This window comes from Pleurodeles waltl, chromosome 6 (assembly GCF_031143425.1).
Source record: "Pleurodeles waltl isolate 20211129_DDA chromosome 6, aPleWal1.hap1.20221129, whole genome shotgun sequence".
NCBI classification, from domain to species: domain Eukaryota; kingdom Metazoa; phylum Chordata; class Amphibia; order Caudata; family Salamandridae; genus Pleurodeles; species Pleurodeles waltl.
The window spans coordinates 57,162,215-57,450,572 of NC_090445.1; the positions used below are offsets into that span (position 1 = coordinate 57,162,215).

The 288,358-nt window shown below is 47.8% G+C and overlaps 1 protein-coding gene across 2 annotated transcripts; it reads right to left on the bottom strand.

Annotated features, from left to right (window-relative positions):
- Positions 1–58,160: 58,160 nt before the first annotated feature.
- LOC138299189 (E3 ubiquitin-protein ligase TRIM39-like) lies at positions 58,161–238,973 on the bottom strand. 2 transcript variants are annotated; one of them, XM_069237286.1, is made up of 8 exons: positions 238,445–238,973; positions 210,012–210,107; positions 170,719–170,949; positions 153,591–153,613; positions 115,152–115,258; positions 103,660–103,680; positions 103,542–103,568; positions 58,161–59,862 (listed from the first exon to the last, which is right to left on the bottom strand). In XM_069237286.1, exons 1-8 carry the CDS (start codon positions 238,856–238,858, stop codon positions 59,780–59,782), a joined length of 1,002 nt encoding a protein of 333 aa, XP_069093387.1. In that variant the 5' UTR covers positions 238,859–238,973; the 3' UTR covers positions 58,161–59,779. The 2 variants fall into 2 exon arrangements, with proteins under 2 accessions (XP_069093387.1, XP_069093388.1); XM_069237287.1 differs by lacking the exons at positions 58,161–59,862; positions 103,542–103,568; positions 103,660–103,680; positions 115,152–115,258; positions 153,591–153,613 and adding an exon at positions 159,163–159,304.
- Between the last annotated feature and the right edge of the window lie 49,385 nt (positions 238,974–288,358).

Sequence of the window (288,358 nt, forward strand, 5' to 3'; positions counted from 1 at the left end):
CTACAATTTTTCTTTTGCTTTCTGATAATTCTGCTTTTTGTACAAGTATACAAATATTGTACTCTGGCAGCTTGGGGAGAAGAAACATGAGATCATACCTGTGCCCACTGCCTTTTGCCTTGCTGGCCAGCAAGCCTTGATACCTGCAAATATATGTTGTCTGTTCTGGCTCAGCTGTTGTGTCTAGTGTTTTCTTCCATCTCTCCAGGGAGGGTTGTAAACAGTTTTCTCCAACAAATGGTGCATTGTCACTCGAATGCATAGGACATCACTCCAGTGTGTGGTGAGTACTTTTGCTGCTGTGGCCTTCCAAAGCATAGAGTAAAACAGGATTTCTTTTCCTCCTCTCTGGCAGTGAACCAGGGGACTGAGAGGTGAACTACAAGTTAACACCCGCCAATAAATGATTGGCAGTGGCTGATCCCTTAGGTGGGTCGTAGCCCACACAGGAGCGCCTGTGCCAGAGGAGATTTGGGAATGTTAGGAGAGCACCCTCTCCGAGTAGGGTGGGAGGAGCATCTGATTGGCGGTTTGCGCTGAGACAGAAGGAAATGCTTTTGCTATGTGCACAAAGGAAATGGCTTGTTGATCAATTACTGAATTTGAATTACATGTTGACTGATTGTAATGCGCAGCTGTGCTTTCCTTGCAATGTTTGTAAATTATATGTGAGGTAGTGTATTAATGCATTGAGTAAACAAACTGTTTCTGTTCTAAGTTGCCAACAGCTGTTGAGTTTTCTTTCTCTCCCCCCACTGCCTAACGGCTTTTTCTTGCCGGATACAATTGTGTGTTTATCTTTCAGGGTATAAAGGATACAATGGGCAACAGTAATTCTGAAGGAAGCAAGAAGGTAGTTAGCCCTCATATGCAGCAAACAACTAAAAAATCTGTTTAAACAGCTGGCAGGAGAGAAAGGTTTTAAATTACCACCAAATAGCACTGCAGCTCAGGACATTGAGGAGACAGAGGCCCATATTTATACTTTTTTTTGCGGTGCATTTGTGCCATTTTTTTATGCAAAAGCAATGCAAACGTAAAAATAAATTATATTTTGTAAGTTTGCGCTGCTTTTGCATAAAAAAAGTACGCAAATGTGGAGCAAAACAAGTATAAATATGGGCCAAATTGCCTAGAACATGTAAGCCTATTTTGCGCTCTGGTATGGACATGGACTGGGAATGATAAATGGCCTAGATGTGGCTCTCTTGAGATAGATGATATTAAAAATGTTGCAGAGACTATAGAACTACAAGGTGACTCATCATGGGACTTGCATTATATGAGTGATTGTTTACAGCAGTGACTTTCAACTGCGAAAAAGGGAGCTCTCCTTAAAAAAAGAAAAGCCGGGGAAATGCTCCCAAAGAGTCCAGGGACTGTTCTGCAGTATCAGTGGTGAACAGTGAGTGCACAACCCCCAACAAAAAGGAACTAGAACCAGGGAAGAATTGGCCCATAACATATAGCCAATGTTAATTAGAATTAAGTAACTGTGTGCAAACTGTGCAGCATTTTCTGTCATTGTGTAAACACTGTGGCTTTACAACAGCTGAGGTAGACAGAGTTAAAGCAATACCAAATGCCACTTCGTCTAGAGGGGCTGCCACTCTTTTGTGCATTTGGACGCACAGCCAAGTACAGATTAACATAAATACATTGAATAAACTGTTCCTTGCATTTAAGCCTCAAGGCCTTTATGTCAAACTAGCTGAAGGAACAGATAGTGAACAAGCAGCTGGGAATGCATTGATTGTGTAGGAGGCTGGCCCTCTGTGTAGTGTGCAATGCTAGGCACACTGTGCAGAGGGTCCAGGCAACCACACGTTGGTTTACAGAAGTAAAAACTAGACCACCTAATGATCTACTTTTTATGGTAGATTTGTCAAGCAGATGGCAAATGCAAAGCATGTGTTGTACTCACAGTATCAATCTTGCAACACACATCTCAAAGGAATAACAGGAGAGCAATTTATAAACATACTTCAGAATTTTATGAACATTTTAAGACCAAGTTCATCAAAATTGGTTAAGTTCTTTTCGAGATATGAATTTTTGAAGATTAATAAAAATAGTATTTTTGTGCGTAATTACGCACCATAGGAATCAAAGGAGGATAAGCTTAAAAAATGTATATAAAATCAGACAGTAGGTTTACCAAGTTCTTCTTTTGCAGGTTGGTCGAGACCATCAGTGGGCACAATGTGTCAGCTGGAGAAGTTCAGGTGGTTCCCAGTTCCGGCGGGAGCAGTGAGAAAAGGTCTCTGGAGCTGGTGCAGGACCACGGCGGGAGTCTACTTGGAAAAGCACTGCACAGGTCAATTTAAAGGTGAATCCTGGAGGTTCCCTTGGAGTGTTGAGGTTGCAAGAGAGAGGAGACCCTTAGAGCACAGTTGGTTCTTCAGTGCAGGGCACAGGGCAGACGGGGGCATATTGAATCAGTGAGCCAGGAGTTGTGCACGAGGATGCCCTCAGAAGCAGGAGGTTGGTCGGTTCAAGGGCCGATTGCAAGACAATGGAGGCACTCTGGCAGGAGGTCCAGGTTGTTTCTGAAGTCCCTCTAATGGGGCTTCCTCCAGGTCCTTTTAAAGTTCCAGGTGGACTGTTTTTCTTGAATTTCCGAAGGGTACCTAGGGTATTGGTTTGGTTCAGCTGCTGGAGGGTGCAGTGTCACAGAGCCTGGCACACTGGCAGGGTTTTTCCTCGTGGTCATCAGGGTGAAGTTTGGTCTGGCTGTGGCATCCAGTTCCGGAGTCAGCGTCCAGTCAGTGAAGTGGACCTCACTGTCTTGTTGGTTCCTTGTGGATTTAGAGTGGTACCTCCACTCTGAAGAGAGTTCTGTGGCAATTTACAAAGCCTGGAGGTCCACTGTTTTTTTAGAGTTTTTCCAGGTGTTCAGCAGCTCCTCAGCGGCAATTGTCGGGTTGTGGGTGCAGCAGGCTGAGTTTGGCACCTTTTCTTTGTGCAGCAGAGCTACTGTTCTCATGCCGTTGGATCTTCATGTCACGGGTCTTCTTCTGTCCATCAAATCTAATTTCTTGGTCTAGGGATGCCCACTAAATACTGAATTTAGTGGGCATTTTAGGGGAGCCTGGTAGTGACCAATGGGTCATCTACCTTAGGGTGGCTACACTCACTAAATGACCACTTCCTGTCGGCAGAGGTCACCTCCCTACACCTGATTGGCTGGAGATGGAGGAAAATGAAATGGAGAATCCACCTCACATGCAACACCTTAGGGTGGTGAATGCTAGGTAGGGCCACTCCTCCTGTCCTTTGTTTGAGTTTTCTACCGTTGCTCCTGTGAAAAGTTGGGGTTCGCAACGGGACAGCCATCTGCTGTGAGCAGCATACCTAGAGGTCCAGTTTCAAAGTCGGTAAGCCTTTTGAAGCTCGCCAACAGGGCAGTGAACATTCCTGAGGGAGGGAGTGTCAGCACCTCCACCCAGGAAGGGCTTTATCCTGCATGACAGAGAGAAAGATCTCTCACCCCAGGGGTCCAGATTTGTGTCTGGCGATGAGAGACTGGTCAGGACCAGTCAGCAACCATGCCAGCGTAGTTAGCTTTTGGAGGGGGCACCCCTAACAACACACCAATCCCTACTTACAATGTGAGAGGAACAATATACCTGCACAGACATGCGCTTCACCAGCGGGACGTGTCTCTTATTTTCATATATCCCTGGAAGTAGATTTAACTAGGGCATCTGACATGCCAACTGGCCCTAGAGAGAGTGGTTTCAGAACCTCGGTCCTGAATGGATACTTGTCATTTGTAGGGGACATACCCCATGTTTTCAAAACACCAGCTCCAACTTCAACTCTTTATCTAACGAAGAAAATAGGGTTGAGTGCTGAAGAGAAAGAAAATGAGGTGGAAAATGAAAAGTTAGTTCAGCTGAGGAAGGAGGCAGATGAGTTCCAGGAGGAGGTAAACACTGACAGGGAAAAAATACAATGCTCCATTAATAAACATCAGGATAAAATAGATAACAGGTAACAACTGATACTTACATGGTCGTGCCCATGGGCCTTAAAAGGAAAGGGTGAAACCACATTTTCATATGAAATACAATTAAACACCAGAATAAGTGTGCCAAAAATAGTTTTGGGTGGGACAGCAATGTTAAAGCCGTGGACTCCCTTAGAGGCGACTCAAATGACCACAGATGCACCCAAAACATTCACAGCCAATGTGAAATATTATGAGTGGCTTCATAAAATATGCATTGCCTATACCCCACTTCCTAGAGACGTAGAAATGCTACAAAAATATGATACAGTAGTTGGTGATCTTTGGTCAAAAGTGCATTCCAAATTCCACAGGAAAGAGATCGGACCACACTGACTAATGATATGGCTCGCACAGAGCGTAGGATGATTACTTGGTTAGAGTCTATTAAGGACACAATTAATGGCTTAGCAGTGAAACATGGTGACTTTTCTCAAGTTATTGCCACGTTACAAAAGACAGGTGAGTCAGTGGCTGATTACATTTTAAAATACAATGAATCATGGGACAATAGTGCAGGGGTACCACGGACAATAGAGCACTATAGGGTATTATCGACACAGACCCTTACGAATGGGTAGTTAGCATCTGTGGTCCATAGCTGTAAACTGCACTACCTTGATTGGTCTACTAAAGGATATCAAGAGTTATGCATCCTTCTGATAAATATGGAAAAGGATGGTATTTTCAAAGTAAAGAAGGATTCATCTAAATCTGACAAAGGGATGATGTTGCAACAAGTACAAAGAGAGGAGAACCCAGAGGAAATGTACTATCAGGAGGCGCATCATAGACAGGATGAAAGTCAAGGGAACCAGGGAAAATATAGGAGTAGGGATTAGTGTTACGTTTGCTGGAATTACAGGCACTGGGGCAGAAATTGTCAAAATTATAGAAGGAGATATAATAGGAAAGAAAGATGGGTAAATGACAGAAATGAGACAAATGATAGGAATTATAGAAATGACAGAAACAACAGGAATGGCAGGGTTGATAGGGTTGAGGTCCAGCCATCAGCACCCTCCATGCCCAGAGACATCCAGCACAAACAATACTGCATAAGAAGCCCTTTTTGTGGATTACAAGTATCAGCATAGCACAAAATGGAGAGAGAGATGGCGGCCCAATTCTCCGAAACACAAGCCCAGTGCTTTATGATGAAGGTATCAGACACACATGAAGAGAATCCCATGTTTTCTAATAAGGTAGGAGGTAAAGAGCTAGATTTCTTGAATGACAGTGCCGCAACCCTACCAGCAGTAAGAAACAAGTTAGGCACCAGCAGTGGTGAAAAAGTGACAACTATAGCCGTGAATGGAATACTGATGCATGATGAATTAAAGAACCCCTACTAATATCAGTTGATGACTATAAAATGGCCCATCAGTTCCTTTTATCACCAGATGCGTCCATTCATTTGCTCGGTAGAGACCCCCTCTGTAAATTGCACGCAACATTATATTTTTCACAGAATGGGATTTACTTCCAAGTGCCTGAAGGCAATTTAGGAATGGCAAATAGAGCACTGACTGCTTGTAAATTAAGTGAGGATTCTGGGTTCCTCCAGAACGGTTATTTTAACTGCCAGCTTCTTAACCACATGCGTCTATAGCTGTAGCACCAGATTTCTACCCTAAACATTTGGGGCCCATGATCAAACGCCTTCAGAATTTATGAAGAACTAAGGATTTTACATTTCCATTAGGAGTTATGTCTGTGTTGGGAGATGGTGAAGGATGGTTATGGACTTTTGGAATGGTGAGCAAAAGAACAATGGATTAAACACAGATCTGTGAATGGGGGTGAGTATTTGAAAAGTTTCAGCACTCCTTCCATCATCCTTTTGTGTTGATAAAGTTGCCCTAAGTGGGAAGGGTATGCCCAGATGTGGGTCTCGTGCTGTTTGTGCCACTGGATTCAAGTTAGCCTGGCTGATAAAGGATGATACAATGAAATCAGTGCTTGTTTCCGGTCCCTAGGAAAAAGGGTCAAGAATGATCTGCAAACGTGATAAACACCACATACAGACATTTCCTACGTTTTTGTTGAGACAGGATATAATGGATGTCTGTATGTGGTGTTTATCACGTGACCAAGACTGCTGTGTCAGTCGAAACGCGTTGTGGTGTATTAAACTTTCTCTTGCTTTTCCTGGAGTCCTGAGTGTGCAAGCGCTACTTTTGTTTAATTTTTTGCCTATGAATTACCGGCTTGCTCGTGCCGGTTCTTGCACCACCCCTCTTGGGCCGATTTAGTTCCTGTTCGAGCATTTGCTGTAAATATATATATATATATATATATACACATACATACATATATATATATATATAAACATACATACATATATATATATATATATATACACACACACACACTATACTTACACTTTAAGATGCTTTTTCCAAACATGCTTCTACAACAACATTTTCATTGTAAAGCTGTGTGTGGTAAAGGCATATTTGTTGTAAAAATTATTGCTTTAAAGGCATGCGTGGCAGTATTGCGGTCGTTGGAATGTGCGCTGAGTAAAGTCATGCGTGGTTCAGTCATGCAACCAGTGTGTGCAGTTTTACACTGCCAGGTCACTTGCCATTTAAAACCCCTTGCCAAGCCTTAAACGCCCATTTTATTATATATACGTAACCCCTAGGGTAGGCCCTAGGTATTCCATAGGGTAGAGTGCTGTTTAATTAAAAGGTAGGATATGTACCTTTAAGTTTTACATGTCCTGGTAGTGAAAAACTCCCAAATTAGTTTTTCACTACTGTGAGGCCTAAGCCTCCACTAGATTAACAACAGATAATTCTTGTTACATATACAAAGCTGTAATTCCACATTGAAAGTAGGTAGAGCTGTCATGTTTAGCACCTTGTAATGATAAAACCTCTTTAATAGTAAAGTCAAATTTATAATTACAATTTTCACAAATTCCACTTTTAGAAAGACAGCATTTCCTGATCTTAGCCCTGTGTAACTGCAGCCAATACACATCTGGGTGGGTGAAAGTAAATTCACTTTTCACTGTTTGAAGGGATACACAAATACTTTAGACACTGCCTCATGAGATAAGCCTGCCTGTTCTGTGTCAAGCTAATAGGGAGTGAGTCCAGGTTAACTTAGGGTATGTTTGTTACTTACCCTGATAGGATTGTGGTTTGTGCTTGGACAGGGCACACACGTCTGCCAACCATAAACCCAATATCTAACATTGTGCAAAGTGAGATGCAAGTTCTGCCATCTCTTCATTATCTTGTCTACCTTGTTTCTAACCCTCTTCAGATTTACTTTTGGGATCTTTCCTAGATCTTGCCTGATATTTATTCCCATGTATCCTATCTCGTCCTACTTTGAGCACCCTCACCTTTTTGATTCCATGTCATGACCTCAGTTTGTGTCCTAATAACCTCATAGCCTGAGAGGCCCCCAAAACTCCCCACCTCTGATGTTGCAAGCACCATGCTGCAAATAATATCAGAGGTGTAATCGATTAAATCATCAGCATACAACCCCACTTTCCTAGAAAACATGCCTATTGTGAAAGGCTTACTCTCCCTATTTAATCTCAGACATTGAGCCAAAAGTTCAAAATAGAAATTGAAAAAAGTAGGGGAAAGAGGGCACCCTTACCTAGTCCACCTTTATAGTTTCACAGGTGCTGTGAGATTACTATTGACCAACATCCAAGCCCTTGGTGAACTATAAATCTGATACAATATATCCGAAAACAAGTTCCCTATCACAAATAACTTTAATATAGTCATTAAGGCACTCATTACAACCCTGGCAGTAAATGCTGCCTACTGCCGTGCTGATGGCCACCAACATACCGTGACCGCAGCGGTAATCCGCCACAGGTATTATGACCCACACAGAGAATAGCGCCACAATACAGACACCCAGACAAGTCCGCCAGACCAAAGGTCAGTGATAAACTGGCGATAGCAAAACCCACACCGTTACGCCAACAGGAATACGCCCACAGTATCACAACCCACGAATCAACACAGTGGTCTTTCAACCCCGGTAAACCATTAGCGGTACACACCGCTGCGCTCAAAATACACACACACAAACAAAACTTCACCACATTGGACAATTCAAAATATACACACCTGACACACATACACACACCACACCCAGACACCCAATCCAATATAAAACACACACCCACATTACCCACAACCCCTTACAACGAAAAAAAAGATATCTAACTGAGAGAGACAAGCCAGGAGCACCCACTTAATCAGAGGCACAGAACACCTTCACCCATACACCATTGACGCACATCACAGCATAGACAGCAAAACATCACCCCACACATCACCCCACACATATTCACCCCGTTGTGGCACCCCAAAGACACCCCAGGTTTTCTGAAGAGGAGCTAAGGGTAATGGTGGAGGAAATCATCCGGGAAGAGCCACAACTATTCGGATCACAGGTGCAGCAGACATCCATTGCAAGGAAGATGGAGCTATGGTGGAGGATCGTGGACAGGGTCAACGCCGTGGGGCAGCACCCAAGAACCAGGGATGACATCAGGAAGAAGTGAAACGACCTATGGGGGAAGGTGTGTTCCGTGGTATCAAGACACCAGATTGCTGTACAGAGGACTGGCGGTGGACCCCCACCTCCTCCCCCACAACTAACAACATGGGAGGAGCAAGTCTTGGCGATCATGCACCCTGAGGGCCTCACAGGAGTATCAGGAGGACTGGAGTCTGGTAAGTCAAACTACTTCATCCCCCCCACCCCACCTGCATGCCATCACAAACTCCTACCCCTACCCTCACCCTCATCACTCCACCAACTCACATATACCCGACTAGCACAACCCACCCATCCCAATACCAAGCCCTGCATGCACCACCAATGCATGGACATCACTCACAGACCTGCATGGACAGCCATCACCCCAGCATGCTCAATAGAGAGACTCACCCAGCCCACAATATCATCACTCACACAAGGCCAAGCCGTCAGGGAAATCACAATCATAGAGGGAAACACAGCCATGCACAAGATGGCACACGCAGATACATTAACAATGCATTTGCATCCCAACAGGACCCCTACCCAACGTCACCGGAGAGGAGGTGCCAGCTAACCCCCCCCCCACAGAAGAGGCCCACAGTGATGACAGCAGCTCTGCACGCCTGGATCAGGATGACCAATCTGGCCCATCAGGGACCTCTGGACAGTCGGTTCCCCTGCCACAGTCCCAACCCACCACAGAGCCTCCCCCCTCAGGAAACACCAGCACAGCACCCACCCAGCTGGCCCATGCCACTGTCCCCAGGACACGTCAATCAGCAGTGTGTCCACCACTACAGGCAACCCCACAAATCCAGGACGATCAGGGACCTGGGGTCAGTGGCAGTGGGCACACGGTTTTGGGGACAGAGGCACAGGACAACAGGGAAGCTGGGAGGACTGCTGTGCGATAGGGGGAGGACAGGCCCAGGGAACCCACTCTCCACGAGGCACTCTCCAACATACTGGGAGCATACCACCATTCCCAGGAGACCATGCGCCAGGTACTGGCCAAGTTGCAGGAGACCCACTGGCTGCAGGAGGGACAGTACCCGAGGATCAGGGAGGACCTAACAAAAATATACACCATCCTGGTTACCATTGCAGGGGTGCTGGCTGACATGGGCAAGACCATGAGGGAGGCAGTGGCACAACAAAGGGCACCTGACAGTAGCCAAACCGAGGAACAGCCTTTCACCTCCGCCGGTGCTAGTGGACAGGAGGCCCTGCCACCGGACCAACAGGCCACCAGCACCCCACCCCCTGCAGAAGGAGACCCACCCCACAAATGGTCCCTGCTATCCAGGCAGAAGGCATAGAACATTGCCAAAACCCCCGCCAGGAAAAAGGACTCTCCTGAATGTCACCCTTCTGTCCCACTCTGTTACCCAGTCCACCTTGAACTGCCATTGCTCCACTTCCTATGCCCCATTAGACAATGCGCCTGTGATACCAAAAGACTGGACTCTAACTAGAAATTCATCCACCATCACCCCAGCCCCTTGAACATACCCCTATACTTATTGACACAACAATAAACACCCTTGAAACAAATACCATACTGGAGTCAGTGTAATGAATCTCAAATGTATTAGTAAAACATTATCAAAGCATTGCAAATTATATGTACAGTGAAGTATACTACAGGATGACCTTTGGTGGGCAGCAGTACATATAGCAGGAGCCAGAATGGGGCACACATATCTGAAAATAGAGAATCCAAAGGGAACAGTCAGTGGCCATAGACATAGGGTAAGAGGCTGCCATTTACAATGTCTAACAGGTCACTGAAATGTTAAGTGGAGTTACAGTCTCTTACCTGTGTTCACTGGAAGTACTGCTGTATTATGTTTGTTCTGTTGTCTACATCTTCTTCCTCTGCCTCCTCTTTGTCACTGTCCACAGGCTCACCGCTGCCACAAGACCATCTCCAGACTCATCCTCCTGCAGAAAAGGCACCTGCCATCTCAAGGCCAGGTTGTGCAACATACAGCATGCCATGATGATCTGGCACACCTTCTTGGGTGAGTAGTACAGGCATCCACCAGTCAGATGGAGGCACCGGAACCTGGCCTTCAGTAGGCCGAAGGTTCTCTCAATTATCCTCCTTGTACGCCCATGTGCCTCATTGTAACATTCCTCAGCCCTTGTCCTGGCATTCCTCACTGTGGTCAGTAGCCATGAGAGGTTGGGGTAACCAGAGTCACCTGTAAATATTGAGGGACAACTGTTAGACACACAGTAACCCTTAGGGACAACCCCATCCACAGACACCTACTTATACTGTGTTGGGATCTTGGGCTCACCTATTAGCCACACCCAGTGCCTCTGGAGTTGGCCCATCACACATGGGATGCTGCTATTCATCAAGATATAGGCGTCATGCACAGAGCCAGGATATTTGGCATTCACATGGGAGGTGTACTGGTCTGCCAAACGCACCATCTGCACATTCATCGAGTGATAGCTTTTTCTATTCCTGTAAACCTGTTCATTTCTCCAGGTGGTGGACAAATGCCACATGTTTACCATCCATGGCACCAATGATGTTAGGGATATGTCCCAGGGCATAAAAGTCAGCTTTCACTGTGGCCAATTCATCCACATGGGGGAACACGATGTAGCATGTGTTTCAGCAGGGCAGACAATACTCTGGTCAACACGTTGGAGAACATTGGCTGAGACATCCCTGATGCCATGGCCACTGTTGTTTGAAAGGAACCACTTGCCAGGAAATGGAGCACTGACAGGACCTGCACTAGAGGGAGGATTCCTGTGGGCTGGCGGATAGCTGACATCAGGTCTGGCTCCAATTGGGCACACAGTTCTTGGATTGTGGCACAATCAAGTCTGTATGTGATGATAATGTGTCTGTCCTCTATTGTCGACAGGTCCACCAGGGGTCTGTACACCGGAGGATGCCGCCATCTCATAATACGCCTCAGCGGTTGTAGCCTATGGAGGAGAACGGTGAGCAGAGGATCATGTTTCCACATAGATTGCATTAATGTTGCTGAATTTATGGCACAGAAGCAGTATGTGAAGTCGAGAGTCAGTTGATGCGCCAATGTCTGCTGTGACGCAGTTAGGTGCCATGCCATGTGCCCCCCTGAAATGGCGGATGCCTGACCTGTGAGGAGGGACAAGTGGAAATGAGGTAAGTGCGCAGGCGTTGTGCGCCGTCGTGATAGGCGGTCAATGATCGCATTGGTTATCATTGGGCCCTATGGGTTCCAGGAGCCAATGGCGATGTTCGCCGGCGGTGATGGTATGCACCGCTGCGGATGTCACCGCCATTTTCTAACTATTCACTCACACGCTACCTGACCATCAACTGGAGAGGACCTACACTGAAAGTGCTGCTGTGACCTGAGTCTGGAAGCGACAATGGCTCATGTGTCTGGGGAAAGGGCCCCTGCCTTTACTGTGGAGGAGTTGGAGAAACTGGTGGATGGGATCCTACCCCAGGACACATTACTCTGCGGTCCTCCAGACAAACAGGTGAGTACACTGTGAGCATGATGTGTGGGCAATGATTGTTTGGAGTGGTGTGGATGTTAGCCACATGTTGGGGGGTGCTGAAGTGTCCTGGCCTGAGTGCTGCATGAGAGGTGGTCAGTGTATGTGTGTCAGGGCATGGGTGGGAACTGGTGGGCAATGGGTATGCCGGTCGAGACGTGTGAGTGATTTCCCTTTCTGCTGTCTTTTCCCTCCAGGGCAGCGCCCACCAGAAAAAGGGTATTTGGGGTTCCTTCGCCAAGGAGTTGATAGACCTGGGGGTCCATCACAGGCGGTGCACCCACTGCGCAAGAGATGGGAGGACCCGCACCGCTGGACCAAGAAAACGGTGGAGGCCCAGCTGGGGCTGGCCTCCCAACATGGAAGGGGTTCCTGTCGCAACATGACCACAGATGTTCTGCATCCTGGCGGTGGCCTATCTGGAGTTGGATGGACGCTTGAGGCCATCACAGCAGCCACAAGGGGGTGAGTACAGACTCAGAAAGCTGACTTTGCGTACTTTAGGAGAAAGCTGGGTGGGGGATGTGGGCTGTGGGTACCCCTAGGCCAGGGTGAATTTGTCAGGATAGGTCCCTTGTGTGCAGGCTCTGGCGCACTCCTACCCCAATGGTGTAAGTGGCCATCTACTGCTGGGATGGGTCCTGTGGGTGTCAGGTGTGCACATGCTGGTGTTAGGCATTGTACCCCATGGGCTGGTGACTATCTTAGTGACTGGTTGGCCATGGACTAGTGCATAAGGCAGCTCACTGTGTGTTGTGTACGCCAACGGAAGTGTTGTTGCTGGCATTGACCATGTGTATCCTCTGTCTCTCCCCCCCATTTTGTTTTGTTGCCCTGTCCTTGTGTGCATTAGCATCATCTGGCAGAGGAGCAGAGGCACTGGCGATGGAGGGAGCTGCATCCCACATGGGCCTGGAGGCCGAATCCACTGAGGGTGAAGGCACCAGTGTGATGGAGGCGAGGGAGTCTCCACGACGGGGTCAGGAGGGGAGACCACTGACAGAGACTCCTGCTCCGGTACAACCGCCACACCCCCTACCAGCACTGCCCTCCCAGCAGCCCCTCAGCGTGTTTCCCATGCCCGCTCACCCAGGAGGGTGGGCATCTCCTTCGCCCCAGGCACCTCAGACCCTGCCCCAGTCAGCCCTGCTGCCCTCAGTGAGGAGGCTATTGACCTCCTGAGATCCCTCTCTGTTGGGCAGTCAACCATACTGAATGCCATTCAGGGTCTATCAGGGCATTTGCAACAAACAAATGCATACCTGGAGGGCATTCACTCTGGCGTGGTGGACCAACAGAGAGCATTTCAGGCCCTGGCCTCAGCACTGATGGCAGCCATTGTCCCTGTGTCCAGCCTCCCCCCTCCAACCTCCACTACCCAGACCCAATTCCCTCTACCTCAGCCTATCCCAAACACACCTTCAGACCAGCATGCACCCAAATCACCACACAAAAGTGGCTCAGGCAACCATAAGCACTACTCTTATTCTCACAGGCACTTACACAAGCACCGTGCCCATGCAAACAAACCAACATCCACTGCCTCCACCGTTTCCCCCTCTCCCTCCTTCTCCACCTCCCTCCCAGTAGCATCTACACTCACACCTGCATGCAGTCTTCATCCACTATCTCCATCACCTGCACGCCCATCACTATATGCCCCTCACTGGCAGTCACCATCCCCACAACCATGCACACATCCCCTGTGTCCTTTCCCAGTGTGTCTGTGACCCCTCCTCCCAAAGTACACAAACGCAAGCATCCACCCACCCAACAGCCATCCACCTAAGAACAGAATCCAGCCCATGCACCTTCACCTAAACTCAGCAGACATACACCTCCTACAACCACTCCCTCTTCCCCAAACCCTCTCCATCTTCCTATCCCAGTGTGTCTAAAAAACTTTTCCTGGCAAACATTGACCTCTTCCCCATGCCTCCACCCCCCCGTCCTTCCCCTTGGGCCAAGGTGTCAAGATCCCAGGCCAGCACCTCAGCCACCAAGTCGGTGTCTGCTGTGGTACCTGCAAGTCCCAGAGGATCAAAGGGGGCACTGTCAGGGCAGCCAGTGTGCCACCAACCCCTGCAAAGTACCAACCTATTCCGCCACCTGCCAAGGTGAAGAAGGGGCCAGCATGCAGCACGGCCAAGAAGCACATACCACCCAGCAAGGCCTCCTCCAAAACTCAATCTGCCAGTGGCAAGGTCCCAGCAGCATCTGCCAAGGTGGGGAAGGGGAAGAAAACCCAAGGCAAGGCACTTCAGGCCTCGGAGGCTCCAGGTGACGGACTAGTGCCCACCATCAGCAAGGGCAGCCCGCACCCTGTACCACGGAAAGCACCGCCGCAGGCACCGCCACCTGCACCGCCACCTGCACCGCCATCTGCCCGCCACCTGCACCGCCGCTGCCACAACAACTGTCTGCAGCATCATCCCCAGTGGGCAGCCTTCCGAGGCTGCAGGAGATGGCCTGGTGTCTCCCTCCACTACTACCAGCACCTGCACCATGGCCAGCACCGGTAGCATCCCCGCCGCAGACACCTCCACAAGCACCGCCACCTACACCGCCATCAGAACCGCCACATCCCCAGCCAGTGCCACTACAACTGTCAGCAGCAGCATCCCCAGTGGGCAGCCATCCAGGGCTGCAGGAGACGGCCTGGATGCTCCCACCACCACTTGAAGCACCCCCACCAGCACTACCACCAGGTTGCAGCCTTAGTCACTGCAAGATGGAGTCTGGCTCTGCCTCCATGGAGTATCATGCTACCTGTTCCCTGCAAATCATGTGCCTCTGACACCCAAGTGAGGGAATGTGAACTGCCACACCCAAAGTGCAGCATCACTGGGCACAATGCCCCCTACAGAACCAGTGGAGATATGCATCCACTCACCCAATCCTTGGCAGGATGAAGCAGACTGGGCACAAGGCCCCCTCCAGAACCAGTGGAGACATGCACCCACTCACCCTATCCTTGGCAGGATGAAGCAGACTGGGCACAGGGCCCCCTCCAGAACCAGTAGGGAAGCCATCCACTAGAGAGACTGTGGCTTTGCACTCCCCAGGACCAAGCAGTGGACAAACCACCCACTAGAGAGACTGTGGTGTTGCACTCCCAGGACCAAGCAGTGGGCAAACCACAAACCTGAGAGACTGTGGCTTTGCACTCCCCAGGACATCGCTGTGGGCATGTTGCCCCTTCCAGGACCAGTGGCGTAGTACCATCTTCCGGCTGAGGTGTCCCCCTCCCCTTCCCCCTGAGGTGCGTGTGTGTTTTTGACCTGATGCCCCTGCAGTGTTCTCTCCGTTTTTAGGCAGGAGTCAAGTGTGGGCTTCGCCCATGATTTTTTGGCCCAGTGGGCCATGGACATTTGCAAATATTTGTATACTGTTTTTCTAATCATTAACTATGTCTGCCTATTTCTAATATATCACTGATTGGACTCTATACCCTTTGTCCGTGCGTTCTTCCAGGTGGTTACAGGGTGTAAATGTAATGCTGCTGTAGGTTTTTGTGTGTATGTTGTTGTGGGTGAGGGTGGGGGTGATGCATGTGTGTGTCACTCTCTTTTTCCTCCTTCCCTCCCCTGTGTGCTAGGTGCAGTACTCACTGTGGTCATCACTGCCGCCGCCTTTAATATCCGTTGTGTATGAGAAGATACACCAGCATGGGGAACATATGCAGCTCAGGCTCCATGGCGTCCTGGTTCTTCGTTGCTTGTCGAGAGGTGAGTGGATTCCCTTCCAAGTCCTGTTTATGCCGAGCTTGTGATGGCGTAGGTGCCGCCCCGGAAAAGCTGGCAGATTTGCGAGTTGATAGGGTGGGCGGTACATTGTCTTCTGCCTGTCTGTTGGCGGTTCCTGCCGCGGTGTTTGTGGCTACCGCCGTGGAGGTCGACGTGTTAAAGTGGCTGTCTATGCTGGCGGTTTCCGCCGTGGTCGTGATCCCATTTTTTTTACTGCCGGCCTGTTGGCGGTCTTACTGCCGCTTTGACACCAACCGCCAGGGTTGTAATGAGGGCATAAATATTTTCAGTAAACGCAATCAAATGCTTTTGCTGCGTCCAAAGTTATTATTGTTAATGGGGCCTCTAAGGTTGTTGCTGAATTAAGTGAGCCTATTTATGCATGTGTCTGTTCTCGCAGATGTCTGCTGGGCAGGAAGCCCTTCTGATCTTCATTATCAAACTGCCTACTACCTTACTGAAATGTAGCTATGATGCTGGAGAAGATCCTGTATTTACAAGTCAGCAGTATATTGAGTGGTGTGATTGACACTCAACTGATTTCTTACCAGGCTTCAAAATCAATGAAATGGTTACCTCATTCATATACCCTGGTAGGGTAAACCCTCTAGTACTATGGGATTATATAGCTTAATCCAATCAAAAATCACCCCTCTGCCATTAAGATAAGGTGCAGATAAAGAATGGAAAGAATATATCATGTCCGAGTACGCTTTTAGTTGCCTTGACACTACTGTCCAACATCATATGTTCTTAACCTGTTCCTCCCCATCTCCCTTGATGATACTGTTTGTCATCATATGGTCTTGGCTTTATCCTCCCCATTTCCCTTGATGAAACTGTCTGTCATGTACTTTGGGCTTAACATAGTGTGGGCTTCATCCTCCCCATCTCCATTGATGATACTATCCTTCATCATCACCCTTGTTTCCACCTCATTCAGGAATGAGATAGTTAAATACATTTCCAGTGAAAGGTATTCAGGGGCAGTGAGGCTGAATCAGAGTCCTTTAGCAATGATCCAAAAAGATCCTTATCATCTGCACTTGTTTATTAAGTACTGTTACAACTCTGGGTCTGCTCCTGAATTTTGGGTTGGAAACATTATACTTTCTGTTTATGAAAATGGCTGCATAAATTACTCAAGAGCTGTCGACAATGTATGCTCTTGCATACCACCTAGTGCACCTGACCACATGACGCCAGCATCTGCGGCAAAACCCTGGAGTGCATCCGCTCCTTCCTCATCTGCCAAACCCAGAAAGTCAGGCTCCCACCTTTCACCTCGAAACTGACAGAAACTAGCTGCTGAGTACCCCAGGGCTCTTCTATGAGTCCCACCCCTTCAACGTCTAAATGACCCCGCTCGCCAACCGTCAGACACCACGGGCTCAACATCATCTCATTTGCCAATGACACTTAGTTAATTCTCTCCCTTACCGATGAATCATTGACAGCCAAAGGCAACTTTCACAATGGAATTAAGGCAGTCGGCGACTGGATGAAAGACAGCTGCCTCAAGCTCAATTTAGATAAGACGCAGATTCTCATCCTGGGCCCCACCCACACTGCCTGGGATGACTCCTGGTGGCCCAATGCCCTCTGAACTGCCCCGTTTCCCACTGACCATGCACGCAACCTCAGCATCATTCGCAACTCCTCACTCGCTACGGCCCGCCAAGTCAACACCATCTCATCCTCGTGCTTTCACACACTGCGTCTGCTAAGGAAGATTTTCAATTGGATCCCCATTGATGCGAGAAGAACAGCCACCCATGCACTCATTCGCAGTAACCTCGACTATGGCAACGCACTCTATGCCGGCATCAAAAAGAAACTCCACAGAAGACTCCAAAGAATACAGAACACTTTGGCTAGACTCATCCTGGACATCACCCGCCACAGGCACATCTCTACCCACCTGAGAGAACTACACTGGCTCCCCATCAACAAATGCATCACTTTCAAATTCCTGACACACGCTTACAAAGCCTTTCACAACACTGCCTCTCCTTCTACATATCCCCAGGCAACACCGCTCTGCTCAACTGGCTCTCAACACCAGCCCCAGGATCTGGAAGAACACGGCTGGAGGAAGATCCTTCCACACAGACCTGGAACACGCTGCTGCTTCACTTCAGGCTGTCACACTCGCTGACTAAATTCAGGAAGGACCTCAAGACCTGGCTCTTCAATTGATCCGTGTCACCCTTCAGCACCATGAGACCCCCCGGGTGATAAGTCGTTCTGTACAAATATTTTATCGATTGATTGATTGGTAAGCTTTCCTCCAGACCTGGGTAAAGAAAAATGTAATTATCCTAGGATGTAAAACAAATTGTTCACTGCTCATCAATATAGCTGTTGTCCATTATTTATTGCATAGATACACTAGAATAGGAAGGCAATTGGTTTACCTGGTCTTTATTGAGTTTTTCAACAGCTTTTGATCATTTCAAGAGGTTGGTTTATAGAGCAAACTGACTACCCTTTTTGGGCGTTGATGTGAGAATTAAGCTTAACATCATCCAAATCCCACATTTCATGTAGCACCCTTTTTACTCCAGAACTACCCAATAGGTTTTCTACTTTAGCCACTCCCACAGACCTACCATTCCAGGCTAGTGTGGAATCAGAACACTCAAGGCATACAGCACTGCCCAGCAAAGGGGTTATTTTGTCAAGTCATATTGACAGTTAAGAACTGCCTACAGGCAGTAATGCCAGCCCTACTTAAATGGATGGCACAATAAGTGCTGCAGGTCCACTAACAGCATGTAATTTACAGGCCTGAGTATATACCACTTCAATAGGGACTTATAAGTAAATTAAATGTACAAATGAGGTGTAAGACAATTTTTCCATGTTTTAAGGAGTGAGCACAAGCACTTTAACACTGATTAGCAGTGGAAAGGTACACAGAGTCGTAAGGCCAACAAAAACGAATTTAGGAAAAACAGGTGGAGAGAAGGCAAAACGTTTGGGGTGACACTAAAGAAATGGCCAACTCCAACAGCAATCAACGCATATCAAAATTCCAACTTCACTCCAGAAAAAGAAATGATTTCTTCACATGTAACAGTGGCGGCAAAACAGACTATCCTTACCTATTGGGGCACCTACAACACCCAAATGTATTCAACTAAGTCAACTTTAAAAAGGTCAGCTACATTAAAGTCATGTTGAAATTGTCTAGGTACTAATGTATATTTCAGATGAGAATCTCAACCGTCATATTTTTAATATGTTTTTTCTTCCACAGCTCTATCGTAGTGTAAGAGGGAGGGGATCCCCAAACACCCTGCCCCCACCCTGGCAGCTCTCACTCAGTGCTTTAACTCTGTACCCCCTTTATATTTTTTTAGTTGATTGAAAAGCCTTGCGCTCCTGCCTTCCTCCTACCCCTACCCCCACCTGTGGGCCTCTCCTTTCACCTTTATTGCAAGCAAACTCATAACCAACCTTTTTCTTTTTTGCAGTGCCCACTCCCCACCATCACTCCGCTACCCGTTCTACACTCACCTTTTCAATGTAGTTTCAATGTAGTTGCTCATCTGTCATTGTTCAGCTCTGCTTTCCTGGCACCAGACAACACAGCAAGTGCTTCCAAAATAAGATGTTAGACATGTCTTAACAGCCTTGTACTTGCTGATAAGTAAGCTGCCTTTACCCATTATCTGTTCTCCTCGTCCCAGGTCTAGCATATTTGAGGATTTCCAACTTTATTCAAGTAAAATAAATGAAAGACCTAAATTCCTCTTATTAATATTATCTACACCATGTAGTATAATACAGCCTGCTTTCCACTCACACCTCCTGTTTATGTTTCCTGTCTCCACACAGATCCCCATCTTATGCAGAAGTAAAATACGATTTATTATTTACTGTGGCAACATCCAGTGGTGGCTTGTACTATTAGCAGGAAGTGGGGGGGTCAGGGCACAAACGCACATGTAAACACTCACACTTATGCATGCAAGCACACACACACACACACTCATTCCCAAATATGCATGTACACACACACCAAAAATAAAAAATAAAATCATACTTACCTGCGCAGCTCTGCCTTGGAGATTGCAGGAGGGTTTGGACTGCTGCCTTTCCTCATTGGCTGACTCAATATCAGCCAATGAGGGAAGGCAGCAGTCCCTCATTCATCACAGAGTGTGATGGGGCCAATGAGACTGCTGACCCCACCCCACTTTGCGATGAGGTGTCAGTGATTGACATTCAGCCCTGGGCACTTCAGGGCTTAAAACTGAAGCGCCCAGGTCCGAGGCAATCAGTGATGCTCCTCCTCCTCACAATAGAAAGGGCCTTAAGGTACTTTTCCAGGCTGAAAATGTCACATCTGTCATTTCTTTAGCCTTGCAAAGTTTAGCCTGACCTTAAAATAAAGAAGGTCTGTCAGGCTGACCTTTCATCAGCCTGAAAGGCATTTTTATAGTGGCTAAAATGTGAGGGGCATTGCCCTTCAGCCGATTAGGACGGGCTGCAGCCAATAACCTCATGTCTTGATGGGCAGGCGGGGCATTGTAAGCACGGTTCCCAGCTAGCTCTCCACTCACGTGTGTGGCTTGGGAACAGGACTGTGGAGGATACTTCCTCCCAACCTATTCATATGATAAGTGTTTTACTATGCACAGTGGGGTTAAGGTGGCTCAATTTGTGTGGAGACCAAGATCTCTTGTAACAAGACATAGGGGGTCATTACAACCCTGGCGGATGGTGTTAAAGCGGCGGTAAGACCGCACACAGGCCGACGGTAAAAAAATAGGAATTCTGACCGTGGCGGAAACCACAAACAAAGACAGCCACTTTAACACTCCGACCGCCACAGCGGTACAAACAAACAGCGCGGCGGTCACCGCCAACAGACAGGCGGGAGACAATGTACCGCCCACAGTATCACAACCTACCAATCCGCCACCTTTTCCGGGGTGGATTCACAGCGGATAAAAACACGGCGGAAACAGCCATTTCAAAGGGAGACTACAAAAAGGGGGGGGACAACAGAAGAAAGACAGGTTGAGTGCATGGCTTACCGCTACTGTTGGCGGACAATACAGATACAGCAGCCCCCTGCACTACGCCGCGCTGTTGGGCTCTACAGATGCAGTTCCTGGGATATGGCCTACATGGCTATGGTCGACATCTGCACACATAGATGACACAGAGGCATGTATACCTGTACTTGGCACTCTACAGAGGTGGGGTGGAGTGCCACATGGCCTGCATTATGGAGGGGCCCAGCCTACGGAACTCACCATAGCCTAGGGGAACCCACATCCCTCCTCCCCCACCCAGACACCTTCACTGCACGCAAAGTCCGCAGAATGATGTTGTACTCACCCCCTTGTGTCTGCTGTGATGCCCTCAAGCGCCCATCCAACTCCAGGTAGGCCACCGCCAGGATCCGGAACATCAGGGGGGTCATGGTGCGACGGGCACCCCTCCCACGTTGGGAGGCCATCCCCAGCTGAGCCTCCGCCGTCTTCTTGCTCCAGCGGCGAATGTCCTCCCATCTTTTACGACAGTGGGTGCTCCGTCTGTGGTGGACCCCCAGGGTCCGGACGTCCGGGCGATGGCACGCCAAATATCCTTGTTCTGGTGGGCGCTGACCTAAATGAAATGTACAGGGGAAGAAGAGAAGTCATTAGAAACTGCACCGTCGAAGTGAGTGGCCCCCATCCCTACCCTTGCCATGTGGCACATGCATTCACAGTCCATCATGCATGCAGAACCGTGGCCCCTTCCTTCTTACAACCAGCCCTCTCCACTCAGGCATAGCCCATACAACATGCTCCCTGTGTACTTACCTGTTAGTCTGAAGGACCGTAGAGTAGTGTGTACTGGGGGAGGACCCCGTCCACGAGCTTCTCCAACTCCTGAGCGGTGAAGGCAGGGGCCCTTCCCCAGATGCACGAGCCATTGTCTCTTCCAGACCGAGGTCACAGCAGCACTTGCAGTGTAGGTCCTCTCCTGTCGAAGATCAGGTATCGAGTGATTAAACAGATAGAAAATGGCACTCACGTCCGTGGCGGTGACGTCCGCGGCGGTGCATACCATCACCGCCGGCGCACTTCGTCATTGGCTCTTGGGACCCATAGGGTCCAATGTTAACCAATGCAGCATTGCGCCGCGATCTTTGACCGCCTACTGCGACGGTGTACAACGCCAGTGCAGTTACCTCACATCACATTGTCCCACTTTAGAGGTCAGGCAGCCGCCATTTCAGGGGCCCACATGGCTTCATTTTCAACTGCGTCACACATACCTAGGCCTAGACTCAACACACATACAGGCAACTTTTTGGATTATGTTTCATGTTCTGTGTAGACTGTGGGTACATACCTGTGAGTTGTTTGATTCTGTGGTCGCTGTTGTCCTTCCTAGGCACCGTCCGCTGGGACATGTGAGGAGATGGCGGAATCCTCCGGTGTGCCGACCTCTGGTGGACCTGTTGACAATGGAGGAGCGACATTTAATCATCACCTACAAGTTTGACCGTGCCACAATCCAGGAACTCTGTACCCAGTTGGAGCCTGACCTGATGTCAGCAATCCGCCATCCCACAGGAATCCCCTCTCAAGTACAGGTGCTATCAGTGCTCCATTTCCTTGCAAGTGGGTAATTTCAAACAACAGTGGCCATAGCATCAGGGATGTCCCACCCTATGTTTTCCAACCTGTTGTCCAGAGTGTTGGCTGCCCTTCTGAAACACATGCAGAGCTACATCATTTTCCCTCAGGAGGAGGATTTGCCTACAGTGAAAGGTGACTTCTATGCCCTTGGACATATCCCTAACATCATGGGTGCCATTGATGGGACCCATGTAGCTCTGGTCCCCCCCCACAGGAGTGAACAGGTGTACAGGAACCGGAAGAGTTATCATTCCATGAATGTACAGATGGTATGTTTGGCAGACCAGTACATCTCCCAGGTAAATGCTATGTTCCCTGGCTCAGTGCATGATGCCTACATCCTGCGGAATAGCAGCATCCCTTATGTGATGGGTCAACTCCAGAGGCACCGGGTGTGGCTATTGGGGGACTCTGGTTACCCCAACCTGTCATGGCTACTGACCCCAGTGAGGAATCCCAGGACCAGGGCAGAGGAACACTACAATGAGGCCCATGGGCGGACTAGGAGGGAGATAGAACGCACCTTTGGCCTCCTGAAGGCCAGGTTCAGGTGCCTCCATATGACAGAGGGTTCCCTATTCTACTCACCAAGGATGGTGTGCCAGATCATCGTGGCCTGCTGTATGCTTCACAATTTGGCTTTGCGACGCCAGGTGCCTTTTCTGCAGGAGGATGGTCCAGATGACGGTGTTGTGGCAGCTGTGGAGCCTGTGGACAGTGATGAGGAGGAAGCAGAGGAAGAAGACATTGACAACAGGGACTCAGTTATCCAGCAATATTTCCAGTGACACACAGGTGAGAAAACATTCCTGCCTACTACAAGTACTTTCACACTTCTACCTCTATCCTGTCTGTCGATTTCAACCAGTACATGGTAACTGAGTTGTACATTTCCATTACGGTTTCACAGGTGTGGTTTCCAATGTGTGTCATCTGCTTAGATTCCTCATGGACTTGAGATGTGTGACATGGGTATGTTGACATTACAATTGAGAACGCATTTTGTCACTGTCATTGCTATAATACATTTTCTAAATCACAGACTGACTCCAGGTTGTTTTGTGCTTCAAGGGTGTTTATTTAAGTGCTAAATATTGGAGGGGGGGTGTAAAATGGTGAGGGGTGATGGTGCAGGACTGTCCATGGCAGAGTCCAGTCTATGAGTCTCACAGGTGCATTGCCCATGTGGGCATAGGAAGTGGAGCTGGGGCAGTTCCAATATGGACAAGGTTACAAAGTGGGACAGTAGGATGACAATCAGGGTGGTCTTATTTCTTGGCGGGGGTCTTGCCATCGTGCTCTGTCTTGTTCCTGGTTCTCAGGGACCGCTTGCGGGGTGGTTCTCCCTCTGCTGGGGGTGGGGTGTTGGTGTGGTGGTCCTGTGGTGGTGCCGCCTGTCCATTAGCGCCGGCGGAGGTGGTGGGCAGTTCATCGTCCTGGCTAGTGTCAGGGGCCCCTTGGAGTGCCACAGTGTCCCTCCTGGTGTTGAGTATCTCCTTCAGCACCCCTACGATGGTGCCCAGGGCGGTCCTGATGGTTCTGAGTTCCTCCATGAAGCCCATATACTGTTCCTCCTGCAGGCGCTGGGTCTCCTGAAACTTGGCCTGGACCGTCGCCATTGTCTCCTGGGAGTGGTGGTATGCTCCCATGATGGAGGAGAGGGCCTCGTGGAGAGTGGGTTCCCTTGGCCTGGCCGCCCCCTGTCGCACAGCAGCCCTCCCAGTTCCCCTGTGTTCCTGTGCCTCCGTCCCCTGGACTGTGTGCCAACTACCACTGCCCCCAGGTGGTCCCTGTTGTTGTTGGGGTGGTGGGTTATCCTGGGTTCCCTGTACTGGTGGACACACAGCTGATTGGCGTGTCCTGGGGACGGAGGTATGGGCCCGCTGGGTGGGTGCTGTGCTGGTGTTACCAGAGGGTGGAAGGCCTGTGGTGGGCTGTGCCTGTGTGAAGGGAACCGACTGCCCCGAGGCCCACGATGGTCCGGGCTGGTCATCTAGGTCCAGTTGTACAGAGCTGCTGTCATCACTGTGGGCCTCTTCTGTGGGTGGGGTGGAGATGTCTGGACCCTCCTGTCTGGTGACATTGGGTAGTGGTCCTGCAGGGGTGGAAAGGCATGATTATTGCATCTGTGTGTTTCATGGTGTGCAATGGGTGGGTGACCGTGTACCCCAGTGATGGCATTCCTGTGTGTGGGCTTGTGTGATGATGGTTGAGGGGGGTGTTATGGGTATGTGAAGTGGGCATGCTTTAGTGATGGGTGTCCATGCTTTGTTTTTGTATGCAGGGCTTGGTGTTGGGATGGGTGGTTTGTGATATTGGTACATTTGTGAGGACTTGGAGTGATAGGGGTGGGGGCGAGGGTGGGGGTCTGTAATAGCATGCAGGTAGGGTGGGAGATATGATAGTTAAGATTTGACTTACCAGAGTCCATTCCTCCACCGACTCCTGCGAGGCCCTCAGGATGCATTATTGTCAAGACCTGCTCCTCCCATGTTATTAGTTGTGGGGGAGGAGGTGGGGGTCCGCCGCCAGTCCGCTGTACCGCGATGTTGTGTCTGGAGACCACGGAATGCACCTTCCTCCGTAGGTCGTTCCACCTCTTTCTGATGTCGGTCCGATTTCTTGGGTGCTGTCGCACTGCGTTGACCCTGTTGACTATTGTTCTCCATAGCTCCATCTTCCTAGCAATGGAGTTGTGCTGCACCTGTGAGTCAAATAGCTGTGGCTCTACCCGTACGATTTCCTCCACCATGATGACCCTGAGCTCCTCCTCCGAGAACCTGGGGTGTCTTTGACGTGCCATGGGGTGGTGTAGGTGATGTGTGGGGTGGTGTATGTGGTGATAAGTGTGGTGATATGTAGTGGTGTTTTGTGCGTGGATGTTATGTGGGTGTTGGTGTTGTGTGCCTGTGGATGCTTGGTTGTAGATTGTAGTGTCTCTCTCTGGCCTTCTGTCGCAATTGTGGTCGTAAGGGTTTGTGGGTGATGGGGGTTTGTGTTTTATATAGTATTGTGTGTGTGGGAGGGGTGTGTGTATGTGTATCAGGTGTGTGTCTTTCGAATTGTCCAATGTGGTGGTGTTTTGGAGATGTGTGTGTATTTTGAGCGCGGCGGTGTGTTCTGCCAATGGAATTCCGCGGTTGAAAGACCGCCGCATGGATTCGTGGGTCGTGATAGCATGTGCGTATTTCTGTTGGCGTGACGGTGGAGGCTTTGTTTTTGCCAGTTTATCACTGACCTTTGGTGTGGCGGACTTGTGTGGATGTCTGAATTTTGTCGGGTTTCCAGATGTGGGTCATAATAGCTGTGGCGGATTTCCATGGGCGCGGCGGTGTGTTGGCGGTCTTCTGCACGTCGGTAAGCGGCTTTTACCACCAATGTTGTAATGACCCCCCTAGTCTCCTGGCAACAATTATAACAAGCATTTAGAATGCAATAGGTCTCACATTTTCTAGAGTTAGAGCTATTGACATTGTAAATGCATAACTGGACTTTTCTTGCCATATAAATTGGTCAACCCTGTCGCATAATTATGTCCTCTCTGCCACAAAATTCTAGGGGCCCTACATATAACTAAAGCACTTTATTTACCTTCTTCCTCTATCTGCAACAAAAATGAAAATACTGCCATACTTTATTTTATTGTTTTATATTATTATTTTGGGTCCCCCCCAATCTAGTGTGGGGACACGGAGATGACCTAGACAGAAAGAGCATGATGTGTTGTGAGTTATGGGCAAGAATGATTTGTGAAAGGAATGCCCCACAAAGTATTATGCAGCAAGTGTCTGAGTGCACCTAATATTGTAGTGTCATGACTATAATGCGCAGAACAGCCCAGAGAAAACACCTTAATAAAAACAGCATTTGTAAGACACATGATCATGTAACAATATAGTCAGCCCCTAGAGGGAACAATGACATAGTAACAGAATAGCAGGATGTAATGCAGTGTAACCACATATGTAGCCACTAAAGAGCATAGTGACATATATTTTGAGGCTTAGAAGGGCAATACTGTTACAAAAAAGGCCTTTAAAATACAAACTACTCCCAGCTATAAAACAAAAGTTCCAGCCATGAGAGAGCTTAAAAAGACATTGAATGGTGGGAGAGAACTATTTTTAAGCCCCCCCAACCAAGTATGGACAAACTTAAGGAATTTCCCTAAGAAATCAAGGGAATTTTGAAAGGCAGGCCCAAGAACGAATGAAAGTGATGGACATGAGATGGGCATGGGTAAAGCCCACAGAATAGATTACTAGAGGTTGAAAAGAGCAGCGCTTGCACGCTGCTATGCTCGACCTAAAAAGCATTGATGATGCTAATTGTTCCCACTTCGGTTGAAAAATTAAACATGTGTCGGGTCATTTAATAAACAGAAGAGTAGCACATGATTAAAAGCAAGGAATTCTTGTTTACCAAACATAGGAAATATTGGCCTTACAAGGCAGATATAACTGTTCTGCTTAAGGAAGTACATACACCGTCACCTGTCCTATCACTGCTTCCTCTGCTTAGAAGTTTAAGCATTGTGAACATTGTAGCATTGTGAACATTGTTTCATTAATCAAAAAACACAAAACGACTGGAAACATCAGGGGCAGTACTTAATTGGACCAGTGGTTGAAAAGGGGGCCATTGGCCTTTATTTTGGGGGATTCGGCTCCTACTTTTCCTTATCAGTCTATGACCCAGAGGAAGAGAGACAAAAGGTGGACATTAGGAAGAAGAGAACGGAGAAAATCATTGACAAAGAGAAAAAGCAGGGATGAAACAGAGCCAGAAAGATTGACATATAGGGGCAGGGAGAGTGTTGAGGTGGAAGAAAGATGCATGAAGTGGACTCAAACTTTGGATAGGGGTAAATTAAGGACTGATCAGCACACACTTAACAAGCGCATTGCATTGCATGCAACAGCAAATGCTTGCCACCTGCACATGCAACAGTTACATGAGCTCTCCTCTGACACAGATGTCAAACGGGCATCAGTACACAAAGTTTCCGTTAAGCACAGAACATGTAGCATAAGCTTAATTCTCACAAGCTACCCTCACACACAAAAGGAGCAGATCGACGGAGTAGAGCGCAACAGGGTGCAGTCTCACAGAGCCATACCGTCACAGCAGAATACAATCACACACTACACTTGAAGCAGCCCCAAGCACCTAGGCGAATGAGAGGTGGCGAATCTAACAGTAGGAGAGGAAAGATCCTAGTGGAGCCACAAAGAAAGGTCTGAAATGGTATGTGTAACTCAAAATTAAACAAACAACACAATGCACTTTGGATGCATGGACACAGCAAAAATCGTCCAGTAACTGCATTCCTCAAGGATGGTTCCTGTAATACCACCCAGCGACAATGGGAAAAAATGGGAAGATTCATCATTACCTTCTGCTTCACTCAAACCATCTCACTCATATCCGTCTCATACTAAACAGGGACAACTTTTTATATCAATGTCCCATTTTACGAATCTCAAGTTTAATTTGCTATATTTGCTTAAGGGCCTGACTTATTGTTCCTAAGGGCACTGTGCACATGGGGCTTTGCCACATTGCTAGCATGAATTTTTACTATTCAGCAGGGGCAACTACTCTGTTTTGGTGGAGGAACGTCACTGCCCTGCAAATACAATGATAGTAAAACAATGCTATCATCAATTTATTTACTGCTGTCTGTCTGACAGCTTGGAATGTAGGGTGGGTGGGGTTGGGCCATAGGAAGGAGTGGTGGGCACTGTAAAGTATCCCTGTCTGTTTGGCTGGCCGTCTCAGGCCAGCCAAACAAACGTGTGCACTTAAATTTCTCCAACCAAGTGTCAAACCAGCCCGCTCAGGCCAATCCTGGTTCTACTCTCATGCTAGCTGGATTGAGAGCCTGTGGTGACTGCTGGGAAGAGAGGAAGCAACTGGAAGCAGGATCTGGAGCAGTGGGGATGGAGCAGCAGTGGCAGGTAAGATATTGTTTTTTTATTCCTCCCCTCCCATCTGTAGGAAAGTACCCTCTTTTGCCCTGGTTATCCCCATTTTCTACCTGATGTCAGTGTGCTTGAATGTGTTCACTGGGATCCTGCTAACCAGGACCCCAGTGATTATGTTCTCTCTCCTCTAAATTTTGTCACTTCATACTGGTAACGTAGTATTTCACCCAGAATTGGCATACTGGTGCCCCCTTAATAGTCCCTAGTATATGATACCTAAGTACCCAGGGCATTGGCGTTCCAGGGGATCCCTGTGGGCTGCAGCATTTCTTTTGCCAATCATATGAAGCCCATGCAAAGACTTCTGCAGGACGGCCAGTGTAGACTGCATGAAAAGGTGCATGCACCCTTTCACTGCCATTTACACTGCACGAGGGGCCACATGTACGAATATATGGAATTGCGATTCCATGCAAATCGCAATTAGGGAATTGCAATTCCAAATGTAAGAAACTCCATTGAGTTTCTTTTGCAATTACTGGTGGGTCGCAAATAGACCTGCCTCATTAATAATAATGAGGTAAGTCACAATTTGCGACCCACTGGGAATCGCAAAAATCACAGAGATGGTGGCCTGCTGACACCATGTCTGTTATTTCTTTTAAATAAAGCAATCTTTTTTTTTAAACACAGCCCGTGTTCCCTAAAGGAAAACAGGCTGCGTTTAAACAAAAAAAAAGGAAACATTTCGTGGGACCACTGCCTGCTCTTAAACATATTTTGACATGCATTCACAAAGGGGAAGGGGTCCCTTAGAGACCCCTCTCCCTTTGCTAATGGGTTAGTACCAATTTGAAATTGGTGCTAACTGCGATTGTTTTGCAACCACATTCACGGTCACAAAACAATAATACATACCATTTAAATTCGGTATTAGGAAGGGACACCCTAGACATGTCCCTCCCTAATACTGAATCGCAAAACCCAAATTGCAATTCGATAACAAGTTACTGAATCACAGTTTGGGCTTTGCACATGCCAAAAAGCACTTTTCTAGTCGCAAACGGGTTAGTTCTGCGAATCGGCGTGCTTGCGACTAGAAAAAATGTTTTGTACATCTGGACACAGGTAACTTATAAGTAACCCCTATAACAGGCCTATAACAGGCCCTCCAGTCCTGAGGGCAGGGTGCAAGTACCTGTGTGTGAGGGCACCCCTGCATTAGCAGAGGTGCCCCCACGACCTCCAGGAACATTTTCCCAGACTTCGTGAGTGCGGGGACACCATTTCACGCAAGTACTTGACATAGGTCACTACCTATGTCCAGCTACACAATGGTAACTCCGAACATAGGCATGTTTGGTATCAAACATGTTGGAATCATACCCCAATGCTTTTGCAAGCATTGGTTGTATGATTCCATGCACTCTGGGGGCTCCTTAGAGGATCCTCAGTATTGCCATTCCAGCCTTCTGAGGTTTTTCAGGCAGCCCCAGCTGCTGCCACCTCTCAGACAGGTTTCTGCTCTCCTGTTGCTTGAGCAGCTCAAGCCCAGGAAGGCAAAACAAAGGATTTTCTTTGGTAAATAGGTGTTACAGGCTCGGCGAGGGGGTAGCCTCCCCAAGCCACTGGAAATGCTTTGAAGAGAACATTTGGTGCCTTTCTTGCATAATCCAGTCTATACCGGTTCAGGGACCCCAGTATCTGCTCTAGTGCGAAACTGGACAAAGGAAAGGGGAGTGACCACTCTCCTGTCCATCACCACCCCAGGGGTGGTGCTCAGAGCTTCTCCAGAGGGCCCCTGGGTTTTGCCATCTTAAATTCTAAGTTGGCAGGGAACTCTGGGAGCATCTGAATGGCGAGTGCCAGCACCTTACTGCAGCTGCTGCAAAGCACTGTCCTGGATAGGAGCCGGGGGAGGTGGACCCCACGCTGACGTGTGTCAAGACTAAGCAGTAAAGCGCACACACACCCGGAGGAGTCACAGCTCTCTGCTTCCAGCCCCTCCACAAACTGTTGCCTTGCCCACATTTATACAATTAATTTATATAACTGAGAACAGGGCATTTGGAGATATTTCTTTGAAATGTATTTTTGTAGCATGCTAGTAGTTGCACGCACATTCCCTTAAAAACATATCCTTGACAAGGCTAACATGAGTTTCAAACAAGCAACGGCGAAGGAAAAGAGATGGCCTCATTATGATGTTAATGACATCATTGTGCATGATGTGTGGCCACCATCTTAAATTGGGACAATATACATTAAATGTTGTAATGGTAGCTATTTTCTGTACGCATCAGCAGCGTGTAATGTAAACATAGTTGTGGTTACGATTGTCTTCGCGCTTCTGCAGCAGGTGGTGTAAACAGGCACCCCAGAAAACAGCCTCTATCATTTGACCTCAGTCTTTGAAAGCACAGCACATGTAACCAGAGAACATGATTTATAGCCCTGATTAGAGAAACTGACTGGAGCCACTGAAAACATCCAGCACTCTGGTCAAATGCTCTTAGCCTAAGGAAAAAGTAGTCCTTAAGCAGATGCAACAGTGGTACAACTGAGGAAAAGGTGAGACAAAGTGGAAGGACTGACCACTAGCAAGCAAGGATTTTTAAGGACATTGAAACAAACCAATGAAAAAGCTGAAAGCCCACAAAGAAGTATATAAGTATATATTAAAGGATATATATACTAAAGGATATACAAGAGGCCATACGCTTACGCTTGACCTAAAAATCACTGCTGATGTAGCACTGTCGCATGTTTTACATAATGGAGCCTAGTGAGGCTACTAGTAAGCAGCACAAACTGGAACCTCCTCTAGATTTACAAATTTCCAGGGTGCACCAGGAACCACTGATAAAACAGCTGTTGGCTCTGCCCTTAGTGAACATAGTGCTAAGAGGCACATACCATTGCTCCAAAAGGGCAATATGTACAGGGGCACACCTGCAGGACATTTTAGCTCACATCAGAGATTTGTTTGGATTTTGAGTCAGACCCTGAAGAGGAGAATGAGTTTTATTGAATGTACAATAATGTACAATCATGCGTGCACAATGACATAGGGCTGTCTCACAGATTGTGGTCATGTTGGACTAGGAGGGACGACCAAAGGGCTACCCTCATAGTGGTGGAAGGCTTCTACCTTCACCAGGATGAAAGTAGCACACACCCGATGGTGGTAGCATACTCTGTAGTGATCAGTAGTAGTGAGCAGGTCCTTTTCACTGCAGTGAGGCCCACCTACTCACTCAGCTTTCTAAAAGTTCAGCTGCTGTGTGCTAACTTCCCCTTGGCCTACATCAGGAGGAAGTGCTGCACAGCACAGGACTAGTGACTAAGCTGGTTGCATGTATGACTGGGAAGGGTACAGTACAGGGATAGGGTACCAATGCAGTAAATGATTGGTACATGTACTGAAATTATGTATGCCTGTTGGGAGCACATTACATGAGAGATTTAGGGCTATGCAGTGCATGAGTAAGGAAAGCATGTGCTGAGTGTATGAGTGCTTGCATGAAGAACAATCCATGAAGGGTGAAGTGTTGTGCAGGGTGCACAGGTTGACTGTGTGTGCTGGCAGTGTGTGTTTTAAATAGCACACTCTTGCATTATGCAGAAAGGCTGCAGTGTGCACAGAGTGATTGCTTGTGCTGAATGTAGGGGTGCCTGTAATGGTACAATGAATGGAAGTAACAGTGCTGTGCAGTGAGTGTGCTGTGAATGCACACAAAGAGCCAATGCCCCTGCAATGGTACGTTACATGGAGGACCCTGGGTTCCATTTTAGGAGGCCCAGGCCTGCCTGGTGAAAACATAAGGAATGGAGGAATCCCTCCAGGCTGATTTGTGTAATGCTGCATTACTGGAATAAGGGAGAAAGGATTCTTCCTTTACAATTCAAAAGGGTGCTCTTTGATTCAGTAATAGATCACAAGGAAGGGAGCTGGACACACCTCAGGAAAAGAGATGGGGCGGAATGGTAGCATTGCTATTGAAAGGGATATCTATTTTTTCCTATCTTGACGATCGGCTTTTGGGTGCTCCTCCAATCTTTAAGGCACAGCAGGACATGGAAAAAGTCTATAATGTTTTCCATCACTTGGGTTTAATGATCACTCACAAGAAATCTAACTAGATGCCAACACAACAATTGACATTTACAGGCACCAACTTCGACACCAAAGCAGCGAGTGTCTCCTCCATAAGAGTGTTTTCTGTCTTGAGACAAATCTACTTCAGTTGCTGGTGCAAAAACAAGCTCTGGCCAAGAGGTGGCTAGAAGTGCAGGTTATGGCAGCAGCTACTGTGGTTGCCTGCTCTGCCCGTTTCCACCTAAAGCCCCATCTAAATCACCTTCTGAATCACTGGAATCAGACATCCCAAGATTATGATTGCTTGGTTCCTGTGACTCCCCAGATAGCTCTATATCTACGGTGCTGGTTGATAAAAGTCAATCTAGTAAAAGGGGTACCATTTAATCTTTCATCACTGTGCTTATCAACAACTGATGCAAGACTCTGGAGCTGGAGAGCACTCTTTCTGCAGCAAACATCAATGCGAAGAGGCGGGTAATTGTCTATCATCCAACTGGAGTGAAGTAGCTGCAGCATGAGAATCAATAGAGGCATTCCAGGGTGTATTGGAGGGAGTTAACCTTATAGCTAGGTTGCAAGGTGTTACCTAAGCAATCAGGTGGGAGCTCAATAAGTTAGCAAGCGGAGCTATAGCCTGCTGCACTTCATCTACCGTAATAGATGCACTTAAGGTATCATTGAGGGTCTGCAGGAGACAGGACTGCTTACATGCACAGTGAGCCGCAGGAAAGGGTCAGCCGATAAAGAACACTGTTGCTGTCATAAGTCACTTGTGTGCCAGTGAAACCTTGTGTGGAGGACAAAAAGAACACCTTGAGCCTCAACTGGTAAGTGGTGGACGCTTTAGGAAACCACCAACAGCCCACTGTACCTGGTAAGCACTGCCATTCGAGTCCCATGTAGTTCACAAAGTCAGGCAGGTGCCATATTAGGGTTAGGCATTTTATAAAGTAGGCCTCAACAAAAAAACCTCTCCCTTCAAGGCTGCTGACCCCTGGTGCCATTGTAAAAAGTGTTTACTTCCTCCTCAAGCTAAACTGGGAGTCCTCACAGGGCAGGATGTATTGGCAGCTCCTCTCCCACAGTGAGTGGGGGATCCGTGGGTCGCCACGAGCTCGGGCCTAAGCACTGTGCCAGCAAGCGTAGCTGAGCGGGCCAGGAGGGAGGGGTTCAATGGCGCTCACAGCGAGGCTCTGTGGCAATCAGCAAAGCCAGATCCAGCTGGGCTCGGAGGGGGCATTCATAGCCTCCAACATTATCCAGTGGAGTCCAATAGCCCGTTTACTCTGCCCGGGTGGAGTGCAAGAGCGGTCCATCCACCATCATGTTCCTAGTCAGCAGCGGCACCCGAAATCAGGTTACTACTTACAGCCCAAAATATATGGTTGTGGGGCGAAGGTGATATGCCAGCCTGTGGGGACATCTGTCCTCATGCCAGACTACATATCCACGTGAAACTCATTTGCAATCAATTTGAATATTATAGCAGAAAAATCTTGCTACTGGTTAACTCATGCAAAAAATTCTTAAATGAAGACGAAAATCATCTGTCTAGAATCTTTAAAAAAAACTCCACTGAATCCAGTACCAACACATATGTGAAAATGTGTTTTTAATGCTATGAAAGCTGATCAGCATGTAATGGTGAATCATTTTTACAAGCATACTTTAGAAAAATAAAAAAGAGTGATAGTTGAAACAAGTGATCCCCAAGTAAGAAAAGAGACACCACACCATAAAGCAATAAAAAAAAAACACTTATAGTACTGTGATCTTTGGTGTATTTCACAAAGACAGCCTCTAATTAAGTTATGAAGTATGCTTGCTAATACATTCATTGATAATTCAAAATATAATTGAATAGGCCTTGTCCAATTAACGTATCGACGGCATTTCAACCCTCATGCTGGATTCTAGGGTCTCATCAGGACAAAAAATTACCTGGGGAATGGTGAAAGGTTATGCTTGCAGAGCTCATATTTGCAGTCATGTAGAGATGAATCATTGTTCTGACTAACGTGAGTTTTTCTCTAGCTTCTGTTCTCAAGAGAACTTCTGTAAGTTGCAATAGGTTCTTTGTTCGATTGCACAAAGACTTTTAGTCTAGTGACCTTGGAAAAGAACATCCAGACCTGTGGATTTATTGTGAAGAAATTTGTTTCGATTGACATATGGATTCACATTGAACTGAGATGATTCCATTGTAAAGCCCTGAAAATAAATTGAACTGTTGAAGAGGAATACAATTGTTTCCACCGTTTGGAGTCACACGGAAAGGTGAGATGTTCTCAGGCTAGACCTGGGAAACTGACAGACTGTTGCAACCTGAAGCTTTATTGACATTTTGATCGGATGATGCCCCTTTTGCATGACATGATGCCATCAAACCGATGAATCAAAATGATTTATGTGTTTTACATTAGGGATGGACTTCAAAAGTTTAGTTCAGTTCTCTCTGCACCTTTCCTGATGACACTCCTGACTGGACTCGCTGCTGATCTAGATGCTTTGCTGAAGTAGAATCCTTGAATGCTGTTCCTTGGAGAGGTACATCTCTCTCTGCTGATTTTTATTTTCCTTGAAATTACCCTTTGTCTAGAATAGAAGCTATCATGCTGACACTCACCCTTTAACTTTTCTAGCTAGAATTCTGTAGTCCAAAATATATTTTAGCAAATTATTTTTGGCTTCTTTTTGTATTTTGCTCACATGTTTGCCCCCTCTCACATGCATTTCCTAATTTGGTAAGTTGTAGTGACAACCTATGTCATCCCTAAATCTGCTACTGTGCTTAATTGAACTACACAAATGTTGATACAGTCTGACCTGAGATATGTTTCTGTGTCTCAGATAATTTAATTAATGATATGTATAATTCTTCTAGAATGTCTAAATGTGCTGATGCTAATTCATTTGCATTTGTTTCACCGCTTTGGGCAGCCCATGGTACTAATATAGCTTTATAATTTGATTTTGCGTACTGTGTTCATGATACTACTATTATGGTTGTAAAATAAAGCTTTGAACTTTATTGCTGATTGGAATTATTCTACCATGGCCACATTGGTCATGGTCTCTAAATTATTGGGGTGGTGTCAAAGTAATTGTGTATGGTTCACCACACTTCTTTCCGGGTCAAAAGGTCCCTCGACCTCAGGGAAGTGTTTGATTCCTGCAAAGGATGAAAATACGCAAACACCTTCATCCATTGGTAAATCCATTTCACAAAACCTAAATATTCAATCCATCTTTCCATTCTCCCAACAAACCTAATTCATCCATCCATCTATTCACATACTGAATCTACTACCTGCCGATAAACTCACCATCCCCTATACCGTATCTCCAGCTGTGCTTTCACGCAGAGGTATTTTTTCACCTCTGGAATGTGTACATGTAGTTCTGAGAGCCCCCCTATCAGGCTTTCAATGTAACCTTCAGGAATCATACCTGTCCAGTGAGCTGGCTGCAGGACTGCGCGTTGGCATTAGCAACTTTTGTGCTGACTGCAGGCCCAGTGAACTGACAGGTGTTTGAACAGTTTACTTGTATGGTCGGCTGTCGCAGGAGCAGTGTCCGGGGTACAGGGCAGTGTGCTGGCTGCAGGGGCAGTGTGCTGGCTGCCGTTCCTTTAAGCTGGCTCTGTGGGCAGGATACTGGCTGCATGGGCAGTGCACTGGCTTCAGGGCTGCGGTGGCAGTCTGCTGGTTGCAGCGGAAGTTCGTAAGCTGCAGGGATTGTGTGCTGGCTGCAGAATCACTGTATTGGCTGTGAGAAAAGGCCTCTTTTTGACATGGCTAGCCCCCAACTTTTTACCTGATGTATGATGTAGCCTAGATATTGCGGTGCCCAGGGCCCCTATTAACCTAGTTCCCTGGGGCAGACTTCTTTCCCTAAACCTGTTGTGATGCAATGGCACAATTGAATACACCTTTAGTAACCACTATAAGCCCCTAGTACAAGGTACTTTGGTACCCATGGCATAGGGTACTAAGGGTAGGCCCCTGAGGGCAGCAGCACTGATTGTGCCACCCTCTAGAGCCACGCATCCAGATGCCCCCAGAACTGCCATTGCAGGCTGGGTACCAGGGTGCAAACCTAAATCACAAACTCGACATGGCACTGCCTGTGTGCCCTATCCAACATACACTGCATACACTATGGCTGAAACACCCCTTTGGCAGGCCTTCAAGTCCTAAGGCAGAGTGCACCATATTATATGTGAGGGGACAGCTGCATGAGCAATATGCCCCCACTGTGTCCTTGTTAAATCTGGGACATAGTGAGTGCACAGGGCAACCATTTTAATACATGTGCTGGCCACTGGTCAAAACTAGTTTCCCAGCTATATGATGGCCACTCTGAACCCTGGGTTGTTTTGGTATCAAACAACTCAAAATGATAAATCTAATCTGGTAGCAGCATTGGATTTATTTCAAAATGTACCCAGGGGTTACCTTAGCGGTTATCCCTGCAAAAGCTAACTACCCTGGCATGGTTGCTGGCGGGTCTCAACCAGCCTGCCACCAACAGACAAGATTCTGGGACTCTATGATGAGAAATCCTGCTCTCTGGGTCCCAGACCAAAGCCCTTCCTGGGCAAAGGTGCTATCACACCTCCCCACAGGAATGTGCACTTTCCTGCTAGCGAGTTTCAAAGGGCTTACCACCCTTGAAACTTGACCCCCAAGCCTTGTGCTAGCAGCAGATGGCCACCTCCATTGCCTTTAGTGGGAGCTACGGTGGGAAAACACACAAAGGACAGGAGGAGTGGTCAGCCACAGCTAGCACCACCCCTAAGCTGTTGCATGCGAGGTGACCTCTCTATTTCATTTTCCTCCATCTTGCATGGAAGGAAAATAGCCCATCAGGTGTAGGGAAGTGAACTCTACCCCCAGGAAGTGGTCACTCAGCGGGTGTAACCACTTTAAGGTAGATGACCCATTGGTTACTACTGGGTGTTCCCCTAAATGCCCAGAAATACAGTATTTAATAAGCATCCCTCAACCAGAGAATCAAATTCCAAAGACAAAAAGAAGACCAGCAACAAAGAAGACCCAAGGCTGGAGAACTGAAGTCCTGCTGCACCAAGAATAAGGCGCCAAACCCTGCCTGCTGCACCCAGGACTCAACAATCGCCGCTGAGGTGTTGCTGAGGCATTGGACGGACTCTACAAATCCCAGAGGACCTCCACACTTCTAAAAATCACCGATCTCCCTCCAGAGTGAAGGCATCACTTTCCTGCAACAAAGACCAGAAGACCAGTGAAGTCCACTTCACAGATCGGCTGCTGACCAGGGAACTGGACACCTCAGCCAGAACAAACTCCAAGCAGACCACGAGGACAAACCCTCCAAGTGTGCCAAGTCTGGTGGCACTGCACCTTTGAGTCCCAAACTGTACAATAGCCCTATGTTCTGTTCACTACACATCAGACACCCAGAAGAACAGTCCACTCTGGACTGTAAAATGATCAGGAGGAATCCCCAGTTGAGAAACTTCAGAAAACACCGGGACCTTCCACCGAAGTACCCCAGCAGACCTGCAAGTGACCCTCAAAGCAACCTGCCTCCTGCTTCCAAGGGCACCTTTGCACACAGCTCATAGCTCACGGATTAGCTATGCACTCAGCCGCCCTGTGTCCTGCACCAAAGAGCCAGCTTTGCCTGAAGGGTCCCCCACCCCTAAAAGGGGACCCACTGGACTCACCTTGAAGTCCACCTGTGCAGTGCTTTTCAAGTGGTCCCCCACAGTAGCCTTGCACCAGCTCCAGCAACTTTCTACAGCTGCTCTCCCCTAAACCGTGAGCCGCCCGGACTTCTCCAGCTGGTTCACAGGGCCCACTGACTAACTCGACGTTCCTGCAAAAGGAGACATTGGTAAACGCATTGCTGGATTTTATATACATTTTAAAAGTATTTCTCCATTGATTACAATCGTGCATAATTGAACTGAAACATTTCCTAAATTTTGAAAATTCATAACTTAAAAAGTACCTACTCGATTTTGATGATCTTGGTCTTAAAAATGTTATCAAAATCTGCAATATTTTTGTGAATTGGTCTTGAGTTATTCTTTTGAGACTGTGGTGGTCATTCTGACCCCGGCGGACGGCGGGAGCCGCCCGTCTGCAGGGAACCGCCGAATGACCGCACCGCGGTCAAAAGACCGCAGCGGCCATTCTGGCTTTCCCGCTGGGCCGGCGGGCGACCGCCAGAAGGCCGCCCGCCGGCCCAGCGGGAAACCCCCCTCAACAATGAAGCCGGCTCCGAATGGAGCTGGCGGAGTTGTAGGGGTGCGACGGGTGCAGTGGCACCCGTCGCTATTTTCAGTGTCTGCAAAGCAGACACTGAAAATCTTTGTGGGGCCCTGTTAGGGGGCCCCACGACACCCGTTCCCGCCAGCGGGATTCCCTGGGCCAGGGGTAAACCGGCGGGAAACCGCAAGGGTCAGAATGAGGGCCTGTGTCTTGCTTTATTGCTACTGTGAGTGCAGAAAATGCTTTGCACTTCTCCAAGACTGGCCTAACTGTTTGACCAAGCTACCATAAACAATATAGCATTAGGTGGTCTACTTTTAACCTCTATAAACTGACGTGCAGTTGCCCGGACTCTTGCAAAGTGTGCCTAGCTTTGCACACTACATATAGAGCCACTCTCATACATTTGGTGTCTCAGTGGTGGGATAAAGACTTTGCATTTGCTGATACCACTTTCTCAAATTGTGAACACATGAATAACTCTCAAAATTGTCTCTAGCTTAATTGCATTTATTTTCAATTGGCAAATTATATTTTGCAATTTTTTAAAATAACTGCTAGGTCACTATTGACTCATGCTCCAGATTTGTGTGGGTTTGGCCACAACACTCAACTGACGCTCAAACTGCTATTAAAGATTTGTAAGTCTTTATCAGCACATGTGCAGTTGCGGCTTTCCACTAGGACCAGGGCCCTGTTTTCACCTCAAGGGCTTTCAGGAACGCCATGGCTTTGTTATGGGCCCAACGGTATTATTTGTCTCCATTTCATCCCAAGGGAAATAGTGTCTTAGAGCGAAATAACCCGGGATTTAAAGCAGTCCTTAACAGCCGCAGTATTAGAAACGGTTCGAATTTGGCTTAATCACCTGTATGGAGTCCAGAGAGCGCTTAGTAATCTGCCCAGAAGGTCCATGGGGGGGGGGGCGTACCTCATATGAATACCTGTTTGGAACACAAACGTATGTTCCACATCTTGATGGTCCTGGCACAAAGGCGGCAGAAACACCTTTTGATATAAATGAACGTGTCACTGTCTTGCAGGACTTACAACAGTTCTGTGATGACAACGCATCTGCCAGTGCTGCCTCCTTGGGAATAAGGGATGCATGAATACCACCTGCCAGCTGGATTCCTAAAGTTGGGGATCTGGTGCATGAAAAGATTGTTGTGGAAAAGGAGTTTGGTCCTTACTATTGTGCACTGGTTCCAGCCATGGGAATACACAGTTCCAGAACTGTCATTCTACCACCGCTGCCTGGTTCTAAAGAAAATCACTTTGTCTCCATCGACAATGTCAAGCTGCACCATATGGCCGATCCTGCACAATAGACCTAGAGGACTCCTGGGTAGTCCCCAAATCCCTCTCACTGCAGACCAGGATGTTCCTATACAGGTTTTAAGCAGCAACGCTGACACCTCTCTGAGCTTGATGAGGGTGGAAAATTATTTTTCATTAGTCTCATTAACTTCTTCTGCAACAAGTAATGTCAACAATAATGAGCGGTTTCACGCAAATTCCACACAAAAGGATGGTGTAGTCTACTATGAACCACTGAGGGAGCCTTTTGCCAGTTCTCCTCTTCTAAACATGGTTCCAGTTTTTTCATGAGCTGCTTCTGGATATTTTGCCCTCATCAATGATACTTGCACCGATTCACCTGCCTCTTCTGCAACAAAACTGACAAGAGCATGTAAGCTGATAATTTGGCTCAAAATTAACTATTTTATTCTTCTATGGAACTATCTGTGGCTCTTATTACTTGCCTTCCTCCTTAGAATTGGGTTTGTCATTGTCTTCTTTTTACTGATGCATAGTCATTACATCCCTGAACGCTCTACAGTTGAACTGGTGGATGAGGTCCTAACACTGCATTTTTCCTCCCATAAGGTCCGTAGAGACTTGCCCCCTAGTGAACATTTCAGCCATAGCAATTCCCCATGGGATTGTTTGGGATAAAGTATCATTTGATATATATGGCCCGACGGAGATCATCCAAAATATATATGTGTTTAAACTTTCCATGAACTATGTCATAACACCCAGAGTTGTTTCTGATGGTTGGGATGTGAAAACATTTGAATCTATGATGTCTGGTTTGCAATATTTTACTGTATTTGAAAATGAATCTGTTTATCAATTGAGAGAAAATTATAGAGATATGTTCTGTTATAATTATTACATAATTTCATACACAGAGTATTTACCCCGATGACTATTTTTAATTATATACAATGGGAACACTGTCCAACTCTGCCAGTAGGGAGTTCCACACCATATTCTGAAAAGTTTGTATATTTTTCTGGGCACAATGTTAAAAATGCTGAGTCATATTATTTTATATTGCCAGTGATGGAAAATCAACATATTGTATTAACGGATACAAAACTGATTTCTTCTGATTCCTTTGTTTCCCAGTTGGCTATAGAAGGCAATGAATATTGGCTGAAGTCTAACTTTTGAAAAGTGTGTGGGGAACTACAAATTGTCAAATAAGGGGAGAGGAAGCTTTATTTAGAGCATGCCTGATACCCGTTCTAATGACATTTTTAAATGTACAACAGACACGTTGTTTAGGTTTGACAAAAAGTAAGGACTTGAATGCGGCCTGTATCCCTGCCCCTGCTAAATGTTACAAATTACAAAAATATATTAATGCAACTGAAGATTAGCTCAAGGAGTGGGTCCACACTGGAACGTTTAGCACATCACTTTCACGTCCTGGTGGGTGGTTACTGTGGGCAGTAGGCACGAATGGTTGTCATGCATGTTTTGTAAACTCCAGAAGGGTTTTCAGAACAAATAGGCCAGACCCCTGCTATGTGTCACCAGAACATTTGGGTATAGTAACAACATACAGCGTAGGGAAAGTATGCCAGCAGTGGTTAAAAAGTTCCTCACTAGCTGCTGTTAAAGAACAACTTAGTCTCCTGTCTAACGATACTGATTTGCAGGATTTCCTGTTAGGTCCAGAAGACAACGGAGAAAGCACTTCTTTTATGTAGTATATAATGAAATTTGGAAACTTTCCCAAGAAGAAGCTGCTGCCCAGTTAAGGCAAACAGATCAGGAAAATTTACAGAAAGCATTAGCTGTTGTAGATAATGGGATTTACAACTTGTCCGACCGCATATACACTTTAAACAGCATTGTTTATTTAGCAATAGAGATCATGCAAAGCGACATGTCATCCTTACAACAGTGATAGAGCCATCTAAGGCCCATTATGCAGTTAGGTTGAACACTGCAAACATTGAAAGCAGGTCGCGTTCCCCGGCAACACGTAAGCGCAAGGGACAAATTTTAAACATTTAATTTAACGCGACATGGGGACAACAAGAAATAATGGCTAAGAAGGAAGTGACATATGTCATACTAAACATCGAGAAATTAGAAAAGTTGCCTTTTACTGTGGCTGAAATACCATTTGCTGAATGGTTAATACACAGGGTTATTATTCTGCCTATTTCAACACTTCAAATCACATTCTGCTTGAAACACATTCCAGTAGGCAGATGTGAAAGGTTAGGAGATAGTTAAATACATGAGGTGTAGGAGCTTCCCTCTTCGTACAAATGTTTCAGTGGCATGAAAGAGGTCTTTCTTAGCAACAGAGAATGTGAGACTTCTTTGAGCCATTTGATGGTTTGTAAGCAGCTGTCTTTGCACCGGGCCAGTAACACTTCGGAAGCAAACTTAGGCGAATATTTAGGCTTTTTGATGCAAAACTGTGCTAACACAGTTTTGCATCAAAAAAATGTATGCTGGCTAACGCCATTCCTTAGGGCCATCTTAACGTCATATGTATGGAATGACGCAAGATGGCGCTAAGGAATGGCTGGTGTCCAGAAAAAAGACGCTAACCGGGCAGGAATGGCGTTAGGGTTTATGGCACTACTGGGTCAGAAATGACATTAGGCTGGTTAGTGGCAAAATATATGCTGCTGCCCAGCCGAGTGTAATTTTATGATGCACAAGCAGCCACATACAAGACTCCTGTTTAAGTGTAGACAAGAATCATGCCCACCACCCCAATGGCCTGCATAGGGGACCAGTGTCCCCTGGGCAAGGCCATTAGGCCCAGTGCCAGGCAAGGGGGGGGCATGGCAGGGTCCCCCAGTGGCACACCTATAAATAAAATAAAATACTTATCTAAAGTGTTTCTGGGGCTTGGGATGGGCATTCTAGTGCTCATTCCATGGTGTTTCACCATGTAAATGGGCCCATCTAGCCCTTAAAGCCTGGTCTGACCCAGGGGTTAAATAATGGCGCTAAGCAGGTTTAGCGCCATTATTTAGGCCGACCTACTCTGTGCATGTGGTCTCTGCGCAGAAGTATAGATATGGCGCTAGGGGGTTACAATCATTTCTAGGACCGGTACACCTACCTTGCATCTCATTGACACAAGGTGGGTTGGCGCATCCTAGAAATGTCGCTAAGCCCAATATTTTGACGCTAGACGGGTCTAGCATCTAGGTATAAATATGGCATTAGGTTTGCGTCGTTTTAGCGACAAAATAAATGACAGTAAAACAGCGCAAAGCAAGTATAAATATGCCCCTTAGCTTGCTATCTAAAGGTAGATCCAGTCCCCTTGATTAGACCTGCGTTCCAGGTGCCCTCGAGATCTATGCGTTTCAAGTTGCGATGTCATCTGCAGAAATACAGTCCCTTTTAAGTACAAACATTCCGAGACACTTTGGTGAACTTGTGGGAAAATTATTTAACGCAGCCAGTACTACTGGGATTGCCCATTTCTTTAAGGCTGTTGGTTCTGGTTTCATTCACACCTTTTCCTCTATATTTGGCTTAATACCTTCAGCCACACACTCCATATTTTTAATTATTTTAGGGGGATTTCTGATTACTTTGAATATAATAGATGCCATCCTGCTGTTGCTATTTGTTATTCACAATGGCTGTCACTTCACAACAAGAAGGACTGAAAGCTCTTCCACCAGCGCAGCTATGTAGTATTTTGGAGCACCACTCCTGAAAGAACTAGAGTGCGACTGGTCCCTGTCATTCAAACTGGCTTTGGTGCCTTTTCAAATGTGCACGAAAAGTTTGTCTTTCATTGAACGCTAATCTGTTGATGTTGTCTCTAAGGGCTCATTATCATATGTGCTCTATGAGGGTGCGTTTGCTATGGGAAACTGTTTATGAGTTGCCCTTTGTGGATCATGCAGCTCTTAACTCAACATAGGGCACGACACGGAATGCTGCTACCTCAGCTGGAGCTCAGGAACATGAATGCTCTTTGGTTTTGCTTGGCAACAATTTGAATACTTTACCACCTGCCGAAGTGGAACCTTTCCTGGCTTTAATTGTCCCGGATATAATTGGCGATTTTAAAAATGACACAGATTTAAATTCGGCTCTATTGACGTCACAGCTGATTTTTTGAATTGCACCTTTTAAATATTCCATATGCTCAAGTGTCTTTTTGACATTTATGTACATATGCTTTTAAAGATAGCTTTTAACACCTTCGAACCGGCAAGGGGAGGGTGTTGTATTGCTATTTTAGCCATGTTTTCAGACATGTTATTTTAGCAACTAGGCACACTGCTACTGCAGCCTGCATACTGCCACTGTAGCCAGCGAACTGCCCCTGCAGCCATTGTAGGAGGCTGGCTCTCTATGTAGTGTGCAAAGCTAGGCACACTGCACAAAGTGTCCGGGCAAACACACATTGGTTTACAGAGGTAAAAACTAGACCACTTAATGCTCTAATATTTGTGGTAGCTTGGTCGCCAGTTAGGCTAATCTTGGAGATGTGCAAAGCATTTGTTGCACTCACAGTATCAATAAAGTAAGACACACACTCAAAAGAATAACTCAAGACCAATTTACAAAAATGCTTCGAAATTTTATACATTTTTTAAAGCCAAGATCTTCAAAATCGGGTAAGTACTTTTTAAGTTATGAATTACATTTTTTTAGCAAAAATAGTCTTTTTGTGCATAATTACGCACAATAGGAATCAATGGACAAATACTTTAAAAATGCATATAAAATCAAGCAATGTGTTTACCAATGGCTCCTTTTGCAGGTAAGTCGAGGTCGTCGGTAGGCACTATGGAACAGCTAGAGAAGTTCAGGTTGCTCCCGGTTTCGGTGGGAGCAGCTAGAGAAAATTGTTGGAGCTGGTGCCAGGCCACTGCGGGGGACCCCTTGGAAAAGCACTGCACAGGTGGACTTAAAGGTTAGTCCAGTGGTCCCCTTGGAGTGTCAAGGTCACAAGTGGTGGGGGCCCCTAGGGCACAGCTGGATCTTCAGTGCAGGTCACAGGAAGGCCAGGTGCAGAGCGAATCGGTGAGCCAGGAGCTGTGGGCAAAGGTGCCCTTGGAAGCAGAACGTAGGTTCCAGTGAGGTTCACTTGCAGGTCAGCAGAGGCACTCCGGTGGGAGGCCCAGGCGGGTCCTCTGGAGGTTTGTAGAGTCTGTCCAATGTTCAAGAAACCCCTCAGCATTGATTGTCGAGTCCTGCGTGCAGCAGGTGGTGTTTGGCACCCTTTTTGGTGCACCAGGCCTTCAGTTCTCAAGCCTTGGGTCCTCTTTGTTGCTGGTCTTCTATTGTCCTTGGAATATGATTATCTGGTCCAAAGGTGCCCACTAAATACCGTATTTAGTGGGTGTTTAGGGGAGTACCTAGTAGTGACCAATGGGTCATCTACCTTAGGGTGGCTACACTCACTAAGTGACCACTTCCTGTGGGTAGTGTTCACTTCCCTATGCATGATTGGCTAAGTGGAGGGGTCACCTTGCATGCAACACCTTAGGGGTGGTGCAGTCTGGGGCTTACCACTCCTCCTTTCCTTTGTGTGTGTTTTCGCCATTGCTTCTGCCAAAAGTGGGGGTTTGCAATGGGGCAGCCATCTGCTGCTAGCAGCAAGGTTGGGGGTTGGGTTTCAAGGTCGGTAAGCTTTTTGAAGCATGCTAGCAGGATGTAGGAGGCTAGCCCTCTATGTAGTGTGCAAAACCATGCACACTGTGCAGGGGTTCCAGGCAACCACACGTTGGTTTCCAGAGGCAAAAATAAGATCACCTAATGCTCTAATTTGTGAGGTAGCTGGTCGGGCAGTTAGGCTAATCCAGGAGATGTGCTAAGCATTTGTTGTACTCACAAGGTTAAGCATGCACCACACACACTCAATGAATAACTCAAGACCATGATTTATAAAAATACTTCTGACTTTTATTTAATTATTAAGACCAAAAGTGGTAAGATACTTTAAGTACTTTCTGAGACATGACTTTTCAAAGTTTTAATAAAGTTAGTCGGAATCAATAGGCAGTCACTTTAAAAATGCATTAAAAATCGTACAGTTGGGTTACCATTCTCTTCTTTTACAGTATGGTCGAAGCAATCGGTGGGCACAATGTGCCAGCTGGAGAGCTTCGGGTGGCTCCCGGTTCCAGCAGAGCTGGAAAGTCTCTTGACACAGGCACAGGGCCACTTGAAGGGGCCGCCTGGAAAAGGAGATTGTTTGCAGTTTTAATGATGGTGTTTTGGGGTCCCGTTGGGCTGTCGAGGTCACAAGGGGTTAGGGACCAATGACACACAGCTGGTTCTGCGATGCAGAGCTCAGGGCGGCCGGATGCAAGCCGAGTTGGAGGTCTTGGAGGCTGTGCATACTAGAGCTCTATGGAGCGGGAGGTAAGTCTTCTTCGGGGGGACTTGCAGGACGACGAGGGTGCTCTGGTGGGAGGTCCAGGATGTTCCTGAAGTCCCATGACTGGGGCTTCCTCCTGGTCCAATTGAAGCCCTGGGACAGCTGTTGTTGCAGTTGTCCGACGTGCACTGACCAGTACCTGGGTATTGACACAACTCGGTCATGGAAGGGTGCAGTGCCACCAAAGTTGGCAAACATGTAGGTATTTTCTGGGCTGTCGTTGGTATCTCGTGGGGTCCAGCTGCGACTTTTGCTTGCAGAGATATCAGGCAGTCCATGAAGTGACCATCACCGGTTTGCTGGTTCTTGTTGGGTTCTTTGCTTCTTGAATGGTGCCTCCACTCAGGAGGGACAATTTAGGCTATTTGCGAAGCCTGGAGGTCCTCTGGTCAGCTCCTCCGCAGCGGTGATTGCCGGGACTCTGGTGCAGCAAGCAGGGGTCTTGAAGCCTTTTCTGGTGCAGCAGGTCCTCTGTTCTCGTGCTGTTGGGTTCTTTTGTGCTGTCTTCTTTTCTTCCTGATGAATCTGATTTCTTGGTCTAGGGGAGCCCACTAAATACTGAATTTAGTTAGCGTTTTAGGTGGAACCTGGTAGTGTCCAAAGGGACACTTACCCTTAGGTGGCTACACCCACTATAGTGACCATTTCCTGTGGTCACTACCCTAAACCTCATTGGCTATTTTCCTGCCATCCAACATGGAGGAAAATAAAATGGGCGGGGCCCACTTTGCCTACACGCCCTAGGGGTGGTGCATGTTCAGTGAGACCCCTCCTCCTACCCATTGTGTGGTTTCCTGCCTTTGCTTCCACCAAAATTGGAGGGTAGCAAGGGGGGACGCCATCTGCTGATAGCAGCAGGCCTGGGGGCTCAAGTTTCAAGGGGGGGTTGCCCTTTGAAGCTCACCACCAGGGGACTGCACATTCCTGAGGGAGGGGCTGCCACCCAGGAAGAGCATTGTCTCACAAACCAGAGAGGCAAGGCTCTCCCCCAAGGTTTGTGTAACCTGATTGGAGGTGGCATGCCGGATGGAGGTGGCATGCCAGATGGATCCAGTCAGGAGGTGGCATGCCGGATGGATCCAGTCAACAACCATGCCAGTTAGGTTAGCTTTTGCAGGGGGCACCTCTAATGTGACCACTGGGTACATTTAAGGATAGATCCAACACTGGTACCAGTTTGGATTTATCATCCTGAGTTGTTTGATACCATCATGTAGCTGGGGAACTCGTGTTTGACCAGTGTCCAGTACATGTACTTATAATTGCTGCTCTGTTCACTCACTATTTTTTCACTAGGTTTGGCAAGGGCACAGTGGGGGCATGTTGCTCATGCAACTATGCCTTCACATACAGTATGGTACACTCTGCCTTAGGGCTGAAAGGCCTGCCAGAGGGGTGACTTACCCATAACATATGCAGTGTAGGGCGAACTGGGGACACAGGGAGTGTGCCATGTCAAGTTTGTCTTTGTAGGTTTGCCCCAAAACAGTCAGCCTGCAATGGCAGTTCTGGGTGTATCTGGGTGCAGGGCCCTAGGGGGTGGCACAATCAGTGCTGCTGCCCTCAGGGGACTACCCCTGATATTCCATGCCCTGGGTACAGGTGTACCCATTTACTAGGGACTTACAGTGACATTTAAGAGTGTATCCAATTGTGCCAAGCATCATAACAAATTTAGGGAAAGAGCTTCTGCCCAGGGAACCTGGTTAGCAGAGGCCCTGGGCAAAACAACTTCTAGGACACATCAACATCAGGCAAAAAGTGGCAGGCTAATCATTCAAAAAGAGGCCTCCTCTCACACAGGGCAGTGCACATTCCTGGGGAAGGACTTTGCTCTGGGACCCAGAGAGCAGGATCTCTCACCCTTGAGTTCCAGAATCTTGTCTGGTGGTGGAAGGCTGGTCGTGACTGGCCAGCAACCATGCCAGGGTAGCTAGCTTTTGCAGGAGGCACCTCTAAGATGACCCCTGAGTACATTTAGCAATAAATCTAGTGTTGGTACTAGTTCAGATTTATCATTCTGAGGTGTTTGATACCAAACAGGGGCAGTGTGCTGGATGCCATTCACGTAAGCTGGCAATGGGGGCAGTGTGCTGGCTGCAGGTGCAGTGCACTGGCACAGGACCAGTACACAGGCTGCAGAAGCAATGTGCTTACTACAGGGGCATTGCGATTGCTGCGGGGAAAGGGTGCTAGGAGCAGGGGCAGTGTGCTGGCTTCTGGTCCTGCAAGCTGGCTGGAGGGGTATTACGGTAGCTGTTGCTCCAGTACGCTAGCTGCAGGGATGGTTCGCTGGCTTCAGGGGTGGTGTGCTGACTGCTGGGGCAGTGGGCTGGGCTTGGGAGGTGCAGAGGCTGCAAGGGCAGTGTACTGGTTGCAGGGGTAGTGTGTTTGTTGCAGGGGCAGTGTACTGGCTGTAGGGCCACAGTACTAGCTGCAGGGGCTGTGTGATGGCTGCAGGGGTAGTGTGCTGGCTGTAGGGGCAGTGTGCTGGCTGCAGGGGCAGTGCATTGCCTGCAGGGGCAATGCAATCACTGTAGGGGCAGTGCACTGGCTGCAGGGCAGTGTGATAGTTGCAGGGCCCAAGGCAGTGTGTTGGCTGCGGTAACTGTGAACCTGTGGAGCTGGCTGTAGGGGCAAAATGCTGGCTGTGCGGGCAGTACACTGGCTTCAGGGCTGCACAGGCTGTCTGCTGGTTGCAGGGGCAGTGCGTTCGCTGCAGGGGTAGTGTGCTGGCTGCTGTTCCTGTAAGATGGCAGTGGAGGCAGTGTGCTGGCTGCAGGGGCCGTGTGCAGGCTGCAGTAGCAGTATGCTGACTAAAGGGGCATTGCGTTTGCTGCATGAACAGTGTGCTGGCTGCAGGGGGAGTGTGCCAGCTGCAGTGATAGTGTGCAGGTCCTGTAAAATGGTTGCAGGGGCAGTATGCTGGCTGCTGTTCTTCTACGCTGGCTGCAGGGGCAGTGTGCTGGATACAGAGAAAGTGTGCTGGCTGCAGTGACAAGGGGCTGGCTGCAGGGGTAGATAGCTGTCCCAAGGGGCAGTGCAGTGGTCTCAGTGGCAGTGCGCAGGCTGCAATGGCAGTACACTGGTCGCAGGGGCAGTTTGCTGCAGTTGCAGTATAATGACTGCAGGGTGAGTGTGATGGCTGCAGGGTCAGTGTGATGGCTGCAGGGGTAGTGTGCTGGCTGCCGGGGCAGTGTGCTGCTGCAAGGGTAGTGTGCTGGCTACAGGGGCAATACATTCACTACAGGGGCAGTGTACAGTCTGCAGGGGCAGGGTGCTGACTGCAGTTCCCAGGGCAGTGCATTGGCTGCAGTTCCTGTGAGCTGGCTGTGGGGGCAGAGTGCTGGCTGCATGGGCAGTGCACTGGCTTTAGGGCTGCTGGGGCAGTCTGCTGGTTGCAGGGGCAGTGTATTCGCTGCAGGACAAAAGGCTGGCAGCAGAGGCAGTATGCTGTCTGCCGTTCTTGCAAGCTGGCAATGGGGGATTTATGCTGGCTGCAGTGGCAGTTCACTGGCCACAGGTGGAGTACGCAGGCTGCGGAAGCAGTGTGCTGACTACAGGGGTATGGGAAACTGACACTTTGTTGCAGTACCCCCCACATTTTTCATGGCTTCTGGATGCAAATTGGGCTGGAGAGCACTGGGATTCTACTTAACAGGTTCCCAGTGCCAGTGTTCTATCCCTAAACCATTGTAAAGGTAATTGGAAACACCTTTAGCTTTAGGAACCCAGGGCATGGGTCCCCTGAGGGCATCAGCACTGATTGTGCCACCCTCTAGGCCCATTTATCCAGATGCACCCAGCCCTGCCATTGCAGGCTGAGTGTCCTGGTGCAAACCTAAAACACAAACTCGACATGGTGCACTGCCTGTGTGCCCTGTCCACCATACACTGCATACACAATGGATAAGGCACCCCTCTGGCAAGCCTTCCAGCCTTAAGGCAGGGTGCACCATATTATATGTGCTGGACACTGGTCAACACAAGTTTCTTAGCTACATAATGGGCACTCTGAACCCTGGGATGTTAGGTATCAAACTACTCGGAATGATAAATCCAAACTGGTACCAGTTTGGATTTATCCCTAAATGTACCCAGGGGTTACATTAGAGGTGCCCCTGCAAGAGCTAACTACCCTGGCATGATTGCTGGCTGGTTCTATCTAGCCTGCCACCTCCAGACATCCAGTCTATAAACCTTGGGGGAGAGCCCTGTCTCTCTGGTTTGTGGAACAATGACCTTCCTGGGTGGAGATGCTAACACCTCCTTCCACAGGAATGTCCACTGCCTTGGAGGCAAACTTCAAAGGGCTTACTACCTTTGAACCTCAAGACCCAGGCCTGCTGCTAGCAGCAGATGGTCACTCTTTTGCAAGCCCCCACTTATGGTGGGAGCAAAGGCAGGAAACTACACAAAAAGTAGGGGACAGTGACCCCACCTGGCATGTACCAACCCTAAGGTTTTACCTGTGAGATATGCACTCCATTTCATTTTCCTCCATCTTAGATGGAAAGAAAATAGCCAATCAGGTATAAGGAAGTGACCCTTTCCCTAGAAAGTGGTCACTATAGTGGGTGTATCCACCCAAAGGTAGGTGTTCCATTGGACACTGCCAGGTTCCCCCTAAAACACCCACTAAATTCAGTAGTTAGTGGGCATCCCTAGACCAGGAAATCAGATTCAAAGGACACAAAGAAGACCAGCACAAAGATGATCCAAGGCACGACAACTGTGAACCTGCTGCACCAAGAAAAGGCTCCAATCCCTGCCTGCTGCAACCAGGACTGACAATTGCCACTGCAGAGCTGGTGGACAACTGGACTGACCTCACAAACCCCAGAGGACCTCCAGGCTTCACCAGTCACCCAAGAACTCCCTCCAGAGTGAAAGCACCACTCTGCAATCAAGACAGAGCCAGCAAACCAGTGAGGGTCACTTCACTGACTGGCCGCTAAAGCCCAAACTGGAAGTCGCAGCCCAACTCGACAATACACCAATGACCAGGGGGACAAACCCTGAAAGTGGGCCACGTTTGGTTGCACTGTGCTCTCCAGTGGCCAAATTGTACCAATACCCTTGACACTTGTCAGCTGACATCTGACACCAGGAAAACCAGCCTGCTCAGAGCTGAAAAAGGACCCAGAGGAAGCCCCAGTCAAGGGACTTCAGGAACACCTTGGACCTCCCACCAGATCGCCCCCGATGTCCTGTAAGTGAGCCTCCAAGTGGCTCCAGATCCAAAGGGCATATTTGCGCACTGCTCCGGGCTCACAGATTTTCTCTTCACCCGGCCGCCGGTGCCCTGCAACGAAGAACCAGCTGTGCCTCAAGGGTCCCTTACCCCTTGTGTCCTCAGCATTCCAAGGGGACCCTCAGGAACCACCTTTAAACTTTCCAGAGCAGACCTTTTCCAAGTGCCCCCCCCCCACCTCAGTGGCTCTGCACCAGCACCAAGAGACTTTCCACTGCTGCTCCCGGAGGAACAGGAACCGCCTGAACTTCCCCAGCTGGTACAGCATGCCTACCGATGAACTTGACCAACCTGCAAAAGTGAAACGTGGTAAAGCAACTGTGCTATTTTATATTTATTTTTAAAGGTTACTTCCTATTGATACCTACTGTGCGTAATTATGCACAGAAAGATTAACTTTATTAAAACTTCAAAAATACATAACTCCAAAAATACTTAACCAATTTTAATAATCTTTGTCTTAAAAATTATATAGAATTCTGAAGTTTTTATATAAATTGGTCTCGAGGTATTCCTTCGAATGTGTGAGCTGCATGATTGATACTGTGAGTATAACAAATACTTTGCACTGCTCCAAGATTGGCCTAATTGCTCGACCAAGCTACCATAAAAATGTAAGCATTAGGTGGTCTAGTTTCTACCTCTGTAAGACAATGTGTGATTGCTTGGACCTCCTGCACAGTGTGTCCGGTTTTGCACACTACATAGAGGGCCAGCCTCCTACAAGGGGCATTGCGATTGCTGCAGGGACAGCGTGCTGGCTGCAGGGGCATTGTGCTAGCAGCAGGGGCAGTGTGCTGGCTGCTGTTCCTGTACGCTGGCTGCAAGTGCGGTGTGCTGACTGCAGAGATAGTGTGCTGGCTGGAGGGGCAATGTGCTGGTTGCAGGGGCACTGGGTTCACTGCACGGGCAGTGTACAGGCTGCAGGGCCAGAGTGCCAGCGGCAGGGGCAGTGTGATGGCTGAAGGGGCAGTGTGCTGGCTGCAGGAGCAGAGGAGCAGTACATTCACTGCAGGGGCAGTTTACCGGCTGCAGTACCAAGGGCAGTGAACTGGCTGGGGTTCCTAGGAGCTGGCTATCAGGGCAGAATGCTGGCTGCATGGGCAGTCCACTGTCTTTAGGGCTGCACAGACAGTCTGCTGGTTGCAGGGGTAGTGCATTTGCTGCAGGGACAGTGTGCTGGCTCCTGTTCCTGTAAGCTGGCAGTGGAGGTAGTGAACTGGCTGCAGGATCAGTGTGCTGGCTGCAGGGACAGTGCACTGACTACAGGGGCAGTACGCAGACTGCAGAAGCAGTGTGCTGACTACAGGGGCATTGTGTTTGCTGCAGGGACAGTGTGCTGGCAGCAGGGGCATTGTGTGAATGGCAGGGGCGGTGTGCTTTTTGCCAGTCCTGTAAAATGGCTGGAGAGGCAGTAAGCTGGCTGCTGTTCCTTTATGCTGGCTGCATGGGCAGTGAGCTGGCTGCAGAGACAGTGTGCTTGCTGCAGAGGCTGTGCGCTGGCTGCAGGTGCAGTGTGTGTGCTACAGGGGCAGTGTACAGGCTACAGGGGTAGTGTGCTGGCTGAAGGGAAAAAACGATGTGTATAGGAGGCCGGGTGCTGTCTGGGGGGCAGTGTGCAGGCTGCAGGAGTTGTGTGCAGGCTGCCCTGGCTGGCTGAAGGGCCAGGGCAGTGAGCTGGTAGCAGTGCCCAGGGCAGTGAGCTGGCTGCAGTATACTGGCTGCTAGTGCAGTGTTCTAGTTACAGGGGCAGTATGCTTGTTGCAGGCACAGTATACCGGCTGCAGATGCAGTGTGCAGGCTGCAGGGATAGTATGCTGGTTTCAGGTGCAGTATACTGGCTGCAGGTGCAGTGTGCAGGCTGCAGGTGCAGTATGCTGGTTTCAGGTGCAGTATACTGGCTGTAGGTGCAGTGTGCTGGCTGTCAGGCAGCGTGCTGGCTGTAAGTGCAGTATAGTGGTTGCTGGGGCAGCGTGCTGGCTGCAGGGGCAGTGCGCAGGCTGCAGGTGCAGTATGCTGGTTGCAGGTGCAATATACTGGCTGCAGGTGCAGTGTGTAGGCTTCAGAGTTAGTATGCTGGTTGCAGGTGCAGTATACTGGCTGCAGGTGCAGTATGCTGGTTGCAGGTGCAGTATCCTGGCTGCAGGTGCAGTGTGAAGTCTGCAGGTGCAGTGTGCTGGCTCAAAGTGCAGTGTGCTGGCTGCAAGTACAGTATACTGGCTATAGGTGCAGTGTGCAGTCTGCAGGTGCAGGCTACAGAGGCAGTGTGCTGGCTACAGGTGGAAGAAGGAATTCAACAGGGATGCCCACAATCTCCATTCCTTTACTATTTGACCAGTGATCCTTTAGTTACTTGTCAAGAGAAAACTCACAGCTTCTGTGAATACCCAGTGTACATGTGGTTAGCTTCTTTGAATACCCAGAATATGCCTGTGGGTAGTTTCTTTCAATACCTAAAGTGTGCATGTAGCTAGCTTCAGTGAATACCGCGAGTGTGCACATGTTTAGCTTCTGTGAATACCCAGGGTGTACATATGGTTAGCTTCATAGAGTATACAGAGTATGCATGTAGTTAGCTTCTTGAGAACCCAGAGTGTGCATGTGGTTAATTTCTGTGAATACCCAAAGAGTGCATGTGGGTAGCTTCATAGAGTACCCATCATGTGCATGTGGTTAGCTTCTATGAATACCCAGAGTGTGCATGTGGTTATCTTCTTTAAGTTCCAATAGTGTACATGTGGTTAGCTTCATAGTGTACTCAGAGTAAGCATGCAGTTAGGTTCTGTGAATACCAAGAGTGGGCATGTGGTTATCTTTTTTTAATACACAGATTGTGCATTTGGTTAGCTTCTGTGAATACCCAGAGTGTGCATGTGGTTAGCTTCTTTGAATATCCAGAGTGTGCATGTGGTTAGCTTCTATTAATACCCATCGAGTGCATATGGGTAGCTTCTTTGAATACCTAGAGTGTGCAAGTTGTTAGCTTCTGTGAATGCCCAGAGTGTGCACGTGGATAGCTTCTGTGAACAACCAGAGTGTGCATATTGTTAGCTTCTTTGACCACCCAGAGTGTGCATTTTGTTAGCTTCTTTGAATACGTACTTGAGTACTGTATTAAATATCCTTCAACCCCTTACAGATACTCTGGTAGCTAATTTACTTCTTAATATTAAATCTGGTTCTCCTCTCGATCCGGCCCCTCCTTCCATTCTGCTGTTGGCTTCAGACATTATCGTTCCCCCATTGACAAAACTTTTAAACCGCTCCTTGTCTCTAGGCACTTTGCTTTTGTCTTTTAAACACGCTGTCATCAAACCCCATCTCAAAAAACCCAAACTGGACCCTGCCTCTCTAGATAATTATAGGCCTGTTGCTCTCCTTCCCATCTTAGCAAAATTTCTTGGAAAAACATGTTAATCATCAACTGACAAGCTATCTAGAGAACCAGAAACTCTTGGATCCCTCTCTGATGGGCTTCAGAGCCCAGCATAGCACTGAGTCTGCTCTTTTAGCAGCTACTGAATCTGCCAGACAACTTTTAGATCAAGGAGGCCATGCCGCTATTATATTACTTGATCTTAGTGCAGCATTTGACACACTTCAAGAGTCTTGGTTTTTGGCTTGAGCCCCGTCTAACTATGGAGATCCTCTCTAAAGAAGTATTGTCTATGTGCTCTGGCCTTTTGAGATCTCTTAGGAAGATTTTGAATCTTCTACCACCTATGGCTAAAAGAATCCTCGTTCAGGTGCTGATTCTCTCCCGCCTTGACTATGGCAACTCTTTGTTCCTTAGTTCTCCAGACTACGTGATAAGGAAACTCCAAGTTGTGGAGAATGCCGCAGCCAGACTGCTTACTAATTTACCTAGGCATTTGTCTGCGAAGACAGCACTTGCAGCACTCGACTGGTTGCCTATAAAACAATGTATTTAATTTAAATCCTTATGTCTGGGCCATAAAGCCCTACATAATAGGGGTCCCTTCTTTCTTAGACATTGTCTCTCTATTTATGCCACCCGCTAGACCTCTGCATTCATCTACCTCCCGGCACGTCCACATAGCACGATTTAAGAGATCCTAGGGAGGTAACTCCTTCACGGTGAGAGCTGCTCGGTTATGGAACTCCCTTCCTTTAGAGCTTCGACATGAATCTTCAGAACTTCTATTTAGGAAGAAGCTAAAAACAATTCTTTTTGCTGCTAATTCTTTGCCTTAATTTTCCTCTTCTTCTCTCTTTTTCCTTTTTGGGAGTTTTCACGTATCTCAGCGCTGGGACGCCCTAGGGTAGTTACGCACTTTACAAATTCGTAAACTCTAAACTTAGAATGTGCAAGTGGTTAGCTTTTTTGAACCCCCAGACATTTCTGTGACTGAAAGATGATGTCTGCTGAAAATGGATATTTGCATCAAGCTCAACTTTTCTAAAATTAACATTTTCTTTCCAGTTCTGTGTATCTCATTTCACAGTACAAACAAAGGCAGTTATCTTAAATCAAATTGACAGTTCCTTTAAACCTCATGGTAAGAGAATAATTCTAAAACTGCCCTAAAAATTTGTATCACATGTAGAAACACTGGTTGTGGGCTACTTGATGTACAGTCAGATAATATACATTTTATACACATAAAACTAAATACATTTGTCCCAAGTTTAAAAAAAACAGGATCCTTTGTTGGCTGGACTGGAGAGAATCTTCTCAGGGAGCTACCCATCTGAACTGCTCTTCATGTTAGTAAATCAGATGGGATTACTACATAATGGAGAGTGTAGTGATGCAAGGAAGGATGAATATTATTTATTTGATGATGATTATTTAATGTTATGACAGAGACCAGTGATTAGTGAGAACAGCATAACTGAGTTGGCTGTGGAGTTGTTGGGACTACGGATTTGCAGTCCCTGGAATCCTTTGTGGATGAAAGGATTGCTTTCATCAGTGCGGTAGGAATAAAAACACCTGAACCACAATGTTTCTAAATAATTGCATTTTAGTGCCCGTGCAGTCTTGTCTCTTCTCAGGAACAGTTATCAATCTTACCTTAACATTCAGATGACCTGCTGGGGTCTCAGAAGAACCAGAAGAATTGCAGATGGCTTTGTCAGCTGCAGAATGTGTCTGATATTTCCAGGATGAAGACTGACATATTGAGTAGGTTCCCATTGATATATTGACCAGGTTCATGTTTGGAATCACTGGTGCCCCCCAAAGTAGTCATTGGTGGGTTTCTTAGTGTCCGTACTGACAGGAACTGGAAGGAAGTTGTCACTTACAAACACAACATTGGCTTGTTGAAGCGGTTAGAATGGGATGGTACTGCTGAAGGGATTCATTTGGTGATAAGAGGATGATGTTGAAGGTGATACCATGTTGGCTCTGTTTAATAATTATTTGTGTGTGATGATTGATGGCATTCCAGGATCTCGGGTTCAAAGGGGTGATTTAACTGTGTTGGAAATGGAAAGTTATCTGATAACTGAGGCATTGAAGCTAATGTCTCTAGGGAAGGTGACTTAACTTGGGAAGGAGAGACAGCTGGGCACTTTCTTTTCATATATTTGTTTACAGGTGAAAATATTTGTACTGGATATTGTCTTTATTGATTCAGTCCATTTTAAAGTTTTGGCGCTAAAGGGGTATATATGTGACTTTGAGCCACTGTATCACGTTTTGTATTTTGAAAACTTTCCATCTGAGAATACTAACTTCTATAAGAGGAAGAGACCCTGGACTTCCTGCGTTAGGTTTCATCAATGGAAATTCAGGTTAGTTCCCATGAGAGGAAAAGTGTTTAACTTTCCATGGTCTTTTTCTCTCAGCTTTTAGTTTTTCATTAAACTCATAAGCAATCTGAACAAAGATAAATATATTCCCAGTTTATAACCTGCTTCAGACTCATTCAGCATTATGATTGTATGAACTAACAACTCATTTTCCTTGATTTACAGACAACCTGCTCCTATGTCAAATTCCCATTTCTGGAGCCTGACATTTAGATGCCATTTCAAAGGAGTGTCATCCTAGCTGGGAGCTATCGGGAGCATTAGACCTACATGCTATTGCAGTGGAGTCTCTTACTGGCTGTAGCTATCTAGAGCATGACACCTAGATAGCATTGCAATGGAGGTAATCAGAGGCACGTAACTTAACAGTTTACAAGTTCTTAAGCACAACTATGATTTAGAGGCAGGTTTTTGGCTTTGTTCAACTGTGTTTGTAAGAAATAGCCATGCACAATTAGAATGTCAGATATATCGGTGTGCGTGATTACACTAATAACGATTTAAAAAGCCCTTACTAATTTATTCTGTATTTACTTATTTTATAGCACTGCTCTTCCCATTGTAGGGTGTGAAAGTACTTTGCATCTCATGCACATTAAACAAAGACAACTCATACAAGTGTGTAACTCAATGCACAGGAAATGTTGCGTAGGACAATGAGGGTTGTTTGTACTAATAATTCTTTATTACTACCAAAAGGAACCATTTTAGCTTAGAATAATAAAAGATTGAGAAAAAACACTGTGGGTCTAAACGTATGTCTTGCAGTTTGCATTCAGGTCCGTTGTAGTGGTCCGTAGCTCACTGTGCTATATTAGAAGAATTGTAGCTCATGAACTGCAAGATCTCTGTGACAAAAGCAGTAAACCACAGAGCTATCCACTTAAAAAACAAACTTGTGAACTACATTCTAAGCCTATTGATTGGCAGGAGGCACATTAACCTTCTATGCTACTTTATCGTGAGTCAAAACTGTGTGTAGACGAAATATAGGTCTTGCCATCATGTGCATTAATGACTTACCATTATTATTACCTCCTGACAAACGCCGAGGACAAAAATATCACTGCAGCAGGTGCCACAACCCCTTAGTTATTTTTAAATGCAGTCTGTTTGTAACCAATTAAGTAAGCAAGAATAGACTATCACATTTGTCTGATGCAACATCTTTGTCAGAGATATAAAAATATAATTGACTGTCAAACTGTGCTCCCCGCGACTTCACCCTCTCCCCCTTTCTGCTACCACACCTTGACCCCCAATTTATGGGATTTCAGTGTAAATAATTTCCTTTCCTGCTCTGTGTAAAATTAACACCCATTACGAACAGTGCTATGAAGTACAAAGAGTGCTATGAAGTGAAATTAAGTGCTATGAAGCTGGAAGAATTACTGTAGAACCGCTGAATCAGCATTATTACTGTTAGGTGGCTGGGGTGCCTCCTGGAGAGGAGTGAGTGGGCTGTTTGATGTGTGGGGTTCAGGCCCCCCCCAGTGATCATACAGAGACAATGTCCAGTCCTTACGGCCTCATATGTCCTCAGACAGGAGCTCTCCTTGTCCGGCATCAAAGTAACAATCCCCCCTGTCCAGGCTCAGCCAGAGCCCACCTACAAATGCTGCAGGGTTCAGGGGTCAGTGCATCAATGCTGTACATACACTGGAGATTTGTAATAGGGGGTGATGCCCCTCCCTACATCTACCTCACACTTTACAATAAAAAGCTCGCAGCCGAGGAAGGCTGAGCTGAAACATGTGAAATCATGAGCACAAGGCAGGTAACATTTCCTAGGCCATTTCCAAAAACTTGAATAATTACACATTACGCTCCCCACCACCCGGTGCTGCTGAGGATCTCTTCACTCCCACCCTGTCACTGTGAGGATCCGCAGCACCCCCGCATTCTTCCCTCCATCGCTGACTCCTGGACTGAAATAAGGCCGCAGGGTGGGGGGGAAGGAAGCCCCTGAGAAGGTGAAGAGCAGAGACGGGTCATCCACATTGTACACCGAGAACCTGCCCGCCTCATAGTCCAGGAAGAGACCCACGGCCTTGGGATGTACACGGGGGGTCAGGAGGGTGGGAGAGGAGGTACCAGCTTCATATGCACAATCTGCGAGCCACCCTGTCCAGTATCCATTCATAGGTGACAGTTTGATCTTCCTCTTTCTCGTCACAGCCTCATCACACACCCCCAGGGTCCAGTCTGTCTTGTTCCCCACCTCCACCTCCCAGTAATGTCTCCCGGAGCTCAGCCTCTCTCTCCCCAGGACAATGGTGTATTTAATGAATCTCTGGGGGGTGTCAGGCAGATCCTGTGCTCAGTCTCCATGTCTGACGCTCCTTCCGTCCTCGGACAGGATGAGCCACCGATTCGCAGTGTCAGGATCCAGGGTCACCTCAGCTGTAAGACACAGAAACAGAGGTCAGATGGTATTATAAGGTGACTTTACGCACTGGGGGGTCATTGTCACACACAGGATGCCAGGACATCATGTTATGTTTGTACATTTACACACTGTGTTTGTTCACTGTTGTGTACTATCCATGGTTAGAGCTCAGGTCGCACCTATATATAAGGTGTTAACGTCAGTTCCTGTGATCTCTCATGTACGACACATGCTGCACCCCCTGGGTTACATTTCTTACACTAAACTTACATTTACAACTCCCTCCTGCTGAAAGGACTGTTTGTTAAAGAGACCAAGAACCAACCATATCCTTAACAATACCCCTGGTACAAGCCTGTGACCATCTAAATCATCATCTTCCATCTTGAAACCAATCACAGCGCCGCAGGCACGCCTCACCCTATCAGAAGCAACCCCGATGTGACGATAGTCACCATCATGGGCCCTTGCATTTACATCTTGCCCTGTGCTGGCTCCTGATGGGAGTACTGAGCTTACATCTGTCATTAAAAGCTTCTCAAGTCACCAAGGAACTTCAGGATTGATACAGCCTCTGCTACTGGGCACATTTTGCATTAATGAAAGGGCTTGTTCTCTGCTTTCAGAACATTGAATCTTGTACATAAATGTCAGCAGACACCTCTCTCTGGCCTCATTCACCCAATGACAGCAGAGTGAGCACCTTGTCACCTTCTCCTTCCATCTTTTACTCTTTTTCATGGCAGCATGTCCACCAGATCCTTATTTTCTGTAATTTCGAAACACATCAGTGATGTCCCCTCATTATTAGTGACTGACCTGACGTCACTCCATTGGGGGTGGGTGGCTCTGATTAGCCTCTGATGGCTGCATCTCTACTGTGGTGTCCAACTCTCAGCTCAAGAGGCCACCAAATGTAGGTACCGGTGAATCAATACTTGAGCAGTATTAGGTATTTAACGAATTATTTCTGTTTCCACCCAGCTCAGGTGTAGCATCCTTTACCACAGGGTCACGCCAACTCCCAGGCAACACCACCAGGATGTGGCACGTGCAGCAGGTGGGGGCGGACAGCATCGGTTGTCGGATACAACACAATCCTGGTGAATCAAGCAGCACAGTCACACCTGTGTGTCTGTTTGTTCAATGTGTCAGCTCTCTGAATTCAGCTGGTGGTGGTCCTGGTCCTCCTACTGTAGACTGATCATTACAAGCTCCAGAACTCACATGGAAAGCTGTGGTCTGGATGGCCTAGTCACTGATGCAACCAGGAAACATGCAAGGTCTGCACAGAGCTGGAAGCTGGGGCAGTCAGGAGGCCTGTGTTGTACACACTCCAACCCCCCCCTAGTAAGACCGGACAAGCAGTGTGTCTGATGGGGGATGTACACACCCCTACCCTCCCAGTCACTGCTGACAGTGTGTCCGATGGGGCTCGTACACACCCCTTCTCTCCCAGTGACACCAGTCAGTGTGTACGATGGGGGTCATACACATCCCTCTCTCCCAGTGACACCGGACAAACACTGTCTGTGATGGGGGTTATACTCACCCATCCCCTCCCAGTGACAGTGGACAAACATTTTGTGCGATGGGGTTTGTACACACCCCTCCTCTCCTAATGACGCCAGACAAGCAGTGTGTCCGATAGGGCTGGGGGGTGGGGGTCGTACACACCCCTCCCCACCCAGTGACACCAGACAAACACTGGGTTTGATGGGGGTCGTACACACTCCTCCTCTTCCAGTGACACTGGACAAGAAGTGTGTCCGATTGGGGTGGTCGTAGACCCCCCCACCTAGTCAGACCAGACAAGCAGTGTGCCAGATGGGGATCGCACACCCCTCCCCTCCCATTGACATCGGAGAAGCAGCGTGGCCGTTGGGGGTTGTACACACCCCTCCTCTCCCAATGACACCAGACAAGCAGTGTGTGCGATGGGTTTCCGTACACACACCTCCCCTCCCTTCCCAGTGACACTGGACAAGCAGTGTGTCCGATGGTGGGGTAGACACATCTCCACTCCTAGGGACACCAGACAAACACTGTGTCCGTTGGGGGTCCTGCACATCCCTCCCCTCCTAGTCACACTGGACAAGCAGTGTGTCTGATGGGGTGGTGGGATTGTACACACCTCTCCTCTCACAGAGACAACGGATAAGCAGTGTGTCTGATGGGGGTCATACACAGTCCCTCCCTCCCCAGGGTGACTGGACATGCATTGTGTCTGGTGGCAGCTGGACAACACCACCACCCTCGCTACCATTGGGACTCAACAATCAATGTGTCTAATGGCAGCTGTGTCTCCCACTCCTCCACCCCTGCCACCAGTGGTACCAGACACCCAGTGTGTGAAGTGGGGGCAATACGTTCCCCACTCCCTCTCTGGTGAGACTGGGCACCACCTGTTTCCTCAGAGTTGACACCAGAGATAAGGAGGTGGAAGGGACCCCATTGCTTGTTGAACACACATGCATCCATGTGCTTTGTATGCAGGTCTCAAACCTCCTATGTCTGAGCCAGTCCTGCATGAGATGCAATAATAATTGTTTGTGCAAAATGATCTGTTTATTCTTTAGCTTCAGGGGCTCTGACCCGGATACAAGACAACACCGGGCTTTAGTGCCCTCAGGCAAGGGGTCGAGCTGACACAAGCAGCTCTGATAGATTAGGATGGGCCAGGGAATGAAACAAGCATCAGCAGTGCCAACAAGTCTCACCTTTACATATTGGGAGGGGACGCCTGGAAAGTACAGGGAGGGGACGCCTCGCTCATTCAGCCAGGAGCCCTCAGGCCAGGTGTCTGCTGCCCGTGCGGGGTACTCTGCTGAGGGCCCTGTCCCTGGAGCTCGCCACCCTCCATAGCTCCCCGTACAGCGGTGGATGCGGGGCCCTTTGTTACGCCAATGCCTTTGTATACACGTAGGATCAATGGCGCTGCACTTGTAAAAGGCATCAAGAAAACATCAGAGGGCCTACTCTGGTCAACACACGACTTAGAAGACAAACATGCAGAAGTATACATTATACGAGAGAAGTACAGGTCTCGATTTGGATACGATGGTCAATTGGGGATGCAGGGGCAGAAAGGAGAATGAAGAGAGAGGCCAGGTGCAGGGTAAAAGTAGTCACAGCCTGACCTTGCATACCACAGATAATCTAGAAGGTCACTTACACATGAGAGTTTGAGTTACTTCCTGAGAAAATGTGCTAAAGGGGAGGCGTACATCATGGCATACCTACAAATTGAAATAAGGGGCACCTGTGTGCTTCAAATTTGGCAGGGAGAGGGAGACAGACTGTAAAACTTCATAGTCTGGTAGACATGTAGGGAGGACATATTGTTATACTGAAAGGGTACGGTCGAAGGACATTGTGTATGTTAGAAGATATATATGTTCATTATGTCTGTTATAGCTGTATTTTTGTAACAAGCAGCCAGGTGGTTACTGAAGAATTATTGTCTTTTTAATTGTAAGTACTACAAAGGAGGTGGAACTTAATCCTCAACTAAGACTATAAAAAACGCTGTTTGTAAGAACTGAGTTGAGTGTGGTTTCAGTTACAGAACTTTGCTGTACTCCCAACCGTATTTTATTTTCTTATAAATATACTCAATTATTATCAGAATTGTGTCACTTCTTTATTTCTGATGAAAGTTGACTACATTTTGCTGAGCGGCAGCCAGGAGTCCGCTATTTCCTCAAACTCCCTGGTTCTTGGCTGAAGGAAACACCGCCTGTGATGCTTGAATAGAACACTGCGCGCAAACCAGGTGAGCATTATACCTGGCTATTCAAGCGGACGGTCGGGGTTCCAGGGGCTGCTGTCCTAAAGGGTGAGGAGGGGTTGGGTTTCAAACTCGAAAATGCATTATTCTGTGGTAATTGTAGTATGGCGAAATAAGTGCATGCGCGATTTGTGTGAGTTTTTGAATTACAATGTTGATGCAGAAATGAAACGTGATTTCCCGGCCAGGCCGTGATTCCCTTTTGTGATAGAAAGGAGACAACTAATATTAGTGGATTACCCAGGAGACAGCTCCTGGAAGGCATAGATTGTATTAGAGGATAACCTAGGAGACAGCACCTGGAAGAAATACATAGTTATTAGAGGATAACTTAAGAGACAGCTCCTGGAAGAAATAGATAGTTATTAGAGGATAACCTAGGAGACAGCTCCTGGAAGAAATAGATAGTTATTAGAGGATAACCTAGGAGATAGGACCTGGAAGAAATAGGTAAGTACTAGTGAATTACCCAGGAAGCAGTTCCGGGAAGGGACAGTTAGTTTCCATCAAGTACCCCCGTTAGATCTGGAGGGTGAGAGTAGAGAGTAGGGTGAATCAGGTAACGTGTTAAGTCTGACAGTTAGGTAAAGGGACGAGCGAGTGGTCGGTGTCAATTGACCCAGAGCACAGTTAGACCTTTTGTGGCAAACCTGAAAAAGCACAATAGAAATGAGTAAAATATGTGATGTAAATAAGGAGTAAGAAGGATGATAAAAAAGACCATAACCATAGCAGGCAAATTATAGAAAAAAGGCAAATATTCTCGCCAGAGGTTATACAACCTTAAATAAGTGAGGAAGAGGGAGTGCGAGATCTCTGTCACATTTTTGATATCCCGATAGAAAACCTTGAAGTGTCCTGGGAGTGGAGAAACATTAGGGCAAGTAAAACCCGAGAATTCAAATTGGATAAACGTTAAGACTAGTAAAGATAAATAAAAAGTCTCATGAGTGCGATTGATGATAACATAACATTTCAATGGACTCACGCCAACGTCCATGTAACACTCCTTGGTTTCACATAATAACGCAGGAAATTATTGTATTAGGAGCCCTTCTTGACACATTCTTCACCGACCTGTATGATTCTGGGGTTTTAAATGACGAAGGGACATCACGTCCCTAAGCACTACTACTCATAATTCCCACTCATGATAAGTTATAGCTCGTATTATGTCAGGTAATAATTCACTATAAATGCGTCCACACCTGACATTGAGATAGAAGAAGTGCTACACAGATTAGCGATTAGCATCGCTGATGATCACCAGTATCGCCTTATGACGACGTGTTTCAAGTTAGGCAACACCCCATGAGAATACCTCTTCACCAAGCACACTGCTATAGGTTAGCAACATTGATAAGAACACGCATATAGTAGTGAGGGAGACGAAGAGCAGAGAAGGGACACAAGGAATGGGCAGTAATAAAGAGTACATAGACATATAGGAAGCGTATGTCCTGGGGAAAATCATGGATGCTCCCCTGGAAAATAAGATAAAAACATTATTGTCAGATAAGAGGAAAATACAGAAATATTGTAAGCAGTGGTATAGAGATACTAAAGACCATGCTCAGCCATGGCCTAAAGAAGGGACATTTGATGAAGACATAGTTGAATGTCAGACTTATCTGACATTGACTAACATTAAATCTAAATATCAGAAGAGAATGAAGAGGGAAACTATTCTACCGTTATGGCGGGTCTTCTACGATACAAAGACAAATATAAAATCGACAATGTTAGAAAGGACAAGGGACACCCACAGAAAGGGCTCCAGAGGGACCCCCACCGTATGGTCTCTACCCTGTTCTGCCAGCGGCAGGATATCAGGACCCAATAAGGGTCAACTCTGTGGAGGGTGAGACAGAGGTGAAGGAGGCGGAGAGAATGCCTGGCTTCGTCCTGACAGCTACTCGGGCAGATTATGAACAGAGAAGAGCAGAAGGAGCAATACCTAGCGTGCAGCGCACTGGAGAACAGGCAGAAAGATTTGAGAACGTTGACCCTCTTCGAGGGCAATGGACTACTGGGCAGATTATTCTCAAATTGGGAGACACGTCTGCAAGTACATTAAGAGAGGCAGCAGGAGAATGGATGTTGGAAGAAAGAGATTGGGAAGGAGATGTAGAAAGGTCACAATATGATAGATATCTAGAAGAGACAAGAAGGGAAACGAGAGCCAAGGCAGCAGTTGAGGACTGGGACGAAGAGTCTGATACGAATGAGGGGGCAGCAGGAAGAGACAAAAGCCTGTATAACTTTTGACCCCATCCTATACGAAGGTTACAATTAATAGCGCAAGACTCAGGCGAGACAAAGGGAAAGTAAATTCTAAAAACAACCAAATCGAGTTTGTCACCTATCAAGAAAATAGGTATTTTTGCCAACCCTTTTCAGATGAATTAGCAGAATGGACTGAAAAAGAGCAGAAAAAACCATGGCACCGACAGGGGTCCTTCGAGCCCTGTGATCTAGCTATGGCATAAGATTGCATACGGCAGAGACAGCGTGCCCCGGGTTGGGATTATCCATACATGCGAATGTGTCTTGCAATCTGGGAGATGTATGCCAAAGATAAACTGACTGAAGTGATACACAGTAATAGACCAGACCTGAGGTTAAGTCATAGGGTAATAGGTTTCCCGTCTATCACTCAACTGCCTCTCATTTTTAAAGGAGGGCAAGCACTAAAATACGTGCCCTGGCCACAAATGGATAAAGAGAATTTAAAGAGAGCACTACCCCCTTTGTCTGAAGGTGCAGGAAAATAGATAGGGTGTTTTGAAAAAACACACCGCCAGAGTGAACCTAGCTCTGGGCGATGGCAAGAGTTTGTTGAGTTCTCTAATAGGAGATGAGGTAAATATTATATTTACAAGGGCAGGACTTCCTTAAGTCATATTGATAAATACGCAGTTTGACGGATCTTCTTTTAACAATGTCCGCCAGCATGTCTGGGATGCTCTTCAGAGGACATATCCAGATAGGCCAGATATTGGAGCTCTAATGGCACAAAGTATTAAGCCGACTGAGGACATTGCAAAGTTTATTACGAGAATGAAAGAACAATGTGTACAGGAGGTAGGGTGTAATTGGGAGAACACAGGAGGAAATGCACTTTTATTTTACAATGTGTTGAGGAGAGGTCTTCCCACTGAGATACAGGTAAATCTCATTGGAGTAGTGGGAATTGAGGCTAAACCATGGCCAGAAATACAGGCTCATATAATACACTATTTCAAACGGAAGCAAGAAAAAGATAAAGAGAGAACGGAACAGGCAGAGAGAGCTACTGCTAAATTAGTGCAACAAAAACTTAAGAAACCCACCACAGTAGGAGCACTTGTGACAGTACCACTAACAACTGTCGCAAGGCCAGGGCAAGGGCAAGCACTAGAAGGGCAGGTAGTAAGTGATATGGGGAAAAGAGAAGGAGGTCCGTCAGGATAACAAGGAACGATGCAGGGGAAAAGGCAAGGAGGATACCGAGGGGGTCAGCATTGTTAGTATTGCGGCAGGACGGGTCATTTTGTAAGGGATTCCAGAATAAAAGGATAGATGAACAGATGTAGGGGTGGCCCACCTTGCAAAGACAAGCAGCGAGGCAGCCGCAGATGCAATGGGGACCACATCAATATGTGAGACAAGAGTGCCCCCAGAGATCTCAAGCTCAGTGGGTGGCACCTCAGGGACCACTGCTGCAATATGGGCCCCAGGGTGGCAGTAATACCATGGGTGGACAAGTGCAGGTTCATGTAGGAGGAGTATTGGTGCAAGGAGGTAACCCCTTTTATGCACCGTCCCAAGTATCCAGTGGGGCACCGATACCTAACTATGTCCAATGACAAAGCCCACCGGTAACAGCTATGGCCCTCATTACAATCCTGGCGGTTGGTGTTAAAGCAGCGTTAATACCGCCAACAGGAAATCCCGAGGGTGGTAACGGCCACTGGGCTGGAGACTTTGGTCTCCAGCCCAGCGGTCACCACATTCCCACCCTTGGGATTACGACCCGGCCTACCGCCATAGTTTTCGTGCCAAACTTACAGCCACGAGATCCATGGCGGTAGGCACTATCAGTGCCAGGGAATTCCTTCCCTGGCACTGATAGGGGTCTCCTCTGCCCCCTCCCCCTCCCAGAGTCTTCCCCCGCCCACCCCCACCCTCTCCTGCCCCTCGCACATATACACACCCACACGCACACCCATATACACACATGCACACGCGCATACCCACCACCACCTAAGTATGCACACATCGATACCCACGCACCGCTACACAGACCAACATACCTTGCACATGCATTCACAACACACAACACTCACAATCACTCATTCAAGCACGCATTCAACGCAACTCACACCCACATGCACGCATTCCAAAACATACACACACACCCACCACATACACACAACACTCCCCACCCCCCTCCTGTCAGAGAACCTGACTTACCTGCTTGCAGGGGGTCCTCCGGCTGGAGATGGTCCACGGCGCTGCTGTCAGCAGCAGCCTCTGCCAGAAACACACCACCAGGCCGTATCATCGGTCATGATACGGTCGGCGGTGTTTTGCTGCTGTGGCGGTGCTGCAGTCAGCAGCGCCACCTTACCACCGTCCGCCGCCATCACCGTTGGCAGTGTTCCGCCAGCATTCTGGTGGAATACCATCGGCGGTCATGGTACCCATAGACTGCAGGTAGCCACGGCGGTGGCATGTTGGCGGCCGTCGCCATGGCAGTGGGCGGTAGTTACTATGCAGTGCTCGTTGCATTTGACAGGAGACAGGTAATGTGGGCATCAATAGTGTTCACAGATCCCAGGGTCAAATCAACAGATATTTCAGAGGAGGAATTGGTCAATAAACGGCCCTTAATTGAAACAGTTCTGTTTGAGATGGACATTTCCCTCAGAATGCAGTTGCAGTATAGGACAGTGTCAAAACATGTACAAGATGCTACTATAAAAGAAAAAGATTTGGCTAAGGTACTGGAGGTGTTATGGACAAAGGGACCACATGAGGTGGGATTAATTAAAGGAGCTGAACCTGTTAAACTTACATTGAAACCTGGAGCCATATTGCCCACAATACGTCAGTACCCTCTGTCCTAAGAAGCAGAGGAAGGTATTCTACCTTCAATTCAGGCACTACTTGAGCAAGGAGTGATATATTAAAGACCGACACCATGTAATACGCTGATTTCCCCAATAAGAAATGCCAAGGGAGGAACGTGGAGAATGATTCAGGATTTGCGTTCTCTGAAAGATATTGTAATTCCAGAGTTCCCTGTAGTACCCAATGTCAGGAATCCCCGAGGTGCCTCCTCCATTTTCTGTTAGCATCCCCAGGGATTAGGGTTAAATCATATCTCTGTTCTTGGTTAAACCTTCATGTTTCTAAGTAAACATAGGGCCTCATTATGACCCTGGCGGGCGGCGGAGGCCGCCCGCCAGGATCCCGCCCTCCAAATTACCGCACCGCGGTCAAAAGACCGCAGCGGGTATTACGAGTTTTCCCCTGGGCTGGCGGGCGGTTCCAGTAAAACCGCCCGCCAGCCCAGGGGAAAACGACCTTCCCACGAGGATGCCGGCTCGTAATCGAGCCGGCGGAGTGGGAGGGTGCGACGGGTGCAGTGGCACCCGTCGCGTATTTCAGTGTCTGCAAGGCAGACACTGAAATACTTTTCGGGGCCCTCTTACGGGGGCCCCTGCCGTGCCCATGCCATTGGCATGGGCACGGCAGGGGCCCCCAGGGGCCCCGCGACCCCCCCTACCACCATCCTGTTCATGGCGGCTTTCCCGCCATGAACTGGATGGCGGTAGGGGGGGTCAGAATCCTCATGGCTGCGGAGCGCGCTCCGCAGCCATGGAGGATTCCAAAGAGCAGCGGAAAGTCAGCGGGAGACCGCTGACTTTCCGCTTCTGACCGCGGCTGAACCGCCGCGGTCAGAATGCTCATTGGAGCACCGCCAGCCTGTTGGCGGTGCTCCCGTGGTCGGTGGCCCTGGCGGCCACCGGCCGCCAGGGTCAGAATGACCCTCATAATGTGCTGTGTTACACATTTGGTTTTATCAATGGTTGTTTTACCAATGCTTGTTTGCTAATGTGAGACATGCTCTTCTAATTGGGTGTGGTGTAGACATGTGCTTCTAATGGGGTGAGGTGACTCATTCACATGTGGAAACTCAACTGCTTTCCTGATTGGCTATAAATAACAGAGTGAAGTATGACTCCCTGCTTGGCTTTGTTTTGCTTCCTGATCTCAGCATCTGATTTGGCAGTCCAGCCCCTGCTGTCATCCTCGTATTCAGGACTTTTGAGGCAATTATTTTCTTTGTTCCTGTACCAGCTGACACCAGGCATTCCTCCAGCACTCCGGGAAAGACAGCAGCTAAGTGCCTATTATTCGCCAGGGAGTTTGTTATTTGAGTGCTGCGCTTTCTAGCTGGTGTATTTCAGACCTCGTGTTTATCTTGAAGAGACAAACGCATTTCTGAACATTCTACATTATTAGTGAAGTTACTTGCCTAAATGTGCTTCAGGAAATCTGCTTGACCTCAAGTACTACAAAAAGTGACAGTGTAATTTTAAAAGAACATTTACATGACTTTTCTTTCTCTAATAGCATAACTCTTGGATTTAAATTGTGTCATTCATGCCTGTGTTTCAGGTTTGAGGAATTTGCTTTTGAAGGGTTTTTCACACACACAGTGAAACCAAACCAAACTGTGCCACCCTAACTGTTTAAACCCAGAGTGGACATTTGTATTTCTTGGATTGTTTTTGTTCCTTTTAGTTTAACCCTATGCATGCAGGAAAGTTATATGTGATATAATTAATGCCCTTGTTTGTCTTTCTTGTGCAGGATAAGTGCAACCACAGTTCTAATTGTAGTGTGCAACAGTGAATCTCTGTGAAGCCAGCCTTAGTATCCCAGTACTTATTGGTGTGGTACTCAGTTTAGGTTTTTGATAATGCAGTGTTAGTAATTGTGCCGACAGTTATTATTAGCCAAAAAAAAGTACTGGAGCATCCCGGTGTTCCTATACCGCTCCTGTGCCCATATCAGAAAGACAGCTTCAGGTTCAAGGAAGTTGAGTGCACTAACTCTACTATCACTCTGTCAACAACAATCTGCACCCCCCGAAGATACAGGGTGCCTGGCTGGACTGGCAAGACGTGACAGTGTTTTGTTTCTTTCTCTTCCACTCTCCCTTTCCTTTTGGGACACCTGCCGGGGTTTCTGTGTCCACAGGAAGTGCCAAGAGGTGTTCCAGGAGGTTGGGGGGCATACCATCACCCCTGCAGACATCCTGCTTTTCAGGTGAGTGGCCCCGTCTCGACACCCGATCCCTCGGTTATATTGACAAATTTCCCAAAGATGCCACTGTCTTCTCTGTAATCGATTTGAAAAATTCATTTTTCAGCATTCCATTACATATTGACAGCCAATATGTGTACATTTAAAGATACACAATATTGCCACAGTAGGCTTCCTCAAGGCTTTTGCGAGTCCCCAAGTATTTTTAATCAGAGAGTTAAAAAGGACTTAGCGAATATCCAATGCAAGAGTATGCTTTTACAATATGTGGATAACATTTTGGTTAGTAGCGCCACTGAAGACATATGTGGAGACTATACCATTGGCCTCCTCTTCACGCTTGCAAGCCCAATACTACCAGACAGATGCAGCAATTTTTAGGACTCTGTAATTACGTGAGGCAGTGGGTATTTGCTTATGCTACGTTGACAGTACCACTTCTTACTGCATTGAAGGAGTCTCATGCGACTGCAAATAAAATACATTGGACAGATGACGGAGAGACAGCATTCTGGGAGCTAAAGAAAGCAATCACAAATGCTCCAGTGTTAGGTACAACCGATTACAAGAAACAATTCTACCTCTTTTATCATTGTAATGGAAGGACCATGATGGCAGTAATGACTCAGAAGACATCTATGGGACATAAGCCAATCGCAGACTACAGTGGGCTGCTAGATCCCATCATGAAAGGTCACTATCCATGTGAGCAAGCCCTGGCTACAGCAGCATTTGCAGTCCAGAAGAGCACTACTATTGTGATGGGATCACCTTTATCACAGTATGTAGAGCATGCGGTATTCACTATCTTGCAAAGAGGCAAAAGCACTCTCACGACTCAGAGTGTATCTGGGTATGAAGTAATACTTTCATTACCATCCTTGTAGGTGGTTAGATGTCATACAGTTAACCTACGACATTCTTTGCGCACGCAGTTACTGACGACGATCAAGTACATGACTGTGCCAATTACGTGCCAGAAAAAAGGTGCAAGGTGGGAGAAGACCCTATCCTGGGAGCATAGACCAGGAAACAGGGATTAGATATTCAGGAGCAACAGTTGTAAGAGCTGAACAGCAGGGATCGTATGATACATTTCAGATAGTGAGTCAAGTACCACTACCCTCTCATTTTTCTGTGCAAGCTGCAGAACTAGTGGCTATCATTGAGGCACTGCAGCATGCTGAGGGGTTAGAAGTCACTATATATTCAGATTCAGCATATGTCACCACTACTGTACATTCTAGCATCCATAAGTGGGACAGGAGAGGGTTTCTGAAATCTGATGGGTTATCACTGATGCATAAAGATTTATTGTCAAAACTGATACATGCTATAACTTTACCATCTAATGGGGCAGTAATAACATGTATGGCACACACAAACAAGCAAGACCTTGTCTCCGGGCGTAATGCTCTGGCAGACTGGGCAGCCAAGGATGCAGCTAAAACATCTCTAATTTATATTGATACAGAAGAGAACCCAATGGAAATGATAAGCAGACAACAGAATGATACTAAATTACCACCCCCAAACACTGAGACACCCAGTTACATCTACGTGAGTTGCAAGAACAGGCACAATCACATGAAAGGGCATTGTGGGAACAGCAAGGATGTATACAATCACCTATTATTTCATCTATAGGAAGGAAAGTGCTGGGAAACCTGTAATGCCACAAGCTCTGTTGTATACAGTGCTTGAACAACTGCGTCTCCCTGCGCACACGACCAAATAATGGGCCTCATCCTGACCCTGGCGGACGGGTACCGCCGCTGAATGACCGCACCGCGGTCAAAAGACCGCGGCGGCCATTCAGACATTTCCTCTGGGCCGGCGGGCGGTCTCCAAAAGAGCGCCCGCCGGCCCAGAGGAAATGCCCCTGCAACGAGGACGCCGGCTCAGAATTGAGCCGGCGTAGTTGCAGGGGTGCGACGGGTGCAGTTGGGATCGTATGATACATTTCAGATAGTGAGTCAAGTACCACTACCCTCTCATTTTTCTGTGCAAGCTGCAGAACTAGTGGCTATCATTGAGGCACTGCAGCATGCTGAGGGGTTAGAAGTCACTATATATTCAGATTCAGCATATGTCACCACTACTGTACATTCTAGCATCCATAAGTGGGACAGGAGAGGGTTTCTGAAATCTGATGGGTTATCACTGATGCATAAAGATTTATTGTCAAAACTGATACATGCTATAACTTTACCATCTAATGGGGCAGTAATAACATGTATGGCACACACAAACAAGCAAGACCTTGTCTCCGGGCGTAATGCTCTGGCAGACTGGGCAGCCAAGGATGCAGCTAAAACATCTCTAATTTATATTGATACAGAAGAGAACCCAATGGAAATGATAAGCAGACAACAGAATGATACTAAATTACCACCCCCAAACACTGAGACACCCAGTTACATCTACGTGAGTTGCAAGAACAGGCACAATCACATGAAAGGGCATTGTGGGAACAGCAAGGATGTATACAATCACCTATTATTTCATCTATAGGAAGGAAAGTGCTGGGAAACCTGTAATGCCACAAGCTCTGTTGTATACAGTGCTTGAACAACTGCGTCTCCCTGCGCACACGACCAAATAATGGGCCTCATCCTGACCCTGGCGGACGGGTACCGCCGCTGAATGACCGCACCGCGGTCAAAAGACCGCGGCGGCCATTCAGACATTTCCTCTGGGCCGGCGGGCGGTCTCCAAAAGAGCGCCCGCCGGCCCAGAGGAAATGCCCCTGCAACGAGGACGCCGGCTCAGAATTGAGCCGGCGTAGTTGCAGGGGTGCGACGGGTGCAGTTGCACCCGTTGCGTATTTCAGTGTCTGCTAAGCAGACACTGAAATATTTTTCGGGGCCCTCTTACGGGGGCCCCTGCAGTGCCCATGCCCGCGGCACCCCCTACCGCCATCCTGTTCATGGCGGATTTCCCACCATGAACAGGATGGCGGTAGGGGGTGTCAGAATCCCCATGGCGGTGGAGCGCGCTCCACCGCCATGGAGGATTCCCCCGAGCAGCGGAAAATCGGCGGGAGACCGCCGACTTTCCGCTTCTGACCGCCGTGGTCAGAATGCTCGTGGGAGCACCGCCAGCCTGTTGGCGGTGCTCCCGTGGTCGGTGGCCCTGGCAGCCACCGGCCGCCAGGGTCAGAATGACCCCCCCAATATCTTCTACCTACATTACAAGCAGATTAGTTTATTCCACAACTGTCAGAAATGATTACAATGTATATGCTGAATGTGCAGCATGCAAACAATACAGCCCAAGACCTACATTAAAAGTTATTACATCAACAATTCCACGCCCAACAGGTCAGTTTAAGAATTTACATTTAGATTTTGTTGACATGATCGATAGATGTAACAATTACAGGTACCTTATAGTCATAGTATGTCCTTTCTCAAGGTGGATTGAGGCAGGACCTTGTGTACATAATGATGCTAAAGCAGCAGCTAACTTTTTGATATGAGAAGTAACACCTAGGTGGGGAATCCCAGAAGCGATCCCTTCAGATAATGGAAGTCATTTCGTTAATACCCTTTTTCAACAAATCTGAACCTCCCTGGGGATAAAACATAAATTGTCATCTGTCTATCATCCCCAAAGTAATGGTATAGTGGAATGCCTTAACGGCTTGTTGAAAAAAAAAATAAGTAAACTGTGTGCTACGTTGCATAAGATTTGGCTCCACTGCCTTCCGTCAGCTTTGTATGCCCTCAGAAATCAGCCAGGAAGTGATCATCACCTGACCCCGTACCAGATAGTGACATGGTGCCCTATGCCGACTCCCTTGACAATAGCAAGGCGAAAGACAGACGCTCATAAAACTGCTGAAGTTTTGGGAGAGGAGATGAGTGGGTATTTGTCTCATTTGCTGAAGTCTGCCAAGTTCTTTTCTAAACAGGTGATGCAGCAGCAGAAGTGCACCACCGCAGCCCATCAGATCAGTCCACTCCCTGTGGGTCAACGAGTGTACATTCGTAATTTTGTGAGGCGATGGAAAAACAGCAAGTTCGAGTGGCCTTATCAGGTCACCCAGGGCACCCCCACCGCAGTGAAAGTGGAGGGCATGAAACCATGGATACATTCGTCGGACATTCGATTGGCCCCTGCTTTATGTCAAACATCACAATTGGTACAGGATCATTTGGAGGAGAGCGAACCAAAGGAGAAATAACACTGTTATTTGTCAAAGAGTGAGCGGAGTACCATATTGGCTCAGCCAACAGACATTTTTGGATCGTCTTATTGTTTCCTTGCTTATGTTTCTTCATGGGTTTGCAATGGTATTTTGGTTCATGTATAGTATCATGTTTAAATGTTGTGCATTTACAAAGAGAAATATATGACTATAAGAATATATCCCATACCATACCATACCATACCATAAGCCTGTTAGATAATATGTGGTATCAGCATAAGACAGAAGTAAGTATGCAAAGTACTAATGAGTCTTCTCTAGTATGTTCCTTAATTCCACATGCAAGTGATTAAGATAGATTACATTCATCTAAAGAAGTATCTCCTAATGTTGCACAGTGTCTTCTCCATCTTATCCTATGTAGAATGAGGGCAAGGATGCAACCTACACAAGTACAACAGGAAACATTTTTAGTGAACATCACACAATATGAGAAAGAGCTAGCTGACATAACGAATGTCCTAACTGACCGTAAAGAAAATGAAGAAAAAATAGAGGCAATGCCTGGGACAGGAGTTTTAAGATTCAAGGGGGATAGGTGGAAGGCTAAAATACTCTGACTCTATGTAAGGACTATGCAGCCACACCTAGGCCCTATGTCTGTCAGGAGACACCATATCTCATGGTAAATGGTTCAGTATACGTCCATGGTCAATGGCACCATGGCACAACATTTGGATGTGGAGCTCTCTCCTTATGGAGAGGGAGTAAAAACAACACTAACACACAACAGGACTGTCAGGCCATATGGAATGAGAATGCACAAAGCTTAACTTGGGTAGAAACACCTTCAGTGGGCCTAACACCTATTGTCTTTTCCTTACGTTTTAAGGGAAACAGAACAGTCTCAGTAGGGACAAACCTCAATTGCATCACCACAAGATATAATGATGATATGCAATGGGGCACCTCCAGTCTACTATTGGCAGTGTGGAGAGTGGCTATGTACGCGACTTCCTGCAGGATGGGGTGGTTTCTGTTCCTTAGTTACTGTGCACACCCCCTCTTTAGTGATTCCAGGAGTGGACGTTTCGAAGTTACAGAACCATCCCATGAGCCGTCCAACAACTTTGTTACACCATCATTGGAGGAAACTCGATGGATAGACTTGATGATGGCAATGGAGGGTGGGGTTTGTACTAGATCGGTACGGCTTGCTGTACATACATGTTGGCTAACAATGCGGACAATGGAACAACAATAGAGGCTATACAGACTTTGCATAACCTACAAAAGAAGAAGAAGAGGGGGGTGCCCCCAATAAGTGGTTTCCAGGGTTGTTTTCGTGGATGCCGTCCTGGTTAACCGAATTACTTAAAGGACTTCTGCCGATTCTTGTGATGATACTATTGATATACTGTCTCATTCAGGTTTTAATAGGGTGTTGTAAGTCCGGTAGTAAAAAGCTGGGAGGGATGTTTACTAGATAGTAAAGTGTGGAAGGAGAAGCAGAATGCATACACTGAGATAGGTACATTGGGTAGGAAAGGTGTGCAGGTAGTTGAAAATTCAACTGGAGGGGGGAATGTAATAAGCCTCAAGAAAACGACAGAGGGCCTACTCTGTAAACATTCATCTATAATGGTAGACCAGTTACGACACTGGCGCAACACTACAGAAAGGGACTGGAGATGTGAATTTTTATTACAATGTAACTACCGAACGTATTTTGGTTGTGTCCCCCCACACCTCCATTCATTCTATATCCCACTCTCTTGCACACTCTTGATGTATTAATGTATCTGTCTCTCCATCAATCTGCACATACACACACTGTACCTTGATCCCGCTCTTCACAAGCGCTAGTTATCTGTCTGTACACGCGTCCCTGTCTGCACCTCTGTGTGCACAGTCATTGCTTTGGTCTTTGTTAATACCGTTCTAGCCAAAAGGATTAGTAACAAGTTTCTCTTGCTTCCCTCACCAGAGGGCAATGCTAAAGATATTTCAGAACCGCTGCTTGGGCTTGAGGAGTGGTCAGAGACAGGTTTCAGGAATTAGACACAGTGGAACCCGTGAAAAGAACAGAATTACTGAAAACGTGACTGCAAATGCCCATGTATCATGTTTCTTGCGTTACAGGGCAGGCACACATGACAGGCAGGCATTTACAGGCAGAGTGCAGACAATCTGTGTATACACGCTACACAGGCAGTCACTGCATTACCCCAAATAGTCAGATATTCCTCAGAGGTAGGTAGGCTGGCAAAGCAGCCGAAATAATATAGAACAGGTTGGGTTTTCAAAACAAATAGACACGTGTAGATATTGCAGACATTTACAGCACACGTTGCAGGCAGGCTACCATGAAAAACATTGAATGCAGACAATCTAGGCTTGTACACACTGTAGGGAGAATGTGTATTTTGGCGTGTGACATGTTTATATCTGCGTTTTTTGTTTAATCCATTACACCTAAAATTAAATTTTAAACCCCCCAAAAATCACTGACCTTTTCGGTGTGGTCCCGCGCAACGCTCCTCTTCCCTGCTGGCTGCACGCAGGCACAGGCATCCAGTCTGCCCTGCGGCCAATCCTGATGCTTTTCAAAGCAGCATCAAGATTGGCTGGGAGCGCCCTAGCTGGGCGCTCCCAGGCAGACAGGGAGCCTGTGCAGGCTCTCTCGCCATGATGGAGAGAGCCTACTGCGTATGTGTTTTTGGCTGGCCCGAGATGGCAGAAGGCGACGCTCCTCCACCTTAACGGAGGAGCCGCCCCTGATGAGTGCCAACAAAGAAAAGTGATAAACATTAAGCAGAGAGTTCATGAAGCACCCTCGTTCTGACACACAAGTAGAGTCAAATACTCCCTTGCTGTCTGCACCAGATCACAGGCAGGCACACTCCAAGGGATGGTGGGAGCCAGGCAGCTAACAGAGAGGTTGCAGAGAGCCCACAAAGTCAAAATGTGACCAAGATAACAGCCTGACTGTTAGCCTTGTCTACAGCTAAGCTAAACTCAGAGATAGAATGCTCTGCAAATGAAAAGGGCAGCTTGCCTGGATGGGAGTAGCAAACAAAGCAAAAAAGAAGTCCCCTACAGACCAGATAAAAAGGACAAAGCATAAATTTACTGTAGTTGTTCCCTGCTCCCACATATAAGAAGGAGGGACAAAGAGGCATGAATGACCACTAGCGAGCAAGGATTTTTAAAAGACACTTAAACTAACAAATGAAATAGCTTTAACCCCACAGTAAGTATACTAAAAGTATACACAAGGTCAAACGCTTACGCTTGACCTATTTCTCCCGAGGGATGGTGGTGCGGGGGGGGGTTAGATGAATCCCCTGGACCACAGCTGGTCTCACTCACCTCATTCGCTCTCTTTGCCATTTGCGGTATGGAGGAAAGTGAGGGATATTTTATTTTTCTTGCTACTCCCTAGGACACCAGAGCCAGTAGGTGGCGGTGTACGGTTGCGGGTAAATCAATGTCTCACGTATGAGGCCTCACAGTCACACCCTTATCATGAAACAAGCATTGACAATGCCAGTAGGTCCCGCTTAACATGTTGCTCCCTGCACTCAGACACCCTGCTCATCCTGCAGGCAAACATGTACAACCCTGTTCCTCACTCACAGGCACACCGTGCACTCATACTAGCCACTCAGCAGTCATATAAGAACTTCCCTCACCCTGCACTCAAACAGGTTCTCTGCCCTCACAGAAGTCCACCACTCACCCTTCACTCCCGTAGGCACAATTCACTCAGTTGTACAAAATATGTCCCTCCCTCTGCAGTCACAGATGCACACCTCTTGTTCATATAAGAACTTCCCTCACACTGCATTCAAACAGGTCCTCTGCACTTATAGAAGTACACCACTCACTCTTCACTCACTTAGGCACAACTCATTCTCCACTCATAGAAATACTTCCCCCACCCTGCAGTCACACAGGCACACCTCCCACCCTGCAGGCAGATAGACACACCTCTCACCCTGCACTTACACAGGCATAGCTCTCCCACTGTACCCTTAAGATACACAGGCACATTTCCTTCAATACACAGGCACAGCTCACATTGCACCCTGCAAGTACACAGACACACTTCCTGCAACACAGAGGCATAACTCTCACCCTGCAACACACAAGCACACCCCTCCCTTTGCAACACACAGGCTCACCTCTCACTCTGCAGGCAGACAGGCACACCACTCACCCTGCACTCACACAGCCACAGCTCTCACACTGTACCCTACAGATACACAGGCACACCTCCTGCAACACACAGGGACACCTCTCACCCGGCGACACACAGGCACGCAACTCACCATTTAACACACAGGCACTCCTCTCACCCTGCAGGCAGACAGGCACACCACTCACCCTGCATTCACACAGGCACAGCTCTCACACTGTACCCTGAAGGTACACAGGCATGCCTCCTGCAACACACAGGCACGGCTCACACTGCACCCTGCAGGTACACAGACACAATTCCTGCAACACAGAGGCACACCTCTCAGCCTGCAACACAGAGGCACACCTCTCTTCCTACAACTCACAAGCACACCCGCCCTCTGCAACACACAGAATCACCTCTCACCTTACAGCACATAGGCTCACCTCTCACCCTGCAACACAAAGGCACAACTGTCACCCTGCAGCTCTCAGGCACACCTCTCGCCTTGCAGAACACCTCATGCAGTTACACAGGCACACCTCTCACCCTGAGACACCCAGGGCCACGCTCACCCTGCAGCACACAGGCCCAACTCTCACCCTTTAACACAGGCACTCCTTTCTCCCTGCAGGTAGAAACACATACCACTGACCCTGCACTCTCATAGTCACACCTCTCACACTGCACCCTGCAGGCACACAGTACACCTCCTGCAACACAAAGGCACACCTCTCACCCTATAACACACAAGAGCTCAGGGTGTTCACTCAGGCACACATCTCACCCTGCAGGCACACTGGCACACCTCTCATCCTGCACCCAGCAGGCACACAGGCACACTTCCCATCCTCTGACTCATACATACACTGCTTACTGTACACTCACAGAGCGAACCCTGCACTCATAAAGGCACACTCTGCAGCCACACAAGCATACCCCTCACCCATGCGCACTGTTCTCAAGGCTGCACTGGGCATCAGATGTTTCCCTGGGAGACTGGAAGGGAGGGGGTGGGTTTGTTAGTGGGAGGCGGGTTTGTAGAAGTGCAGCAGTTTTCATAGCACTGAAAAGTTATAGCCTGCAGTTTTCAGGCAACAATAAATGCATCAAGATAATTCTATTGATTAATGTACCTGCTGGAGAGAGAGAGGAGTTTTGTCTAGTGGCAGTTTTGACTCATCTAAGGTAGTACAGCGGGTAAATATGCCTGCTGCAAAGACTGCGTGCCATGTACATCAAAGAACAGTACTTTATGTGCATGGCTTAGTGGGTTACTGCTTTTGCCACAGAGATTCTAGCACAGTGAGCTATGAACTGCCATCAAAGAGCTGCACGCAAACTGAATGCTATTCAGGTTAGAAAGCTATGTTTTCTGAGTGTTTCGTTATCCTGATATTGCTAAAGGTTTGTTTGGGTGAAAATAAACTCCCATTATTAAAGTCAACCCTAACTACTGTGTTATGTTCTGAATCCTGAGTCTGTGCTTCTCCAAGCCAAGCTCTCTCATCTAATGCCTACCAGTATGACATGTGAATTCTACATCATGCAGCCCCCTATGCCTTATGTAACATTTTCTATACCCTGATTTACACATGTATGGTTCTTTGTTTCTGTATATGTGTGTGTGATGTAAAGTGCTCCAACACCCTACGCTGGTAAGAGATCTGCTACAAAACAAATTAAAGAGATGGTATGGAGAGATGAGGGGCACAGTTGGAGGGAAATAAGGAGGGAATCATTGAAGGGCTCCAACAGAGACTGTTGCACTGTCAGCCATCAGTGATAAACTCGGCCATGGCCCTCCCTCAGTGAGACCTCCCCGCCTACAAATCGCCGAGAGGTGACCTTGTCTTCCTGATCAGACCTCAAAGGTTCTGGGGGTAATAAATAGCCAGAGTGAAGGACTAAATTGGTTCTTCAGGCTTTCCTGCATTAATTCCCTGAAGATTCAGTAATTGAGGAATATATGTATTGTACATCATAGCAATACAAATTGTGGTGTGATTAGAGGATGACATAATTACCAAACTTTGGGGCATATTTAAGAGCCCCTACCGCAACCTTAGCGCTGCCATAGTGTCATTTTTTTCACAATAAGGTGACACTAAAGTGGCATTTTCCCCTGCTCCATATTTACAAAGTGGCGCAATGCATGCATTGCACCAGTTTGTAAACTCTTGGAGCACATTATGCCTGTGCCAGACATAAAGTATGCAACAGGGGTGTTCGCCCGTTAGGGCAGGGGTGAAAAAATGGCTCTTCTTCTTCCCAACTGGAGAAATATGCAGGATGTGCCTTAATAACGTTAAATGTATTAATTGGAATGATTATTCCAGTTCTACCTTTTTGCTAATTCCAGTTCTGATTTTCCATTTTGTGTTAGAGGCTTTAGTTTTCTTTCACTTCCCTTTCTTTGCACTAGGTGTGATGGAGGTAGCTACTACTGGTCTTTCAGGAAAGTCTTTAGTGTATAAGGAGATCTGGATGGAACCCCGATACATTGCAACGTTTCTTGGAGTTGGTTGATCGCTTGTGGTTTCTGTTGAGATTCCTTGCTCCTGCTTGTATTTCTCTTGTCTGATCCAGCACTTCAGAAGTTGCTTGTCCATGTAATTTGCCTGACTCTTGGGGGATTTTTTTTCCAGAGATTCTTTTTTTTACTTCCCTTCCCATGAGTTTTCCTTATGTGCTAAAGCCCGGAGCCAGATTTAAATCTGGAGCTGGAACTTTGCCACAAGAAGCAATAGACCCGTGAACCAAAAGAACCTTAAAGTTGTCACCACGAAGGGCTGCTGTTGACAGGATGTGACACCTAAAGACTAGACCCATGGATCAAGTACAGTATTTGTTGGTAGCAGTAAACAATTTGGTTTTCTAAGTAGTTCACCCAGTTGCTATCATCCAGTTCCATTAATTGATTATAGTGATAGGACTTTGGGACAAGTACTTCTGTCTCCTTTGGAAACTCAGGCTAAAGAAAATAATTTTTTATCAGAAATGCAGTTTAGTTTCTGACCTGGAATTGGCACTGTGGAACAGTATTTTAATCTTTAAGCAAGAAAATAAGTAATGACACAAGGAGGTGTTCTCCACTTAGCACTTATGGATCACTCCACTGCCTTCAATTATGTAAATCGCTCCAAACGTTGGGCCTTAATGGAGTAGATGGGGTAGAAAAAGAATTGCTCACCCTGATAAGATGTTTACATTGGAGAACATCTGCTAAGGTCCATTATAGCCCGTTAGGCGAATGAACTACCCTAATCAGATCTAACCGTAATGTGCAATTCGAGTGTATCCTGGCTCCATTTCGTTTTCTACTTTTCATAAATGGGGTTAGTCATTATTTATCATGGAAGGGAAAAGACATACCCCAGATGGTGAACCATCCCATTCCTATTTTACTATGCAGACACGGCATGTCCTTGTTGTTAGGACAGCCAAAGCCCATCAACTCTTCCTCAACTCATTTTTATCTTTTATGGAGGACTTGGATTTAACAATACATTTCTCTAAATCATTTGTTATGACTTGTGGGCCCTTCAATACCAAGACCCTGTCATATCAAATGTAGGGTGTCCACCTGGAAAAGACGTAGGCCTTCACTCACCTGGGAATTCCATTTTTTTTCATCATTGAGCTGGGCCTCTCGTCTAACTCTGAGATTACAACAATTTAGCGGAACAACTGAGGCAATATTTAGGTTTACATATAGGCCAGATGCAAGCCAGTGAAGGAATTATTAGAAATCTAGGAGAGCATTTATATTTCGGTAAGGACGTGTGGAGCAGGCGTTTGGGGATATAGCAACTCCGATATTCTCCAATGTGCAGAGAATAGCTTTATTTGCAGGTCATTATTGGTATCCTGAAGTATGGCCAATTTGCAGGATGCTATTGGTCTAGCACTACTGATTTTATAGATCAATAAAATGGGGTAAAACCGAAACAGGTTTGGTTAGAACATTTCTTAAAGACTGTAAAGCCTTCGATAATTTAGAGTGGATCCCCAGTTTTGCTTATGTAAAGAAAACTCTTCAATTGATGGGTATCTCAGAACATTTTAAGACCTCACAAACCATAATCCTTAGAATTAAAGATAGGGCCAGACAGTTCTATTATAAATGCCATATGATGGAGTGGTTGGAAAGGGTTCAATATATGGAGATAGTGATCATGTACTCCTCAGTGTCTATGTCACGGGGTGGATCTTTATTAAACCTTTTAAAGAAATTCCAGCTACCTAGTTTACTTGAATTGTTTAAGATCAAGCACAGTGCACTATATGGTAGCTTTTCCATTGTAGAGAACTTGTCTTCAGAATCTGCCCCCTTGTCCTTGCAATACTTTCTCTAGTCAAATATGACTTACTTTATGCTATTTTGCACTTTCTACTCTACTCCAAGGATCTCCTTTCGAGTTCCAGTTTTACGTCAAGCCAATGTTAGATGTTAAAAGATAAGCTGATGTGTTTACAGCAACTAGACTTGCAAGTATACATTTTATTAGAGGTACCTTCACAAATAGGAAACGTTATGAGGTTTTAGATACTTTATGATAGGATGTTAATATATAAGTTACGATTATATTGAAGTCATAATTTTAATATAATCACATGTGTTATTGAGGTTGTTTTTCAATTAAGCTATTATTCGGTGGCATTTGATGTTTCAAAACTCGTATATGAATTAATGAGGATTTTCTGATTGCATATATTTCAATTTAAATATTATGGCTTTTTAGCCAAATAAAGATTATTGACTGACTGTTCAAGTACAAATGTTAACTAATGAAAATGCTGCCTTTAGGAAGTCCTTGGCAGTAGTTTAAGAAGGATCCTTGGACCCTCCTTTAGTTAGATTAGTAGGAATCATTACAATTTTAAAGAATGTTTGGATGTTTGTTAGATTCACTTCATTTCAACTCCATATCTATGTCTCAGATAATGCAATGGTAGGTTCTATTATTAGATCGATGGGAAATGCCCTAGTTTGGGCCACACCTCTCATCTTTTCGGCTACTCCTATCCTGGACAACTTTATGGCCCATTTGCTGTATTTCAAAAAGATGTTCGATTGTCAGGTTCAAAAATACTCTGCTCAAGAGGGAAATTTAAAAAATGGGGAACTTTAGATCTGGAGGCTTATGTTGCGAAATTAAGTAGTATCCCTACCAAGAAATTTCAGATGTTTTTTCTGAACCTCAAGAAAGAGAGAGCATTGTTTTTTCAATTGCAAAATAGACCTGGATTCACATGGTCTTGTGCCCTTTCGTCAAATCTTTTGTCACCTCTAGAAAAGAGTTATTTTGAAACACACACAGAGACTGGATTGACAGTCCTTCTGTGGCTTCATTATTTTTTTGTTCCAAAGAGAGATTCCACTAAAATATGCCCAGGCATATACTGCAGGGGGCTAATTAAAATATCAATTTAAGATCTGCAACCATCACACTTGATCGCTGATAGCCTTACAAAAGTCTTTTCCATAACACAATTGAGGGGAGCTTATTACTTATTATGCATCAAGCCAGGTGATGAGTTGAAAAGCGTGGTCCATATATCCCTTGTCCTCTTCAAATACAGTTATGCCTTTTGGTCTGTGTAATGCTCCATCTATTTTCAAAAGGTTCATGAATGCTATATTTTCTGACCTTCACTTATGCTCAATGATCTTCCATCTCAAAAATATATTTATTTTCTCAAAAGACCATTACCAACATGAGAGGGATGTGAAGGAGGTTTGATCTGGACCCCATCAACAAAAACGTCTAGCTAAACCTGAAAAGTGCCTTTTTCAACAGTTGTCAGTCATCTCTGCAAAAGGCGTGGCTATGAATAATCACAAAGTTCAGGCGATTTGGATTGGCTGATACCTGCCTCAAACAAGTATAATAGGCTAGCTAACTGCTATCAGAAGTTTATAAAAAATCTGTCCAAACTAGTTATTCCCATAATTGATTTACTAAAGAAGAACATAAGGCCGAGACTTCCCACGAGTAAGATGGTGGTCTTTTAAATGCCTCCTACACTCTGCTGCATATTTTGCTACAATGTCTAGGGTTGGCGGCCTGATCAAGTGATTGTGTCATCCAGTAGACATCACTGAGTTCCAGAGTTGGAGTGGGCTTACTCATCTTCCAGCCACCGTTGCCCAACACTTCCATTTCGACCTCCACCTCTCCATTACAAAGTGCGGCCTAGTACTTGGACAGTGAAACTAAGGGATGGACACACCTCCTAACCTATTCTCCCGCTGTACTGTCCGTGGAAAGACTGAGGGGGTCATTCCAACCTTGGCATTAAAAGGCGCATACCGCTGTCAGAAGACCGCCAACATGCCGCTGCGGCCGCGGTAAACCGCCACGGTCATTCTGACCCACAACACGCAAACCGGCAAAATACAGACATCCACAAAAGTCCGCCACACCAAAGGCCAGCGAGAAACTGCTGATAACCAAACCGACACCGTCACGCCAACAGAAATACGCCCACACTATCACGACACACGAATCCACGCGGCGGTCTTTCAACCGCGGTATTCCATTGGCGGTACACACCGCAGCGCTCAAAATACACACACACTTACAAAACACAGCCACATTGGACAATTCAAAATACACACACCTGATACATATACAAACACCACTCCCACACACCCAATTAAATATAAAACACACACCCACATCACCCACAAACCTCCACTCCTAGAGAATCGGGACCACGCACAGAGAAATAGAGATCCGAGCACCCAGACGCGCATCATACCATCACCCAGCAATATTACCACGCACTTCACACAACACACCAATACACATCACCACACTTAGCACCACACAATCCACCCCACACATCACCCACACCACCCCATGGCACAGCAAAGACACCCCAGGTTTTCGGAGGAGGAACTCATGGTCATGGTGGAGGAAATCGTACGGGTAGAGCCACAGCTCTTCAGAACACAGGTGCAGCACACCTCCATTGCCAGGAAGATGGAGCTATGGAGCAGAATAGTCGACAGGGTCAACGCTGTGGGACAGCACCCAAGAAATAGGGATGACATCAGGAAGCGGTGGAACGACCTACGGGGGAAGGTGCGTTCAACGGTATCCAGGTACAACATCGCCGTTCAGCGGACTGGCGGCGGACCACCACCTCCTCCCCCAGAATTTACAACTTGGGAGGAGCAGGTCTTGGCGAGCCTGCATCCTAAGGGCCTCGCAGGAGTATCTGGAGGAATGGACTCTGGTAAGTCTCATCTTCACTACTTCATCCCCCCACCCCACCAGCATGCCAACTCATACCCCCACCCTCACCCCCATCACACCTACTCCTTGCAAATGTCTCAACATCACAACCCACCCATCCCAACCCCAAGCCCTGCATGCGACCACAAAGCATGGACACCCATCACCAAAGCATGCCCACTGCACATCCCCATCCCCCCCCCAAACCACCGTCACAAAAGCCCCAACACAGGAATGCAAGCACTGGGGTACACGGGCACCCAGCCATTGCACACTCTGGCACACACAGATGCAATAATCATGGTTTAATGCCCCTGCAGGACCCGAACGCCACGTTACCGCGCAGGAGGGTCCACAAATTTCCACTCCACGCCCAGAAGAGGCCCACAGTGATGACAGCACCTCTGTCGACCTGGATCTAGATGACCAGCCCGGCCCATCGGGGACCTCAGGACAGTCGGTTCCCCTCAGACAGCATCGGCCACAGCAGACCTTCCCCCCTCTGGGAACACCAGCACAGCACCCACTCAGCGGGCCCATCCCTCTGTCCCCAGGACACGTCAATCAGCGGTGTGTCCACCACTACAGGGCACGCAGGTTAACCCACCACCCCAACAACAACAGGGACCTGGGGGCAGTGGTAGTGGGCACACGGTCCAGGGGACAGAGGCCCAGGGAAACAGGGGAACTGGGAGGGCTGCTGTGCGACGGGGGGGGACAGGCCCAGGGACCCACTCTCCACGAGGCCCTCTCCTCCATCATGGGAGCATACCATCATTCCCAGGAGACGATGGCGACGGTACTGGCCAGGTTTCAGGAGATCCAGCTCCTGCAGGAGGAACAGTATTTGGGCTTCAGGGAGGAACTACGAACCATCAGTTCCGCCCTGGGCACCATTGTAGGGGCTCTGAATCTGGTAGTCACCACATTGCGGGACACTGTGACACCACAAAGGGCCCCTGACACTAGCATGGACCAAGATCTGCCTACCACTTCTGCCGGCGCTAGTGGACAGGAGGGCCCGCCACAGGACCAACAGGCCACCAGCACCCCACCCCCTGCAGAAGGAGAACCACCCCGCAAGCGGTCCCTGAGATCCAGGAAGAAGACAGAGTAAGATGCCAAGACTCCCGCCAGGAAAGGATACCTCCCTGATTGTTATCCCACTGTCCCACATTGTCACCCTGTCCATCCTAAAACTGCCCCAGCTCCACTTTCCACAGGCATTTGGACAATGCACCTGTGATACAAATAGTCTGGACTCTGCCATGGACATTCCTCCACCATCACCCCTCACCGATTTGCAACCACCCACCAATATAGAGCACTGTAATAAACACAGTTATTGCACAAAACAATCAGGAGTCTGGCTGTGATTTTGAACAAATGTATTAGACATTACTGTGCCAAAATGCTTATTTACATTGGGATGCCAACATACCAATGTCACACAGCTGTAGTCCATGGGGAAATAAAGCAGATGTCACACAGTGGGGCCCACATCTCTGAAATCGGAAGGGAAAGTCACAACTCAGTTACCATACACTGGGTGAAAAGGACAGACAGTAGAGAGGTAGTAGTGTTTAAGTATATGTAATATGCCGGTGTGTATTCTTACCTGTGTGTCATTGGAAATACTGCTGTATTACTGTGTTCCTGTTGTCTATGTCGTCTTCTTCGGCTTCCTCGTCTTCACTCTCCACAGGCTCCACAGCTGCTACAACACCACCATCTGGACCATCCTCCTGCAGAAAAGGCACCTGTCGTCGCAAAGCCAGGTTGTGAAGCATACAGCAGGCCACGATGATCTGGCACACCTTCTTTGGTGAGTAGAATAGGGATACACCTGTCATATGGAGGCAGCGGAACCTGGCCTTCAGGAGGCCGAAGGTCCGCTCGATCACCCTCCTAGTTCGCCCATGGGCCTCATTGTACCGTTCCTCTGCCCTTGTCCTGGGATTCCTCACTGGGGTCAGTAGCCATGACAGGTTGGGGTAACCAGAGTCACCAATTAGCCACACACGGTGCCTCCTCTGGAGTTGACCCATCACGTAAGGGATGCTGCTATTCCGCATGATGTACGCGTCATGCACTGAGCCAGGGAACTTGGGATTAATATGGGAGATGTACTGGTCTGCCAAACACACCATCTGCACATTCATCGAATGATAACTCTTCCTGTTTCTGTACACCTGTTCACTCCTGTGGGGGGGTACCAAAGCCACATGGGTCCCATCAATGGCACCTATGATGTTGGGGATATGTCCAAGGGCATAGAAATCACCCTTCACTGTAGGCAAATCCCCCACCTCAGGGAAAACGATGTAGATGCGCATGTGTTTCAGCAGGGCAGACAACACTCTGGACAACACCTTGGAAAACATAGGCTGGGACATCCCTGATGATATGGCCACTGTTGTTTGAAATGACCCACTTGCTAGGAAATGGAGCACTGACAGCACCTGCACTACAGGGGGATCCCTGTGGGTTGGCAGATTGGTGACATCAGGTCTGGATCCAGCTGGGCACACAGTTCATGAATAGTGGCTCGGTCAAGCCTGTATGTCAGTATGACATGTCTTTCCTCCATTGTCCACCAGCGGTCTGTACACCGGAGGATTCCTCCATCTCCTCGCATGTCCCAGCGGACGGTGCCTATGAAGGACAACAGCGAGCACAGAGTCAATCAACCCACAGGTACGTAACCACAGCTTGCACATAACACGATTCTCAATCCATTGAATGGTTTGTATGAGTGTTGATGCAAGGCCTAGGTATGAGTGAAGCAGTAAAAAGTAAGCCATGTGGGCCCCTGAAATGGCGGCTGCCTGACCTGTAAAGTGCGACTATGGGATGTGAGGTAAATGCGCTGGCGTGGCGCACCGTGGCGGTAGGCGGTCGAAGACCGCGGCGCAAAGCAGCATTGGTTAACATTGAACCCTATGGGTCTCAGGAGCCAATGACGATGTGCGCCGGCAGTCGCGGTACGCACCGCCGCGGCCGTGACCGCCATTTTCTATCTGCTAAATCACTCGATACCTGATCTTCGACAGGAGGACCTACACTGCAAGTGCTGCTGTGATCTCGGTCTGGAAGAGACAATGGTTCATGCGACTGGGGAAAGGGCCCCTGCCTTCACTGCTCAGGAGTTGGATAAACTTGTGGATGGGGTCCTCCCCCAGTACGCGCTACTCTACGGTCCTCCAGACAAACAGGTAAATACACTGGGAGCATGCTTTATGGGCTATGCCTGTGTTGAGTGGGGTGGATGAAAGATGGTGGGGAGGGGAGCGATTGAGGCATGCATCAAACGACGGTGAGAGCATTTGCCACATGGCAAGGGTAGGGATGGGGGGCCACTCACATTGAGGGTGCAGAAGGTGATGACTATTCTTCTCCCCCTGTACATTTGACATAGGTCAGCGCCCACCAGAAGATCGATATTTGGCGTGCCATCGCCAAGGACGTCCGGACCCTGGGGGTCCACCACAGACGGGGCACCCACTGCTGGAAGAGATGGGAGGACATCCGCCGCTGGAGCAGAAAGACGGAGGAGGCTCAGCTGGGGATGGCCTCCCAACGTGGGAGGGGTGCCAGTCGGACTTTGACCCCCCTGACGTCCCGGATCCTGGCGGTGGCCTACCCCGATTTGGATGGGCGCTTGAGGACATCACAGCAGACACAAGGGGGTGAGTACACTCTCATTCTGCTGACTTTGCGCGCAGTGGAGGTGTCTGGGTGGGGGAGGAGGGCTGTGGGTATCCCTAGGCCAGGGCGATTTCTGTAGGCTTGGCCCCTCCGTAAGGCATGGCCCTGTACCCCCGCCCCCCAGCTCTGTAGGGTGCCAAGTACAGCTATTCATGGCCCTGTGTCATCTATGTGTGCAGATGTCGTCCATAGGCTTGTAGGCCATGTCTCACGGATTGAGTAGTCGACCCCAAGTGTGCGGCGTAGTGCAGGGGGCTTTTGTGTCTGTCCTGTCCGCCAACGGTGTCACCAATGCATGCACTCAACATGTCTTTATTCTCCCCCCCACCTTTTTTGTGGTCTTCCTGTTCATGTGTGCATTAGCATCATCAGGCGGAGGAGAAGTGGCATCGGAGCACGAGGGAGCTGCATCCCACATGGCCATGGAGGGCCACGCAACGGACTCCGAATTCACCAGTGGGACGGAGGGGGAGGTGAGCTCCACAGCGGGGACTCGGGCAGACATCAGTGACACCGACTCGTCCTCTGAAGGGAGCTCCCTTGTGGTGGCGGCAACATCTGTGCCCCCCGCAACAACAGGTACAGCCGCCACCACCGCACCAGCACCGCCCTCCCAGCAGCCCCTCAGCGTTTGGCCCATGCCCGCTCACCCAGGAAGGTGGGCATCTCCTTTGCCCCAGGCACCTCAGGCCCTGCCCCAGTCACCCCTGCTGCCCTCAGTGAGGAGGTCATTGACCTCCTGAGGACGCTCACTGTTGGGCAGTCTATCATTTTGAATGCCATCCAGGGTGTAGAAATGTAGGTGCACCAGAGTAATGCATACCTGGAGGGCATTTATTCTGGTCAGGCTGCCCTTCAGCGATCGTTCCAGACTCTGGCCTCAGCACTGATGGCAGCCATTGTCCCTGTCTCTAGCCTCCCCCCTCCAACTTCCTCCACCCATACCCTATCACCTGTACCTCTGCCTATCCCAGACACACCATCAGACCAGCCTGCACACACCTCAACACCCAAGGGAAGCTCAGCCAGACATAAGCACCACACATCACACAGGCATTCACACAAGCAACATCCACATACAGACATACCAACACCCACTGCCTCCACTGTGTCCCCCTCCTCCTCGTCTCCCTCCTCCCTCCCTGTCACGTCTCCACTCACACCTGCATGCACAACATCTTCAGCCACTACGTCCCTCAGCAGCACACAAACCAGAACCCCCCGCACACGTGCAGTCACCACCCACACTGCCATTTACACGTCCCCTGTGTCCTCTCCCAGTGTGTCTGTGACCCCCTCTTCCAAGATACACAAACGCAGACAGCCACCCACCCAACAGCCATCCACCTCACGACAGCCTCCAGCCCAAGCACCTGCACCCAAAGACACCAGACTTACAACTCCTACAACCACAACCTCTTCCTCCACTACCATACCCACTACACCTACCCGTCCCACTGCTCCTAAAAAGCTTTTCCTGTCTAAACTCAACCTCTTTCCACCAACTCCCCCACCCCGTCCATGTCATAGGACTACAGTCAGCACCTCAGCCACAACAAAACCGGCCCCAGTCATCACAATCTGCCATGGACTGTGGAGTGCCCCACCCTCCAGGGCAGCCAGTTTGATGCGAAGCCAAGGCACGGGCAGCCCACCCTTGGAGAAACATCCCAAGATAGGCAGTGGCCGGCGCGAGAGGGTGAAAACACCAGGGACTAAAACCTCTACCATGGCTCCGGCAGGAAGTGTAGAGACAGCTGGCACACCGCCCAAGGTGGGGAAGGGCCACAGGCGATCAGGGAAGGCTGGGAAGGGCAGCACGCCCGACAGCACCGCCATCAGCCCAGCTGGCCAGGAGGGCCCCGCCAGCCCCATCCCAGGTGGGCAGGAGGCCACCAACAGCCCCGGCACAGCTGCCCAGGAGGGCCCCGCCAGCCACAGGACAGATGGGCAGGAGGGCCCCGCCAGCCACAGGACAGGTAAATGACCTCTCCGCCATGGCCGGAACCGCTGAACTGGGCCCTTCATCTCAAGTACCGCTGCACTGGGCACCGCCGTCTCAAGCACCGCTGAACTGGGCACCACCGTCTCAAGCACCGCTGAACAGGGCCCTTCATCTCAAGTACCGCTGCACTGGGCACCGCCGTCTCAAGCACCGCTGAACTGGGCACCGCCGTCTCAAGCACTGCTGAACAGGGCCCTTCATCTCAAGTACCGCTGCACTGGGCACCGCCATCTCAAGCACCGCTGCACTGGGCCCTTCATCTCATGCACCGCTGGCCCATGAGCGGCAGGGGCTGGCCCACATCTGTGTCGGGCAGGGCTGCACGAGGCACTCTGGGCACCAGGCCCCCTCCAGAACCAGTGGATACTGTTATCCACTTGTGAGACTGTGGCTTTTCACTCCCCAGGATGTAACAGTGGGCAGCCCACCCACTGTCTGGACTTGTGAGACTGTGGCTTTTCACTCCCCAGGATGTAACAGTGGGCAGCCCACCCACTGTCTGGACTTGTGAGACTGTGGCTTTGCACTCCCCAGGATGTAACAGTGGGCAGCCCACCCACTGTCTGGACTTGTGAGACTGTGGCTTTGCACTCCCCAGGATGTAACAGTGGGCAGCCCACCCACTGTCTGGACTTGTGAGACTGTGGCTTTGCACTCCCCACGATTGAACAGTTGCCATGGAGGCCCCTCGTGGATCTGGCGTCGTGCAATCATCTGGCTGAGGTGCCCCCCTTCCCTTCCCCCTGAGGTGCCTGTAGTTTTGCTATCTGATGCCCCTGCAGTGTTCTCTCCGTTGGAGTCAGGTATCCTGTGTGGGCTTTGCCCATGTGATTTGGGCCCAGTGGTCCACGAACAAAGCCTGCTACAATGCTCGGACTTGTACATTTATGTATATAAGAGTTTTTGATGTGTATATATATTTTTTTGGCAGTAATACAATATATTCCAATGTTTAGAATCATTTCCTTTTGTATTTGCATTCTTCTGGGGGGTTTGGGGGGTGTAACTCTGATGTGTTGCTATGCATTGATGTGTGTGTTGTAGTGGGTGAGGGTGAGGGTGGGTGTGTCGCGTATGTGTGTACCCGTAATATTTTCCCCTCACCCCTCCCCTGTGTCGTAGGTGCAGTACTCACCGTGTTCTTCTGCGCCGGTGTTCGTGCTCCTGGTAGAGGAGCAGAAAGACTATTGCTGGGAGTATGTGGAGTTCGGGTTCCATGCTGTCCTGATTCCTCGTGGGGTGTATGGAGGTGAGTGTTTTCCCTTCGAAATGGCTGTTTCCGCTGTGTTTTTATCGCCGGGGCTACCGCCCCGGAAAAGGTGGCGGATTGGTAGGTTGTGATACAGTGGACGGTACATTGGCTCCCGCCTGTCTGTTGGCGGTGACCGCCGCGCTTTTTGTTTGTACCGCCGTGGCGGGCAGTGTGTTAATGTGGCGTCTCTGTTGGCGGTTTCCACCAGGGTCTGAATTCCATTTTTCTCCCGCCAGACTGTTTAACACCGACCGCCAGGGTTGGAATGACCCCCTGAGTCTCTGATCTCTTCAGAGGTGCTGGTGCTGGTGTATCCTTCTTTTCCTCCAAAACAGTAACCTACCTCTGCATCCTGCAACCTTCAGTCACCGTTTGTAATGAATGCCACTGGGCCAGGAATCAGAAGTACGACAGGAGTGGGTGAGCCATCACCTTGCCTATTGGTGGACACTAGGCTGGTGATCCTTCCCACCCATTTAACAGGAGCAGCTGCTTAGCCCATATGGGAGACATCTTGCATTGGGCCAGGTCCATCTTCCCCTTGCTATTCTTCTCTCTATATAACTACTGGCACTGGCCATTTACCCTGCCCCTGTGAGAGCCCTGTGGGATTCCTATTTCTGGTGATATTGGACCGGTTTAGCTGTCAGAACCCTCCAAGCCCATTGATACAACTGCTGGTGACAGTTGTCCCATACCTCTACTAGCAACACACAAGCAACGTCTTTTTTTCGCGAGATAGTTGCCACTGGTCACGAAGGACCTTTGCCTACACTTGCCACACAAACAATGTCAATGGGTTACATTGGACTCTTTGATGGCAGATTTGAAAGGCTTAAAAGTTACTGTGGGCACGATGGGAGAATTCAACCCCTCCAAGCATCAGGAAATAAAAAGTTTACTTGCAGAACTTGCCTTTTTCAAATCACAAATGTACAGTGCAGAGCAATGTCTTATAGACTTGGTGGGCATATATGCTAATATCCCAGACTGGTGGCAATGAACTTTGAAACATATGGGTAAAGGTCCCTGACTTCGAAGATAGGAGCAGGAGCAATAATATCTGGATCCTAGGGCTTCTAAATTATGACAGAGGAGTGAATTTGATCACCTTTCTTTTAGACATTCCGCCTACATTAACTGGCATGAAATTTCATCTACCACTTGAATTCCAAAGGGCACATAGACTATGTTCCGGAACCCGGCCTTCAGTCCCACCCCTGGTGCCTGTCAGAGCCTGTCTATCATGCTATCAATTGTCAGGGCATTATTGCAGGCCTCTAAGTACTCTGGCCCATTTGACTATAAGGGTAGCATCATCTCTGTGGCAGTGGATTACTCCTATTGTACTAATATTCTCAGGCAACAATTATTGGCTCTTCTCCCTCAACTACAAAAAGTTGAACATTTGATACAGGCTCCTGGAATCCACTGTTATGATCATCATATTAGATGGTGTGATCCATGGATTCAATGACCCTGAGGAACTTGAGCAACTTCTTTTGGATATGGGTGATAAACAGTTGGTCATGAACCCACAGTGGTAGGAGGCCTTGCTGACACGTGGGGACCTTTGTCAGCAGCTCAATCTTCATATCAATGCACTAGCCAACCCTCGCTTTCCGAGCAATTCGGGGTTATGGGGGTCACATGTTTGAGTGTTTTTCTGTTTTAAATCTATAACTTGAAAGTTAACTATGATTTGCAATGTGTAATAAAGTATTGTGTCAAATTATATAAATATTTGAACAGGTATTTGAGGAAAACCATAGAGGCAAGGTGTGCATGGTTGAGATGCAGTGTGCACCATTTTTCTTCCTGTCGTGACAGTTAGTAATTACAGTCTTTGAAATTCCAAGAAGAGTCTGTGTGGTGATTTGAGTCTTGGGAGTGTTTTTGTTCACACCGCAACAGTTGGCGAGCCACTCTAGGAGATTCCTTTGCCCCCTACCTGATGTCTGGCTCCGCCTAGCCCCTGCTGCAGGGAAACCAGTAGGCACACTCTTGGTGAGGTAATCAGAAGCCAAGGTTAGAACTGAAATTCTGCCTGTGTACCAGGTGTTGGGAAGGTTCCAGGGACTGGAGTCTTTTTAAGGTGATGGCAAAGTGGATCACAATCCTGGTTTGAGTATAAGCGTATTCTTGGCACTGTTAAATGCATATGTAAAATGAGACATTATAGAATTTTATGTTAATGAAGATAAGATACAGCAGAGGTACAGCATGCAACTTTCTATCATTGTTATTAGAGGATTAGTTTAGTTTAGGTTATGAGTCTTACAATGGGCACAGCTACCCAGTGGGGTTTCCCGGCGCACAGCAGAAGATAGGTACAGTGTAGTGATCAGTTATTTTGAAAAAGCCAGGCCTTCACAAAAAGTCAGTAATAAATAACAGTTCTTCAGAGCTTCTGTAAAAGCATTCCACAGATTAGGACCGAGGTAAGAAAAGGAGCATCCTTTCATACGGGAAAGACAGAACCTTGGTACAGTGAACAAGGAAAGGTTGGAGGATCGAACAGCAGGTGTGGTCTGATACAGTTTCACCACTTTCTGAATGTAGTGTGAGCCTACCTTTTGTTTGATTTTGAACATATAACAGAGTGACTTAAACTCAATGCGTTTCATAACCTTAAGCTGGTAAAGTTCCTGGAGCAGGTGAGAAACCGAGGCTGATTTGGGTAGATGAAAGAGCAGTCTGGCAGCCGCACTTTGAACTATTTGTAGTTAGTGAAATGTTGTCTTATCAGTGCCTATATAGAATACATTTCCATAATCCACAACTTACAGTCCTCTGGGCTGTGAAGAGGAATTAGCCAGTTGACTTTTTTTAGCCGTCTGAGAACAGCAAAGTAGGTTGAAGTTGTTTTATTCACCTGCTGTTTCATGGTCAACTTGTCATCAATCTAGAAGCCCAGATTTAACTTTTGTGGATCAAGTAGGTAGGGCCCTTAGGGCTGCTGTCCAATGTCTAGTACCCCAGAGAGAGGTGTTCTTACCCAGAACCATGACCTCATTTCATCCCCATTGAGCTTGAGGGAGTTCTTATTCATCCAGCCAGAGATTTTGTTCAAGCCCAGGGTCAAAGCTGAAGGATCTTGGTTTTGGTCGAATTACAAGTCATCGCCATAAGTCTAGAGTTAGAAATGTGACTCTCACTGTTACCTGGTGTGATGGGTCTCCGTTTAATCTGGTTTGATGAGTAGTGTGGGATCAGCTGAAGAAAATGTACATGTACAGCAACAGACCAGACATCGGATCCCTCATAACTCTGTGCAACCAAAAGTGCAATACATCAATAGGATGAAAGGAAAATGGACCACGAAGGCAGGTCGTGGCTGGGTAGTGACAGGAGGTAATGTTGTACTGTTTTATGATGAAGTAAAGTAAGGGATGCTTTCTGACAGATAGGACAACCAAGACAACATAGCAGCACTGGAAACCAAGCCCTGGACCGAAATTCAAGCACACAATCCATTTTTGCATGAAAAAGCAAGACAAAGAGAAAAGTAAAAAAGAAATAGCAGAGAAAGCAGCAGGCAGTACCCACAGTGGCAGAACAATGTAAGGACACAGGGAAGTAACAGAGGTGGGTATGGAGAAGTAGGAAGAGGTAGGAAGGGATCAGGCATGTTATTATTGTCAGAGATTTGGGCATCTTATTAGAGACTGTAACATGCATTTCTTGTCAGTAATGCACAAGCCAGATGAGGAACCCACAGTGATGGTGTCTATCAATGACAAGAGAAATGCATACCTCATAAACACAGGAGCAAAAATCATGTATTAGAAAGGGAGGCCTTCCAATTTCCAACAGATCCATGGACAGACAGGGATTTTTCAGTGAAAATACAAGGGTTCCCTTTATCAAACCAGTGGAGATGGAAACACATTGCCGGCTGTCTACTGTTCTTACCAGCTGATCCAGCAAATTTGCTAAGAAGAGATCTGATGGCCAAATTGAACATGACCATTCATTTTCAGACAAGCGGTAGCATGAATTTTTCCACACCTGGCATTCCACTTTTCAAAATTCATGGCACTAATGGTAGATTCCGCCAGAAGAGACCTAATAGAGCAGGACCTGCTAAGGGAGGCTCAATTACCCAAGAGTTCCTCTTTAGACAACAAGGACATGAAACTGGGCTATCAGAAACTGAGGTGATATTACAGATAGAGACTTTGGAATTAACACCGACCTATGGTGCTCAAACAGCCAGCGACCATACTGATGTTCTGTGGGCATGTTTCTTCCTTGAGCCAAGAAAGATGGTTAGGGAGATACTGGATGATGAACTGTTTGATGATAACCCCAAGAAAAGAGTTATACTTTTTCAGGAAGACATACCCCTCAGAACTGTGTTAGAAGTCAGAACACCCACACCAAGCAGAGCGTTTGTCACAAGTACCAGATATCCTGTGGATTAGGGGCCCCCACGATATAGGCTTCATCTGCACTGCCACAGCATTCTGGATTACACGAAGGAAGGTGCCATCGTACCTAGGGCAGAGCAGTATCCCCTGTCCAGGGAGGAAGATGAGGGCATCACCCCCACTATACAGGCAGTACTAGAACAGGGAGTAATTTACCCTGGGGCACATCCTTGCAAAAGCCCCTATCTAGCCGATTACGAAGGGTAAGGGCAATACTTGGCGCATGGTTCAAGACCTTCACCCCTTGAATAACAGTGTTACCAGTAATTATGTGAGACAGTGGGTATTCAGTTATAGCACACTAATAGCCCCATTGTTATCTGCTACCAAACAGGCAAGGTATAGGGAGGCCAAGATAGCATGGACACCAGAAATGTAGGAAACCTTTAAAAAATTGAAAAATGAAATATCAAATGCTCCAGTTCTGGGAACTCCAGAATACACCAAGGAGTTTTATCTATTCTTTCACTGCAACGGTCAGGTGATGACAGCTGTCCTCACCCAGAAGAATCCGCTAGGGCACAAACCAATCACATACTTTAGTGAACTGCTGGAGTCAGTCATGAAAGGATACCATCCCTGGAAACAAGCTTTAACCACCGCAGCTTTTGCAGTACAGAAGAGCACAGCCATAGTAATGAGGGCACCTTTGACACTTTACACAAAACATGCTGTATTTGCTATCATTCAGAAGGCCGAGACCACTTTGACTGCTCATAGAGTGTTAGGGTATGATTTGATGGTAGCGAAATGTCATAAGGTGACATTTTTTCCCACCCAATATTAAACCCTGAGGAGGATGAGCACAACTGTGCAACACATAGGCCCTCATTATGACCTTGGCGGGCGGCTTCAGCCGGGTCAAGATCTGACCGCCGGGTGGCCGCGAATGAAGCCTCACTCCCGCCGCGGTCATTATGAGATCCCTGCCGGCCCAGCGGGGATCTCGGCCGCAACACAGGAGCCGGCTCCAAATGGAGCCGGTGGTGTTGCGGCCGTACAACGGGTGCAGTTGCACCCGTTGCGTTTTTCACTGTCTGCATAGCAGACAGTGAAAAGCTGCATGGGGCCCTATCAGGGGCCCCCAGGGGCCCCGCGACTCCCCATACCGCGAGCCTTTTTTCTGGCAGCTCAAACCGCCAGGAAAAGGCTGGCGGCGCAGCGCTGCCCAGGCGGATTATCACCGCCAGGGCAAATGTAGCGGGAAACCGCCGGCCCTGGAGGTGCGCCACGGTCAAAATACCCAAGATTGCACCGCCAACTTGTTGGCGGTGCAATCGCCAAAACAGCCCTGGCAGTCTTTGACCACCAGGGTTGTAATGACCCCCATAGTCCTTACCAATTCAGTCAAGCCACAGAGGATCCTATACCAGGTAGCATTGTTTGTTTTTTTGAAGGTTCCTCCACAATTGACCAACACATAGGAATCAGACACACAGGGGCAGCTGTAGTCATATCTCAGCAGCATGGTTCCTTTGACATACTACAGGTCATAGAACAATTGACATTACCTGCACACTATTCTGCTCAGGCAACCAAACTGACTGCATTCATAGCAGCCCTCAAGTCAGGAGCAGGAGAGGTTATCACCATATATTCAGATGCAGCATATATAACAACAACAATGAGCTCAAGCATAATGAGAAGAAGCAGGCAAGGGTTTCTTAAGTTGGATGGTAGTCCTGTGATGCATAGAAAACATTTAGACGGTCTAATAAAGGCACTTGCGCTACCACAGGTAGTGGCTGTTGTGAAATCTACAGCACACACAACTGGACAGGGTTTTGTGTTCTGGGATAACACACTAGCAGATAAGGTGATAGTTAATGATGCAGCAAGGTGTGCACCCTCAAAGGTGCCATCAGACCCGCAGCCTGTTCTGGTGGCTTAGACTAACTCACCAAAGGATTCAGAATCCAAGACTGCCACAGATAAAGACACATCTCATTAAACTGAGACAGCAAGGTTACACCTGAGAGAATTGAGGGAAGCTGTTTCTTTGCACGAAAAACAATTATGGGAAGATAGAGGATGCATCCAGCCGGGGGATGACTTAGTGCACAGATAATTATCTACGGGGCAACCAGTGATGCCACAAGCCCTCCTTACAATTTCCCTGGATCAGATTGATTTCCCAGCGCACACCTCTGAGGATTGTATGGCAACACCAACACAACAATACTAGTTTGTCCCCATTTTGCACAACATAGTTACCATGTATCTGCACAACTATATGGTCTGTCAGTAGTATTCTCCCAATCCCACTTTGAAGGTGATAAGCTCTACCATTCCACAGCCACAAGGACTCTTTAAAGCCCTTCATGTGGACATGATTGATAGATGCAGCAACTACAGGTACCGCATTGTGGTGGGCTGCATATTCTCAAGGTAGATGGAGGCAGGTTCATGCATCCATTGTGATGCCAAATTAGCAGCTACATTCCTAGTTTGGGAAAAAATTCTGCGATGGGGAATACCAGAAGGAATGAGATCCGACCATGGCAGTCATTTTTCCAATGCCATATTTGAACATATCACAGTACTATTAGGGATAGCACAAATTGTCCTCCCTTTACCACCTCCAAAGTAATGGAATAGTAGAGCACTTGAATAGCCTCTTGAAGAGCAAGATCAGCAATTCATGTGTTGCCCTAAATACAAAATGGTTGTACTGTCTACCTATAGCACTATTTTCCCCCAGAAATACACCAACATCAGACAATCACTTGACACCCCACCAATTAGTGACTGGGCAATCCATCAATGTCCCAGCCCCTGCCACTAGAAGTAAGTTTCAGGGAGAAAGTTTGTCCCAAGCACTGAATGTTGAAATGCAAATGTACATGTGTGAACTAATGAAATGTACATGGGTCATCTCCAGCAGGTAACCAAAGGAAAATTAAAGTGTGCCGAGGTCGACCTCCCAGAGGTGAAAATAAGAGATAAAGGCCCTCATTATGTCCCTGGCGGTGGCGGTAGTACCGCCAACAGGCTGGCGGTACATACCGCCACATCATGAGATTGGCAGGTTGGCTGCAGCCTACCTGCCAATTTACCATTCATACCACCATGGCGGTATGAGCCGCAGGCCGGGGATGTGAATCTCCAGCCTGGTGGCCAACAGAGTACTGCCCCTGGCATTCTGAGCCAGCCTAGTGCAATGTTTTCCATGGTATTAGCAATGCCACAAAAATCATGGCGGTAGGCCCTACCGGTGACAGGGAATTCTTTCCCTGTCACTGGCAGGTGGCTCCCCCAACCTTCCAACACTCACCTGAGATCCCCACCCCACTCCAGCCAAACTCAGCCCCCACCCACCTCCCATAGACACAAACCCCACAACATTCAGCTACACCCCTCACATCTCCCATACACACTAAGCCTCCCACCCCCACCGATTCCTCCACAAAGCCCCCCAACCCCATACACGCACACCGACGTGCACCATGCATACACCCATTCACTTACACTCATACATACACACATTTATACACATACTGGCATAAACGCATAGTTCCAGACATACACACACACACTGATGTACAACACGCAACACCACCCTCCCGCCCTCTTCTCCTCTGGCGGAGGATCACCTTACCTGCTCCGGGGAGGTCGTCCGGCAGGGAACGGGAAGGGTCGCTGCTGCCGCCAGCAGCGCCCGCCAGCAGAACACCCCCAGGCCATATCACAGGTCATGATACGGCTGGCGCGTTCAACTGGCGTGGCGGTGCTGGTGGTAGCAGGGTCAGCTTACCACCGTTTGCCAGTCTGATCACTGGCGGATTTCCTCCCTTATTGTGGCAGAAATCTGGCAGTGCTCATAATCTGGCGGATGGATGGTAGCCACGGTGACGGTAGTTTGGCGGCTGTCACGGCGGTTGTAGGCGGCTTTTACCCCCAATGTCTAAATGACCACCAAAGTCTTTATATGCAATTTTAACCGCCAATTGAAGGCAATAGGATATCCATCAGCATTATGACAGAGTAACACCTCTGCCAATATTTTCAATAGTTTCACTTCACCTTTTAGTCCACAATACATTTCCAATTTCCTGATGTATTTTGGGCCTCTCCTCAGTCTTCAGATGTTACCTAGATCAAGTCCTGGTGGTGGTTCCATGTTCACTAGCTTGGTTTTTGGATCCTTCGGCTTTTCTAAGACCTTTATTTGTGCATTCTGGACATTTCTTTTTCTTTGCTCCCACCTTAGGATTTTTAAGGTGAGCATAAAAGAGCATAATAGTTATTATGGTTAGAAACCCAGATACACTCCATTCCAGGCATTCCTATTGCCTGTCTTGGGTCTCCTGGTTTGCCTAGGCTTCCCTTTTCAAGTCCCAGTTCAGTCTCCCCTTCATTGGTGGTTCTGTGATTTCTTTCACCTGGTTTATTCCTTGCACATGGCTCTGGCCCTAAGCCTGTGCTCCTCCCCCGAGCATCCTGCTATTTCAGCCCTGTGTGCACAGAGTGCAGCAGATTGCAACTGATTTGGTTGTTGAGTCTCTGCAAGCTCTGTTGCATCCTTGTGTTTGTAGTACCTGGTTTGCTTTTGATTTAGTTTGTATCGCTTGTGTTTCGGTCTCATTTCTTCTGTGATTGTCACGTATCTATAGAAAACTCTGAGTACCTGGAATTGACAGACATTTAATCAAACATGGATGAAGCAGGTAATACTCTGAAAAACGATTTTGAAGAAATGCTCTAGACAAAAAGCACTGATCATTCAATTACCATTACGTCAATTGTGGAGGACAGTCAATTCGAGCTATATAAAAGGACTCCTCTCAAACAAGACCAGAAGGCATTTTATGCTGTGCAGTCCTCGGCTTGATGTTAAAAGTGTGTGTGGTAACAATCACAAAACCAGTAACATACTGTGCCACTTGACACAGAACCTTTAGAGTCATGGAAAGACTGCTATATTGGTTTAATGAGAAATGGACAGACAACAATGGTAACGTTCAATACATGATTTTCAACAGCTAGTACCCATTATATCATGTATATCAACTTGAAGACTATAATTCTAAGTTTCAAGTTTTTTCTATAAATTATATAAATTCTGTTACACTGGAAAAGCAAAATCAATACATGATGCTTTGTAACCACAGTTGAGTAAAATCACTGTGCTCAACCCTGGTTTATCTGAGCACCTCCCATGTCTTAGTATAACCCCATGTTCTCATGCCCATGCAGCGATTCAGTATACCTCAAGGGAATCAAAGGCCTTCCTTTAGAGTGTTGTGGCCTTTGGTATAGCTTATCCCTTGACCTGCTACTGTTGTCTTAATCCCATTTGACTGCTCATTATCCTAACCTCTCCACATCTCAGGATGACCCCATATTGTTATAGACATAGCTTCTGATAAAATTCTCTGTAGACTCTACCTGCTCAGTGGGACCCCAGGGCGTCCTAGCTTCTTCCTGTGCTTCAGTTTGACCCCAGGGTATCAGAGCCCGTCCTGTGGGTCAGCATGACCACAGTGAGCATAATCCCACAGGTGGCTCAGTATGACCCAAATTCATTGTCTTAACCACTTCCATGAAGCCTACATAGAGGGTGTAGAGTTTGGTACTATCGACTGGAATCAGTTCTACTCACTTGCATAGGTTTTCATGTATCTGCTCTCTGAAAGTAAGAAAAGAAAATTAATTTGTGAAATCAAATAAAACAATGGAGATCAGGTAAACACAAACATTAATATAATTAATTACCTTACCCAGTTCTACAGGAATTGTTTCTGTAATAAAAAATAAATTTTGTATTAGACCCCAAACAATTTTAGACAATTCTTAACTGTATCTCTACTACTTGAAACAACCTGTGAATCCTTCTCAACTCACTCTCTCCAACCTTACTCCGACTTTACTCCACATCTGTACCACTGTCATATCTGTATCTCATTTACAGTCTGATTTAGAACTTAGCAGACAGGGTACTCCGTCACAACGGTGAAGGATATCCCATCTGCTGAAATATAAATACCATTGAAGATAATGGGATTTAGATTTCATACGTAACTTTTTCCTTCGCACTTTATTCCATTCCATCTTTCACCCCAATACTACGTCCCTCCTTCAGTGTTCCTACTTTTACCCTCCACCTCTCGCACCACTCAACCTTCAGTCCACTTTCCTTCGAACCACTAAGCCCACTCACCCATGTTCCAGCCTCATTCCTTCTGGGATTGTTATTACTCCTAGTCTTGTCTGTACTGTTACTGTGTCTGTGTTCTACTTGCCTTATGCCTTAGTGTTCCATTCCTGAAGCTGACCTGTATTCCAGTCCTGCTCCTGACCTTAATTCTAATCCTGTTTTCCTGTTCCTGTTTTTTGTTCCTTGACCTGTTTCCTATTATCCTGTCTTGTGGGTATATTGTCATTTTGATTGCCTTAGCTTCGAAGGGTGCCAGTTAAACTCCAAGACTTGTCTAGCACTGTGTCACTAGGTGGAGTCCAAGTCTGGGGACAGCACCCTAAACAAGGAAGCCTCTATCAAAAGGGCTTCCTGAAGAAGCATAGGAACACCCAGTACGCTTTTGGATTTCTATCTTGGATGCTGAGAGAGTCTTTGTATCAATGGCTGGAGTCTAGGTCCAGGACAATAACCTGGTTATGCTTGCTGGAGCTCTATATAGGGTCTTCATATGACTTGTCATACCAGATATGTCTGTGGGACCTCTCAGCACAAATGGCATTCAGTTGGACACACGGAGGGCAGCCTTGAGTTGGTAGTTGAACATATAGTGACTGCACAACAGACCTGCATGGTGTCCTCCAGAGGTTCTAAGGCAATCATCACTGGACCATTTATTCTCCAGAGAAGCTGAAACCTTGTCTTAATGGATGGAAACCAGGTCCGGGGTATGTGCCCAGACATGCAGACAGCCTCCTTGAGTTCTAACACAGGAGGAACACAGGAGGAGCATAGGTGTTCCCTATGAACGGATCAGCACTTTGGGCCAGTTGATAGGCCCCAGTTCATAGGTACTATCCTAGAAGAATCCCTGAGGTCCATCTTGTCCTGGTATCCCCTATCAGCCCAAGAAAACCAGGGCAACTCATACCAGGCCAAATTAGCCCTTGCCACTTGTAGGCCCAGAAGTCGGAATGATTTGTCACCTTGAAAGTCACTCTGGGCCCACAGCTAACATATAAACAGTCTTTTTTGTCAGATTACAGAAAGAAGCTGAAGTTGACGGCAAGTAACATAACTCTGAATTCCACCACACCATTGTGCTGAGGCAGTCCACATCACACTGATGCAACCTGTATTATTGTTATGTTCAATGACTTAGTTACAATGTTAGAAACAGACTACAGTATGGAACTCTTGATTTCAAAGAGTAAAGTGGGAAACCTGTCCTTTTGAAAAGACTATCTCTGCACTTAAGAAAATACATCTCCAACTTTATCAAATGTGACCAAGACAGATTTATAAAAGACAGATATGCAATCACACAATCTATTCTAATCTTGCTGAAAGGATATCTAAGGTGAGCATAATAGATATTGTAGTTAGAAACCCAGATAGTCAAATATGGACAAGCTTATGACAGGCAAGGAATTAGTTGAATTAGGTTAGAAATACTGAAACACAGTGATCTAAACTGTCTATTAGGTTGAGGCGCTGCTGAAGAAAAACCGTCCTAATTTGTTAAAAAAGAAAAGGTGTTGATACAGAGGTCTTTAAATTAGATGTGCTTGGCCTTAGCGAGACAATTGAAAGTGTTCATATGTTGGGAAATAGAAGAACAACTAAATAAGCCAAGACAGAGACCTAGTGCTGTGTTTCGAACCAGTTACAGATGCTGCATAGAATATTCCTAGAGACCTAGATTTAATGAGTTACAATAGTTCATGCATGAGAGGCTAAGCATTCAGACTGAGCATTGCCTGCATTTATGACCTAAGAAGGGCATAGTTTAGAAGATAAAAAGAATAAGAAAAAACGTAGAGGTGATCTTTTTGACCTACTCCTTGAATGAAAGTTAGCAATGACTTCCAGATTACAGGCAGAAGCTGAAGGTGATGGCGAAGAACCTAACTCTGAGGGCCTAACTCTGAGGGCCACCATGTCAATCTCCATACAGATGGGCCAACAGCAAAAGTCAAAACCTCGGTCTAATCACTGCAACAACAACAAATGAATACCTATCCAATGGCCATCACTACCACAAAGTTGTAGAAATTAGACTGGACCCAAATAATACATTAATGAGAATCCAAAACTAGAATTAAGGAACTAGAGGAATCACAAAAAGATAAAAACAACTATTTGGAGTGAGGGGTGATTGCTGAGGGACAGAGGATGAAAAGAGGAAAGATTAGGAGATAACTTAATTTCTTATTATCTGTCCATCAGAAGGGATTATAGCAAAGCCAGAGCTTGTCTTTAGATATTAAACTGAAATAAGAGGTGGGATAAAGCACATCAGAAACTTTGCACTAAGACCCAATGAATCCATGCATACTTTTCTTTTAGGAGAGGAAGTATCAGGGATTTCCTGGAGTCCAGAGGATAGGAGGCTGTGGCCAAATGTATTAAGTAGGTCAGTAATGACTAGGCAAGGATATTAGAGATAGAATGAACAATGCAAGGATCTAGTGAGGTACCCATTTTATTAGTTTTATTTCAGAACAATGTAGACACATTTGCAAAGAGCACCATATCCAATCACCTGTTCTTAGTGGCACCAGATCGTAGAGCATATGGAGATGACTAATAAGCCCTAGCAAAGAATAAGGTGGTGTTCTTATTTTTCCCTGAAAACAAGATAGGCTTGCAGAGGTCAGCTGAGGGCTGAACAGTATTATTACAAACACCAGGATTAGATAATAATATTCAAATACAAAATTATTAGCTGCCTCAAAAAGAATGCCTGGTAAATAATATCCATTGAAGCTGAGAAAGCATCTTTCTCTTTTACATGAGTACAAACAGGTTTTCTGTTTTGTAAATAACTAGATTCTTTGAGACTATCATTATATATTGGTACTCCACACGGTTACCCTCTTTCTCTAATGTTATTCATCTTCACCTTTGAACTAAGTTATATAGTCGCTGTATCCCAGGTGTCCCACTAACACATTGTAAGCGGCCATCAAGCTAATCTCCTGTTCTCCATATATGTTAATCCTGACCTTTTCTGAACTTGAAAGATGGATGGCTTGAAGACTGTATGCCCAAGTATTGGACCATCAGTAACAAGATCTTTTCCAATAATCTGAACGGTGCTCCTCTCCCCCAAAAAATATATCCCTGGAGTTTTGTACTGGGATCTAGTATTTGTGGGTACTGTTGATGAATGGAAAAAACAGTTGGGGAGATACAGAAAGGTGGCCAGCTCCCAGGATCAGGAAAAAGAGGATCTTTCCAAGCCATAATATCCTTCCAAGAGTTTAAGGACCTGATTTAAAGTTTGGCGAAGGGGTCACTCTGTCACAACGGTGACATATATCCCGTCTGCTTATAACCTATGGGATTTGTGTTTCAGCAGATGGGATATCCATCACCATTGTGATGGAGTAAACCATCCACCAACTCTAAACCAGGCCCTAAGTTTTGGAGCTGGCCAAAATGAACGCAGCAACACACCTCATACTATTGTGAATCATCTACTAATATCGGAGTGGAAAGTGCTCCAGTTACCAGTGTAATCAATGGCCTCACTTAAGAACATAAAATAAAGATTGCAATTTCCAGATTTTGGCCAATCTAATTGAATGGCAGATTGTCTTACCAGCTTGAGAATAGAGCAAAGAGCAAACCTAAGGTGTAATCCAGTCAAGTGTAAGCATTTCCTGGAGAGCTAACCCTTCTTTCCCACCTAATACTCTGGAGAAGGTGTATGATGTTTATCAGCCTGACTCTTAAATGTTGGCATTAATTTCAAATATGTTAATAAACCCCTCTCTCAACTTCCTTGAGGAATGTGACGAGGTGCATTATAGCAGGAACAGATCTATGAGAGAGAGGGCCATGAAAAGTTTGAGGACTGACACCAGAAGAGCAACTGAGCAATAGAAAAGAGAGATTCAATTGGACAGTGTAAGGAGTTGCTGTATGCAGACCCTGTGAGGGAGATCCAATTACTCCATTCTCTTGGGCGTTCCATTAAGAAGCAGCAAAAGCATTGTTCTAGTGCATGGTTCAGATTGAGGTCTATCGATCTCTGTTTGGATAATAGAGTGTAACTGAAAATGTTTGTTCCTGTGACTTTCATTAGCTCTTTCCAGGAATGTGCAATGAATTGCACCTCTCGATCTGAAATAATAATATCTGGTAAACTGTGGAACTTGAATTAAGAAAATTGTGAGCCAGTTCTAAAGCAATTTGTAGCAGTTTGAGGGGTGTAAAATCATCCATTTTGGTGAAATAACCCACCACTACTGTGAAGTGTTAAGCTCTGTAACAAGTTCAACAATAAAATCCATAAAAGTTATTTTCGATGGGTTGTGGTGGATGTTAGTAGATACAGCAGGATGGTATTTGCATCATAAAGATCGGTTGTGCAAAGTACAAGCTACACTCAAGTGGATGGACTTTTTAGTCCCGGGCTGAGGTTTAACATTAACAAATCAACAATATATCAATGGTAGTAAACCTCGTAAGGCTCCATGGAATGTCAGTAGTAGAGTTGTAAACCATGAAGGTGTATGATCTGATTAGTAAAGTTCCAAACTCAAATTGTTCAAATTAGTCATAAAACAATGATCATCTCATCAATGTGGTGGTCTGAGTGATTCCAAATAACAAAAATCAAGACAAACTAGTTAAAGTTGTCAGTAGTAAACCCCCGAAGGAAAATTCCTTAACATGTTAAGCTAAAAGAAGACCAGGAAATGTGAGGGTAAAGTCACAAGCGGAGTAAGTAATCAAAGCCTCTGAAAGGCAAAATCAAATGAAGATTCAGTCAAGTAAGTGAGAATGGACTTTTTCCAGAGTCTAACTATTTGAGCAGGAGCAAAAGTGACTGCTTAATGTGAAGAGAGTGTTATGTAATGTCATGTTATCAGGATTTGTAAAGCACCTGAGGGGTATCCGTGCGCTAAAGCAGTTGTGAATATCGTCTGCTGGATCTTAGTTGAAGAGCCAGGTCTTTATGTTCTTGCTTATTTCTAGAAGCGAGAAGAAGGCCCTTTAGTATAGATGGAGGAAGTTCCATGTTTTTGAGTTAAAGCTAATCCTCCTGTTCTGCTTTTGCAGATTCAGGGTGTGTGCAAGAGAGAGAGAGGCGGAGCATAGGTATCTGGTACGCTGGTAGAAGTGGAGGTGGCAGTTGAGGTATGCTAGTCTAATGTTGTGCAGTGCCTTCTATCTGTGTGTGAGCAGTTTGAATCAGCAGCCAGTGGAGATCTCCGAGGTGAGACGTAATGTGGGTATGCCAACAGAAATCCAGGATGAGTCAAACAGAGGCATTCTGATGGCCTGAAGACAGTGGAGTAGGAGATTGGAGATTCCAGCAAAGAGTGCATTTTCATAGTCAAGTCTGCTGGAAATTAGGGCTTGAGTAACTGTACATCTGGTGCTCTTGGTAATCCATCTGAAGATTTGTTTGAAGATACACAGCATGTGGAAGCAAGAGGAGCTAACTGTGCTCACCTGTGCGGCCATGTTAAGTTTGTCATCTAATGTAATCCCCAGGTTATGTGCGTGTTTGGCAGATGATGGAGTTGGACTGAGCTCTGACGTTTACCAGGTGGAGACCCAGGAGGAGTTCTTGTTCCCAAAGATCAGAATTTATGTCTTATCCATGTTGAGTTTCAAGCAGTTAGTTCTCATCCATTCTGATAAGTGGATTATGAATTTGAGGAAGTTGGATCTGGTCTTGTGGGGCTTTTCTGACATAGAGAGGATGAGCTGGATGTCATTGTTGTACGAGATAATGGAAAAGCAGTGAGATCTGATGACGTCAGCGAGTGGTGCCATGCAAATGTTGAACAGGGTTGGGCTGAGGTATTACCCTTCAGGAACTCTGCAGATCAGGTCCTTGGGTTCCAATTTGTATGGGAGAGTCTAATTTGCTGTGTTCTCCTTGTGAAGAAGGAGAATATCCATTTGAGGACTTGGTCTTGGATGCTTGCAGGGTGTAATCTTTTGCTGAGGTTGGAGTGTGACATGGTGTTGAATGCTGCTGAGAGGTCCAGCAGTATGAGGGCAGTGGTTTCTCCTCAGGCCTAGAAGGGTGCAGAGCTCATCTGTGGTGCAATCAGTGCTGTCTCTATATTGTGGTTGCTAAAAAGCCAGATAGGGAGTGGTCAAGAAGATTGCGGAGTTCCAGGTGGTTGGTGAGTTGCTGGTTCTTTGTTTTCTCTATCACCTTTATTGGGCATGGTTGTAGGAAGATGGGTCAGAAATTTCTAAGGACGGCTGTGACTGCAATATACGTCCACTCCTCTGGGAAAGTTGCAGACTCGAAGGAGGAGTTGGCGAAGAAATGGGTGGTTGAAGTGGGTGAAGAATTTGCTGGTCACGGTCCCCCTAATTTGTAGATATGGTGTGGACCCAAAGTGAATGGTCTTTATGGCTGAGGTAATGTTATCCTCATGAGTGTTTTCCAGTTGGTTAGGTTTCTTTTCGAGTGGAAGGTGTACAGTTTGCTGATGAAGTTCTCAGGCTTAAGTTGCTTTTTGAAGTTATTGTACATCTTCTCAATTTTGTTGCTGAAGTAATTTGAAAGGTCGTCCCAGATTTCCTGGGAAGGGGTAATAAAGTTGGTTAAGGTATTGAGGTTGGTGAATTCCTTGATTATGGAAAATATCTCTTGGCTATTGCTGGAACTGGCTTCACTCCCATCCAAGATGGAGCTTCTCTTCGTAACTCTCAGGACAAGGTGATCTGGAGCTTGCATTGTTGTTCGTCCTATTCTACCTTTCCAGCTGTTTACAGAATCTTTTGGAGTCCCAGAGTTCTTCTGTATAACAAGAGACCCAGTTGTTTGTTCTGCAATGTGTATGAGTTTTGATGGGTGCAAAAACGTCTGTGCAGTTGAAAAGCCATTGGTTGAAGTTGGTGATGTCCTCAGCTAGGTTGTTGGTGGTGTTGGGTTGGTTTGTTTTGAGTGTAGCACAAGCTGGGTTGGGTCGTGTTGATGGGACCTTTGGTTTGTGTCGTGGTGATATTGAAATGGCTAATGTTGTGGTCAGTCCATGTGGTAGTGAGGCAGAGGGGTATTTCCAGAGGTGAAGTTTGTATCTAAAGTGTGTCCTGCATTGTGTGTAGGATCTGTGACGAGTTGGGCAAGTCTTATATTATATAGACTCTTGAGAAAATTGGAGGAGCAATGGTCAGAGGGGTCTTCAAGGGGGAAGTTGAGGTCACTGAGAAGAAGGAAGTCTTTGGAGTTGATGGTGGGGGGTGAAGTCTGATATGGGATTTTTAACGTTGCCTTAAGGGCCAGGGGGTCTGTAAGCTAGAATGCCCTTCACCGTACTGCTGCATGCTTGCAGGTTAAAGTCCATGTCCTCCATGAAAGGGGTGTCCAGGACAGTGGTGGCTGTGTATTTAAGGGTATCTTTGTAGATGATGGTAAGACCTCCGCCGGGTTTGTGGAGGAGGTCCTGGCGTGCCATTTTGTATCTTGCTTGTATCTTGTTATGAGCTGAGGTGGGGTTCATCCAGTTTTCTATTAGATAGAGGAGGTCTGGTGTGCTGTTGTTGAGAGGTCATGGATTTCGATGGTGTGTTTTTTGATAGAACAGGTATTTAGGCACATGAATGTAGGGGTATGCTGAAGATCAGGCGTTGTGTTGGTTGAGGTGAGGTTGTGAGATGGTGAGGTGGGAGTCTGAGTGAAGTGTGTGGTGTTGCAAGTGAGGTGACAGTGGAATCAGGAGAAGCGTCCTGCTGTGCTGTGAGGTGAGGTGTCAGTGAGTGGAAGGGCATCCAGGGTAGAGCGTGTGGAGGGTTGCTGCAGAGTGGAGGTGGTGGATGATCCGACCAGAGGGCATGGTCCAGGCGTGGACAGGTGCAGATGAGGGCAAACAGGTATGCAATCAGCATGACTAATGTGAAGATTAGTATATGTTATGCAAAATGAAAAATAGTGACAAAGCATCACCAATTGTGCCTCCCTACCAGCATGTTGACCATCAATGCGGAGGTGGGCTTCTCCTACGCTGTCAATACAGGATACAGCAATCCTTCATTAAAGCCCAGACGGGGTACAGTCAGGAGGAGCACTTCAGTGAGGACATTATCCTGAACCTCCTCTGTTGGTAGCTGCAGCTCCTGTATATCTTCAGCTTTCTTGACCACAGAATGGAATGACATTACCTCTGGGGTGAAATGTCCTGCTGGGTATTCCATGTTCATGTCGGGGCCAGTGTCCAATCCACTGGATGATTAAAGGTCTGCCAGTTTGCCACCACCATAAGCTTAAAGATAGAGGCAATCAAAATCAGAGCCAAAAAATAATGGATTCTCTGTCTGTACCCTTCTTCCTCCAGCTGTCTCTAGCTCTCTCTTCTTGATCTGTTCTCCAGAACAGGTATACAGAGGAGTCACTGTTGGATCCGTAACTGGCATGGTAGGAGGCAATAGTGGTGGAAAAGGTGACTTCTGTGAATGACTTGTCCTTTTGTTCTTTAATAGTTTTAGGCTGAATGTTGTGACAGCCTTTTGCTCTTTAATAGTTTTGGGGTGAATGTTCTGACACCAGAAGAGCAACTGAGCAATAGAAAAGAGAGATTCCATTGGACAGTGTAAGGAGTTGCTGTATGCAGACCCTGTGAGGGAGATCCAATTAGTCAATTCTCTTGGGCGTTCCATTAAGAAGCACCAAAGGCATTGTTCTAGTGCATGGTTCAGATTGAGGTCTATCAATCTCTCTTTGGACATATTCAGAACAGAGGCACCAAAGACAGAGGTAGTGGGGTTCGGTAATTGGCATCTGCCCCTTACGTTCCTTATAATGTTTTGGAGGAGCCCTGCACTGTAAATATTTTTTGGTGATGAAAACTCACAACTCTAAGGAAACAGCAAGCTATTAATAAATGGGGGAAAAAGGGATTTGACATTGTTATGCTTTGGTGGGTGCCATATAGCTTTGGCAAGGCCACCTGATAACTGCTTCTGACATTGACACGAAGCCAGCACTCCTTGCCGGAAATGTGAAAGCTTTGACATTTCTAGATCCAACCTAACTCTAGGAATAAATCTACAGCTGAGTAATCTGCAGGTAGAATGTCCATCAAAACAATCCATTTTGGTGAAATAATTAATGAAAACTATTATGTGCAAGTCCTTTGTAACATGATCAGTCAAACAATAAAATCCATACAAATTCCTAACCCAGGTTGACAGGGCACTGGAAAAGGTTATACAAATCATATGTGCTTGGCTTTCTCTGTCTTAGATAGCTTTCCCAAAGAAACATTGACTAACATATTGTTGAATAGACTTTCAAGTGCTAGGCCATAAAAAATGTCTTTACCATAATTCTTTCATCCTTCTTTGTTCTGGATGCCCTACAATAGGTGACACATGAAACAATTCCATTCTGTTGCAAATTTGGATGAGAAAATATAGCATGTTTACACACTCTCTTCCAATCTCTAAAATTATTTTGTAAACATTGTTCTCCTTTTAACTTTTCTTGGTGACCTTGTATTAGCCTTAAGAACAGAGTACTGTGATATGGTTGTTGAGATGATAAAAACAGGTATCAATTCTTCCTGTTCTTCTAATTGTCTTGAGAGAACATCTACCACGCCATGCTGATTCTTTGGCCTGCAACTGATTGTATACTGAAATTTAGAGGAATCAAAAGAAAGAATCTGTCACGTATCACATTTGAACATTTCACTGATTTTATACACAGTAGTTTTTATTGTTCATCGAGACAGTGATATCATGTAATGGCCTTTGTAAATTGTGTCACCAATGAGTGAAGGCTTCCTTAATCATGAGCAGTCCCTATGATAGAAAGGGTTTTTGATTAGTAAGCAACCAAATGTGCTGCCTTGGTCTCAGGATCTCTTGGCAACAATACCGCACCAATAGTAAAAGCTGATTCATCAGTCTCAATTGTGAAGGGCACCAGCAACTTCAAGTTGACAGACAAATTTTCAAAATTTAAACTTGACTTTCACCTGTTCCTTAAGGAAAAGCTTTTCTTGCCAAACGAGGGTACCTTTCTATGATGTCTTTACAGTCACAGTATAGAGTTGCTTTAGAGTTACTCTTTGCAGTGACAATCCTTTTCATGCACCGACAGAGATCTCCGCACTTCGCCTAATTGCACCACTGGAACATACCTGTATTGTTGTATCATTCACTTGTGTTTTTTGCCCATCTCAGCATACAGCATGGGGCTTTGTGTTGGCCCACTTCAGTCAGTCGCTACTTTCACTCTTAGTGAGGGCACTTTGCCTTTTCTTAAGGGCACATCCTAACACAAAAGAGTCCCCTTCTTTACCTGGGATTACTATGACAATGTGTGCATTTTGAGAATAAAATGCATTTCAGTTTACCCTGTTATGTGTGTTGTAATTTGACAGGATATTTTTCTCATTTAGATGTTCAGAGTAATAAAAGCTAAGTGTTATTTTTCTTTTTATTGAGCCCATTGTTTTTCTTGTCTTTGTAGTACATTCTTACTTGGACTGTGTCACATTGCATTCTCACTTTCAGTTCATATTGCACACAACATCCCCACTTGTATGGCTGGGTCTAGCATCTGCGACAGGAATGCATGAAAACTGTGACCTTATAAAGTCAATATGGTCTTAGCATGGTCCACACTTTGGTCTGTTCCTGTCTCAGGTAGTAGGCCCAGGGTGGGGTACCATTTTTATCATGAGAAGTATGTAAGTGGTGGGTGATAGGAAGTTTGCTGATTCAGATGAACCATAGAGTCTGCTTCCATCAACTCAACAATTCACAGAGAACTTTCACTGGTCCTGTTCCTACATTACACTATCAGTAGCACACTTTCATGATGCTTCTTTTCCCTCCATTGGCAGCACAATTCAAACAGTGATCTCACACCACTTTATTGTCTTTCACTTTCCATAGATTCCAAACTCACACACCTTATACTACTCTCCTACCCAACAACAGGGTAATTTAGAGGCCATAACAGCTGCTTACTGTTACATTAAGTGTATTTTTCAAAGTATGCAAAGATGCCCTTGCCCTGCACTCAGCCCTGCAACATAAAGAATTCTTCCTTAAATGGATTTCATTAGTAATCAAATATGTATTTACCTTTTAATTCCAGAAGCATATCCTGCAAGGAGACATTTTTTCTGCTCTGCAGAGTCTGCTGAACAGCCGCATCTTCCTGGGGTTTCTCGGTTTTCATATAATCACACCTGCCGATTATAAAACAATATTGTACATGACCTCTTCATTTACTGCACATTTTTCTCGCTCACTCTCACTGCTCTCTTATTTACTTTTGGATGTAGGACACTATAGGTTCTCAATGCACATATATGATTGTTATAGGCTGCAACATTGTCTCTTGGATCTGTTGCAGCGTCAATATAAAAAAAGCTTTCTATGACCCAGATGTCAGCAGAAGTGACAAATTACGACTCATGTTTAACAGCCTAACGTAGAAAGATGCACTGACACATATTTTAAAAGTGCTCATGTTTTCATTTGTTGTGGTCACAATTGTGTCTTCCAGATTTAACAATGTGCTAATAAGATTTAAATAATGACAAAGTGTATATATCTAACGTGATGCATTAACAGAGTTTTACAATTTATAATTAAATGTTTATTCTTTTTGATGGTTTAATGATTACTGCTGAATTTACAAGTTTTTTATTATGTGCATTTATTAACAAGTATTTTAATGTGGTTTACATTTCTAGTGTTAGCATAACTAGGTCTGCAGAGCTCGTATTTGCAGTCATGTAAAGTGATAAATCATTGTTCTTTCTAACATGAATTTTTCCTCTAGGTTCCCGTCCTATTAGTAGCAATAGGTTCCTTGTTCAATTGTACAGAGGTTTGTAGTTTAGTGACCATGGTATGGAACATTTAGGCCTGTGGACTTAATGTGAAATAATTTGTTTCAATTGGCATACAGATTCACATGGAACTGAGACAAGCATACTGTATTGTAATTCCGGAGAAGCAATTAGAATTTAACGATATTTTAATTGGACAATGTCTTTTTTTGCTTGATATCGTACCACTGGATCAATGAATCAAAGGATAATGTGCATTTTGAATGGTGATGGAGTTCATAGGTATTAGACAGTTTGTTCTTGGCTCTTGAGACCCCCTAGTCTCTCTACACCTTTCCTGATAATGCTTTGGGCTGGATTTCCTGCTGATCTATTTGCTTTGCTGAGGAACAATCCTTGAATGTGGTCCCCTTGGAGAGGTATATCTCTTGGCCATTTCCCTTGACATATCTCTTTTTCTAGGTTAGAAACTAACATGCTGACACTCACACTCTGTTTATTTTTCTACTTAGTATTCTGTAGCCCTGGATATCTTTTCCCAATTTATTTTTGTCTCAATTTGTATTTTGCCCTCATGTGTTAGCCCGTCCCCACAAATGCATTTCCTAATTTAATTAGCTGTAGGGAAAAAAACATGTCCAGCCCTGAATTTGTATACTCTGTGTGAGAAAACAGGGCTGATTGCAGAGGCCCCCTAACTTTTTGCCCCCATTGCAGAGGCCCCCTAACATTTTGCCCCCATTTTTCACTTTTTTCTGGTGTTTTCCTGGCTCTGATTGTGCCGTGGGTACTGCTAACCAGTCCCAGGGCCTGTGCTCTGTATAAAATAAGAATGCAAATTAGGCTAATTATAATTGGCTATGTCAGCCTACCTATAGGTCCCTAGTATATGGTAGGGCATGTAGGTTGAGGGACCCAAGCATAGGTAGTGCACCCATAGGTGCACTGCTGAGGTGCCCAGGTTCATTTTAAAGGCAGGCCTGACTTGCAAGCTGCTTTTAAATTAAAGTTAAATGCAAATTCGATTTTGGAATTAAAAGTACCTCCAAAGCCTTAAACTACCTTATTCTTACATGTAAGTCACCCCTAAGGTGTGCCCTATGTACCCCAAGGGTTGGGTGCCATGTAACTATAAGCAGGGGCCTTATAAAAATAGTTTTATAAGCCCTGCTGAGGTAAAATAGTCATATTTGTTTTTCCCTCACTGTAGTGAATGGCCTCCATAGGCTAAAATGGGGAGACTTTATTTTAATTAACAAAGTCCCCTTACGTGTCAGTTATCTCAAGTTTGGTAACAAATTAATTGTTATAAAAAGTCCCAAAACTTAAAATTGTTAGATTTAATATAACTTGTTCAGGTAAAGAGTTTTGAACTCTAACTGAAAGTTGCCAACTTCAGCTCTGTAGTGCCATTCTCTTATTGGTTAGCCTCTGGCAGCCTGAACAGGCTGCCTCGATGAGGTGAGAAGTGGCCTGAGCTGAACACAAAGGATGTGCCTGGGGGAGGAGAATCACCTCAGCAGATGGGGAAGCAGGAGGGGGGGCTGCCAAACTGATCTTCAAAGGCAGGGAAGGACATTTTGAGCAACCCAGCACCTCCCTCACACCCTGCAACTCCAGACAATTAAGTTACCTCTTGATTAGGTTAGGAGAGGGCAGGAGAGGGTTGTGTTTGTGATTTTTAGCCACACCAGTGAGTGGGCTCAGCCAGATGTAACCTCCAAAAACAGGTTCAGCCATGATGGATTTGGTCATCACAGGGGGAAGAACTCTGCATCCGACTGGAGAACCAGGACCCCTCTGCTTTTCACCCAGAAGCAAGGATAAATATGGCAGAGCTGCGGCCACGCCTCAGATCCCTGCAAGGAAGAACATCAGAAGAAGAAGAACTGGCCTGCTGAATCCCTGACCTGCACCTGGGCACGGCACTCTGAAAGACTGCCCCAGCTGCACACTTCGGCTTCACCACAAGAAGGACTTTGCCTGGTTCAACTGGTTCAGGGAGGGACTGACTTGCAGGTTCGTCCCGCTGAAGAAAATCTCAGAAAAAGTGACTAAGTCTTAATGTAGAATGTTGACCGGGACCTCTTGAACTGTGTATTCGAAGAGGGCTCCAGGGACATCGGATCAAGATTCAGGTTCGGCCTGGTCGAAGGATTTTCATAGTGAAATATTTTCTACGTCCGAACGTGGAAATCTTCGCTAAGGGCTCCCGTGACGCGTATCTGAGGAAGGGCTCCAGGGAGTTCGGATTGGACTGGCGACATCGTCCCACTGAAGAAAATCTTCAAGAAAACGACTAAGTCCGAAGGTAAACTTTTGACTGAGGCCTCCCACTTGCTGTAGCCGAGCAGGGCTCCATCGCAGTCTGCCTTAAACTTTGACTTTGCCCCAGTCGAGGCGTGTTTCTAGGCCCTAAAAAAACACAAATTCTTTAAAAAATCATAACTCCGGTTCCCCTTACCCGATTGTATTAGTTGTTGTGTCATTTTAAAGATAAAAATATACCCTATGTTCATAAATTGGTGTTGGATTTTTATTGTGTTTTGTGTATTTACTGTTTTGTGATTTTTAAATGCTTTACACATTTGTTTATTAAGTTAAGCCTTGTTGCTCGTTGCCAAGCTACCAAGGTTTGAGCTGGGTTTAATTTATTGAGACCTAACTGGACCTAAGTGGAGGTTATTGGCCTGTTGCTAAGTGTAGGTACTTACCTGCCTTTATCAATAATCCACTTTCCGACACTCTGCTTCATTGAGCTTGACAAATGCTAATGCAGTCTGACCTGAGATATACTTCTGTGTCTCAGATAATTTCCTTAATGATATCTATTATTTTTCTTCAATGCTTAATTGTGTTGAAGCTAATTCGATTAAACTTTTTTGCTGCTTCAGGCAGCCTATGGTGTTAATATATCTTTATAATTTGATTTTGCGCACAGTCTTCACAACATTACCTTTGCAGTTGTAAAATAAAGATTTGAGACCTTTCATTGATTGGAGTTTCTTTCCATGGCCATATTGGTCATGATGTCTAAATTGTTGGGATGTTGCTTAAGTAATTGTGTATGGGTCACCACACATTTTTCTGGTCAAATCATCCCTCAACCTCGGTGAAGCATTTGATTCCTGCGAAGGATGAAACGTGCTTGCAGATCTCAGTGCAGGATTAAAAGGAATTTTCTTTGGGGCCCACTACAATTAGTTAACATAGAGAGGTTGTCCTTCACCGCTGGTGTCCAAAGGCCTGAAGTACCATTTGCAAACCAATTCACTCCTATGGTACAGTTGAATATTGAAGGGTTGCACATGCTTATCACAGTAGAGGTCATAAAGTTGTTGTCTGGCAAGGACTAACTGGCTTGAAGATCCAATAACCAGTTATGGTGGCCACCCCTTTGAAAATTCAAACATTTCATGACCTTTTCACTCGTGTAAAGTCTGTGCTGTGCCTTAAGCACCAACCATGCATTAGAGTTCCAAGAAACAAATCACAACAATAAAAAGTGCTGGGCATCTTGCCTTTTTCTTCTGGCCACCTTCTCCAACGTTAGGGGTCACAGCAAGTGACAAAGCAAATCTCAGTCAGGTCTAAATTCCAGGCCTTTTTGGGGCGCCTCCACATAGGCATAAAACAAGCATGGTTAGATGGTGCCATACTTCCTCCCTAATTGCTGTTCAAGGATCCAATCATACTATTTTAGATTATTTAGAAATGTTCTACCAGCACACTAGACTATTTGTAATTCACCTTACACCCTGTCCCTGGCACACTTTCTGTGAATGAATCAAGGCAACAGCCACAAGTGAATGTGGTCATAACAGCAAGTAGACCATACAGAGGTCAACGCTCACACCCACTATAGTAATACACCACTTAGATTAGACTTTGACAGACGGAGTAAAGAGGATCAGGGCAGAAAAGGACATTACATCCATCATTCTGCCTTTACTCTGCCCACCAAATTTAGAGTTTACCACTTGCCCTTTAGTGAAATTCAGGAGTTTCTATGAACCGGTGTCACAGTGGTATATGCAAAGTCATTTAAAAGTTTAGTGTAAGTGTTCATCATCAATTGCAGACGGTCACCGAACTTCCACCAACAAACTCCCAAACCAGGAGTTTGTTTTTGGAAAAGGAAAAAAAAATGCCTCAAAAACGTGGAAGTTTTCTCGTATGGTGTGGGGGTAATTTTTTTATTGTCTTTCACTGCCGGGGTATTCCTGGTGGTCATGGACAGTTAAAAGAAACGTAAAAAGCCATCTGACTGTTTACTCCAAGTAGAGCCGATGGACAGGCGGCTTACCTACGAAGACCTGTACTCCTTCGGAGGAAGGCTGAGGTTGATAGATTACATTGTCCTCAGGTTATCTAAATTACGCCCTATGTCCACTTGCGACAAGTAGATTTGAAATATCCCTGCAGACTATGCAGGAACATTGGGACAGGTACGGAGAGGTGATGTGGCACCCAAGGATAGACTAAATGTGCCTCATTGCAGGACCCTTCTGCCCCCAATAAAAATGTGTTATGCAGAGGGGAAAGCTCTCTTTTGGTTGTGTTTTTCTGCGGGGCACTGAGACTGGAGGCAGTTGCCATGAATAATTGGAAGGAAAAATCCCCTGATGCCATCTGGACTAAGGACTCGGACTTCTGTTGACCCTAGGACAAACGGGCCATCCCCAGGACCAAGGAAGTTGGTCCCCTTACACCCACTGAGGACTAGTTGGAGGAGAGACTGCACTTCTACCTCAAAAAGGAGGGAGGCACAGAGGCACCAAGGAGAAAGACTGGTGTAGGGAGCAAGTGAAACCAACTCCTTGCAAAGTTCATTCCCTTTGAGGACAGAAGGCCTAACGTGCTCCAGGTGGCTAGTGTTTGCCACCAGGAGCAAAATGAGACAAAGATCATCCAAAATGGCCCAGTGGGGCCCGAGATATCTGCCTGAGAATGATTTTGAATTTGGAACCACAGAATGATCATGGAGCTCCACTACTCGGCCAATACAAACCTTCAGGGTGGGCCAGGGCCCAGTTGTCACCGCAAGGAGGATTCTTGATTTTTCATATTGGGACGGGGAGTGCATTGGCCCCCTCCCCTGTGTCCAGTGGACCTGGGGACCCCACACCCAGGCAGATTTCATTATTTGGGGCCCAGGACCCCAATACCAGGCCCGATGGATGGCAAAGACAGGGAAGCCCCGTCACAGTTTCCCGGAGAGTGCAGGAGGGTATCAGGATCCCTTCTCTGGGCCCCTGGAAGAAGAGAATGTAGGGGGAGCAGTGTTATGCTCCCCCCAGTACTGGCTGGTCCTTCCCGCTCCATTTTCTTGTGCCGGGGGGTGGAAACAGGAGGCCACCACAAGCCACAGAGCCTTGTTAGCAGAAGCAAGCAGGGCAGAAGAAACCTGCCAGATCCCACGGCACTATGAAGGAGTGCTGCGTGGGTGGGGACAGCCAGGTGTGGACTCACTGGGCTTCCCTCAACATAAGCAGAGTGTGGGGTGCCATGGTGGGACTGGGCAAACCTGTTAAAAAAAGAAAAGGGCTGACCGGCATGATGTGGTGCAGTAGAAATCAAAGGAAAAGGAAGGCAGCGGCTTTCCCTGAAGCAGACGGAGAGCAACTCATCACTTATTCACTGCTCCTGAAGGGGCGTCTCATTATACTCTGCAGGGACTGACAGTTCAGCACGTTTTTCCCCTTGTGGGAGCCCTAAGACTGCGGGGTCACCACCAACGATGCACATAGTTACAGGGAAGCTGCAGGAGTGCAGCATCTTCCCTCTGGAGGCTCCAAGAAGCATTTTTTAAATGTAGTGCCATAAGTCTGCAGGATCTAGAAAAAAATTACTACCCTAGGCTTGGTAAGCATTTTAAGTACTCCATAGGCTAGGGAGTGGTGTGCTTTCTAGGCAAGTTTATGGCTGCTGTTATCGTGGCCTAAAAGGGGTGAAGGAAATATACAGGTTGTGCAGCGTTCTCTAAGGGTGAAGTGTATGGTTACAGCTGTGTGATCACAATGTGATGCCATCTAGGGGCTATTTTTGCATTTTAAATGGTGTAAGTATTTATAAAGCAATCAAGCCCATGTGAAGTTAATTCTGTTAAATACTTTATTGGTTTAAATAATGATGTTGACAGCAACTCATGATCACTATACATGTTCTTTATTGGCAATAATAAGTGCTCTTATTCATGGTTATATTCAGTTACTGCATGTACTCCTAAGATGGTGATTTTCGAAATGTGAACCAGTAACCTGATCCCTTTAGGTGGCCAGAGGTGATTATGCAATGTCATCAAAAGGTATTTCCATCAGCCTTATGTATATTTGCAAATTACTGCGTAGTATTGAGTAGTGTATGTTTGTAATAAATGTACTTTTCCTTTTTCAAAAGAAACAGCACAGACAGACAATCATCTATTGAGTGTCAGTGTTGCATGCCAGGGAATGGTGATTACAAGCCCACACCACTTCCCTTGAATAGGCCTTGGACTGTTCTGCATCGCTACCCTGACAGGGTCAACCGCAACAATAGGGTGTTTCCTCCAAATGTGGACCCATTACTTGTGCAAGCAACACAACCAATGGCCTATTTTTCTTACAGGAGCAGATAGAAATGTCTTGTTTGGGCTCAAATGAAATGTAATTTAAAACACTCTTTTATAGTAAAATAGGATTTTAGATTACAGTTTTGAAAATTCTACTTTTAGAAAGTTGACATTTTACTGCCCTAACCTTTCTGTGGCCTTCTGGAAGTTTCCAGGGACCTGGGGATGTTAATTGATCCTCTGTCAGGAATAGATATTAGGCCCAGACAGTGAACAAAATATCCTAGATGTAGTTCAGAGAGGGCCATTGTGAGAAGGTAGCCTCTTTCTAGCCTTGTTACCCCCACTTTTGGCCTGTTTGTGAGTGTATGTCAGGATGTTTGTCACTGTTTTCACTGTCTCACTGGGATCCTGATAGCCAGGCCTCAGTGCTCATAGTGAAAACACTATGTTTTCAGTAGGGTTGTTATGTGTCACTGGGATCCTGCTGGTCAGGACCCCAGTGCTCATAGGTTGGTGGCCTATATGTATGTGTCACTGGGACCCTGTCACACAGGGCCCCAGTGCTCATAGGTGTGCATGTATATGTTCCCTGTGTGGTGCCTAACTGTCTCACTGAGGCTCTGCTAACCAGAACCTCAGTGGTTATGCTCTCTCATTACTTTCAAATTGTCACTAACAGGCTAGTGACCATTTTTACCAATTTACATTGGCTTACTGGAACACCCTTATAATTCCCTAGTATATGGTACTGAGGTACCCAGGGTATTGGGGTTCCAGGAGATCCCTATGGGCTGCAGCATTTCTTTTGCCACCCATAGGGAGCTCTGACAATTCTTACACAGGCCTGCCACTGCAGCCTGAGTGAAATAACGCCCACGTTATTTCACAGCCATTTTACACTGCACTTAAGTAACTTATAAGTCACCTATATGTCTAACCTTTACCTGGTAAAGGTTAGGTGCAAAGTTACTTAGTGTGAGGGCACCCTGGCACTAGCCAAGGTGCCCCCACATTGTTCAGAGCCAATTCACTGAACTTTGTGAGTGCGGGGACACCATTACACGCGTGCACTACATATAGGTCACTACCTATATGTAGCTTCACCATGGTAACTCCGAATATGGCCATGTAACATGTCTATGATCATGGAATTGCCCCCTCTATGCCATCCTGGCATTGTTGGTACAATTCCATGATCCCAGTGGTCTGTAGCACAGACCCTGGTACTGCCAGACTGCCCTTCCTGGGGTTTCACTGCAGCTGCTGCTGCTGCCAACCCCTCAGACAGGCAGCTGCCCTCCTGGGGTCCAGCCAGGCCTGGCCCAGGATGGCAGAACAAAGAACTTCCTCTGAGAGAGGGTGTGACACCCTCTCCCTTTGGAAAATGGTGTGAAGGCAGGGGAGGAGTAGCCTCCCCCAGCCTCTGGAAATGCTTTGTTGGGCACAGATGTGCCCAATTCTGCATAAGCCAGTCTACACCGGTTCAGGGACCCCTTAGCCCCTGCTCTGGCGCGAAACTGGACAAAGGAAAGGGGAGTGACCACTCCCCTGACCTGCACCTCCCCTGGGAGGTGTCCAGAGCTCCTCCAGTGTGCTCCAGACCTCTGCCATCTTGGAAACAGAGGTGCTGCTGGCACACTGGACTGCTCTGAGTGGCCAGTGCCACCAGGTGACGTCAGAGACTCCTGCTGATAGGCTCCTTCAGGTGTTAGTAGCCTTTCCTCTCTCCTAGGTAGCCAAACCCTCTTTTCTGGCTATTTAGGGTCTCTGTCTCTGGGGAAACTTCAGATAACGAATGCATGAGCTCAGCCGAGTTCCTCTGCATCTCCCTCTTCACCTTCTGATAAGGAATCGACCGCTGACCGCGCTGGAAGCCTGCAAACCTGCAACATAGTAGCAAAGACGACTACTGCAACTCTGTAACGCTGATCCTGCCGCCTTCTCGACTGTTTTCCTGCTTGTGCATGCTGTGGGGGTAGTCTGCCTCCTCTCTGCACCAGAAGCTCCGAAGAAATCTCCTGTGGGTCGACGGAATCTTCCCCCTGCAACCGCAGGCACCAAAAAGCTGCATCTCCGGTCCCTTGGGTCTCCTCTCAGCACGACGAGCGAGGTCCCTCGAATCCAGCGACACCGTCCAAGTGACCCCCACAGTCCAGTGACTCTTCAGCCCAAGTTTGGTGGAGGTAAGTCCTTGCCTCACCTCGCTGGGCTGCATTGCTGGGAACCGCGACTTTGCAAGCTTCTCCGGCCCCTGTGCACTTCCGGCGGAAATCCTGTGTGCACAGCCAAGCCTGGGTCCACGGCACTCTAACCTGCATTGCACGACTTTCTAAGTTGGTCTCCGGCGACGTGGGACTCCTTTGTGCAACTTCGGCGAGCACCGTTTCACGCATCCTCGTAGTGCCTGTTTCTGGCACTTCTCCGGGTGCTACCTGCTTCAGTGAGGGCTCTTTGTCTTGCTCGACGTCCCCTCTCTCTGCAGGTCCAATTTGCGACCTCCTGGTCCCTCCTGGGCCCCAGCAGCGTCCAAAAACGCCAAACGCACGATTTGCGTGTAGCAAGGCTTGTTGGCGTCCATCCGGCGGGAAAACACTTCTGCACGACTCTCCAAGGCGGGGGGGATCCATCCTCCAAAGGGGAAGTCTCTAGCCCTTGTCGTTCCTGCAGTATTCACAGTTCTTCAGCCTAGTAAGAGCTTCTTTGCACCAACCGCTGGCATTTCTTGGGCATCTGCCCATCTCCGAGCTGCTTGTGACTTTTGGACTTGGTCCCCTTGTTCCACAGGTACCTTCAGACAGGAATCCATCGTTGTTGCATTGCTGATTTGTGTTTTCCTTGCATTCTCCCTCTAACACGACTATTTTGTCCTTAGGGGAACTTTGGTGCACTTTGCACTCACTTTTCAGGGTCTTGGGGAGGGTTATTTTTCTAACTCTCACTATTTTCTAATAGTCCCAGCGACCCTCTACAAGGTCACATAGGTTTGGGGTCCATTCGTGGTTCGCATTCCACTTCTGGAGTATATGGTTTGTGTTGCCCCTATCCCTATGTTTCCCCATTGCATCCTATTGTAACTATACATTGTTTGCACTGTTTTCTAAGACTATACTGCATATTTTTGCTATTGTGTATATATATCTTGTGTATATTTCCTATCCTCTCACTGAGGGTACACTCTAAGATACTTTGGCATATTGTCATAAAAATAAAGTACCTTTATTTTTAGTATAACTGTGTATTGTGTTTTCTTATGATATTGTGCATATGACACTAAGTGGTACTGTAGTAGCTTCACACGTCTCCTAGTTCAGCCTGAGCTGCTTTGCTAAGCTACCATTATCTATCAGCCTAAGCTGCTAGACACCCTATACACTAATAAGGGATAACTGGGCCTGGTGCAAGGTGCAAGTACCCCTTGGTACTCACTACAAGCCAGTCCAGCCTCCTACAGCCATCCTTCCAGATGGAAGGGCAGAGCTATTCTCTGCCTGATCGTCATTTCAAAGGAGCTGCACAGAACACTCACAAAGAACTTGACACCAGGCTTTGGCAACCCAGACATCTTGGGACCTGGGCATGGAGGAAGGACATTCCTTCTGTGTGGGTGAAATCCCGAGCAGTTTCATCCACTTCAAAGCTAGCACCAGTTATAAATAGTGGACCCTCAGCCCCACTCCTCAGTACACTCCTGAATCAGTGAAAGACTATAGTAGGACTGCCTTGTACTCTGGAGTACTGCCCTGCTGCTTGAAGCCTGCCTTATTCTTCAGAGGACGGCCCTGATGCTCGAGGTCTGCCTTGTTCTTCAGAGGATTGCCCTGCTGCTTGAGGCCTGCCTTGGTTCGCAGAGGGTTGCCCTGCTCCGACCAGAGGACTGCCCTGCTGCTGCTTGAGGCCTGCCTTATTCTTCAAATGACTGCCCTGTTGCTTGAGGTCTGCTCTTCTGCTTGAAGGAGAAACAACCATCACCCTGGATCTAGGACTACCAGAATTACCACAGGAGTCAGTTGTCTGTTCTCCTGTTCTGAGCTACCTTGACACAAAAAGCACCAAAGGCCTCCCTGCAGTTGGCATGCATTTCTAACTTTACCCCAATCTAGCAGAACAGTTAGCACTTTCTGCTTCTTGGTGTTATTTCTACTTAAACCATTAAAATTGCATACCTCTGGTTCTGCTTACTGGATTTTTATTGTTTTTGTCTCATATTCATTACATTTTACACTATATTCCTAAATTAGTGTCAGGTATCTCTCATGTTGTGTTTTCACTTAATGACTGTTTGGGTGCTGTATACATACTTTACACTTTGCCTCTAAGTTAAGCCTGACTGCTTTTGTACCATTATGCCACAGGTTAAGTGCAGGTTTATTTAGTGACTTTTGTGGTTCATCCTAACAAGGACTGTGGTTGTTGCTCAAGAAGGGTTTTCACTCCTCTTAATCAAAACCCAATTTCTCACATTTACCCTCTGGCATCTCTTCCCAGTGCCAATTCTATAAAGGTAGATCAGAATCATCTCAGGAGCGAAGAACAGTCAGGCAAAATACTCTCATCTTTCAGCCTCCTCTTAAAGTATGTGTGGCCTTAGAGGTTCCATCACAAATACAGGGCTGCAAGATTCAATGTTGAACTTGCAAGCAACTGGAGTTTTCGGCTTCTGTCAGGGTTCACTGTTTTTCCTAGGGTTTGCTCTTCCCCTTAACAAACAATGATCTACTTTTCCATTTTAAACATAAAATGGACAGTAATTTATCAAGGGTTATTATGTACAGTACTGAGTTTCCAAACCAGGTAACTTGCCGGAGGGAGCCTTGAATGGCTCTCTTTCGCTACTTTGAGAGTCAAGTACTAAAAGGTTGTGCTTAGGATAAAGGACAGAAATGAGATTCAGTAATCCCTGGGGCTACTCACACTGGCCCACACACAACCAAACATAAATAACAAAAATGTGAAGTTGAAAGCGTTTTGGGAGGTCAAGTTATCTGAGGGCAAAAAGGTAGGGACAGTACCCAGTAGTGATGTGTTAGTGTCATGTTCTGGGCCTTCAGGTTTTTTGTGAATGCTTGAAGAGAAAGCAGTGCTCTTTGGAAAATGGGAGGAGTGTTCTAATTTAAAAAGCTGAGGCAACAAATAGTGTGAACCAGAATTTTGTGCATGGAGGTTCTAGGGGTGGCTAATAGTGAAAGATGGTGGAAGAGGGAGTTTGCAGGGCAGGAAGGTTAAATTTCATGACTCGCTCTGAAAATGAAGAACTTAAACATGACCCGGAACTGAACTAAAAGCCACCCACCTTATGCAGATAGGGAAAGGCTGATGAGGAGGCTAATGCAAGATTGTATGTACATTGAGCTGGAGGAACCAGACTGTCCCTGTGAAGGTAACTAATGTGGTCCATTTCTTTTGCTTGGCAAAGTGCACATTGAATTGAAAGTCCTGGGAGAAGGAAAGGAAGTGGTTTTGCAGATGGGAGGTAGTTAAATACTGTGGGTGCCATGGTAGAGGAAGAACTATCCTATGTCTGTTTTGTCAGAGTTTTAGCAAGAGAAAGTTAAGAGTCTTTACGTGAACTTTGTCCATGAGGTATATACTGCAGGAACCTTCTCCTGTAGATGCTTGAGAAATAAAATGATCATGCAGGAGACACCATCATGGAGCCCAGAACAGGCGTTTCAACTTTGCCTCCAAAATAAATCACCCACTGTGATGGTTGTAATGAGAAATTATTAGATTTTTTTAACTGGGCACCAGCATCACACACTTGTATTGTAAAGAGTTCTTTTGTAGACATAGGTCTCATACTTCTGTTATCATTTATGGCGTGCACCATCATTTGTAAAATAAAAGCTCTCTATAATAATGGCATTCTGGATACAATGGAGATGCATCATGTTTTTTTTTTTAAACTAACGTAGATGACTTTACTAAAATCAAGCTTGGGCTACGGATATGTGTTTGCTACTGAAACTTTATAGGAAAAGGTAGAAAGGGAGAAATTAATTCTGCATCCTAAGATGTTAGAAACAGGATTTGTAACTGCAATTTGCATTCAAGAAATGGATTGGGCGTGTTTGGACAAAATGTTAAATTATTAAAATTAACATGCAGAAATATCAGACAAAATATTGTAATACTCAAATATTGTGATGGAGAAAAATCATTGTCAAGCATATTGTTTTGTTATGTTAGTAACTTCTGTATTAAAAATATTGTTTTTGTTAATATCGTTTTAAATAATATAGTTGTAAAGAATATGGCTTTTCAATTATTTTAATGTGTTTCAGTTCATATATTCATTCTATTTTTTATTTTTAGTGTAATTAATTTTTAAATATTGCTTTTAATTTTAAGTGATTTCACTTTTTTAAAATTCTTAATAGTAATTTATAGTGTTGTAGCGGGTCGTTGGGTTAGAGTGCAATGTTAGTTAGGTAATAATTAAGTATTATATAATTAATCATTTGTAAGTAAGTATGTGAATGATATTAAACGGTACATAATGTAATACTCATTTAATTAATTATATTTTTGTTGTGAGTTGCTATGTTTGTAGGGGTATAGGCCGGGAAGTTAGGTATTAACAATTGTTTTAACTAATAAATTGGTTAATAATTATGTAAATGTAATCATCATATTTTTGTTACATTTTAAGTGCAGGCTGCTGGTTTTGTAGGGGTATATGGTCAGGAGTCAATTAAGTAATAATCACTTTAAAATATTAAGAAATTATGGGCTTCATTACGATCTCCGCGGGATACGGTGGGGGTGAGGCTGCCGTCAAGGCTGCAGCCTCCTCCTAGTCATATTATGAAGTTTCAACCGGGCTGACAAGGAGAAACGTTGTATTACGACGTTTCCGCCAGTCACCCGGTGGAAACAATGCTAGTCCTAGGACTGCCAAACTCATAATCAGGCCCTATGTAATACTAAATTATTTTGATTACATTTTAGTTGTGGGTTGCTAGGTTTGTAGAGGTATAGTTTTGAAGTTAATTAAGTAATACTTTAAAAATAATTATTCATGTATAAATATTTAATTGATTATGTAAATTGTGTAAAATTATATACATTAGTTATTTATGAGTTATATTTTAGGTGTTGGCTCTTGGGTTTGTAGGGTGGGAAGTTAATTAAGTAATTATTAATTATTAGTTGTTAATTAGTAATTTAATTGATTATCAATTATGTAAATTGTGTTACACTTATTTATTTTAGTTACATTCTAGGTGTGGGTTGCTAGACTTTTAGGGGTATGGGGTGGCAAGGCAATTAAATAATATTTAAATAACCCTCATTTTTAAATTGAAAATTAATTATTACATTGTTTATACATTTATTTAATTGGTTAATTGCTTTTTCTTCTTAAACAATATATATATATATATATATCACTGTTGGACCTGGTCCTTTTTACAGGGTCATCCCCAAGCTCCTCCTATTTTTTCTGACCCCTTTTTGACGTTAGGACTCTGAGCACTTCACCACTGCTGATCAGTGCTAAACTGCATGTGCTCTCTCTTCTAAACTTGGTATGATTGGCTTACACCTAATTGGCACATTTAATTTACCTGTAAGTTCCTTGTACAGTGGTATCCCTATACCGAGGGCCTGTAAATTAAATGCTACAAGTGAGCCTGAAGCGCAGCTTGCGCAACTGTTGCGCCACAGCCTACCGCGACGCACCCAGAGGCACCGATTCGAAACACAGTAGTGGCCGCGGTTCAACTTTTCGCCCGCCGGGCATGCCGCTTTCCTTTTTTTCTCACACGAGGCCCTAGGTTTCACATCGGGCCTTGGCGAGCTCAGGAGGCGGCATGGCCTGGGAATTAGTTTTGGCCCCATTTTCCCACTTTGGCACATACCTGTTTTTTTGTTTGTCTCTGTTCTTTTTTCTTCTGTTTTTTGTTCTTCTTTTATGGTCTGTCTCTCTTTTTGGGTGGAGCCATGTTTTTGCTTCTTTTCCCCAGCATACCTTTTTCTTCCCTGAATGCATCGGGATCCCTATCTAATATGGTGTCCTCATCTACATTCTCTATGATAGTTGTCCCAAACTAACATGGCGTCTTTTCCCTTCCTGCATGTCACTTCCTATTTTTGGGTATATTAGGACTTAGGCCCTCATTCTGACCCTGGCGGTCTTTGACCGCCAGGGCGGAGGACCGCGGGAGCACCGCCGACAGGCCGGCGGTGCTCCAATGGGGATTCCGACCGCGGCGGTAAAGCCGCGGTCGGACCGGCACCACTGGCGGGCTCCCGCCAGTGTACCGCCGCCCCATTGAATCCTCCACGGCGGCGCAGCTTGCTGCACCGCCGCGGGGATTCCGACCCCCCCTACCGCCATCCAGATCCCGGCGGTCCGACCGCTGGGATCCGGATGGCGGTAGGGGGGGTCGCGGGGCCCCTGGGGGCCCCTGCAGTGCCCATGCCACTGGCATGGGCATTGCAGGGGCCCCCGTAAGAGGGCCCCTACATGTATTTCACTGTCTGCTGCGCAGACAGTGAAATACGCGACGGGTGCAACTGCACCCGTCGCACAGCTTCCACTCCGCCGGCTCGATTCCGAGCCGGCTTCATCGTGGAAGCCTCTTTCCCGCTGGGCTGGCGGGCGGTCTGAAGGCGACCGCTCGCCAGCCCAGCGGGAAAGTCAGAATTACCGCCGCGGTCTTTCGACCGCGGAACGGTAATCTGACGGCGGGACTTTGGCGGGCGGCCTCCGCCGCCCGCCAAGGTCAGAATGAGGGCCTTAGACACTTGATCTCGTTGCACTGCAACACTTCCTTTTGGTGGTGATCACGCTCTGTTTTTTTTCCAGTCCCTTTTTCTGCTTCTTTCTGGCCTTCCAGTTATATTTTTGTTTTTTGACAACTTACCTTGTCTGTGCCTTTGTTTGTTCCAGGGAGTTACAGCCTTTGAGGTTTTTTTCTTCGGGTTTTTCATCAGGGAGTCCTTTTGGAGGGCATGAACTGCCTTGAGGTTTCCTTGTCAGCAGCAGTGTGGCTACCAGAAAGGGTGGCCCATATCTTGCCCAAGGGAGGACCTTCAAGAGACAAGACCATCCTGCAGACAAATCTGGTAAGCGACAAGTCAACAGTGACAGCAACCCACAGAAGTAGCCTTTCCAACTTGTCTCCGGCCTGCCACTGCAGAGTCTGAGTACATAGGCCATCATTATGACACTGGTGGTAAATCCCACTTACCGCCATGCTGACTGCTGTCAACATACTGCCGCGGTGGCGGATATCTGCTAACCATATTATGACACACACATACCAATCCGTCACTATACAGTAACACACACAAGTCCGCCAGCACAAAGGTCAGTGATAAACTGACGGTATCAAAACCCACACCGTTACGCCAACAGAACAATGCCCACAACATTATGACCCACAAATCACAATGGCGGACATTCAATGGAGGTAAACCAATGGCGGTACATGCCGGCACGCTCAAAATACACACACACTAACAAAACAACATAACATTGGACAATTCAAACAACACACACCTGACACCCATACACACACCACACCCACACCACTATAAAACACACACCCACATCACCCACAACCCTTTACAAATATAAACCATTGGCACGAGACAGACACCACAACCACAGACAAGACCGGAGACACACACCATTATCACCTATACACCACCCACACACCCCACATCACACACCCCAACACATCACCCTACACACCCTCACCACTCACACCACACTCATGGCACCACAATGACACCCCAGGTTCTCAGAGGAGGAGCTAAGGGTCATGGTGGAGGAAATCATCCGGGTAGAGCCACAGCTAATTGGATCACAGGTGCAGCAGATATCTATTGCTAGGAAGATGGAACTATGGCAGAGAATCATGGACAGGGTCAACACCGTGGGACGGCACCCCAGAACAAGCGATGACATCAGGAAGAGGTGGAACGCCCTATGGGGGAAGGTGAGTTCCATAGCAGCAAGACACCAACTCGCTGTACAGAGGTCTGGCGGTGGACACCCACCTCCTCTCCCACAACTAACAACATGGGAGGAGCAAGCCGTGGCAATCATGCATCCAGAGGGCCTGGCCGGAATAAGAGGAGGACTGGACTCTGGTAAGTCAATTCTGCATTACTATCACCCCCCTACCTGCATGGCATCACATACCCCCACCCTCATCCTCACTCCCATCAATCCACCACCTCCCACACACCCCACCATCACAACCCACTCATCACAATGGCAAGCCCTGCATGCAACACCAATGCATGGACACCCCTCACAGACCTGCATGGACACCTATCACCACAGCATGCACACTGGAGAGACTCACCTAGCCCACCAATTAACAATTCACACAAGGCAAAGCTGCCAGGGCAATAACAACCATAGAGGGTAACACACCCATGCACAATATGTCACACGCAGAAACAATAACACTGCATTTACATCCCCACTGGTACCCCAGCCAATGTCACCAGCGAAGAGGTGCCAGCAACATCCAGCCCCCCCCCCAGAAGAGGTCCACAGTGATGACAGCAGCTCTGGTTGCCTGGATCTGGATGACCAACCTGGCCCATCAGGGACCTCCGGACAGTCGGTTACCCAGGCACACTCTCACACCACCACAGCCCAGTGGGCCCATACCTCTGTTCCCAGGACATGTCAATCAGCAGTTTGTCCACCACTACAGGGACCCCAGGCCACCACACAAACACAGGACAATCAGGGACCTGGGGTCATTGGCAGTGGGCACACGGTTCAGGGGACAGAGGCCCAGGACAACAGGGAAGCAGGGAGGACTGCTGTGCGACAGGGAGAGGACAGGCCCAGGAAACCAACTCTCCTGAAGGCACTCACCACGATCCTGGGAGCATACCAACCTTATCAGGATACGCTGGGACAGATCGTGGACAAGATGCAGGAGAACATGTGGCTGCAGGAAGGACAGTACCTGGGGATCAGGGAGGACTTGAAGGCCATTAACACCACCCTGGTCTCCATTGCAGGGGTGCAGGCAGACATGGCCAACGGTATGAGGGAGGCAGTAGCACACCAGCGGGCCCCTGAAACTAGCCAGAACACTGAACAGCCCTCCACCTCCGCTGTCACTAGTAGACAGGAGGCCCCGCCACAGGACTAACAGGCCACTAGCACCCCTCCCCCTGCAGAAGGAGAGCCACCCGCAAATGTTCCCTGCAATCCAGGCAGAAGCCAGAGACTATTGCCAAGACCCCTGCCAGGAAATAAGACTCACCTGAATGTCACCCTTGTGTCCCACTCAGTGAACCTGTCCACCATTGCTCCCCTTCCTATGACCCCTGGAACACTGCACCTGTGATACAAATAGACTGGACTCTAACCTGGACTTTCCTCCATCATCCCAGCCCATTGCACTAACCCCTCTTCTTCAGAGCAGTGCAATAAACATACTTTGATAAAATACAAGTATGGTGTATGCCAAATGTTTCAAAATGTATTCGTTTAACCTTGTTCAACATTGCAATTCAACTGTACAGTAATTTTTTCATAGGAAAGATCTGTACTTGGCTGCACTGAACACACCAGGAGCAATAGTTGGGCACCAACATCTGCAAAAAGAGATGGCAAAGGGTACAGTGAGTGGGCATAGAAGTAGGAATTCACAGCCTGCCAGTGACAATGTCACACATCAAACTGTCAATGAAATGTGAAATAACACGGTCTTACCTGTGTCTCATTGGACGTATTGACGATTAACTGCACTTCTGTTGTCCTCATCCTCAACCCATACCTCCTCATCTTCACTCTCCACAGGGTCCTCTGCTGCCACATGGCCATCTCCAGCCTCCTCCTCCTGCAGAAAAGGCACATGGCGTTGCAAGGCAAGGTTGAGCAACAAACAGCATGCCACAATGATTTAGCAGACCTTCTTGGGTGAGTAGCACAGGGATCCACCTCTTAGATGGAGGCACTTAAACCTGGCATTCAGGAAGCCGAAAGTCCTTTCTATAATCCTTCTTGTTTGCCCATGTGCCTCATTGTAACGTTCCTCTGCCCTTGTCCTGGCATTCTTCACAGGGGGCAGTAGCCATGAGAGGTTGGGGCAACCAGAGTCACCTGCAAATATCAAGGGACAACTGTTAGCCACACACTCACCCTTAGGGGCCACAACATACCCATACACCAACATCCACTGGGTGGGATCCAGGTCTCACCTATTATCCACACCCTGTGCCTGTGGAGTTGACCCATCACATTTGGGATGCTGCTATTCCTGCTCCAATTGGGCACACAGCTCAGTGATTGTGGCCCTGTCAAGGCTATAGATGAGAATAATGTGCCTGTCCACCATTGTTGCCAAGTACACCAGGGGTCTGTACACGGGGGTATACCATTGTTACCATATCCTATTCATCCTCAGCGGTTGCAATCTATGGTGCAAAAGAGTGAGCAGCTGGTCATTATCTGTACATTCTAAACTCTACAGTTCAATGCATATTGTGATTGTAACATTATTTTGCTGGGATATGTCCAAAATTTGAATTTGTGTACTGTGACGCAGTTAGGATCCATGGCCTGCAGCCCCATCTAAAATGGCATCCACCTGTCCTGTATGAGGGACAGGTGGAAATGAGGTAATTCTGCTGATGTTGTGCGCCGTTGCGGGAGGCAGTCGAGAACCGCTGTGCAACTCCTCATTGGTTATCATTGGGCCCTATGGGGTACATTGGCCAATGGTGATGTATGCTGGCGGTGACAGTATGCACCACCGCGGACGTGACCACCATTTTCTATCTGTTCACTCACTTGCTACCTGACCTTCAACAGGAGAGGACCTACACTGCATGTGCTGTTGTGACCTGTGTCTGGAACCGACCATGGCTCGTGTTACTGGGTAAGGGGCCCCTTTCCTTCACCTCGGCGGAGTTGGAGCGACTGGTGGATGGGGTCCTACCCCAGTACCAACTGCTGTATGGGCCTCCAGACCAACAGGTGAGTACACCATGAGTAAGATGCATGGGGTGTGAATGCATTGAGTGCTGTGAGTGAAGGCTTCATGTAGGGGTGGTTGGTGGATGGGCCATGGGCAGCGTGCAGCATGTATGCTGGGCCATGTCTGTGCTAATGGGGAGGGGCATGGTGGGCCATAAGTGTAACAGGCAGGACGGTCGGACTAATACCTTTCCCTGTGCCTATTTCCCTGCAGGTCAGCACCCATCAAAAGAAGGGTATATGGAGTGCCATCGCAAGGACGTGCGGACCCTGGGGGTCTACTGCAGGTGAAGCACCCACTGTCGGAAATGGTGGGAGGATCTGAGATGCTGAGCAAGGAAGACGGCGGAGGCCCAGCTAGGGATGGCCTCCCAACGAGGAAGGGGTGCCGTCGAACCCAACCCCCCTGATAGCCCGCATACTGTTGGTGGCCTATCCTGAGCTAGATGGGTACTTGGGGGCATCAAAGCTGCAACAAGGAGGTGAGTACTGTGCCCTACATTACAACTTTTGCCTGGTGGGGTGGTATCCAGGTCGGGAGTAAGGGCCCTGTTGGTGCCCCTAGGCCAGGCCTGGCATTGCAGAGTAGGTCCCATGTTTGGCAGGGTTCTGATGTGAAAGTCCTCCAACCAAGCTAGTAGGCATCCACTACTGGGCAAGGGTCTGTGGGTCTAGGCATGCTGCAATTTGCATTAGGTGTCCCTATACATGGGCTGTGACTAGCATTGTGAGTGGGAGTACATTGCCTAATGTGGAGGGCTGTTCCCTGTGTGTGAGTGTGTTGTGTACGCCAGCGGTGGTGTTGGTGCCGCCACTGACCAAGTGAATCCATTGTCCCTCCCCCCCACCTTTTTGTTTTGTCACCCTGTCCTTATGTGCATTAGCATCATCTGGCGGAGGAGCAGAAGCACTGGCGATGGAGGGAGCTGCATCCCACAGGACCCAGGAGGCCAAATCTACCAACGGTGAGGGCACCAGTGGGACGTAGGGTGAGGGGAGCACCACGGCGGAGACTGGAGGGGACAGTTCGGCCACGGATAGCTCCTCCGATGGAAGCTCCTTGCTTGTGGCGGACACATCTGTGCCCACCCCAGCTACAGGTACAGCCACCACCCCCGTAGCAGCACTGCCCTCCCAGCAGCCCCTCAGTGAGTTGCCTGTGCCCGCTCACCCAGTAGGGTGGGCATCTCCTTCGCCCCAGGCACCTCAGCCCCTGCCCCAGTTAGCCCTGCTGCCCTGAGTTTGGAGGCTATTGACCTTCTGCGTTCCATCTCTGTTGGGCAGTCCACCATTGTGAATACCATCCAGGGGCTGGCAGCCCAAATGAATAGTCTAATGCATTTCTGGAGACCATTCACACTAGCTTGGTGGCCCAGCAGAGATCAATCCAGGCTCTGGCCTGCTCTCTGATGGCAGCCATTGCCCCTGTGTCCACCCTCCCTCTCCAACATCCTCTTCCAAATCCCATTCCTCTCAACCCCAACCTATCCCAAGCACACAGTCATACAAGCAGGCACCCAGGACAACACACAAGAGTGGACATGGCAAACACAAGCACCACACTTTATCCCACAGGCACTTACACAAACACCATCCAGAAGCAGACATAACAACATCCACTGCCTCCACTGTGTCCCCCTCCTCCTGCTCGTCCACATCCCTCCCAGTAGCATCTCCACTCACACCTGCATGCACTACATCCTCATTCACTACCACCATCACCAGCACACCAATCAGTACACACCCCTCACTGGCAGTCACCACCCCCACATCCATGCACACGTCCACTGTGTCCTCACCCACTGTGTCTGTGCCCTCTCCTCCCAAAGTACATAAATGCAACCTCACAACAGCATCCAGACCATGCACCTGCACCCAAACACAGCAGACTGACACCTCCTACCACCACTCCCTCGTCCTCCACTCCCAAACCATCTCCCTCTTCCCTTCATAATGTCCCTAAGAAGCTTTTCCTCTCCACCATTGACCTCTTCCCTAACCCTCCCCCCCCAGTCCCTTACGTCAGGCCAGGGTGGTCAAAACCCAGGCAAGCACCTCAGCCACCCAATCCACGGGCACCGTAGTGTCCACAGCTACTCCAGGTAGGAAAGGAAATTGGCCACCAGCCAGCCAAACGGAAAGGGTGCCTGCCCCAAGTGCTTCAAGGAAGGGCAAGGAGCCAGCCCCAGCTGCAGGAAGGAAGGGCAAGGAGCCATCCCCACCTGCAGGTAGGAAAGGCAAGGAGCCAGCCCCAGCTGCAGGAAGGAAGGGCAAGGAGCCAGCCCCATCTGCAGGAAGGAAGGGCAAGGAGCCAGCCTCAGCTGCAGGAAGGAAGGGAAAGGAGCCAGCCCCAGCTGCAGGAAGGAAGGGCAAGGGACCTGCAACAGCAGGCAGTAGAGACAAGGAGCCCTGTGCTGGGAGTCAGTCGGCGCCACCACCACCACCAACGATGGTGGTGCAGCCGTCTGAGGCTGCAGGGGATGGGCTGAGTCCTCCCCCACCACTACCAGCTCCACCAGCAGCACCGCCAGCAGCACCGACAAATGCCCCAGTGGGCAGCGGTCCGAGGCTGCAGGGGATGGGCTGGAGCCTCTCCCCACTACTACCAGCAGCATCAGCAGTCTCAGTGGGCAGCCATCCGAGGCTGCAGGAGATGGGCTGGAGCCTCCCCCACCACTACCAGCTCCACCAGCAGCACCGACACCTGCCCCAGTGGGCAGCGATCCGAGGCTGCAGGGGATGGGCTGGAGCCTCTCCCCACCACTACCAGCAGCATCAGCAGTCTCAGTGGGCAGCCACCACCACCTGCAGCAGCACCACCACTGCCACCACTGTACAGCCGTCACCTCCAGTGGACAGTGTGTAGTCCTGTGTCGATGGGCTGTTGTGGGGCCTGGCCCCTGCAAATCCTGTGGGTATGATACCCAGCTGAGAGATTGTGACCTTGCACTCCCCAAGATCTGCATCAAAATACATGATGCCCCATTTAGAACCAGTGAGTAAGACACCCACCAACCCCAGCCTCGCCAGATCAAGAGCAGAGGGCACAATGGCCCCCTCCAGAACCGGTGGAGAAGACATCCACTAACCCCATCCTCCACAGGATGAAGATCTCAGGGCATGATGCCCCCTCCAGAGTGAGTGGGAAAATCACCCACTTGAGAGACTGTGGCCTTGCACTCCCCAGGACCGAGCACAGGGCATGTTTCCCCCTCCAGAGCATGTGGGCAAGTCACCCACTTGAGAGACTGTGGCCTTGCTCTCCCCAGGACCGAGCACAGGCATGTTGTCCCGTTCAGAGCATGTGACAAGTCACCTACTTGTGAGACTGTGGCCTTGCACTCCCCAGGACCAAGCACAGGGCATGTTGCCCCCTCCAGAGCATGTGGGCAAGTCACCCACTTGAGAGACTGTGGCCTTGCACTCCCCAGGACAGAGTGATGGGCATGTTGCCTCCTCCAGGACCAGTGGCGTTGTACCATCTTCCGGATGAGGTGCCCCCCGTTCCACGTCCGCCTGAGGTGCCTGGCTATTTTCGACCTGATGCCCCTGCAGTGTTCTCTTTGTGTTGTTGTAGGAGTGAGTTGGGGCCTTGGACTTTGTGATGTGGCCCTGTGGCCCACGAAAATTGAGGACTGAACAGTGTCCCTTGATTTGTAGATATGAATATACTTTTTGATTTGGATGCACGTATTACTGCTGCATTTATCTTATTACACTCTTTTTACTCAATTGTAATTGTCCTTGCATTATTCCTGAGGGATACGGGGTAAATATGTTATGTTACTGCATCTGCTTGTGTGTATGGTGTTGGGGATGGGGGTGTTGTGTGTGTGTGTCACTCTCTTTTTCTCCCCCGTGTGCTAGGCGGCAGAAATTACCGCTATCGTCTTCACCGCCGTTGGTGTTCGTAGTGGAGCAGCACGTAGAAGAGCATAGGGAAGACATGCTACTCAGGCTCCATGGCGGCGTGGTTGGTCCATGAGTCTCCAGAGGTGAGTTGTTTCCCTTCTATGCAGTGTTTCCGCCAGGCTTTTGATGTCATTGGTACCGCCCCGGAAAAGGTGGCGGTTTCCTGTCTCATAATACAGTAGGCAGAACATTGTCTTCCACCTGGCTCTAGGCGGTTACCACTGTGGTGCCTGTTGCTTCTGCTCTGGTGGTCAGTGTGTTAAAGTGGCTGTCTGTCTGAGCTGTTTCTGCCATGGTCATAATTCCGCAGTTATTACCACCGGCCTGTTGGCGGTATTACCGCCAATTTATCACCGACTGCCAGGGTTGTAATGAGGGCCATAGTTTTCTGCCACAGGGACATGACATCCAACTTGACTTGCCAGGCCTGGAACTCCCCTTTTACTACATAATTCACCCCTAAAGGTAGGCCCCAGCTAGCCCTGTGGGCAGGGTGCTGTATGGGTAAAAGGCAGGACATGTGCCTAGTTGTCCTAATAGTGACAAACAGCCTATTTAGTTTCTCACTACTGTGAGTGCTGACTCTCTTATAGGACTGCATTGAAAATGCCCTAATTTATGTCTAAGTGGTATTGTCTGATCTATGAGGGGTGGCGTAGGCATGTTTGGTATGGCTGGAATGTTAGTGAGAAGTGCTGCTTACTGGTGTAGGTGGATTTCTTATTACCATTATAGAAATGCCACGTTTATAAAGTGAGCATTTCTCTGTGCTTATGACTGTGGTGTTTTGGAGCTTGACTCCAGACCATGTCTGGGACAGATTGACATCTGTGCTTTGTGCATATTTCTCATACCCCCTGTATACAGGGAGGGTTGAGGTGTCACAAGAGTGTATCTGCATACTGAATGGTCTTCCTGAGCTGGGAGAGGTAGCGGAGGGGCACAATTGCATATGTAAAGGCTGTGCCCTGGACTCGCACAAAGGGATTGTTTACCCTCTGGACCCAGTGCTGGAGGAGAAAGGGGACATTCCTGGAACCGGTTAGTGCTAGTTGGAACCCTTCTCTCCACCTTTGTGGAAGCTGTGCAAAATGAGTATAAGTACAGGGGGCTGTCCCTCACATTTTGAGGCACTGTGTGGACTTTGCACCAGATACTATGTGGATCTGCCAGAGGAACTTGCTGCTATGAGGAACCGCCACCAGAAATGACCTGCTGTGGCTCTGACCAGTGGCCTGCCGGGTCACAAAGAGACAGTTGCTTTGCCCCAAGGAACCTGATGTGCTGACCCACTACTTGCTTGACTCTCCCTTGGAGCTTCCTCAGTGATCTCCAGAGGCTGGTGGTGTGCACCCCCTCTCCTCTGTATTCCTTGTAAATTGGTGCTATTCTCCTTTGATGGGCACCAGTGGAATCCCCCCATCACTTGTGGAGTGCCTGAGGAGTGCCTTATTGACCCCAGCACATAAAGAGTGGTTTGCGGAGCGCTGTGCTTGCCGGATCAGGAGCGCGAGGACAGCACCCCTGTTGACCCTGTGGTTGGAGCTGAGGTGAGCCCTGCCTATTGTTTTCACATAGCACCTGGTGAGCGCTACTATTTTCTCCCTGCTGCTCCACCGAGAGTGCCAAGTTGTTTCTCCCCTTTGAGGTGGGGCCAAAAAGGAGGAGGTATTGATGCCAATGGGAGTGGTTTCCTTTGTGCAGCGAAGTGCACTCTGTACTGCCCCTGGGGCACAAGCAGGCACCTCCTTCAGTGCTGGCAGCCCGAGGGTGCTGACTTTGCTCTCTGGGGATTCCACACACCTTGTTGGGTGCAGACACCTATGGTGATGGGTCTGAGGGAACCGCCCAGTGTGGCAGAGTAACCCCCTGCTGGTCTGGCAGACATAGAGTGCTGGAAGGGACTCTAGGGTACATGCACTCATGCCAGCAGGCAGAAGAAGCTCCAGCCATAATAACTGCTCTCTTCCAGCCACTGAACTTGCATTCTGCCACCTCATTCACTGGTGCCGACCGCCTAGGAGCCCAGACAGCCTCTGAGTGCAAAGGGGGGGAAGAATAGCTACAGAAGCCATGTGCTGGCTCATCCCCCGTGGCCCTCCGGTTGCTATGGAGATCGGCTGCAGGGTGGGGTGGCCTCGACAGCAGGGAGGGAAAACAGAGGCCTCTCTGCAGAAACTGTCCTTAGCCTGAGAGCCCCCTTTATGATTTCCCCAGTTGGCCAACCGGGCAGAGATCCTCACCGGAGGTCTCGGTCAGGCCAGCGCTGATATTGCCACCATCATCTAGGTGGTGGAAACACCGGAGCCCCTGACCTTGACATGTAGGTCTTGCCCTCACCATATCATTTGAAAGGGAAGTGTGGAGAAGCTGTGAATTTTAGGTCAAGGTGTTCTGGGTGATCATCTCATGTGTTGCATTTCATTACTATATTTCTGTCCTCATTGTGTACGTTGCATTACAGGGCCCCGTTGTTTCTACTTTTGGTCTTATGATCTGGGGGATGCAATATGACTTGCTCACCATTTTGGGAGTGACATGAATACTTTCAAGATTGGTCTGTGATGCAGTGGGAGGGTGTGCCTAGGATTTCTGCCATTTTTGGGAATGTTTCTCTTGGATGTGTATTCATGATTATGATGGTCATTATGACCCTGGCAGTCTTTAGACCACCAGGGTCGCGGTGGTGGTCGAACCACCACCAATGTGGTGGTCCGACAGCCAAATTACGACCGTAGTGGTAGCGCCACGGTCGGAACGCCAGCAGTGCCAGTTTTCCACAACAGGAGGGACTGGCGGTGCTGGCAGTGCTGGCTGTCCTAATCTGCCAGGGCAGGCTGCATCCCTGGGGATTGCGAGTCCCTTCTCCGCCAACGGTTACATGGCAGTAGCACCGCCATGTAATCCTTGGCAGCCCTGTCGCCACAATAGGTATTGGTGCACCCTACGCACTACAGCATTTCCACCAGCTCTATTATGAACCGGTGTCAATGTTGTAGGCCATTTCCCGCAGGCCAGAGGACGGAAACTCTGTTTCTACCCACTGACCCTTTTGGAAACTCTTAATGGGGCCCACGGGAAGGCAATTGCACTGGCAGCATCCTGACCGCGGGACTTCAGCGTACAGACTTTTCCCTCGTCGTAATGACTCCCCATGTCTTGGCATTCATGATAATATGTTTATTCTGACATGTGCATTCTTGGTGATAATGCCTACCTGACTACTGCTTGTGTTGCAGAACACCAGTAACCTATATGTTTACCTCACTACTGCTTACTTTAGTAGAGTACTAGTAACCTGTGTTATGTTCTGACAACTGATTGTGTAGCAGAGAATTACTGATACATGTTGTGTTTGGTCTAATGATGATTTATGAAGTACAGTTTATTTTTATATAACTGGTTGTGATGTTTCTTTTGTGGTGTATTTATTGTGTCAAGTGTGTTGTATGTGTTCTACTAATGCTTTACACATTTCCTCTGGGATTAGCCCGACTGCTTGTGCCACGCTACCAAGGAGATGAGCAGGGGTTATCTTCGGTTGGCAACTCTCTCTCCCTGTCTTGACCCTTCCGAAGCCCAACACTTTCCCTACTGTTGCTTAGACTGGAGTGTAATTAGTCATTTTAAACCCTCTGAAGTCCAATGCTTTCCCTACTGTTCCACAGGAAAGGGTGGGAATAGTAAACATTACCCCTCAAAAGTCCAACTCTTTCTCGACTATTGTACTGTCTGGATTGGGAATAAGATATGTAATCCATCTGAAGTGGTACACTTTCTCTGCTGTTACATAAACTGGATTTGAAATAGCGTATGTATTATTCCCAGACTCAAATACATTTCCTAATATTGTTGAAATGTTTTTATTAATACAGTACTATGTTATAATTTACATTTAAATTTTATAGTATTTGTTATAGTATTTGTTTATATTTCTATTTGTTACTAAATTCGTATAATGTGTTGGTAAATGTCTTTCTTTGTTTTTTAACATTTTTTTAATGGTATTTGTTTAGTAATTTATATAATGCTTTAGAATTGCATTGTTAATATTTTATATGTTTCATGTATATACATGTGTGTGTATAAATACATATTTGTATATATCTATATATATAGGTATATATATATAGATATATAAACACTCGTTCGGTGTGTTAGATCCTGATTTTTGAGAAAGAAGGTCCACAGTTCAGGATAAAGTTAACAAGATTTATTCATAGCTCACAGCTCATGGGTATTGACCTCAGAGCCACAAATGCTACTGAAACAAGCTCTAAGTGCTTTAGAAAATACATCAAACATGTGTAAAGAATATAGAAAAAATACTTCACCCACCAAAAAGCCCTAATTGTCCCCGTATTCATAAGTTCATTTGTGATTTAGGTGCTGTTTTAAAAAAAAATAAGGGGATAGTTATTGAGAAATTGCTCCTGTATTGCCTACTTGATGGGTCTGATATGTCACTTGACATTGCAAGAAGTTATGAAAATTGACTCAGAAATCATGAATTGATCAAGAGACATTCATCATGCCACTGGGCATTTTGTAATAATATTTTTTGAAAATATTTTTTGAATAGATTTTGTATTATATCTTTCTATTAGATTATTACAAATGAACTTGTGAATACTGAACAGAACGGATTTACACCAGCTAACAAACAGGGCTCTTGTTTCCCAAGAGCTACCTTTCTTCCAATTCTGGTGTAATTCCGTCCAGTGGTTTGGGATCCATCGCTGTTTAAAATCCCTATGGAAAAATAAATGGGAAAATATGTTTTGGGACCCCCCCCACTCACTTCTTCTTAGATCTTGCTTGATAGATCACCCTGAAACTTTCTCGACAGCAGCTGAAATTAGTGTTGTATTATCTTAGAAAATTTTGTGACAATTCATCAAACAGCGCCAAAGATATTAGCAAAATAAAAAACTCTTTTTCTATAGAAACTAGGTCGTAACTATAACGAAAACTAGGCTAAATATCTAGATACATATATATAGATATATACACACACGCACACACATAGGGCCCAGTGGGAAGCAGACCAGATTACGAGCCGGCGACAATGTTGCGGTGCATCAGGTGAGACAGCACCTGTCGCGCTTTTACCTGCCCGTAAATCGGGCAGTGAAAAGCTTGACGGGGCTGTCCATGGGGGACCCTGCACTGCCTAAGCCAAGTGCATGGGTAGTGAAGGGCCCCCCATGGGGCCCCCGAAGTCCCCATTCTGCCAGCCTTTGCATAGCAGTCTGACCGCCATGCAAAGGCTGGCAGAATGGGGACTCATAATCTCCAGGGCAGCGCCACTGACCACCAGGGCCGCCAGGCTGTTGGCTGGCGGCAACCTGGCATTGTCGGCGGCCCGACCACCACCGTGAGTCTGGTGGTCCATGGACTCATAATTAGGGCCATAATGTGCTCTATATAGTAATCTATTTAAATAATTACACAAAAATTGTAATATAATACAAAAAAAATATTTTTTATAATTGTGTTATTTTATAAATATGTATATAAAAAACATACACACACATATGTGTGTGTGTTTATGTTTATGTAAGTATATATTTATATGTAGTGGTATATATTAGTGAGATTTATTCAATTATGTAATTGTAACCATATTAATAGTATGTATGAAAATATTTAACATTTACTACTTTAAAATATATTTATCAAGCCCCTGTGTGAGGTTGAAACGCATTGCCATTTTCTCTGCTAATGGAATAAATTGTCAAATGCATAAGCCTTTGTTGTGGCTCACTATTCAATGTGAAAACGGGAAGAATTGTCTTTTGGATAGAGAAAGAGAGAGAGAGGGAGAGAGAGAGAGAGAGAGAGAGAGATAGAGAGAGAGAAACTATATTTGTATGTTTTATAACGATATTAGTGTGAAAAGATACATTGAAACAATATTTTATAAACAATATTTTTGACACACTGTTTTTGTTACAAAATATTGTTGTTTCAATAATCCACACTGGGACAACTGTCAAAGGAGAAAGTCAGGGAGAGTTGTCTCTTTTTTTATAGGTAATAAAAATATCTGGCCTATATTTATACTCTGTTTGCGCTGAATTAGAGTCATTTTTTTAGGCTAATTCAGCGCAAACTTAACATCCTACTTATATTTGGACGCTAGACCCGTCTAGCACCAAAACATTAGAGTTAAAGTAATTTTTTGGATGCGGGAAACCACCTTGCGTCAATGAGATGCAAGGTAGGCAAACTGGCCCATACAAAATGGCAGTTTCGACCACAGCAGTCATGACCGTCACCACCGGCGGTGATCGTCATTGGTCCCAGGTTCCCATAGACATTAATGTTAACCAATGAGTATTTGCACGGCAGTTCAGACCGCCTTCCGCCATGACGACTTCTTCCGGCGGAACAAGGTCACTTTCAGCTGTCCAATGCATGCCGGACAGGCGGATGCCATATTAGTCTGTAACATGACTGTCCTGGGTTCACAATGCGTAATTACCTGCATGTAGTCACAAATTGATACATTAGGTCACATATTGTGGATAATGACATATGTAGTGAGTGTCTGGTGACATCACCACACTTGTCACTTCTGTTGTCAGTATTTATGATCCATATAGTGGAATACATGGAAGGTGTATGTTTACTTGTCCTGTTTACGTCCATTGTCACAGGGATTATGTGCCATTGTCTGGTTAGGAAAGGAGTGTGGAGTAATGTGCCCTCCTACAACATGACAGCCAACTTACATGAACCAAACTCCGTGAGCCGTCGTATGTCAAACTTGTTCCCAGATTATTGTTTGTCTCTCCACCCACATATTGCCACAATGGAGTGATGAGAAATGCACCCATTTGGCGGCCACTCGTAGATCTTGATACCATGGAAGAGCGCCACATCATCCTGACCTATCAATTGAACCATTTGTGCATCAGGGAACTGGTCCCCAGTTGAGGCCGGACCTCCTGCTGGTTTTGAGAAATCCCCATGCCACTCCTCCAACAGTCGATGTGTTGTCAGTCCTGCATTTTCTGGTGAGTGGCTCTTTTCAGGTTACAGTGGGACTGGCTGCAGGGATGTCAACAGCCCCAGTTCAGTAAGGTTTTGCAGGATGTGCTGGATGCCCTTCTCAAGCATGTGAACAGGTACATTAGGTTCCCACAACATGCTGAATTGCCCACAGTAATATATCAACTGTCCCACGTATAATTGGGGCCATTGATGAAACTCACATCACCTTGGTACCTCCAAGGACCAATGAACAGGTCTACAGAAACCGAAAGAGTACATCTTCACTCAATATACAAGTGGTGTGTCTTGCAGATGAGTTAAGTACATGATTCCTACGTCCTGAGGAACAGCAGTGTCCATGCAATGATGTCACAGCTACAGGGAGAAAGGATCTGGCTCATAAGTATGTGTACTGCTCTCATGTCAGACGTTTGTACCCCCCCAACACAGTCTGCACTCTGCCTAGCATTGTTACCTATAGTCATGTTCCCTTTTCTTCCCAAGTGACTCCTGATACCCCAGCCTGCCCTGGCTCCTGACACCTGTGACACATCCAACTACAGGAGGGGAGAACAGGAACAATGAGGCACATGGCCAGATGAGGCGACTGATTGAGCAGATTTTCGGTCTCATGAAAGCTAGATTTTGTTGTATCCATGTGTTCGGCGGTGCCCTGCAGTACCGACCAGAGAAAGTCTGCAAGATCATTGTTGCATGCTGCATGCTCCATAATCTATCCCTCAGAAGGCACTTACCACTTTTGGAGGAGGGGGGTATTGATGTTGGAACAGTGTTTGGGGCCGGTGACTCTGATGCTGAGGGGAAGGCAGACGAGGATGAAGCATGACCACAGGACTGACCTGATTTGTCACTACTTTCAATGATGTACAGGTATGTGTGATTTGTATGTGATCTGCACTTGGAAGATATATTGTTGAAGACAGTCTGTATCCGGTATTTGCATGCATCAAGGTGTGTGTAGGGACTACAGCATCCCATCTTGGTTTGCGACCCTGAAAGGTAGCTAACTTACCATGCGTGGTAGTGGAAATGCACTGCTTCTAAGGACGTGTGTGGTATGCTGGTGCCGTTGCCGTACAGCCTTATAGTTCTACCAAAGGTTTAGAGTCCTCTGTCTACCTCTTTGGGTAAATGTAAGGGGGACTTATCAGTCTTGTCCTACAATGTAGGCATGTCATGCTACATTGTCAGCTGCTGTGTGGCAAGTACCTGTTCCTGACTACTCAGGGAGGTGAACAATAGAGGATGTTACCTATGTGACATCTTTCCTGTCCTACACGTGTGTGAGTTCCTATGCAGGCCCCTACATATGTGGTATCATAGCTGCTGGGCCAGTCATCCTGCGTATGTGTTCAAATGCTTTGGATGTATGACTGTGGTTCACATGCCCTACAACATTGTGCCTGATTCCATTTCATTTTCCCTCTTCAGGTCACATCTCTGTCTGCACGCTGATTACTATATTGCCCGTTGGCATCATTGACACAGGATGTCATCATAATATGGATGTACTTACACACCTGCTGGAGTGTCCCACTACATCTGTCACTTCAATATTATTGTGGTGCCGACATGTGTATATATTTGCTGCTTGGAAACAGGATTGCCACTACATACAATGAAGAGACGTGCACCATTACTTGTGCTGAGTTGTGTTAATGGTCTAGTTGCTGATCAGAGAGGGTGGTACAGGTGTTTGTCTCACAGGTCCTGTATCCATTTGCCCAGTACGATGTAAACTTGGTTTTGGACAGCCAACAGGGTGTAACAGTGGCACACAAGGGTGGGGGGATTGGTATTGTCCTCAGGTCCTGCAGGGTGTCTGGATGGGTGACCTCTTCTACAGTGGGCTCCCTCAGCTGCGGGGTTAGGGTGCTGGCGACTGTGGGTCCTCCTGCTGTACCGTCATTCCTGTAGCAGGTGTTGATGGCAGTGGTGTTGCCTGACTAAAGGATGGGACCTGCTGTTGGGTGGAGGTTGTTCGCAGGATATAGTTCAATTCCTTGAACTCCCCTAATATGGAGACCATGGTGGCATTGAGTGCCTGCCACTGCTGCATGGCCTCATGGTAGTATTCCCCCTGCAGCCTTTTGGTGTCCTGCAAGGTGGTGAGTATCTGGCCCATCTTGTTCTGGGTTTGCTAACAGGCTCCCAGGACTCTGGAAACGGCCTCCTGGCCAGTCGTGTCCTGTACCTGCCTCGTCCCTTGGCCATGATTGCCCTACCACTGGCCCTTGCACCCTGTGCCTGTGCCCATGTGCCTGCACCAGCTGCCAAGGGGAAGGGCAAGGATGTACATCAGCTAACAATGGGAAGGGCAAGGATGTACTACCAGCTGCCAAGGGGAAGGGCAGGGATGTACCACCACCAGCCAAGAGCAAGGAGGCACCACCAGCTTACAAGGGGAAGGGCAAGGTGGCACCACCAGCTTACAAGGGGATGGGCAAGGAGGCACCACCAGATGGCAAGGGCAAGGAGGCACCACCAGACAGCAAGGGCAAGGAGGCACCACCAGACGGCAAGGGCAAAGGGCCTGCCCCTGCAGGCAGGAGGGACAGGAGGCCTGGTGCTGTGACAGAATGTGAGCCCCCAACACCAACCATGGTGCTTCAGCCATCTGAGACTGCAGGGGAAGGGCTGGAGCCTCCACCCACCACTGCCAGCACCACCACCTGCACCACTATGAACACCGCCACCTGCTCCCCCACCAGCACCACTGCCAGCAGCCCCAGTGGGCAGCTGTCTGAGGCTGCAGGGGAAGGGCTAGAGCCCCTACCCACCACTGCCAGCACCACCACCTGCACCGCCATCAGCACTGCCTCCTGCACCCCCACCAGCACCACCACCAGCAGCAGAAGCCCCAGTGGGCAGCCGTCCACGGCTGCAGGGGAAGGGCTGGACCCTCCACCCACGACTGCCAGCACCGCCACCTGCACCGCCATTAGCATCACCACCTGCACCCCCACCAGCACCACCGCCAGCAGCAGAAGCCCCAGAGAGCAGCTGTCCGAGGATGAAGGCGAAGGGCTGGAGCCTCTCCCTACCACTGGCAGCACCGACACCAGCACCGCCACCTTCACCGCCACCTGCACCACCACCAGCACCGCCACCAGCACTGCCACCAGCAGTACTGCCAGCAGCAGCAGCCCCAGTGGGCAGCCATCTAAGGCTGCAGGGGAAAGGCTGGAGCCTCGACCCATCATTGGCTTCACCGACACCAGCACCGGCACTGCCACCACTGTGCAGCTGTCACCTCTAGAGGATGGTCTGTAGTCCAGCCTCCGTGGGGAGCAATGCATCCTGCCCACTGCAAATCTTGTGGGTATGATACCCAGGTGAGAGACTGTGACCTTGCACTCCCAAAGATCTGCATCACAGGGCACAAGGCTTCCTCCAGAACCAGTGGAAGAAGGCATCCACTCACCGCATCCTTGCCAGGATGAAGCACACTGGGTACAAGGCCCCCTCCAGAACGAGTGGAAGTAGGCATCCACTCACCGCATCCTTGCCAGGATGAAGCACACTGGGCACAATGCCCATCCAGAAACAATGGAAGAAGGCCTCTGTTCACCCCCTCCTTGCCAGGATGAAGCACACTGGGCACAAGGCCCCCTTCAGAACCAGTGGAAGAAGGAATCCACTCACCGCATCCTTGTCAGGATGAAGCACACTGGGCACAAGGCCCCTTCCAGAACCATTGGAAGATGGCATCCACTCACCCCCTCCTTGCCAGGATGAAGCACACTGGACACAAAGCCCACTCCAGAACCAGTGGAAGAAGGCATCCACTCACCCCCCCCTTGCCAGGATCTCACCCCCTCCTTGCCAGGATGAAGCACACTGGGCATTAGGCCCCCTCCAGAACCAGTGGATGAAGGCATCCACTCACCGCATCCTTGCCTGGATGAAGCACACTGGGCACAAGGTTCCTTCCAGAACCAGTGGAAGAAGGCATCCACTCTCCCCCTCCTTGCCATAATACTCTCCGCATCCTTGCCAGGATTACGCACACTGGGCAAAAGGCCCCCTCCAGAACCAGTGGAAGAACGCACCCACTCACCCCCTCCTTGCCAGGATGAGGCACATTGGGCACAAGACCCTCTCCAGAACCAGTGGAAGAAGGCACTCACCCCATCCTTGCCAGGATGAAGCACACTGGGCACAAGCCCAACTCCAGAACCAGTGGGTAAACCACCCACTTGAGAGACTGTCGCCTTGCACTCCCCAGGACCGAGCAGTGGGCAAACACCCCTCTTGAGCGACTGAGACCTTGCACAGCCTAGGACAAAGCAGTGGGCATGTTGCCCCCTCCAGGGCAAGTGGTGTTGTACCATCTTCCAGCTGAGGTGCCCCCCCACTCCCCTTCCCCCTGAGGTGCCTGTGTATTTTCGACCTGATGCCCCAGCAGTATTCTCCCCCGTGTTGACGCAGGAGAAAGATGGGGCCCTGGCCTATGTGATGTGGCCCACGGACATTATGGACTGAGTAGTGTCCCTCCATTTGTATATCTGTAAATATTGTTTTGAATTTTGAGGACGTCTTTCTGGATTTTTATCTTATTACACTCACTTTAATCACTTCCTTTTGTCCTTGCATTATTTCAGAGGGGCACGAGGTGGATGTGTAATGTTGTTGCATCTGTTTGTGTGAATGGAGTTGGGGGTAGGGGTGTTGAGTGTGTGTGCCACTCTCTTTTTTCCTCCCCCCCTTCCCCTGTGTGCTAGTCCACAGTACTCACTGCGGTCGTCGTCGCCAGCGTTGGTATTCGTGGTGTAGGAGGAGGTAGACCAGCATAGGGAAGATCTGCAGTTTGGGCTCCATGGCGTCGTGGTTGTTCCCTGAATCTCCAGAGGTGAGTCCTTTGACTTCTGAGATCTGTTTCCGCCGTACTTTTGTTGTCTTTGGTACCGCCCTGGAAAAGGTGGTGGATAGGCCTCTTGTAATACAGTGGGCAGAACCTTGTCTTCTGCCTGACTGATGGCGGTTACCGCCACGGTGCTTGTTGCTACCGCCGTGGCGGTTGGTGTGTTAAAGTGGCTATCTGCTTTGGCGCTTTCCGCCGTGGTCATAATTCCATTTTGTTTTACCGATGGCTTGTTGTCACTAATCAAGCCCCAGACATTTTCTTTGTCTTTCGATAAATCAATCGTATGACCAGGAGAGCTTGTCACATCCCCTCTTTCCACTTCCACACCATTTTTACCCCCCTTTTTATAAACAAAGCTGCTTTCACTTTTTATTGGGGAAATAGGGTGAGAAAGAGCTGATTGGTCTTTAGGATTAGAAAAAAATGTTTCTGGAGAAATTAAAGTCGATGCTCCCCATTCTTTTTCAATCTCCTGGTCTTTGCAGGTATCAGGGAAGGAGATTACTTTGTCCTCTTATTTCTCTTAATTAATGGGTGGATTGTCCTTTCTTTCATTGAGCGCATCTTCTCAGGAGAGAGGTATTTGTTCCAAAGAGATTTTGTACACTGACCACAAGTCCTAGAGCTCCTATAACTTTGAGACGCACCACCATACCTCGGCAACCGAGGGGCACCAGCACGCGATGGAGAGAAGTAAAGAGGTTATCTCCAATTAGTGCACCCAGGCCCCAAGCCGCACCCATTTAAGATGAGCTGCTTCCGCAGCCTCGGGCGCTCAACCCTAAGAGGCAAGGATAACCCAGGAGGGCCACCAAAGATCAAAGGAGATTTAAATCCTAATTCCAGTCTTGGGGGTAGCAAATTTCCAGTAACCCAAGATCGGTGATCGCATGAGTTTAACTGTGTGCAGACGTTATCTGTACGGTGTACCTGAAAAGTCACGGTCACAACACTACAACACCACAGCTATGCCACAGCCTGCAGCCCCACGGCCTGCTCACAATACTCTCAACAGTTATGATCAGCCACAGAAGTTCACAGTCCATGGCTTCCACGCCAGATTGAGCTAATGGTGGAAGGTAGTGGCTATCGGAGCTGGGACCGGTTCCGGCAACCGGTAATAGTTAATGAGTAACAAAAATGTCTTAGCGGGTCTCAGTGGTCCTCCTGATGGTACTTCCTGGTATCTACCAGTGGTAATTCACTACTATGCCACATCCTCAGAACTCAGCACTGAGTCACCCCTGCGCCACCCCGCCTCGCCCTGCCTCACCCCCTGCGTCACCCCCAGCAGCAAAAGCTATTCACACTGCCTACAGGTCTGTAGAGCTGCCCCCCAAGGAGGTCTCACCGTGCTGGGTAGGGCTGGGGAGGACGATCAGGGTGGTGCAGGACAGGGCAGCAGTCTCTGCAAAGCATCAGCAAAAGCAGAGGGAACTCAAAAGACCTCTGCTCCTCTGCTGCACCTCCACTCCTCTACCACACCTCTGCTCCGTCCCTCAGAGTGATCCGTCCTTAGGGAGTCCTTCAGGGGACCTCGCAGTCCTCACAGGACCTCACGGGGCCTCACGGGGCCTCCGGCACCAGCAACAGCCAGGTCCCGAAATGCGCCATGTCCCGTTCCGTCCGGAAACCGTCCTGGAATATAGCTGGAGGATAACGCAGAAAGCAAGGAGACACAGCAGCAAGGTCAGTTGTGAGTTTCCTTCAATGTTAACTGAAGTTGGGTTCTAACACTGTCGGCACAGCCCGTGTCTGAATTATGCAAAAGTAAAACAGAGAGAATGAGCTTGCATACAAGGAAGGGTTTGAGTTTTTTTTCCCTGTGTCCTGGACACAGGGTGGGCTTGGATTGGTAGAAAATCCCCACTCATCGCCATTTGTTGTGTCTTCTCCAGCCCCGTCGCATGTCCAAGAACACACCACGCATGGTGCTCGTAGTTAACGTCTTTACATATCAGTGTACAAATTTCAACAGATTTTTCAAAATCCCAATAACCATTAGACCACACCCTGACATCTCCCAGACAGAGAACAAAATTTCCTTCATAAGTCCGCCCCTGGTCACGGGGTTCTAACACTTACAGTTCTAAGACAGTCACAGGTGCTTGTTATTGTTTTTCATGGAGATAAGGTTGCTGTGTTACTCACCAGACACCTCGTCTTTGAAGTTTACTTGCAGCAAATTAATTCTTGCTCAAACCCTACTAAGTTCAATAAGCTTCTTAAAACATGGCTTCTTAAATTGCTGTTCAGGATTCTTACTCAAGTACACACTATTACAATGTAGCAGTACTGGGCGAATACCACTTTTTAGTGAATTTTATCATTTAAAAAACTTAGTGAGGATAAAGATTCATGAAATTGACAAAATTTAGTCTTGGTTGCCATGAAAAAGATAACATACCTGCCCAAGATAATCTGCACATCCTAGAAAGAAAAAGAGACAAAGTTCAAAGATAAATATTTATACCACATGATTTTAGATATTGATTTCTTTTATGAAGAGACATTAAGCTACTACGGGGGTTGGAGATTTTTCTTACTGATGTCAAGATACTTTGGCCCATATTGAGTCACCCTGCGGCTAGGATTTCAACACAAAATGGAATGTAACAGCAGAAAAGTTACAATGCACTCTAGATTATTAATCATTTATGAAGCGCATTGCAAACTGAATTAAGCCATCTTGCGCTAAACTTACTGGGAGGCAAATACCAGGTTCCTTGAGCTAGTTCGTGTAAACTAAATGATGACCAGTGCTTCTAATTGTTGTGAAAAGAGACTTTCGGAGCCAAGAATCCATATATTGATGCAGGGTAACCTGCCGTGCTCTCTTATACCTGGACACCTTTCGAAATATCACAACTGTTTGTACAACTGGAATGGCTAAACCACCTCGGTGAAACCCAACGCCAAAATCTTTTGGAACGCAGATATGAAATCCTAAAACTTTCTGGAATTTCTCCAGAATCCTGCATGAGATACGGGCTCTCTAAACCCTCTGATAGCACAGATTTAGTCAACATACCAACATGAAACAAAGAACCCAGTGGACTGTAACTCACGTAACCCATTAAACATCACAAAACAAAGGTTTATTTTAGGCAATAATCGGTCCTGTGTGACACACAGAAGTAGTTGTAATTATTGGACTCCAAACCTTCTTTCACCATGAATAGTCCCATTCAAGAATTCACACCAGGAATATACTTTGATTTTATTAAAAGCAGTGCATAAATTATGAATAGTTTTTACTATAAAGACAACCAAAACATAGCAACAATATTGGCAAACAAAACAGTAAGACATGTACAGCATTATAATAGCAATTCAGAATTTCTCTGCATAGGTTTTCCTACCCCTTTCCTTCCTTTCTCTAAGTAAGCTAATTTTACCACCAGAAGGAGCCCATGAAAGGTTCTTAAATGGCCTTGTTCTCAGCTGCATACCTTATTGGACCAGCTGCACTCTCCAGCTAAGCTGTCCCACAGCAGGCTGATAAGGCCTGCTGGAGGATCGGTTTGATTTGGTCTCCACACCTAGTACTCCCAAAAAGCACTTCCTGATTCTTTTAAATATGTTGAGAATTATAACCTACTAGTGAACAATACTTTGGGCAAACCAATATTTACTAATCAAACACAACTGGTCAATGAAAATCCCAAAAGGGAGCACAAACTCTGAAAGTGCTTACATGCCATGCTTATAGTAGGAGAGCTCTATACAAATGCTGATAAAATAATGTAACTTAAATAAAAATGGATACTAGATATTTATAAGAAATAATGTTATCCTCATACTCAGCTGTTACACTGGAGATGCAGTTGATTAGAGTCAAGCAGTTGGCAGTGAAATTATTTTGACTATTGTGATACACAAATCACCTTATCCTCATTATGTGGAACAATCTAATCTATTTTTTCTGGTCTTAAAAGAGGAAGTGTCCTGATTCACCTGTCTCTGCAAAGAACAACATCTGCATTCATTGTCCAACTGTCCTGCCACAAGGTCCAGTAGTGAACACTTGTGTCTCTACCCTTTAACCTTTTCTGAAGGGAGCCATGGAAGCCACCAGTTTCATTTTAAATATTGTTTGGGTCCTTTCTAAACTACTAATCATTTCATTACAGATTTTCGGCTATTTGAAGCACTCACAATGCCAAATAACAATACTGTTATGATAATATTATTAATGTAAATATAAATAATAATATAATAATGAGCTACATTTTCAGATAGGAAGTGACACAAAAACTGTTTCAATTTGTCTCTGCATGGGCTCCAAAATCCTGAAGATGATTCTGGACAGAGAGTCTAAGGCAGAGGGAAGCAGAGAGAAAGAAAGACATTGAGATAGAGAAAAAGAAGTGTCATAAAGAAATCACTTTCATGAGCTTGGGGGCTCGGAAGACATGGGCCCTCATTACAACATTGGCGGTAAATGCCGCTTACCGCCGTGCAGAAGACCGCCAACATACCGCTGCGGCCGCGGAAATCCGCTACAGCTATTACGACCCACAGGCCGGAATCCACCAAAATCTAGAAACCCACACAAGTCCGCCACACCAAAGGTCAGTGATAAACTGGCGATAACAAAACCTCCACCGTCACGCCAAAAGGAATGCGCACACACTATCACGACCCACGAATCCACGCGGCTGTCTTTCAACCGCGGTATTCCATTGGCGGTACACACTGCTGTGCTCAAAATACACATACATCTACAAAACACAATCACATTGGACAAATCGAAATACACACATCTGATACACACACACACCACACACACACACTCAATAGAATATAAAACACACACACACATCACCCACAAACCCCTATGACAAAAATTGAGAACGAAGCACAGAGAGAGACATCACCATCAACAAACTAGCATCCACAGGCACATAACACCATCACTCACACAACATCCACACACCTCACACAACACACACAAACACATCCCCTCACACATCACAACACACACCACCTCACACATCACCCACACCACTCCATGGCACCGCAAAGACACCCCAGGTTCTCTGAGGAGGAGCTCAGGGTCATGGTGGAGGAAATCGTCCGGGTAGAGCCACAGCTATTCGGATCACAGGTGCAGCACACCTCCATTGCTAGGACGATGGAGCTATGGTGCAGAATCGTGGACAGGGTCAAGGCAGTGGGACAGCACCCAAGAACACGGGATGACATCAGGAAGAGGTGGAATGACCTATGGGGGAAGGTGCGTTCTGTGGTCTCAAGACACCAGATTGCAGTTCAGAGGACTGGCGGCAGACCCCCACTTCCTCCCCCACAACTAACAACATGGGAGGAGCAAGTCTTGGCTATACTGCATCCTGAGTAGCAGGAGGAATGGACTCTGGTAAGTCAGATCTGAACTACTTCATCCCCCACCCTACCTGCATGCTATCACATACCCCACCCTCACCCCCATCACTCCAACACCTCACATATGTCCCACTATCACAAACCACCCATCCCAGCATGCAACACCAAAGCATGGACACCCATCACCAAAGCATGTCCACTACAGATACCCACACAGATCCCCAAACCAAATATCACACAAGGTCCTAGACAAGAATGTAAGCACTGGCGTACAGGGTCACCCACCCATTGCACACAATGGCACACACAGATGCAATAATCATGCTTTCACACCCCTGCAAGACCCCTACTCAACGTCACCGGACAGGAGGTTCCAGACATGTCCACCTCCCCCACAGAAGAGGCCCACAGTGATGACAGCAGCTCTGTCCAACTGGATCAAGATGACCAGCCTGGCCCATATGGGACCTCGGGACAGTCAGTTCCCCACACACTGGCACCTGCCACCACAGAGCCTCCCCCTCAGGAAACACCAGCACAGCACCCACCCAGGGGGCCCATACCTCTGTCCCCAGGACACGTCAAGCAGCAGTGTGTCCACCACTACAGGGAACTCAGGCAAACCCACAAACCCAAGAACATCAGGGACCTGGGTGCAGTGGCAGTGGGCACACGGTTCAGGGGACAGAGGAACAGGAAAACAGGGGAACTGGGAGGACTGCTGTGCGACAGGGGGAGGACAGACCCCGGGAACCCACTCTCCACGAGGTCCTCTCCAACATCATGGGAGCGTACCATCATTCCCAGGAGATGATGGCAACAGTACTGGCCAAGTTTCAGGAGACCCAGCGGCTGCAGGAGGAACAGTATTTGGGGATCAGGGAGGAACTCAAGTCCATCAACACCACCCTGGTCACCATTGTAGGGGTGCTGAAGGACCTTGTGCACACCAGGAGGGACACTGTGGCACAACAAGGGGCCACTGACACTAGCCTCGATGATGAACTGGCCACCACCCCCGCCGGTGCTAGGGGACGGGAGGCACCACCACAGGACCACAACACCAGCATCGCACCCCTGCACATGGAGAACCACCCTGCAAACGGTCCCTGAGATCCAGGACAAAGACAGAGATAAATGCCAAGACCCCCGCCAAGAAATGAGACCACCCTGAATGTCAACCTTTTGTCCCACTAAGTCACCCTGTCCATCCTTAAACTGCCCTAGCTCCACTTCCTATGCCCCTTTGGACAATCCACCTGTGAGACTAATAACTAGACTCTGCCATGGACATTCCTCCACCATCACCCCTGAGCATTTTCCAACCCCCTCCACTAATTTGCACTTAAATAAACACCCTTGAATCACAAAACAATCTGGAGTTAGTCTGTGCTTTCACAAATGTGTATTTGCTATAACTAACAAAAATAGCAATGCCCATTGTATTGTCAACATACCTATGTCATACAGCTCTAGTCCGTGAGGTAACATAGCAGAGGTCACACAGTGGGATCCACATCTGTGAAATGGAAAGGCAAAGTGACAGGGCATGGTCCATACACTGGGTGAAAGTGACAGACATATGATAGGTCTAACAATTGTATGAGAAGTAGGAGGCAGTGATGTCTTCTTACCTGTGTCTCACTGGAAGTATTGCTGGATCACGTTGTTTCTGTTGTCGATATCCTCTTCTTCTGCCTCCTCTTCTTCATTGCCCACCGGCTCCACAGCTGCCACAAGACCTCCTTCTGGACCATCCTCCTGCAGAAAAGGCACCTGTCGTCGCAAAGGCAGGTTTTGCAGCATACAGCAGGCCACGATGATCTGGCACACCTTATTTGGTGAGTAGTAAGGGGGAACCACCTGTCATATGGAGGCACCAGAACCTGGCCTTCAGGAGGCCGGAGGTCTGTTCGATCACTCTCCTAGTTCGCCCATGTACCTCATTGTAGCGTTCCTCTGCCCTTGTCCTGGGATTGCTCACTGGGGTCAGTAGCCATGACAGGTTGGGATACCCAGAGTCACCTGCAAATGTCGTGGGACAACTGTTAGACACACACTAACCCTTAGGGACAACCCCAGACCCAGACAATCATTCACACGGTATAGGGTCCTTGTCCTCACCTATTAGCCACACACAGTGCCTCTGGAGTTGCCCCATCACATAAGGGATGCTGCTATTCCTCAAAATGTAAGCGTCATGCACTGAGCCTGGAAACTTGGCGTTCACATGGGAGATGTACTGGTCGGCCAAACACACCATCTGCACATTCATTGAATGGTAGCTCTTCCTGTTTCTGTACACCTGTTCACTCCTGCGGGGGGTACCAAGGCCACATGTGTCCCATCAATGGCACCTATGATGTTGGGGATATGTCCCAGGGCATAGAAGCCACCTTTCACTCTGGGCAAATCCTCAACCAAAGGGAAAACGATGTAGCTGCGCATGTGTTTCAGCAGGGCAGACAACACTCTGGACAATACGTTAGAGAACATAGGCTGAGTCATCCCTGATGCAATGGCCACTGTTGTTTGAAAAGACCCACTTGCCAGGAAATGGAGTACTGACAGGACCTGCACTAAAGGGGGATTCCTGTGGGATGGCGGATAGCTGACATCAGGTCTGGCTCCAACTGGGCACACAGTTGCTGGATTGTGCCACGATCAAGTCTGTAAGTGATAATGATGTGTCTGTCTTCCATTGTCGACAGATCCACCAGTGGTCTGTACACCTGAGGATGCCACCATCTCATCACCTGGCCCAGCGGACATGCCCTATAGACAAGAACAGAGAGCATAGAGTCAACCAACACTGAGGTAGTAAAAAAATTATTTATTGCACACATTTGTCAATCCGCTATGTGCCTGTCACTGTGTGTATGCAAGGCCTAGATATGTGTGACGCATTTAAAAATAATGGCATGTGGCCACCTGAAATGGTGGCTGCCTGACCTGTAATGTGGGACAAGGGGCTATGAGGTAACTGGCCTGGCATTGTACACTGTCGCGGTAGGCGGTCGAAGACCGCTGCGCAATCCTGCATTGGTTAACATTGGGCCCTATGGGTCCCAGGAGCCAATGACGATGTGCTCCGGCGGTGACGGTACGCACCGCCCCGGACGTGACCGCCATTTTCTCTCTGTTCACTCACTTGATACCTGACCTTTGACAGGAGAGGACCTACATTGCAAGTGCTGCTGTGACCTGTGTCTGGAAGCGACGATGGCTCATGTGTCTGGGGGAAGGGCCCCTGCCTTCACTTCGGAGGAGTTGGAGAAGTTAGTGGATGGGGTCCTCCCCCAGTACACGCTACTCTACGGTCCTCCAGACAAACAGGTGAGTACACTGTGAGCATGCTGTATGGGCAATGCCTGTTTGGAGTGGTGTGGATGGAAGATACGCGAGGGGACTGAGGTCTGCATGAACGGACGGGGAGTGTATGTGTGTCAGGGCAAGGGTGGGAACGTGGGCCAATGACTGTGACGGTCCGGACGGTTAAAGATCATCCTTTTCCCCTGTACTATTCCTCTAGGTCAGCGCCCACCAGAAGAAGGATATATGGCTTGCCATCGCCAAGGACGTCCGGACCCTGGGGGTCCACCACAGAAGTAGCACCCACTGCCGGAAAAGATGGGAGGACATTCGCCGCTGGAGCAAGACGGCGGAGGCCCAGCTGGGGATTGCCTCCTAACGTGGGAGGGGTGTCCATCGCACCATGACCCCGCTGATGTTCCGGATCCTGGCGGTGGCGTACCCGGAGTTTGATGGGCGCTTGAGGGCATCACAGCAGCCACAAGGGGGTGAGTACAGTCACATCCATCTGACTCTGCGTGCATTAGGAGGTGTCTTGGTGGGGGAGGTGGGCAGTGGGCTACCCTAGCCCAGGGCGAGCTTTGTAGGCAAGGACCCTTTGTGAGGCAGGCTATGTGGCACCCCAACCCCACCAGTGGTAAGAGCCATCTACACATAGTCAGGCTCCTGTGACTTACATGTGTGCAGCAATCGGGCATAGGACTTGTACCCCATGTCCCTGTGATTAATTAGGGAACTCTAAATGCATGGCGTAGTGCAGAGGGCTGCTGTGTCTGTAGTGTCCGCCAACGGTAGCAGTATTGCATGCACTGAACATGTCTTTCTTCCCCCCCCCCTTTTTGTGGTCTCCCTATTCTTGTGTCCAACAGCATCATCAGGTGGAGGAGCAGTGCCACGGAGCAGAAGCGAGCTGCATCCCACATGGCCCTGGAGGGCGAGACAACGGAGTCTGAAGTCACCAGTGGGACGGAGGGTGAGGGGAGCTCTACGGCAGGGACAGGAGCAGAGACCGGCGACACCGACTCCTCCTCTGATGGGAGCTCCCTTGTGGTGGTGGGCCCCTCTGTGCCCACCGCATCTACAGGTACAGCCACCACCACCCCTACCAGCACTGCCCTCCCAGCAGCCCCTCAGCGTGTATCCCGTGACCACTCACCCAGGAGGGTGGGCATCTCCTTTGCCCCAGGCACCTCAGCCCCTGCCCCAGTCAGCCCTGCTGCTCTCAGTCAGGAGGCTATTGGACTCCTGAGATCCCTCACTGTTGGGCAGTCTACCATTCTGAATGCCATCCAGGGTGTAGCGACGCATTTGCAACAAACAAATGCATACCTGGAGGGCATTCAGGTGCTGATTATGATTTTGGTGGTACTTACCAGCTACCGCAGCGGTGACGGCCTTCAGCATACCACCGTGGCGGCAAACATCCATCCACCAGATTATGAGCACTGCCTGACTTCCTCCACAATAAGGGTGGAAATCGGGCAGTGTTCATACTAACAGACGGTAGTGACCTGGTGCTACTACCACCAGCACCACCCCACCAGTTGAATGCTGCCAACCGTATTTCGAGCTGAAATACAGCATGGTGGTGTTCTGCTGGTGGTAGCAGCGTCCTTTCCGGTTCCCTGTCGGAAGACCTACTCGCCCAAGTTAAGTCGGGCTTTCGACAGGGGAAAGGGTTGGGAGGGTGGGGGTGATGTGTGTGTGTGTGTGTCTGAGTGTGAGAGCATGTGTGAATGCGCCTGTGTGTGTTGTGTTGTATGCGTGTGGGTGAATGTGTGTAAGAATGGTGAAGTGAGTGTATGTCTGCATGTCAGTGTGCCTGTGTGTAAAAATGTGTGTGAGTATATCTGGATGAATGCATGTATGCCAGTGAATGAGTGAATACATATGTTGTTGTGGGAGCAGGTGTGTGGTGGGTGCGTGTCTGCATGTGTGTGCGTTTAGGGGGTGGAGGGGTGAATGTGTGTATCAGAAGGAGTGGGACGGTGTTTGAATGGGGGGTGGGGATCGTTGTTTGGATGGAGGGGGGTGCAGGGTGTGAGGTGTGTGTTGGGGAAGCTGGCTACCGGTAACAGGGAAGGAATTCTCTATCACCAATAGGGCTTACTGCCATGGCTTTTATGGCGTTGCTAACACCACAGAAACCATGACAGTAGGCAGGCTCATAACGCCAAAGTGGTATGGGTGTAGAAGTGGCGGTATGTATCACCAGCCTGTTGGAAGCACTACCGCCACATTAACTCTGGCGGTCAAAAGACAGACAGGATCAAAATGAGGGCCTAAATTATTTTGACTTGTACCATTCCTGAATTCACACTGAATGTGAAAATTATATTGATACGTTACACAAACAGAATCACAAATCTGCTCCTGATATTGAGGCATTGACTAGCTCAAAGTCCACAGTATTGTGCATACAATTCTGGGACGAAAAGTCAACTTTGCTCTTCTGAGAGAGTCTCAAACACTGACTAGCAGCAGCAGAGGCAACAATGGTTCTGATGGACACTAATCCCCAGGTGGATGTGGCAAGGCTTCCACTTGAAAGCCTGTGCCCAAGTTCAGAAAACATTACTGCTTATCTCCTTGTCATGAAGTACCTGAGCTGAGTTCTGCAATGAGAACAGGCAGTGCTTAGTAATTTGTTTGGGCGGCACACGCTATTGTTTTTTTAAACAGAGTAGGTGGCAATTTTTAAGGATAAAAGGAGCTGCAGGTTTCGTGTTGCTTTAGAGAGATAAGAGTGGTAAGGTGGTGGTTGTATACTCTGGGACAATTGTTTTTGTCATTGAACTAAAATATCTTACATTTTCGTAAATGTAAGATGCTCAGATTCCCTCCTAAGACTGTTTGGCAGGAGAATCTATGACTTGGCTGCCAAAACAAAGAACCATACCCAATTCAGATATCTGCAGCTTGAAATCAAGTATTGAGATCTTGGAATAACAGTAGAAGAGGAGCAAGCTGGGTCCTAGTGGTGGTGGTATTTACTTTAAAGTAAATGTGTTCTAATACCTTATTAATCCAAAAGGACATAGCATTGATACTGGTAATTGACTAATGGACAGGGAGGCAAGATGAACTAAAAGTAGTGATTAGATATCTTTTATTTGAACAGCATACGGGAACAACATTTTGGCCCTCTTGAAGCAGCCATAGGGTTCAGAATACTAGGGTTTACATACTTGTTGTGTCAGGAATGAAAAGGCATTTAATTTATTTTTTAGAAAAAAGAGCTACTCTGTGAGAATCGTTGCTGAAATGTATGGGCTGCAAAATGGTTTATGGGGTCAGCCAATAATCGGAAAACACATCTTTCTTCAATGGATAATGACTAATGATAGAAAAATGGGAATTAGAGACAACTTCCATTTTTAAAAAGTGGAGCATGACCACAGATCAGATGGAACAAATGTTTCACTCTTAGCTGAAGCAGATGACATGGGCACTCTCCTAATGAACTCTGATTATTTCTGCATTATTTAGACATTTTGTATGAGTATGTAAGTACATTTACGGCATTATTAATTAAAAAATGTATAATTCCATCTTGGTACATACAGGCAACAGATAAAAACACACATTACAAGAACATTAAGCTAAAACCAGGTGTCATACTAAAACCTAGGGCATCCTCTATTAATGGGGTTGATGCAATGTCTTGTTGCATATATGTCACACAACCAGCTCGTGGAAGGAGTGATAGACTGTAGGATCAAAACAGCACAGGTCCTAGCATCAGGGACTCTCCTAATAAAAAGGCGCAACATGATGTTTCCAAAAAGTGCAAGTGTGCTCCAAAGTGCAATGTGCCGATCAGAGAGTCACTACACATATTTAGGTCAGTAAAACCTGTGAGGACAGATGTCAAACTTATCCATGAAAGGAGTGCCAAACCTCTTTCCTGCCAGTTCATTATTTGTGTTCAACAAGTTCATACTTGATGCCGCTTGACAGGATGTACCCAGGTATGGACTTTTGGCCCTCAGTAGCCTTCCAGCTGTAGCAAAGAACTTGCCAGTTTGTGCTAACTCAAATGGGACATCAAATGAAAAAATGTCATAACACTACCTCTGTGCATGTTCTCATGCTGTGATCAAAGAATAATGATCTTATTTAAGTACGCCTTTGGGGAAGCAACCCTGGACAGCAGCATATTGAGTGCTCTACTGATTCTGAGGTGTATGGGTACAACCTGCGCTGCCATTGCCCTAGTGGCTTTGTTTTCCAGTGAGTCCTATATTCCCACATAGGCAGTTTCAGGAGCCTGGTCAGCAAAATGTTTCTTAGGGCTTGTCTACCCATGGCCGCTCTCAGGTATGGTTGACAGGGAGCGTCTTCATGGGATCTGTCAAGCACCACAGCGCCAGGGATGTGCCTAGTTTCATTTATGTCCTGCTCCTTTGATAGGTTCTTGCCCTGTTTAAGTGCTGCAACATTAGGACTTGATCAGTGAGGCATTCAGTGGCAGAATTCAGTGTGATCATTGCACTTTTAAGGCACATTGACAACTCGCTCTTCTCATCCTGAAATATCGCACACAGGGCTCCTTTCATGGAGTCAGTGTCTGCTCTGGCCACGTGATGATAGAATTTAATTAAATTATTTTTGCTGTTAATGCTCATGTTCACCAGTCCGAACTTCAGTTTGATCATTCTGTGCGTTATAGTTTTCGGGATACCGAATATTTTTCTGTACATAGGTACATGGCAGTGCTCTAATGTCTCTTTAAGCATGCCGGGGAACACGAGGTGCTTATAGCTTATAGCGGGTAGCAATTTTCCCCATGTTACTTTTCGAGTTCTCTCGGCCGTAGGGTCTGTAATTTGTGGTAAAGTTTAGTTAGGTCAAACAATGTTTTGGCTGCTATTTCTTCAAAGGCCTTCACATGAAGAATGGGGGTTACCCATGTCCGACAGCCAGACGTCAATTGTAATTGAATTTGCATGTCGTGGTTATGTTTAAGGGGCTCAGGTGCCATACCAACTGATGGTTTTTGGCTTTTTGGCCAAAGATCAAAACTTTAGTTTTTGAGGAGTTTTTTAGCAGGGAGTTGTTGGTGTTATAGGTATGTAGTATGCCAAGTGAGCTCTTCATGCCAATGAGTGTATGGTCAAATATCACCAAGTTGTCCGCATACTGTTTAAGGGGTACTTTTGTGTGGCCTAGCTTCGTTGAATGGAAAGAGATTTCCTTTCAGCAATTCTAAGTCTAGGTCTGCAGATTAAACAAGATAGGTGTAATTACGCATCCCTGCTTCAAGCTTTTATTTGTATGTATTTTTAAAGTGACATGGATTTATATTATCTTAATCTGGACCCATGTGCCTGTATACAGCGCTATAATGGCTACCAGAAGTTGTTTTGGGATTCCCCAATTGGCAAGTTTGGCCCATAATATGTTTCGATCAATTTCATTAAACACAGTGCTATAATCAATTAAACAATCGTAGCGCAGGCTCACAGATTATTTAATGACCTTGGCCCCCAGATTGAAGAGGGCTATCACACTGTCCATTATTGAACCGTTTAGTCGGAATCCCATTTGGTGGTATGGGATGATGTTATTATCGCTGATCCAATTCCCCAGCTCTTTCAGGAGCCCCTTGGCAAAGGCTTCTCCGTTGATGTCTAGAAGCACAATTAGCCTATAATTTTCAGGTGATGTGTTAGTTTCTTTTAAAGAATTGGGTGCCAGATGGAGCCTTCACATAATTCTGCGATGGCATACAGCATGATACATTCATTAAAGAGATTATGTATGTATGGTGCCCAAATTACAATGTCCTCCTTGAAGATGCTATTCAGTAGGCCATTTAGCCCCAGGGCTCCATCCTTGAGAATTGACATCAGGATGTTTACTATTCACTTTACAACGATTGGATTTTCCTCAAGGCCCTCTAGGGCTCCGGCAAGTAAGTTCTCTATTGTGACCATTGGTTTCATAGTGTCTACATAAAGGTTTGATACATGATCAACCCCTTTTCCAGTGGAGACAGTGTTCTCCAACAAAGAAAATATGTGTTTCCACTCTTCCTTCATGCATTTTTGTATTAGAGCCAAGAATGTCTTTTTATGTTTTTCCTTGCTTCTTTTAGCAGTTTCCATGTTTAGGCCCTTCTCTATTTTATGTTTTAGTTCTGCAAGACAGCACGTCCTTCTGCTCTCCTTGAACTCTTTATTTCCTGGGTATGGGGAAGACCTTTCTCTCATAAGCATACCAGGTTTGGTTTGGGCCTTACTGGATGTTAGGGCTGCGTGCAGCTCTTTTATTGTTGTCCCCCACTGCTTATCTACTAGGGTCATGTTGTGACCCAGATCGAATCACAGGGCTTTGCTGATTGGGCCCCATTTAATCTTTTTTTTATAGTGGACCAACTTTGGTTAGATGCGGTTGGCCAGCAGGGTTAAAGACCCTGTGAATCTTCAAACTCACATTGACCAATATTGACAGTGGATGATGGTCACGTTCAGTTCTAGTTTGAACTTGGTATGCCTCACATTCACATAGCAAATGTCTGCTCAGAAAAATATAGTCCAATATTGAAATATTTTTAAAAGTGGGTTTTGATTTGTTCTCTAGGGTGTCTTTTTGGTCGGCTGAGCACAGATCAAATTCTCAGATGCAGGCCACTAGTATATTATGAGATGCATACTTGTGGTCTCCCCAGGTCAACAGATGTTTCATGTATTAAAATCGCCAGCCACTATGCACTACTTACTTGGGTGTCCGTACAGGTGAATTTTTATCTGGTCAGTGATGTTCATTTTCTCATCCCTGCGCAGATGTACTTACAAATTCACCATCATGATGGGAATGGCTTTTCCTTCCATTACCAGGCCTTCACATTTGATGGCCTGTACGTCATGGGAGAATTTTCTTATTTCCTTTGCTTTTAGTCACAGGTCTAGTTTCACAAAGATGTAGAGGCCACCAATTTGTCTGTCAAACAGGTTATTTTTCTGAGCTACTATGTGGAATGTGTGGTACCACAGAACAGAGGTGGGCAGAGTAGACCATGTTCCTTGAAAGCATAAGATGTCCCCTGTGTTCAAGTATTCAAGGGTGCTTGTATTGTTCATCAGAGTATTTAATCCTGCCACATTCCAGTTTATAAACTTTATGTAGATCTAATCCCCTGTTTGGTGTTCCTCCTACTGCTAGCTTTTCGTCTGACCCTCGGTTGTGAGGACAACCAGTAGCCATCCTCAATTAGACTGTTCATTGTGGGGGGTGTTAGAGTGTATTTTTAGAGCACCAAGTGAAGGCCTGTCACCTTTATTGCTTGTTAGGCTTACTGATATCTTAATTCCCTGTATCTGGGTCATTATTTGCTTAGATCCCCTCAGTATGCTATTTGCTGCCTTTTGCTTCATTTTTTAATAAAACGTGGGGTATTTTTATGTCACTGGCTCATTGATAAGAATACCCCACTCCTTGAACTGCCTATTTTCTGCTACGATGTTTTTGATGTGTGCAAAGTAAGTCTGCTCTGTTAACATGGATTCTTTATGACTGATTCAGGAATAGGTTTGACATTTTACTAGTTTATGGTGCTCTGTTATGTGGTATGAAAGTGGGGGTATGTTATGTAGGAGGTGTATGATGTTTGACCTGTTTGAAGAGACCCAGGACCCTCTCGATTTGAATTGCAGGGTAAAAATCAGTACGGCTGATGTTGGTGCAGGTGAATATCCATTGTTTTCTTTGTCAACATTTGGGTGCAAGTGGTGGAGTCTGAATCCCTGTTGTGTCTTCCCCATCCCAGCCTGGCTGCTCCCTTTCATGTAGGGAGAGATTTGGTGTTCCGAAGTGCTGTCATGGATATTAGTGGCTACAGCCTGTGATATGAAGTTTGACCAAGTATTATGAGTGGATTGGTTGTGGTTCTCCTTTTCATGTGCCTTTGTGTGCAGGGTCAGGCTGGTGCTTAGTGGTGCAAAGGAACTTCGTATTTGTGCTTTGATCTTCTTGTGGGGTCTGGTTAGAGGGTTTCTTTAGTGCTGTCTTTCGAAGGAAGATCGGATAGATGTCAAGTTCCTCCACCCTACTGTCGTCACCCTGCCTCCTCCCATTCGTTATGATGTTTAGGCCTATATTTATGGTCTGTTTACACCACTTTAGCATCACTTTTTTTACGCTAAAACAACACAAACTGAAATCCATATTTATAGTTTGATGCTAGACCCGTCTAGCATCAACATTTTGGATTTTGAATGCGAGAACCCACCTTGCATCAATGAGATGCAAGGTAGGCGATCCGGGCTCAAAAATGACGCTGGCCCATTACCGCCATATTTATCCCCTGGTGCAATAACGACGCACAAGTGGGAGGCGGACCTAAATAAGCCTGCTTAGCACCATTATTTAACACCTGGGTCAGACCAGGCATTAAGGTCCAGGTTGGCCCATTTCCATTGTGAAACACCATGGAAAGTGCACAAAAATGCCCACCCCAACCCCCAGGAACACCACCACCCACTCCTGAGGGACACTACAGAAAGAGGGAGCCCATCCCAGGTAAGGTTCAGGTAAGTATATATTTTTTTTAGGTGCCACTGGGGGGCTCTTACATGAATCCCCTGCCTGGTACAGGGTATTTGGGCATGACCTGGGTACATTGGTACCCTGGGGTGGGCATTGGGGTGGTAGTAATGACTCCTGTCTATACTTAGACAGGAGTCATTTTTTGGGGACTTGTGCATCAATATTTTTGCCGCAAACCAGTCTAGCTTAATTTTTTCCCCAGCTAGCACCATTTTTACTAATGCCATTCTGGACCTGCTAGCGTAATTTTCTTTGACACTAGCCAGTCCTTAGCATCATCGTGCGTCATTTTACAAATATGGTGCAAGGAAGTCGCTATGGAGTGGCGTTAGCTCGGATAAAAAAAAGACGCACAGTCGCGTTAGCACAGTTGTGCGTCATTTTCCATAAATATGGGCCTCAGTCTTTGTGATTGACAGTGCATTCCATTTTGTACGTTGTGAATTTGTCTTTTATTTCTTTTGCTGTTTCTTTTGCTGGTTGCTGTAGGTTTTTCTTTTGTTGTCGCAAATTAGGATTTTGAGTATTTTCCACAGCTAGGGATCAATTAATGTTCATGGCGTCTGGTGGGTTCCCCACTGCGTTATAACTTATTGATGGCATACCAGCTACGGGCACAGGAGGACCTGCTCTGTTCTGTTCATGCTTTATATTGCAACTGCCCTCAATATTTCTGCAGAGGTTACCCAACTGGCTGGGAGGAGATGAGGGTGCATGTTGTGACTTCCCACTAGTACCACTTTGCCTGCCGTTACTTTTGGAGCCTTGATTTATTGGATTATCTTGCACATCCAATTTTGTTAGGGCGAGTCTCCCAACTGGACCTCTCATTGAGTCATTGCCTGCATGTCACATGGCCTCCTTCTGCACATGATTGTCTCGGGTTGGAATATCTCCACCATGTCCAGTGCTGGACTGTGTAGTTTCTGAATAATTTACTAGTGTGGTCAATAGCTCCAGCAATTTAGCTACCATATTGATTATGGTATCACCAGTCACTCTGTTTCCTCCCTAGTGCTTATTTACACAGAGAACCATCTTCTGATTGAGCACAACACGCTGATTAAGTGTTAACACAAGCATTTGTATGAGCTCCACTTGGAATTCTAGTTTGTGTGACTGCTAAGAGAGGTCCTTAACGACAGCTAATAGAGAGGTATTGATGGTGTTTAAAATTTAGTTGGGCACATCCTAGTTGCTTGGAATATATTGTGGGGCATAGTCCCCAGAGGGTGTATACCCTGATGCTCCATGGGCTCTACCTCCTCCTTGCTTGCGGAGTTCTCCACTCAAGATGAGTTCAGTGCATGGCTTTCACGGAATTCTAATGTTTGTGAGCTGTGAACCCCCCAGGGGGGCAGGGAAACCCAGCTTGTGGGAGTTGTGAGGTTTGTGCAGAGTCCATTGTGCCCTGTTAGAGTTATTTAGGTGGGTGGAACATTCCCAATGATATCTCCCAATTTCAATGCACTGTGAGTTGTTGAACTGGCAGCTGGCTGATTAGTGGACTTGGGACTGGGTTGGGATTTTCTAAGTTCTTGGAACCTGGTCAATTCCTGAATGTTCTCTATGACCTCCGAGAGTACACTTAGGTTGACAAGGTTTGTTGTGCATTAGTTATTTTCATCTGCCATCTCCACCATCTCCGCTATTATAGATGTTTTGAGGGAGGGGCTGACTATACTGAAGGGCATTTTGCTGTTTTGCTTTGGTTTCTGAACCATCCTTAAAAAAATATGTTTTAAAACTAAATATTTAATGAATGGTTATTTTGTTGCATATGTGCTATACGGTGACAAATGCAGTATATTAGAGAAATGTAGAGCATTCAGGTGCAATGAAAAATGCAGAAAAGTACAGACGACACTCTCACTTTTTTTATCACTATGGAGCTCTCTTTTCTTACACGTCTTGCAGAAGGCAAACTTCAGAAAGTGACTGAAAGCCCTTCTTTCTCAACAGGTTGTTGGCTTTCATCTCAGAGGCTGAACCTCACTTCAACGTGCTCATCTTCCGCATCTAATAATTTACCATAACTGGTGAATAATCCTGCCTATGTACCACTTTCTACCTCCAAAAGCACTTTGTCATGGGCCTCATGCTGGGTTTAGTGGCGTATGGAAACAAAAACATATAACAAAATAAACTGTTAAAGTAGTCCCTCATGTTGCAGTTGACACTCATTCCCTCAGATGAGCTCTACTCTTCTAGACCTACAGATGTTCAACTCTCACTTTCAGTTGCTGCACGTCCTACTGTTGACACTTTCTCCCTCCTTCCCTCAGAATAACTCTACTCTTTTAGTCCTACAGTACTTTACTTCTCACCTTCAGGAGCTCCACGTCCTGCTGTAGACATTTCCCTTCCATCTCTGTGATCAGGGCTTGGTGGGTAGATTGCAGCTTCTCCAATTTACTCAGGTTCTTCCGAATCTTTGTCATCTTCTCTTCATGTTCCTCTTCCAGTTTGCTCAGAAGTTGTTTCTTTTCCTTCTCCAGAAATTGCTTCAGAAGCTCAAATGTATTCAGTATCTTCTTGGTCTGGTTCTTGAAGATTTCCTTCATTAACAACCAAACAAACCACATCATATTCGTATTATTAATATAAATCAGTGAGATTTATCACATTCTCCCCATGTATTTCACTGATAATGGTTTTCGTTTTAACCACATATGTTCTACCACATTCCCCTGGGACAAACACTATGCACAGTCAGTCTGATCCCTCTACATAACAGAGGAGTTTTAACTTTGCAAAAACTGATCTTTATCTTCCAATCTCCCATTGTCTTCCTTCATGGAGAAAGTTTAAAATAAAGAAAAAAAGCTGAGGTTGATGCTAGGGGTCTTTACTATGCATCTTGGTACACTCATGTCATTTAACGGAAGGATTGCCTCTATGTCATTCCCCCTATTGTCACTATTGAAATGTGTGACTAATTTTGGAAGTGAGACGACCAGAGTGCAGGGTTCAGGAATTCAAAGGGCTAATGAGCCATCTTCTTTTGCTCAGTCAAAGCATTAAAGTGAAATATGAAGATTGCAATGCAACAACTAATTAGGCATCCGTAAGTAAGACCTAGGGCCCGATTAGGAGCTGGGTGGTCGGACCACCACAACTCCATCCGGGCTCTGGTGAGGCAGCTGTCAAGCTTTGCATCCTCCCCACTGTCGTATTACGATGTTTCCACCTTGGTGACTGGCGGAAATTTTGTATTATTTCAGCCTGGTGGTAAAAATGCAGTAACACTTGTCTTGGCACCTTTAGAATGTTCATTGTCTATGTTTTCAGTTCAAGAATGAGGAATTGTAGGAGAAAATAAAGCAGGCTAGAAGGCAAATTAAATAAAATAGTGTGCCAAAGGAAGTGAGTAGGCTGAAATGATATCCCTGGGATTACCAGGTGCAGAAATACAATGCCAAGTTGTTTCAGTAGAAAACACTGGGGCTTTGGACCAGGTTGAAGGCCTCCACCTGACACCCTTTACACAGCACGGTGGAACATCAAACTTTCATCCTGGTCACATCACAGTTTACCATCTCTGCCCATACCGTCCTCATCGTCATCCATGAACTGCTATAGCCCCTATTCACATTTACGAGCTGCTCATAGGAAAAGTGTCCAGAATCAGGAATGACCTATTGAAAAGAACCTAGTAATCTCAGGATGCACCTATTGTGAGGGCTACAACTTGGTATGCCCACAGTTTATGGGGACGATAAAGGTCTAAATCAATATTTACAGCCCTGGTATGACCCATTCTACATTATGGACACCTTGTAATGTGGCCCTATTAAGCACTAGAGTATTAACAACATGGAGCTCATCTTTTCAGCACTGCATTCCCAGTTATATCATGTAATCCGAGTTATGGCACTGAGTCTAGCCGCTTCAGGTGTAATGTAAGAATACCAGTCCTCGGACACCGATATCAGGATGCTCAGCATGCACAGATGATATTAACTGCTTTTGTAGCTCTGCTGCTGCAGATGCGACAGAGGAAAAGTACAGACTATTCCTTAATGACATTTCAAGGAGTACTATAAGTTCGATTTAGGTTCTGCTGGCTCTGAATGTCCAGGAATTCCCTCCATACATCCGCAACAAACCAATTATGGAGAACAAACCCACTGACCCTCTTCTCCCCTGATAAGCCTGGATCATTTGACATGCACAGGTCTGGAAAACCCAACAACCCTTATTCGATATCAGCAAAAAAGGAACCCAGCAAAAGCTGCTAGTGTTGGAAATGACCACCCTTTACATGGTATTTACCTAGATTTTGCCTTCTTGTGCTGAACCTGTTTTTGTTCGCCACAGGGCTCTGCAAGCTTTACCCCTGCAAACCAGGGCTAAGATGCTTAAGCTCTCATTTTCAAACAATAATAAATTAGCATACACCTAATTGGCATTAAATTTACTAACAAGTCCCTATTATATGGTACTACATGCAACCAGAGCTGGTATATTTTATGCTAATAGTGGGCAGCAGAACGCCTGGTGCTACTCACTATATTAAACTGTAAACATGTCTCTACACCTGCCAATGCAATCTGGGCAGTTTTAAACAGCCCAGTTTTCGACCTGGCAAGAAACACCTTTTGCCAGACCTACACCTTCCTTTCTAATGATTATAAGCTACCTGTAAGGTAGTCCCTAAATGCACATAGGGAAGAGGATGTAGTATTTAAAAAGCATAAAATGTATGTTTAATGCTTTACATGTGCTAGCAGTGAAAAACGTCTAGTCATTTATCACTGTGGTGAGGCTGGCTGGCCCATAGGAAAGCACTGGGTTACACTATAAAAACATATAGGCACTCATTATGACACGGTGGTTTTCACAGAAAACTGCTAATGCTATGGGTGCCAGAAGACCGCCAGTGCTGGTGGTATCTGCCTGCCATATTATGGACACTGCAGGATTTCAGCCACAATAAGAGCAGAAATCCTGCAGTAGCCATGCTGGTGGACGGTGTTGCCCAGGCACTGCTACCACCAGCACCGCCCCACCAGTAGGACACTGCCAGACATTTTAAGGCCATTAGTGCATCCTGGCATTGTCCTGCTGGCGGTAGCAGTGCCCCTTCCCGTTCCCTGCCGGACGACCTCCTCGCCGGACAAGGTAAGTTGGGCGTCAGACAGGGGAGGGGCGTGGGAGGGTGGGTTGGTGTTGTGTGTCAGTGTATGATGTCTGCCTGTGTGTAAGAATGCGTGAGCGTGTGTGAATGCGTCTGTGAGTGCTGTGGTGTATGCATGGTTGTATGTGTGTGATTGAATGCATGTACAAAAGTTGAAGTGAGTGCGTGTCTGAATGTCAGTGTGTATGCGTGCCTGAAATGGGTGTTAGGATGTATATATGAATGCTTGTTGGTATGTATGAGTGAATACGTGTATGGATGAGTGTGAGTGGATGCTTGTAAAGAAGTGCAGGTAAATGGGTGTATGCGTGGTGCGTGTGGGTGTCTGTGTGCGTGTATGTGGGGAGGGAGTGGCGCTGTGTGACGCTGCGACAACTGGCAGTGCGTCACTTATGGGCCAAGGTTATATCGGCGGTCCGCATCTCGGACGGCCGTTTCTGCCACAGTCCACTTTTCGGTCCAACTCCTGTTTTTTGGGCCGCTGCACAATCAGTAACTTTTCCCTTGGGCACTGTTTTACGCTGCCACGCTCTTGGCCTTCATAGTTGCCTACCTGTCCTTGCTGTTTTCTTGTTTTTCTTCTTTTCTCTTTCTTTCTAGGGGCGAGCGCAAAGCGCTCCGTCCCCTGTAGTAATCTCTCTTTGGGCTTCCAACCACATCCATGTCACGTCAGTCACTTTCATTGGTTCGTGGGCTTGCCTTTTAAAATCCACTTGCTTTGATTTGTGAAAGCCATGCATATGTCATGCCTTTTCCGGTGTTTAGCCCACCTACACAGCACCGGTAAACTACTGAAAACACACGAGACTCAATGTTTTCAGCATGGTTTCCGGACTACTTTATCTGTTTATTTTCCACGCAGCTCGATCGCGCTGGGGTTTACATAGCACGATCGCGCTCGTTTTTTCCATTTCCAATTTCAGCACGATCGCGCTGCATTTTACATAGTGTGATCGCACTGCATTTTTTTTTTCTTTTTCATGTTTGCAGTTGTGAAAGTGTGGACTCCTTTAGCTTGAGGGTCTCTGGTTCATGTAACTGATTGTATTCATTTCTGGTAATAAGGCACAAAGGGTTTACATTTTGGGTGAAGTGCATGCCGATTTGTGTGTTCGGAACGTATTGTATGGTTCTGCGGCTGATTACGTAGTACACTGAAAAGGTTTGTTGTTCTCTTCTGTAAATACGGCCTATGGTGCGATTCAGAGAAATTAATTTTGTCCCTAATGTATGAAAAAGAATTCAGAACAGGCACAGGTAGGATTTTATGAACACGCTTTGTGAACATATGAACTTGTTTTTTTACACTAGTTCTATGGTGGCGTAGCGCCATAGATACATGATATCTGATAGACCTTGACATGGGTTCGAGTCTCACAGTTTGGTACTTTTGTCTTACTGCTATCACAGTTATGCTTTAATTCTCATTATTTTTTTCATTTATCTATTATTTTCTAATTTGTTTGTAGATTAGTTCGCAGAACCCAGTGCAGTTATTGCCAATGATATAGCACAAATGGATTATGCTTTGGTCTAATGCACGTCGATTAGTGTGGTATTTAAAAGTGTGCCGTATGAACGGTATGGTTCTGCAGCTGACTCCATAATATACAGAAAAGGTTTGTCTCTTTAGGTCGAGCATAGCAGCGCAAGCGCTGCTTTTCCGACCTGTTGGTATCTTTGTGGGCTTTTAACCACGCCCACTTTACCCCCATCACTTTCACTAGTGGGCTTGCCTTTCAAAAATCCTTTGATGACATTGGTAAATGCTTTAAGTTTGTCTCTCCTTGGGGCAGTTTTGTTACGGCCTTGGAGATGACCCTGATAACATGGATAACTGCACATTTGCTGATATGTTTGACTGGGAGCAAACTTCTTTTGCCTTTTGTGTCTCTCCTTAGCGCTCATGGCGGCCCTGGTGCTTTGAATTGACTTGCTTATGTCAACTGTGTACTTTACATTTTCAATTTATGTAGCAAGTAAAGTCCAGTTAGGAGTTTAAAACTCTAATAGCTCTAACTCGAGCAAACACGAGACCCATTGCATTGGAAATGCTTGTTTCTTTTTTTCTGCTTTGGCCATATTTTCTTCTTCCCAAGAGTCTGTTTTCCCTTCCCTGCATGCTTTGCTCACTATCTTTTATACTATGGCTATTTTTCTATTCACCTTAATGTGGTCTTTCCCAATCCAAGATGGTGTCTTCAATAATTCCTGCATGTCACTTCCTGTTTTTCAGTATATAATGGTTTTCTGTTCCTTGTGTTGCAAACACTTCCTTCGTGTTTGTGCTACTTGCTCCCGAATCCTGTGATTTTGGACTTCTGTTGTTTTTCACGAACAACTTGTTCCAGTTCTATTTGCGCTTTTGTTTTTCTTTTTCAGGAGTCCTTGATTCCGAGGTTTTTTCATCCTCTGGGACTCCTTCTGGATGTTACAGCCTACTTGGTGTTATATTATCAGCAGAACCGTGGCTACTGGAAAGGGTCGCCCCTACCTTGGTCAATCCAGAACAAGCAAGAAACTAAGTGGTGCCCAGAGACTGGCTGATTATAGCAGTAAGAAGCACTCAAATTGTGACAGATTGCAATGCCCAAAATTTCTGCATTGCTTTGGAGCCATGGAACTTACTTTTGTGACACTCTTTCATCGAGGGTTACGCAACAAAATAAAAGATGAACTGGTGCATTCCAACCAGGCATCATCATTGAAGGAACTGATGGATCGCGGTACTTAATATCGAGTACCGTTTATAAGAGCATAGACTGGAGAAACGAAGGTCCAATTTTCCATCCCAGGCTGTGTCTATGCGCCCCTCTACATGTCGTCCTGAAAAAGATCGATCAGAAAACACTTTCTACAGATGAAGAACCTATGCAGATGGATGTTGCTCATGGACCGTTATCTGAAGCAGAGCGAGAAAATAGACAACGTAAAGGCTTGTGTCTTCATTGTGGCAGTGCTGGGCATTTAATTTGAATGTGTCCAGTCCGTCCCATCAGACCTTTGGGAAATGCCAACTTCCATCCCCTGGGAGAAGGAAGGGGACGGGAAGCATTGAGGTACCTTCTATCAGCTCCTCCAGAGAAAGTACCACAGCTCTCTTTATATTCTCAGTAATTCTACAGGAAGAACAATTATTTGCATTATTAGAATGTGGAGCCAGTGGAATGTTCCTAGATGAGAATTGAGCTAAGGAAAAGGGAATAACCCGTGTTGCTAAAGATGTTGCCGAACATGTTCAAACAGTTGATGGCTCTCCCTTAACTTCTGGACCAGTGGTGGATACCACTTCTACTCTTTAACTGCAATTTGGAAAACATAAGGAATATGTTGATTTTGATTTGATATCCTCCCCTAACTATACAATGATTCTGGGTATTCCTTGGCTAACACAACATTATCCATATATCAATTGGGAAACAAGGACCATATCACTTTCGTCCCACTTTTGTCAAGTACATTGCTATTCGACCGATTCCTATTGGACTCAAAGAGGATCCATTTTTTCTTCCACTGATGCAAGCAATACTATTAATCTGATTTAAGGAGTACCCAGATGTTACCAGGATTATTCTTGATGTGTTCCAGAAACCTCAAAGACCCATTTTGCCTCCTCATCAGGAGGATGACTGCACTATTCTTGTAATACCTGGGGAGGTGGTTCCATTTGGAACAATGCATTCCTTATCAGAGCAAGAAAGGAAGGTTCTTAAGGAATGCTTAGATGAAACCATGCAAAGTGCTTGATTGTTCCCTCTACATTACCTGCTGGGGCTCCTCTTGTCTTTGTACCAAAGAAGACCAAAGATCTCCGTCCCTATATAACTTTCGAGAGTTAAATAAGATTACCATCAAGGATAGGTATCCCCTGCCTCTCATTAAGGATGTTTTGGAAGTAGTTCAAGGGGCCACGATTTTTACCAAGCTAGATTTGCGAGGTGCCTATCATCTGTTACGAATCAAGGATGAAGATGAATGGAAGACTGCTTTTTGTACACCGTTAGGTCATTTTGAATATTGCATTATGCCTTTTGGTCTGACTAATGCACCTTCCATATCCCAAAGATTTATGGTTTTAATTTTCTCAGATCTTTAGAATCAAAGTGTGCTAGTCTATCTGGGTGACATTCTAATATATTCTCATTGTCCCGAGCAATATACTAAACATGTGCGTCAGGTTCTAGAAAGACTCCGACAGACCAATCTATATTGTAAGCCTGAAAAGTGCAAGTTTAATAAGACCGAGATACATTATCTTAGTTTCCGTATCAATCAAGTTGGCATTTCTATGGATCCTGAAAAGATATAAGCCGTTCTAGATTGGCCATGTCCCACTTCTGTCAAGAATACACAGTGCTTTCCAGGGTTATCCAATTTCTTTTGACAATTTATAAAGGACTTTGCACTACAACAAGGCCAGATAACCCAGGCCATCAAGAAAGAAAACCTAAGGAAAGGTTTTACTTGGACAGAAGAAGCTGAAAGAGCTTTTCAGAATGTAAAATATGCCTTTACACCAACTGCGATACTACGTCATCCTGACACTACAAAGAAATTTATAGTGGTCACTGACGCATCATATAGAGCCATTGGAGGTCTGTTATTTCAAAAACAAGATGATGACGACGTAGAACAGCCTGTCTTTTATCTGTCCCATGTGTTATCAGATGCAGAACAAAACTACTCTGTGTTGAAAAAAGCATTACTAGCACTGAAACCTGCCTGCAAGGAGTGGAGGCAATTTATTATGGGTTCACAGGAATCCTTTGCAGTCAGGACAGATCATCGCAACCTACAATGTCTCTGCAGTTTTCAATGCAGGAATAGTTGGCAATCCAGATGTGCTTTCTTCTTTAGCCAATATGACTTTTTGGCAGCAGGTTTATTGATGCCCTTGCCTGTGCCTTCCAATCCATGGCAAACAGTGTCCACAGATTTTATATGTTCATTACCATCATCTGCAGGATATCAAGTCATAATGGTGACGTAAGACTCTTTCACTAAGATGGCTCATTTTTCAGCCCTAAAAAAGTTACTCCTCGCTAAGGAAATGAGTCAATTCTTTCTACAAGATATTTTCCGATTGCATGGCCTCCCGCAAGTAATCATTTCTGATCAAGGACCTCAAATGTGTCTAATTTTTGGAGAATGTTTTGTAAGTTTTTACTTATAGAGGTGGCTCTATCTTCCTGTTTTCATCCCCAGACCAATGGTCAAACAGAACGTTTAAATCAAGGACTACAACAATTTCTACATTGTTTCTGTAATGCAACTCAAAGTAATTGGTCATAATATCTACCATTAGCTGAGTTTTCCTATAACAATGCAGTTCATAGTGGAACAAAGTCCACACCCTTTTTTTGTACTTACGGTTTTCATCCTACTGCTTTTCCTACCATCACTCATAAAGACACTCCTGTTCCAGCAGTTACCTCATTTGTCCAATATGTTTGTCATGTCCAAGACCTGCTGCGTACCAATCTCTTAGCTACTAAGCGTTATGTGAAAAAGGTAGCTGATACTACGCGTAGTCCTGCACCATCATACCAGCCTGGAAACAAGGTCTGCCTTTCTTATAAGTTTTTGCCTTTTCGCCTCTCACAGAATAAGTTCAAACCCCGTTACTATGGTCCTTTTAGAGTCCTGCATGTCATCAATCCAGTCTCAGTCCGACTTCGTCTACCAGTGACTTTGAAAGTTCATCCTGTTTTTCATGTTTCTCAACTCAAACCTTTTTTTCCTGATCCCTACAAAATAAATGCGCATTGTCCTCTTCCTCTTCTTCTAGTTGATGGTCATCCCTAGTATGAGGTACAATAGATATGCGATTCTCACATTTTTTGGAATCATCTCCAGTTTTTGATTCGCTGGAAAGTATGTCCCATTGGTGATTGTTCTGTGGAAGATGCCTCCTCAGTCCATGCTCCTCACCTGGTTGGTCCGCTCATTTTTTCAGCATTTTCCAGACAAGCCTGGGGCTTCAGAGAGGGGACCTATTGTGATGCCACGACGACCGGCGGTGCCTCACTTACAGGCTGGGAATCAGATCAGCGGGCCTGGTCTTGGATGGCTGTTTCTGCTGCAATCTGTTTTTTGGTCCAACTTTTTGGGCCGCTGCACGATCAGTAACTTATCCCTTGGGCACTGTTTTACACTGCCCCCCTCTTTGTCTTCATAGTTGCTTGCCTGTCCTAACTGTTTTCTTCATTTTCTTCTTTTCACTTCCTTTTTTCTTTTTCCTGATTTGGACATATTTTCTTCTCAAGAGTCTGTGTTCCCTACATGCTTTACTCACTACCTTTTATACTATGGCTATCACCTTAGGATGGTGTCTTCAATATTTCCTGCATATCACTTCCTGTTTGTCAGTATATAAGCCCAGTTGGTTTTCTGTTCACTTCCTTCGTGGTTGTGCTAATTGCTCCCGAATCCTGTGATTTTGGACTTTTTCCTCCTGCAGTTTGTTCCAATTCTTTTTGTTCTTCTTTTTCAGGAGTCCTTGATTCCAAGGTTTTTTCCCACATTGTTTTTTTTTCCTCTCGGACTCCTTCTGGAAGTTATGGAGTGCTTCGTGCTATATCATTTGCAGAACCATGGCTACTGGAAAGGGTCGCTGATACCTTGGTCAATCCAGAGCAAGTAGTGACCAGAGATTGACTGATTATAGCAGTAAGAAGCACTCAAATCGTGACACGCTGTGGCTGTATGGGGGGTGGGGAGTAATGTGTTTGTGTGTGGCTGTGGGGGCAGTTGTGTGGTGGGTGCATCTGCGTGTGCATGAATGGGTGTCATGTTTTGAGTGTCTGCAAGTGTGTGTTTGCATTGGAGGGGGTAGGGGTGTTTGGGAATTAATCAGATGGGGAGGGGGTGAGTGAATTAATTGGAGGGGGTGAGTGAATAAATCAGAGAGCGTGGGGGTATGAGTGAATGAATTTGGGTGGGTAGGGGTGAGTGAATGAATCGGGGGTGGGGAGTGAGTTTGGATGGGGGTGGTTGGAGGGGTTAGGTGCTTGCTGATGTGGTGTGGGAGCTACCTACCAGTGATAGGGAAGGAATTCCCTGTCACCAATGGGCCCTACGCCATGGTTTTCGTGACGTTACTAACGCTGCAGAAACCAATACCGTTGGCGGTACTCTGTGGGCCGCCGGGTCAGAGATTAACATCTCCGGCCCGGTGGCTCATACCGCCATGGTGGTATGAGTGGAGATGTGGAGGGTTGGCAGCGGCCAACCCGCAACACTCATAATGTGGCGGTATACACCGCCAGCCTGTTGGCAGTGATACCGCCACATTAACCCTGGCGGTCAAAAGGCCGCCAGGGTCATAATGACCCCCACAGTGCTTAACTTCACTTTGGGAGTAGCTAGGAAATGGTTCAAGAAACTGAATTTAAAAGTAATGTAAAATCCAGCCTATTTATGTTTACATTACTAGTTTGAAAATTTTACTTTTCTCCCTAAGCCAAAAGGCCTTTCTGACAGTGTCCAGTGTTCTCCAACTTCCGATGGCTTCCTTACAGTAAGATGTGGATTGCTCCCAGACAGTGGACAAAGGGCTTGTGTGTGGGGATGTGTTTTGCTTCCTTGAACAGGATGGCCTGGGAGCTGTGCCCGGTCTCTTCTTTATCTTCAAAGGATACCTAGCCTGTCACTGGCACGTGTAGCTGACACCTAAGCCTGCTTCTCTTTTGTCTTGCCAATCAGCAGGGCTCAAGACCCAGTGGGAGGATGAACCTGCTCCAGAACTGAGTGACCAAAAGGGATTTGTGAGAAATTGGGTTATCACGCTGGTGCTTCAGAAGTTCAGGCCGACCGCAATGGAGCGCACGTCAGATATAGTCCCAGTTTAGTCCTGCTGAAGTTTTATCTTCTCAAGTTTTGTTCCAAAAGTGCCATTTGCGTTGGAGAAGGCCGCAAGGAGAGTGTCATGAACGATTGTTGGCATGGGCAAAGAGGAGGCCAGGCATCATTAAGTAGAGTCAGTCTGGAGCTTCATGTTGGTGGTCCCCACAAACCACTCCAAAAAACTCGGAGTCATCATTGATAACAAGCGCACTATGAAATCACAGATAAACTCTATCTCCTCTGCATATTTCCTCAGTCTATGCATGCAACGTAAGATCTTCAAGTGGCTTCCAATGCACATGAGACGCAGTATGGGAACGCTCTCTATATAGGAATTGCCGTACACCTCCTAAGGAGACTTCAAACCAAACAGAACACCGCAGCCAGACTCGTCCTTGACCTCCCCTGATGAACCCATATCACAACTTGACTGGCTCCTCATACGGAAGATATGCCAATCCAAGCTGCTGACCCACGCCCACAAGGCTCTACCCAACCAAGGACCCGCCTAAACTTCCACCAACCATTGAGATGATTACACTCCACCTCCATGTCACTGGCACACACTCCCTGCATCCACTGAAGCAGAAGTGGAGAGTGCTTGTCCTGCCATTTGATTAATTTTGTTTGACCAATGACTTTGTGTTTCACCACTGCGCATATTAGTTGACCAGTAGCACATTGTATGTTTTGTTCAGTTGAGCCGCCTATTGGCTTTGACATGGCATTAGCCATTACTTTCTGTATCCAGTTTCGCCGCCTATTGGCTTTGACATTGCATTAGCCATTACATTCTGTATTCTGCCTATTGGCTTTGACATGCTGTATTCAGTTAAGCCGCCTATTGGCTTTGACATTGCATTAGCCATTACATTCTGTATTCTGCCTATTGGCTTTGACATGATATTATACATTGCATTTTGTATTCAGCTTAGCTGCCTATTGGCTTTGACATGATATTATACATTGCATTTTATATTCAGCTCAGCTGCCTATTGGCTTTGACATGATATAAGACATTGCATTTTGTATTCAGCTCAGCTGCCTATTGGCTTTGACATGACATTAGATATTGCATTTGATATTTAGGTTAGCTGCCTATTGCCTTTAACGTGAAGTTAGACATTGCAGTTGAGAATCCAAGCTGTATTTTTCCAAGCTGTGTTTTTGCACAAGATGAACCAAGCTGTTTTCTTCTCACAGTAGACTAGACCTGATAAGAGAGGGTACATTGGTTGTTTTTCTCTCTGCTTGAGCTTGGGAAGAGGAGCAGTCTCGGAGATCTGGCCAGTCTCCAAAGGCTTGCGTAGTTTTCCCGAGTCTGAGAGGAGGGGGCACACCTTTGTAACGAATGTCACAGGCTTCAGAGAATTAGATTCGAATCTGCCTGACTTCGTGCTGGAACTAGGCGCCAGTTGCCAGCATCCCGTGTGGGTAGATAAATCTCTTTCTCGCAGCTGACAGGGAGTCATCAGCTTGCAGACCCTAGAAAGATGAAGCTGTAAATAGTTTCTCACACAGTGAAATATCTGTTTTGCTTTGCATTCAATATCTTATAAATATAATCTGCTGTGTATATTGCAAACTGATATATTTTGTTTTCATTAACGTGTGCTTGAAATCTAATAATTCGTCATTCATAAAAATTGCGGTTGGGGAAGAATTAACAACAATAAAAGTCTTCTTTGAACTCAGAAGTGCATTCTTGATATGTTATGTAAGTGCTAAAAACTAGATAAGAGCAGAAGCACTACATTTGGTACCAGAAGTGGGGTCGGTTAAGGGGTTTGGCGAGTTAGTAGATTTCTACGTTCACACTTTAAAAGTGTAATTGTTTTTGTTGTTTGGAGAATTACAGAAATTGTTTTTCTGTTGTTTGGAGAATCACAGAAGCACGGCAGACCATGTTTGAAAATGCATGTGTTGTTAAACTGCCCGATGGTGCTATGAAAAACTGTGATTTGTTTTCTGTTTGGAGAATTACAGAAGCACGGCAGACCATGTTTGAAAATGCATGTGTAGCTAAACTGCCTGATAGTGCTTTGAGAAATAGTTTTTATTGTGATGAAGCATATTTAGAAAATGTGCCTTTTGGAAGCAATGATGACAGAAAGGTTTGGATACCTTTATCTGCTTACAGAGAAATGCAGGAGAAATGTAGGCAGTTGAAACATGATAATGAGAATTTACGTGAGCAAATTAGCCAGAATACATTAATTCAAGATAATGCTGAAAGTTATAAAAATGCTGTTTTAGAAGAATCTTTCTTTTCCCATTCCAGTAATGAGGGGGTTAAGACAGCTCCGAGCTGCTCTGAGCCTTTATGTGAGCCAGGGTTTTTGGCAGTGAAAGCGCATTCCTTAACTGATAACACGGATGAGAACGACGGAGCTCAGAATGTGATTTACGAGTTACCGTTGCAAAATGCACAAGTAAAACGAAAGATTTTAGAGCAAGAGACACCGAGTTTCATTAGCTTGTTTGATTTTTGGAAACAGAATAGCCCTCATTTGAGTGAAATCCTAACACTTTTGTATATGGTCACTGGTAAAAATTATATGTAGTTGCACGCTTGTGATTTGGCAAATGAAATAATGCAGACTTTAGGTTTCTGCGCAGTGCAAGAAGGAAATACTTATGTACATGTAATTCAGGAACAGGGAAAAATAGTGCCCCTAGCTAGGATCATACACTGGATCTGGTACTTGCAAGACAGGGCTAGAGTACCACAGGTAAAAGAGTCACTAGTGAAATTGTGTGCACCATTTGAATTCGTGTCCACTGAAGATAAAAAGCATGTTCGTTTTACTAATGATTCATTGACTGAAATGTTATTTTCTGGCACAGGAGAAGGAACAGCGTTGTACAATGTGTGCCAGATTTTAAAGCAAGAGCTACGTGAGATGTGTCATTTTTACGCTGATTTTTGGTTCATTGCTAATGTTTTAGCTGTTTGTTTTTCCACATGGCTTGCACCTAACTGGTTCAATTACCTTGCAGATGTTAAAGAGAAAAATTCAGAGAGAGAAGTGTACACCCAGAATTCTGCCTTAGTGGGGATGGCTAAGTGGGTGCCCCAGAAATGTGAACAGCTGAGAGAAAAAGCCACTTACAGGTGGGCAGAGATGAGAGAGATGCCCATTCCCCTAAATTTGATAAAAACGGTGCAGCACGCACAAAAGCAATCTGTCATGCAAGCAGTCACAGAGCAGTTGGGGAGAGGAAAGTTACCAGGACAGAAATGGCAAATTGATCAGGTTTTAGGGAGAGTGATTGCTGCAAATTACCAAGGAAAAATCGAAAGTATGCTGATAACTAGAAAAGAATCTGATTTATTCATACAAATTGGAGACAGAATGGCCCAACTTGACAAAAGTGCAGTGAATGGAGGTTTGGTAAAGAATGAGTCTGCCCCAGCCCTTCTGACAGTGCAAGAAAAGGGAAGCTGTGGTGCAGCAGATAAAAACCTCTGTGCTGAGGTGTGGGTTAAAGTCCCAGATGACCCTCCAGAACCTGCAGAAAATATAACAAAGGGCCCCAAAAACGTCCTGCTGATTATAAAACAGGGAAAGAAAGAGGAAGGGTACATTTTAAATGACAAATGTTATTTGCAAGAAAAGTCATACTTGTTTCTTTTGCAGATCCTACCACGTTTCGCCACTGTCCCTGAGTGTGCTGTGTGGTCCCCCTTCCGGTGTGTGCGTGTGGGGTCGGGGAAGGGACCGAACCCCCAACCTGAACCTGGCTGAGTAAAGTGCCAGCACCATGGATCCATTTTGCGCAAATGGCGCCTTCAGTTCAAGTTCAACTTGTTTGATTGCATTCTTCCACTGGAACTAAGCTGTGTTTTTTTTTTTTTTTCCCTTCTCGTATGGAACTCTGACTTTTGCTTACCTTCCAGAAAACCTTTCAGGTGGACCGTGCACCTTTACATGAGTAGTACAAATGCTACATCAAATTGCTAACACTGTTGAATTAGAGACACTATAATCTCATTCAGTCTTTTCTGTGTAGATGTATCTGAGGTGAAAGGTTATGAGATCTATATGTTAATCCACTTCTATTGCTTTACAGGTATTGCTTTGATCATTCAAATCTGATTTGCTGATAATGTTTTTTCTGTGCTGATGTTTTTTTGTTTTTGTTTGAAACAAGAGATATGTGAAACAAAAATTCATTGGTCAAAGGGCGGAATGTCCTGCCATTTGATTAATTTTGTTTGACCAATGACTTTGTGTTTCACCACTGCGCATATTAGTTGACCAGTAGCACATTGTATGTTTTGTTCAGTTTCGCCGCCTATTGGCTTTGACATGGCATTAGCCATTACTTTCTGTATCCAGTTTCGCCGCCTATTGGCTTTGACATTGCATTAGCCATTACATTCTGTATTCTGCCTATTGGCTTTGGCATGCTGTATTCAGTTGAGCCGCCTATTGGCTTTGATATTGCATTAGCCATTACATTCTGTATTCTGCCTATTGGCTTTGACATGATATTATACATTGCATTTTGTATTCAGCTTAGCTGCCTATTGGCTTTGACATGATATTATACATTGCATTTTATATTCAGCTCAGCTGCCTATTGGCTTTGACATGATATAAGACATTGCATTTTGTATTCAGCTCAGCTGCCTATTGGCTTTGACATGACATTAGATATTGCATTTGATATTTAGGTTAGCTGCCTATTGCCTTTAACGTGAAGTTAGACATTGCAGTTGAGAATCCAAGCTGTATTTTTCCAAGCTGTGTTTTTGCACAAGATGAACCAAGCTGTTTTCTTCTCACAGTAGACTAGACCTGATAAGAGAGGGTACATTGGTTGTTTTTCTCTCTGCTTGAGCTTGGGAAGAGGAGCAGTCTCGGAGATCTGGCCAGTCTCCAAAGGCTTGCGTAGTTTTCCCGAGTCTGAGAGGAGGGGGCACACCTTTGTAACGAATGTCACAGGCTTCAGAGAATTAGATTCGAATCTGCCTGACTTCGTGCTGGAACTAGGCGCCAGTTGCCAGCATCCCGTGTGGGTAGATAAATCTCTTTCTCGCAGCTGACAGGGAGTCATCAGCTTGCAGACCCTAGAAAGATGAAGCTGTAAATAGTTTCTCACACGGTGAAGTATTTGTTTTGCTTTGCATTCAATATCTTATAAATATAACCTGCTGTGTATATTGCAAACTGATATATTTTGTTTTCATTAACGTGTGCTTGAAATCTAATAATTCGTCATTCATAAAAATTGCGGTTGGGGAAGAATTAACAACAATAAAAGTCTTCTTTGAACTCAGAATTGCATTCTTGATATGTTATGTAAGTGCTAAAAACTAGATAAGAGCAGAAGCACTACAGTGCTCCATCTCCTACATCACTGCAAAGACTTGGAACTGCAGAAGGCAGTAGGCAGGTGGTTGAGGGAAGAAGCAGATCAGGAGTGTCAAGGGGTCGCAATGGAAGTTTAAAACTGCACACACACAGGCCGCAATGGAAGGCCTGAGTCATGTTTTAAATGGCTACTGATGGAGGTAGCAGAATTTAATTTACAGGCCCTGTGCACATGTAGTGCCACTTTACTAGGGACCTACAAGTAAATTAAATATGCCAGTTGGGTAGAAGCCAATTCTACCATGTTTAAGGAGAGAGCACAAGCACTTTATCACTGATTAGCAGTAGTAAAGTGCGGAGTCGTAAGGTCAACAAAAACAAATTCAGCAAAAATGGAGGAATGGGGGTAAAAAGTCTGGGGATGACACTACACAAAAGTATGGGTACTGTGGGATAGTTTACAGTGCCACAAAAGGGAAGTCCTGGAAAACTGGTAGGGTAACCCTTCACAACTTTTGCCCTATTAGTTAGGGAGTGTAGGAGGCTGGCCTGGCTTGTAGTGAGTACCAAGGGGTACTTACACCTTGCACCAGGTCCAGGTATCCCTTATTAGTGTAGAGGGGTGTCTAGCAGCTTAGGCTGATAGAAAAGGTAGCTTAGCAGAGCAGCTTAGGCTGAACTAGGAGACTAGTGAAGCTCCTACAGTACCACTAGTGTCATATGCACAATATCATAAGAAAACACAATACACAGATATACTAAAAATAAAGGTACTTTATTTTTATGACAATATGCCAAAGTATCCCAGTGAGTACCCTCAGTATGAGGATAGCAACTATACACAAGATATATGTACACAATACCAAAATATGCAGTAATAGCAATAGAAAACAGTGCAAACAATGTATAGTCACAATAGAATGCAATGGGGGCACATAGGGATAGGGGCAACACAAACCATATACTCTAGAAGTGGAATGCGAACCACGAATGGACCCCAAACCTTTGTGTCCTTGTAGAGGGTCGCTGGGACTGTAAGCAAACAGTGAGGGTTAGAAAAATAGCCCACCCCAAGACCCTGAAAATTGGGGGCAAATTGCACCTAAGTTCCCCAAAGAGAACAGAAGTCGTGATAGGGGAATTCTGCAAGGAAGACCAACACCAGCAATGCAACAACGATGGATTTCCTGACGAGAGTACCTGTGGAACAAGGGGACCAAGTCCAAGAGTCATGATCAAGTTGGGAGTGGGCAGATGCCCAGGAAATGCCAGCTGTGGGTGCAAAGAAGCTGCCACCGGATGGTAGAAGCTGTGGATTCTGCAAGAACGACAAGGGCTAGAAACTTCCCTTTGGAGGATGGATGTCCCACATTGTGAAGAGTCGTGCAGAGGTGTTTCCGTGCAGAAAGACCGCAAACAAGCCTTGCTAGCTGAAAGGGTTGCGGTTAGGGTTTTTGGATGCTGCTGTGGCCCAGGAGGGACCAGGATGTCGCCAATTGTGTGAGGAAACAGAGGGGGCATCCAGCAAGACAAAGAGCCCACTCAGAAGCAAGCAGCACCCGCAGAAGTGCCGGAACAGGCACTACGAAGTGGAGTGAACCGGAGCTCACCCGAAGTCACAAAAGAGGGTGAGGTTGTGCACTGCAGGTTAGAGTGCCGGGGACCCAGGCTTGGCTGTGCACAAAGGAAATCCTGGAAGAGTGCACAGGAGCCGGAGTAGCTGCAAAACACACGGTTCCCAGCAATGCAGTCTAGCGTGGGGAGGCAAGGACTTACCTCCACCAAACTTGGACTGAAGAGTCACTGGACTGTGGGAGTCACTTGGACAGAGTTGCTGAGTTCAAGGGACCTCGCTCTTCGTGCTGAGAGGAGACCCAGAGCACCGGTGATGCAGTTCTTTGGTGCCTGCGGTTGCAGGGGGAAGATTCCGTCGACCCACGGGAGATTTCTTCAGAGCTTCTAGTGCAGAGAGGAGGCAGACTACCCCCACAGCATGCACCACCAGGAAAACAGTCGAGAAGGCGGCAGGATCAGCGTTACAAGGTCGCAGTAGTCGTCTTTGCTACTTTGTTGCAGTTTTGCAGGCTTCCAGCGTGGTCAGCAATCGATTCCTTGGCAGAAGGTGAAGAGAGAGATGCAGAGGAACTCTGATGAGCTCTTGCATTCGTTGTCTAAGGAATTCCCCAAAGCAGAGACCCTAAATAGCCAGAAAAGGAGGTTTGGCTACTTGAAAGAGAGGATAGGCTAGCAACACCTGGAGGAGCCTATCAGAAGGAGTCTCTGACATCACCTGTTGGCACTGGCCACTCAGAGCAGTCCAGTGTGCCAGCAGCACCTCTGTTTCCAAGATGGCAGAGGTCTGGAGCACACTGGAGGAGCTCTGGGCACCTCCAAGGGGAGGTGCAGGTCAGGGGAGTGGTCACTCCCCTTTCCTTTGTCCAGTTTCGTGCCAGAGCAGGGCTGAGGGATCCCTGAACTGGTGTAGACTGGCTTATGCAGAGATGGGCACCCTCTGTGCCCATCAAAGCATTTCCAGAGGCTGGGGGAGGCTACTCCTCCCCAGCCCTGACACCTTTTTCCAAAGGGAGAGGGTGTAACACCCTCTCTCTGAGGAAGTCCTTTGTTCTGCCTTCCTGGGCCAAGCCTGGCTGGACCCCAGGAGGGCAGAAACCTGTCTGAGGGGTTGGCAGCAGCAGCAGCTGCAGTGAAACCCCGGGAAAGGTAGTTTGGCAATACCCGGGTCTGTGCTAGAGACTCGGGGGATCATGGAATTGTCTCCCCAATGCCAGAATGGCATTGGGGTGACAATTCCATGATCTTAGACATGTTACATGGCCATGTTCGGAGTTACCATTGTGACGCTATACATATGTCGTGACATATATATAGTGCACGCGTGTAATGGTGTCCCCGCACTCACAAAGTCCGGGGAATTTGCCCTGAACAATGTGGGAGCACCTTGGCTAGTGCCAGGGTGCCCACACACTAAGTAACTTAGCACTCGACCTTTACCAGGTAAAGGTTAGACATATAGGTAACTTATAAGTTACTTAAGTGCAGTGGTAAATGGCTGTGAAATAACGTGGACGTTATTTCACTCAGGCTGCAAAGGCAGGCCTGTGTAAGAATTGTCAGAGCTCCCTATGGGTGGCACAAGAAATGCTGCAGCCCATAGGGATCTCCTGGAACCCCAATACCCTGGGTACCTCAGTACCATATACTAGGGAATTATAAGGGTGTTCCAGTATGCCAATGTAAATTGGTGAAATTGGTCACTAGCCTGTTAGTGACAATTTGGAAAGAAAATGAGAGAGCATAACCACTGAGGTTCTGGATAGCAGAGCCTCAGTGAGACAGTTAGCCATAACACAGGTAACACATACAGGGCACACTTATGAGCACTGGGGCCCTGGCTGGCAGGGTCCCAGTGACACATACAACTAAAACAACATATATACAGTGAAATATGGGGGTAACATGCGAGGCAAGATGGTACTTTCCTACCGGGAGTGCCCAGAAATTTCACCAGCCTTGCCAACTACCACTTATCAGGGGTTAGTCTGACACGCCTCCCTCGACCTGTGCCAAGAAGCTTTTTGTTGCCTAAGGCAGATGTTGACCTCTGTGTTTAATACAACATAGAGCTTCCTGCAGTGCCTTGTCATGCTGCTAGAAGTTAGTAATGTGTGAATAATGCATTTTGGTGTGATGATATGGACAACAGCACATAAATGTGCTAGTATACCTCTGAGGTGTTTCTACTTTGCATCTCTATGTGGGAACCGTGTATAACTGTATTGGATGTATGAAACCCTTTGTTCAGAACCCTGTAAAAGTATGCAACTTTTGGATGTGTTCCAGAGTTTTCTATTGACCTTAGAAGGCGAATCCATGCCAGATTGGCCTCACATTCTATACTTAATGTTTCTCTGCCCTGAGTTATTTTATTGACTCTGAACTCTAACCGTGGTTTGCCCTCTGGTCCCTGCTGCTGCGTCCCCGCCCCCCTCGCGCACCTATTGGTCCCAGCTGCTCCTCCCTCCCACCTCCCCCTCTTAATGGCGGCCACTCCGCAGAGCCCTGTGTAACCCCCTGACCTGGTTCTGGCCAGGAGTCCACTTGGCTCCACCAGCCACCTCCGTACCCCTGATCCTGCCATCTGCCGCCAGGATTTAAAGATCCAGGCCCTCCACCACCTGCAGGCACCCGCCTGCCCCTCATCCCTGGTGCATAGTGGTAGGCATATTGGGCCAGATGTAGGAAGCTGTTTGTATGGTGCAAACTGCGAAAATCGCAGTTTGCGCCATGCAAACAGCCTTATGTGATGCTCATTCACAATTTGCGAGTCGGTACCGACTCGCAAATTGTGAATGCGATTCGCAAATAGGAAGGGGTGTTCCCTTCCTATTTGCGACTCGAAGGGAAGGGGTCCCCATGGGACCCCTTCCCATTTGTGAAAGTTGCCAAAAAAGTTTTTTCAGAGCAGGTAGTGGTCCAATGGACCACTGCCTACTCTGAAAAAACGAAACAAAATGGCTTTGTTATTTTTTTTATTTTGCAACTCGTTTTCCTTTAAGGAAAACAGGCTGCAAAATAAATTTAAAAACTGCTTTATTTAAAAAGCAGTCACAGATATGGAGGTCTGCTGACTTCAGCAGGCCACCATCCCAGTGAGTGCAGGGACTCGCTATGGGGTCACAAAATGCAACCCACCTCATTAATATTTATGAGGTGGGTATTTGCGACCCCATAGCGAGTCGCAGACGGTGTCTGAGACACCGTTCTGCATCCGATATTGCGACTCGGAAATTGCGAGTCGCACCGACTCGCAATTTCCGAGTCGCAATATTGGAAATTCGTACATCTGGCCCATTGTGTTGTTGTGCTCTGACTTGTTGCATTTTGTTATTTCGTTTTTTCGTTTTCTGTATGGCTATCATTTGCCTTTGTGCCTCTTTTGTAGCCCGTTTTGTTTTTCCCGCCTTTTTGTGTGCTCGCCTGTCTCAGCCGGCTCTTGCTGGTCTTCTGGTTCCGGCTGCTGTGTCCCCTGCGCCCCCGCCCCCCCTTGCGCACCCATTGGTCACTTCCCTCCCGCCTCCCAGCTGCTCCTCTCTCCCACCTCCCCCTCTTTATGGCGCCCGCTGCGCGGAGCCCCGTGTGACCCACTGACCTGGTTTTGGCCTGGAGTCCACTTGGCTCCACCAGCCACCTCCGTGCCCCTGATCCCGCCGCCTGCCGCAAGGATTTAGAGATCGAGGCCCTCCACCACCCGCAAGCACCCACCTGTGCCTCATCCCTGGTGCCTAGTGGTAGGCATATTGGGGGTCATTCCGACCCCGGGGCGGAGACCGCCAAAAGACCGCACCACGGTCAAATGACCGCGGCGGTCATTTTGACTTTCCCGCTGGGCGGGCGGGCGACCGCCAAAAGGCCGCCCGCCCAGCGGGAAAGCCCCAGCAACGATGAAGCCGGCTCCGAATGGAGCCGGCAGAGTTGCTGGTGTGCGACGGGTGCAGTGGCACCCGTCACGATTTTCAGTGTCTGCTTTGCAGACACTGAAAATCTTAATGGGGCCCTGTTAGGGGCCCCCTGCAGTGCCCATGCCAGTGGCATGGGCACTGCAGGGGCCCCCAGGGGCCCCACGACACCCGTTCCCGCCAGCCTCTTCCTGGCGGTGTAAACCGCCAGGAACAGGCTGGCGGGAAGGGGGTCGGAATCCCCATGGCGGCGCTGCTTGCAGCGCCGCCGTGGAGGATTCCCTGGGGCAGGGGAAAACCGGCAGGAAACCGCTGGTTTCCCTTTTCTGACCACAGCTTTACCGCCACGGTCAGAATTGCCCCTGAAGCACCGCCAGCCTGTTGGCGGTGCTTTCTCCGTCCCCGGACCTGGCGGTCCATGACCGCCAGGGTCGGAATGACCCCCATTGTGTTGTTCTGCTCTGACTTGTTGCATTTCGTTATTTTGTTTTTCCATATAATTTTTTCGTTTTCTGTATTGTTATTATTTGTCGTTGTGCCACTTTTGTAGCCCATTTCATTTTTTCCGCCCTTTTGTGTGCTCGCCCATCTCAGCTGGCTCTCGCCGGTCTTCTGGTCCCTGCCGCTGTGTCCCCTGCAGCCCGCCCCCTCGTGCACCCATTGGTCCCTTCCCTCCTGCCTCCCAGCTGCTCCTCCCTCCAACCTCCCCCTCTTAATGGCAGCCACTGGCACGCCAGAGGTGCGCCAGAAGCAAGCCCATCTGCACCTGTCCGCACCTGGACTGTCCCCAGTGCCGGTCCCCCTGGCCCTCGCTGCCCTGACCCCTTGAGGCAGCATTACTCCTCCACTAAACCCAGGAAAACACCTACCTGCGCCCAAGCCAACCCCAAGCACACACACGGACCTTTCACATGTCATGCAAGCCGCTTCTCCTGCACCCCCACAAACACCAACAACACCAACACGCTCCACACCAACTCTAACACACCCCACAACAACACTAACACGCCCCACAACACTAACACGCCCCAGAACCACACTAACACGCTCCTCAACAACACTAACACGCTCCACAACAACACTAATACACTCCACAACGACACCAACATGCACCACAACAACAGCAGCCCCCGCACCCACCTTAACTGCATACTCCTAAACACCCGTTCCGTACACAAGCACGCCATTGAGCTCTGGGACCTGATCACAACACACTCCCCTGACGTGGCCTTCCTCACAGAAACGTGGATGAACCCCTTATCTGAACCCGACATAGCCATAGCCATCCCAGGAGGCTACAAAATCTCTTGTAGAGACCGTCTAAACAAACCGGGAGGAGGCATTGCCATTATACATAAAAGCACCATCAAGATCACTACCAACACCCACGACACCTTAGACAGCGCAAAACACCTACACTTGTTAATTCACATAAACGCCAACACCACCCTCAGAGGAACCCTCATTTACAGACCACCAGGACCTCGCCCCCTTTTCTGTGACGCTATCGCTGACACCATCAGCCCCCACGCCTTCACCTCCACAGACTACATCCTCCTTGGTGACATCAACTTTCACCTGGAGAACCCCCATGACCACAACTCTACAACCCTTCTAGACAATCTCACAAACCTAGGACTCAAACAACTGGTCACCTCACCCACTCACTCAGCAAGACACATGCTAGATGCAATTTTTACCTCCAGCAACCACATAACATTCACACACACCACCGAACTCCACTGGACTGACCACCACTGCGTCCACTTCTCCTTCAGGAAACCCCTCACCCCCACCCACTAACGACAAAACACAACACCCTACCGTATGTGGGACAAGATCCCCACAGAGCACCTGAACGCCAAGCTCACACAAACCCCCCCTCACCAACGACCCCAACATTGCTGCCCACAACCTCACACAATGGATTACAACCTGCGCAGACTCACTCGCCCCTCTGAAAAGAAACAACCCACCCGCAACATCAAGACCGCCCCCTGGTTCACCACTGAACTCCAAGCCTCCAAGCATGAATGCCGCAAAACCGAGAAAGCTTGGAGCCAAGAACCCCTCATGATCAACTTCTCCACCATCAAAACCACTGTACGCAAACATCACCAACTCATCCGAACCACCAAAAGGGCTTACTACAAATAACGCATACATAGTAGCTCACATAACAGCAAGGAACCCTTTACCATCATCAAAGAGCACATCAAACCCAAATCCTGCAACATCGACCCCACTCAAACACAAAACCTTTGCAACTCCCTCTCCAACCACTTTCACCTCAAAAGTTTAGACATACACAACAGCTTCACACCACCTGCACCCACCACCAACACGACCAACAACACCACACACCCCCACTCCAGCCAACTGCACACCTGGGCCCCTACCATTGATGAAGAAACTGAAAAAACCATGAACTCCATCCACTCAGGCTCCCCCGCAGACCCCTGCCCCCACCACATCTTCAACAAGGCCAGCCCAATCATTGCTCCCCAGCTTTGCACCGTAATCAACAGCTCCTTCGACGACGCCACCTTCCCAGACTCCTGGAAACACTCCGAAGTAACCGCATTCCTCAAAAAAACCCAAAGCAAATCCGGATGACCTCACAAACTACCGCCCCATTTCTCTTCTCCCCTTCCCCGCCAAGGTCGCTGAGAAGCTAGTGAACGTTTACCTGTCTCACTTCGTAGAGGAGAACAATGGATTCCGCAAGAACCACAGCACTGAGACCGCCCTCATCGCCTGCACTGCCGACATCAGAACCAGAGTTGACAAGGGAGAGACTGTCACGCTCATCCTCCTGGACCTTTCTGCAGCCTTTGACACTGTTTGCCATCAAATCCTCTGAACACGCCTTTTCGACACAGGAATCCGACACAAGGCCCTGGACTGGCTCACCTCCTTCCCCAGAAACTTTCCTCCCTCCTTTCCAGGTGCAGGGCATAGCGCCACCGGAGCATCATGAAAAGTGACGCTCCGGTGGCACTAGGGGCTCTTAAATATGCCCCTCAGTGACTCAGGTAAAGTCATAGTTGCCAAGTCCTGCCCCTTTTTCTCATTTGCAAAATGTGTCTTACATAAACACACACATGCAAAGAAAGAAATGCAGGATATTTTTCAATAAATTTATTGAAAAGACTGCAATCTACAACATATGGTGTGTTGTAATTAATAAGGCAATGAGGCATAACAACATTAGAGTGGTTGTGACTAGCGAGAAGAAAATAAACAGTCCCAACATGGTGGTATGAAATGCATGAATCATTTCTCACTAGACTGTAACTCCTAAGCGAGAGAATAGCAACACAGTGAGGGGCTGGAGAGAGACTACTGCGCATTTGTGAATGGCCAGCTCAAGACGGCCAGCCAAGCATACATGCGCAATGAGGGGGAGTGCTGTGCACTTCCCCTCACTGCTCGTCACCCCGGTGCCCCGCCTCTTTACAGGAAAATGATAATGAACACAGTTTGATATTGTTTTCTTATAAAGGTTTTGCAGCTGCCGCTGGTGGCGGAAGGGCGATGCTCCTCCACTCTAACAGAGGAATTGCCCCTGGGAAAGAATATCCTGTTCCCATGTTCACAGAACATGCAGGTACATAGCATCAGATACTTTGGGCTATGCATTACTTTACTTCTGATGTGGGGCAAATACGTAACTCTATGGCATGTACTCCTGGTTTTATCTGGTTTAATGGCTTTATCGCTGGTACTGGTATATGGTCCCTATTTATTTAATTTTGAATATTGCCCATGATAAACATATATTTTGATGTAGGATTGTGGCAATTTAAACAAGCATTGCCCAGGCTTGTGAGTCTGGTGTTGAAGCTAAGACTATTTCTACATCCCTAGCACAATATAGTTTGCTAATTCCTATTTACATTATGTCAGACTGTGTTTTAACCTTCCTCACAGAGTAAGTAAATGTTGTAGAATATCCAGGACCTGCTCGTCCACATTTTCCTCCAAATCTCCCATTCTTCAGAAATAACTAAACAGCAATCTCCCCAACCAGGGTACTAGAAGCCTGGTCTAACCAGTTCCATACAAATATTACTAATTTCAAGTGGTCATAGAAGAATGAAGATTGAGGCACATGTTGTAATGTATATGTTATACCTGTCTAAGAAGTAACTAGACTCTCTACAAAGACCATCAATGGAAAGAAATTGCTTCAAATGTAAACATTAGATGATAAACAAAACAATGTGTACTATCATTGAGTGACAATGGGCCTCATTATGAGTTTGGCGGGGTCAGAGGCTGCCCGCCAAACTTCTAACACTACTACACCGCCATTGCGAGCTAAACCCCGCTGGATCTATTTTGAGTTTCCCCCTAGGCCAGCAAGCAGAAACAGTGTTTCCGCCCACCGACCCAGCGGGGAACAGGGCCGTAACATTGAAGCCGGCTCGTAATCAAACCGGCTGCAATGTGGCAGTGCAGTGGATGCAGTAGCAGCCGTAGCGCATTCCACTGCCTGTAATTCGGGCAGTGTAATGAACAACGGGGCTGTGCATGGGGGCCCCTGCACTTCCCAGTGCATGGGCAGTGCAGGGTCCCCCAGGGGCCCCCCTAACTCCCCATTCTGCCCCACTAACTCCCCATTCTGCCAGCCTTTCCATGGCAGTGTAAACTGCCATGGAAAGACTGGCGGGTGGGGACTCGTAATCTCCAGGGCAGCACAGTTGTCTGAGGCTGTCCGACACGGGTGAGTAGTGCGCTTTACAAATCCCTGATTGATTGATTGACCGCCATCACGAGTGTGGCGGTCTTCATACAGCCACACTCGAAATGAGGGCCAATGTCTTTAGACACAATAAAAAATGAATTCATAAAGCAGCGGTATTAGCAAAGTTAATAGTAATCATAACACTTTGCAAATACACGATTACACCAAAGTGGGCAAATAGATAAAGCTGTAATAGAAGAAGTCACTGAGGAATAACTCCATATAGGATAACAAGCAACCTATAGGTGTACATTGTACCAAAGGAAACTCTCTTGTGCCCATCCACCAACATACACCTATTTTAATTTAGCTTTGCTACTTGACTGTCAAGAGAAACTTAGGATTCTCAAGGCCTCTGTCTCAATTCATGCCCGATTACTACTTACCACAACACAAGGAGAGCGTCTCACCTTCAGATTTGAGTGTCAGCACAAGGTCTCTCAACTCTCTGTCTTGATACAGTTTACACCAATACTGGCAGGACTCCTCTTACCTCCAGGTCTGACAGTGAGTGTTACTCTAAAGTCTCTCACCTCATTACCCTGTCACAGTTTACCTTATTATCAATATTGTGTAGTTTTATATTGTGCTAGTTACACCAGAAGGTATCAGAGCAGTTTACAGGTTATGTGAAAAAGTGTATTACATTTGCATGTGAGGAGCCATATGGGTTGCAAATTACAGAGCAAAACAACCTTAAGATCTCAAAAATTCAAGAAAGTAAATAATGAAGCATTGAGGAATGACGTTGGAGACAGAGAGAGTCTGGCGACTGTCCCAGTGGATCCTGTAAAAGTGAGTTGGGCCTTTGGGAATTACAGCTCAGCGTGTGCTGAAGTAGCTGTTGAGTAGCAGAGATTTGAGGTACCCTATAAAGCAAGAAAAAGAGCGTTTGCAGGGGAGATCCTTAGGGAGTGAGTTCCAGATCTTAGGAGCTTTACCTGAGAAGGAATGTGTCTGGGATCATTTATTTTTCAGATTAGGAGGTATGGGAAGAAAAGAGTTGGAGCTTCTCAGTGACGGAGGCTTCTTGCTCTTGATACTTTGGTTTCTAGGTACTTAGGTTTTTTTGTACTAAGGCTTTGTAGGTGATACAAACTGTCTTGAAGATGCATTTTCTTTTGATGGGAAGCCAACAGAGACTCTTAAGGGCAGGTGTGATGTGATCAAATTGTTTAATTCCTGTGAGGACACTGGCAGCTGTGTTGACATATTGGATTTTCTGTGAGGATGGCATTGCTGTAGTCAAGTTTCGAAAGGACTAGTGATTTCACTACTGTCTTAAGATCACCAGGGGAAATAAACAATTTGATGTTTTAGTGTGTAGAGTGCTCCTTTGGCTAAGTTGTTGATGTGCTCCATTGACATGTTTTTGTCCAGAGTGATTCCCAAGGATTTAATGGAGTTGGAAAGTGAAAGAGAGCAGTTTAGCATGTCCACACTCTTGACCCACTCTTGGATAGGTAAAGGATTATCTTTTTGGGGAGAGGAGTAGTAGTTCTGTCTCGATGGGGTTCAGCTTAAGGTGTTTGGTGTTGAGAGACATGTTTTTATGTTAATTAGTGTGGTGTTAAGATGCCGGAGGTCACTGGTGATTTTATTTTGTAGTAGATTTGTGTGTCATCTGCATATGCGTGATCTTTGACCCCTGCTTTGTTCAAAATAACAGTGATGGGTTCAATGAAGAGATTAAATAGGGCTAGGGAGAGGATTTACCCTTGAGGTACCTGCTTGTGAAACTAGTGCAAGTTTTGAGAGACAAATGTTCATTTTTATTTGTTGAGAGCGATGTTGCAGACAGCACGTGAACCTTGCAGATAGGACGTGATCCATCTCAAGACAGTACTATTGATACTAGTGGAGTTCTTGAATATCTCAAGTAAAGCTGGATGAAATGTTGAGTAGGACGAGGAGGCACTAGTCTCCTTCATCTAAGGGCCTTTGAATGTCATCTGATGTATTGAGCATAGCAGTTTCTGTGCTACAGCCTTTCCTGAATTCTGATTGGAATGTGTCCTGGAGGTTGAACTTTTCTATACATTGGTTGAGTTGAAGCAGGGGACACTTCTCTAGCATTCTGGCTAGAAAGAGAAGGTAGGTGATAGGTCTGAGATTACTCAGATTGTTTTGGTCCGCCTCAGGTTTTTTGAGAATGGGTGTGACTTGGCCTATGTGGAGGGATTCAGGTACACAGCCTGATGATAGAGAGGTGTTGATGATTTTGGTCCAAGACTGGGAGATGATATGGTTGAGGTTTTGTACAAGGGTGAAGGGGAGGGGATTGATAGTGTGTGATGTGGACTTCAAGTTCCCAATTATTGTGAATGACTCCTTCTATCATGGGTTCGTACTAAGCATTGTTTTTTAGTTGTAGATGATCATTATTGTTTTTGATTTTTATTGGATCACTCAGGTCTTTAATTAAGTCTTAGAAGGGAGTTTCCATGGTGACCTATGTGTCATTGATGCAGGCAAGCTGGGTGTTTAAAAAGTGTCGTGAATGTAGATTGTTTAATTTTTGCAACTCTGCCAGTGAGGAAGTTAGTTATTTCTTCACAGCGTTCATTGGTGGCAGTTGTTTCATGTTGGGAGGTAAGGGTAGTTTGTTTGTTCTTCGCACAGTCTAGTTGATTGTGAAAGAAAGTGGTATTTTCTCTAAAGATGTGTTTTTTGTAGGAGAGTCATGTGAATCTCAGGAGTGTGAGGTGTGCCGGTGCCAGGTTCTGTCTACATAGCCTCTCAGTCTTTCTTAGTTGTCTCCTCCCATTGTTAAACTCTAACTTAAACCAGGTTCTAGATTGGATTTTTCAAGACCACTTTAGTTTGAGCAGTGCAGCTTGGTCAAGAACATCTCACACACCTGAGCTACACTAGGCGGTGAGGTCAGCTACTGTGTGAAGGAAAGCTTGCAAGTGTAATCCAGGATTCCAGCTCAGTTAGCAGAATATGTTTGATGTTGCTTGCCTAGTGCGTGGGTTTGTTGGTGGGAAGGGGTAGTGTATGTGATAGGCATTGAGATTAATCAGTACAAGATGGTGATCAGACCAGTCGATCTAAATGATGGATTGAAGGGAGACAAGCTAAATTCTGGTAATTTTAACATCTAGAGTAGAGTCTTTGCTGTACGTCTGTTTGTTGCAAAGTTGCTTGAGGTCATTGATATCGCAAAGGCTTATTAGGTTACGGACTGTGCGGTTCTCTGTGTCATACCACTTTTAGTTTATTTATGTATTGTTTCAGTTAATTAAAACCATAACAATTTTGCCAAATTACATGGTAAAAACATTGTGAAAAAGAAAAAAAATAAGATTTTAATACACAGAGATTAGATGTAAATTGAAAATGTAAAATTTAAAAGGAATGAATCTTAAAAAAAGTGTCTTGCTTATGGTGGGAGATAAAAGATATACAGGCAGGGAGTTCAAGATGACTTTAAATGAGGGAACATCAGTTTACTACTGTCCTGGATTTAAGAAGTGTCACAGATAATTATGAGTCTTCAAGGGTGTGTGGCTGTCCGACCCACTGGAGCTAAAAACCTGAACAACGCTTTTTTGCATAATGTATCTCAAGAACTTGAGAAACTTACAGTTTAGCTGGGGGTCGTGCGAACTGAAGCAGGCTTCTATGGCTCCCCTGCAGGTCCTTATGGCTCTGTCGGTGAACATCCACTTAAGAAATCTCTTTCGGAGGTCTAGCAGACCCGGACTGATGCAGATCATATGTTTTAGATCTTCCTTTTGGCATGCACTGTGCCTGCACTGCTGCAAGGTAATGTTCTTCTAGGAGCTTTGGCCAGTGTTGGCAAGTTGCCTAGTCACATTGTCATAAGATTATGTTTCATGTGCGGTGCAAACATTGTGGAGAGATAGGTAGCCAGTTCAAGTTTGGCATAGTATTTTATGGTCAGCCACGCGTGTGCCCGGGCACTAAATTTGGCTTTATCTTCAATAAACAAAAGCAGTTTAGTGGCCTTAGTAGCCCCTCTATAGAACAAATTGTATGTTGGGGTGCCTCCGACAGATCCTTAAGTCGTAGTGTGATGATTGATGATTGAATATACTTATTATAGGCTGAGTGTTGGTCATATTCTAGGACCTGCCAAAGAGCTTTGTTCTATTTGTCTGCTGAGTGACTGATTTTGTACCAAGTTTTAACTGCCTCTGCTCTTGTGGCCAAGTCTTTCCATACAAGTCCACATTCAAGGCGCACCTGCGCCGGTGAGGCAGAGTTTGGTAATTTAAATACTCATCTGAATACTTTGAGCTGTGTTTTTTCTATCAGGGGCTCATCGAGGCCGTGCATTGCCACTCTTGTGTAGGCTAGTGTGGGAAGCAGTTTGGATGAAATGACCGTTAGCAGAGGGCGAAATGATGGACCGGGTAGCCGTTTGGGCAGTAGGGAAAAAGTGTAAATTAGTACTGGGACTCTTTGCGTGATGTATCTCTTCTGTTGGCGGAAGGAACCCTGGGCATCTAAAATTACTCTGAGATATTTATAGTATGGCACCATCTCTAATGAAGCATTGCAGCCTACACACATTATTTTCAAATTTGACACATTGATTTCTTGCTGATTGGATTGAACGTAATCTGCAAGAATGTTTAGGGATCTTTGTAGCTCGACATTAGTGCAGCTGAGCAGTACCAGATCGTCTGCATAAAGTAGGTGTGTCAGTGAGAGCCCTCCCAGGTGAGGGGGGTGAACGTTTCTGCCATAAATAGGTTGAACAGATGTGGAGCAAGTACCTGGTTCACGCCAAGGGATGTAGGGAATTTGCTTCTCCGGAAGGACTCAGAGAGTCCGCCTGCCCCCCTTCAGATCCACAGCCACGGAGATCATCTGCGGCGTACCTCAAGGATCCTCCCTCAGCCCCACTCTCTTCAACATCTACATGACCCCCCTGGCGAACATCGCACGCAAACACGGACTCGACCTAATATCATACGCCGACGACACCCAGCTCATCTTATCCCTCACAAACAACCCCACCTCAGCTAGGACCAGATTTCATGAAGGAATGAAGGAAGTGGCGAACTGGATGACAGACAGCCGCCTGAAACTGAACGCCGACAAGACGGAGGTCCTCATCCTCGGCCCCACCCCCACCGCATGGGACGACTCCTAGTGGCCCCCCACCCTAGGCAGCACTCCCCAACCCACCGACCACGCATGCAACCTCGGCTTCATCCTGGACTCATCCCTCACCATGACCAGACAGGTGAACTCGGTGACCTCAGCATGCTTCAACACCCTACGCATGCTCCGCAAGATCTTCCGCTGGATCCCCACCGACACCAGGAAGACTGTCACCCACGCCCTCGTCACCAGTCGCTTGGACTACGGGAACACCCTGTACGCGGGCATCACCACCAAGCTGCTGAGGAAACTCCAACGGATCCAGAACGCTGCCGCAAGACTCATCCTGGACATCCCTCGCCACCACCACATCTCAGGACACTTGAAAAAACTCCATTGGCTCTCCGTCAACAAGAGGATCACCTTCCGACTCCTCACCCACGCACACAAAGCCCTTCACAACCTCGGACCCAAACTCATCAACAACCGCGTCTCCTTCTACACTCCTCCGCACACTCTACGATCCGCCGGACAGGCCCTGGCAGCCGTACCCCGCATCCGCAAAGCCACCGCCGGAGGAAGATCCTTCTCTTTCCTGGCAGCGAAGACCTGGAACTCTCTGCCCAGCCACCTTCGCGCCATACCTGAACACCTCTCCTTCAGAAGGCAGCTCAAGACCTGGCTCTTCAAGCACTGACCCCCCCCCCCCCCAGCGCCTTGAGACCCTTTATGGGTGAGTAGCGCGCTTTATAAATGCGAATGATTGATTGATTGATTGATTGCTTGTAAGCCTTGTGCCATCTCGGGTCTTTATGCAAACCCATGTGTCTGGGTATAAGGAAATTATTGCATTGAGGAGGGGGGCTGGAAGGCCCCATTGCTTCAGCTTGCTCCAGGGCAGGTGTCTATTCACTCGGTCGAAGGCGGCCTTATAATCAATGAAACCAAGATGTAGTTTCCTGTGCTGCTGTCTACTCTGCTCTACCAGAAACTAAGTTCTTAAAATATTCGCTGTAGTACCCATTCCTTTCCTGAAGCCTGTTTGGTTAATTGGAACAATTTTATGTTTTTGAGATCGTGTTGTTAGTTCAGCAAGGATCAGAAAGGCATAGTTCTTTGCATCAACATCAATAAAGGAGATTAACTGATAGTCACCCGGATTATCTCTGTTGCCACCCTTGATGACTGTATTGATTATAGTGCCTCGCCGGCTCTAATGGATGCCTCCTCTTAGACTTGCTTCATGGTATACGGAGTTTAGCACTTCTGACCAGAAGACTGCTTCTTCCCTAAAAATGGCTTGTGGAAGGACATTTGGCCTGGGGGTTACTTCCCAATGGGTCTTTAGGAGTGCTTGGTGTGTCCGGTCAGTTGACAGGGTGAGTTCGGACACCTCCGTCATCCAGCGTGGATATATTACCCGTTACAGGTGCCCATTCTGGCAAATGCAGGGTGTTTCCACGGGGATGGCACTTTGCGGTGAAAATTGTCTTGAGGGAGCTCACCTAGGTCTTTTCAAGGATGTTTGAGTTGTTGATTGAGTTCCCTCAGGTGTTTAGAGCTGTGTCATACCAGTGCAGGTTGAAGTTCCCTAGGATCACGTCATTTAGGGAGTTAGGAAGTACTGTGTTATTTGGTCGTTTAGGCCCATATTTATGGATTTTGGCGCAAAACTGCACTAACGCAGTATTGTGGCAAAAGTCTTACCACCGGCTTGCGCCATTCCATAGCGCCATCCGTGCGCCATATTTATGGAATGGCACTAGCATAATTTTTTGACACACAGCCACACAAAAATGACTCCTGTGTTAGTAAATACAGGAGTCATGCCCACCACCCCAATGGCCGGCACAGGGGACCAGTGTCCCCTGGGCAAGGCCGTAACACCCGGTGCCAGGCAGGGGGCCCATGTAAGTGGCCCCCAATAGCACATTAAAAAAAGATACTTACCAATACCTTCCCAGGACGAGGTCCCATATTCTCTGGGGTCCCTCCGGTGTGGGTGGAGGTGTTGCTGGGGCTTGGGTTGGGCATCTGTGGGGCCATTTCTTGGAGTTTGGCCATGGAAATGGTCCCACAGGTACCAGAAAGCCTGGTCTAACTCAGGCGTTAAATAATTACACTAAGCAGGCTTAGCATCATTATTTTGGTCTGCCTCCCAATCATGCGTCATTTTTACATGGGGGGATAAATATGGCACTAAGGGGTTAGCGTAATAGGAACACCTATCTTGCTAAAATTTTGCTAACTCCAATATTTTGACGCTAGACAGGTCTAGCGTCAAAATATATATATGAAGTTAAGTTTGCACCATTTTAGCATAAAAAATTATGCTAAAGCGGCACAAACAGACCATAAATATGGACCTTAGTTATTGATGAAGAGTGTACGATCACCAGCGGGGTGATAGATGGGTGATAGATGGTGTGGAGATTGGTAGCAGTGGTGCCTTTAGCGAGTTTGACTCTGAGGTATTCGAAGGCCAGAAGAGTTTGTGGGTTCAAGGGTGTTAAGCTAGGTTTCTTCTTTGTGGATGATCGCTAGCCCTTGTCCTGTTCGTCCAGGTCTCTCATGTCTGATGATAGAATAGCCAGGAGGTGTGAGAAAATCTAGCATCGGGGTTGAGTGTTCATTGACCTAGGTTTCCGTTAGGAATGCACTGTCTATTCACTCAGCAAGTATAGTTTCAGCTAATTCGGTGGCATGTTTAACTGCTGATCTGCAGTTAAGGATTGTGCAGGGTGGTGAGCTAGGACTATTACTTATAGAGTGTAGTGTCTGAATAGTGGTGTATTGAGCAGGTGTTTTGGCAAAAAATGTTAGTTCGAAGGATTCGATTTTTGGGGTCAATTTGCGGGATTTTTGTGCTGTAGAATTTGCTGAGTGATTCTACTTCCATTGAGAATAGGCGGTTGTGAGCTCAGTAGGGTTTGTGGGATAGACGGCTCAAGGGAATAGAGGTCCAACAGGTTTGCTTCTCTATTCTCAGGAGGGGTGTGTGTGTGTGTGTGAATTTAACCTGGAATATAAGATAGTTTTTTAGTTGAGAAATGTATTTAGCTACAGTCAGTTTTTGCTCTATATGGCACATGAGCAGGGTAAGAGTATTGAGAGGCTTCTTTTTTGATGGGTGTTTGGGCACACGTTAGGTACCGCGTCTATGGAGGAGGGGTGATCCTCAAAAGAGGGGAGGGCGGTGTCATTGAGGAGTGGGATGTAGAGGGTTTGTTTGGGGTGGGTGGGTTTTATATTGAGAGTTGGGGTTGTGTTCAAGGGGTCTCAGTGGGTATGATCTTGAATTTGGACTGGCGCTATTATGTCCACTGTGCGAGTTGTGTTTCGGTGTGGTCGTTAGGTTGGGTGCAGTGGAGTTCGGAATAATGCTTTCTAGATTAGTGGTGGTGCATAGTGTGGAAGAGGATTCCTGGAGGGGAACAGGTTCTGGGTTAGCAGACAGGGGAGGAAGTGAGGGGGGTGGGTGGGGAGCAAGACCAGCTTGTGTTAATCAGGCGAGAAGTGACAACAATTGTTGATCAAAGATGGTGAGGTGATGGTCTGATGCTTGAATAAGTATGTTCCCCATCCAGCACATAGATATGGGGATCTCCCCTTTAAAACTTAGGGAGGGGGCAGTGGTGAGTTTAGTTTTGTGAGAGCGTAGTTTTATTACTAAAAAGAGTGATTAAACACAAAAGCTAATGAGCATGAGCACGTTAATGAAAAACGCCTACACGAATAATGAATGCACAAGGTCAAATGAATGTATTACTGAAAATAAATATACAAATGAAATAAATTTTACATTTTACTAACTATGCATAATGTTTTGCTAATGATTTTATTAAAATAAAGATGTTTAGTTTAAAGCTTATGAAATGTTTATATTGCACATTTTAAATGCACGTTTTATTTTGCAGAAGGCCTGCTTTTACTTAGCTCACATGTAGAGGAAAAGTTTAGAATTAGCTAATGCGAAGGGAAGATGCTATCATGTTCGTTCCCAGACCATTGCTGGTACAGGGGAAATGTTCTTTGGCAGCAACATATTTGTAACTTTCTTAGTTGATAGTGTGTCAGTAGAAAACAATGGAATATAGTCTTCACATTATGAGCACCGTGTGAATGGAGGAAAGGAAATCACCTCATGAGAAACCGGGTATTGGAAAACTGAAGAAAGAAGATGGCAACTTTGTGGACAGTTACTTTAATTCTGATTAGTCCTAACATAGTGATCCCATTAACTGACCAATGGCAGAAAATCTAGTAATTTTCTGTGACTTTAATATTGCAAAGTCTGATGACGGGTTAGACAGTCTTTGTCGCTCAGTCTTGCTGTTTAGTCTTGCTGTTCAGATGTTACCCAGTTTCTTTGCTTGCAGTGCTTGTGCTTTAGCTTTCTGCCATTGATGGTTCAGATACCTTAAGCCCATCTTTACTAAACCGTTCCCTTATGTCACTGTCCATCTCAAGCCAACCTCAAGAATGCTCTGCTGATGGAGATCTTTGCAGCCTTGCTGAATCCATGAAGGAGAGGTATAACATGCAATTATGTTTTCTCTTGCAGGTTCCTATGTTTTTCCCTTTAGAAAATCTAACCGCTGATTTTTGCTAGCGCCATATATAGATGTTTTCTAAATTAACCTTTGTCTGTTTTTTTCCCTTTTTTGCATGAAGTCCAAACAGGCGCACTCTGATTCTGGAAATAGTTTAAGGTTCCCTATCCCAAATCCGACTGTTCAATGAACTGATTGATGTTTGATTCATCTGCAATAACTAAATGTATGCAATTCCTATTCATCATGTAATACTGTTGTTACTCTGTACGATTATCCTTGAGTGTCTAACTATTCATATACTACAGAAGCTGAATTTCTTTAGAAGCTTACGTGATCTTAGCATGGTTAATCTAGGGCAATAAATGTTTAAATGTTACTAAATTGGTGTGGTGATTTATGGCCAAATAGGTCATGGTGTGTCCAGGTTATTGACTCCATAGATAACTTGACGTTATTATTGATGGGATTGTTTATTGATGAATTGTTTTGAGGCGTACCCTTTCTCTCTATCAAAGTCTAAAGGTCCATGCAGCCTCACAACGTGTTTCCTTATAAATAAAATATCAAAAGAAATATAAGGTCTAAAGGACGTGCTCTCAGTTTCATAGGGAGTTTTGATTGTTTTAGTAATTTGTAGGTGGAGAAGGAAAATGTTTCTCCATTTTGCAGGGCATTTGGTGAAGAAAATGAAGTCAGTTTTCCAGTTGCTGTTATTTGTGCTGTAGTAGGCATTGTCTACTAGTTTTCCTGGAAGTTGTTTGAGTAAGTTGTGGTTGAACTTTTTTAAATTATTTGGGAGATTAAATACAAACGGGCTCCCCTCACCTCTAATTTAGTCTCTCAGGGGTACCCCCGTGTCTCTCACCTCACTGCCCTGTTACACTTTACAAAAGCACAAGCAGGGCCCCTCTCACCTGTAGCTTAGTCTCTCAGGGGTACCCCCGTGTCTCTCACCTCACTGCCCAGTTACACTTTCCTTAAACACAAGCAGGGCTCCCCTCACCTCTAGTTTAGTCTCTCAGGGGTAACCACGTGTATCTTGCCTCACTGCCCTGTTACACTTTCCTTTAACACAGGTAGGGCTCCCCTCACTTCTAGTTTAGTCTCTCAGTGGTACCCTGTCTCCCTCGCCTCACTGCCCTGTCACAGTTTACTTAAACACAAACAGGGCTCCCCTTACCTCTAGTTTAGTCTCTAGGGGTGACCCCAGGGCCGGCCTTTGGGCGGTGTGAGATGTGTGACCGCACCGGGCGCTGACCTCAAGGGAGCGCTGTGTTTATTAATAACTTCAGAAACCTGCGATTTAAAAGCACCTGCTGAAAAGTTCCTTGTGCGTTTAGCCTTCAAGAAACAATTAAAATCTCAAGATACCTTTTGTGATTAATGTTTCTGCTAGAGAGAGAGATGGGGGTTTTGTCCAGTGGCAGCTTTGTCTCAACATAAAGTAGCATAGAGGGTTAATATGCCTGCTGCAAAAAACAGAACTATGGGGCATATATATGAAAAGTGGTGCTGCACACAGTGCAGCACCACTTTTCTTGCACTCCTTAGCGGACCCCTAACACCACCATGTGTGCGCTATATTTAGAATACGGTGCACCATGGCGGAAGTTAGGGGACTAGCATCAGAAGTTTTTATGCAAGTCCGGCGCTTTTCAGGACTAACATCAAAAATGTTGACGGTAATCTTGCAAAGCACCCATAGGCCCTGCTCTGAACAGGCGTTAAAAGTCTCAGAAAAAATTACGCACAGAAATCTAACAGATTTCTTTGCGTCATTGTTTTGGCCCCCTTAATGGGGGGATGCCCCCTTTGCATACATTATGCCTGGTGCACGCATAATGAAGCGCAAAGGATTACAAAGTGGCCCAATAACTGCATTGCGCCACTTTGTATCTATGGCGCAGCATTTTTGGCCTTCTACCGCCCGATTAATGTAAAAAGATGACACTAATGTGGTGTTAGATTGGCACTAGGGGCTCTTAAATATACCCCTATGGCAGTGCTTCATTTCTGTTTGTTTATGGTGCGGAGAACCAGCACTTATTTTTGAGGGCCGGTTATTATTTTTTTGCCTCAAGCATTTACTGCGAGAAAAAGACACATATGGGAAAGGCTGAGGAAGAGAAAAAACAAAAAGCGGCACAATGGGAAAAAGCAGAAATCCGCAAGAGTGAGCCGAAGGGGCAGGGAGTGCCTGTAAATGGATTGAAGAGGCCCGAGATGGCTTCAGGATTACGCTGCCTCTGTATTCCGTGTTCACACATTTAACTGCAGCAGCCTCGTGTTTAAAAGGAGTGCTTTCGGCACCTGCACCTTTTTATTTACAAATTAAGCACTGCCCTATGGGACATATTTGGAAAAAAGTGGCGCTGCATACAGTGCTGCGCCACTTTTCTTGTGCCCTTTAGCACCGCCCGCTAACGCCACCATGTGTTCGTCATCTCTAAAATACGGCGCACCATGACAGTAGTTAGGGGACTAGCGTCAGACTTTTTTATGCTAGTTTGGGGCTTTGCAGGATTAGCACCAAAAATGTTGACGTTAATCCTGCAAAACACCCAGAGGCCTATTGTAAGCAACGGAAGCCTCCTTTTAATGCCTGCTGTGAGCAGGCATTAAAAGTGCCAGAAAACAATACTGCAAAGAAATCTGGCAGATTTCTTTGCGCCATTTTTTGGCTCTCCCTAATGGGAGAATCCTACCTTTGCATACATTATGCCTGGCACAGGCATAATGTAGCACAAAGGGATACAAAGTGGAGCAAAGCATGCATTGTGCCACTTTGTAAATATGTCACTGCGTTTTTGGCCTTCTAACGCCACATTAGCGTAAAAAACAAATGACGCTAATATGGTGTTAGAATGGCTCTAGGGGCTCTTAAATATGCACCTATATTTTATGTGGCTAGCTGAGTGGATTAGTAAAGCCAGCCTTTACAAGTGCGTTAAAACACATGAATGTATGTGAAAGGGGAGCGATGAAGAGATGAGGGGCACATTTGCCGGGTGGTAGTTTGTGAAACTGAGGAGGAGTTCATGGGGTGGTGGGTGCCACAATAAACTGTTGCACAGGGTGCCACCAGTCCTAAAGCCAGCCCTGGGGGTACCCCACTGTCTCTGGCCTCAGTAAGTGTCCTGTTACAGTTCACATAAACAACAGCAGGGCTCCCCTTACTTCTAGTTTAGTCTCTCAGGGGTGTACTCCCAGGTCTGTTACCTCGTTGCCCTGTTACAGTTTACGTAAACACCATCAGGGCCCCTCTCACCTGAAGTTTAGCCTCTCAGGGGTACCCCCATGTCTCTTACCTCATTGCCCTGTTACACTTTACATAAGCACAAGCAGGGCCCCTCTCATCTGTAGTTTAGTCTCTCAGGGGGTACCCCTGTGCCTGTCACCTTGCTGCACTGTTACAGCTTACTTCACATAAACACTATCAGGGCTACTCTCACCTCAAGCTCCTCCACTGTCCTGCTTTCTTCAGCTCTCCATGTCTGCAGGTCATTCAGCTCCTTCTTCAGTCGCTCCACATGGTCATGAAGTGATTTCTGAAATGCAGACCACAGATTTTTATTACCCAATCCCTTCCCTTAACCCCAATTCCAGTGCTTCATTAAAGGAAGCAAGAACAGTTACTTTATCAGTTACCATGTGGTGGAATGTGACTGCTTGTAGCTATGTTCAGCAATATTAACATAATCTACAGTACATTCGTTAATGTTTTTGCAAACTTTAGATCTTGACTGTAAAAAGTTTGATTTGTCCAAACTACAGTCAACGTATGTTTTAATCTGGCTTCTATCACCATAGAGCGTCACTAAGATAGTAGCAAAGTAAACAGTCTCATAATTATGTACAAGGGGCACTAACTTATCTCAACACTGTAATAAATAGTCAGTTGTGCTACCCAGTCTCTATGGGTCAGTCAAAAGCATTTATCAAGTTCCTCTTTTCTGTGCTGGTGCAGAAGGGATCTGTACATTACTTTTTGGGGGACTGAGTACATACATCAACTTGAAAAACCTCTGAGTTAATGCATGTTTTGTAAACAGCAGAGCTTGGGAACACAAAGACGTAATTACTGCCCTGCTTTTCTGAGCTATGCTGTCTGCAGCCCAAGTACTAACTCAGAGAGATGTCTAATTAATATATGCACTCAAGACGCACAGTGCAGAAAACATGCTCATGATACAGTCCCTGTTTGTTAGGGTAGCACCCCGGATTGTGGGTATATGCACATAATTATGTGCTCCTTCCACATATTTATGGGACCACTTACTCTAATCCTGCCAAGAGAAATCCTTGAGTGTGAAACATCCAACAGTATTAGGGGGTGGTGAATCAATTAGATGAGGTGGTAAATATGTGATGCCAACAGCTGTGATGTCAATCCCTCCAGTGTCCCTTTCGTTCCACCTACTTACCATACTTTGAAGGCCCAATACACAGTACCAGTCAGGAATGATGTAATGACATTGGCCTTATCTATGTACAACTCCTCATTTTCAATTCTGTGAGTTGGTGTAGGGCAGCAGAAAGCAGCACAGTCGAGAGATGCATCTTCAGGGGAAGTTGAGAGAAACCCTGTGTGAAACTTGATGTCACCTCAGTATCAGCCATTCCCTTCCCTTCCATCAGAAGGGGGAGTGGGCTCACAAGCTTCAATGATCCTCCTCTTCTTGGTGATAAGAGGGGAAAGGATGAGTTTCAGCAGAGCCTTATCTTGTCAGGGTCAGCCTCATTGGGGAACAGAAAAGGACTAGACCATGTGATGTTCTGAACATAGACATAGCCATGGGATAGACTGTCTGCCCCCAAAGCTTGACCATTCTAAATTCAGCTGGCAGCAGGAAGGAGTGGCAGGTCAGGAGATCATTTTCAAAACGAAAGTTGAGCTTGAGCAAATATTAAAATAACCCTGATCCATTTTTAGTTTAACAGATCTCACGTCCAACTTTACACCCTTCACTGAGGGCTCATCCATCCCCTCAGTATTTTGAAGTGGACTTTGTATATGTAGGGGAAAAATTTATGAAAAGTGGTGATCTTGCCACCACCTACTATGTGTCCCAATTACACCATGGAACCCTGCCCAATCTGGCACTTACTGGCCTTGGTCACGCCTGCCTGATGCAGGGGCTGAAGCACCTCCTTGAGGTTGAGTAGGTGTTCCTCCCTGCTGGAACTATAGACAGCAATGTCGTCTTGGTAGGCTGCGCAGAGGGCATCCTTGCCTGCTAGGACCCCGTTAACCAACGGTTGGAAGGTAGCAGGGGCATTTTTCAGCCCAAAGGGCATCACTCTGAACTGGTAATGCACCTCAGGAGTTGAAAAAGCGGATTTCTCTTGAGCCCCTTTAGTCAAGGTGATCTGCCAGTACGCTGGCGTGAGGTCAAAGGTACTAAGGAACACGGCACCTAGCCTGTCTACGAGCTCATCAGCTCGGGGTCTGGGGTGAGCGTCTGTCTTTGTGACAGAGTTGAGACCCAGGTAGTCCATGCAGAACATGAGTTCTGGCTTGGCACCAGGAGCAGCCGCATTTTGGAACCAACACTGCTGGGCTACACCAGGGACTACTGGACTTCTCTATCACCCCAAGAGCCAGCATCTTATCAACTTCATCCTTGATGCTGGACCTCACTTTGTCTGACACCCTGTAAATTTTGTTCTTCACAGATGGACTGTCTCCTGTGTCAATATCGTGGACAAGTGTGTGAGCCCAGGAGTGAGGTAGAACACGGATCAGAACTGCTCCAACAACTCGTAGCAGTCTCACCTCAGATCTAGTGACAGAGAGTCAGAGAGATTAACACCCTCCACTGACCCATCACCTTCCTTGGCAGAGAAGAGGTCGGGGAGAGGTTCACTCTCCTCTTCCATGCCCTCATCTGTCACAAGAAGCATGCTGACGTCAGACCACTCAAAATGAGGCTTCAGTCTGTTGTGGTAGAGAACCCTTAGGGGGTTTCTAGGGGTCTAGGGGTCTTGAGGTCCACTAGGTAAGTGGCCTCCCCGTTTCGCTGCTTGACTTCGTATGGGTCAGTCCAGCATTCCTGGAGAGCTCTAAGCTCTAGTGGCTCCACCACCCATACTTTGTCTCCAGGTGAGAATTCTACCAGAGTGGCCTTCTGGTCATACCACTCCTTCATCACCTCTTGACTGGCCTTGAGGTTGCTCTTGGAAGGTTTCCATCAATGCTGTGTCTGGATGTGGAGGGCCAGTATGTAACTGACCACATCTTGGGGAGGTTTCTTGGGAGCTTTCTCCCACCCCTCCTTGACTATGCTTAGTGGTCCCCTGACAGGGTACCCATAGTGGAAGTTCAAAGGGCCTGAACCCCACCCCTTTCTGGGGCACCTCCCTTTAATCAAAGAGAAGGCATGGCAAGAGGACATCCTACGTACGCCTCATGGCCTCAGGCAAGCCAGTGCTCATGCCTTTCAGGGTCTTGTTGAATCTTTTAACAAGCCCATTCGTTTGAGAATTGTAAGGGGTGGTAAACCGGTAGGTTACCCCAGAGTCATCCCACATGGACTTCATGTACGCTGACATGAAGTTTGTGCTTCTGTTAGACACAACCTCCTTTGGGAACCCCACACGGGTAAATATCCGCATCAGAGCAGTCACTGTCCTTAGAGTGATTGCCTCTTGATAGCAGGTGGCATGGTCCACCAAAACCAGGATAAACCTGTTGCCTAAGGCGGTTTTGGGGTCCAAGGGACCAATGACGTTGATGCCCACCCTTTCAAAGTGGGCACCAATGACGGGGAGTGGGATCGGGGGGCCTTGAGCCCTTTCCCTGGGTTCCCACTAGCCTGGCAGGTTGGGCAGCACCTACAGAAAGCATCTGAGGCTACCCGCATATGAGGCCAATGAAAGTCTATGACAAGCCTGGAAAAGTTCTTGTCATACCCTAAATGTCCTGCTAGGGGGATGTTGTGAGCCAGGCCCAGTAGGAAGGCCTGGTAACACTGGGGGACCACCAGCACACATGCTGCCTGTGAGAAAGTAGCCTCTTTCTAGCATGGTTACCCGCACTTTTGGCCTGTTTGTGAGTGTGTGTCAATGTGTTTTTACTGTGTCACTGGGATCCTGCTAGACAGGACCCCAGTGCTCATAGATAAAAACCTATATGTCAGTATGCTTTGCCTCTCTCACTAGGATCCTGCAAGCCAGGACCCCAGTGCTCATAGTTTGTGGCCTAATATATGTGTTATCAGTAGTGCTTAACTGTGTCACTGAGGCTATGCTAACCAGAACCTCAGTGTTTATGCTCTCTCTGCTTTTAACTTTGTCACTATAGGCTAGTGACTTCATTTACCAATTTCAATTGGGATACTGGACCCCCATTATAAGTCCCTAGTATATGGTACCTAGGTACACAGGACATTGGGTTCCAGGACATCCTTATGGGCTGCATCATTTCTTTTGCCACCCATAAGGAGTTCAGACAAACCCTGTCACAGACCTGCCATTGCAGCCTGCATGTAATAGTGCACACACTATTTCACAGCCATTTTCACTGCACTTAAGTAACTTATAAGTGACCTATATGTCTAACCTTCATTTAATGAAGGCTAGGTGCAAAGTTACTAAGGGGGTGATTCTAACCTTGGCGGGCGGCTACTGCCGCCCCCAGACGGGAACCGCCAAGCGCCCGCCATGCGGCCGCAATAACGCAGCCCCCATTCCAACATTCCCGCTGGGCCGGCGGGAATGAGGCCGCAACACAGGAGCCGGCTCCTAATGGAGCCGGCGGTGTTGCGGCCGTGCGACGGGTGCAGTTGCACCCGTTGCGCTTTTCACTGTATGCCATGCAGACAGTGAAAAGCAGGCCTGGGCCATGCAGGGGCCCCCAGGGGCCCCAGGACACCCCTTACCGCCAGCCTCTTCCTGACGGTGTAAACCGCCAGAAACAGGCTGGCGGTAAGGGGGTCATAATCCCCAGGGGAGTTGCACCCGTCGCGCTTTTCACTGTATGCCATGCAAGGGGGTCATAATCCCCAGGGCAGCGCTGCCCTGGCGGATTATCACCACTGGGGGAAAATTGGCGGGACACCGCCGGCCCCGGCGGTGCGACCGCGGCTTTACCGCCACAGTCGGAATAGGGAATGAAGCACCGCCAGCCTGTTGGCGGTGCTTCCGTCATTCTTGCCCTGGCGGTCCAAGACCGCCAGGGTCAGAATGACCCCCTAAGTGTGATGGCACCCTTGCACTACCAAAGGTGGCCCCAAATAGTTCAGGGGCAATTCCCAGAACTTTGTGGGTGCGGGACGCCATTACATGCGTGCACTACATATAGTTCAATACCTATATGTAGCTTCACAATGGTAACTCCGAATATGGCCATGTAAGTTGTCTAAGATCATGGAATTGTCCCCTCATTTTATATCTGGTATTGGGGAGCCAATTCCATGCATCCTGGGGGCTCCACCATGGACCCCCAGTACTGCCAAACCAGCTCTCTGAGGCTTGCAATGCAGCTATAGCTGCTGCCACCTCACAGACATGGTTCTGCCCTCCTGGGGTCTGAGCAGCTCAGTCCCAGGAAGGCAGATCAAGGCATTTCCTTTGGGAGCAGGGTGTTTCACCCTCTCCCTTTGGAAACAGGTGTTACAGGCTGGGAAGGGGTAGCCTCCCCCAGCCTCTGGAAATGCTTTGAAGGGCACAGATGGTGCCCTTCTTGCATACACCAGTCTACACCGGTTCAGGGACCCGAAGTCCCTGCTCTGGCATGAAACTGGACAAAGGAAAGGGGAGTGACCCCTCCGCTGTCCATGTTACATCAGAGACCCCTCCTGATAGGTCCATACCTGATAAGGTAGCCAATCCCCTTCTCAGGGCTATTTAGGGTCTCTCCTGTGGGTTCGCTTCAGACTCCGCTGTAACAGCAACAAAGTATCCAGAAGGGATACTTTTCCTCTGCAACTTCAGCTCCAGCCAGCAACTGCAACAGTTTCCACAGTGTGCACGCTCTGGGGACTCCCTGTCTTCACCCTGCACCACTGCTGAAGCAGGCACCTTCTAAGTCGACGACTGGTTCTCTTGGACTCCTCTCCTGGCAACGAGCATGCTCCTTGGAACACAGAGGGTGGACCCCTTCGACACAGACTGTCCTGAGGTCCTGCAGTCCCAATTTGAGGAGGTAAGACCTTGCCTTCCCAGAGAACGTCGGTATCATGTGCATTGTGTCTTCCGCACCGCCTGAGGCCTCTGTGCACTATTTGCAAAATTCCTTTATGCATAGCCTGGCCCAGGACCCCAGCACTCTATCCGGTGATGCTCAACTCGCTGAGTTGACCTCTGGCAGAGTGAGACACTCCTTTGTTGTGCTGCACCAACTGCATTTTGCACCACTTTTGTCCCCATGTTCTGGGACTCCCGTGGGTGCTGTCTGATCTTCTGAAGGCTCTCTGAAGTGCTGAGAGCCCCCTCTTCCTCCTCACACAGAGTTGAGGCCCCCAGGTCCCTCCTGGGTCCAGACAGCGCCAAGTTGACGCAAAACACGACTTTGCCAGAACCAAGGCTTGTTGGATGAATTCAGCAACAAAACCCGCCTGCCTCCAACAACTCTTCGTGGGACATCCATTGCATCATGCAGGAATCCGCTGACATCTTCCTTGGGTACATTTCTGCAGTCTATGTCCAACTGGGGATTATTCTTTTGCACCCTCTTCTGGGTTGGCAGGGGCTCCTGTCCTTCCTGAAACTTCTTTCGACTTCTGGAGTTGGTCTCCTTCCTTTGCAGGTCTTCAGGTCCAGGAATCCACCATTTGTTGTTTGTAGTCTTGCTTGGTTCTTACAATAACTCTAATCACATCTTGTAGTGTGTCCTAAGGAAACTTGCAGTACGTTACTCCTACTTTCCTGGGCTCCGGGACGGGGCATTTTACTTACCTTTGCTGTATTCTTACTCTCCCAGTGATTCTCCACATACTACACTTGTCTAGGGGGGAATTTGTGGTTCGCATTCCACTTTCTTAGTATATGGTTTGTGTTGCCCCAAGACCTATTTTCTCCAATTGAATTCTATAGCATTTCCTATTGTTTGCACTATCCTGTGTCTAATTACTTACCTTATTTTGGTGTCTAGTGTATATATTGTGTATAATACTTACCTCAAGGAGTATTGCCTCTAAGATATTTTTGGTCGTGTGTCACCCAAAAAAACTGCCTTAATTTTTGGTAACACTGAGTATTGTCTTTACATGTGTATAAGTACTGTGTAAGTGTAAGTGGTATTGCAGGAGCTTAGCATGTCTCCTAGTTCACCCTAGGCAGCTCTGCTATAGCTACCTCTATCAGCCTAAGCTGCTAGAACACTACTACATTTCACTAATAAGGGATAACTGGACCTGGTGTAGGGTGTAATTACCCAAGGTACCCACTACAAACTAGGCCAGCTTGCAACACTGCCCCAGCGGCCGGCACCTTAGGCTCACTGTAGAGGAGATCATTCTCCCAATATGTGTGGTAATCGCCAGAGATTTCACCTGCTGCTTAGGCTGAGGCCTGTTGCCTCAGGCCCTCAAGAGTGGGTCACTCCTTCTGCGCTTTGCAGAATTCCTCCCTGGTTGGCCCACCCTCCACTTGCCAGCAAGCTCAGGCAGGTTACTCAGGGGGGCAATATCCTCCCTAGTTGGCTCTGGGGTCTCCTCTTCCAGGGCCACGTCAACCACCGCAGGAATATCTAGGGCCAGTTTTCCGTGCCCCTTGCCCTTCCTCTGTGCAGCTTTCTGGCCCATTGTTCCAGGCTCCAGATGCCCTTGACTCCCTTCCTGGGCAGCCATGGACCATGTGGTCATGCAGACCCACTCAGGCAAACCTAACATCTCCAGGTGGGATCTGAGCCCTACCTCCTTCCAGGCAGTGTGCTCAAGATCATTGTCTAATAATCTACAGGCGTGGCAGGACTTACAGCTACTTTTAGAGTACCAGAGACCCCCCAACTCAAAGGGAACCAGAGCTGCCGGAAGGTGGCTCTCGCTATTGTCAGCGACTATGACCTGGTAGAATGTATTAGGTAAGACCTGCTCTGCGGACACCAGCTGACCCCAAACAGTAGTCATACTGTATCCTGTGTCAAGCAGAGCCTCCACCCTTTGCCCATCAATGGTGACTCACTGCCTATACTTGGAAGTATTGGCAGGCATGTGGGTTTTTGGCACAATTTCCTTATCTCCCAGGGATACTAGTGACAACTCTATCTGCTCCCCAAAGCTAACTGGGACCATCTCCCCCCGAGCGCTACACTAGCCAACCCAGGTGTCTGCCCTCAAATGGGGGGCTGTGCCCTCGTGGGACACTGGGAGCCATCCTTAGAGTGTCTAAACTTGAAGCACTCTAAGCATTTGGAGATAAACATTCTTTTCTTCTTGGCAAAGTACCCTGGTTTCCTGTCAGATTCAGGTGGGGAGTGGTTACCACCCCCCCCCCCCGGGGAATTGTTAAGGGGGCCTTTTGAGAACTCCTTATTTTTATGTTTTTCTCCCCCCTCTTTCTTCTGGTGGGAACTCTGACCACCTTTGTTGGTGTCCCCCCAGGTACCTTCTTGGACGCTGGTGCTAACCCAGAGGTCCGCCTCCTCAGCAAGCTTTCTAGGATCAGTCAGCTTACTGTCAACTAGGTGCTGGTGCAACTCTGTAAAGCAAACATTGAACATATGCTTTTCAGGATCAAATTATATAACACCAAATAGTCATCTACTTTACTGCCCGCACCCATCCATTCAGTGCCTTACTGGAGAAATCAAAAAAGTCTACCCAGTTCTGTGCGGAGAGTTTGGTGCTGTCCCTGAGCCTTTGAGGGTATTTCTCAGGTGTCAGCCCAAACTTGGCAAGTAAAGCAGTTTTCATGGATGCGTATGTGTTCTGATCCTTTGGATCCAATGCAAGGAGTGCGTCCCTCCCCACTATTGGTACATACCACCACAAGGCTGCCCCCCATTGCTCTTCAGAAACCCCATGATCCCTTAGTGCAACTTAATAAGCAGCCAACCACTTATCAATGTCATCTCCCACCACATAACTTGGCAGTACATTTTTGGGTATACAAACCTTCCGTTCCCCAGCAGGTCCTGCGTGTATGCTGCCACAATCATTGCTGGACTCAGGCTGTTTCGCCTTAATATCCAGCTCCTTGAGACTCAGTTCATGAGCCAGAAGAATCTTCTTCTCAGCCAAGGCCCTTTCAGCCTCAGCTTGTTTGGCTTCTCTCTCTGCTTACCTCTCCTCTGTCTCCATGTTTAACTTTGCCATTTGCAGTTGAAATTCTTTCTCCTCCATCCTTTCCTCTGTGGTCAGGCCATGGCTAGAGACACTGCTTCCTGGTTTACTAGGGGGCACAAATCAAGGGGTAACAACCCCACTGCTGGCAAAAAATCCTCTGAGGGGCCATCCTCTTGCTTCTCCTCCTCAACATTCTCATCTGAATGGGCTTCTGCCCAGGCCCTCAGCACCTTTTGGTATTCTTCCTTTCTGGAGGCACCCTGGATAGATAATCCCATCCCCTTGCAGAACCCCTTTAGCTTGTTAACAGTGTATGTCTCCAGCTTGGTGAGGTCACAATCTTCAGCTCCTGCATGAGACCCAGCCAGAGACATGTTGAATGAGGATTTAGTTAAAATGTCAGACAGAAAATGAAATTACAGAAAAAGATTTAAAAAATCAAGTTTACCTTCAACTGTGGGTAGGTAGTGTGCACGTAGTTATTGTATGTCACTGCACAAATACAAGTCCTCTCCTAACCGCTGATCACCAATGTTAGAAATGGGGTCTTTGGTTGTAAGTCAGGTTACCCCCTGTCCAAGCAAGGACTCTCTCTCTACACAGGGTAAGTCACACACAATCCAAATTATCCTGTGCCCACCCTCTGGTAGCTTGGCACTGAGCAATCAGGCTTAACTTAGAAGGCAAAATGTAAAGTATTTGTGCAATAAATCAGGCAATAACACAGTATAAACACCACGAAAATACACCACACAGGTTTAGAAAAATATAGAATATTTATCTGGATGAAATAAAGTCAAAACACATTGAAATGTCACTTTAGAGAATGATAAAAAGAGTCTTTAGTCCTTAAAAGCAATAAGTGTATCTTGTGAGCACAAAGTACCTGGTTTGCATCCAAATTATCCGCAAGGGACCGCAGAGGAGGAGATGTGTGGAAAAAGGGGAGGTGTGTGTTGGTTTCTCCGGGTGCACACAGACAATGGGTCGATATTTTTCACGCAGCCAGGGCCTTGTGTCGATTTCTGGCGTGCAGGCTTGGATCCTCTTTGGGTTGCGGAGTATTTGGACGCCCTGGGGACGATGCAAAGAAATCCTGGGCATGCAGGATGAAGTCACAGGAGCTGCATCGATCCAGTGGGCGATGCGTGGAAATTTCTGTTGCGCAGCAGGCTCTGCATCGATTCTTCATGCAGGAAGTCGGGCTGCGTCATTCCAGTGGGACGTGCATCGAAGTTCGGGTCGCAGCACTGGTGCTGCGGCGATCTCCACTCAGGCAGCCGGGCTGCATCATTCCAGTTCGGTGTGCAGTGATTTTCTCTTCGCGATGCAGGCTGTGCATTGAAATTTCGCAACACAAGGAGTTCTTTGCAGAGTTGAAGTCTTTTTGGCCCTGAGACTTTAGAAAACAGGAGGCAAGCTCAATCCAAGCCCTTGGAGAGCACTTCTCCGCAGAGCCAGAGGGCAGCAAGGCAGCAGGGCAACAGCAGGACCGCAGTCCTTGGCAGAAAACCAGTCAAGTGAGTCCTTTGGGCAGCCAGGGAGTTCCTCTTAACAGGTTGCAGGTTCAGGTCAGGAAGTGTCTGAGTTGGTAGGGTCAGAGGCCCTGTTTAAATACCCAAACGTGCCTTGGAAGTGGGGGAGCCTTCAAAGAGTGGCTTAGAAGTTCACAAGGTCCCCTTTCAGTTCCATGCTGTCTGCCAGGGTCCCAGTAGGGGGTTTGGCAATCCATTGTGTGAGTGCAGGCCACTGTCCTTTGACATGTAAGTGTCAGGCCCTCCACACTTCCAGTCCAGGAAGACCTGGTGTGCCTGAGCATCCTGTGTTTGGGATTGTCTGAGTGATACGCACAAGGGAGCTGTCAACCAACCGAGCCAGGCGTGGATTGTAAGGCACAGAAGGATTTAAGTGCAGAGAAAGACTCACTTTCTAAAAGTGGCACTTCTAAAATAGTAATATTAAATCAAACTTCACCAGCCAGCAGGATTTTGTATTACCATTCTGGCCATACTAAATATGACCTTGTTACTCCTTTCAGGTCAGAATCTACCACTCAAACAGTATATGAGGGTAGCCTTAATGTTAGCCTATGAAAGAAGCAGGCCTCACAGTAGTGGAAAACAAATTTATGGGTTTTACACTACCAGGACATATAAACTACACAGGTACATGTCCTGCCTTTTCCCTACATAGCACCCTGCCCTATGGGTTACCTAGGGCCTACCTTACAGGCGACTTATATGTAGAAAAAGGGGAGTTTAAGGCTTGGCAAGTACTTTTAAATGCCAAGTCGAATTGGCAGTAAAACTGTACACACAGGCCTTGCAATGGCAGGCCTGAGGTGGCATGGTTATGGGGCTGCTTATGTGGGTGGCACAATCAGTGCTGCAGGCCCACTAGTAGCATTTAATCTAAGGCCCTTGGCACATGTAGTGCACTTTATTGGGGTCTTACAAGTAGATTAAATAAGCCAATTGGATATGAACCAATGTCACCATGTTTTAAGGGAGACAGCATATGCACCTTAGCACTGGTTAGCAGTGATAGAGTGTGCATAGTCCTAAAACCAGCAAAAACAGTGTCCAAAAAGTGGAGGGAGGCAGGCAAAAAGTTAGGGGTGACCACCCTAAGGCTGTCAGGTCTAACATTATCTCTATCTCTTCAAGGTCTTTCTTTGTTCTTCTCGAGATGGTTGCAGACTTGCTAGGTCCCACTGTCTGAGCCTCAGTTTCTCTTAAGTGAATGTTTGTTTCTGGCTGCATAGGAGCAGAAAATATACAAAAAGGGGATATTTGTAAAGAGCTCATTTGCTTGGGGGGCAAAGCTCTTCCTGTGTGGTAATGTCACTATATTTGCTTATTTTTGCATTTAAAGAAACGTATTTTAGACTTCAACCAGGATTGAAGCTACTGTGATTCATTCACATTGATCAAAGTGATATTTAATGACCTATGCAAATTATGATAGGTATATCTCTGCTGTGAAAGGGCACAAGCACTCACATCTTGATGATCTGGGAGATAGCCTGGTGTGTGAGGTTAGTGTCGGTTTCACCAAACATACAGTCAGGGGAAATGGAATTATGCAATTGTGCATCTGCAGCGTTTTTTGCATAATTAAAGATTTGCTGCATCTGCTGCATAATCTAGTGATTTGAAGAAAACAATTGTGTCTAGTTTAAACAGATCAAAAGTCACTAAAAGTGCAGTAACACATGTTGCCACAGAGTGGAAGACCCTTCACCAAAGGCTGACTGGTCAATTTCTGTTGTACTTGTGTGTTAAACTGGCACTGAGGTGAAACCAGGAACATCTTAAGAATTTGGGGGATCCATGCCAATCCTAATTTGGGGGCCCCCTGATTGGAACAACTCTGAATTTATTGTCCATTTTCAGCTCATTCAAGTCTTCAGCAACTGTAGTCTGATCATTAACAAACCTTTTCTTTGGCCCCCAAACCCTTTAGGAGAACCCAGTTCTTCAGGGACCCCAATCAGTTTAAATTCTTTGAATAGTAATGAGAGATTGGAAAGATGGGAACCCCTTTTCATATTGTGTAGGGCGTCGCATCATTTTTGCATTAATGCAATGTCTGAGGCTGTCCTGAAAGCTTAATGATGGGGTGTATAGAAAGGTGGGGCCCTGGGCCAGAGCCCATCTTGGCCATGCCTTAAAACGTCTCTGGGTAAATCCTTTGTCCAGATAGTGTTAATATGGCTAACATTACAAAATAATAAACTAATATTATTCCAAAGTGTGCTGTATTACACACCATAATTTGCCTTTTCTTGTTGCATAATTTAATGAGCCCTCCCACATAATTTGGTACTTAGCTGATGGATAATTCCAGTGGCCCTGCTTAGAGCTCTTTACGCCACCACTAATTCACATATTCTCCCTCTACCAGAAGCATGTTTTGTCACACCAGAAGTACACAATACAACTTGCGGAAATCCCCAAATGTCACATTTGAGATCTTCATGATATCCAATGCTGCTTCCTTAAACTGACCAGAGTGGGGTCTTCTGAACTGAGATGCTCGCCATCAGCCCAGCCATGGGGGAAATATCCGCTATGAGGGGTCGGGGCAGTGAATACACCATTGTTCAAGGTCATCAACCAGGTATTCCTTGATACACAGATCCGACATGCAGGCCACATATGTCCAGGCAACATCCAGGCCCACCCGGGCCTGGTCTGGTGAATATCCACTCACCCGGGCCAGATACCACGCAAAGAGAGGACAAAACAGGAAGATTCAGGGTTAGTTTAATCCATTAATAGGAGCCCAGAGATAGGATAAATGAAGGTATTTCCACTCTTTGGGGTGCAGTAGGGGTGTCTACCTTGGGAAGAGGACACACCCTCTACGAAGGGAGGAGTAGATTGGGTGAGAAATTGGAACACACACTAGAGGCCGCTATATGGATCTGTGCCCACCTCTCTCCCCGAGGAACATAGGGCCAGATATACCAGAAGCTGGTGCAGCGCAGTGCTGCGCCAAAATTAGCAGCACTGTGCTACACCAGTTTTGAAATGCAGAGGTGAAGAATATGACACAACCCTGTGTTTCCCCCTTCGCCGACAGTAAATTAAGCAGCCTGCACCAAGGCAGGCCTCCTTGCACTAAAGTGCAAGGATATCTGCATTGAGGGGTGTGATTGTTTATGTGCAGGAAGGTTTCCTTTCTGCACATAAACAATCATCCACGGCATTTTGCTTCTTCTATGTGTGCTGCAGAATGCAGAACACATAGAAAAAGCTAACAAGCATTTGCATTGCAATGGGTCTCGCATTTGCTCGAGTTAGCGCTGTTAACGTTGTAAATTCCTAACTGGGCTTTTCTTGGCATTTAATTTGGAAATGAAAAGTAAAACAGTTGACATAAGCGAGCCAACTCAAAGCGCCATGGCCGCCACGAGCATGAGCGCAAAGGAGAGACACAAAAGGAAAAGGAAGTTTGCTCACAGTCAAACGTATCAGCAAACGTGTGATTATCCATGTAACGGGACGATGTCCAAGGCGGTAACCAAATTGCCCCAAGCAGGCACAAACGTAAAGCATTTACCAATGATAACAAAGGATTTTTGAAAGGCAAGCCCATGAACGAGTGACAGTGATGGGCGTAAGGTGGACGTGGTTAAAAGCCCACACATAGATTACAACAGAAATGCGCTCAATCTAAAACTGCAGTTTACCAGTAATTGTCCTAGTCCATATCCAAAAGAAGCAAAAGAAATGCAGTGCAATGCTTTCTCTTAAGGAGGTATGCAACAGAGGGGTGTGTGCCACCTAGCCCACTCAGATCCTAGTGGCATGCATTCTGAAATCGTCCTTTTATTTTGTCACAAGGGCCAACGTGCATTTCTTTGTCATTCATTAATTACTCAATAAGACGCTTAAGTGCAGTGTACTTCTCATTTGTCAAGTTTTAAATGATGGAGGTGGGAAAGCAATCATGGAAGTAGATTTTGTAAGGACTCCATCATGATTCCTGAAGATTGATTTGTGGTTGGTTTCATAAGAGAATCTGCTTTTGAAAGAACTTTGGAAAAACATGCCATGGTTTGTGGTGTCAGCTCTTTCATGCAGATCAGGATTGCTTGGCACCAAGACCTGATGCTGTTTGAATTAAAGGTATTTCGAAGATAGATTTTGCGCCAATGTAATGAAACTGGAGAGATGCATAATATATGCAGGAAGTCTTCCTGCGGATGTTGGCAAAGCCTGCACTCGTTGTTTATAAGTTGGTGCCATTTTGGAAGTGCTTTGAGTGATGGTAGGAGCCCAAATCTGGCGTGTAGCATTTTTCAAGAAAATGTGGTCACTTTGTTCAGTTTGGTACCAGGATAACCCTTTGTTCTGCGAGAGGTGTGTGTGTGTGTGTGCGTGTGCCTGAGAGCTAGAGGTTCAAATCTCACGGGGTATTTCATTCTTCCAGTGTTAATGCATTGAGAATAACATATTGTGTAGCGCATTGGTGATGTGATCCCCTGCTCTAGCAGCTACAGTGTTGAGCACAATGGGCTACTAAACTAGGCCTCAATAAAATGCTAATTTTTTATTTATGGGTCTATTCTGACATCAGATCTATAGACAAAAGTTGAACTGAGGCGCATAGGGGTCAGCGCTGCCAGTGAGCCATGTACAGTGAAGTAGATAAAGAGAAATTATGAAAATGTATAAAAAGGCAAGAGAGAGAGCAATAGGTGAATAGTGAGGAAGGGCTAGGCAGTAAAGAGGAAAGAAAAAGAGAACAAAAAGGAAAAAGTGAAAAGGACAGAGGGCTAAAAGGATAGAAGGGTGAAAAAGAGAAAGTGAAACAAGGTGAAAGAATGGATGGGAGGATGGAAAAATCGATGGGGAAAGAGCGGATGGACGGAAAGATGTAAGGATGGATGGATGAAAGTTTGAATGTGTGGATGGCTGAAAGATGCAAGGCTGACTAACAGAATGGATGGAAGGAAGGAAGGGTGAAAGAATGAATGGATGGATGATTGGATGGACTGGTTGTTAGCATATGGGTGAATGGCTGGTTGGCTGGATGGAGGAGTCAAAGGATGGATGATAGATTAACAGGTAAAAGGAGGGACGAACCGGTGAAAGAATGACTGGGTGAACAAATGGAAGGATTAATGGATGGATTATTGAACGTCAAAGGATGGATGATAGATTAACAGGTGAAAGGAAGGATGAACAGGTGAAAGAATGACTGGGTGGACAAATGGAAGGATGAATGGATGGATCAGTGAACGTCAAAGGATCGATGATAGATTAACAGGTGAAAAGAAGGATGAACGGGTGAAAGAATGATTGGGTGAAGAAATGGAAGGATGAATGGATGGATTAGTGAACGTGTGAATGCAGGGCTCAGCGGGCTGTCCTATAGAGAAAAAGACTGAGTTATTGTACACTAAAGCTGCCGTGCTGCAGCATCAGGGCGGTATTACACATACTTTGTTAAATACGCCCATACGTCACACCCTGCTGCTCACACTTTCTGAGGCAGCGTTTCAGCTTTATTTTTCTCACCCTCCTCAGCTACAGTTTTCACAGCGTGTCTGAAATAGATGTAGACTAAAATCGGGGATCGAGGCTGAAAACTGAGGCCTGTGAGTGACCTGTTGCAGGGTGCTGCCATCTCTCTGGCTCTCCAACTTTAACAAGTTAATTGTCATGTTGCGCAGCGCCCACGAGCAAAAACAAAACTAAACGAGTTAGAGCTATTAGCATTGTAAATTCCTAAGCGGCCTCTGAATGCAGGCTGCAGCAGCACTTTGAAACCTGTGCGCCTGCCTACAGGACACAAGGCGCTGGCTGCAGCTCCTTGAAGTCCCAGTTCCCCAAAGAGCGCATAGATGGCTATACAGCTCAAACCTGTCAATCCCGCTGAAAACCGGCGCAAAGGCGCTAGAGCGCATTAAAGCCTGTTTCTCGTGGCACTACTCCTACTGTGTGCATCCAGATTCTCAGAGCATCCACCACTGTATTTTCGCTCGGGAAAAGCCCGAACCTATACTGACGGCCACCCCACAGGCTCGCACAGCTATAATTTTGTCGGTAATTACAGGGGCGAAATAAAGCGCCACAGGAGCATTTGATGCAGTTTCTATTCTCTCCCGCAAGGTCTGGGAAGACGCCTTTTGCGGGCAGGTTAGCGCTTCATTTTCAAGAATGAATGGCGCTTTTTATTAAGAGAAACAGGGCTTACTTACTGAGGCCCATATTTATACTTTTTGACGCTAAACTGCGCTAACGCAGTTTAGCGTCAAAAAGTTTTGCGCCGGCTAACGCCATTCTGAAGCGCCATGCGGGCGCCGTATTTATTGAATGGCGTTAGCCGGCGCAAGCAGACCGGCGCTGCCTGGTGTGCGCGAGAAAAACCACGTACACCAGGCAGCGCCGGCGTAGGGGGAAAATGGCGCATGGGCGTCTTAAAATGGGGCAAGTCAGGTTACGTCGAAAAAATCGTCGTAACCCGACTTGCGCCATTTATTTTCGACGCCCATCCCCCATCAACATGACTCCTATCATTGTAAAGATAGGAGTCATGCCCCCTTGCCCAATGGCCATGCCCAGGGGACTTCTGTCCCCTGGGCATGGTCATTGGGCATAGTGGCATGTAGGGGGGCACAAATCAGGCCCCCCTATGCCAAAAAAAATTATTAAAAAAAAATAAAAAAATACTTACCTGAATGTCCCTGGGGTGGGTCCCTCCAGCCTTGGGTGTCCTCCTGGGGTGGGCAAGGGTGGCAGGGGGGGTCCCTGGGGGCAGGGGAGGGCACTCTGGGCTCATTTTGAGCCCACTTGTCCCTTAACGCCATGCCTGACCCAGGCGTTAAAAAGCGGCGCAAATGCGCCGTTTTTAGCCACGCCCACTCCCGGGCGTCTCTTTTGCCCGGGAGTATAAATACCACGTAAAGGCCTGGGAGTCATTTTTTAGACGGGAACGCCTCCCTTGCATATCATTAACGCAAGGAAGGGGTTCACGCTAAAAAATGACGCACATTCCGGGAACTTTGGCGCTATTCGCCTCTAACGCCATAGTATAAATATGGCGTTAGTTGGCGTTAGTTTAGCGTCGAATTTGCGTCGAAAAAAACGACGCAAATTCGGCGCAAACGGAGTATAAATACGGCCCTGAATACCTGGGGATCTGGAGGAAGGAAACGGGTGGAGGGTAGGCAGGGCTGAGAGCTAAACGTGGCTTTTGAAAATCATTAACTCCAATTCATGCTGGGCGCTACCTTTAGGAGGGTGTGGTAGCTTTGAGTCAGATATGCCTGAATCGGAACTATGAACTACTCCTGCGCTTTAGTATCTGGAGAAACATGAAGACGTGTTACCCCTCCACAGCAGCAAATCACATGTGCGCCAAGGGAGGGTGAACCAGGGTGAAAGGAGATTGTTTTTTAAACAGAGGCATCCAAAGACGGGTGAGAGGAGTGGAGCCAAGATTTATAGCATTGTGTGATCTTAGACGAATTACACCATCTCCTGTGTCTGTCAGGTCCCACATATGTAAAACAAGGGTGTTAGTGGGAACGTGGTATCTGGGGGAGGTGGCGGGAAGGAGGAGCAGTGTGTACAGTAACACCCACACTTGTCTCACTCCAGATATTGGCATTAAGAAACAACATTTACCTACTTATGATGTACTGGCATGAACCCAGACGTTGACAATGTCAACGTTGCCATAAAATGGCCGCTTTTATTAATGTGGACAAACGTGCGACTGCCCGTGATATATTAGATTCTTTAGTATATTGAGCATGAGAATCACTACCAATAAAATTTATACTTGACATGACAATTCAAACATTAAGCTTAGTCCTCTATCCTAATCAATCGATTTACAATGAATTAATAAATTAAAAAATCAAAATTTCACAATTTGCAGTGACTGGTGGGCCTTCGAGTCCTGGCCTCCGTTTGTCATGTCTCCTTTTGCCCTTCAGTTTCTAGGCAATCCCACATTTAGCTTTTTGGAGGGGGCTCATTCTAATAGAGTTCGTTTTACCACGTTCTTGCAGGGGGTAGCTTCAAGTTCTTTGGATTAGGCCCAACTCGCTACCTGGCGTGTACCTATGCCCTGCCATCCGATTTGCAGGTCTGGGCTGCAAGTGTCGTGTTCCGCTTACACCCCTTAGTTGGCCACCTTACACCCTGCCGTAAGGCATCCCCAGGTGTGTGGCTTTTGTTCGCACACGCCCTTACTAGGTGTGCTTCCTATCAATTCTTTGGTAAAACCTTGTTTAATTACCGCCACGCTGCCAGAGAGGCTTATGTCTCCTGGCAGCTCCAGCCGTTGCCCAACATTTTTTTTGTTTTTGTTTTTTTGTCGTGGTCATTCCATTCCTGCTTCCGGGTTGGACCAAAAAATGCCCATCCCTTCTGCCGTTAGGTGTACGCCGTCTGCCGCATAGTGTTCTGGTCGCCTGGGGTGGATCAAGCCATGGCGGATGCTCTCAAGACCGTTTACTTTACAGTATTTGGCGACCACGATGTTCAGTTTCCTCCTGGAGTTATCTACCGCTTTGCTTGATGCAGCCCCGCCATGTGATTCTGGGGATTATCTCTGACCAGATGATGCTGGTGTTCCCGCACAGCCTAGTGAGTGTCCATAGTGTCTGTCTGATCTTTCTCCCTACTGTAGTCAGATCGTTCCCCCCCAGGTGTATGATTATCGTACCGGGGTGTCTTTGTGCGGCTTCTAGCAGATTGTGTAAGGTCTGCCGGAGCTGTGTCCATTTCATGCCCGGGAAACCCCACCATCTGATTGTTTTTGTTGGTCTGTCTCTCCTGTTGATATTGATGTTCTCCTTCCACCATGCTTGTAATCTGGATATGAATGAATGCCCAACTACCCATATAGGCTTGGGAGGTGCACCTCACAATGTAATTACATAATTCCATCACAACAAATGTGGGCGTACGTAACTTTTGTAAGATTTTGACGGCCATCTTCCAACCGCTTTGATGGCATTTGCATTTAAGCCTAAACCGGCTGCTGTTGCGGCGGCCCCAATGCAAAAAGAGTGGGAACTAAACTCTGCTAGGGCCAGGCCTCCTTTCTCTAATGTTTTCCGCATGACGGCGGTGAACTGGAATCTGCTCAAGTATTCCCGGTTTAAATGCCTGAACAAAGGGCCTGGCCCCCCGGGGCGCATAGCTAAATAATCTCTTAAACTGCAAACCGGGCAATACTTTGTTTGATTTATGCATTTTAGCTCAATCCGGGTACCCCTGCCATTCTGGTCTGTTTTTGACCGTCTCAGTATTAAGCATACCCTATCTGGCTCTAACTGGCAATCCTCTGCTTGCCGGCAACTGTTGCCTCCTGACTTTTTTGCTGAGGCCACCAACTCGCCTTCGCGGAATGCCCTGAAGAAAGCTGTAGCAAAAGCTGCTCTGAAAACTACCAGCTCATACCGGTTTGCTGCTATCGTTTGTAGTGAGTCTATTAAGAGGGTCAGTTTGTTAAAATCAATGGGGCGTCTGTTGTCTTTTTATGCCCCTCGAGACGTTTCCAGCCTTTCATCGCTGTTTTGATGTAATGTGAGGCGGGGTGATCTGTGCCTGTTTGTAGCTTTGAGTAGTCGGCCACCGCTGCCAAGTGCGCCTGGGCCCAGGACTTTGTTTTCCTTTGCTTGAAAGCCCACATGATGAATCGCTCTGCTGCTGATCTGGTTGCCGCTGGGTCTGTAAACGATTCTAAGCCCCCAATTTCCATGAGGACCTTGGCGTATTTGTTGTATTTTTTGTGTGTCTTTAGTTTAAATGCGTTCTGCACTAATATAGACAGGTCTGCTCCGCGAGTTCCCACAGTTCTGCCAGAAAAGGTGTCATCCCATGGCTTGCTTCCGGGGTGAGCTTCCTGAATCTGTCCATCTGAGAATGAGAGAGAGCATCCGCCCGTTTTTTATGCCCTGTACATGTCTTGCCCTGAAATCCTGGTTGCCTTTGAGCTGGATGTACACCAGATGCCTCAAAAGCCTCAGCGTGTTGGGGCAGGAGGCGGACCCCTTGTTTATTGCTATGACCATTCCTAGGTTGTCGGACCACAAAGTTATTTTCATGTTTTGAAACTGGTTATTCCAGACTGTCATGGCTACCACTATGGGGAATAGTTTCTAAAAATGTGATGTTCTTGTTGATCCCTAGGTCGTACTATCAGGCTGGCCACTTGCCTGCGCACCATTCCTGCTCAGAATGGCTCCAAAGCCACAACCACCTGCGATGTCTGTGAATAGTGAAATCTCCCTAGCTGATATCCAGCCGTCTCTTCAGATGAGTCGGCTATTGAATTCCTCCAAAAAGGAGTCCCACATGGTGAGGTTGCTTTTAACCCCTGCTCCCAGTCTCACGTGGTGATGCTTTTCGCGCAGGCCTGATGTCAGTCTGCTTAACCGCCGTGCAAAAACCCTTCCTGCTGGGATCACCCTAGTTGCAAAGTTAAGTTTGCTGACCATCCTCTGTAATTCCCCTAGGGTTGCTTTCTGTTTTCCTAGCAGGGACTTGATCTCTGCCCTCAGGTCAGCCCTCAGGTCAGTCAGCTGAGTCTAATTCATTGCCCAGGAAAACTAGTGCTGCAAAGGGGACGCCCATTTCCTCTGATAGAGGTTGAAAATCATTCAGTGAGCTGGCACATATTCCTGTGTCCGCCCCCAATACAAATAAGAAATCGTCCAAATAATGCATTTTCCCCCCTGTCGGGTGTTTCATGTGTAGTGCCCATTCAAAGGATATACTAAATTGTTCAAAGTATCTGCATGCGATGGAACAACCCATTGGCATGGCCTTGTCCATATACACCAGCCCATCGTGTTGGAAACCTAATAGATGATAACTGTCCGGGTGTACTGACAATAACTTGAATGCTGACTCAATGTCTGCTTTTGCTAATGATGCCCCTTTGCCTGCTGCTTTGATCATGTCAATTGCATCATCCACTGTGGCATAACCTACTGAGCAAGCTTCCTATGGAATGCTGTCATTTACTGATGCGCCCTCTGGGAATGATAGATGGTGTATTAGTCTGAACTGGCCTGCCTCCTTTTTGGGTACCACGCCCAGGGGTGAGATGATTAGGTCTTTAGGGAGGGGGGCGGTCAGGGGACCCTCAATGCGCCCTAGCCTTAAATCCTTTTCAATTTTTTGCTGAATTACCTGTGGGTGTTCTGTGGCTGATTTCAGGTTTCTGCCGCTGCCTCCCACTATCTGCCCTTTCACCAGGATAATGAAACCTTCCTCAAATCTTTTCAGTAGTGTTACTGCATCTTTTTTATTATAGTATTCGGATGGGGTGGGGTCCTGATCCCCGGGGGGGTGCTTAAGCGGTGAACCAAAATCGCCAGAGCCGGAATGGCGGGCGAAGCTTGACACGAGATTTACTGTCGAGATCGTCATGGTCGTCAGGGTCCTCCAAGCTGTTGTTCTCTTCCGTCGTGCCAAGCACGTTGTCCCGGTCATGAACTCCCCCCATTGGCCACTTTGTTTTTCGTGCCTTTCCCCTCCTTTCTGGGGGGGGAAGGGGGGTGGCGCCACCAAGGTGGCGCGCACCTTACCAAACCGGTTTAACCGGTCCCTTCTTGGGCCAAGGCGGCCGTTACGGCGCCGGCCATTTATGCCCCCTTTGGGGGCGGCCTTTGCACTTCCTGTTGAAAAAACTGTTCAGCTGTGAGGGCACAAAATAACAAGCATTCGGAATGCAATGGGCTCATGTTTGCTCGAGTTGGAGCTCTTAGCGTTGTAAATTACTTACTGGACTTTTATTGCCAGACAGGCTGAAAATAACAAGAAGAAGAGAGCGAGAGGAGCTGGCCCTGGAAAAGCCCCCCTCTGTTTTTATTATGTTTGCAGAGGGAGCTGGTGCGGAGGAGGGACTGAACAAGCACCCACACTGATGAGGTGAAACAGGCAAATGCAAAACAAAAGTCTCTTACAGAAGGGATAAACAGGACATAGCATAATTACGCAGTACTTTGTGCTGCTCCCAAAAGTGAAAAAAGGCAGGACAAAGAGGCAAACTGACCACTAGCAAGCAAGGATTTTTGAAGGACACTGCAACTAACAAATCAGAACGCTGGAACTCACTCTATTGTATACTTTAGTATACAGCAGGCCGAACGCTAACACTCGACCTAAAAATGTGGAGGAATAAAACTATTCCTTTTTGTTGTGCCATGCTAATGCCACCCCTAAGGTGATGTTAGATTTTGGTGCTGCCTCAGATTTACAAATTCTTGCAAATCTAGGGAACGACCACTACAACACCCATTGCACACTCTTCTGATGCAGAAAACTGCATTGGAGGGGCCCATATTTACAGAGAGGCGTCAAGTCACAAAAAGTGGCACATTACCTCCTTGTAAATATGGAGACGTGGTTAGTGCCACTGGAGCGTCGCAAAAAATGACGCTCTGTTGATTGTAAATCTGGAGTATAGTAACTGTTAACACTATGTACTCTTGGGCATATTGTGATATTCTGCCCATGACTAACACCTGCACTTGGACACCAGCAGCCTCCTGCTACGGGAAACAACATGCCAAGTCAAAGCTTCATTGACACATGGTGTGATCCTGCACAGCAGCCGGAATGGGAAACTCTTTGGCAGGGCACAGGTCAGGGATACACGTGGGTGGACATTGTCAACCCACTAGTTTCACAGAGTGACAACCCTGCCAAAAGGAAGCTGGGCCTTACTGTAAAATTCTGAAAGTGTCTTGGTGCAATTTTCAGAAACCAAAACACATTCAGCTATGCCTGCACGCTGTCTGCTTTCGATCCGAGGAACAATGTGCAGGTGGGAGGGGGCTTTCATAATTCAAGCTCCAGCTGGGCCCATAACAAAGGCCAGATTTAAGGGCCTTAAGGCCTCCTTTTTTGGAGTATCTTACCTCGCACCCATCTGAGTCTAACATTCAGATGTAAATGCAGTGGAGGGGTGTTGGACCAGGCCCTTTTTTCAGGGTCATCCCCAAACCTTTTGATTCCTTTCCCATATTTTTTCTGACCTCTTGTTGGCTCTAGAACTCTGGGCACTTCACCACTGCTTACCAGTGCTAAAGTGCAGGTGATTTTGATTCTAAAGTTGGTATGATTTGCTTACACCTAATTGGCATATTTAATTTAACTGTGAGCCCCTTGTACAGTGGTATTTCTATAACGAAGGCCGGTAAATTGAATGATATTAGTGGGCCTGCAGCGCTGCATGTGCCACCCACAGATGTAGCCTTTAAAATCTGTCTCAGGCCTGCTATCACAGGGCCTGTGTGCACAGTTTACTGCTACAGGGACCTGGCATCTAAATTTACTTGCCAGGCCTGGAACTCCCCGTTTACTACGTGTAAGTCACCCCTAAGGTAGGCCCTAACTGGCCCAATAGTTTGGGTGCAATGTATGTAGAAGGCAGGACATGTGCCTGGTTGTGTGGCCTGTCCTGGTAGTGACAAACAGCGTATTTGGTTTCCCACTACTGTGAGTCCTGCGTTGCACATAGGATTGCATTGGAACTGCCCTGCCCTATATCTAGAGGGTATTTTCTGATCTATAAGGGGTAGCATAGGCATGTTTGGTATGGTTGTAATGGTACTGAGAAATTCTGCTTACTGGGGTAGGTGGGTTTTTTATTACCATTATAGAAATGCAACTCCTATAAAGTGAGCATTTCCCTGTGCTTATGACTCTGGTGTTTTGCAGCTTGACTCCAATCCACGTTTGGGCCAAAGTGACAGCTGGGCACACCTTTCAGACAGTCTGTACACAGAGAGGGTGGAGGTGTCACAGAGGTGCATCTGCATTTTGAATGGTCTTCCTGGGTTGAGATAAGGGCAGGCAGGGCACACTTGCATTTGTAAAGGCTGTGCCTTGGCCTCATACAAAGGGCTTGTTTACCCCCAACTGATGTCTGGAGCCTGTGCTGGAGGAGAGAGGAGACACTCCTAGAAACCATTTGTAAATGGTTGGAACTGCCTCTCCACCTCTTTATAAGTGTATGCAAAAACTGAGTATAAGTACAGGGGGGTTTTTCCCCATGAAAACACGCTAGAAACATTCTTGAAAAAATGGACACGGAATGCTGCTGGAGAGGCTCACCAGGATCCGCCTTGGACTGCTGCAGCTGTGCTGACCTGTAACCTGTCACTAGGAGGAACTGCCACTGACTGTATCCACCTTGTGCTGGAATGTTGTTGGGCCCTACCGCCCTGTGCTCCAACTTGTGTCCACAGGGACTGGGTGCTGTGGCTCCTGCAACCCTTTGTTCCCCAGCGTGAGGATGTCGATGTGCTTTGAGGCTCCTGTGCTGGAGCAGAAGCGCCTGAAGACCACTTTACTTTATGCCCTCAGAGCCTTGAGAGGGCTTGTTCTTTTATTTGTTAGCGCCTTGTGAGTTGCCAAGTAAAGGATTCACCGCCGCAGCACGGGTGGACTGCCAGGACTGAGCGCACTCGAGAGTGCAGTCTTGGTGTGCCCGCGGGGCATAGGAGGAAGAGAATTGGAGCGAACGCGCTCCTGGAGGTGTCCCTGGGACAAAGTGCGCTGAGAAGTGCACCCCCAGGGCACAGGTGGGTATCCACTTTGGTGCCTTCACCGCTGCGGCCGGGGCTGGGAGAAAGCTTGCGAACCACATTGGGTGCGGCCGCATTGCCAGTGTGGGGGTGGAAGCCTCATCAGAGGTCCCCCGCTCCACCAGGCCCCCATTCTGTTGTGAGGCTCGTGGGTGGAGGGGAAACCTTGACGGAGGTCCCCCGTTCCCGCTGGGCCCCCTCTTCCTGCTTTGTGGAACGTGGGTGGGGTGGAAGCCTTGTCGAAGTCCCCCCGCTCTGCCATGCCCCCTCCCCCAATAAAAGCACAAAGCCCCTGCCCAGCTGAGTGCCAGAGAGACGAGGTGGCCCTCGAGTGAGGAGTGGGGACACCAGTCCCCATGCACTGTTTATCCCCTAATAAGAGCGAAAGAGTCCCTGGTAAACGGGGTAGAATGTGTATCTGGTAGGTCTGTCAATGCCATGTCGGAGGCAGATGTCTTCATGGAGCTGGGCTTTTACTGCCTCTTGGGTACGGTGTAGGTGAGAAGACATCCATAATGATGTCCTGCCATTTCTTTGTGATGTACCTACTAGGACATGTGTATTACTGGTAATGTGTTTTGGTTATGGCCTATACCACTAGGGTGATATGTTATTTTATGACTTGCTATATGTTCTCTGATGTTCCTTTTAATGATATTTATGTTTGTTATGACATGGGCATTTCTATAGTAATGTTTTCCTGACTACTGCTTAAGTTGCAGAATAACCAGTGACCGATGTGTTGTTCATGACTACTGCTGGCTTTCGCAGAGTACTAGTACTGTGTAATATTGTGACAACTGCTTGGGTAGCAGGGTGTTACTCACATGCTGTGTATGGTCTAATGATTTTGTGTACAATACAGTTTATTTTTATATAACTTGGTGTTGTGTTTCCTTTGTGGTGGGGATAGTGTGTCACATGTGTTGTGTGTGTTGTGCAATTGCTTTATACAGTGCCTCGAGGATAAGCCTGATGTGCTCCTGACAAGCTACCAAGGGGGTGAGAAGCGATTATTTTTGGTGTGTAACTCCCTCACCCTGACTACAGTGGGTGGGTTATGCCTGGCTTAGGTGCATACCCTAGCCAACCAGAAACTCCATTTCTAACAAGGGGAAAAAAAGGCTCACAGCTTGTTAGCACTTCACAAGTACTCACGAGAGGCACACTTTGACGTTTTGCAGTCCTGGGATATGAGTGATATACAAGCACTGCTGTAAGAATGTCAGATATATTGGTCTTTCCCGGTATATACACAAAATAACAGTTTAAATACCTCTATTTTTTATTTGTGTTAGAGCAGTATTCATCAAAATGTAAGGTGTCAGAGCACTTTAAGTCAAACACACGTTACATTGACATTCAATCACACAAGTTTGTACATCAATGTTCAGGATATGTTACATAAGACAGTGAGGGTTACAAGGTGTAGGAGTCACAGATCGTCCTTCATAGTTCACTGCGCTATATTAGAAGTATTACAATTTATGAATTACAAGTAATAAAAGTATCTCTGTGTTAAAAGCAGTAACCCACATACCTATCTACATAAATTAAAAATCTGTCCTCATAACTGCAGCGGGTGCCTTAACCCACAACATATTTTAAAATTCAGACTGTGCACTCAATTAAGCAGAACTGAGTTACTGTCCGGTTTCTCCTTGTTGCTAATTTCTTTGTGGTAGAGTTTTAAAAAGCGAATGCATAAACTGAGGCACAGATTATGTTAGCGTTATGTCACGTTTCTGGTCCAACCCTGCTGCAAAAATTATATGGGGATTTATAGAGCCACACAAATCCTGGTTGAGTTGATTTGTTAATAATAAAAAAAACATGAAACGCAAGGCAGCACATTGCCCTGCATTGCGTTACCTTGCATCAGGTGGGCGTTACATACCAGAAGTGTTTGTATGTATAGTCATAATGCGCTCAAAGGTACTCATTATAGACCTACTAAACGTGTGTGAGGGCTTTAGATCTAATGTCACTTTTTAGACGTCACTTCCTTTTAAGTCGTAGATCGTAGTGCCACTTCCTGTGATGTTACTTCCTATAATGTCGCATGCGATGTTACGCGCTGTGATGTCACTTGCATACTGCCTAACTTGGTAGTCCTCCCCCCCACACCACTTCATTGTTTTAGGACTTGTGCCCTGCTCTTTGGTCTGACTAACCAAAACTCTGTCTGCCTAGGATTTACACTTTTTTTATTTAATGAAAAAATACACCTGCAACTTGGAATCTCGTATTTTTCCGATGCAAATCTAAGGGCCAGATGTATGAAGAAAGCCTTTTGCGATTCGGAAATAGCGATTTTTAAGAAATCTCTATTTCTGATTCGCAAAATGCAATGTATCATATTTGCAATTCGGTAATAGTGATTTCTTAAAAATCGCAAATGCTATTACCGAATCGCAAATTGCGATACAGCCCCCATTCGCATCTATGGGCCTGTCGGCCCATATTTGCGAATATTTTGCATGTCCCAAATTGCGAATTCCTAACTGGAATTCGCAATTTTGGGAAATGCAAAGTCCAGGATGCTGGGGGCCTAAGGCCCCCTCTGCTGCACCCCAAAACATTTTTTAACAACATGTAAGGTGCACACATGCCAAAAGGACATGTGTGCTTTACATGTAAATTTCAAAAATGCATTTTAAATGCATTTTTTAAATTTGCACATGGTTACCACCAAGTTCAACTTGGTGGTAATAGCGATTCCTTAATGCCCAATTTGCATCAAGGAATTGCTTCATACATGTGCTTTAGAAATCGCAAATAAGGATTCCTTATTTTGATTTCTTATTTAGAGAGTCACAATTTGTGACTCTCTAAACAGGGTCGCAATTTTAAGGAATCGCTATTTTAGCGATTCCTTAAAATTGCATTCAGAATGCCTTTGATACATTCTGAAAGGGCTTTTTGCATTCGCACCGTTTGCGAATGCAAAAAGCTTTGATACATTTGACCCTAAATCCGTGGGCAGTGCACGTGGGTCGCAGATTAAGTGCAGCATTGCATTTTGCACTAGTGTTTTGCCGGTGTTATTCCGGTGAAAAGAAATGTTTACGTGGGGGACCCCATTAACTATTCGGCAAGCAAACGGTGACCTTGTGCTGGTGAACATTTACCAGAGTTTATCAAAACGCAAGCTGAAAGCAGACTATCAGTTTACTGCATAATTGTGATTCTGTGAACTGACCTTTGTGGACTCGTTTGTCCAGAATTTATCTGAAGCAAATGTCGACTTTATAAGGGCTGCAGGAGAAACTTACCGGCCCAAAAAATCGCAGCATGCAAATCAGACTCTCTGTGCTGCTCCATTGTTGTCCAGGCGTGGGCCTATTCACCTTGTACTCCTGGGCAGCCAATGTTATGGAACGCTCGGAGTGGGACCACATCCGTATCTCAGAGCTGCGGCATACTCACCTTGTACTCCTGGGTAGCCTCTGGAATAGGATGCACAGAGTGAGACCCATAGGTATCGCAGAGCTTTGGCATACTCACCTTGTACTCCTGGGCAGTCTCTGAAATGGAGAGCGCAGTGTTACACCCCATTCATAGCACAGACCTGTGGCGCACTCACCTTGTACTCCTGGGCAGCCTCTGGAATGGGGCGCACCTTATGCTGTTTGTGCTCCTTGGCCTCTCGACAGATCACACAGATGGATATCCGATCATCTTCACAGAACAGTTTCAGCTTCTCTTTGTGGTCTCTGCACAGGGTCTCATCCTGGAGGGCCGCACTCGGGGTCTGAAGCTGTTTCAGCAGCTCCACTATGTTTCCCAAATGTCTGTTGGGCGTTAGGGTTTTGTTCTTAGAGGTTTCTCTGCACTGAGGACAGGGGAAATATGTCTCCAACCCTTCCCAGCACCGAGTGATACAGGACAGACAGAAGACGTGTCCACACTCCAGGGACACGGGGTCTGTGAAATATTCCAGACATACGGAGCAGGTGGCCTCCTCCTTCAGGCCCTGGAGCTGGTTCGCTGCAGCCATGATCCTGCCGGGTGAAACAAGTGAAGATCCGTTTCTCACACTTTGTAACGTGAAGCGGTGTCTGTCTGTACTTGCTCATACACCCCACAGGAGCCGGAGGCTTCTACTGGCTGGTTTACACCTGTAGAACTAGTTGGACAGTGGCCTAGTAACGCTGCCACCGGCCCCGAGGCAAACAAAGAAAACTGCCCCAATCTGAATAGCTAAGCGGAAAAAGCAGCCTGCCAAACTGAGCTGAAATGGACCAAGCACCACGTTGGACGGCGGTGCCACTGCACCTGTTGCACTAAAGATAATGATTCTCCTGTTCGAGTCTCTTCATTCATGCTCGTTCCCCTGTGTCACTCCCTGAATATCTCCCGCCCCTTCTCTTCTTTGCCCTCCATTTTGTTGCCTTTGCTCTCCCCTATCACCTTTGTATGTCTCTACTGTCCTCCTCTCATTCTCCACTGACGGTTATAATTCACACGGTCATCTCTCTCCCTGTCTGTAGGAGGCTGGCCGGGTTTGTAGTAGGAACCTATGGAGCTTACACTTTAAATCAGGTCCAGTTATCCCTTATTAGTGAAATGTAGGCAGTGTGTAGAAGCCAGGCTGACAAGGGGTAGCTGTAGCTGAGCAGCCAAGGCTTATCTAGGAGACATGCAAAACTCATGCAATACCACTGTAGTCACACAGTACTCAAAACAAAACACTCAGGGGGTCATTCTGACCCTGGCGGCCGGTGGCCGCCAGGGCCACCGACCACGGGAGCACCGCCAACAGGCTGGCGGTGCTCCCACGAGCATTCTGACCGCGGCGGTTCAGCCGCGGTCAGAAGCGGCAAGTCGGCGGGCTCCCGCCGACTTACCGCTGCTCGGGGGAATCCTTCATGGCGGCGGAGCGCGCTCCGCCGCCATGAGGATTCTGACAGCCCCTACCGCCATCCTGTTCATGGCGGGAAACCCGCCATTAACAGGATGGCGGTAGGGGGTGCCGCGGGGCCAATGGCATGGGCACGGCAGGGGCCCCCATAAGAGGGCCCCGCAAAGTATTTCAGTGTCTGCCTTGCAGACACTGAAATACGCGACGGGTGCAACTGCACCCGTCGCACCCCTGCAACTACGCCGGCTCAATTCTGAGCCGGCGTCCTCGTTGCAGGGGCATTTCCTCTGGGCCGGCGGGCGCTCTTTCGGAGAGCGCCCGCCGGCCCAGAGGAAATGTTTAAATGGCCGCCGCGGTCTTTTGACCGCGGTGCGGTCATTTCACGGCGGTACCTTGGCGGACGGCCTCCGCCGTCCGCCAAGGTTAAAATCACCCCCTCAGTGTTACAAAAATAAAGGTACTTTATTTTGGTGACACAAATGCCAAAATTACCATAGAGACTATACTCCCTTATGAGGTAAGTACTACACAAATTATATACACTAGTATGCAGAAATATGTGTGAATACAGTTAGAAACAGGTCGATTAGTATCACCATAGTTAGAAATGGGCCTGGGGGAACACAAACCATATACTAAGAAAGTGGAATGTGAATGTCAGTTTCCCACCTAGGCATGTGTAGTGTGCAGCGAGTCACTGGGAGTACTAGAAAACACCAAAGGTAAGTACTAGAACCCACCCCAGTGCCCAGGAAAGCAGGAGTAAAACACAGTAACTTTCCCAGAGCACAGAGAAGCACGAGAAAAAGGATTATGCAAGAACCAGAAGAGACTGCAAGACACCAACAGTGGATTCCTGGATCCGAAGACCTGTGGAAGAAGGGGACCAAGTCCAAGGAACATGGAAGAGTCCAGGGAGAATAGGGGCCCCTGCTAACCCAGATGAAGGTGCAAAAGAAGAACTGCACCCAAGAAGATGAATTCGGGTTCCTGGTTGGTGCAGATTATGTCCCACGCCGGATGGAGGATTGCAGTCTGGTTTGTGTCGCTGGAGTACGCCAACAAACCTTGGCACGCGTAAAGTTCGTGGTTAGTGAAAAATGGAGCTCCCCGGATATAGGAAGGACCAGAAGGGGGAGCCACAGGAGGCTCTCAGCAACTCAGAGAGCCCACAGAAGACCAGGCCGTGCACACAGGAGTCCCACAGCACGGGGACAAAGTAGGTGCAAAAGGAGGCTCTTACAGCACTACAACAAAGGCTCCCACACCGCGGGGGAACAACTCAGGAAGATGTGATTCACAGGATAGAGTGCTGGGGGCCGGAACTGCAAGATGCATGAAGAACTTTGTGGAAAGATGCCAACAAGCATTGGCAACTGCAAAACACGCTATGCACAGGGGTACTGTTTTGCGTGGGGAGGTAAGCTCTTCCCTCAACCAAAGTTGGGCAGTAGGACATCAGGAACGTGGGGACCACTTCAGTCCACCACCCGTGATGCAGGATCTATGCAGCTCAGCAGGAGAGGGGATCCACGCAGCCGGTCGTTGTTGCAGTAGGTGCCTGCTGAAGCAGGGGAGTGACTCCTTCCCCCCAAGAGAGATTCCTTTGCTCTTCTTTTGCAGGCTGAAGACAGGCTGTCCTCTGAGGATGCACAACCAGGAAACAGTTGCAGTTGCTGGCAGGAGCTGAAGATACAATGTTGCAGAAGGCATCTTTGCTTCTTTGTTGCAGTTTGTATAGTTCATGGAGGGATCAGATGCAGTTTCTTCGGTGAGGAGTTGAAGTGAAAGATGCAGAGGAATCCTGCTGGAGTCTTGCAATCTGAATCTGAAGAACCACCCAAAGGAGAGACCCTAAATAGCCCTGAAAGGGGAATTGGTCACCTAAACAGGTAAGCACCTATTAGGGGAGGGCTTTGACGTCACCTTCTGGCACTGGCCACTCAGATGCTTCTAGAGTTACCTGCCATCCAAGATGGCAAAACCCAGAGACCCTCTGGAGGAGCTCTGAGCACCACCCCTGGGGTGGTGATGGACAGGGGAGTGGTCACTCTGCTTTCCTTTGCCCAGTTTTGCACCAGAGCAGGGACTGGAGATCCCTGCACTGGCGTAGACTGGATTCTGTAAGGAGGGCACCAAATGTGCCCTTCAAAGAATTTCCAGTGGCTTGGGGAGGCTACCCCTCCCAAGCCTGTAACACCTATTTCCAAAGGGAGAGGGTATAACACCCATCTCCTAAAGGAAATCCTTTGTTCTGCCTTCCTGGGCTCGAGCTTTTCAAGCAACAGGGAGGCAGAAACCTGCCTGGGAGGTGGCACCAGCTGGGGCTACCTAGAAAACCTCAGAAGGCTGAAATGGCATTACTGGGGGTCCTCTAAGGAGCCCCCGGAGTGCATGGAATCATACAACCAATGCTTGCAAAAGCCTTGGGGCATGATTCCAACATGTTTGATACCAAACATGCCTACGTTCACCGATACCATTATGTAGCTGGACATAGGTAGTGACCTATGCCTAGTACATGTGTGAAATGGTGTCCCCACACTCACGAAGTATGGGAAAATGGTCCTTGAGGTCGTGGGGGTACCTCTTCTAGTGCAGGGGTGCCCTCACACACGGGTACTTTGCACCCTACCCTGAGGGCTGGAGGGCCTGCCATAGGGGTGACTTATAAGTTGCTTGGTGCAGTTTAAATGGCAATGAAAGGGTGCATGCACCTTTTCACGCAGGCTGCAATGACAATCCTACAGAAGCCTTTGCAGGGGCTGCCTAAGGTATGCTGCAGCCCATAGGGGTCCCCTGGAACCTCCATGCCCTGGGTACCTAGGTACCATATACTAGGAACTTATAAGGGGGAAGTACTTGGTTACCAGTATGCAACAACCAAATTTAGAAGAGAGAGAGCATAATCACTAGGGTCCTGGTTAGCAGGATCCCAGTGAACACAGTCAAGCACACTGACAATAGGCAGAAAATGGGTGTAACCGTGGCAAAAAGAGGGTACTTTCGTACACAACCCACCAAACAAGGGACAATAAGGTTATCCTCGCCCCAATGAGTCTTCATTGTCTAAGTGGCAATATCTGGAGAGTCCATGTGCATTAGAGTAGTTACTCCAGGTCTATGTTCTACTGTGAAGTCCATACCCTGTAGGTAAATGGACCACCTCTACAATTCTGGGTTTTCTCCTTTCATTTGCTTTAGCCATAAGAAGGTTTGTGGTCTGTCGGAACAATGAAGTGAGTCTCAAAGAGGTATGATCTCAACTTCTTCAAGGCCCAGACCACAGCAAAGACCTCCCTCTCTATAGCTGACCAGTGCTTTTCTCTAAGGGTATACCTTCTGCTGATAAAAGATACTGATTGATCCTGGCCCTCTGTATTAAGCTGTGATAAAACTGCCCCATCTTCTACATCTGAAGTATCAGTCTGAACTGTGACCTTCTTGGAGTAGTTTGAGCTTTTTAGGACAGGAGCAGAGCACATGGCCTGTTTTAGCTCCTCAAAATCTTTCTGGCAGCTGGCTTTCCAGAATACCTTGTAAGGTATCTTCTTTGAGTTGAGGGCTTAAGAGGGGCAACAATCGAGCCATAATTCTTAATGAACCTCCTATGGTACCCAGTGAGTCCAAGAAAGGCTCTAACCTGGGTCTGAGTTGTATGGGGGGGTCCAGTCTAATATAGTCTGGATCTTCCCCTGCAGTGGCTGAATCTGTTCTCCACCTACTAGGCGTCCCAGATAAACCACCTTCCCCTGCCCTATCTGGCATTTTGAAGCCTTGATAGCAAGGCTTGCCTTTTGCAGAGCTTCTAAAACTTTCCAAAGGTGGACCAGATGTCAGAAAGTAGCCTCTTTCTAGCATGGTTACCCCCCACTTTTGGCCTGTTTGTGAGAGTGTGTCAGTGTGTTTTTACTGTGTCACTGGGATCCTGCTACCCAGGACCCCAGTGCTCATAGTGAAAAACATATTTGTCAGTGTATTTTGCCTGTCTCACTGGGATCCTGATAACCAGGACTCCAGTGCTCATAATTTGTTGCCTAATGTGTGTGTTGTCAGTAGCGCTTAACTCTGTCACTGAGGCTCTGCTAACAAGAACCTCAGTGCTTATGCTCTCTCTACTTACCAAATTAGTCACTATAGTTTAGTGACTTTGGGGGTTATTACAACTTTGGAGGAGGTGTTAATCCGTTCCAAATGTGACGGATATACCACCAGCCATATTACGAGTTCCATAGGATATAATGGACTCGTAATACGGCTGGTGGTATATCCGTCACTTTACCGTCACTTTTGGGACGGATTACCACCTCCTCCAAAGTTGTCATAACCCCCTTTATATTACATTTACAATTGGCACACTGGACCCCCCCTTACAAGTCCCTAGTATATGATACCTAGGTACCAAGGGTATTGGGGTTCCAGGATATCCTTATGGGCTGCAGCATTTCTTTTGTCACCTGTTGGACCTGGCCCTTTTTTTAGAGGGTCATTCCCCAGACAGCTTTGGCCTCCTTATTTTTCTGACCTTTGTTGGCTGACGTTTTGACTCTGAGCACTTTTTCACTGCTAACCAGTGCTAAAGTGCACGTGCTCTTTCTTACAAATTTGGTATGATTGGATTCTACCTGATTGGCATATTTAATTTACCTATAAGCCCCTTGTAAAGTTGAATCCCTATACCCAGAGCCTGTAACTTAAATGCTACTTGTGGGCCTGCAACGCTGCTTGCGCCACCCACTGAAGTAGCCTGTCAAACCTATCTAAGGCATGCTAGCGCAGAGCCTGTGTGCGCAGTTTCCTGCCACAGGGACCTGGCATCTAAATTTACTTGCCAGGCCCAGAACTCTCCTTTTACTACATGTAAGTCACCCCTAAGGTATGCCCTAGCTAGCCCTCTGGGCAGGGTGCCATGTATGTAGAAGGCAGGACCTGTGCCATGTTGTGTGGCCTGTCCTGGTAGTGACAAACAGCCTAACTGGTGTCTCACTGCTGTGAGGGCTGCCCTCTCAAAGGATTGCATTGGAGATGCCCTGCCTTATGTGTAAGGGGTATTGTCTGATTTATGAGGGGTAGCGTAGGCATGTTTGGTATGGTTGTGACAGTGGTAAGAAATGCTGCTTACTGGTGTAGGTGTATTTTTTATTACTATCACAGAAATGCCACTTCTAGAAAGTGCGCATTTATCTGTGCTATGACTTTGGTGTTTTGCAGCTTGTCTCTAATCAACGTCTGGGCAGACTGACAGTTGGGGATTTTTGCATACTTCTCAGACAGCCTGAACACAGGGAGGGTGGAGGTGATACAGAGGTGCATCTACATATTATAAAGCCTTCCTGGGCTGAGAGAAGGGAGAGGCAGGGCACACCTGCATTTGTAAAGACTGTGCCCTGGACTCACACAATAGGGTTGTTAACCCCCCACTGTTGTTTGGAGCCTGTGCTGAAAGGAGAGAGGGGGCACTCCCAGAACCAGTTGTAACTGGCTGGAACCTCCTCTCCCTACCATTGTGAAACACTGTAAGAACTGACTATAAGTACAGGGGAATTTTCCCCACAATTTGAACATTCTTGGAACTTGAAACTGGACACAGAACACTGATGAATGGACTCACCAAGAAACCACCTTGGACTGCTGCTGTTGTGCTGACCTGTGACCTGCCTGGTCACTAGGAGGAACTGCCACCATCTGCACCCCTTGTGCTGGTCTGTAGTTGGGCCCACCAGCCCTGTGCTCCTTTGGCTCCTGATTTTTCCCAGGGGCAGGGTGCTGTGCCCCTGACCCCTGCACCGATCTCTGTTGGTTTTAAGCGCTGTAAAAAGTGCTTTGTTTTGGGTTTCCTGAAATCACCGCCGCAGCCCGGGCTTATGGAGGTGTCCTCGCGCTTTGGAGGAGCACTTTCTGCCGTGTAAATCACCGCCTCAGCCCAGGCTGCAGGATTGGCTTTAGCGTGATAAAAAGCGCGTTGTTTTAGTTCCCCAAATTCACCGCCGCGACCCGGGGGGTCGTATTAGTAACCAGTGCGAGGAACGTGCTGTTCTACGTGCCCCCGGGGTTCCCCAAACAAAGGACTAAGACCGGAGCGAGTACGCTCCAATCGTGCCCCCGGGGCGAAGCGCACTTTCTGACGCGGCCCAGGGCACAGGCAGGCACCATCCTTGGTGCCTGCCCCACGGAACAGCCCAGGTCGGGCTTAACCGCAGCACGCGCACCAGATCAGGTGCGGCCGCATCAGGGAGCAGGACCGGAAGCCTCATCGGAGGCCCCTGCTCCTCTCCCTTCTGTTTGGCAGCCACGCTGCGGACAAGGGCGGCTGCCTCCCTGAGCAGGACGCGAGGAGGGAAGGGAGTTCCCTTGCCCCCGGTCACTGCGCTAGGGGTGAGATCACCCCCACCACTCGACTCTTGTGGCTTTCGGGCCACCCCTCTCGGGAGAGGGTCATCCTAGGCCCAGGGAGCCCCACCAGGATCACGGGACGCCAGAGGGGCCTGTTCTACACACCAGGGAGTGGGGGGCCCCCGGGTTCACCTCTAGACACTAGAAGTGCCGCTTCCACCAGGAACCAGGTACCCGTTAGGAAAACTAGCTTCTAGGAGCTTCTAGGAGCCTAATACAGACTTGTAGATGCTTATTATTCCCTACCTGGTTACGGTTTCTACATATATGTGCTTATGTTCCTTTTATGGGCATGTCTAGCTGATATGTAATCATATGACTTGTGGTATGTTCTGTAACGTTCCTTTTATGGGTATTTAGAAATTGTTCATGACAAGTGCACATATCTTTTTCTATAATTCCTGACTACTGCTTATGTTGCAGAATCCTGAGTGCTTACGTGTTCTAATGTGACAACTGCCTATTCTGGCAGAGTATTAGTAACTTGTGTAACATTCGGGCAACTGCTGAGGTAGCAGGGTATTACTTACGTGTAATGTTGGTCTAATTATTTTTTGTGCAATACATATTATTTTTACATAGCTCAGTGTTGTGTTTACTTTGTTGTGTACATTTTGCGTCACATGTGTTGTGTGTTGTGCAAACGCTTTACATTTTGCCTCCAGGTTAAGCCTGACTGCTCGTGCCAAGCTACCAAGGGGGTGAGCAGGGGTTATCTTGGATGTGTAACTCCCAAGCCCTGACTAGAGTGGGTAGGTTCTGCCAGGCTGAGGTGCATTGCCTAACCAACCAGAAACCCCATTTCTAACACCACCCATAAGGAGCTCAGACAAACCCTTTCACAGGACGGCCACTGCAGCCTCTGTGTAATAGTGCAAACACCATTTCACAGCCATTTTCACAGCACTTAAGTAACTTATAAGTCACCTATATGTTTAACCTTCATTTACTGAAGGCTAGGTGCAAAGTTACTAAGTGTGAGGGCATCCTTGCACTAGCAAAGGTGCCCCCACATTGTTCAGGGCCAATTCCCCAGACTTCATGAGTGTGGGGATGCCATTACACGTGTGCAGTACATATAGGTCAGTACCTATATGTAGCTTCACAATGGTAACTCCGAATATGGCCATGTAAGGTGTCTAAGATCATGGAATTGTCCCCCCATTCCAAATCTGGAATTGGGGGCAATCCCATGCATCCTGGGGGCTTCACCATGGACCCCCGGTACTGCCAAACCAGCTCTCTGAGGCTTGCATTGCAGCTACAGCTCCTGCCACCTCACAGACAGGGTTCTTCCCTCCTGGGGTCTGAGCAGCTCAGTCCCAGGAAGGCAGAACAATGCATTTCCTTTTGGAGTAGGGTGTTAAACCCTCTCCCTTTGGAAATAGGTGTAACAGGCTGGGGATGGGTAGCCTTCTCCCAGCCTCTGGAAATGCTTTGAAGGGCACAGATGGTGCCCTCCTTACATCAGCCAGTCTACAACGGTTCAGGGACCCCCAGTCCCTGCTCTGGCGTGAAACTGGACAAAGGAAAGGGGAGTGACCACTCCCCTGTCCATCACCACCCCAGGGGTGGTGCCCAGAGCTCCTACAGTGTGTCCCAGACTTCAGCCATATTGTTTTCCAAGGTGTGAGGGCACTCTGGAAGCCTCTGAGTGGCCAGTGCCAGCACTGTCAGAGGCCCCTCCTGATAGGTGCAAACCTGATAAGTTAGCCAATCCCCCTCTCAGGGCTATTTAGGGTCTCGCCTGTGGGTTTCTCTTCAGATTCTGCTTGCAAGTTTCCATCAGGAATCCTCTTCAACCACTGCTTCATCCTCTGACCTCGGATTGACCACAGACTGCTCCTGGAACCACTGTAACAGCAACAAAATATCCAGAAGGGATACTTTTCCTCTGAAACTTCAGCTCCAGCCATATTCTTCAACAGTTTCCACGGTGTGCATGCTCTGGAGACACTGTGGGGGTCATTACGACCTTGGCGGGAAAAGGCGCTTACCGCCGTGCAGAAAACCACCAATACACTGCGGCGGCGGCGGGAGACCGCCACAGCTATTATGAGACACATTACGGAATCCGCCGAAATTCAGACACCCACACAATACCGCCACACCAAAGGTCAGCGATAAACATACGGAAACAAATCCTCCACCTCCACGCCAACAGAAACACGCCCATGCTATTACGACACACGAATCCACGCAGCGGTCTTTCAACCGCGGTATTCCATTGGCGGTACACACCGCCGCGCTCAAAATACACACACAGCTCCAAAACACCGCCACATTGGACAATTTCAAATACACACACCTGATACACATACACACACCACTCCCACACACCCAACACTATATAAAACACACACCCACATCACCCACAAACCCCTATGACCAAAAATTAGAGACGAAGGCCAGAGAGAGACAGCATAGAATAGAGAACCCCATCACACAGAGGCACACTACACCATCACCCACACAACATCCACGCACAAAACACCACATACCACTACACTCACCACACTCATCAACACATACACCGCCCCACACATCACACACACCACCCCATGTCACGCCAAAGACACCCCCATCTTCTCCGAGGAGGAGCTCAGGGTCATGGTGGAGGAAATCGTACGGGTAGAGCCACATAGCTTTTTGGCTCACAGGTACAGTACACATCCATAGCCAGGAAGATGGAGCTATGGCAAAGAATAGTGGGCAGGGTCAACGCTGTGGGACAGCACCCAAGAAATAGGGAGGACATCAGGAAGAGGTGGAACGACCTACGGGGGAAGGTGCGTTCCACGGTATCCAGGCACCACATTGCGGTACAGCGGACTGGCGGCGGACCCCCACCTCCTCCCCCACAACTAACAACATGGGAGGAGCAAGTCTTGTCCATCTTGCATCCTGAGGGCCTCGCAGGAGTCGTTGGAGGGACGGACACTGGCAAGTCAAATCTCAACTATCATATCCCCCACCCTACCTGCATGCTATCACACAACCCCACCCTCACACCCTCCAATAACACCTTAACTCCTCACTAATGTACCCATAACACCAACCACCCATCCCAACCCCAAGACCTGCATGACACAACTAAGCATGGATACCCATCACTAAAGCATGCCCACTGCATAGACCCAGAACACCCCCCAACCATCACCACACAAGCTCCCACACAGGAATGCTAGCACTGGGGTACACGCACACCCAAACATTGCACATCATGAAACACACACATGCAAAAATCCTGTACTCATACCAGCGCAGGAACCCGAAGGAACGTCACCACACCAGAGGTTTCAGACAACACCACTCCACCCCCAGAAGAGGCCCACAGTGACGACAGCAGCCCTGCCCTACTGGATCTTGATGACCAGCCCGGACCATCGTGGGCCTCAGGACAGTCGGTTCCCCTTGCCCAGCCACAGCCCAGCACCGAGCTTACAACCTCTGGTAACACCAGCACAGCACCCACCCAGCCGGCCCATACCTCCCTACCCAGGACAGGTCAATCAGCGGTGTGTCCACCACTACAGGGCACCCAGGCTAACCCACCACCCCAACAACAACAGGGACCTGGGGGCAGTGGTAGTGGGCACACGGTCCAGGGGACGGAGGCACAGGAACATAGGGGAACTGGGAGGGCTGCTGTGCGACAGAGGGAGGACAGGCCAAGGGAACCTACTCTCAACAAGGCCTCTCCTCCATCATGGGAGCATACCACCACTCCCAGGAGACGATGGCAACGGTCCTGGACAAGTTGCAGGAGACCCTGCGTCTGCAGGAGGAGCAGTATTTGGGGTTCAGGGAGGAGCTCAGGACCATAGACTCCACCCTGGGCACCATCGTAGGGGTGCTGACGGACATTCAAAAGACCTTGAGGGACACCGTGGCACTCCAAGGGGCCCCTGACACTAGCCAGGACGACGAACTGCCCACCACCTCCGCCGGCGCTAGTGGACAGGACGCCCCGCCACAGAACCAACACACCAGCACCCCACCCCCTGCAGATCGAGAACCACCATGAAAGCGGTCCCTGAGATCCAGGAACAGGACAGAGCAAGATGGCAAGACCCCCGCCAGGAAATAAGACTACCCTGATTGTCCCCCCACTGTCCCACTTTGTTACCCTGTCCACATTGGAACTGCCCCAGCTCCACTTTCAACCGCCAGATGTGCAATGTACCTGTGAGACTAATAGACTGGACTCTGCCATGGACATTCTTCCACCATGACCTCTCCCCATTTCACAACCCCCCTACATTTGTATGCACTTAAATAAACACCCTTGAAACCTTAATAATATTGGAGTCAGTCAATGATTGTGAACTTTGTATTGTCAATTACAGTGTTAAAAAAGGTTACCCATTGGAAGGCCAACATACCAATGCCACACATCACAAGCCTTTCAAGGGTGCAAGCTGTTGACACGTAGGTTACCACATTACTGAAACTGAAATGGAAGGGGACAACTCAGTTAACAAATAGGGAGTGAAATGTAGGTACAGGATAGAGGTAGACGTGTGAAATTTAATATTATGTGAAACATGAAAATGTACTCACCTGTGTCTCACTGAAAATATTGCTGTATGACTGACTCATCTTCATCAGCTTCATCCTCATCACTGTCCACAGGCTCCACAGGCTCCACAGGCTCACCCGCTGCAACAACACCGTCATCTGGATCATCCTCCTGCAGAAAAGGCACCTGGCGTCGCAATGCCAAGTTATGGAGCATGGAGCAGGCGATGATGATGTCGCACACCTTCTTCGGTGAGTAGAATAGGGACCCACCCATCATATGGAGGCACCTGAACCTGGCCTTCAGGAGGCCGAAGGTGCGTTCGATCACCCTCCTAGTCCGCCCATGGGCCTCATTGTACCGTTCCTCTGCCCTGGTCCTGGGATTCCTCACTGGGGTCAGTAGCCATGACAGGTTGGGGTAACCAGAGTCCCCCAATGGCCATACACGGTGCCTCTGGAGTTGACCCATCATATCAGGGATGCTGCTATTCCGCAGGATGTAGGCGTCATGCACTGAGCCAGGGAACATTGCATTTACCTGCGAGATGTACTGGTCTGCCAAACAGACCATCTGGACATTCATCGAATGATAACTCTTCCGGTTCCTGTACACCTGTTCATTCCTGCGGGGGGGGACCAGAGCTACATGGGTCCCATCAATGGCACCTATGACGTTGGGGATATGTCCAAGGGCATAGAAGTCACCTTTCACTGTAGGCAAATCCACCACCTCAGGGAAAATTATGTATCTCCTTACGTGTTTCAGCGGGGCAGACAACACTCTGGACAACACATTGGAAAACATAGGCTGGGACATCCCTGATGCCATGGCCACTGTTGTCTGAAAAGACACACTTGCAAGGAAAAGGGGAAGCACTGACAGCACCTGCACGTCAGGGGGAATTCCAGTCGGATGGCGAATTGGTGACATCAGGTCTGGCTCCAACTGGGTACATAGTTCCTGGATTGTGGCACGGTCAAACCGGTAGGTCACGATGACATGTCGCTCTTCCATTGTCAACAGGTCCACCAGCGGTCGGTACACCGGCGGATTCCGCCATCTTCCAATATGTCCCAACTGACGGTGCCTAAGAAGGACAACAGCGAAGAAACTGTCAGCATTCCTCCAGGTATGTACCCACAGTCACACACAAGACTACACCAGACAATTAACCCATCCAGGAAAGGTTTTGAGTGTAGGCCTCTGTATGTGTGACGCAGTAGTAATTGAAGCCATGTGGGCCCCTGAAATGGCGGCTGCCTGACCTCTAAACTGGGACAATGGAATTGTGGGGTAACTGCGCTGGCGTTGGACACCGTCGCGGTAGGCGGTCGTAGAGCACGGCGCAATGCTGCATTGGTTAACATTGGACCCTATGGGTCCCAGGAGCCAATGAACAGGTGCGCTGGCGGTGATGATGCGCACTGCCGCGGACGTCACCGCCGCGGACGTCACCACCATTTTCTATCTCTTCAATCACTAGATACCTGACCTTCGACAGGAGAGGACCTACACTGCTAGTGCTGCTGTGACCTCGGTCTGGAAGCGACAATGGCTGCTGCGTCTGGGGAAAGGGCCCCTGCCTTCACTGCACAGGAGTTGGAGAAACTTGTGGATGGGGTCCTCCCCCAGTATACGCTACTCTACGGTCCTCCAGACCAACAGGTTAGTACACAGGGATCACGTTGTATGGGCTAGGCCTGGGTGGAGAGGGCTGGGTGGATGAGGGAAGGGGGCAGAGTACATAGTCATGCATGGGGATGAATGGGCCACAGGGATAGAGTTGGGAGGGGGCCAATTACAACAACGGTGCAGTAGGTAATGACTGTTCCTCTTTCCTTGTGCATGTCATGTAGGTCAGCGCCCACCAGAAGAGGGACATTTGGCGTGCCATCGCCAAGGAAGTCCGGACCCTGGGGGCCCACCAGAGATGGGGCACCCACTGCCGGAAAAGATGGGAGGACATTCGCTGCTGCAGCAAGAAGACGGCGGAGGCTCAGCTGGGGATGGCCTCCCAACGTGGGAGGGGTGCCTGTTGCACCATGACCCCCCTGATGTTCCGGATCCTGGAGGTGGCCTACCCGGAGTTGGATGGGCGCTTAAGGACATCACAGCAGACACAAGGGGGTGAGTACAACCTCATTCTATGGACTTTGCGTGCAGTGGAGCAGTCTGGGTGGGGGTGGTGGGCTGTGGGTGTCCCTAGGCCAGGGCGAGTTAGGTAGGCAAGGCCCCTCCGTTATGTAGGCCATGTGGCACTCTACCCCAGCTCAGAAAAAAGGCAAATTGATGTATAGTTGCCCCTTTGCCATCCATGTGGGCAGATTTCTACCATTGCCATGTAGGCCATATCCCAGAAATAGCATGTGCAGAGGGCAGGAGCACGGCGTAATGCATGGGGCTGCTGTGTCTGTCTTGTCCACCAACGGTAGCGGTATGCCATGCACTAAAACTCTCTTTCTTCTGTCTCCCCCCTTTTTCTGCTCTCCCTGTCCTTCTGTACATCAGCATCAACAGGCGGAGGTACAGTGGCACCGGAGCACGAGGGAGCTGCATCCCACATGGCCACGGAGGGCCACACCACAGACTCTGAATTCACCAGTGGGACGGAGGGCGAGGAGAGCTGCACGTCGGCCACAGGATCACCAACCAGCGACACGGACTCGTCTGCCGATGGGAGCTCCCCTGTGGTGGCGGCACCATCTGTGCGCCCCACTTCTACAGGTACAGCCGCCACCTCCCCTACCAGCACCGCCCTCCCAGCAGCCCCTCAGCGTTCGCCCCTGTGCCCGCTCACCCAGGAGGGTGGGCATCACCTTCGCCCCAGGCACCTCAGGCCCTGCCCCAGTCACCCCTGCTGCCCTCAGTGAGGAGGCCATTGACCTCCTCAGGTCACTCACTGTTGGCAGTCTACCATTGTGAATGCCATCCAGGGTGTAGAACGAGAGTTGAAACACGGTAATGCATTCCTGGAAGGCATTCATTCTGGTCAGGCTGTCCTTCAGCGAACCCTGCAATCTCTGGCCCTGATGGCAGCCATTGTCCCTGTGTCCATCCTCCCCCCTCCAACTTCCTCCACCCAGACCCAATCTCCTGTACCCCAGCCCATCCCAAGCACACCTACAGACCAGCATGCACACAAGTCAACACACACAAGTAGCTCAAGCAAACATAGGCACCACACACACCACAGGCACTCACACAAGCATCAGACCCATACAGATACAGCAACATCCACTGTCTCCACTGTGTCCCCCTCCTCCTCTTCTCCCTCCTCCCTCCCAGTGTCGTCTACACACACCTGCATGCACCACATCTACAGGCACTAGGACTCGCACCAGGACACCCAGCACCACAAGCCGCTCACCTGCACTCACCACCTCCACTGCCATATACACGTCCCCTCTGTCCTCTCCCAGTGTGTCTGTGACGCCCCCTCCCAAACTACACAAACGCCGCCAATCACTCACCCAACATCCATCCACCTCACGACAGCCTCCAGTACCTGCACCTGCATCCAAAACAGCTAAAGTGACACCTCCTACAACCACCTCCTCTTCCTCCACTCCCAGAGCCCCTCCAGCTACCCATCCCAGTGTACGTCAGAAACTGTCCCTATGTCAAATTGACCTTTTTGCCCCCACGCCCCCTCCAATTCATCAGTCCCGTCGTAGCGCCTCAGCCAAAAAGCCTCCAGTACCAGTGGTGCGTGTTCCAGGTTTCTGGAGTGCCCCGTCCACCAGGGCAGGCAGTAGGACCTGGAGCCAAGGCACTGTCAGCCCACCCCCTGTAAAGGCTCTGAAATTGGAGAGTGGACGACAGGACCGTGTCAAGACTCCTGGTGGGACAAAAAGTGAAATGGGATCCAAGGCGATTGTTGAGTCAGCTGTAACTCCAAAGAAGGTGGGGAAGGTCCCGAGGAAGTCTCCCCAACCTGTTGTGAGTGTCACGGCGGAGAAGTGCGCCATCATTTCCGGCGGTCCTGACACAACTGCCAGCACCGTCGTTACTGGTCCAGAGACCACCGCCAGAGTCACAGCCCAGGAGGGCCCAAGTATCGTCACTGGTCCAGAGACCACCGCTGGAGTCATTGCCCAGGAGGGCCCAACTATCGTCACTGGTCAGGAGACCACCGCCGGAGTCATTGCCCAGGAGGGCCCAACTATCGTCACTGGTCAGGAGAACACCGCCGGAGTCATTGACCCCGGAGGGTCCAACTATCGTCACTGGTCAGGAGACCACCGCCAGAGTCATTGCCCAGGAGGGCTCATGTATCGTTACTGGTCCAGAGACCACCGCCAGAGTCACAGCCCAGGAGGGCTCAAGTATCGTTACTGGTCCAGAGACCACTGCCAGAGTCACAGCCCAGAAGGGCTCAAGTATTGTTACTGGTCCAGAGACCACCGCCAGAGTCACAGCCCAGGAGGGCTCAAGTATCGTTACTGGTCCAGAGACCACCGCCAGAGTCACAGCCCAGGAGGGCTCAAGTATCGTTACTGGTCCAGAGACCACCGCCGGAGTCACAGCCCAGGAGGGTCAAGGATCCCACAGCCCCGCTGGGCAATGATGGAACGTCAAGCCACACACCAACGTCCAGTGTGGAGTTCGTCATGCCACACACCAATGTCCAGTGTGGAGTTCGTCATGCCACACACCAATGTCCAGTGTGGAGTTGGTCATGCCACACACCAATGTCCGTACCAGAACCGCCATGGCAAAGCACCGCTGAACAGGCCAAAGACTGCCATGGTGAAGACCGCTGAACAGAGCAAAGACTGCCATGGTGAAGACCGCTGAACAGGGCAAAGACCGCCATGGCAAAGCACCGCTGAACAGGCCAAAGACTGCCATGGTGAAGACCGCTGAACAGGGCAAAGACCGCCATGGCAAAGCACCGCTGAAGAGGCCAAAGACTGCCATGGTGAAGACCGCTGAACAGGCCAAAGACTGCCATGGTAAAGACCGCTGAACAGAGCAAAGACCGCCATGGTGAAGACCGCTGAACAGGGCAAAGACCGCCATGGCAAAGCACCGCTGAACAGGCCAAAGACTGTCATGGTGAAGACCGCTGAACAGAGCAAAGACTGCCATGGTGAAGACCGCTGAACAGGGCAAAGACCGCCATGGCAAAGCACAGCTGAACAGGCCAAAGACTGCCATGGTGAAGACCGCTGAACACGGCAAAGACCGCCATGGCAAAGCACCGCTGAACAGGCCAAAGACTCCCATGGTGAAGACTGCTGAACAGAGCAAAGACTGCCATGGTGAAGACCGCTGAACAGGGAAAAGACCGCCATGGCAAAGCACCGCTGAACAGGCCAAAGACTGCCATGGTGAAGACTGCTGAACAGGGCAAAGACCGCCATGGCAAAGCACCGCTGAACAGGCCAAAGACTGCCATGGTGAAGACCGCTGAACAGGCCAAAGACTGCCATGGTGAAGACCGCTGAACAGAGCAAAGACCGCCATGGTGAAGACCACTGAACAGGGCAAAGACTGCCCTGGCGAAGCACCGCTGAACAGGCCAAAGACTGCCATGGTGAAGACCGCTGAACAGAGCAAAGACCACCATGGTGAAGACCGCTGAACAGAGCAAAGACCGCGTGGGTATGAATAGTCCGGCACATCAGGCATCGTTCTCCCATGTGCAGCTGGGACAGTGACAGGACATGTACTTTCACTGGGAGACTCATCCAGTCTGGGCACCAGTCCCACCCAGTACCAGTATAGAACTGCATCTACTTGCGAAGATGTGTCTTTGCACTCCCCAGGATGTAACAGTGGGCAATCGACCCACTGTAGAGACTTGAGAGACTGTGGCTTTGCACTCCCCAGGATTGAACAGTGGGCAACCCACCCAATGTATAGACTTGTGAGACTGTGGCTTTGCACTCCCCATGATTGAACAGTGGGCAACCCACCCACTGTAGAGACTTGAGAGACTGTGGCTTTGCACTCCCCAGGATTGAACAGTGGGCAAGCCACCCACTGTAGAGCCTTGAGAGACTGTGGCTTTGCACTCCCCAGGATGGCATACATGGGCATGTAGCCCCGTCGTGGATCTGGCTTCGCATTCATCTGGCTGAGGTGCCCCCCCTTCCCTTCCCCCTGAGGTGTCTGTATTGTTTCTATCTGATGCCCCGGCAGTGTTCTCTCGGATTTTGGTCAGGTATCTATTGTGGGCCTCGCCCATGCATTTTTGGACTGTTTGTGCACGGACATTGTTGTGTACATATCTGCACTACTTCTTGTATTGTATATTTAATTTTGACAGATTTCGTGATATATATCAGTATATTTTTGTATGAGTAGTATATTGGCACAATACAAAGTTTGACCGCAATTCGCTTTGTCTTTGCATTCTTCCGGGGGGGATTGTGGGTTGTTACTGTGATTTTTGTGACTGCATTGGTGTGTATGTTGTCTAATGCGAGGGTGGGGATGGGGGTGTTTGGTGGGTGTCCCCCTAACTTTTGCCTCCCCCATCCCCGTGTCGTAGGTGCAGTACTCACCGGTATCTTCTGCGCCTACGTCGCTGTTGGTCGTAGATGAGCAGGAATACAAGGGCAGGGAGTATTTGTAGTTCCGGCTCCATGGTGTCCTCGTTCCTCGTGGGATGTGTTGAGGTGAGCGTTTTCCCATACCAAAAGCTGTTTCCGCCGTGTTTTTATCCAGGGTGAATCCGCCCCGGAAAAGGTGGCGGATTGGTGTGTTGTGATAGTGTGGGCGGTACATTGTCTCCCGCCTGTCTGTTGGCGGTGTCCGCCGCGCTGTTTGTCTGTACCGCCATGGCGGGTGGTGTGTTAAAGTGGCTGTCTTAGTTGGCGGTTTCCGCCAGGGTCGTAATTCCCTTTTTTTGTCCACCGGCCTGTTTGCGGTATTACCGCACCTTTAACACCGTCCACCAGGGTTGTAATGACCACCTGTGTCTCTATCTTGTACCAGAAGGACCGAAGAAATCTCCAGTGAAATGACTGAGGCACCTTCTAAGTCGACGAACGGTTCTCTTGGACTCCTCTCCTCGTGACGAGCGTGCTCCTTGGAGCACAGGCGATGGACCCCTTCGACACAGACTGTCTTAAGGTCCAGCTGTCTAAATTTGGCGGAGGTAAGAGCTTGCCTTCCCGGTTTTCGACAGTACCCCTACGCACTGCATCATCTTCACCTCCTGGGGCCTCTGTGCACTAATTGCAGGAATCCTTCATGCACAGTGTGGCCCGGGTCCCCAGCACTCCATCCTGCTACGCCCAAATCACTGAGTTGTTCTCCGGCGGCGTGGGACCTTTCTTTGTTGTGCTGCCCCAACAGTGATTTGCACCTTCTTTGTCCTGGTGTCCTGGGGCTCCTGAGTGGGCTGCCTGGTCGTCTGTGGGCTCTCTTCACTGTTGAGTGCCCCCTCTGCCTCCTCAGTCTGAGTTGCAGCCCCCAGGTCCCTCGTGGGTCCAGGCAGTGCCACTTTGATGCAAACCGCGACTTTGCTTGAACCAAAGCTTGTTTGATGAATGCCACGCCGAAACTCGCCTGCATCCAACATCTCTTCGTGGGACATCCTTTGCATCATGCAAGAACCCACTGGCATCTTCCTTGGGTGTATTTCTGCAGTCTTTATCCAACCGGGGACGTTGCTTTTGGACCCTCTTCTGGGTTGGCAGGGGCTCCTGTCCTTCCTGGAACTTCTTTCGACTTCTGGACATGGTCTCCTTCTTTTGCAGGTCTTCAGGTCCAGGAATCCACCAGCTGTTGTTTGAAGTCTTGCTTGGTTCTTGCAATAACTCTAATCACGACTTGTAGTGTGTCCTAAGGAAACTTGCAGTACTTTACTACTACTTTCCTGGGCACTGGGGTGGGGTATTTTACTTACCTGTGTGGGTTTCTTACTCTCCCAGCGATTCTCTACACACTACAATGTTCGGGATTCACATTCCACTTTCTTAGTATATGGTTTTGTGTTGCCCCTAGACCTATTTTCTCCTATTGCATTCTATAGCATTTTCCTATTGTTTGCACTATTTTGTGACTAATTACTTACCTTATTTTGGTGTCTAGTGTATATATTGTGTATAATACTTACCTCCAGAAGGAATATTGCCTCTAAGATATTTTTGGTCTCGTGTCACCCAAATAAACTACCTTTATTTTTGGTAACACTGAGTATTGTCTTTACTTGTGCATAAGTACTGTGTAACTATAAGTGGTATTGCAGGAGCTTTGCATGTCTCCTAATTCACCCTAAGCAGCTCTGCTATAGCTACCTTTATCAGCCTAAGCTGCTAGAACACTACTACATTTCACTAATAAGGGATAACTGGACCTGGTATAAGGTGTAAGTACCTAGGGTACCCACTACAAACCAGGCCAGTCTCCTACACCAGGTGGTCATCCCAAGTGGATCCGAAGACAGCAATATCATCTAGATATGCTGCACTAAAAGGTCCCAGACCTTGAAGGACAAAATCTCATCTCTCTTTCCCCATTTTGTAAGTGAGGTTTGGGTACCAGCACCACTGGCCTAGCCCAGGGGCTGTCAGAGTGCTCAATCACTCCTATGTCAAACATTTTCTGAACTTCAGCCTTAATGCAATCTCTAACGTGGTCAGGATTCCTATACATCTCACTTTTAACAGGCAAGCTGTCTCCTGTATCAATGGTGTGTTCTTACAATGTAGTCTGACCAAGTGTCAGAGAAAACAGTTTAGAGAACTGGCCTAGGAGGTTCCTGCAGTCCTCCTTCTGGGATTCAGTAAGGCAGTCTGCTAGGACTACTCCTTTCACTGAGCCATCAGCTGCAGTGTTGGAGAAGAGATCAGGGAGAGGATCACTCTCTTCCTCTTGTCCCTCATCAGTGGCTATGTTCAGGGTTAAGTTAGCCCTGTCATAGTAGGGCTCTAGGTGGTTCACATAAAGTACTTTGAGAGGACTTCTAGGAGTGCCAAGGTGAAATAAATAAGTGACCTCACCCTTGTTTTCCACTATGATGTGTGGTCCACTCCACTTATCTTGGAGTGCCCTACAGACTCCAGGACCCACACTTTCTGCCCTGGTTGGTACACTATCAGGACAGCCTTCTGGTCATGCCATTGTTTCTGTAACTCTTGGCTTGCCTGAAGGTTCTTAGTGGCCTTCTTCATGTACTCAGCCATTCTAGATCTTAGGCCAAGCACGTAATCCACCACACATGGTTTAGGGGTCCAACCCTCCTTGACAAGTGCTAGTGGACCACTAACAAGGTGTCCAAAGAGGAGTTCAAAGGGGCTGTAGCCCACTCCTTTTTGGGGTACCTCCCTGTAGGCAAAAAGGAGGCAAGATAACAGGACACCCCACCTCCTCCTGAGTTTTTCTGTGAGTCCCATAATCAGGCATTTTAGTGTTTTGTTAAGACGCTCAACCAACCCATTTGTCTCGGTATAGTAAGGCGTGGTGAATTTATAAGTTACACCACACTCTTTTTTCACACATTGCTTTTAGGTATGCTGACATGAAGTTGCTACCTCTGTCTGACACTACCTCTTTTGGGAAACCCACCCTGGAAAAGATCCCAAGGAGGGCTTTGGCCACTGCAGATGCTGTAGTGGTCCTAAGACAGGGTTCTGCAAAGTCGGTCCTGGAGAGCCGGGTCCATGCCAGATTTTTAGCATATCCACATTTAGAAAAAAGATGTTTCAGAAATCTACATTTTTCTAAATGTGGATACGCTAAAAATCTGGCATGGACCCGGCTCTCCAGGATAGACTTTGCAGAACCCTGTCCTAAGAGGTTTAGCTTCTGAATACCTGGTGGCATGGTCTACCACCACCAGAATGAATCTGTTTCCAGAAGCTGTCAGGGTGTCAAGGGGGCCAACAATATCAACCCCTACCCTCTCAAAGGGTTTCCCAACCACTGGCAGTGGGATAAAGGAGGCACTTGAAGTACCACCTGTCTTGCCACTGGCTTGACAAGTGACACAGGAACAACAAAACTCCTTAGTATCTTCAGACATGTGAGGCCAGTGAAAGTGAGGGACCAGTCTGTCCCAGTTCTTACTTTGCCCCAGATGTCCAGCAAGGGGAATATCATGTGCCAAGGTTAACAAAAAATCTCTGTATTGCAAGGGAATGACCAGTCTCCTGGTTGCACCAGGTTTTGGGTCCCTTGCCTCAGTACGCAAGAGATTTTTCTCCCAGTACACCCTGTGAGTGCCACTGATATCCCTTGCCTCTTCTTTGACAGCTTGCTGTCTTAAGCCCTCAAATGTGGGGCAGGTTTGCTGTGCCACACTTAACTCCTCCCTGGCAGGCCCCCCTGCGCCTAAGAGTTCAGCTGTATCAGCTTGAAGCTCCTCAGGTGTAGATTCTGTCCAGCGAGTTGACTCCTCCTGCTCAAAGGGTGAATCATCAGTTGAGGGAGAGATAGTGGATAACCTTTTACCCGGTCTACCCCTGCTCTTGAGAAGCTCTTGGTCCACAGTTTCAGGATCCAAGTTTCCACGTCCTCTTTGCTTTTTGGCCTGAACCCTTGTCAATGCAAAGATATGCACAGGAATGCCCAGCATGGCTGCATGGGCCTCCAACCCCACTTTAGCCCAAGCTTCAGTCTCCAAGTTGTTCCCTAGTAGACACTCTACAGGTAGGTCTGTGAAGACCACAAGTTTTTTAGGACCAGTAACCTCCCCACCCAGTTGAGACCTGCGAGAGGGCAAGAGTTGTGGAACGTAGCACTCTGGTTGGCTGGTTGATGGAGCGTCTGTGGTTTATCAGCTTGGGTCCAATGTTATGCAGGGCTCTGTCTGAGATGGTGATGACCTCATATTTGCATCTCTTGTGCATCAGTAGGTAGTGTAGTTCTTTAATGTGAGGGGCGATGTGGGCTTTTCTGGGGAGGTCTAAGACGAGTCCTGCGGAGGCGTTCTGAATGGTCTGGAGGTGGTGGAGGAGCTAGGTGTGGAGTCCAGCATAGAGGGTGTGCCCGTTGTCCAGTTTGCTGGTGATGATGGCCTGAGTGACGGTCTTTCTTGTTTCAAAGGGGATCCATTTAAAGATCTTACATGGCATGGTGGGCTGGAGGGCGGTGGTCATTATGACTCTGTGATCTTACTCCATTTGCAGAGAGAGGGAGGCGGAGGTGGGTGAATGGTTCCGGTCTGTTGGCTATAGTGAAATGTACCAGGTGGTGGTCGGTCTATGTGAGCTCCGCTGTGTGGGTGAACTTCATTTTCTTGCTGGTTGTGACGGTGGGGTCAAGTGTGTGTTCTGCGGTGTGGGTAGGTCTGGTGACTAGTTCTTTAAGTTTGATGCTGTTTAGGTTGTCTAGAATATTAGTAATGTTGTAGTCACTGAGGTCGTCCAGATGGAAGTTCAGGTCTCTCAGGAATATGTAGTCAGTTGAGTCGATGGCTAGGGGTGTGATGAGGTCAGCAACGGCTCTGAAAAACGTGGGTCTTGGGCCAGGTGGTGTATATGCAGGGGTTCCTCTGATGGTTGTTCTGGTATCAATTTGTATTCTGAAGTTTAGTTATTCCATGAGGTGGGACTCCTCTCCCTCGACAGTGGTGCACAGGAGGATGTCCTTATGCTTGATGGCAATGCCTCCTCCATTTTTGATGTGGTGGTCCTTGGAGATCAATCTTTTTGGGGTGGTGCAGGTGATGTCGGGTGTGAGCCAGGTCTCGGTGATAAACATCAAGTCTGGCTGGAATGTTGATACAGTGCCCCAGATTTCCGAAGCGTTTGTGCAGAGTGAGCAGGTGTTGCTCAGCAGGTATTGGAGATTCTTTGAGAGATTGGAGGGCGGCTGTTCTGGTGCATTGTCAGTCTGTGAGTTGCAGGTGAAGTGGCAGCAGATGAAGGGTCAACCATGAGCTAGGGGGAGGAAATGTAGCACTTGTCCCCGTTGTTATCCTGGTTCCTGGGGGCCAGGGCTTGGAGTTCGGCGGCAGAGTATCGGCAGGTGGAGGGAGAACCAGGGCTTCAGGTGCTGGGTGCAGTCCAGGTGCAGACAGGTGCAGACGGGTTTGCCTTTGGCACGCCAGTGGTGCGGTGGCACAGGAACCGCCAATAAATAGGTCCTGTAGTAGGAAAGGGGGTAGTAGGAGGCAGGTGGGAGTGCAGAGAGACGGGCTAGGTTGGAAAAAAAAGAGAAGGAAACGCAGTGGGGGCCTAAAGCAGGGAGGTGTTGAAAAAGGGAGGGAAAAGTGAGGGGAGGCAGTGGGGGCCTGACAGGGGCAAAGCAGTCAAGCAAGACAGAGTAGAAGTCGCTGCACTGCAAGCGCTATGAAGCACTTTGTGTTGCAAAGGAGAGCTGTCGGAGGACATGTACAGGCAAAAATTATAAATAAGAACTCAAAAGGGGGGAGAGAAGAGAAGTTTCTCAGAAATTGACTCACCTTCCCAGTCTAAAGCATTGTATCAAGAGAGAATCAACCCACTAATTTTGTAAAAGAAATCCCCCTTGTTTTAACCCAGAATAAATTAGTAAAATAAATCTAATCCAGTGGTGACTCTAGTGGCATGCTTCATTATTGAGTACACCCGGATATATGGTGTACAGCAGCATGCCACTACCTTGATCTTGATGGAAGCAGTGGTAAGGTTGGTGGGGATTTAATGGTTAAAATTGCCTACACATGGACCCATGTCAGTGTTGTTAATGAGGAGTCATTGGCAAGGTTAACAAAAAGCGTTGCTCAGAAGTGTTATTCACTCCAGCATCTGTGGTTTGCATGCTTCATCCACGTTTTAAGCCCAAAATACTGCCTTGTGGCTTTCTTCTGGTCTAGATCCAGATCCCAATATTCCCAAATACTTATGTCACCTTGTATTATTCACAGCACGTCGCCCATTCATACTCATGCCATACTCATCGGAGTGAATTTCTGGACTTCTGTGGGTAAAAAAGGGAGAACAAACAACTTGAATAATTAAAAATCTTTTGCAAATTGTGTTCACTTTGTCCATTCTAGACAGTCATACATCCATACAATTGTGTAGCACATATTTGGCCTCAAATCCCATATTTTTTAGGCTCCATTCTAGAGCCCCTCTCACAGTTCTGTGATTTATTTCTACTCCAGATAGTCTAAAACACACCCACATACGTAAAGGGCACAAAGGAGCTGTTGGAAATGGCCTTTTTGCAGGGTCACCCCCAAACGTTTTGCCTTCCTCCTTCTCTTTTTCTGACCTCATTTTTGCTGGCTTTAGGACTCTGAACACTTTACCACTACTCATCAGTGCTAAAGTGCATATGCTCTCTCCTTAAAACATGGTGACATTGGCTCATACCCAATTGATTTATATAATTTACTTGTAAGTCCCTAGTCAAGTGTACTACATGTGTCCAGGGCCTGTAAATGAAATGCTACTAGTGGGCTGCAGCACTGGTTGTGCCACCCACATAAGTAGCCCCTTAACCATGTCTCAGGCCTGCCTCTGCAGTGCCTGTGTGGGCAGTTTCATTACCACTTCGACTTTTAAAAGTACTTGCCAAGCCCTAAACTCCCCTTTTTCTACATATAAGTGACCCCTAAGGTAGGCCCTGGCTAACCCACAGGGCAGGGTGCTATGTAGGTAAAAGGCAGGACATGTACCTGTGTAGTTTATATGTCCTGGTAGTGTAAAACTCCTAAATTCGTTTTTACACTGCGGTGAGGCCTGCTCCTTTCATAGGATAGCATTAGGGCTATCCTCATATAATGTTTGAGTGGTAGATCCTGATCTGGAAGGAATAGGCAGGTTATATTTAGTATGGCCAGAACGGTGGTACAAAATCCTGCTTAATAGTGAAGTCGGATTTTATATTCCTATTTTAGAAATGCCACTTTTAGAAAGTGAGCATTTCTCTACACTTAAATCCTTCTGTGCCTTCCAATCCACGTCTGGCTAGGTTTATTTGACAGCTCCCTTGTGCCTTCACTCAGATACATACCAAACCCAGGATACTCAGCGTCACTTGAATGCATCTGCATTTTGAATGGGTCTTACTGGGCTGGGAGGCTGGAGGGCTTGACACTTACATGTCAAAGGACAGTAGCCTGCCCTCACACTACTGGGACCCTAGCAGACAGGATGGAACTGAAAGGGGACCTTGTGCACTTCTAAGCCACTCTTTGAAGTCTCCCCCACTTCAAAGGCACATTGGGGTATTTAAACAGGGCCTCTGCCCCTACCAACTCAGACACTTCTTGACAAGAAACCTGCTGGGGAGGAATCCCTGAACCAGAACCTGCAACCTGCCAAGAAGACCTACCTGGCTGCCCAAAGGATTCACCTGACTGCTTTCTGGGCAGGACTGCTGCCTTGCTGTTGCCCTGCTGCCTTGCTGCTTTCTGGCTGTGGTGAAGAAGTACTCTCCAAGGCCTTGGACAGAACTTGCCTCCTGTTCCCTAAAGTCTCAGGACCAAAAAGACTTCAACTCTAGAAGAAGGACTCCTTGTGCGGATAAAATCGACGCACAGCCTGCCAGAAACGACACACAGCCTGCATTGCAGTGAAAAATTAACCGCACGCCGAACTGGAACGACACAGCCCGACTTTGCAAGGAGAAGATCGACACAGCGCCAGCGTAGCCACCGGAACTTCAATGCACGGGCCACTGGATCGATGCACAGCTGAGTCGGAACGATGCAGCCCGACTTCCACGCAGCACCTGCCCTGCAGTAGAAATTTCCACGCAATGCCCACTGGATTGACGCAGCTCCTGTGACTTTGTCCTGTCAGCGCCAGAAATCCATGCATCGTCCCCGGGGCGTCCGAAAACCACGCACCCCAAACAGGATCCATGACCAAGCGCTAGAAATCGACGCACAGCCGTCCCTGCGTGAAAACTAAACGATGCATCACTGTGTGCGGCCTGAGAAATCTATGCACACCTCCCATTTTCCAAGCCTCTCCTCCTGTGCGGTTCCTTGTGAAGATTTTGAAAACCAGGTAATTTGTGCTTGAAAGAGACACGTATTGCTTTTAAGTGACTAAAGACACTTTATACCATTTTTACAGTGATAGCTCAACATATACTTATTGCATTGTGAGAGGCGTCAGAAAATGGAGGGACGCTGATGTATCGTTAAACACAGATCAAAAGTTTTATTGATTGGATATACGATAATATCAGTTTTTAGGATTGTCTTTGATGGCCTTTTATTGCTGTTCCTTCTTTATTTAGGTCTTCACGCGTTCTCCTCTTGTCTCTCTTTCATTCACAGGGTTCACTCAGGAGGAGCATGCAAAAAAAAGAACACAGGTAGTGGGTAAGTGGTTCTCCCTTCTTTCCTCTCCCTCTCTTTATCCCCTGCGTTTGTCTGACTAGTCTCGTTCTTTTCTCCTTTTCTTCACTTTCTCTTTTTTTTGTGTCACTAGTGTCGCCTGTTCCTGCTTCTCTTCTGTCTTTTCTGTAGCTCTTCACACTGGTTCCTTCTTTCTTTCTTCCTTTTCTCTCTTCTTTTTCTCTCTTTTCCCTCTCTCTCTCTCTCTCCCTCTCTCTCCTTTTGGCTCAAATAGGTTAACTGCTCTTCTTCAATTTCTACGTTTTCTATCAGATATTGGTAGGTCCAGTATGCTTTATTTTCCTTTAAATTAGTGCGGCCCCAAACAACAGCAACAGAACAAAAGAAACCCAAAGTCTCCCTCCTATTCACTTACCACATGTCTGACATGTTGTTGTGCCAAATCAACACAGAGTGTAACCAGTACTGAAACCACTTTCAGGGTAGTTTGTATGTATAATGCGCACTCATAAAGGGGAAACAAAACTTGTTTGGAGGCACCAGGAGCCCAACATACTGGTGTCTATAGGCTTTGGCCAGATTGTAAAAAAAGAAATGCTGCTCCCACACCCCTCAGTCACAGAGAGAAAAACAAACACAACAAAACAAAGGAAAATAGATCTTGTTTGTAAGCGGGACAGAAAGTAACTTGTCCCAAAAGAGAAAAGAAAAAAAACCAATAAAAACAATAAAACCCAAAACCTGCCAAAACCCACCGTTTCTGATCCCTTCCCCCCTTTCTATCTTCCCCCTCCCATACCTGGTGTGGCCACGCTATCCAGAGCGTGGCTGGATTCAGCACCGGCTTCCTCCTGGCTCCCTGTAATCCGAGACTTCAGCTGGTCGCGTTCTTCTGGGTCGGCGTTGGCTGATCCTCGGAATCCCTCTTCTGCTTCTGGTCCTCTCCACATACGCTGGCTGTGGCTTTTAAGAAGCCCTGCCGCTACGTACCTCCTCTCGGGGTCGCCAGAAAAATCCTGCAATGCTTCCGGGTAAGTTTGACAGTAACCGGAAGGCTCCCGGGGGCCTTCCTCCCACTGATATGTGCCCCCGGGGCAGCGAGAGGCGGCTGCTGAGGAAGCCGCCCTGTCACATGCATCTTAATCATTTTGACCTGCATCGTATCAGATAAATTTTATATATTTTTCTAAACACTGAGTGGTGTATTTTTGTGGTGTTATACTGTGTTATTGTATGATTTATTGCAAAATACTTTACACATTGCCTTCTAAGTTAAGCCTGACTGCTCAGTACCAAGCTACCAGAGGGAGGGCACAGGATAATTTGGATTATGTGTGACTTACCCTGACTAGAGTGAGGGTCCTTGCTTGGACAGGGGGTGACCTGACTGCCAACCAAAGACCCCATTTCTAACAGAGCCCCTCTGATAACCTTGGCCATGTGAAATGTATTTATGCAGCTCATGATGCAGGTGTAGTAAGGTTACGTAGTGTCTTCTTGTAGGCTCTTTATTTTAGCCATATGCCTGCATTCTGTGCCCTTTAGCCTAGATATATTTTATTTTATTTTTCGAGCAGAGCCTCTCCTCTGCGGTGATGTTTTAGTTTTCACTATCCTACACTTTTAGCACAGAAACAGTTTTCATTCTTTTCACTTTGACATTCACGTTCTGTGCTCTGCTCAAGACTGTGGCCAATATGTCGTCGGCAGAAAGCAAACCACCACAATCTCCACCACTTCACAGAAACATGCGTATTTTCACGTGAGGGCATCTCTCCTAGAACACCAGCTGTTTTCATATAAAACAACCCGTTGCCCACTATGCGTTAGAGGGATAGTTCCAGCCAGAAGACTTGCTACTGTATGCTGTGATACTAGTACAGCTGTCTGCTGAGACTTCACGTCTTCCTCGAGCTATATGGGAGCGGCCGATCAGTAGACCGACAGCTCTTTTCACTACTGACATTCTCAGGTATGGGGGATGGTGTCTTCTCAGGGAATTCTGATGGGCAGATTAGGCTAATACTGCTGTACTCTGTTAGTACTTTAGTGGCGTAGGTGGGAATTCCAACACCTTGCATTCTGACAATATGGTGGGAATGTTTCTCTGTTTTACTTTCCTTGTTCCTTGTCACTGTATTTTTATTATCATGTTTTATCGTCCAAATCAGCGTAGTACATGCTATTTTATCTAGAAAACATTTGTTTCAATAAAATGTATTGAACCAATTTTTGCTTCTATCTTGTCTTTGCATGCGTGAGATTAGTGTAACTGAGAGAAAAGGATGCAATCTGTACCACCACAATTTCCCCTGAGAAATCAGAATGTCATGCTGCCACAAATCAATCATCACCATTTCTAGGTGTCGGTGAGGTACTACTAGCTGGCCGAAAGGGTTAGGCCGACTGTTGGAAAATGGGTTATTGTTAAGGGCAGGTAGGTACCTACACTTAGCAATAGGCCACTAACCACCACTAAGGTCCAGTTAGGTCTCAGTAAATTAACCCCAGCTCAACCCTTGGTAGCTTGGCAGCGAGCGTCAAGGCTTAACTTAGGAGACAGAGTGAAAAGCATTCAAATATCACAAAACAGTAATTAAATAAAATGCAGGAAACAGTTTAAAAATCCAAAACCAATTTATGGTTATGGTTAAAATAGATTATATTTTTATCTTTAAAATGACACAAAAATGAATAAAATCGGATAAGGGGAACCGGAGATATGAATTTTTAAAGTATTATTGTTTTTTAGCACCTAGAAACAAAAAGCGCCAATCGGGTCATCTGGTTGCACCTCGACTGGGGCAAAGTCAAAGTTTAAGGCCGACCACGATGGAGCCCTGCTCGGCTACAGGCAGCAGGAGGCCTCGGTTAAAAGTTTACCTTCCACTTAGGGCCTCATTCTGAGGCTGGCGGGCGGCTGGCGGGAACCGCCATATGACCGCTCTGCGGTCGAAAGACCGCGGAGGCCATTCTGGCTTTCCCGCTGGGCTGGCGGGCGACCGCCAGAAGGCCGCCCGCCAGCCCAGCAGGAAACCCCCTTCCCACGAGGAAGCCGGCTCCGAATGGAGCCGGCGGAGTGGGAAGGTGCGACGGGTGCAGTTGCACCCATCGCGAATTTCAGTGTCTGCTAGGCAGACACTGAAATTCTTTGTGGGGCCCTCTTACGGGGGCCCCTGCAGTGCTCATGCCATTGGCATGGGCACTGCAGGGGCCCCCAGGGGCCCCACGACACCCCATACCGCCATCCTGTTCCTGGCGGCCGAACCGCCAGGAACAGGATGGCGGTATGGGGTGTTGGAATCCCCATGGCGGCGCAGCAAGCTGCGCCGCCATGGAGGATTCATGAGGGCAGCGGAAAACCGGCGGGAGACCGCCGGTTTTCCTGTTCTGACCGCGGCCAAACCGCCGCGGTCAGAATGCCCTGCGGGGCACCGCCAGCCTGTTGGCGGTGCTCCCACCGACCCTGGCCCCGGCGGTCCTTGACCGCCGGGGTCAGAATCACCCCCTTAGTCTCTTTTTCAAAGACTTTCTTCAGCGGGATGAACTTGCCAGTCCAATCCGACCTCCTGGAGCCCTTCTCCATATACGCGATGCGGGAATCCTCGGTGGAGATTTTTACCTTCGGACTTAGTCGTTTTTTCGAGGTGAAAATCCTTCGACCGGGGTAAACCTGGATCTTGATCCGACGTCCCTGGAGCCCTCCTCGGATATGCTGGCTGGGAGGTCCCGGTCAACTTTTTACCTACGGATTTAGGCCCTCATTATGAACTTGGCGGGAGGCTACAGCCGCTCGCCAAGATCCGACCGCCAGGCGGGCGCCAATGCAGCCGTACCTCCGCCGCGGTCATTAGGAGATCCCCGCTGGGCCTGCGGGCGGAAACCTGGTTTCCGCCCACCGCCCCGCGGGGATCTCCGCCGCAACATAGGAGCCGGCTCCAAATGGAGCCGGCGGTGTTGCGGCCGTGCGACGGGTGCAGTTGCACCCGTCGTGCTTTTCACTGTCTGCATAGCAGACAGTGAAAAGCCGCATGGTGCCCTGTCAGGGGGCCCGCGACTCCCCGTACCGCCAGCCTTTTCCTGGTGGTTCAAACTGCCAGGAAAAGGCTGGTGGTAGGGGGACTCGTAATCCGCTGGGCAGCGCTGCTAGCAGCGCTGCCCTGGTGGGTTATTACTGCCGGGGCCATTGTGGCGGGAAACCGCCGGCCCCGGCGGTGCGACCACAGCGCTTCCGCCACGGTCGTAATGTCCAGGGAAGCACCGCCGGCCTGTTGCCGGTGCTTCCGTCATTTCAGCCCTGGCGGTCCTGTACCGCCAGGTTTGAAATTACCCCCCTCAGTCTCTTTCTCTGAGATTTTCTTTACCAGGACGAACCAGCAAATCAGGCCGGGTCGAGGTTGAGGCAAGCCGGCTAGAGTTGCTGTGGCGGGTCGGTCCATCTATGGAGCTTTTTTACAAAAGTTCTCCAAACTTCTGGGGCTTCTCCCAGATGTCCTTTTAAGGTTCTTTTGAGGTCCACAGCTCACCCCAAGGGTCCAGAAGTTCTGAGATGGTCCTTGGGGGTGCAGACTACCTTTCCCAGAATGCACCTGGCGCAAACTCCTTTTTGGCCACTGGGCAGTGGCCAGCTGGTTGATTTCTTCAGGAGTTGGTGCAGGGGACTCTGGATAGCAATGTTTCACCTGTAGCAAACAGGGAGTCCCTCCTTGAACCAGGTGAAGCCAGGCAAAGTCCTTCTTGTGGTGAAGCCCAAGTGTGCAGCTGGTGCAGTCCTTCTGACTGCAGGTCCCAGGTGCAGGCCAGGGGTCCAGCAGGGCAGTCCTTCTTCTCCTTTGGTTCTTCCTTGTTGGAATCTGATGGGGATCTGAGGTGTGGGTGCAGGTCTGTCAGTTTTATCCTTGCTCATGGGTTAAAAGCAGGGGGGTCCTGGTTCTCCAATCAGGTGCAGGGTCCTTCCCTCTGTGATGACCACTTCCTGGGAGGTGTGGCAAAAATCAATCCCAGGAGGCAACATTCTCCAAAACTCCATCATGGCTGAATCTGATTTTTGGAGGTTACATCTGGCTGAGCCCACCCACTGGTGTGGCTAAAAATCATAAACACACCCCTCTCCTGCCCTCACCTAATCTAATCAAGGGGGCACCTAGTTGTCTGGGGTTGCAGGATGTGGGGGTGTTGCTGAGACCAGTTTGGCAGCCCTCCCCCTTCCTGCCTCACCATCTGCTGAGGGGAGATTCCCTCCCACAGGCACATTCCTTTGTGTGAAGCCAGGCCACTTCACACCTCATCAAGGCAGCCTGGCCAGGCTGCTAGAGGCTGGCCAATCAGAGCACTGCAGCAAAAACAATGCAGGGCTGAAATTGGCAACTTTTCAGGTAAAGTTTAAAACTCTTCTCCTGAACAAGTTATATTAAATCCCACAACTGGAAGTTGTGGGATTTATTACAACAATTCATTTGATACCAAACTCTTGGTAGCCATCATTTAAGGAGACTTTAAAAATTAAAATAAAGTCTCCCCATTCTAGCCTATGAAGACCATTTACTACAATGAGGGAAAACAAATTTGGCTATTTTTACCTCACCAGGGCTTATACAACTATTTTATAAGTCCCTGCTTATAGTTACATGACACCTAGCCCTAGGGGCACATAGGGCACACCTTAGGGGTGACTTATATGTAAAAATAAGGTAGTTTAAGACTTTGGAACTACTTTTAATTCCAAAGTCGAATTTGCATATAACTTTAATTTAAAAGCAGCCAGCAAGGCAGGCCTGCCTTTAAAATGACACTGGGCACCTCAGCAGTGTATCTATGGGTGCACAACCTATGCTGTGGTCCCTAAACCTACATGCCCTACCATATACTAGGGACTTATAGGTAGGTTAACTTAGCCAATTATAATTAGCCTAATTTGCATATCCATTTTACACAGAGCACTGGCCCTAGGACTTGTAAGCAGTACCCAGGGCACAGCCAAGAGTCAGTAACCACCAGTACCTGTCCAAAAAGTGTGGGGGTGACCAGGGCAAAAAGGAGGACTTTCCTACACTGCCCCCCCAGATGAAAGGTAATGGATACTAACCTACACGCTGGTAGTCCTCATCAGCTAAGTGGAAAAACCTGGAAAGGCCATCTGCATTGGCATGGGCAGTCTCAGGTCTGTGCTCCACTGTGAAGTCCACCCCCTGTAAGGATATGGACCACCTTAATAGTTTTGGGTTCTCCCCTCTCATCTGCATCAACCATCTGAGAGGTCTGTGATCAATTTGTACGCGGAAGTGAGTGCCAAACAAGTATGGCCTCAACTTCTTCAGGGACTAGACCACAGCAAAGGCCTCCCTCTCAATGGCACTCCATCTTTTCTCTCTGGGGAGTAGTCGCCTGCTGATGAAGGCAACTGGTTGATCTTGGCCCTCTTCATTAACTTGTGCTAACACTGCCCCAATCCCTTCCTCTGAAGCATCTGTTTGCACTATAAACCCCTTGCTATAGTCCTTGGCCATTAACACTGGTGCTGAACACATAGCCTGTTTTAGGGTGTTAAAAGGTTTCTGACACTCTGGGGTCCAAATGAACTTCTTGGGTTTTTTCTTGGAGGTAAGCACAGTCAGAGGGGTCACTATGGTCCCATAATTCTGAACAAACCTCCTGTAGTACTCAGTCAGGCCAAGAAAGGCCCTGGCCTGAGTCTGGGTTTTAGGAGCCTCCCAATCCAGGATAGTCTGGATCTTGGGCTGGAGAGGTTGTACATGGCCTCCACCAACAAGGTGGCCCAGGTACACAACTGAGCTTTGCCCTATCTCGCACTTGCTTGCCTTGATAGTCAGGCCTGCTTGAAGCAGGGCCTGAAGCACTTTCTTCAGGTGGACCAGGTGGTCCACCCAGGTGGAACTAAATACAGCTATATCATCCAGATAAGCTGCACTGAAAGATTCCAACCCAGACAGGACTCTATTCACCAACCGTTGGAAGGTGGCAGGAGCATTTTTCAGGCCAAAGGGCATCACCTTGAACTGAAAGTGGCCCTCTGGTGTGGAAAATGCTGACCTCTCCTTACCTCCTGGACTTAAGGCAATCTGCCAGTATCCTGAGGTCAGATCAAACGTGCTCAGGAATTTGGCAGCCCCCAACCTATCAATGAGCTCATCAGCTCTAAGTATGGGGTGAGCATCAGTCCTAGTGACTGCATTTAGACCTCTGTACTCCACACAAAATCTCAATTCTTTCTTCCCACCTTGGGGATTAGGTTTGGGCACCAGTACCACTGGACTGGACCAAGGACTGTCAGAGGGCTCAATTACCTTGAGCTCCAACATCTTAGCCACTTCTGCTTTGATGATGGCCTTGACCTGGTCAGACAGCCTGTACAGCTTGTTCTTGACAGGCAAGCTGTCACCAGTGTCAACGTCATGGACACACCAATTGGTGAGTCCAGGGGTCAGGGAGAACAGACTAGCAAACTGCTCCAAAACCTGTTTGCAGTCTTTTTGTTGCTGGTCTGTCAACTTGGGAAAGAGTACCACTCCCTCCACTGACCCATCTTGTGCATTTGAGGACAGAAGGTCTGGCAGAGGTTCACTCTCCTCCTCCTTCCCTTCATCAGTGACCATCAGCATGATTATGTCTGCCTTGTCCTGGTGGGGTTTCAGCCGGTTAACATGCAGGATCCTATGAGGATTCCTGGGGGTGCCAAGGTCCACCAAGTAGGTGACCTCACCCTTTTTCCCCAGAATTAGATAGGGCCCAGTCCATTTGGCCTGAAGTGCCCTAGGAGCCATGGGCTCCAAAACCCACACCAGCTGTACTGGGTGATACTCAGGCATGGTAGCCTTCTGATCATGCCAGAGCTTCATGAGCTCCTGGCTGGCTGGCCTCTAGGTTTCTGCTTGCCTTCTTCATGTACTCTGCCATAGTTGACAGCAGGCCCAGCACATAATCTAGCACATTCTCCTTGGACTCTCTGAGAGGCTTTTCCCAAGACTCTCTCACCAAGCACAATGGTCCTCTTACAGGGTGCCCAAACAGTAACTCAAAGGGGCTGAATCAAACCCCTTTCTGTGGCACCTCTCTGTAGGCAAACAGCAGGCATGGGAGGAGAACATTCCATCTCCTCCTGAGTTTGTCAGACAAACCCATGATCATGCCCTTCAGGGTCTTATTAAATCTTTCCACCAGACCATTGGTCTGTTGATGATAGGGGGTGGTGAACTTATAAGTAACACCACACTCATCCCACATGGCTTTCAGATATGCTGACATAAAGTTTGTGCCCCTATCTGAGACCACCTCCTTTGGGAACCCCACTCTGGTGAACACACCAAGTAGGGCCCTAGCCACTGTGGGAGCAGTGACTGTCCGGAGGGGTATTGCCTCAGGGTACCTGGTGGCATGGTTCACAAGCACCAAAATGTACCTGTTACCTGAGGCAGTTGGTGGGTCTAGGGGACCAACAATGTCAATCCCCACCCGCTCAAAGGGAGTCCCAACCACTGGCAGTGGTATCAAGGGAGCCTTTGGCTTGCCCCCTGTCTTGCCACTGGCTTGGCAGGTGACACAGGAGCTGCAAAACTCTTTGACTTTTTCTGACATTTGGGGCCAATAAAAATTGTTGACCAGCCTGTTCCAGGTCTTGGTCTGTCCCAAATGTCCAGCTAAGGGGATATCATGGCTTAAGGTAAGGAGGAATTCTCTATACTTCTGGGGGACCACTACTCTCCTGGTGGCCCCTGGTTTGAGGGCCCATGCCTCAGTGTAGAGAACTCCATCCTCCCAGTAAACCTTGTGGGTCCCACTGGTATTCCCTTGTTCTTGTCTGGCAGCAGTCTGCCTCAGGCCCTCAAGAGTGGGACACTCCCTTTGTCCCTGGCACAACTATTCTCTGGTGGGCCCACCTGCCCCTTGCAGTTCTGCCAAGTCAGGCAGAGCTTGCAGGGGAAGTGTCCCTCCCTTAGAGGTCAGATCCTCCCCCTCAGGGTTGGATTCCTCCTGACCCTCTGTACTTGTAGGGGCTGGCATGCCAGACCCAGTGCCCTTTCTCTTTTTCTTGGAGGCTTGGCCCATTTCCAGGGTCAAAGTGTCCAGCACTTCCCTGTTGTGCTACCTGTGACCTGGTCACAGCACACACCCATTCAGGGAGGTCCAGCATATGTGCATGGACCCTTCTCTCCATCTCTGACCATTCAGAAGCTTCAAGATCATTTCCCAGCAGACACTCTACTGGGAGGGCAGGAACTATAGCTACCTTCTTAGGGCCAGTCACACCTCCCCATTCCAGACTCACCATGGCCATGGGATGGAGTTTGGGTCTGCTACCTGCATAAGTCACTTGGTAGAAGACACCAGGTAAGACCTGTTATGGAGAAACCAGCTTCTCTGTGACCATTGTCACACTGGCTCCTGTATCTCTCAGAGCTTCCACCTCAATCCCATTGACTTTAGGCCTGTGGCTATACCTCTCCATGCTGGGAGGTAAGGTGGCCGTAGTTGCAATGTCCACCCCACCCACGGATACTAAGGTGACCTCTGTGTACCCTGATCCCAGCCCTGGGCCAACTTCCACCCCCAACCCTACGCTAGCAACCCCCTGGCAGATAGCATCTCCTTTTTGTGTCCAGGTTGATGACACTCAAAACACTTGCCGGCCTTAGCAAGCTCCTGAAACTTTCCTGCTTTAGCAGAATTCATAATTCTTTCCCTGATACCCTTTCACCTTAGAGGTGGAATGGCTCGGGGCTCCCCCACCCTGAGAAGTTTTTGGGGACACTTGTGAGGACTCCTTGGGCTTTTTATCATCTTTCCCTTGGTTCTTCCCCTGAGAAGAACCATATCCTCCCTTTTTCTGATCACCCCCTGGGGGTCATCTGCTGCCTCCCCCAGCTCTCTGGGGTTGGTCAACTTAGAGTCAACTAGATACTGGCGGAGCTTCTCTTGGACACAATTGGTTAGAAGGTGCTCCCTCATAATCAAATTGTACAGCCCCTCAAAGGTACTTACCTTGTTGCCCTGTATCCAGCCCTCTAGTGCTTTTACTGAAATGTCCACAAAGTCCACCCTGGTCTGGGTGCTTGTCTTTTGGGTGTCCCTAAACTTGAGCTAATACTGCTCTGGGGTCAGACCAAACTTTTTAGTCAAGCATCTCTTCATACTGGGGTATGAGTCTGCCTCCTCCCCCTCAAGGTTAGGAGTCTATCCCTCCCAGAGTTGGGAACCAACTCCCAAAGAAGTGAACCCCAGTACTGAGGCTTGACTCTCCTCATTTGGAGGGCCCTCTCAAAGGCCCCCAGCCACTTATCTATATCAGGCAGGAACCACCCCCTTGGGTAATCTGGGGCAAAACAAAACACCCATGGACACCTCAGCTTCTTTGTAGCTGCCACCATCTCTTTTCTCTTCCCTTGCCCATTTTTCTTTTCTAGGGCCAGCTTCTCTGCCTCCAAAACTATGAATGCTAGCTGGGCATCCAGCTCTCTTTCCCTGAGGGACAGGTTCTCTCCTCCTGAAGGGACCCCTTTCCCCCAACTAGCTTTGGGTCTGCCCCTAATGACTGTATGTAATGAGGACCGGTCTTCCTCATCCTCACTTAGGCTCAGATGCCCTCCCTCCCCTGAGTGGTTGGAGCTAGCATCCTCCCCTACTTCTCCCTCCTCTGGAGCTTCTTCTGAGTCTACCTCTTGGGCCTCAGCCCATGCTGTCAGGGATTTGATCAGGACATGCTTCCTTTGGTCAGTGGTTGCAGGCAACCCTCTTTTAGTACACAACCCCCTAAGCTGCACTACTGTCAGTGTGGGTAGGCTAGCCAGATCAAGCTCCATGGTTCCCTAGTTTTGTGTCAACAAAACCTTTTTGCAAAAATTGGAAACAAGAATTTAGAAAAATCACAAAAATTCAATAATTGAAATTATTCCAAATTAAAAATTAAAAACAATTTTTGCACTAGGACAATTTAAAGGAGTTTTAATTTGTTTTACATAAAACTGTAATGTGATACTGAACACAAGTACAGGATCCCACCAAAAATGTTGGAAAATGGGTCATTGGTAAGGGCAGGTAGGTACCTACACTTAGCAATAGGCCACTAACCTCCACTAAGGTCCAGTTAGGTCTCAGTAAATTAACCCCAGCTCAACCCTTGGTAGCTTGGCAACGAGCGTCAAGGCTTAACTTAGGAGACAGAGTGTAAAGCATTCAAATATCACAAAACAGTAATTTAATAAAACACAGGAAACAGTTTAAAAATCCAAAACCAATTTATAAAAATAGATTATATTTGTATCTTTAAAATGAAACAAAAACGAATAAAATCGGATAAGGGGAACCGGAGATATGAATTTTTAAAGAATTATTGTTTTTTAGCGCCTAGAAACAAAAAGCGCCAATCGGGTCATCTGGTTGCACCTCGACCGGGGCAAAGTCAAAGTTTAAGGCCGACCGCGATGGAGCCCTGCTCGGCTACAGGCCGCGGGAGGCCTCGGTTAAAAGTTTACCTTCACACTTAAGTGGTCATTACAACCCTGGCGGACGGTGTTAAAGCGGCGGTAAAACCGCCAGCAGGCCAGCTGTAAAAAAATTGCAATTACGACCGTGGCGGAAACCGCCAACAAAGACAGCCACTTTAACACTCGGACCGCCACGGTGGTACAAACAAACAGTGCGGCGGTCACCGCCAACAGACAGGCGGGAGACAATGTACAGCCCACACTATTATGACAGGCCAACCCGCCAGTTTTTCCTGGGCGGATTCACCGTGGATAAAAACACGGCGGAAACAGGAATTTCAAAAGGAAAATGCTCACCTCTACACACCCCACGAGGAACGAGGACACCATGGAACCAGAACTCCAAATTCTCCCTGCAATAGTCTTCCTGCTCCTCTACCAGGAGCACGAATGCCGGTGGCGAAGACCATGGTGAGTACTGCACCTACGACACAGGAGAGGGGGAGGCAAAAAACAGGGACACACACTCACGCAACACCCCCACCCTCACCCACTACAACACACACAAATGCATATCAATACATAACAGTTACACCCCCCCAAATCCCCTAGAAGAATGCAAAGACAATAGAAAATTAGTGTAACCATTGTAATATATTATAAACAAGTAGGCAGAAATATATATATACACCATGTACAAAATAAATACCAAGCATAGTAGTCCAGGTAGTGCACTAAGAAAGTCCGTGGAAAACTGGGACCACACGGTATGGGCGAGGCCCACACAAGATCCCCGACCATGACGGAGAGAACACTGCAGGGGCATAAGATACCAATAAAACAGGTACCTCAGAGGGAGGGAAAGGGGGGGCACCTCAGCCGCTTGAGTGCACAATGCCAAATCCACGAGGGGGCCACATGCCCACTGTTCAATCCTGGGGAGTGCAAAGCCACAGTCTCTCAAGTCTCTACAGTGGGTGGTCTGCCCACTGTTCAATCCTGGGGAGTGCAAAGCCACAGTCTCAAAAGTCTCTACAGTGGGTGGTCTGCCCACTGTTCAATCCTGGGGAGTGCAAAGCCACAGTCTCTCAAGTCTCTACAGTGGGTGGTCTGCCCACTGTTCAATCCTGGGGAGTGCAAAGCCACAGTCTCTCAAGTGGATGACAGTGGGTGGTCTGCCCACTGTTCAATCCTGGGGAGTGCAAAGACACAGGGGGTCATTCTGACGACGACCACGGAAGCACCGCCAACAGGCTGGCGGTGCTTCCTCTGCTATTCTGACCGCGGCCGGCGGTTTCCCGCCGGATTTCCCCCGGCTGGGCTGAATCTCCATAGCGGTGCTGCTTGCAGCGCCGCCATGGAGATTCCGACTCCCTTCCCGCCATTCTGTTTCTGGCGGTTTTTACCGCCAGGAACAGGATGGCGGGAACGGGTGTCGTGGGGCCCCTGAACTGCCATGCCTCAGGCATGGGCAGTGCAGGGGCCCCCTAACAGGGCCCCACCATGATTTTCACTGTCTGCATTGCAGACAGTGAAAATCGCGACGGGTGCAACTGCACCCGTCGCACCCCTGCAACTCCGCCGGCTCCATTCGGAGCCGGCTTCATTGTTGTAGGGCCTTTCCCGCTGGGCCGTGGGGTGCTCCTTTGGCGGGCGCCCGCCGGCCCAGAGGGAAAGCCAGAATGGCCTCCGCGGTCTTTTGACCGCAGAGCGGCCAAGTGGCAGTTCCCGTTTGGCTGGCGGCTACTGCCGCCAGCCAAACTCGGAATGAGGGCCACAGTCTCACAAGTGGATGACAGTCTCCACTGGTTCTGGAGGGGGCATGGTGCCCAGAGTGCTTCATCCTGTTAAGGACAGAGGTAGTGGATGACAGTCTCCACTGGTTCTGGAGGGGGCATGGTGCCCAGAGTGCTTCATCCTGTTAAGGACAGAGGTAGTGGATGACAGTCTCCACTGGTTCTGGAGGGGGCATGGTGCCCAGAGTGCATCATTCACCCTGTGACGGACTCAGTTGCGTCAGTGTCCCTGCCGCTCATGGGCTAGCGGTGCTTGAGATGCGGTGCCCTGTTCAGCGGTGCCTGAGATGGCGGTACCCTGGTCAGCGGTACTTCAGATGGCGGTGCCCTGTTCAGTGGTGCTTCAGATGGCGGTGTCCTGTTTAGCGGTGCTTCAGATGGCTGTGCCCTGTTCAGCGGTGCTTGAGATGGCGGTGCCCTGTTCAGCGGTGCTTGAGATTGTATTCCCTGTTCAGCGGTGCTTGAGATGGCGGTGCCCTGTTCAGCGGTGCTTCAGATGGCGGTGCCCTGTTTAGTGCTGCTTGAGATGCAGTGCCCTGTTCAGCGGTGCTTCAGATGGCGGTCTACGTTGCAGGGTCTCAGCAGCTGGCTGTCCTTCATGGACCAGCAGGGCTGGCACTGGTGGTCATTCATGGCTCAACGGGCCTTTTGCTGGCGGTCCTTCATGGCTCAGCTGGGCTTGTGCTGGCGGTGGCCTCCTGGGCAGCTGGGCTGGTGCTGGCGGTGGCCTTATGGGCAGCTGGGCTTGTGCTGGTGGTGGCCTCCTGGGCAGCTGGGCTGGTGCTGGCGGTGGCCTCCTGGGCAGCTGGGCTTGTGCTGGTTGGTGGCCTCCTGGGCAGCTGGGCTGATGCTGGTGGTGGCCTCCTGGGCAGCGGGGATGATGGCAGTCTTCTCCGCCGTGCTGCTCTTCCCAGACTTGCCGGGTTTCTTGTGGCCCTTCCCCACCTTGGAAGGTGTCACAGCTGACTCCACACTCCCAACAGGACCCCTCGGAGCAGCTTTGGTGGCTGGAGTCTTCCCCCTCTCCCGCCGGGCACTGGCCAACTTCTGATGCTTCACAGGTGGGGGACTGTCTGTGCTGTGGCTCCGTGCCACACTGGCTGCCCTGGTGGCCGGTGCACTCCACATTCCGGTGACTACAGGCACCACTGGTCCCGGAGATGTTGTGGCTGAGGTGCTAGTTCGGGACCTATGAGACGGACGGGGTGGGGGAGGTGTGGGAAAGAGGTCAAGGTTGGACAGGAAAAGTTTTTGGGACACACTGGGACGGGTACCTGGAGGGGGTTTGGGAGTGGAGGAAGAGGTGGTGGCTGTAGGAGATGTACATTTGGTGACTTTGGGTGTAGGTGCATGCGCTGGAGGCTGTCGTGAGGTGGATGACTGTTGGGTGGGTGGGTGTGTGCCTGCATTTATGTATCTTGGGAGGGGGCATCACAGACACACTGGGAGAGGACACAGGGGATGTATGAATGGTAGTGGGGGTGGTGACTGCACATGAGCGGGGTGTGGTGGTGGGTGTGCTGGAGAGGGACGTAGTGGCTGTAGAGGTAGTGCATGCAGGAGTGAGTGTAGACGAGACTGGGAGGGAGGAGGGAGACGAGGAGGAGGGGGACACAGTAGAGGCAGTGGATGTTGGTGTGTCTGCATGTGTGTGATGCTTTCATGAGTTCCTGTGGGATGTGTGGTGCTTATGTTTGCCTGAGCTTCCCTTGGGTGTTGAGGTGTGTGCATGTTGGTCTGTAGGTGTGCTTGGGATAGGCTGAGGTACAGGGGATTGGGTTGGGGTTGAGGAAGTTGGAGTGGGGAGGATAGAGACGGGACAATGGCTGCCATCAGTGCTGAGGCCAGAGTCTGAAAAGCTTGGTGAAGTGCCGCCTGACCAGAATGAATGCCCTTCAGGAATGCATTGGTTTGTTGCAACTGCCTCTTTACTCCCTGGATGGCATTCAAAATGGTAGACTGCCCAACAGTGAGGGACCTGAGGAGGTCAATGGCCTCCTCACTGAGGGCAGCAGGGGTGACTGGGGCAGGGCCTGAGGTGCCTGGGGCGAAGGTGATGCCCACCCTCCTGGGTGAGTGGGCACGGGCAAAGGCTGAGGTGCTGCTGGGAGGGCAGTGCAGGTAGGGGAGGTGGTGGCTGTACCTGTAGATGTGGGGGGCACAGATGTTGCCGCCACCACGAGGGAGCTCCCATCAGAGGACGAGTCCGTGTCGCTGGTGTCAGCTCCTGTCCCCACCGTGGAGCTCCCCTCGCCCTCCATCCCACTGGTGAATTCTGACTCCATAGTGTCGCCCTCCAGGGCCATGTGGGATGCAGCTCCCTTGTGCTCCGGTGCCACTGCTCCTCCGCCTGATGATGCTAATGTACACAAGAACAGGGAGACCACAAAAAGGGGGGGGGAGACAGAAGAAAGACATGTTGAGTGCATGCATTACCGCTACTGTTGGCGGACACGACAGACACAGAAGCCCCCTGCACTACGCCGCGCTCTTGGGCTCCACTGTTCAATTTCTGGGAAATGGCCTACAAGGCTATGGACGACATCTGCACACATAGATGACACAGGGGCATGACTAGCTATACTTGGCACTCTATATAGGTGGGCTGGGGTGCCACATGGCCTGCCTTACGGCGGGGCCTTGCCTACAGAACTTGCCCTGGCCTAGGGAAACCCACAGCCCACCTCCCCCACCCAGACACCTCGTAAAGCATGCACTCACCTCCTTGTGGCTGCTGTGATGCCCTCAAGCGCCCATCCAACTCCGGGTAGGCCACTGCCAGGATCCTGAATATCAGGGGCGTCATGGTGCGACGGGCACCCCTCCCACGTTGGGAGGCCATCCCCAGCTGAGCCTCCGCCGTCTTCTTGCTCCAGCGGCGAATGTCCTCCCATCTTTTCCGGCAGTGGGTGCTCCGTCTGTGGTAGACCCCCAGGGTCCGGATGTACTTGGCGACGGCACGCCAAATATCTTTCTTCTGGTGGGCGCTGACCTACATGAAATGTACAGGGGAAAAAGAGAAGCTATTACCAACTGCACCGTCAAACTGATTGGCCCCCATCCCTACCCTTCCCATGTGGCACATGCATTCACCGTCTTTCATGCACGCAGCACTCCGCCCCCTTCCTTCTTACATCCAGCCCTCTCCACACAGGCATAGCCCATACAACATGCTCCCTGTGTACTTACCTGTTTGTCTGGAGGACCGTAGAGTAGCCTGTACTGGGGGAGGACCCCATCCACGAGTTTCTCCAACTCCTTTGATGTGAAGGCAGAGGCCCTTTCCCCAGACACTCGAGCTATTGTCTCTTCCAGGCCGAGGTCACAGCAGCACTTGCAGTGTAGGTCCTCTCCTGTCGAACATCAGGTATTGAGTGATTGAACAGAGAGAAAATGGTGGTCACGTCTGCGGCGGTGCGTACCGTCACCGCCGGCGTACATCGTCATTGGCTCCTGGGACCCATAGGGTCCAATGTTAACTAATGCAGCATTGCGCAGCGGTCTTCGACTGCCTACCACAACGGTGTACAACGCCAGCGCAGTTACCTCACATCCCATTGTCCCACTTTACAGGTCAGGCAGCCGCCATTTCAGGGGCCCACATGGCTTCATTTTCAACTGCGTCACACATACCTAGGCCTAGACTCAACACACATACAGGCCACCTTTTGTGTATGAATGGTGTTCTGTGTAAACTGTGGGGACGTACCGCTGAGTTGTTTGACTCTGTGCTCACTGTTGTCCTTCATAGGCACCGTCCGCTGGGACATGTGAGGAGATGGCAGCATCCTCCGGTGTACCGACCATTGGTGGACCTGTCGACAATGGAGGAGTGACATTTGATTATCACATACAGGCTTGACCGTGCCACAATCCAGGAACTGTGTACCCAGTTGGAGCCAGACCTGATGTCAGCAATCAGCCATCCCACAGGAATCTTCCCTCAAATGCAGGTGCTGTCAGTGCTCCATTTCCTTGCAAGTGGGTCATTTCAAACAACAGTGGCCATGGCATCAGGGATGTCCCAGCCTATGTTTTCCAACGTATTGTCCAGAGTGTTGTCTGCCCTTCTGAAACACATGCAGAGCTACATCGTTTTCCCTCAGGTGGAGGATTTGCCTACAGTGAAAGGGGATTTCTATGCCCTGGGACACATCCCCAACATCATAGGTGCCATTGATGGGACACATGTGACTTTGGTACCCCCCCCCACAGGAGTGAACAGGTGTACAGAAACCAGAAGAGTTATCATTCGATGAATGTACAGATGGTATGTTTGGCAGACCAGTACATCTCCCATGTGAATGCCAAGTTCCCTGGCTCAGTGCATGACGCCTACATCCTGCGGAATAGCAGCATCCCTTATGTGATGGGTCAACACCAGAGGCACCGTGTGTGTCTATTAGGTGAGCACCTGGAAGCAAGTCAGTGGGAATGGTTGTCTGGGTTGGGGGATATCCCTCCAGGTTAGTGCGTGTCTAACAGTTGTCCCTCACCATTTGCAGGTGACTCTGGTTACCCCAACCTGTCATGGCTACTGACCCCAGTGAGGAATCCCAGGACAAGGGCAGAGGAACGCTACCATGAGGCCCATGGACGAACTAGGAGGGTGATCGAGCGGACCTTCGGCCTCCTGAAGGCCAGGTTCAGGTGCCTCCATATGACAGGTGGATCCCTATTCTACTCACCAAAGAAGGTGTGCCAGATCATCGTGGCCTGCTGTATGCTTCATAACTTGGCTTTGCGATGACAGGTGCCTTTTCTGCAGAAGGATGGTCCATATGGCGGTGTTGTTGCAGCTGTGGAGCCTGTGAACAGTGAAGACAAGGAAGCAGGGGAAGAATACATGCACAACAGGGACTCACTGATCCAGCAATATTTCCTGTGAGACACAGGTAAGAATACAAACCTGCCTACTACATGTACTTTAACACTACTACCTCTCAACTGTCTGTCGTTTTCGCCCAGTGTGTGGTCACTGCGTTGTCACTTTCCCTTACGATTTCACAGATGTGGGTCCCACTGTGTGACATCTGCTTAGATTGCTCATGGACTAGAGCTGTGTGACATAGGTATGTTGACATTAAACTTGAAAGAGCACTTTGTCACTGTAATTGCTAATACACTATTTCGAAATCACAGACAGACTCCAGATTGTTTTGTGCTTTAAGGCTGTTTATTTAAGTGCTCAATATTGGAGGGGGTAGTGAAATGGTGAGGGGTGATTGCGGAGGAATGTCCATGTCAGAGTCCAGTCTATTAGTCTCACAGGTGCATCGCCCATATGGGCATAGGAAGTGGAGCTGGGGCAGTTTCAATATGGACAGGGCAACAAAGTGGGACAGTAGGACAACGATCAGGGTTGTCTCATTTCTTGGCGGGGGTCTTGGCATCGTGTTCTGTCTTTGTCCTGGATCTCAGGGACCATTTGCGGGGTTGTTCTTCCTCTGCAGGGGGTGGGGTGCTGGTGTGGTGGTCCTGTGGCGTGGCGTCCTGTCCACTAGCGCCGCCGGAGGTGGTGGGCAGTTCATCGTCCATGCTAGTGTCAGGGGCACCTTGTGTGCCACAGTGTCCCTCCTGGTGTTCACAAGTTCCTTCAGCACCCCTATGATGGTGCCCAGGGTGGAGCTGATGGTCCTGAGTTCCTCCCTGAAGCCCATATACTGTTCCTCCTACAGGCGCTGGGTTTCCTGAAACTTGGCCAGTACCGTTGCCATCGTCTCCCATGATGGAGGAGAGGGCCTCGTGGAGAGTGGGTTCCCTTGGCCTGTCCGCCCCCTGTTGCCCAGCAGCCCTCCCAGTTCCCCTGTGTTCCTGGCCCTCCGTCACCTGGACCGTGTGCCCACTACCACTGCCCCCAGGTCCCTGTTGTTGTTGGGGTGGTGGGTTATCCTGGGTTCCCTGCAGTGGTGGACACACTGCTGACTGACGTGTCCTGGGGACGGCGGTATGGGCCCGCTGGGTGGGTGCTGTGCTGGTGTTTCCAGAGGGTGGAAGGTCTGTAGTGGCCTGTGACTGGGTGATGTGAACCGACTGTCCCGAGGTCCCCGATGGGCCGGGCTGGTCATCTAGATCCAGATGGACAGAGCTGCTGTCATCACTGTGGGCCTCTTCTGTTGGTGGTGTGGACATGTGTGGACCCTCCTGTCCGGTGACGTTGGGTAGGGGTCCTGCAGGGGTATAAAAGGATGGTTATTACATCTGTGTGTGTCATGGTGTGCAATGGGTGGGTGACCGTGTACCCCAGTGTTTGCATTCGTGTGTGGGACCTGGTGTGAGGATGGTTTAGGGGGTTGTATGGATATGTGCAGTGGGCATGCTTTAGTGATGGGTGTCCATGCTTTGTTGTTGCATGCAGGGCTTGTTGTTGGGACGGGTGGTTAGTGATGTTGGGACATATGTGAGGAGTTGGGGTGCTGGGGGTGAGGGTGAGGGTGAGAGCATGCAGGTAGGGTGGGGGTTGTAATAGTTAAGATTTGACTTACCAGAGTCCTTTCCTCCACCTACTCCTGCGAGGCCCTCAGGATGCAGAATCTCCAAGACCTGCTCCTCCCATGTTGTTAGTTGTGGGGGAGGAGGTGGGGGTCTGCCGCCAGACCGCTGATCTGCCAGGTGGTGTCTTGAGACCACAGAACGCACCTTCCCCCGTAGGTCGTTCCACCTCTTCCTGATGTCCTCACGATTTCTTGGGTGGTCTCACACTGCATTGACCCTATCCACTATTCTTCGCCATAGCTCCATCTTCCTTGCAATGGAGGTGTGCTGCACCTGTGCTCCGAATAGCTGTGGCTCTACCTGGACGATTTCCTCCACCATGACCCTGAGCTCCTCCTCCGAGAACCTGGGGTGTCTTTGCCGTGCCATGGGGTGGTGTAGGTGATGTGTGGGGGGAGTGTGTGGTGATATGTGGGTGATATGTAGTGGTGTGTTGTGTGAGGTGCGTGGAAGTTATGTGGGTGATGGTGTTGTGTGCCTGTGGATGCTGTTGTTCTTGCTGGTGCTCTCTCTCTGGCCTTCTTTCAGAATTTTTTGTCGTGGGGGTTTGTGGGTGATGTGGGTGTGTGTTTTATATTGTATTGTGTGTGTGGGGTTGGTGTGTGCATGTGTATCAGGTATGTGTATTTTGAATTGTCCAATGTGGCTGTGTTTTGTAAGAGTGTGTGTATTTTGAGCGCGGCGGTGTGTACCGCCAATGGAATACCGCGGTTGAAAGACCGCTGCGTTGATTTGTGTGTCGTGATAGTGTGGGCGTATTTCTGTTCGCGAGACGGTGGAGGTTTTGTTTTCGCCAGTTTATCATTGACCTTTGGTGTGGCAGACTTGTGTGCGTGTCTGGATTTTGGCGTATTCCGAAATGTGAGTCATAATAGCTGTGGCGGATTTCCGCTGCCAAGGCGGTGTGTTTGCGATCTTCTGCACGGCAGTAAGCGGCTTTTACCGCCAATGTTGTAATGACCGCCTTAGTCTCTTTTTCGAAGATTTTCTTCAGCGGGACGAACCTGCCAGTCCAATCTGACCTCCTGGAGCCCTTCTCCGGATACATGATGCCAGAATCCTCGGTGGAGATTTTTCCCTTAGGACTTAGTCGTTTTTTTTAGGTGAAAATCCTTCGACAGGGGTAAACCTGGATCTTGATCCGACGTCCCTGGAGCCCTCCTCGGATACGCTAACTGGGAGGTCCCGGTCAACTTTTAACCTTCAGACTTAGGTGGTCATTCTGACCTCGGCGGTAAAAGGCGCTTACCGCCGGTCAGAAATCCTCCATAATTCCGCCGCGGTCGCGGTAATCCGCCACGGTCATTCTGACCCACAGCAGCCAAACCGCCGAAAATCCGACAGCCACAACAGACCGCCAGACCAGCGGTCGGCGGAAAAGTGGAGGTGACCAAACCTCCGCCGTCACGCCAACAGAAATACGCCTATGCCATTCTGACCCACGAATCCACGCGGCGGTCTTTCAATCGCGGTTTTCCATTGGCGGTACATACCGCCGCGGTCAGAATACACACAAACGAACAAAACTCAGCAACATTGGATGATTTGAATTCCACACACCTGATACACATACACACACCACAATACAATATAAAACACACACCCACATCACCCACAAACCCCTACGACCAAAATCCAAAAAGAAGCACTGAGAGACACAGCAGCGATCATAGAACACCATCACACAGAGGCACACTACACCATCACCCACACAATATCCACGCACAAAACAACACACACCACCACACTCAACACACTTAACTACACATACTCCACCCCACACATCATACACACCACTCCATGGCACCCCAAAGACACCCCCGCTTCTCAGACGAAGAACTCAGGGTCATGGTGGAGGAAATCGGTCGGGTAGAGCCCCAGCTCTTCGGCACACAGGTCCAATACACCAGCATTGCCCGGAGGACGGAGCTATGGCAGAGGATTGTCGACAGGGTCAACGCTGTGGGACAGCACCCCAGAAATCGGGAAGACATCAGGAAGCGATGGAACGACCTACGGGGGAAGGTGCGTTCCATGGTATCCAGGCACAACATCGCCGTGCAGAAGACTGGCGGAGGACCCCCACCTCAACCCCCACAATTTACAACATGGGAGGAGGAAGTCTTGAACATCCTGCATCCTGACGGCCTCGCAGGAGTCGGCGGAGGAATGGATTCTGGTAAGTTGAAGCTTCAATACTGCTTCCCCCCCACCTGCATGCCAAATCATACCCCAACCCTCACCCCCATCCTCGAACCCCACCCTCACCCCCACCCCCATCCTCACCCCCACCACCATCCTCACCCCCACCACCATCCTCACCCCCACCCCCAGCACACCTATTCCCTGCCAATGTCTCACCATCACAACCCACACATCCCAAAACCTAGGCCTGCATGCGTCCACTAAGCATGGACACCCATCACCAAAGCATGCCCAATGCATATACACATCCCCCCCACAAGCCACCCTCACCAAAGCCCCCACACACGAATGCCAGCACTTGGGGACACGGGAACCCACAGATACACCCATATGGCACACATTGAAACTATAACCATACCTCTATACCCCTGCAGGACCCGACCGCCAACACACCGCCACGGAGGGCCCAGAATTCTCCACACACCCCACCCAAGAGGCCGTCAGCGATGACAGCAGCTCTGTCGACCTGGACACTGATGACCAGCCCGGACCATCGGGGACCTCTGGACAGTCGGTTCCCCTCAGACAGCCACAGGCCACTACAGACCCAAACCCCTCCGGGAACACCAGCGCAGCTCCCACCCA

Bases quoted from the DNA above. Each gene is read 5' to 3' on its own strand.
- LOC138299189 (XM_069237286.1), bottom strand. From the start codon at position 238,858: ATGGCTGCAGCGAACCAGCTCCAGGGCCTGAAGGAGGAGGCCACCTGC. The intron at 210,108-238,444 runs GTGAGTGCGCCA...TCTGCATTTCAG, and splicing joins AGGCTGCCCAGGAGTACAAG to AAATCACTTCATGACCATGT. The intron at 103,569-103,659 runs GTAAGGTAATTA...TCTTACTTTCAG, and splicing joins AACAATTCCTGTAGAACTGG to AGAGCAGATACATGAAAACC.